Consider the following 288,358-nt stretch of genomic DNA (forward strand, 5'->3'; position numbering starts at 1 on the left):
GGAGTTATGCAAACAACATGGGGAAGCAGCAGTAGACTTTTTGCGGGCGCCACATTTCCCATGAGGCATTATCGACTTACATGTCACCCTTTCAGGTGTGAGAAACTGCTTAGAGAAGATGCTCGTTCCAAAACCTAGGAAAAAAGGCCCCTGCGGTAACAGCTTGTGGTTTTTCTATCTCTATTGTATTTGGTTTGAAACTTTTTGTTTTTCAGGGAATTCATTCAAGATTCCTGAGTGGGAATTCTAGTGCGGAAGATGCCAGCTATTTTTCCGGTCTGGTTCATCCTTTGGCTGAAAATGGGTTACGACTTGCGAAAAGGTAATAAAAGATCTTACATGTCATACATTGCACTTAAAGAAGCACACGCATAAAAGTTTTTATCCTCTTAATGTATTGCAGTCATCATATTATGTAGCACTATGTACTTACAATTGCTCATTTTGCCTTTCTATCCTGTAAATTATATTTTCTCTGTTCTATGTAGAAACAGGAAGTGTCTTTTCCTTGCAGAAATCATTCTCCTCTTCGACTTCTGACCCAGCTGCTTCCCCTCCTTTGCCTTATGTAGTGATGATTCATGCAGGAAAAACTAAATTCCTGTTTCTACTGTAGTGCAGAGGGGTTGGTACAGTGTGTCAGAGGCAGTGACCACAGAAGAGTTCAAAACAAATGTCTTTTAATGTCCAAAGAAATTTACAACTGGAACACAAAGGCTATCCTCCAGATCGCAGTCGGGAAACAAGACAGTCTGTAACAGACTGGTTGCTGTGGGCGACTGGGGGGTGCTAGGCCTTTTGGCTCCGCTTGGCTCCTTGTTACTTCACACAGGCTGAAGCTTTGCAGAGCCTCCTGCTTTGCAAGTTTTCAAACCAAGACTGACACACACGCCTTTGCTGCAGGGTTTTTACAAGGAATCTGAGGCCATAGGCTACTTGTAAGACCTGGCCGGTAGGAAGCGGACCGCCCCACTACCATCCTGTAGTCTGCTCCAAAAATAAATTTTCTTAAATCTGTCTTGGGCAAATAGCTTGCCCAAGACCAAAACTTGCTTTTATTTTGCGCTGCAATCACAGCTATGCCTGTGATCACAATGCACTCCCAAGGCCTCAATACGCTTCTGTGCACATCCTGGGGGACTCTTAGCGACCCTCACATATAACGCCTGTCACTGCCTCACACTACATAGAGCTTCGGAATCAGCTGGTCAGTTTTTAAAAGGCATAGAAAGGCAAAATGAGCAGTTGTAAGTACACAGTGCTATGTAATATGATGACTGCAATATATTAGGATAGAAATTTTGATAGGAGGAGGAGTGCTTTTTTAAAGGGAATCTTTGACTTTTCAAACCAAGTCCTACCCCTCTGTGCTTCACAGCAGGGTCAATCATTTAAAGATTTTATTGCTGAGAGTCTTGAGAATGGACATACCAGACCTTCATCTTGGCCGTGGCAGCAGGGTTCTTGCTTTTCCACAAGTCAACATGTGAACTCATACATGAAAAATATCCAATCAAGGAGCAGCTTGCTCTGCTCATGTGATGTTAAGTGAGCCAATTGAAATCTGCCATGTCATCTCAATACACAGACTAGGAGTCCTAAGCAGATTAGATGAGCTAGATGCTGACACGCCTGCAGGACACTCGCATCTGACTGGTGAGTCTATATGATGATGCGATTATGTGTGCGCCAATAGCAAGGTGCTATGTTAGCACTGTGTGAAGACAGAAAGGGATATTCCTATTGGAGCGTTAAGAGTTAGTATTAGGACCAATCGCATGAAACCTAAATGTAAAGTGGATGTCTTCAATGCCAAACTGTCAGCTTGAACCTTTTATAAGCTTTAAATCTTTCCTATCGATCAGTTGACCACATTGGCTGTGCTACAAATGAGGTAATTTAAAAAAAAAAAAAAAACGTGTAAAATTGCGAGTCATTGGTCCTCAGGTATGCAAAAGCTATATTTTAGATGGCTTGTTTGGCCGGCCACCATTAAGCCTATGTCCCATCACCTGATGATGCCGCTAGCGAAGTGAAACATGTTGGAGGGACGCTGGTGCTAAAATTTGTTGTCCTACTCTGCCAATATGTAATAGTATACCGAGTGCTATGCACTTTCTAAATATAAATTAGCAGGAATACTGCATAAAATAACTGCAGACAGATTATGGACAAAACATTTTATACCCTTTGCATATTCTATTTTAATTAATAGAAAAAAAGTTAAATTATATGGTCTTCTAGTGAGGGTTTATTTAGGGTTCTCCCCAATTTGGAAATTAAATTGTAAAAACAAGCAACTTTGCAATTTAAATCTTACAACCCCAATTCCAAAAAAGTTGGGACTCTACAAAAGTAAAGAAACCAAGAATGCAATTATTTGAAAATCTGTAGCCATATTTTTATTCACAACAGAACAAAGAAAAGATATCAGAGGTTGAAAGTTAGACATTTTTTCATTTATTTTGAGAAAACCTATATCTCATTTAGAAATTTATGGCAGCAACACATCTCAAAAAAGTTGGGACATGGTAAACAAAAGGCTAGAAAAGTACAGTAAGTGGTACTAATGAAAGATAACTGGAGGATCAATTTTCATCTAAGTGGCAGGACGGTGTATAAAAAGATCATGTTAGAAAGGCAGAGTCTCAGAAGCAAAGATGGTCAGAGGGTCACCAATCTGAACAACTACTTCTAAAAATTGTGGAACAATTTTACTAAAATGCTATAACCGCAGAGAAAGAAAGAAAAAAAAAAAGTTTGACCGCAAATCTAAAACGTATACATTAACCTATTGCAATTAAGAAAAAAAAAATTATAAAACTAAATATGAATTTTTTAGCTAACATTCTGATCAGATCACAACGTCATTGCAAACCTGCCTGGCATAATGCTGTGCGGCAACCACCACAGCAGGGACACCGCACTAGTGGGGCGACAGAACTAGGTGCCCAAAGCATCCATGCTGCAAAGTCCACAGGGATCCAGGTCACATGATCCCACAGGAACAGCACAGCAGCAACTATGGCTGCCATTTAACGCCATCACCAAGTGGATAAATCTAGGAAAAAAAAACAACTCACCTTGTGCATGGTCTCAGACAAAAAGCTAAAACTCTATTCACTTGATATGGCCAGTGTTGTTTTGTGCTGTGCCCGTGGGGTGATGTAAACTCAAGCTGGGGGGGCTTTGAAGCATGAGTGCTGTAAGCCACCTGGGTTGCACCTTTATGGTTAGGCACCCACTAAAGAGTGTTCCTTTACATGGCAGTAGGTTTTATACAGGCTTATCAGAATGTTAATTAAGTAACTAATCTTCAGGTTGATTGATTGTTGCTTAGGCTACTTTCACACTAGCGTCGTGCAACGTCCGTCTCAATGCGTCGTTGTGGAGAAAAAAACGCAACCTGCAAAGTTGCCTGCAGGATGCGTTTTTTCTCCACAGACTTTCATTAGCGATGCATTGCGATGGATTGCCACACGTCGCATCCGTCGTGCGACGGATGCATCATGTTTTTGCAGTCCATCGGGACCAAAAAAATGTTCCACGCAACGTTTTTTTGTTCGTCGGTTCTGTTTTTCCGACTGCGCATGCGCGGCTGGAACTCCGCCCCCTCCTCCCCGGACCTTACAATGGGGCAGCGGATGCGTTGTAAAACTGTATCCGCTGCCCCCGTTGTATTTTTTTCGCAGTTTGCGTCGCTACGTCGGGCCCGTACCGACGCTAGTGTGAAAGTAGCCTTAGCTGCACTAAATCAAATGTACAAGTTTTAGATATGTGATACAAGTCTTTTGTCTTTAGTTATGTTCACTTTCAGAAAATTGCAAATACTTTGAATATCTTCCCATCTACAGCACATAATATCAAAAGATTCTTGATAAATCCAAGAGCTCAAGGGAAAAGGTCGATGGTCAATATTGGATGCTTAAATAAAAAGGAAACAAAAATTCCCATTGTACTTACATTTTAAGATACACCGGTCTTTATTTTCTGAAATGCCATGCCAGTGCTACTGACTGACCAGAAATTTCCAAAAAGAAAAAAGGGGGATGGGCACAGCTAATAATAAAAAAAATCTTCAAGCTTTATTACAAATACATATCCTTAAACATCCATACAAAGATGATGTGGTACAGGAACTGCTCTGACACTTTTCTGGCACCCAATGCAACCTTAAGGCACCGTCACATTTAGTGACGCTGCAGCGATCAAGACGATGCCGATCGCTGCAGCGTCGCTGTGTGGTCGCTGGAGAGTTGTCACACAGACAGCTCTCCAGCCACTAACGATGCCGAAGTCCCCTGGTAACCAGGGTAAACATCGGGTTATTAAGCGCAGGGCCACGCTTAGTAACCCGATGTTTACCCTGGTTACCAGTGTAAATGTAAAAAAAAAAAAACACTACATACTTACATTCCGGTGTCTGTCGCGTCCCCCGGCGTTCTGCTTCCCTGCACTTCCCTGCACTGTAAGCACCGCTGTGCTCTGCTTTATGGCCAGCCGGCGCTGACAGTGCAGGGAAGCAGAACGACGGGGGACGCGACAGACACCGGAATGTAAGTATGTAGTATTTGTTTTTCTTTCCTGCACTGACTGTGAGCGCCGGCCGGAAAGCACAGCGGTGACGTCACCGCTGTGCTCTGCTTTCCGGCCGGCGCTTACACAGTGCAGAGACGCACAACGCCGGGGGACAGACACCGGAATGTAAGTATGTAGTGTGGTTTTTTTTACGTTTACGCTGGTAACCAGGGTAAACATCGGGTTACTAAGCGCGGCCCTGCGCTTAGTAACCCGATGTTTACCCTGGTTACCAGTGAAGACATCGCTGAATCTGCGTCACACACGCCGATTCAGCGATGTCTGCGGGAGATCCAGCGATGAAATAAAGTTCTGGACTTTCTGCTCCGACCAACGATGTCACAGCAGGATCCAGATCGCTGCTGCGTGTCAAACACAACGATATCGCTATCCAGGACGCTGCAACATCACGGATCGCTAGCGATATCGTTGTTAAGTTGGTCAGTGTGAAGGTACCTTTAGTCATGCAGCTCTATGACAGCCAGTCTGAGGTGAGGGACGTGGCCACCCCACCACCCCCTGTTCTCTGCAGAGAGTCAGCCATTATCAGGAGACTGTGTTCTAGGTAACAGCATATAGCTGCACATTGCTATGTGTCAGATGGAGGGGTGAGCAGTGAGGAGCAGCTGCTCTCACACCAGCCCCCTGATAATGTCCCATTGTCTGCAGTGAAAAACACCAAAAAAGGACACATTCAAGAAAAAACACCAAAAAACAGGCAAAGATGCTTACCTGTCTAAATAGGCCTCAATACAAATGCACAAGCAGGGTGCAGCGGACCCAAACAAAATAGCAAGTGCACAGGTGCGATACCTAATGAAACAGCCAGCCTTCAATAAGGGTTTGGCCGTGTGGTACACCAATGCACTAAGATAAAATACTCTGTATGTGGCGTGTTCACACAAGGAATACAAAGCGTCTGGCTACAGCCTATTAATGACGCCATATGGCGGGCTGCCCAGTGCTAAAAATGCATCCCGTGCGAACAGAGGCCACAGTGTACAGAACAATTCGGGCCCAGCTGCACCCTGCAAAAAATATACGTGCAAAAAAACATATAAATATATGTAAGGTCTTAGTTGATATTAGGGCCATAATATGGAAGCTGGCAACCCACGCCAAGGGTCCTTACGTATTGCCAGTCCTACTCTAACATGAAAAACACCAAAAAAGGACACATTCAAGAAAAACCACCAAAAAACAGGCAAAGATGCTTACCTGTCTAAATAGGCCTCAATACAAATGCACAAGCAGGGTGCAGCGGACCCAAACAAAATAGCAAGTGCACAGGTGCAATACCTAATGAAACAGCCAGCCTTCAATAAGGGTTTGGCCGTGTGGTACACCAATGCACTAAGATAAAATACTCTGTATGTGGCGTGTTCACACAAGGAATACAAAGCGTCTGGCTACAGCCTATTAATGACGCCATATGGCGGGCTGCCCAGTGCTAAAAATGCATCCCGTGCAAACAGAGGCCACAGTGTACAGAACAATTCGGGCCCAGCTGCACCCTGCAAAAAATATACGTGCAAAAAAACATATAAATATATGTAAGGTCTTAGTTGATATTAGGGCCATAATATGGAAGCTGGCAACCCACGCCAAGGGTCCTTACGTATTGCCAGTCCTACTCTAACATGAAAAACACCAAAAAAGGACACATTCAAGAAAAACCACCAAAAAACAGGCAAAGATGCTTACCTGTCTAAATAGGCCTCAATACAAATGCACAAGCAGGGTGCAGCGGACCCAAACAAAATAGCAAGTGCACAGGTGCAATACCTAATGAAACAGCCAGCCTTCAATAAGGGTTTGGCCGTGTGGTACACCAATGCACTAAGATAAAATACTCTGTATGTGGCGTGTTCACACAAGGAATACAAAGCGTCTGGCTACAGCCTATTAATGACGCCATATGGCGGGCTGCCCAGTGCTAAAATGCATCCCGTGCGAACAGAGGCCACAGTGTACAGAACAATTCGGGCCCAGCTGCACCCTGCAAAAAATATACGTGCAAAAAAACATATAAATATATGTAAGGTCTTAGTTGATATTAGGGCCATAATATGGAAGCTGGCAACCCACGCCAAGGGTCCTTACGTATTGCCAGTCCTACTCTAACATGAAAAACACCAAAAAAGGACACATTCAAGAAAAACCACCAAAAAACAGGCAAAGATGCTTACCTGTCTAAATAGGCCTCAATACAAATGCACAAGCAGGGTGCAGCGGACCCAAACAAAATAGCAAGTGCACAGGTGCAATACCTAATGAAACAGCCAGCCTTCAATAAGGGTTTGGCCGTGTGGTACACCAATGCACTAAGATAAAATACTCTGTATGTGGCGTGTTCACACAAGGAATACAAAGCGTCTGGCTACAGCCTATTAATGACGCCATATGGCGGGCTGCCCAGTGCTAAAATGCATCCCGTGCGAACAGAGGCCACAGTGTACAGAACAATTCGGGCCCAGCTGCACCCTGCAAAAAATATACGTGCAAAAAAACATATAAATATATGTAAGGTCTTAGTTGATATTAGGGCCATAATATGGAAGCTGGCAACCCATGCCAAGGGTCCTTACGTATTGCCAGTCCTACTCTAACATGAAAAACACCAAAAAAGGACACATTCAAGAAAAAACACCCTTGGCGTGGGTTGCCAGCTTCCATATTATGGCCCTAATATCAACTAAGACCTTACATATATTTATATGTTTTTTTGCACGTATATTTTTTGCAGGGTGCAGCTGGGCCCGAATTGTTCTGTACACTGTGGCCTCTGTTCGCACGGGATGCATTTTTAGCACTGGGCAGCCCGCCATATGGCGTCATTAATAGGCTGTAGCCAGACGCTTTGTATTCCTTGTGTGAACACGCCACATACAGAGTATTTTATCTTAGTGCATTGGTGTACCACACGGCCAAACCCTTATTGAAGGCTGGCTGTTTCATTAGGTATTGCACCTGTGCACTTGCTATTTTGTTTGGGTCCGCTGCACCCTGCTTGTGCATTTGTATTGAGGCCTATTTAGACAGGTAAGCATCTTTGCCTGTTTTTTGGTGTTTTTTTCCCATTGTCTGCAGTCAGAGGTGAGGGGGCATGGCCTGCTCCTTGCTAGTAGCCATGCAGTGAAGGAAACATTATCAGAGGTCTGACTTCTACTAGAAGTGTCAGTTCTTTCTCCATTTTATGTCCTCGTGTACAACTGGTGATTCTTCTACCACAACTACGTCCGGCTTTGCTTCTGAAGTCTCTCGGATCTGAAAAATGATAAAAGGTATTTTTTGTTATATGGAATAGCATTATTAAACACATCTTGTTCTAATGGGATAACCTGCTAACATGATGGAACTTCAGATTGAAACCGTTACTATGAGTGGCTCACTGAATACGGATTTATACATCTGCAGATTACTTCATTTTGGGCCTTTTCAAAAGTTTTACTTTCTCTACAATTTGATTTGTATAGCGACATCCATTTAGTTTATCATATTTTAAAGGAGTCCTGCCACCAGATTAATAGTGACAATTTTATGTTCCTATTTAATTCCTGCTGCTCCCCTGAGTAAACCAGTATTTTTTAATTCTATAGTCCGGTTCCAAAGATTTGGGCCTCTTAATCTGGTGTTGATTTTTATGGTCAGTCTCACTGGATTCTCTGGGGGCGTGTCCTTAGGTTGCACTATCTTACCCTGCGAGCCACGCCCCCTAGGTAAAAACCATAAGAATTAGCACTAAATAAAAAAAGACCCATTTCTCTGGCACAGTATGGTGAATTTAAAAGAAAAAAAAAATAGAATATTCTGTGAAGCAAAGCAATAAAATAAGAGCAAAATCTAGCCACTTCTCACCTGGTGACATACTATTTAAGTGAATAAAAAAAAGGACTTGACTATTGTGATTTAATCATAGATATATTTCACAAATTATTGTGAGATTTTCAGGACAATAGCACTCTGTAAAGATCTAAACTCCTATGACAATGCTCGCAGACTTCACACTGTGATCTTCCCACATATATCTATGACACATCAGAAGATTAATTTTTACGGAGGACTTCCAATGCGGAGACCATGAAACCACAGAAAACTAATTAGACCTCTCTTCCCCACTTATTGGTTTTAAAGCAATCTTGTAATATATGAAAATGGACTTCTCACCTTGTAAGCTTCCTGCTGATGCCTGCAGTATCTATCAAAACACGAGGAGTTGGGCTTCATGGTCAGAGTTGGGTAAAAAATTTTGCATTGCGTTGTATCCTAGGTAGTAACTGACTGTGCCAAAATTCAACAACTATCTCCAAGGCAAAAAAAAGGTTTCTTTTAAATTGGTGTAATTTCATCCCCTACTTTATTTATATGCTTCTCAATAATATGGGCCGTGGTTAACTATAGTCACTAGTGATGAGCGGGTATACTTGTTACTCGAGTTTTCCCGAGCATGTTCGGGTGATCTCCGAGTAATTGGATGTGCTCTGAGTTTTAGTTTCTGTCTCCAAAGCTGTATGATTTGCAGCTGCCAGACAGCCTAAATACATGTGGGGGTTGCCCGTTTGTTAGGGAATTCCCACATGTAATCAGGCTGTCTAGCAGACGCAAATCATGCAGCTACGGAGACTAAAACTAAAACTCCGAGCACGCCAAAATACTTGGAGACCACCCGAGCATGCTCGGGAAATATCGAGTAGCGAGTATACTTGCTCATCACTAATAGTCACATAAACACAGAGGAAATACATACATGATTTTCCTCAAATCAGATGCAAGACATTAACCAACAATATTTAAAAGCTAATTTTTAGTGCCAATAACCCAAACTATTGGCAAGATTTCCTTTGCATCAGTTTCGGCAAGAGTAGGCAAGTTGTATATAGGAAGTAAATAGGTTCCACGTTTAAAAAGGTATTTCCTAAAAAAAAAAAGTTCCTTAGGATAGAGGATAACCTGCTAATAGCTGAAGTCTGACCACTGGGATCTCCAAGAATCTTAAGATCAGGACTCTTTAGCTCAAACAGGTGAATCCAAACAACCCTTAGGATGGGGAAAAAAAGGGAACAACGCCGCGCACAATCTAAGTGCAGTAGAAACTAGGTGTAAATTGCATGCTTATATAATTGCACTCACCTTGTCAAAGGCGAAAAATCAAGCATTCAAAGAGGATCCGACAGGAATCCAAGGGGAACTAAAATATATTGTATATAAGGGGCACTCACTGTAGAACCTTTGGAACTCAAATGAGAACAATTTATTGTTCAGTGTTCAAAATGAAAAAAGAGGCAAAACATCCACTAAATGCAAAGGAACAAGTAAAACGTTGGTATGCACAGATATACTTCAGCCACGACATTTCGGCAACAAAATGCCCTTTTCAAGCCAAATCTGTATAGGGAGGTTTTGCAGAGTAGGAATCACCATGGCTGTGAAGCCTGTGAATTATGTGCGCACCAGCATCCTTTGCATTTGGTGGATGTTTTGCCTCTTTTTTTCATTTTGAACACTGAACAATATATTGTTCTCATTTGAGTGCCGAAGGTTCATGCTTAAAGCAATCCAAAGGGAACGGTCTGCTGCTCAGCCGACTGGACACACTGGAAAGGCCATCCGTGGTAAAATAGTAGATAGCAAGGGAAATCCCAGTATGTAGCCGGCACTCCTGTATAGAGATTCTCATAGATGTCATACATGAATATCTGCTTTATTGAGGTAATAAAAAAAAAAATTACAGGACAACACGTTTCAGCTCCTACACCTTGGAGTCTTCTTCAGGTCATTAACCCCTTCATGACCTTGGGATTTTTCATTTTTCCGTGTTCGTTTTTCACTCCCCTCCTTCCCAGAGCCATAACTTTTTTATTTTTCCGTCAATTTGGCCATATGAGGGCTTATTTTTTGCGGGACGAGTTGTACTTTTGAATGACATCATTGGTTTTAGCATGGAATCACCATAATATTAAACTTTTTTGGTGTTTAACAAGTGTCTAGATAAACTGTGTTGAACTAAGCTGACTTTAGTGTTGTCGTGATGTCCATTTATTCTAGCTCTTAGCATTTGGGTCGTGCGGCCTACAATATACAACAGATTACATAAATCACAAAATCGTAGTTACTTACCGATAATGGTATTTCTCTGATCCCATGACGGCACCACGGAGAGAGGGATCCGCCCTCAGGGACAGGAAACCTACAGGTGAAAAAGGCGGTACCTCTCTCCCACATCAGTTGGTTTGCAGAGCATTAAACAGAACTTTAGCTGCAATCTTAAAACAGTTAAACCAAACAAAACATTTAATTCAGCTTAGCAGAAGCACCGTGTGGCTAAACATTAATAACTAATTCTAGTGTGCACACCCACACGTGAAAGGAGGGAATGTACGGGTGCCTTCATGGGATTAGAGAAATACCGTTATCGGTAAGTAACTACAATTTTCTCTATCCCCCATGATGGCACCACAGAGAGAATTTCATAGAATGTACATTGGGGGGACCACTGCCTCCAGAACCCGTCTGCCAAAGGGGAGGTCTGAAGAAGAGGTCAGGTCTAGCCAGTAATGGTTAAAGAATGTAGAGGGAGAAGACCAAGTAGTTGCTCAATTGAGGCTCCAGCCCTCTCTGCCCAAGAAGTCGCCACCGATCTGTCGAATGGGCTCTGACCCTCTCCGGTATGGCTTCATTACACGAAGAATACGAAAGGACGATAGTGTCTCTTATCCACCTCGCCAGTGTGGCCTTTGATACTTTATGTCCTTTCTTTGGACCCTGGAGGCACACAAAAAGAGACCTATCCTTCCTACAGTCCCTCGTGGCTGACAGGTATTGAACGAGACTTCTTTTAACATCTAACGTGTGTAGGAGTTATTTTCTGTTTCTGGGGTTGGGACAGAAAGAGGGCAGAGAGATTTCCTGTGATCTATGGAATTGTGATGCCATTTTAGGAAGATAGGATGGGTCGGTCTTAAGGACCACTCTATCATCTAGTATCTGAGTTAGAGGTGGGTACGCTGATAAAGCCTGTATATCACCAATTCTATGAGCTAACATTAGAGCTACTAGTAGAGAGGTTTTGAGGGATATGATTTTTAGTGAGGCTTGCGACAATGGCTCAAAGGGTGCTTTGGTTAGAGCAGATAGTACTAAGTTTAGATCCCAGGGAGGCATAGTGTGGTGGAAAATGGGTCTAGATCTACTTGAGGCCTTAATAAATCTCTTTACCCAGCGATTCCCTGCTAAGTCACAGTTGTAAAGGGCCCCTAGCACTGCAACTTGAACTTTAAGTGTACTTGTTGCTAAGCCCTTTTCCAGCCCCTTCTGAAGGAACTCTAGGATTTTTTTGATTGGTATCTCGCCGGCTAAACTGGCACCTGAGTGTGACAAAGATCTCCTCCAAACCTTCCCATATACTCTAGTAGTCACGGCTTCCTACTTAGAAGAAGAGTGTAGACTAGATTTTAGGAGAACCCTCTTTCAATTAGAAGTTTCCTTTCAAATTCCAGGCAGTCATATACAAGTTTTTTATTTGCGGGTGAACTATCAGTCCCTGGAATAGAAGTTTCGGAATGTCTGGAAGAACCCAAGGGTCTGTTATGGACATTATCCTTAGCTACGAAAACCATGCTCGTTTTGGCCAAAAGGGGGCTATCACAATCACCCTTGCTCTGTCCTCCCGAATCTTCTTCAATACTTAAAGAATTAGTGCTATTGGAGGAAAGGCAAAGGCTAGGTGAAAATCCCAGGGAATTGAGAAGGCGTCCAGGGTCAGTGGGCTCCCCAGGGGTCGATTGAACAGAAAGTGTATGTCTTCCGGCGGTTTAGACTGCTTGTGAACAGGTCTATTTCCGGGAGACCCCAAAGCTCTACTATATGATTGAATACTCCCTGGTTCAATTCCCATTCCCCGTTTCAGCTGTGTTCGACTTAAAAAAAAATTTCCGTACCCTTTATGTGAAAGGCTGATAATAAAGCTAGATTGGACTCTGCTAACAGTAGAATGGATCTTGTTACGTCCATCAATGCTCGAGACCTGGTACCCCCTTGGTGATTCAAATATGCCACCACCACCGTGTTGTCTGAGAACACCCTCACATGATGGGATTGGAGGGAGTCTAGAAAGTGGTTGATAGCATATTCCACCACCAGGAGCTCTTTCATGTTTGACGAGCCAATTTTTTGCTCTTCTGACCAAGGACCTTGAGCAATCTGTTTGTCTAGATGCGCCCCCCACCCCCAGGGGCTTGCGTCTGTGGTTAATGTTACAGATATTGGCCACACCCAAGGGACACCCCTGGCTAGGTTGTCTGGATCTACCCATCAGGCTAGGGAATGTAGTTTCAGAGGAGATTTTTAAGTGCTTTTCTAAATCTCCCCGTAAGAGAGACCCTGCTTCTAGTATCTCCCACTGGAGGTCCCTGGTATGACTTTTTAAGCCCATCGGACCGCTGGAATACAGGCTGTCATTTACCCTAGTATGGACATTTTTTTGTGCAAGGTGATGACCGGGAATTCTCTCAGCTGTGTCACCAGCTGCATCATATTCAAAATTTTTCCCCCTGGAAGACGTCATTCTTGTCTGTTTGAGTCTATTATTATTCCTAGGCACTCTTGTACTTGAGTTGGAATGATCTCGGACTTCGCTAAGTTTAATAGCCACCCAAGGTCTGTCAGATGTCATCACTTTGTTCAGCTGTTGACTGCAATGATGAGAGGATTCTTCAATTACCAGGAGGTCGTCCAGATATGGCACTATCAGACTTTTTTGTTCTCTTATGTGAGCCATGACCTTCGCCATTAGTTTCATAAATACCCTCGGGGCTATGGCTAAGCCTAGGGAGAGGGCCCTGAATTGGTAGTGTTTTAACACCCCTTGCATCATTACTGCCACTCTGAGAAACCTCTGATGGTCTAAGTGATTGGGCACATGGCAATATGCGTCTTTTAAATCTATGACAGTCATAAAACAAGACGGATAAAGCACTCTCACACATGTCTTTATCTTTATTGTCTCCATTTTGAACCATTGAGTCACTAGATACTCCCCCCGCTGCCTAGATCGGCCCGATGGACCCCCAGCATCCCATGATGACATATCAATCAGATATGCTTTGCAAAAAAGAAAAAAAAGAGCATGAACCGCACATCCCAAAATCATACGTTGATCTAAAGCCGCTAGGCAAAAATTAATATAACTGAATATGAGGTTTACAGTTTAACATTCTGATAGGACCCACTACGAGGTTTGCCGTGAAGTGGCAGTGGGCTTCATACAGTCTGATCAGAATGTTAAACTGAAAACCTCATATTCAGTTATATTAATTTTTGCCTAGCGGCTTTAGATCAACGTATGATTTTGGGATGTGCGGTTCATGCTCTTTTTTTTTCTTTTTTGCAAAGCATGTTCTAGTCTTCTTCTTGGACCAGCACTCCTCCTATTTGGCACAGGTGATTTTAATTAGCAGGAGACTGCAAAGTTAGGGGTCTAGCCCATTTTGGCTCTCACTGAAGAGCTGGAGGAAGGTGAGTTTAAGTGCTCCTTTCATTTTGGTGTTGGTGCTGTGTGGCGGCCATTGTTGCTGTGGCTTTGTGCTGGTGGGGCGGCGCGGTCTGGAGTCATGGGGGCTCAGTCTCGCAGCATGGGTGCTGTGGGGCAACAGGCCGTCCGCCCTGCTGGTGCATGGCCGCTGTGGCGGTGGGCGCCGCACGGCTCCGCTCCGTTAGGGCGATAGGACCCACTACGAGGTTTGCCGTGAAGTGGCAGTGGGCTTCATACAGTCTGATCAGAATGTTAAACTGAAAACCTCATATTCAGTTATATTAATTTTTGCCTAGCGGCTTTAGATCAACGTATGATTTTGGGATGTGCGGTTCATGCTCTTTTTTTTTTTTCTTTTTTGCATATCAATCAGATATGCTGTAGGTTCCCCGTCAGGGACAGGAAACCGAACTGATGTGGGAGAGAGGTACCGCCTTTTTCACCTGTAGGTTTCCCTTCCCTGAGGGCGGATCCCTCTCTCTCCGTGGTGCTGTCATGGGGGATAGAGAAAAGTGCTTTCACAGGTTAAATGTTGCTTTAACATAAATTTATCTCCTGTACTGTTAGATGTTATCGATTTTGCTCCATGCTGAATAATGGTGCAGGTGCAGCAATTTTTTGATCTGCATTTGTATACTCCTGCATTTTTTGTTTGTTTCATAGGGTCTGAACCACCATTTTTTCTGGTAAAATTTCTGAGAGCTATAAAATTTTTAATTGTGTGACCCCCTCCTAAATGTGATACCAGGCTGATTTGGTAGAATATTTTTTTTTTAAAATAAGCCGGATTACTTACCGGTAATGCTCTTTTAATGAGTCCTCGACAGAACCCACATGAGAGAGAGGGATCCGCCCATAGGAACAGGAAAACTACAGAATGAAAGGAGGCGGTCCCCTCTCCTCAGTTTAGTTTTCAGAGTGTAAAAGGGAACCACAAAAGTTTTAGTATTAACTCATATTCAGCAATATAAATGTCTTAAACTCTATACAACCATTATTTGTGACCTTAAAGGAAGGAAATTGTGCATAATTAGGGAGGGTAGTAAATGGGTGCTGTCGTGGACTCATTAAAAGAGCATTAACGGTAAGTAATCTGGCTTTTTACCCTTTGCTACAACAGCACCCACATGAGAGACTTTCAGAGACTTATTATCTGGGTGGGATTACTGTACTAAGGACAGCTCTACCAAAGGTCAGGTCGGAAGATGTAGATCAAGTCTTTAATGGTTGTAAAAGGTAGAAGGTATTGACCAAGTTGCGGCCTTATATAATAAAGCAATCGGTACATCTGCTAGCTCCGCCCAAGAGGATGCCATGGCTCTTGCTGAATGTAGGAACCTCACTTTTTGACGAATAGGCCAAGCAGATAGCTTCTCTGTTCCATCTCTGTTCCATCCATAGCTTTTGTGACCCCATGTCCTTTCCTGGTGCCCTGAAAGGAGACAAACAGAGCCGGACTCTGCCTCCAGGCCTGAGATCTTTCTACATAGGTTAGGATGGCTCTTCTAACATCTAAGGTATGGAACTTCTGCTGCTCTGAAGTTACTGGAGTATCAAAAAAGGAAGGGAGAAAAATTTCCTGTTACCTATAGTAGGTGAATGCAACCTTAGAAAGGTATGAGGGGTCTGGCTTAAGGACTACCCTATCTTGGAATACTAACATGAAGGGTGGGTCTATTGAGAGGGCCTGGATGTCACTAACCCTTCTAGCCGATGTTAAGGCTACTAATAGGGCGACTTTATACGATAAGACGTTTAAGGGTATTGAATCTAGAGGTTCAAATGGGGGACCAGTTAAGGCCTCAAGAACTAGGTTTAAATCCCACGGTGGTAGACGGGAAATATGGACTGGGTTTCTCCGTTCACAGGCCTTTATAAATCTGGAGATCCACTTATCTCCTGCTATATTGCACCCATATAGGGCTCCCAATGCTGACATTTGTACTCTTAGGGTGTTTACTGATCAACCTAATTCTCGACCCTTTTGTAAGAATTCTAGGATTGGTTCAACTGGAGCTTGTCTAGTGAAAGGTTTTGTATAAAAATTTAAGAATATTTTCCACACTCTACTTTATATTAGGGTAGTAGATTTTTTTTCTACTCTATAACAGAGTGTTTACAAGAACTTTAGAAAAGCCTCTTGAAGTTAATAGCTGCCTCTCAAATTCCACGCCGACAAGTGAAGTCCTTTCACTTGCGGATGGAAAAAAAGTCCTTGGGATAGCAACTTCCGGTCTGACGGAAGAATCCATGGGTCGCATAGAGACATGGCCTGGAGACAAGAGAACCATGGTCTCTTCGGCCAGAAGGGTGTGATAAGAATCACCCTTGTTTTCTCCCTTCTGATCTTCCTGAGCACTAGTGCAATCAGTGACATCGGAGGAAAGGCATACACTTGATGGAACTTCCAGGGATGCTGAAGTGAGTCCAGCATGTCTGGATGATCCACCATGTTCAAGGAAGCGAACCTTTGTACTTGTCTGTTTTCTCTGGTAGCAAACAGATCTATTAACAGATCATTCTTCTCGACCTTTCTGCAGCTTTCGACACTGTTGACCACCCTCTCCTACTCTCTAGGCTCCAGTCACTTGGCATTAAGAACACTGCTCTCTCCTGGTATACACATCCTCCCTTGACCTTACCCCTGCTGTACTACAGAACGCCACTGACTGTCTGTCTGCAGTCTCCAACATCATGTCTGCTCTCTATCTGAAACTCAACCTCTCCAAAACTGAACTACTTCTGCTCCCGCCATCTACTAACCTCCCTAAATCTGACATTTCCGTCTCCGTGGGTGGCACCATAATAACACCCCGGCAGCAGGCGCGCTGTCTGGGTGTTATGTTTGACTCCGATCTCTCCTTCACCTCCCATATACAATCTCTTGCCCGCTCGTGCCACTTACACCTAAAGAACATCTCTAGAATCTGCCCTTTTCTCACCATGGAAACAACCAAAACCCTCACTGTCCCCCTGATCCACTCCCGCCTGGACTACTGTAATGCTCTACTAATTGGCCTCCCCCTTACTCGACTTTCCCCTCTCCAGTCTATCCTTAATGCAGCAGCCAGGGTCATCCATCTGGCTAATCGTTACTCGGACTCGTCCGCTCTTCGCCGGTCGTTACACTGGCTGCCCATTCATTACAGGATACAATTCAAAGTACTTGTTCTCACCCACAAAGCTCTCCACAGTGCGGCACCCCCATACATCTCCTCCCTCATTTCTGTCTACCAGCCTAACCGACCGCTGCGCTCTGCAAATGACCTTCGACTAACCTCTGCACTAATCCGTACCTTCCACTCCGGACTCCAAGACATCTCCCGTGCTGTGCCAATCCTCTGGAATGCTCTACCCCAAGATTTAGGACCATCCACAATTTGCATAGTTTTAGGCGCTCGCTCAAAACACATTTGTTCAGAGCGGCCTATCACATTCAGTAATCAAAGTCATTTTATGTCTGTGTGTGTGTAGCCCATTCACTATCTCCATCTATCCCCCACCCCCTGAAGATGGCTGGACCATCATTGTAAATACATCATTGTAAATACACACCTGTACTTTGTATCTCCCCCACCTCATTGTAGATTGCAGGCTCTCACGAGCAGGGTCGTTTTGTTTTGCTTTAATTATTGTATTGTTAACGTTGTTACTGTTTGTGTTTGAAACTGTTAAACTGTAAAGTGCTGCGGAATATGTTGGCGCTATATAAATAAAGATTATTATTATTATTATTTGTGGGGTACCCCATAATTTTGCTATCTTCTTGAACGTGAGCTTGTTGAGAGTCCATTCTCCTTGATGTAGCATGTTTCGGCTGAGAAAGTCTGCTTTCGTGTTTTCTACCCCTTTGATGTGAAGGGCTGTTAGGGATGAGAGATAGATATCTTCCATTTAGCAGAAACCTGATGCTATGGTCATCAGACTTCCTGACTGTCTACCCCCTTGACGGTTCATGTATGCCACTGCAGTGGAATTGTCTGACAAAATTCTTACATGCGCTCCACGAATCTGTGGAAGGAAATGATTTAAAGGATACTCCTCTGCTTTTAACTCTTTCCAATTAGAAGAGTATATTGATTCTGTCAGATCCAAGACATCTTGGGCTAGATTATCCCTCATATGGGCACCCCAACCCGAGGGGCTAGCATCGGTAGTACTTATCTTGGAAGGCTCTATTATCCAAGGTACCCCTTTAGATAGATGATCTATATCTAACCACCAGGATAGGGAATTTACTACATTTTGGGAAAGAGTCAATTTATTTTCCAGATATCCCTGTGCGTTTTCCTGAACGTACAAGATCTCATATTGTAATGGTCTGATATGAAATTGAGCACATGGGACTGCTGGGATACATGAAGTTAATGATCCTAGTAAGGACATAGCTTCTCTTAGTGACATGACCGGGTTTTTTTTATTGCCGATGTCATCTTTGATTGTATAGTCAATTTTTTTGACTGTGGGAGGAAACATCTCTGACTTACGGAGTCTAGATGGATTCCTAGGAATGTTTGAAAGGTTTCTGGATTCAGTCTGGATTTTTCGTAATTGACGATCCATCCTAACTCCTGTAGGGACGAAATCGTATTAGATAAATGGTCTTTACATTGAGACACAGAATTTCCTACTACTAGAAAGTCATCTAGGTAGGGTATTATTAGAGTATCTTGTTGGCGCAGGTAAGCCATCACCTCTAGCATTACTTTTGTATAGATGCGAGGAGCCATTGGAAGACTAAAAGGCATTGCCACATATTGAAAGTGACGAACCTGTCCTGCCCAGTTGACCACTACCCTTAGGTACCGCTGGTGCTTGGTGTGTATGGGAAGATGATAGTAGGCATCTTTTAGGTCTATTCCTGCCATCACACATCTAGGAAACAAAAGTTTGATGGTAGAACCAATGGATTCCATTTTAAAAGTACTGTTACGTAAAAAATAATTTAATTTTTTGAGATTAATGATAGTTCTGAATGAACCATTCGGTTTATTGATAAGGAATAAAGGGGAATAAAAACCATTCCCCTCTTGACCCCCTGGGAACTTCTATCAAGACTCGTTTAGTTAGTAAGGACAGGATCTCTGATTCAAGAGCCTTTTGTTGTTCTAGCCCTTTACGTGATGTTACTATAAATGAGTCCCAAGGGATTCGCTCAAATTCTTATTTTAATCCGAATTCTATGATGTTAAGAATCCATTGGCTTGATGTTACTTTCTTCCATTTCTGGGAAAAATATTTTAGTCTGCCACCAACTTGAGCATTAGCGGTACTTGTTACGTCTTGTATTATAGGATCCGCTATACAATGCACCTTTTTGTTTTGGGTTCTTTGTTTCCCAGCACTTTCTTTGAGCCTCAATTGTTTTATTTCTCATAAAGGGGCATCTTCAAAAGGCTCTCCTGTAAGAAAGAAGAGACTGGTTAGGAAATCCCTTCTTTCTTTCTCCAGCTTTGTTTAGGAGATCGTCCAATGCTTTCCCAAAAAGAAACTCACCCTGGCACGGGATCGCACAAAGTTTTGCTTTCGTCTGTGCGTCCCCCTTCCAGCTCTTTAACCAGAGTGCTCGCAGGGCTGTATTTACTAGGTTGGCTGATCTGGCTGCTAAGCGTTGCAAGTCTGCTGATGCATCCACCAGGAATGCTACAGCTTCTTTAATTAGAGGGATTGTTGGCGGAATTTTTTCTCGCAAAGTTTTTCCTCTAATTTGCTCCTCCAGTTTTTCCACCCAAACTAGTAGTGACCTGGCAGTACATGTACTAGATATGGCAGGTCTGAATGCCCCCATGTTGGCCTCCCATAATCTTTTTAGTAAGGCCTCTTCTTTACGGTCTAAGACCGGTTTCACACGTCAGTGGCTCCGGTACGTGAGGTGACAGTTTCCTCATGTACCGGAGACACTGACTCACATAGACACATTAAAATCAATGTGTCTCTGCACGTCAGCGTGTTTTCACAGACCGTGTGTCCATTTGAAAAACACAGAGACATGTCAGTGTTTGTGGGAACGCACGGATCACACGGACCCATTAAAATCAATGGGTCCGTGTAAAACACGTACCGCACATGGATGCTGTCCGTGTGCAGTGCAGGAGACAGCGCTACTGTAAGCGTTCTCCCCCCAGCTTATGGTGCTGAAGCCCCATTCATTTCTTCTCTCCAGCAGCGTTCGCTGGAGAGAAGGAATGAAAAATCATTTTTAAAAAAAAAATTTTGTTGTTAAAATAAAGTTCCCGGTCAGCTCCCGCCTCCCTCCCACTGGCATTAAAATACTTACCCAGCTCCCTCGGCGCTTCCATCCTCTCAGCGTCGCAGCTCTTCCTGTATGAGCGGTCACGTGGTACCGCACATTACAGTGATGAATATGCGGCTCCACTTCCCATAGGGGTGGAGCCACATATTCATCACTGTAATAAGCGGCACCACGTGACCGCTCATACAGGAAGAGCTGCGATGCTGAGAGGATGCGTCGGGGATTTGGGTAAGTATTTTAATGCCAGCGGGAGGGCGCACAGGGGGAGGGAGGGGGAGATTACCGGGAACTTTATTTTAACAACAAAATTTAAAAAAAAAAAAATGATTTTTCATTCCTTCTCTCCAGCGAATGCTGCTGGGAAGAAGGAATGAATTCTGGATTCAGCACCCAAAGCAGGGGACAGCGCTTAACTCTAGCGCTGTCTCCTGCACGGTGCGTGTGGTACCCAGTCGGCACACGGCTGCTGCACGTGTGCCACACTGATGTGCCACGTGAGCACACGGACACGGATAACTCCGGTACCGGAATTATCGGGACGTGTGGGGCAGGCCTAAAGGGTCTGGCAAGACCCCCAAATCCTTTACTGGTAATATGGATTGTTTGGATGTTGAAGCAACTGCAGCATCCACTTTAGACACTTTTGACCAGGAATTTAGTTCTTCATCGCTAAAGGGATAACGTCTCTTAGAGGATGATGGTAAGAACCCCCGTATGTTTTGCCTATCCAATTCCTTTCTTATTAGTTCTTTAATAGTTGATATCACGGAAAAAAAATCTCCGTTTTTTTCTGGCCCAACCCAGCAAACATGATGTCCTGTGCCGATTTTGACCATTTTTTATCTGGGCATCCCATCGTACTCCTAGGCAATTAGATGCAAAGAGCGCACTACCAATACTAAATGGTACAAACTACCAGTCGGGGTGCAAACAAGCGGCTAATAATGTAAATCTACACAAAAAAGAAAAGAAAAGAAAAAGAGCCACTCAAGCGAATGCACACCACATGGAAAATAAATAACAATACTCAAAATATAACCACGGAAATTTTATTAACAAACAGCAACTTCAAAACCATAAAACATACTTAAAAACAATGAAACATGAGAAACTTGGTCCACATAAACATATGAAATGTGAAATACAAGTATATATAATGTAAACCTGCACACCCTTATATATATAATGGGAAACCCCACCGTCTGGCTCATGGGCCTATCTGCGCAAATATGGGCCAATAATAACCCCTATAGCATGTATGACCCCAGGAAATCAGGGGCAAACACCAAAAACAATAATAGGTGGAGCCCCCCCTGATGATGTAATCACAGGGCCAAACCACCTAAATACAAAGAATAAGGCATCATTCTGTATAAACGGCCAGAGAAAACCCACCAGGGTAAATAACCCAGATGCAGCACCAGCCCATAATAGAGCAGCAAGGATTATACCATTACCCACATGGTCAGAGCAAGAGGAGGAGGAGGCACCACCGTCCCCAAGTGCAGGTCAGTGTGGACCAAGAGACACGCAGCCCAACGCGTATCGCCCTATGCAAGAGGGCTTCGTCAGGGGAAGGTGCTGTTTGCAAAAAGCAGCCCGTATAAATAGAAACCATATGGCTCACCTAATGTGACACCGGTGAGCAGAATCCAAGCGAAAACAGGAAGTGCGGCGCTGGCAGGGAAACGCCCCCAAGAGAGAAGAACATGGGGCCAATACGTCCCCCACCAGGGGGAAGAAATGCGCAAGCGCGGCCGGCCCGCACTGACAGAGCAGGCTGTAGGGCTCCAGCGCAAGGCAAAATGCGCAGGCGCGGCCGGCCCGCACCGAGGGAAACGCCCCCAAGAATGAGGAACATGGGGCCAACACATCCCCCACCAGGGGGAGGAAATGCGCAGGCGCGGCCGGCCCGCACTGACAGAGCGGGCTCCAGCGCGACCGGAAGTGCGGCAACCAAATGGGTATGCCCGCACTTGTAATGGAGCCGGCAACAAGGCACGCCCCCAGCAAGAATACACATAAGGGGGCACATCCCCCAGCAGGGGGAAATATAGTGCGCAGGGGCCACAAGCCCATATCAATACATAGGACTCCAGCGCAAGGCAAAATGCGGCATCCAGATGGATAAATCTGCAACAAAAAAATAATAAAATAAAGCCAGGACACATACGTTCCCTAATCAAAAAGTGGGGAAAAGGGGGTTTATGGTCCCAAGCAAACATCCAGCCTCACATATCACATATACCGCACTCGACCCCCGGGGGCAACACACCACACAAATCATCCAGTACGGGAGATCTCAAAAGGCATATATATCATACAATAAATAACAGATGAAAGGTAAATAATCAAAATGCAGGACCAAAAAGGTTTTTAATTAGATATCATAATATCACATATAACAAGCATAAGCATAACCTAGAAAATATAAATATACCCCATCCACAATTGCACATAACCCGATATAAGGCCTAAAATGACCGTAAGAAATCCCAAAACACTGAGCTATGTGTGCTGAAGCGATGGCAACCCCGTGACGATCTGAAGGGAGCAGTGAAGCAGAAAACATGATGATGGCCCAAAAGCCCATAGAAATGTATACCTAAAAACCCTCATGAGCCAGACAAGGGTGGTACAATCCACCCAGAAGGACCACACAGCCCGATCCAACCAGGAATACAAGCATGATAAATGTGTAAAGCATAACCAAGGCGGCCGGATAACTTCTATTTTGTATTGGTTGAGATGTTTTCTCTAGAAGTCCAGACTGTCGCACTCGATCGGGGGCAAACGCCCATCAAACGTATAGCCCAATGGACCAGCAAGAAAGTATACACATGGTCCCAAATGTTCTTCAACAGCAGATCCGTAAATTTCCATCCATATGTGTATAAAATCCGGATGGGAGTCCTCGAACAATATAAGATGTCACCTAAGAGGAAGCAAAGGAAAAGGAGACAAAAGAAAAAAGGGGTAAATTAACCCAAAAAACCAGTAAATAATAACTCCTCATTGAGCCCCGCCGGGGCCACCGAGCCTAATTGGAAAATCCAACGGGCCTCAGACCTGAGAAGCTGAGGCTTGATGGGACCACCCCTATTAGAGCAACGAATCCTGTCCAGACCTATAACCTGCGTGTTAGAAGTCCGCCCAGTGTGGTGGGCCAGAAAGTGGGCGGCCACTGGGGTAAGAGTCCTGCCTTTGACCAAATCACTGGAAGCCATATGAATAGTAGAAAAATGCTTCTGCACCCTGCGCCGTAATTCCTGTGTGGTTTGGCCCACATATACAAGGCGGCAGGGGCAAATGAGGGCATAAATCACACATGAAGTCCTACAATTAATGTAGGAACGTAGTCTATGCCGTCTACCATCAAGGGGGTTAATGAAAAAATCCTTGGTGGTGATCATGTGGGAGCAAACATTACAATCTCCACAGGCAAAAGAACCTTGGAGTCTCACACCCTGGCCTGTCCGAACAGTCTGTCTAATGTAGTGGCTCCTAGTAAGGAGGTCCCTAAAATTAGGGGCCCTTCTAGCGGTTAGCAAAGGGCGATCACCCACAATCGTTGAGGTACTGAGGTCAGTAGCCAGTATACCCCAATGTTTACGCAGGATATTACCAAGGCCATCCCAACTGTTGTTAAAAGTCGTGATGAACCTAGGCTTGTTGTCGCATACCTTGGTCCTTGGCTCCAGCAAAGAGTCCTGCGTCTGAGTTCTGGCCCACTGATAGGCCCTGGAAATACTTCTGTGGGGATAATGCCGATCCTTGAATCGATGAGTGAGCTCCCTTGCTTCAACTTGAAAATCCGGATCATTAGTGCAATTCCTTCTAGCTCGGAGAAATTGGGCCATGGGGACACCCATCCTAGTATGAAGCGGATACTAACAACAGTTGGGATGGCCTTGGTAATATCCTGCGTAAACATTGGGGTATACTGGCTACTGACCTCAGTACCTCAACGATTGTGGGTGATCGCCCTTTGCTAACCGCTAGAAGGGCCCCTAATTTTAGGGACCTCCTTACTAGGAGCCACTACGTTAGACAGACTGTTCGGACAGGCCAGGGTGTGAGACTCCAAGGTTCTTTTGCCTGTGGAGATTGTAATGTTTGCTCCCACATGATCACCACCAAGGATTTTTTCATTAACCCCCTTGATGGTAGACGGCATAGACTACGTTCCTACATTAATTGTAGGACTTCATGTGTGATTTATGCCCTCATTTGCCCCTGCCGCCTTGTATATGTGGGCCAAACCACACAGGAATTACGGCGCAGGGTGCAGAAGCATTTTTCTACTATTCATATGGCTTCCAGTGATTTGGTCAAAGGCAGGACTCTTACCCCAGTGGCCGCCCACTTTCTGGCCCACCACACTGGGCGGACTTCTAACACGCAGGTTATAGGTCTGGACAGGATTCGTTGCTCTAATAGGGGTGGTCCCATCAAGCCTCAGCTTCTCAGGTCTGAGGCCCGTTGGATTTTCCAATTAGGCTCGGTGGCCTCGGCGGGGCTCAATGAGGAGTTATTATTTACTGGTTTTTTGGGTTAATTTACCCCTTTTTTCTTTTGTCTCCTTTTCCTTTGCTTCCTCTTAGGTGACATCTTATATTGTTCGAGGACTCCCATCCGGATTTTATACACATATGGATGGAAATTTACGGATCTGCTGTTGAAGAACATTTGGGACCATGTGTATACTTTCTTGCTGGTCCATTGGGCTATACGTTTGATGGGCGTTTGCCCCCGATCGAGTGCGACAGTCTGGACTTCTATTTTGTATTGGTTGAGATGTTTTCTCTAGAAGTTATCCGGCCGCTTGGTTATGCTTTACACATTTATCATGCTTGTATTCCTGGTCGGATCGGGCTGTGTGGTCCTTCTGGGTGGATTGTACCACCCTTGTCTGGCTCATGAGGGTTTTTAGGTATACATTTCTATGGGCTTTTGGGCCATCATCATGTTTTCTGCTTCACTGCTCCCTTCAGATCGTCACGGGGTTGCCATCGCTTCAGCACACATAGCTCAGTGTTTTGGGATTTCTTACGGTCATTTTAGGCCTTATATCGGGTTATGTGCAATTGTGGATGGGGTATATTTATATTTTCTAGGTTATGCTTATGCTTGTTATATGTGATATTATGATATCTAATTAAAAACCTTTTTGGTCCTGCATTTTGATTATTTACCTTTCATCTGTTATTTATTGTATGATATATATGCCTTTTGAGATCTCCCGTACTGGATGATTTGTGTGGTGTGTTGCCCCCGGGGGTCGAGTGCGGCATATGTGATATGTGAGGCTGGATGTTTGCTTGGGACCATAAACCCCCTTTTCCCCACTTTTTGATTAGGGGACGTATGTGTCCTGGCTTTATTTTATTATTTTTTTGTTGCAGATTTATCCATCTGGATGCCGCATTTTGCCTTGCGCTGGAGTCCTATGTATTGATATGGGCTTGTGGCCCCTGCGCACTATATTTCCCCCTGCTGGGGGACGTGCCCCCTTATGTGTATTCTTGCTGGGGGCGTGCCTTGTTGCCGGCTCCATTACAAGTGCGGGCATACCCATTTGGTTGCCGCACTTCCGGTCGCGCTGGAGCCCGCTCTGTCAGTGCGCCTGCGCATTTCCTCCCCCTGGTGGGGGATGTGTTGGCCCCATGTTCCTCATTCTTGGGGGCGTTTCCCTCGGTGCAGGCCGGCCGCGCCTGTGCATTTTGCCTTGCGCTGGAGCCCTACAGCCTCCTCTGTCAGTGCGAGCCGGCTGCGCCTGCGCATTTCTTCCCCCTGGTGGGGGACGTATTGGCCCCATGTTCTTCTCTCTTGGGGGCGTTTCCCTGCCAGCGCCGCACTTCCTGTTTTCGCTTGGATTCTGCTCACCGGTGTCACATTAGGTGAGCCATATGGTTTCTATTTATACGGGCTGCTTTTTGCAAACAGCACCTTCCCCTGACGAAGCCCTCTTGCATAGGGCGATACGCGTTGGGCTGCGTGTCTCTTGGTCCACACTGACCTGCACTTGGGGACGGTGGTGCCTCCTCCTCCTCTTGCTCTGACCATGTGGGTAATGGTATAATCCTTGCTGCTCTATTATGGGCTGGTGCTGCATCTGGGTTATTTACCCCGGTGGGTTTTCTCTGGCCGTTTATACAGAATGCTGCCTTATTCTTTGTATTTAGGTGGTTTGGCCCTGTGATTAAATCATCAGGGGGGGCTCCACCTATTATTATTTTTGGTGTTTGCCCCTGATTTCCTGGGGTCATACATGCTATAGGGGTTATTATGGGTCCATATTTGCGCAGATAGGCCCATGAGCCAGACGGTGGGGTTTCCCATTATATATATAAGGGTGTGCAGGTTTACATTATATATACTTGTATTTCACATGTTTATGTGGACCAAGTTTCTCATGTTTCATTGTTTTTAAGTATGTTTTATGGTTTTGAAGTTCCCATCGTACTTCTGACTGATTTTACTAGTTTCAAGACAGAAAAAAGTAAAAACCGCACCCTTTTTTTTCTTACGTAAATGAAGGTCTCAGCGGACACAGGGGCGCACGTCCAGAACCAGGGAGCCCATCCCGGTCAATGTACCAAGACTTGAAAGAAAAAAGACAGCGCCACAATGGATGGTGAAAAAAATAAAAACTTACATTTATTCTGCCTTCTGTAGTGACGTTTTGGTCAACAGACCTTTATCAAGCACAGTATACAGCATTCTAACCACCATTATATATACATAACCCCTCCCAACAATTAAAAAAAGACCCAATAGGGTGTCAGTACAAAAGTGAAAAAAAAAATTATAACCTTAACACACATACAAAAATACTAAAAACAGTCCCATATATTTATTACCACAATGCCCGTACATATAATAGACAGTAAATAGCTCTGATCACTCTTATGAGCAGATCACACCAGATTAGAGCTCCCTTCACTAAATTGTAAACAAAGAAATAATACCAATCAATGCACAGCATTACAGTCCCCATGGCGATAGCCACTCCCACAGACATGCCCTTAGAGTTCCCAAGCCTATCACGGCAGCCGTTACAACTCAGCATCCAGCACACACCAGCACACATACGCAGCTGTATCAGTCCTCCGGTGAGTGCACAGTTAGCTAAACTGTGCATGTTCAAGTTAACTCCGGCCTGCGCTCCTCAGGTAAAAACAATGCGTATACTGTATACTCCAAAGTCCTTTCAGGTCGGCGGTGTCTAAGTCCATTGCACGTGTCCCAATCCGAAGGCTCCTTCTGGCCAACCCGACCGCACACAACTTCAGGAGTCACAATAATGGACCTATTTTCCACATACTTAGTACATTGCTTATTCCAGCGGTGCAGCTACTGATCCAAAAGTGTGCTCAGGGAACATAAAAACCCAAAATATTATACATCTCTATACACAATAAAGAAAAACTCAATATAATTCATATAATCAATCAATTCAACACAATAAATACATGTACATGCACAAAAACGAACATATCTAAATATAGTTGAAGAACTAAACATAATCCATATAATCAATTTATTCAACATAATAAATGCATGTACATGTAAAAACAAACATATGTGACATCAGACACAACCGAAATATAGCAAAATAAGTACCAAATAAACAGTCATTGGGAAAGGTCTCAAGGAGACATAATCCGATCTATAATATAACGCTGGGAGCGTCACTCTGTCCGAAGCCTCTATAGACTGCGCAAGCGCAAGCGCCGGCGCCGGCGCAGTCTGGGCCTCACAGAGCGACGCTCCCGGGAGATCGCGGTATGCGTAAGCACTGAACGCATACCGCGATCTCCACCGGAGAGTCAGGGACCGCCAGGAGGGAGGGTAAGTATACTCACCTTTCCCGGTTCCAGCGCTGCTTGCGGCTCCGTCTCCCGGCTCCTCTGCTCCCGGCTCCGGAGGGCGCGGACTGCGCAGGCGCCGATTCCTGCTGCCGGAATCGGCGCCTGCGCAGTCCGCGCTTTCCGGCGCCATTTTCTTGAAGACACACTCCGGCTCCACTGCAGGTGTGTCTTCAAGAAAATGGCGCCGGAAAGCGCGGACTGCGCAGGCGCCGATTCCTGCTGCCGGAATCGGCGCCTGCGCAGTCCCCGCTTTCCGGCGCCATTTTCTTGAAGACATACCTGCAGTGGAGCCGGACGATAGGTGAGTATGGTATTTTTTTTTTTTTTATATGGCAGCAGCATTCGGGGGCATACACACTGGAGCGGGGGGCATATAATACAATGGTGGCGCAGGATGGGAGCAGCACATGACAGAACGGCCGCAGGATGGCAGCAGCACATGACAGAACGGGCGCAGGATGGCCGCAGCACATGACAGAACGGGCGCAGGATGGCAGCAGCACATGACAGAACGGGCGCAGGATGGCAGCAGCACATGACAGAACGGGCTCAGGATGGCCGCAGCACATGACAGAACGGGCGCAGGATGGCAGCAGCACATTACAGAACGGGCGCAGGATGGCAGCAGCACATGACAGAACGGGCTCAGGATGGCCGCAGCACATGACAGAACGGGCGCAGGATGGCAGCAGCACATGACAGAACGGGCTCAGGATGGCCGCAGCACATGACAGAACGGCCGCAGGATGGCAGCAGCACATGACAGAACGGGCGCAGGATGGCAGCAGCACATGACAGAACGGGCGCAGGATGGCCGCAGCACATGACAGAACGGGCGCAGGATGGCAGCAGCACATGACAGAACGGGCGCAGGATGGCAGCAGCACATGACAGAACGGGCTCAGGATGGCCGCAGCACATGACAGAACGGGCGCAGGATGGCAGCAGCACATGACAGAACGGGCGCAGGATGGCCGCAGCACATGACAGAACGGGCGCAGGATGGCAGCAGCACATGACAGAACGGGCGCAGGATGGCCGCAGCACATGACAGAACGGGTGCAGGATGGCCGCAGCACATGACAGAACGGGCGCAGGATGGCAGCAGCACATGACAGAACGGGCGCAGGATGGCAGCAGCACATGACAGAACGGGCGCAGGATGGCCGCAGCACATGACAGAACGGGCGCAGGATGGCAGCAGCACATGACAGAACGGGCGAAGGATGGCAGCAGCACATGACAGAACGGGCGAAGGATGGCAGCAGCACATGACAGAACGGGCGCAGGATGGCAGCAGCACATGACAGAACGGGCGCAGGATGGCAGCAGCACATGACAGAACGGGCGCAGGATGGCAGCAGCACATGACAGAACGGGCCCAGGATGGCAGCAGCACATGACAGAACGGGCGCAGGATGGCAGCAGCACATGACAGAACGGGCGCAGGATGGCAGCAGCACATGACAGAACGGGCGCAGGATGGGAGCAGCACATGACAGAACGGGGGCGCAGGATGGGAGCAGCACATGACAGGATGGGGGCGCAGGATGGAGCAGCACATACCAGGATGGAGACCATATACCAATATAAATGCTCGCCACCCGGGCGTAGAACGGGTTCAATAGCTAGTCATATTGCGTTCGATGCAACAACTCATAACCATAGAAAACAGTCACAAAGTAAATATAAAGACAGATTCATAAGTATATAGAGAAAACATCAACTAAGAGGTATTTCCCACTTAGATTACAGAGGGCAATATAAATTCTCATATGTGATATATACAACATCAGACACAACCGGAACATAGCAGAATAAATAATACATAAATAGTCATTAGATCCAACAACAGGTCTCAAAGAGACATAATCTGACCATATATATTACAGTCCCCCATACTAATGTCTGCCCAGCCTCAGGCTGCTTAACATTTGCAAATCGACAAAGGCATGAACATTCTACAAGTTAGCTGTTCCCGTTGTGTCTGATGCAGTCACAAAACAGATATGGTGACATATTCATAGGTAAATAGAAAAAACATCTGCTCAGGGGTACTTCCCACCTAAATTAAGGGCAATAAAAATATGGGACAAGGTAAGTATATAATAGAAAATTAAAAACAATACACTGATGAAAAGCTATATTAGAACCACGGAATACTAGAGAAAACAATTCTGCTGATATTCGATATTCATTCCCTTTGGGTAAAGGGTATCAAGTTCAAATATCCATCTTAGTTCCTTTTTCTTCAAAAGGGAAATACGATCATGCCCCCTCGTCTCAGGGTCGGCACATCATCTATTACTCTAAATCTCAACTGATTTGTTCAATGACCCATACTCAAAAAATGTCTAGGTACGGGGAGTTCAATCAGTCCTGTCCTGATAGTACTTTTGTGTTTGCTAATTCTCGCTTTGATCTCCATAGTGGTCTCTTCCACATAGAAGAGACCACAATGGCAACTCAGGACATAGACTACAAAACTACTCGTACACGTAAACCTCCTATGTATCTCATACTTCTTCCCCGTGCGTGGATGACAGAAAGAGGAACCCTTAATCATGTTATTGCAACAGGCACATCCCAAGCACGGGAGATTACCCAGACTCGGGCGGTTAAAGGTAGTTTGCAAATCTCTTTTCGTACTTCCTATGTCCGATATAACCAATTGATCTTTCAAATTTCTATTTCGTCTATAGGAAAACAATGGAGGCAGTTGAAGTTCCACAATATTAGTGTGACCCTTACCCAAGAGTGGCCAGTGCCTACGTATAATATTAGCGACTTGCTTACTCATTCCATCATATGTAGTAACAAATGGTATCCTCCTCTGGGATTGCATAGTCATCTTTGGGATCAGGAGTTCATCACGATTTTTGCTCAGGGCACGTTCTCTAAATTTATCAAGTTCAACCCTATGATACCCCCTACAAAGAAATTTCTTACACATTTCATCAAATCTCTTATCAATATGTGTCTCACATGAAACAATTCTTCTCACTCTTAGGGTACCGTCACACAGTGGCATTTTGATCGCTACGACGGCACGATCCGTGACGCTCCAGCATCGTAACAATATCGCTCCAGCGTCGTAGACTGCTGTCACACTTTGCAATGTACGATAATTTCATGACGTATGTGCGATGTAGAAGCCGTTGGTTACTATGCGCACATCGTATACAATATCGTGCACACCTTTGTTACACCATGCGATCATGCCGCCACAGCGGGACACTAGACGACGAAAGAAAGTTTCAAACGATCTGCTACGACGTACGATTCTCAGCGGGGTCCCTGATCGCAGGAGCATGTCAGACACAGCGAGATCGCTGGAACATCACGGATATATCGCTGGAACGTCACAAATCGTGCCGTCGTAGCGATCAAAATGCCACTGTGTGACGGTACCCTTAATAGCTGACTCCAAGGTAGGGATTCCACAATCCTCCTCGGATGTTCACTAGAATAGTGTAAAATGTTATTTCTATCCATACCTTTCACAAATAGATCCGTGTGCAACCTCCCCCCACTCTTATACACACATGTATCCAAAAATTGCATTTTTGTTTGAGAACAGTCCATGGTAAACCCAAGTTCTGGGTAAAGGTCATTCAGATATTGAAAAAATAGTTCCAATTCATCCCTATCGCCATCCCACACCAGGAAGATGTCGTTGATGTAATGCCGCCAGCCCCTAACATGGCCCCAAAACCTAGAACTGTACACATTTTTAGCTCATATTGAAAAAATGGGGTGACAGGTTCCCTTTAAATCCGAGATTTAAAGGGAACCTGTTACCCTATTTTTTCAATATGAGCTAAAAATAGCGTTAAATAGGGCCTGTGCTGTGCCTTAGAATAATGTCTTTATTGTCCCCTGATTCGCCACCTTTGCTGCCAAAATACCTTAGTAAAGTCGCCGTTTTCGCCTGTCAATCACGCTGGTCCGGTCAAAAGGGCGTTGTGAAATCGCTGTTTCTCCCCCCACTCCTCGGCGTGTCTGACATAACTCGATCTGTGAATAGCACAGATCGCGCTCTTTTTTTGCAGTTGCGCAGTGCTTTCCGCTCCTGCGCATGTGCAGTATGTATTGCCCAACAGTGGGCAAAGCATACAATACATCATTGCGCATGCGCCGGTTTTCAACAGTAACCTCTGTGGCCTGGAAGTCATCATATGTAAATTGTGTTGTTCTGGACGCCGGTAAACTATTCCCATCCAGAACTGGTAGCGTAAGTGTGACGGGGTGTACGGCAGAGCAAGAAGGGACAACAGGCCGAGGGATGATTCAACAGATTTATTATCAAGAATGCTGGAACAACACATGCAGGTAGATCTACAGAATCCACAATTAGTCCAACGGAACAGATTCGGGGGCACTTCCCGATAATCCTTGTGCCAGCTAACAAAGCAATAGTCCACACGAGTCCAAGGGATCCCAAAACAATCTCACAAACGATGAGATATGTCCTCAGCTCGTCTCGCCCCGTTCGCTTCCGCAGTCACAGATGGACATGGGGTCTTGCCTCAGCTAAGAATCCCCACTCCTTCTCCTTTAAGGATCAACTCACATCTGATCTCAAAATAAGAATGGATTGTCTGAGCTCCTGGGATCTGCCCATGAAGGGGGTAGGGGTCACACCTTCTATTCAATGGTTAGGTCCACCAGAAGATTCTAGACTGGTGGGCTCCAAGTAGTCTATGTAGTATGTACATTTGACTAGCCACCTGCTGTGAGGAAGAATGGCTATTCTTTCACTAGTGGTGTTGACAAAGCTTAATTACATTACAGCTTAGGGCTGCAAGTATTGGGGGAAGGAGACATATTGTTACAGGTGAACTCCCAGCACAAGAAAATACATAAATTACAGCTAATAGAAACCAGAGAACAGTTACATACATCAAATGGCATATTATTCAAATACAGGACAGGGCAAAAGTACATATCATGACAATCCCTTCCCCTCCCAATTTGTGTATGTACTAGGGACCTCTACAGGTCGCTGGTTAAGTACACACAGGCAGAGCGTAACTTACATGTGGCTTCATGCAGCCACGAATTGGCATCGTAGCTCTCCCACATCATTGTCCAGGAGAACATCTGCAGGCAGACCACCCATCACCCCAACCACACATCGCCTGACCCCAAAACCAAAGTTCAGATCCACAGTGGCTGTGGGAATAGTTCTCGATTGTCCACCAGCCAGTTCAATGACAATCTCAGTTCCTCGATGGATTGCCTCAGGCCGAACCACTCGGGGATCAGCCAGTGTGAGGAAAGCCCCTGAGTCACAAAATCCAATAAGTCTCTGTCCATCCAGCACGACCTCCTGCAAGTGCTTACCTCGATGAGCAGAAGTCGTCATAGCTGCAGGTCGCACACCATAAACTCCTAGTGGTGCAACATGGGTGGGTGAGGCACAAGGCCAGTCCTCACGTAGTGGTGACACGTCGTCCTCCATGGCACTTGGCTGTACATAATTAATAATATGACTGGGTACAGGATTAATCCTCATTTGAACAGCTGGGCAGGAGGCTTGCAGATGCCCCGGCTGTCCACATCGATAGCATCTGTGCTGGGTCTCACTCCATCCAAGGTGTCCTCTTGGGCGAGGGGTAAGGGAACCTGGAGGCCGGCCCCCACCTGAAGGTGCTGTAGGGTTTTGAGGACGACTCCTCCATGGGCTGGCTTAGAGGAACGGGGAACAATAGGGACAGAAGAACAGGGGGCCACCGGTGTTGTGGAGCTGGTAGGCCTCTCTCTATCCTCCAACAGAACCCTCCACTGAGGCTTGATGGTGAGAGCCTCATCAGCTAGAGCTGCAGCTTCCTCCACAGTTGCTGGTCTCCTTCCATGCACCCATTCCCGGATCTCAGCAGGGCACTTGAAGTAAAACTGCTCTTTTAGGATAACCTGGAGGAAGGTCTCCCAGGTTAAGGCCTCCTCTGCCTCCAGCCAGCGATGACATATTTGTTTGAGTCTGTGGGCATACATCTTGAAAGACACTTCCTCATCACAGGCTAAAGTACGGAACTGAGTCCTGTAAGTGTCTGGGGTAACAGCATAATGTTCTAGAATAGTCCATTTAATCTCCGCATACTCACAGTTCCCCAGAGGGTCCATAGCTCTATAGGCTGCGGCAGCTCCACCCTCTAAGAGCCCCACCAGATGTCGGACTCGGTCCCTTTCCGGGACTTCCATTAATCGACACTGATGCTCAAAGTCCTGGAAGAAGCCCTCAATGTCGCCTGCAGTCTCATTAAAGGGCTTGAAGTCTTTGCGGGACACTCTGGGGAGTTCCCTCATGGTGGGTGCTGGAGTTAGAGTCTGTCTGGAGCTTCTAGCTGCTTCCAAAACGATCTGCCTCTCCTGAGCTCTGTGAATGGCCTCCCTCTTATCGTCTATGGTGGCCTCTTCTCCCAGCAATGCCAACTCCTCCTCGTACCACACAACCCACTGACTTTTTGGGGTTTTTTCCTCCGGCTGCAGTCTTTCCTCCATTTGCTGTGAGGATCCTTCCTCAGCGTCATCTTGCAGGCGAACTCCTTCCAAAGCCTCAATTAGCTGCTCCTTGGAGAGTCCTTTAAAACGGACTCCTACTTCACGGGCCTTTGATTGTAGGCTCCCCAAAGTCCAGTTCTTGTACTCTGCGGTGTTGGTTCCCGATGTTGGGCCATTGTCCTCCATTCCTTCTGCTCTGATCCCTCTGCTGCCAACCAGTTTGTGACGGGGTGTACGGCAGAGCAAGAAGGGACAACAGGCCGAGGGATGATTCAACAGATTTATTATCAAGAATGCTGGAACAACACATGCAGGTAGATCTACAGAATCCACAATTAGTCCAACGGAACAGATTCGGGGGCACTTCCCGATAATCCTTGTGTCAGCTAACAAAGCAATAGTCCACACGAGTCCAAGGGATCCCAAAACAATCTCACAAACGACGAGATATGTCCTCAGCTCAAGTCTCGCCCCGTTCGCTTCCGCAGTCACAGATGGACATGGGGTCTTGCCTCAGCTAAAAATCCCCACTCCTTCTCCTTTAAGGATCACCTCACATCTGATCTCAAAATAAGAATGGATTGTCTGAGCTCCTGGGATCCGCCCATGAAGGGGGTAGGGGTCACACCTTCTATTCAATGGTTGGGTCCACCAGAAGATTTTAGACTGGTGGGCTCCAAGTAGTCTATGTAGTATGTACATTTGACTAGCCACCTGCTGTGAGGAAGAATGGCTATTCTTTCACTAGTGGTGTTGACAAAGCTTAATTATATTATAGCTTAGGGCTGCAAGTATTGGGGGAAGGAGACATATTGTTACAGGTGAACTCCCAGCACAAGAAAATACATAAATTACAGCTAATAGAAACCAGAGAACAGTTACATACATCAAATGGCATATTATTCAAAGACAGGACAGGGCAAAAGTACATATCATGACAGTAAGTTTTGTAACCAAATTGCTTATCTATCTATCTATCTATCTACAATATCTATCTATCTGTCTACTGTATCTATCTATCTATGTATCTATCTATCTATCTATCTATCTATCTATCTATCTATCTATCTTTCCAGCTATCTATCTCATTCTATCTATGGTATTCCTTCTAACTTTCTCATTCCTTCTTTCTATCTATTTATCTATCTCATCTATCTAAGAGCAGATTACAATTACAATTATTAGGTTCTGTAGAAGGACGTAGATCTGGGTATTTATTATGATGGAATATAGGCTGAACTGGATGGACAAATGTCTTTTTTCGGCCTTACTAACTATGTTACTATGTTACATAGAACATACACCCTGTGACATACACCCAACAACATACACACTGTGACATACATCCAGCGATATACGACTTGCAACCTACCACATTTGACATGGAACATACGACATGCAACATACTACATGCAACAACATGCGACATGCAACAACATGCGACACGCAGCATGCGACAACATGTGACTACATGCGACATGCAACAACATGCGATGACATGCAGCGCCTCATATATGGTTTTGTGGTGCCAGATTACCTTTAAAGCCTCCTTTTTAATCAATGTCTGTATTACATTTTATATATCTTTAACCCCTTAATCCCATATGACGTACTATCCCATCGAGGTGGGGTGGGCCTTAATTCCCGACGGGATAGTACGTCATAGCGATCGGCCGCGCTCATGGGGGGAGCGCGGCCGATCGTGGCCTGGTGTCAGCTGACTATCGCAGCTGACATCCGGCACTATGTGCCAGGAGCGGTCACGGACTGCTCCCGGCACATTAACCCCCGGCACACCGCGATCAAACATGATCGCGGTGTGCCGGCGGTACAGGGAAGCATCGCGCAGGGAGGGGGCTCCCTGCGTGCTTCCCTGAGATGATTGGTACAAGGTGATGTACTCAACTTGTACCGAGCGTCCTCTCCCTGCAGTCCCCGGATCCAAAATGGCTGCGGGGCGGCATCCGGGTCCTGCAGGGAGTACTTCCGGGTCGACTGCAGGCGCTGGTAAGCCAGGCTAAGCCTGCAGCGATGTGAGTGAGATCGCCTATCTGACAGAGTGCTATGCAAACTGTCAGTTGGGCGATCTGTGATGTTCCCCCCTGGGACAAAGTAAAAATGTAAAAAAAAAAAATTTCCACATGTGTAAAAAAAAAAAAAAAAAAAAATCTAAATAAATAAATAACAAAAAATATTATTCCCATAAATACATTTCTTTATCTAAAAAAAACCAAAAAACAATAAAAGTACACATATTTAGTATCGCCGCGTCCGTAACGACCCAACCTATAAAACTGTCCCACTAGTTAACCCCTTCAGTGAACACCGTAAGAAAAAAAAAAACGAGCCAAAAAACAACGCTTTATTATCATACCGCCAAACAAAAAGTGGAATAACACACGATCAAAAAGACGGATATAAATAAACATGGTACCACTGAAAATGTCATGTTGTCCCGCAAAAAACGAGCCGCCACACAGCATCATAAGCAAAAAAATAAAAAAGTTATAGTCCTCAGAATAAAGCGATGCCAAAATAATTATTTTTTCTATAAAATAGCTTTTATCGTATAAAAGTGCCAAAACATAAAAAAATGATATAAATGAGATATCGCTGTAATCGTACTGACCCGAAGAATAAAACTGCTTTATCAATTTTACCAAACGCGGAACGGTATAAACGCCTCCCCCAAAAGAAATTCATGAATAGCTGGTTTTTGGTCATTCTGCCTCACAAAAATCGGAATAAGGCCGGGATCATACATGCGAGAAACACGTCCGTGTCTCGCATGTGAAATCCCTACTCTGGCGCCGGCACTCCAGAGCGGAGCGTGCGACCGCATAGCAACACATAGAGCCGCACGCTCCGCTCTGGAGTGCCGGCGCTAGAGCTTGGATTCCACATTCCACGGACGTGTTTCTTGCATGTGTGATCCCGGCCTAAAAAGTGATCAAAAACTGTCACATGTCCGAAAATGTTACCAATGAAAACGTCAACTCGTCCCGCAAAAAAGAAGACCTCAGATGACTCTGTGGACCAAAATATGGAAAAATTATAGGTTTCAAAATGTGGAGACGCAAAAACTTTTTTGCTATAAAAAAGCGTCTTTTAGTGTGTGACAGCTGCCAATCATAAAAATCCGATATAAAAAAACGCTATAAAAGTAAATCAAACCCCCCTTCATCACCCCCTTAGTTAGGGAAAAATAATAAAATTAAAAAAATGTATTTATTTCCATTTTCCCATTAGGGCTAGGGTTAGGGCTAGGGTTAGTTCTAGGGTTAGGGATAGGGCTAGGGTTAGGGTTGGGGCTAGGGCTAGAGCTAGGGTTAGGGCTAGTGTTGGGGCTAAAGTTAGGGTTAGGGTTGGGGCTAAAGTTAGGGTTAGGGTTGGGGCTAAAGTTAGGGTTTGGATTACATTTACGGTTGGGATTAGGGTTGGGATTAGAATTAGTGGTGTGTCAGGGTTAGGGGTGTGGTTAGGGTTACCAATGGGATTAAGGTTAGGGGTGTTGTTGGATTAGGGTTTCCGGTAGAATTGGGGAGTTTCCACTGTTCAGGCACATCAGGGGCTCTCCAAACGCGACATGGCGTCCGATCTCAATTCCAGCCAATTCTGCGTTGAAAAAGTAAAACAGTGCTCCTTCCCTTTCGAGCTCTCCGGTGCGCACAAACAGGGGTTTACCCCAACATATGGGGTATCAGCGTACTCGAGACACATTGGACAACAACTTTTGGTGTCCAAGTTCTCTTGTTATCCTTGGGAAAATAAAAATTTGGGGGGCTAAAAATTCTTTTTTGTGGGAAAAATAAGATTTTTTTATTTTCACGGCTCTGCGTTGTAAACTGCAGTGAAACACTTGGGGGTTCACATTTCTCACAACACATCTAGGTAAGTTCCTTGGGAGGTCTAGTTTCCAATATGGGGTCACTTGTGGGGGGTTTCTACTGTTTGGGTACATCAGGGGCTCTGCAAATGCAATGTGACGCCTGCAGACCAATCCATCTAAGTCTGCTTTCCAAAATGGCGCTCCTTCCCTTCTGAGCTCTGCCATGCGCCCAAACAGTGGTTCCCCCCCACATATGTGGTATCAGCGTACTCAGGACAAATTGGACAACAACTTTTGGCATCCAATTTATCCTGTCACCCTTGTGAAAATACAAAACTGGGGGCTAAAAAATCATTTCTGTGAAAAAAAAAAGAATTTTTATTTTCACGGCTCTGCGTTATAAACTGTAGTGAAACCCGTGAGGGTTCAAAGTTCTCAATACACATCTAGATAAGTTCCTTAGGGAGTCTACTTTCCAAAATGGTGTCACTTGTGGGTGGTTTCAATGTTTAGGCACATCAGGGGCTCTCCAAACGCAACATGGCGTCCCATCTCAATTCCAGTCAATTTTGCATTGAAAAGTCAAATGGCGCTCCTTCCCTTCCGAGCTCTGCCATGCGCCCAAACAATGGTTTACACCCACATATGGGATATCAGCGTACTCAGGACAAATTACGCAACAACTTTTGTGGTCTTATTTCTTCTCTTACCCATGGGAAAATAAAAAATTGGGTGCAAAAAGATCATTTTTGTGAAAAAATATGATTTTTTTATTTTTACGGCTCTGCATTATAAACTTCTATGAAGCACTTGGTGGGTCAAAGTGCTCACCACACATCTAGATAAGTTCCTTAAGGGGTCTACTTTCCAAAATGGTGTCACTTATGGGGGGTTTCAATGTTTAGGCACATCAGGGGCTCTCCAATCGCAACATGGCGTCCCATCTCAATTCCAGTCAATTTTGCATTTAAAAGTCAAATGGCGCTCCTTTCCTTCCGAGCTCTGCCATGCGCCCAAACAGTGGTTTACCCCCACATATGGGGTATCAGCGTACTCAGGACAAATTGTACAACAACTTTTGGGGTCCATTTTCTCCTGTTACCCTTGGTAAAATAAAACAAATTGAAGCTGAAATAAATTTTGTGTGAAAAAAAGTTAAATGTTCATTTTTATTTAAACATTCCAAAAATTCCTGTAAAACACCTGAAGGGTTAATAAACTTCTTGAATGTGGTTTTGAGCACCTTGAGGGGTGCAGTTTTTAGAATGGTGTCACACTTGGGTATTATCTATCATATAGACCCCTCAAAATGACTTCAAATGAGATGTGGTCCCTAAAAAAGAAATGGTGTTGTAAAAATGAGAAATTGCTGGTCAACTTTTAACCCTTATAACTCCCTAACAAAAAAAAATTTTGGTTCCAAAATTGTGCTGATGTAAAGTAGACATGTGGGAAATGATACTTATTAAGTATTTTGCATGACATATCTCTGTGATTTAAGGGCATAAAAATTCAAAGTTGGAAAATTGCAAAATTTTCAAAATTTTCGCCAAATTTCCGTTTTTTTCTCAAATAAACACAAGTTATATTGAATAAATTTTACCACTATCATGAAGTACAATATCTCACGAGAAAACAATGTCAGAATCGCCAAGATCCGTTGAAGCGTTCCAGAGTTATAACCTCATAAATGGACAGTGGTCAGAATTGTAAAAATTGCCCCGGTCATTAACGTGCAAACCACCCTTGGGGCTTAAGGGGTTAAAAAGATATCAAAATTTAATAATGTTTTTTTTTTAACAATTGACATTTTATTTTTATATTTTTATTACTAGAATGGAAAACACTGAAGAGGAAACAATAATTAATGTTGTAAGTACAATTAAGAAAACAATTAACATAATAAAAACTATATGTAGTTATATATATATTTTTTTAAGGGCCTTGAGAATATATTTTCGGAGAACAAAATATTTTTTTTTCCTTCTGATTTCAAAAAAACATATGTGAATTAAAAGCATAGCTAAAATGGCGCTATGATGAGGATTTCATGATACATGATGGGGAAGTATCAATACTTTGATTTGTAATACACCTTTTTTTTACACATATTTCAATCTAAGAATTATACATTTTTTCAATTATTTTTACGGTATTATTGTTCAAAGATACTTATGTCAACAACCTACTTTTCTTGTACATGTAAATTATTTTTCAAATTGTACTTCACTGATTCTTCACATTCCTCCAACCTTTGTAAAGTATAGTAGCTATTGCATTTTTATTCCATATTCTCTGTGCATAACTTTACAACAATGGTGCTGTAGTTGGGGCATGTGTTGATTGAGCTTTATGGGCATTGCAAACTCAATATGACTACCAGCGCATGGGTTCAACACCACACTTAAGTGTACAGTAGAAGACAGTGTGACTGTATTAGTGATTAATGGTAATTCCGAAAGAATGCATGTGCACTCCCTATGTAACTGTACAACTCTAATTGTTGTATTTCCTTTATTAAAAATTATTTAAAAAAATAAAAACTTTATTTTTTAATACAATTTTATTGTTAACAATAAATTTAAATATTTATAAATTATTTAAAAAATACAAATGCTAAGTCAGAATTTTATTTTATAAAAAGGAAATTTTGTAACATGTCTTTGTTGAGTACAAAAATATAATTTTTTTTTTTTTTATATATTACAGAAAACTACGGAAGACAGCTTATAGAAGCTTTACAGCATGGATCCACGGCTACTTAGGTGCCGGAAACAGACAACCCATACCATCCTGTGTTGTAAATAAAGTCTGTTATGCTTTTCCAGATGATGATGATGAATATATGGGTTTTAAGCCTAGCAATGACAATGCTGCCAAATTTATGGATTTAGAATAGTTATTACTTACCGGTAATTGATTTTGTATAACAATAACCATTGTTAAAAAAAATTATATGTTTTTACATAATTTAGTTACGGTGCCTTTCAATTAAAAAAAAAATGTTTAGATTTTTTGAATTTTCATGCCACGAGTTATAGTTACTGACTCGGAAACACTGTACTCACCAATGATTCAATCATAAATATCAAAAACAGTCTGGTTTTTATATAAATAATTGTGATTTAATGAAGTTTCAAAATATATTATTATTTGAAAAAAAAATTCAATTTTCAAAATTGTATTTACTTTAAAGGCTTTGAAATAAATGTGTTAAAAATCATGGCAGTAATCATTACTTTTATAATCTACAATGTACCCTGGTTTTATGATGATAGCATTACTCAATCCAGGGTAACAAGTTCAGGTTAGCTGTGGTCTGGCCGGGTTGGAGACATTAGGAGATCACTCTCCCAGGTGAGGTCCGTAAGTCTTTACTACTTGCGCTACTTTGTTGTTTAGTTCCCTGCTGCTTTAACTTTAATTGCAAGTCCACTCTCTCTACTGTCTTAAGACAGAAGTCTGTACGATAGGGAGTGCTAGCCTGTTTATAGTGTCTCGATCAGGACCTTGGCTCACAGGTTACTGTCTCAACTTATACTAGATGCAGGCAATTGACATACAGTTCGATGGCCAACGGTTCTGTTTGGCGTCCTGGAGAAAAACACAAACTCGGGGTAACTTTACACGTCCTCCTTGCGCAGTTTCCCTCGGTGTCCTTCCGCTGTTCCCCTGCTGGCCCTCTACCTCCTCTGTGCTTCTTCCATCAAAGGTCCTTGACTAATCAAGTATTTAAAATTATCTCTCTTTACAGGGGTAGCATCTCCCTCGTGGATGCTCGGCCCCTATGTCAGCTCCAGACGTCCTTCTACTCTCCTTACTCCTCTGTCTGACTGCTCCTCAAGACCATGATATATAAAGTCTAAGGAAGATCCTATGAATCCGGTACCTGAGCTGACCCTCCTGGCCTTGATTGATATGTGTATAATGTCAGTGCCTTACCTGATAGAGCTAATAGCCCTTGCCTCCAAGCGTGATCTCACCCTCCCCGAAAGGAATGAAACATCACTGCAACCACCATTTACCGGTGGTGTTGAAATAGCGCTTATATATATATATATATATATATATCACTGATTGTGGAACACTTTAGCATACTTTGCATGTGCTGACACTCTTTGGCCTTTACATGGTCCATCATATCACATTAATTTGGTATGCACGCTTCATGGAACAGATGGTTATCATGTGTGGACGACGTAAAGGTACCGTCACACATAACGATATCGTTGCTTTTTGTGACGTAGCAACGATATCGTTAAGGAAATCGTTATGTGTGACAGCGACCAACGATCAGGCCCCTGCTGGGAGATCGTTGGTCGCTGAGGAAAGTCCAGAACTTTATTTCGTCGCTGGACTTCCCACTGACATCGCTGGATCGGCGTGTGTGATGCCGATCCAGCGATGTCTTCACTGGTAACCAGGGTAAACATCGGGTTACTAAGCGCAGGGCCGCGCTTAGTTACCCAATGTTTACCCTGGTTACCAACGTAAACGTTAAAAAAACAAACACTACATACTAACCTTCAGCTGTCTGTCCCCGGCGCTCTGCTTCTCTGCACTCCCCCGGCATCCTGTGTCAGCGCCGGCCAGCCGGAAAGCACAGCGGTGACGTCACCGCTCTGCTTTCTGGCTGACCGGCGCTGACAGTGCAGAGGAAAGCAGAGCGCCGGACGACAGACAGCTGAAGGTAAGTATGTAGTTTGTTTTTTTAACGTTTACGCTGGTAATCAGGGTAAACATCGGGTTACTAAGCGCGGCCCTGCGCTTAGTAACCCGATGTTTACCCTGGTTACCGGGGACCTCGGGATCATTGGTCGCTGCAGAGCTGTCTGTGTGACAGCTCTCCAGCGACCAAACAGCGACGCTGCAGCGATCGACATCGTTGTCGGTATCGCTGCAGCGTCGCTTAGTGTGACGGTACCCTAAGACCTATCATACAGATAAAGCTGAGTGTGCATGTTTGTTCAGGTGTGTTACCCATCACAGTTTTGTAAATGTGAAATTGATATGGGGCTTACATACGACACTCTTCAATGTCAGTGTAAGGCCTACTTAATATGTTTGTAATTCATACATTAGAAATAGTTATACCAACAAAGTTGCTAACACTGCTGTTCTCTGAACAATGCTGTTCTGTAAAATATGCCTTACACTTCACAAATAATAATGGACTATTCAATAGACAATAAGCTTTAAAAATAAGTCTGCTATACACACAGTTATCTTGAGTAAGTGCAGAGTTGCTGATTTTACTGCTATAAATTTTTGAACAGCAAAATACGCAAACAGTTATACAATATGATAATGCACAACAACGCCTGGAGATCACATCATGGACCTTTTATCTGTACATACTATCAAAGACTGTCAACACTTGTTAGGAACATTGGTAACGCTATACAGTCATGGCCAAAAGTATTGACACCCCTGCAATTCTGTCAGATAATACTCATTTTCTTCCTGAAAATGATTGCAAACATAAATTATTTGGTATTATTATCTTAATTTAATTTGTCTTAAATGAAAAAACACAAAAAGAATTGTCCTAAAGCCAAATTGGATATAATTCCACTGCAAACATAAAAAAGGGGGTGGACAAAAGTATTGGCACTGTTCGAAAAATCATGTGATGCTTCTCTAATTTGTGTAATTAACAGCACCTGTAACTTACCTGTGGCACCTAACAGGTGTTGGCAATAACTAAATCACACTTGCAGCCAGTTGACATGGATTAAAGTTGACAACCTCTGTCCTGTGTCCTTGTGCGTACCACATTGAGCATGGAGAAAAGAAAGAAGACCAAAGAACTGTCTGAGGACTTGAGAAACCAAATTGTGAGGAAGCATGAGCAATCTCAAGGCTACAAGTCCATCTCCAAAGACCTGAATGTTCCTGTGTCTACCGTGCGCAGTGTCATTAAGAAGTTTAAAGCCCATGGCACTGTGGCTAACCTCCCTAGATGTGAATGGAAAAGAAAAATTGACAAGAGATTTCAACGCAAGATTGTGCGAATGTTGGATAAAGAACCTCGACTAACATCCACACAATTTCAAGCTGCCCTGCAGTCCGAGGGTACTACGGTGTCAACCCCCACTTTCCGTCGGTGTCTGAATGAAAAGGGACTGTATGGTAGGAGACCCAGGAAGACCCCACTTCTTACCCTGAGACATAAAAAAGCCAGGCTGGAGTTTTCCAAAACTTACCTGAAAAAGCCTAAAACGTTTTGGAAGAATTATCTCTGGTCAGATGAGACAAAAGTAGAGCTTTTTGGGCAAAGGCATCAACATAAAGTTTACAGGAGAAAAAAAGAGGCATTCAAAGAAAAGAACACGGTCCCTACAGTCAAACATGGCGGAGGTTCCCTGATGTTTTGGGGTTGCTTTGCTGCCTCTGGCACTGGACTGCTTGACCGTGTGCATGGCATTATGAAGTCTGAAGACTACCAACAAATTTTGCAGCATAATGTAGGGCCCAGTGTGAGAAAGCTGGGTCTCCCTCAGAGGTCATAGGTCTTCCAGCAGGACAATGACCCAAAACACACTTCAAAAAGCACTAGAAAATGGTTTGAGAGAAAGCACTGGACACTTCTAAGGTGGCCAGCAATGAGTCCATACCTGAATCCCATAGAACACCTGTGGAGAGATCTAAAAATGGCAGTTTGGAGAAGGCACCCTTCAAATATCAGGGACCTGGAGCAGTTTGCCAAAGAAGAATGGTCTAAAATTCCAGCAGAGCATTGTAAGAAACTCATTGATGGTTACCAGAAGCGGTTAGTCGCAGTTATTTTGGCTAAAGGTTGTGCAACCAAGTATTAGGCTGAGGGTGCCAATACTTTTGTCTGGCCCATTTTTGGAGTTTTGTGTGAAATGATCAATGTTTTGCTTTTTGCTTCATTCTCTTTTGTGTTTTTTCATTTAAGACAAATTAAATGAAGATAATAATACCAAATAATTTGTGTAATCATTTTCAGGAAGAAACTGAGTATTATCTGACAGAATTGCAGGGGTGTCAATACTTTTGGCCATGACTGTATGTATTGATTACAAAAACAATGAATACCATATCATAAATCAGCTGTGTAATGGACTGACCAGTGTGTTGAAACATTTAACTGCTTTTGTCAAAGTGTACAGCTAACCAGAATGCAGCATATTGAACTATGTTCTTTTTTTTTTTTTATAGGAAAACATTTTGAAAAGTTAATCTGTTTTTTAAATTAATAATAAAAGTTCCTGTGTCTGCCATATGTTAAAGTTAATTTTTTAACTCAATATTGTATTACTAGATGGTGGCCCGATTCGAACGCATCGGGTATTCTAGAATATGCATGTCCACGTAGTATATTGCCCAGCCCACGTAGTATATTGCCCAACCACGTAGTATATTGCCCAGCCACATAGTATATTGCCCAGTCACATAGTATATTGCCCAGCCACGTAGTATATTGCCCAGCCACGTAGTATATTGCACAGCCACGTAGTATATTGCACAGCCACGTAGTATTTTGCCCAGTTACATAGTATGTTGCCCAGACACGTAGGTATATTACACAGCTCACACAGTATTTAGCAGTGTGTGCACCATATCCCTGTTAAAAAAAAATTATTAAAATAAAAAATAGTTATATACTCACCCCTGGGAACCAGCGAAGCTGTGTGATGCGGCCACCATCCCCCGTTCCCAGGATTCATTGCGAAATTACCCAGATGACTTAGCAGTCTCGCGAGACCGCTAAGTCTTCTGGGTAAGTTCGCAATGCATCTCTGGGAACAGAAGATGGCGGCCGGCGCAAGCGCATCATCCGACGACGGAAGGTGAGAATAGCAAGTTTTTTATTTTTTTTATTTTTAACAGGTCATTTTACTATTGACGCTGCATAGGCAGCATCAAAAGTAAAAACTTGGTCACACAGGGTTAATAGCAGCGGTTACGGAGTGTGTTACCTGTGGCATAACGCGGTCTGTTACCGCTGGCATTAACCCTGTGTGAGCGGTGACCAGAGCGGAGTATGGAGCAGGTGCTGACTGCGGGGAGTATGGAGCGGGCGCCGGGGACAATGACTGCGGGGAGTATGGAGCGGGTGCCGGGGACACTGACTGCGGGGAGTATGGAGTGGGCGTCGGGCAGACTGACTGCGGGGAGTATGGAGCAGGTGGCGGGCACTGTGACTGTAGGGGAGGGACTAATCGGACTGTGCCTGTCGCTGATTGGTCGCGGCATCTGGCGAGACCAATCAGCGACGCGGGATTCCATGACAGACAGAGGCCGCGACCAATGAATATCCGTGACAGAAAGAAGGACAGACAGAAAGACGGAAGTGACCCTTAGACAATTATATATATAGATAACATAAGCCCACCGGCATCCTTGGCTTATCTACATCAGTTTGTTAAACTGTTTATAAGCACCCGATGTATCATGAAAGATACTAAAAACATTTTAGAGGATAGTCACAAAGGGACGGTCACGATGCAGTACTGTACGATTGTAGTTGCAGAACGTGTCCATCGACTGGCAATTTCATACTATTACGGTCTCTTCTTTTGCTTCTTTCAAGGCTCCTGTGCAGGCGTACTTTAAGGTTAGGTAATAGAGGGTCACGTCAACTGCGCACTGCAGTTCTTTGCTCTGACCTCAACAGGGCAAAGAAAGTACGTTTTCGCCCGAGACACGGCAGGAAAACAAGAATAGGACGTCATCATATGAAGATGTGATGCAATAGACCGAGACGAACATCGTGCTGCAACGCATCGTGACCAAAAACGGTTGAGTCTACGATAACCTCTGTTTCTTATCTTTCAGGTTACATCAGTGGCTTATCTACAGCATTACAGAATGCAGTAGATAGCCCCATGATGCCGTGGACTTAAGTTAGAGTACTATATTGGGTTTAAGCATTCCCTTTAATGTAATTGATGTGCTCTTACACTTCCCCATTTTTAAATTTAAAAACTATCCTCCTATGTTGTTATTTAAAAAAAAATGTAATCACAAAAACTTTTTTTTTTTAAATTTATTCATGGTAAAAACTGACAAAGTTATGCACTGTTTTTTTTTATAACAAAATAAATATGATCATACCAATAAAATTAACAATTATAATATTTATAACATATGATATTTGAAACATAAATATCCAATAAATAATAAACATGTGATTTACCCATTAAATATAGTTCAATTTAGTGACAGGTATTTGCTTAATTTTACATACATTTTGTTATGCATAGTGCTTGTGACCCTGTCACAATACATATCTGTCTTTCACTAACAGTAACATCCAATTTTACTTTAAAAAAAAAAACATAACTGGAAATAACAATAAATTCGAATTTTTTGGGGGAAGGAGAAATATATTCCTATATAAATGACAACTATGCTATAAAATATATGGTTTAAGTTACCATTTTCCCAGGTTTTGATGCATTAACATGTGGCCACTGCCTTTCGTGTCTCAGCTACAGCATTATATAATGCTGAAGACAATACCATGATAGATCATGACCAATGTTAAATACAAATTTCAATTGTACTCACCAGTGTTTTGTGAAATGTGTTCAACACCAATGGCCATTTAATAAAAATATTCATCGCCTAACCTATTCATGTGATGTTATGATACTTATTGGTTGAGTTTCCGCATACTGAATAAAGTTACTAGTTTTGCCTGTTCAAGGGATAACAAAGTATGGACTGCACCTTTATTTATGAACTTTAACACCACAGTCACGCAGATGTACTATGCTATGACCTCAACAGGGAAGGTAATTAGACCTGCGCATGAACGCGTTGTCCATTATACTATGTACATGATGTATGAACGCCTCATCAACCTGAACAAAGAAGGAGGACGGCATCGCCAGAAGATGGGAGGCGCTGTACCTACAAAATCAACATACTTGAACCTAAACGGGCCACAGTTGATTCTAATTATATTCGTTTTTTTTACTGTTAATCTGTCAGCAAAAAAAAAGGATATGAGCTAAGGACACCGGCATCATGGGCTTTTCAACTTCATTCTGTAATGCAGTACCTAAGACCCAAATTTACAATGAAAGTTGAAAAATAAAGGTTATATTTAACTCACTTATGGGCGATTACGCTTTAGTATGGTTCATATGGCCTTCGCGGTCCGTAACGAGGCATCCAAGCTTAATAGGCTGATGTCCTCTTCTTGTGTTCCTGCTGCGGCTCTGGCGTAGTTTGTCTGCCCTCTAAAGGTAATAGCAAAGTACTGAAGTGCAAAGGAGACGTGAAAAGTAAGAGGCGCACAGCGCATGCGCACTGCATTACTTTGCTCTGCCCTCAATACGGCACACAAAGTACGCCAGTGCCATAGCAGTGACAGCAAGACAAGAAGAGGATGTCATCCTATTTTGTTTGGAGGAAACGGACCGTAATGCAACGCACATTGTACAGGACCGCCGCTTCAACGCCCCTGGCTGAGTATAAAATAACCTTTTTTTCCTCAATTTTCAGGTTACAACGTGGGCTTATGTACATCATTACAGAATGCAGTAGATAAACCTCTGATGCAGGTGGACTTAGATCATATACTTTTTTTTGTGGTGACATATTCCCTTTTAATATAACTTTTATTTATGGGGGTATAAGAAAAACACACTTTGAGAATTTTGTATATGTTAACAAAAATTCTGTGGTTGTAACTTATCTTCTAAACCTGGTTAAATTTATTCTTTAATTACGTTTGACCTGCTTTTTCATGTCAATTGAGTAAGGTTTCCAAACTTTGGGCTGTTCTAAATATTTTTAAATCTGGAAATTCTTTGCTTTTTTAAATCTTTTTTTGGGCGCTCTTTGTTGCTGATATTGGGGGGCATACTAGGAGTTCTGGAGATCCATTGTGAAGATATCTCTCCTTTTGCAAGTCTCAGATCATTGACAGACAGCTCCTCTATGTATTCCACATATACTTTTTCATAAACATCTCGTACAATCCATCTTGTTTTTCCTTTAGGAAACATAATTTTTGTGCGTTTTGTGCTGACAGATTCTGTATTTTTTTTGGCTACCTTAACTGTGGCAATTGGTCTTCCGACATTATAATTGTGTTAAAGCAGCCAGTTTGGTCTGTGCTTCCATAGAATCAATCCCAAAATGGATGCGTTTTGAATGTTATTTCAACGCAAGGCTATGGAAATTTTCCAATGATCCTGTGACTATTGTGCACTAAGTGTGGCAAATCTTTCAACAATTGTGGGCTGGTCACAATTTTTTGAATATTTAAATAAGGTGGAGTCTCTTTTTTTAACCACAAAATTTGACCATCTTCTGTATCTTCTACCAGTGGTCCATGACTGCATTGGTGGTACATGTTGCAGCCATCCCACTCATGCTTGTTTGTAATGTGCTGAAGGCATGACAACCATTTTTCCTCTAACAAGTCAACATTGTCATTACATGTTTTAATGGACCACCAGAGATGTAGTGCAATTTTATCTATCCATGGTGTGATCTCCTTGCTTAGTTTAGATTGACTTGTCGCTTTCAGTTTTTTCTAATAGATTTTGCATAATGCCACACATCAAACTGGTGGCTGATGTCAGAATAGTCTTTTCTCATTTTGCTTCGTATGCTGACGTGTCTATCAGAAGCAAAAATTTTAATTTCAAAACCAGAATTGAATAGGCAATCCATACAAACTGTGAACCCATAATTTTCCATTGCAACAGATGATGTACATTGTGTTTGTTGCACAACCTCAAAGTCTATTATTTTGTCAGAAATTGTGTCTGTGACGCTATATACACAGTGTTTAGCACTGTGACCAGGACTGTCACATTGGCCATCACCAGAAACTATGATTTTTTTTTAATGATTTCCTGTGTAACCTTTTCCTGTTCTGTTTTCCAAGCAATATCAATTGCAGGGAACAAAAATGTACTTTGGTACCTGTAGTATGTTTTTTCGGATATTGCCAACAATCCCAAAATGTTTAAAAGTTCATGCAATTTTTGGAAATTAAGTCCACTGAATAGAATTGCGGAAGCCAGCAAGATGTTTCCAACTGCAAAATTACAAATTTTCGGCTGTGATTCAAAAATATGGCTTTGGTGACCCAGTCGGCATGTGCCAATAACTCTGATGTAACTACCATCTATAATTTTTCTGACACTTACTATTAAATGTTTGCATCCGGAAACATCTTGACATTTCACTTTTGTAAAGAGCTTATCCAAGCAAGATTCAAAAACAAGTAGTTTCCTTTCACTAACTGTTTCATTTATGGTTTGAACACAGTCCTCATCATGGATTGGTAATTGTTCTTGAAAACTTATAGATGCCAAACCAAATAGATCAGATTCTGCAGCACTTGGCAATTCTGGAATATAATCTGAAATATCTGGAATAGTAATCTTCTCATTTTCTCCTCTAGAAATATCATCACTGTAAGGTAGTGGTGATAGTGGTGTTATCCCTCGTAAAAATTCCTTTTCTAACATCAAAGATTTTTTAATATTTGAAGTTGGCACATTTGGTCTTTTCTTCAATGGGGATTGTAACTCTGTATCGTAATTTGGCGTTGGAAATATTGGTCGTTCTTCCCCCTTTCCAGAAGTATCAAAATCAGCTATTACTTCATCAACCATACTTCACATCCCAACACTTGATTGAAGAATATGGATGAATTTTCAAGTGTAAAGTCTGTCTGTATGGCAATGCTACGGAATTGTTTTTCTGATGCATCCGAATATTCAATGTTGACACTCGGGGTATCAGTTGAAACGGATCTGATACTTTCATCTGGTTGCCATTGCCTTTTCCTATGACTACGCTTACCTATTGCCAAATTCTCTTGAATGACAAATTTTACCTCTTCTAAAGGAGGGAATATCGATGGGAGAGCATTTGGACGCAATGATCGTCCAGAAACATTCTGAATGTAGCAATCAGATGTGAAGTGATTTGAACACAAACGATTATTTGTTGTGTTTGTTTCCATCCAATAAAGTTTGAGCTAATTGTTCAACATTGGAAACACTTGACCAGTTTGGAGAAGCCATTGCTTTATTGTGTTAACATCTTTTGGAAATGGGTGTAGAATTATATCACGGCTCTGACCCTGTCTACCAGTCCCACTACACCACTCATTTACGATGCAGTTTGGCATTATGTCTTTGAAATGTGTCCTTAAAAAATGTAAAAAAAAAAATATTTTAATTACTATTTCATAATAAATAAAACATATCTTGATACAGAATATAAAGATTACAGCTAAATATATTAATATATAGATAGTTCACAGATAGCTTGACAAAGATATAGGTAATATATTGAAAAATAAGTGAGAGATAGATGATAGATATATAGATACAGTGTTGAGTTACACAGTAAGTGCAGAATTATTAGGCAAGCTGTATTTTTGAGGATTATTTGTATTAATAATCAACAACTATGTTTTCAATCACCCCCAAAGCATTTCCTATGGTGTATTACACCTCTCTCACAACACTCCCCACAACTACAAATGTGTTTGCTGATTTTTCTGCCTCCAGAATGTCAAATGCTCCTTTACTGCAATCACGCTAACAAGCCACCGCTACACTTCAATGTTTTTAGGTCCACTCCGTCCGCATCTACTCACCCTTGAACCTCCATCTGGCTGACATCTACCGCCTATAAGGACCACTTGACAGACCATACATTCATTGTCTCCTTCCCCCTCGCCACCTCCTAACTCCGCCCCTTGTCCGTCTGTGTTCCTCATTACTTTATTCTAGGACACCTACTCTTCTCCATCTACAGCTTTGGCCTAGGAGAGCTTATATAATCCCATGGTATGCAGTATGATCTCTAAGACGATAAGAAAAAGATCTACTTATCCGGACCTGACCAAGAAACGTTCCTTACCAAAATACAAAATGCGCGCTGTGTGCTATCTGTGGCTTCTTTTCTGCTCGCCTTGTAAAACAGAACTTTGAAAATACAGAATTCTTCATTTTTCCCCATCTACATCTACCTCTCCACCAGACCTATCCATCAAAGTCAATAGCTATTCTCTTTCCCCTGTCCTACATGCTTTGTTTATCAGGGTGATACTCTATTCTGCAGTCTCTTTCAAGCCACATATACAAGCCATTGACTCATTTGGTATCTGATGAAAATTTTTTTTTATGATCCGCGTCTTCCTTGAAAGCATCACCACAAAAAAAGTGGTGCATGGCCTCATCTCCCTTAAAGACTACAGCAACATCATACTCTATGGCCTCACTTCTAGCACTCTGCCAACACTACAATCCATCCTAAAGCCTGCTTCACGAATAATCTGCCTGCCTCCCCGCTACTCCACAGTTTCTCCCCTATGCCAAGCCCTTAACTGTCTTCCTATATCCCAGAGGCTCAAGTTCCAAACCCTTACAGTAACAGACAAAGCCTTCCACAACCTGATTAGTCCATATATATGTGAAATGTTCTCCCGGTACTTGGCTACACACAACCGCCAATAATCTCAAGACCTCCATCTCTAGTCCCCTATCATGTGTTCTTCCCACAACCACATTCAAGACTTATCCCGTACTTCCCCCATACAATGTTACTGTCAAACACAAAACATCAGACTCTCACCTAACATTTTGACCTTGTATACTAACCTGACAAATCAAGTATTCAAATAAGCCTAAAGCCTGCATTGTTCCTCAACCTACTGTAATTCTGAACTAACAACTCTCCCCTGTCCTAGTGCCTAGTCCCATAAACAGTGTCTGCCCTTGCGTGGAGTACGTGTGTGGGCAGCACGGTGGCTCAGTGGTTAGCACAGCAGAATGCAGCGCTGGAGTCCTGGGTTCAAACCCCACCAAGGACATCGGCAAAGAGTTTGTATGTTCTCTCCGTGTTTGCTTTGGTTTCCTCCCACATTCCAAAGACATACTGATAGGGAACCTAGATTGTGAGCCCCAATGGGGACGATGATGTGTGCAACCTGTAAAGCGCTGCGGAATGTTAGCGCTATATAAAGATTATTATTATTAGTACTCACACCTTATGTATCTGTGTGCCTGTTTTTTATTGGTAAAGTGTAATTTTATGTGTCTATTTTTCTAGCTATTTGACATGGTAAGCGTTGTTTATTCAATGGAGCTATAAAATTGTATAATACATAATAAAAATTAAGTAAAGAAAATACACTCCTCCTCGCTCTTTATGGTGATTCATGCGGCAGATCTTCTAAAATGTCATGAGCGGTGCTTCAGTATGACTTTAATGCTGCCGTCACACTAGCAGTATTTGTTCAGTATTCTACATCAGCATTTCTCAGGCCAAACAAGGAGTGGAACAATTTGAGGAAAAGTATAATAGAAACATATGCACCACTTCTGCATTTTTCACCCACTCCTGGTGTTGGCTGAGAAATGCTGATGTAAAATGCTGACCTAATACTGGTAGTGTGACGGCAGCCTAACAAACCAAGTAATGAATGTTGGTTTGTAATCGTGCACCAGCTGTGTGAAATAGGTTAGGGGAGTATAAACTGATAGTGGGCAGTGTTAGCTGCACGCTGTTAATGTTAAAAACATTCACTCCTCTCAATGCTGAAGGTGTAGTGTTGAGGTCTGAGTATTCATTACAGTTTAGCAGTGTGAACAGGCTTAGGCTTCCTGTCACCCTCTGCTGCTCCACTGACATCGTAGGCCCCATAGCTATTAGCTACACAGAAATGGATGTGTGCCACTGTTGCAGGTGGCGCACTAGGCATTGGCTGACCCTGTATGCCAGCAGGTGTCATGACCTTTTCCCAATGGACAATACTCTGGTTCTCTTTTGGAAAAGTCCAACACTGCCCTCACAGCATGATGCTGCCACCACTGTTTTTCAAACTTTTAAGGTATTTGGGCAGGGGATGACCCTTGCATGGTTTCTTCTACACATAACGCTTTGAATTTTATTCAAAAATTGAAACAGTTGTCGCCTTACATCACCGAACCTTATTTGTCATAGCCTGTGAATTCATCATGTGTCTGACAACTCTGTGATGTCTTTCTTATATTGCAGTAATAATAATAATCTTTATTTTTATATAGCGCTAACATATTCCGCAGCGCTTTTCAGTTTGCACCTATTATCATCACTGTCCCCGATTGGGCTCACAATCTAGAATTCCTATCAGTATGTCTTTGGAATGTGGGAGGAAACCGGAGTGCCCGGAGGAAACCCACGCAAACACGGAGAGAACATACAAACTCTTTGCAGATGTTGTCCTGGGTGGGATTAGAACCCAGGACCCCAGCACTGCAAGGCTGTAGTGCTATCCACTGAGCCACCGTGCTGCCCCGTGCAGTAAGGAGAATCTTCACTCAGCCACTGTTTCCTAAATGGCTGAGTGATGAAGGGCTGCATTGATATTTGACTTTAGATACTGTAATCACATCTCCCTACTCAATCTGAAGAGCAAAGCAAATGTGTTCTTGTGGTTCTTCTTTAACCATCTCAACAAGGCTGTTGAGCTACGAAAGCTCATTTTTGCAAAACAGTCATGATTAGGAAGACTTATGTTGGTCTAAAACTTATTAATTTTCTGTCCTATGGATGTTTCTGTGCTCGAAGTAACATTGGGTCTTGCAGATGTTTTGAGGTAACCTTGTCTATATCTGTTCTGTGCCAGAACTCGGTATATGAGCTCCTTGAACAGTTCCTTTGACCTAATGATTCTCTTTTGTTTTGACATGCACTTTGAACTTTGATGTATTATATACACAGGGGTGCCACTTTAAAAATGAAGTACAATCATATCAAATGAAGGAAGGCAAGGTCTCACCTCCTTTTCCATACACAACAAGCGTCAAATTTCTGACCGGCCTTAGGAACATCATTCTGCAATGTAGCAGATAAGACCACACAGTAATCTTAAAGTTCACCTGTTACCCCAAAATTATAAGTTGAAGTAAGACCACCAGCATCGGGGCTTATCAACAGCATTCTATAATGCTGTCTATAAACCCCCGATGTATCATTAAATATGAGAAAAAGGAGGTTAGATTATAGTCACCAATCTTGCCTTGCGCAGGTGTGTACTACGGAGGACATAGAATGAACTTCAATCCAATATTGCGGCCAGCATGCAGCCAGCGGGTAAGGAAAGGGTGAATCAAACACCCGAAAACTCCACCCATATGACCAAAAACTGGTCCCGCCAAATTCAGGTGACAGGTTCCCTTTAATGTTCCATCAAGGATATTCTGTTAAACACAACAGAATGCTGTCTGCTGTCTTCCACACAGACGGACAGACTAGACCTAATTTTCACCAGCCTGTGTTCATTATCTAATCTCCCAACCTATCCCTTCCCCCTATGTGACCACCATCTACTCACCTCATCCTTGTCCTCCTCACGCGCACCCCATGTCCAGCCAGTATCACATCCTCGCAGATACCTTGCACACCTAGACATTGCCAGGCTCTCATACTGTCATACCCCTGTACTCCATATCTTCACTACACGATACGGACAGCGACATTGCTTTCCATAACGCCACCCTCACATCAGCCATAGACTCAGTTGACCCTCTAATGCATGCCAAAGTTCGACAAACCAATAGGCAAACCCTGGCATAACAACTGCACAAAAATAACTGCGACAAGCATCCAGGGTCGGGGGAGCGTTATTGGAAAAAAACACTCATGCCAGGTGACTTCACTGTTTTAAATCAAGCTAAACTTGCCTTCAAAATAGCCCTAATTTAGGCAAAACAGACATTTTTCATTAAACTTGTCTCTTAATTATCATACAACCTAAAATAACTGTTGAGCACATTTAACTCTCTCTTCTCCACCCACCACTGCCACCTCCAAATCCCCTCTTCTCTTCAGAGGACTTTGCCACCTGCTTCAAAAACATGATTGGTAAAACAAGGAAAAACTTTACTGTTTCACAACTCAAAACACTCCATATACCAGACCTCTGCACTTCCCTAATAACTTCCTTCTCCAACATCACTGAAGGATAGCTTACCCACCTACATTTCAAATCGCACCTCATCATCTGTGCACCAGCTTTCCCTTTCCCACCAGCTCCCCAGAGACTCACTAGCATGAACATTACAACCCTAACCCATCTCTTCAACCTACTCATATATTCTGGTACATTCCCCTCTGCCTTCAAACATGACACCATCACACCCATACTCTAAAAAGCTAACCTTGACCAAACTGCTATGCCAAGCTATTGCCCCAGATCACTGCTCCCAAACTCCTTGAGCAGCATGTCCATGCTCAAATTTCCTGCAAAATTTCATCCAATTCTCTTTTTGACAACCTCCAATCTGCCAAAACTCCACCGAAACTGCTGGGACCAAAATTACAAAAATGTTACTAACAGTCAAACCTAACAGACAGTTCTCCATCCTCCTCCTTCTCGACCTATCCTCTGCTTTTGACACAGTCGACTACTGCCTACAGCTATTATTTCTTAACTTTGCATCAAATACCTTGCCCTGTCCTGTATTTCCTCATACCTTTCCAAACGCACATTTGTTGTTTCCCACTCCCACACTACCTCCTCATCCCGCCCTCTCGCTGTAGGAGTCCCTCAAGGGTCTGTCCTAGGGGCCCAACTTTTTTCCCATCTATACCCTTTGCCTACATTAACTGATAAAGTCCCATGGCTTCCAGTATCACCTGTATGTGGATGACACTCAGATGTCACTCTTTGGCACAGATGTCCCCTCACTGATGTCCATAATCACGGAGTGTCTATCAGTCACATCATTCTTCTTCACCTCTCGCATCCTAATACTTAATGTATAAAAAAGTGAACTCTGCCTGTCCTTCAAACCGCACGTCCAAACTCTTGCCACCTCGTAACGCCTCCAACACCAAAATCTTTCAAGAATCCGTCCCTTCCTCTGCCCACTATCTACTTCTTGTGCATGCCCTCATCATCTACACCCTCGATTACTGCAACACCCTCCTCTGTGGCCTCAACGATAACTCTCTTGAACCGTTCCAGTCAGTCCTCAAATTTGCTGCATGGCTAATCCACCTCTCTCCTCAGTACTCCCCTGGTTCACCCCCTCTGAAAATCTCTCCACTGGCTCCCAAATACCCAATGAATCCAGTTAAAACTACTAACAGTGATCTACAAAGCTACCCCCAACCTGTCCCCTCCCTATATCTCAGAACTAATCTACAAATATCTTCCCTAACTTAATCTTTCATCCTCCCATGACCTCCTACTCTCCTCCGCCCTAATTTGTTCCTCAAACAACTGCCTGCAAGATTTCTCCCAAATATCACCCATCCTCTTGAACTCAACGCCTCAACACGTCCGATTATCCACCACCCTCGTATCTTTTAGATGGAAACTAAAAACCCATTTCTTCCAGAAAGAATACAGCCTTCAATAACCATTGTGACGTGTCGACTGCCTGAGCTGCCGCGTCACCATGTGCCGGAGCTGCCACCTCACCACTGGCAGAGCTGCTGCTCCCCCCACCTTCTGTCTCCTACCCATTATCCCATAGAATGTAAGTCCGCAAGTACAGAGTCCTCTCCCCTCTGTACCAGTCTGTCATTGTAAATTTTTTGAACTGTAAACGTTATATGTAACCCCTTTCTTCATGTACAGCACCATGAAAGTAATGGCGATATAAAAGTAAACAATAATAGTAATAATGATAATTATAAGAGCAAAGTAATGACAGAGATGGAATGAGAGAAAGTGAATCAGAGACAACAGTAATGAGAGAGAATGAATGAAAGATAGTAGAAAAGAGGGACAAGAAATGATGGACAAAAATAATGATAGATATGGAATGATAGTTCTAAAGAACGATAGGTAAAAAAGTGTTATGAGAGATAGAAAGAGATATAGATGAATATAATGTAATAATTATAACTAGGGTTCAGAGATGTTTTATTAACTACTATTTGAATTCACTTTGGAATATTGTCCTTTTCACCTTTACTCTCCTCAGCTGTTCTTGTCTGCTCCTGTACTCATTTTCAAGGAAGTTCCTTGTAATTAAATCTGAAGGAGACATGTATAGATATAAATGATGTATAGAAAGCTTGAGAAACGTAACAAATGAAAGACTAACAAACTTTAATTTGTCAAAGCATGATTTATTTAAACAAAATTTATATTTTCAATTCTTTATATTTTACTTTTATATGGTATTCTCTTGTGCTCTTGTCTTCTGCTCTTTTCTTCTGCTTACTCCAGTAAAAACAGATTCAATGACGTTCCTGGTACATTAATAAATATGTTAAATTAATTTATATATAAACGAAAGCACATAGATACATATAATTAATTAGATAAAGCAAAGTGATCATATATATATATATATATATATATATATATATATATATATATATATATATATATTTTTTTAATGGAAAATAACCCCCGGATAAGGCACGGAGGGTCCGAATAAGGGGGGCATGACCGGAGCAGGAAGCGAGTGACAATTTTGTTTGGGGATTTAGGAAAAGTCAGGTTGATGACAGGGGAAAGGGGGAGGGGGGGAGGAGAGGGAGGAAGAAAGGTATTGGTTAAAGGGGAAGTGATGTAGGGAAAGTGACGTAGGACTGGGGAAAAAAGGAGGGTGGGCGAAGGGTGATACAAAGGCCACATGGAGGAGCCGTGATCCTATTTCGCTACCAAGACGGCCTGACAAAGCCCCACTCACCCATCCCAGAGGAAAAGGACGACCATGTCGCAGTAGCCTGATGAACCATTTGAATGAGGACCGTAATGATAGTTATACCTGAAGATTTATTTGTCAGTTAACTTTTAAGCCCAGGGGAAGGTCAAATATTGGCCATGGTTCCCTGAAGGTTTCCCAAACAGGGGCTTTTCCCTCTCCTGACTGGTAGCGGATAGCTGTTTGTGAGCCAGAGGTTCTGCTATATCATTGTATTTATGATTTCAGCGTAGTTGGGTCCTTGAAGCTGGCAAAAAAGTTGGGTAAAGGGGGGATTATTGCATTGCGGGACCCCCCTACAGTGGATAGTTACATTGTTGGTGGTCTGGTGATACTTTGGTGATACCCGACGAGGCAAGTCGGGGGGCACATTATCGTGGGACACGGAGGGCCACCTGATGTTGTAGGTCGGGTGCGTGGTACCGATGTGTGTTTATCCGACGATGGAAGTCGGGTACAGGTTAACGGTGTGGAGGCAACCTCTTCCCTCAATTCATGGTGCTTCAGAGTTTTGAGAAAAACATGGCTGGAAGTAAGGCTGAGAGGGAAGAGGCAATACCGACAGGATAATGACCATACCAGGATCAAGGTAGCTTCGAGGGCCTTACCAAGGTTCTTTTATTATTAATAATAAATTGGCTGCTGAGGACATTATTATCCAAATGTAATGGTGTGGTGTGGTGTGGTTATTCAATAAATAAGGTTGAGGAATTCACGGGGAGTCAACCTTGCCAAGGTCATGAGTAGATTGATAAATAGATAAGTAATGATAAGTAATGATAAAGAAAAATGTAATTCGATGGATATAAAGATAAAAAATAATAGACAGATGGAATAATAATGATAGCTACATAAATCGATTGATAGAGAGATAGAGGTGCGCCAATTCCGGCACTTAGCCACTCTCTTCCCACTCCCGTGTAGCGGTGGGATATGGGGTAATAAGGGGTTAATGTCAACTTGCTATCGTAAGGTGACATTAAGCCGGGTTAATAACGGAGAGGCGTCAATAAGACGCCTATCCGTTAGTAATCCAATACTAGTAAAGGGTTAATAAAACACACATTTGGAAAAAAATTATTTTAATATTCTTCATTTAACCATACTTGCCATACTTCTGTCCCACGACGATCTCCCCGATAGAACAGTGACATTGGGTGATGTCACTGCTCTATAGGACCCTCAGTGACACACTGACAGGAGACAATGGCTCCTGCAGTGCATCACTGAAGAGGTTAACCTTAGTTCAGTGTCTCACTTTCTGGCAAAGCTGCCTGAACAGCAGTGCCAGAAGTGAGACTAGGGACTATTTTCTCACAGGGGCGTAGGAATACATTGTGAGGAATACATTGTGGAAGGAAACCTTCCATCATTGTAGTCCTAAAGTCCCTGGAGAGCAGTCACATCAGCAGATGCTGCTGCTCTCCACGGGAGATTGTCGAGGGACAATCGTTTACATTGGATTTCTGCGGACAGGGAGTATATTGGTTGTTTGTTATTTTAATATTTTTTACAGATGACACTTGCTTCGGGGATCAAAGTGACAAGTGATAGTGAGTATGAACTCTATGTTATATGTACTGTATGTATATATGTATGTATTGTATGTATGTGGTGCATGTTGTATGGTGCATGTTGCATGTCCCAGCATGTCACATGACGTCGCATGTTGCATATCGTCGCATGTCGCATACTGTCGCTTGTTGCATGTTGTTATCGCATGTTGCCGCATGTCACGTCATGTCCCCCCAAGCCACATATTGTTGCATGTTGTTGCATGTCGAATGTCGCCGCATGCTGCATGTCGTCGCATGTACTTGCATGTCACCGCATGTTGTTGCATGGCGCATGTAGGTGCATGTTGTCGTCGCATGTTGCGTCATGTTGCATGGTGTTGCATGTCGTTATCGCATGTAGCATGTTGCCGCATGCTGTCACATGGCGCATGTACTTGCATGACGCCGCATGTTGTCGCATGGCGCATGTACTTGCATGACGCCGCATGTTGTCGCATGGCGCATGTTGTCGCATGTCGCATCATGTTCCATGGTGTCGCATCATGTTGCATGATGTCACATGTTGCATGTCGTCGCATGCTGCATGTTGTTATTGCATGTCACATGTTGGATGTCGACACATTGCATTTCGTCACATGTTGTTGCATGCTCTTGCATGTCGTCGCATGTTGCATGTCGCCGCATGTAGTAGCATGACATGCTGTTGCATGTCGTCGCATGTGGCATGTTGTTGCATGTTGCCGCATGTCGTCTGTTATTGCATGTAGCATGTTGTCGCATTCTGTCACATTTTGCTGAATGTCGCATGTTGCATGTGGTCGCATGACGCATATTGTCGCATGTAGTTGCATGTTGAATGTTGCATGACGTCGCATGTTGTATGTCGCCGCATGTTGCATATTGTCGCATGTAGTTGCATGTTGCATGTAGTCGCATGTTGCGTGTCGCATGTTGTTGCATGTCGCATGTAGTCACATGTTGTCGCATGTTGCCTGTCGCATGTTGTTGCATGTCACATGTAGTATGTTGCATGTCATATGTTCCATGTCAAATGTGGTAGGTTGCAAGTCGTATATCGCTGGGTGTATGTCGCTGGGTGTATGTTGTATGTAATCTGCTCTTAGATAGATGAGATAGATAGAAAGGAGGAATGAGAAAGTTAAGGTACCTTCACACTGAACGATATCGCTAGCGATCCGTGACATTGCAGCGTCCTGGCTAGCGATATCGTTCAGTTTGACAGGCAGCAGCGATCAGGATCCTGCTGTGCCATCGTTGGTTGGCGCAGAAAGTCCAGAACTTTATTTTGTCGCTGGACCTCCTGCGGACATCGCTGAATCGGCATGTGTGACGCCGATTCAGCGATGTCTTCACTGGTAACCAGGGCCGCGCTTAGTAACCCGATGTTTACCCTGGTTACCAGCGTAAACGTAAAAAACAAACAAACACTACATACTTACATTCCGGTGTCTGTCCTCTCCGGCGCTGTGCTTCTCTGCACTGTGTAAGCGCAGCGGCCGGAAAGCACAGCGGTGACGTCACAGCTGTGCTCTGCTTTCCGGCCGGCGCTTAGTGCAGAGAAGCAGAGCGCCTGGTTACGTTTACGCTGGTAACCAGGGTAAACATCGGGTTACTAAGCGCGGCCCTGCATCGTTGGCATCTGTGTGACAGCTCTCCAGCAACCACACAGCGATGCTGCAGCGATCGGGATCATTGTCTAGATTGCTGCAGTGTCGCTTAATGTGCTGGAAAGATATAGATAGATAGATAGGCGATTTGGTTACAAAACTTACGCTAGCAGTTCTGGACGGGAATAGTTTACCGGCGTCCAGAACACCACAATTTACATATGATGACTTCCGGAGCACAGAGGTTACTGTGGAAAACCGGCGCATGCGCAATAATGTATTGCCTGCTTTGCCCACCCTTGGGCAATACATACTGCGCATGCGCAGGAGCGGAATGCACTGCGCAGGCGCGAAACACTACGCCAACGCCGGGAAGAAATTTCTTAGGGAAAAGTAAGAGGTGGGGGAGAAACAGCGATTTCACAACGCCCATTTGACCAGACCAGCGTGATTGACAGGCGAAAACGGCGACTTTACTAAGGTATTTTGGCAGCAAAGGTGGCGAATCTGGGGACAATAGAGACACTATTGTAAAGCACAGCTCAGGCCCTATTTAACGCTATTTTTAGCTCATATTGAAAAAACGGGGTGACAGGTTCCCTTTAAGAAAGCTATTAGATGGTATTTACAAGCTGGTATCCCATTTAGGAAATTAACGACTTTTGAAACCTTATTAACACAACATAAACAACCCAAAGGAGTATTAGCAAAATTATACCACACCCTTCTGTCGGACTCAGTATCTATTAAACGTGCCTATATATTAGCATGGGGGCCATCTAGCTGTGTAAGAGTTCAAGAAAACTCATATAAGATCATCACAAGATGGTATACCACCCCAGTGGTAACTCATACCTGGTACCCCAACCTGTTTGAGATGTAATAAAGATAAAGGGGAGTTTCTGCCAATTTGGTGGTCATGCGATAAGATTAGACCGTTTTGGAATAGTGTTTTGAAAATTATTACCAAGTTTTGCAAACTTTCAAACCCCCCACGGCCGAACCTCATCTTTCTGAACTGGTCTAGCGATATTTCACTGACCAAGTACAAATCACTACTCTTATTTTTATTAGCAGCGGCCAAACTAATTATTCCCACAAAATGGCGCTCTCAGAGTGTTGTTGATTGGCTACAAAAAGTTGATCAGCTTTATTATGTAGAGGAAATTGGAGAGACAGGTTTGGGGTAAGATGGGAGCCATGGGTTCTGTATAGAGAATCGGATGAATACTTGAGGATGACGAGTCAGCAGTGTCACACAGCGACTGAATGAAGATCTGGCATCCACCCTAAAAACTAACAGGCTTTCATAAGAGATTAATGCTTGTTACATAGGTCTCATGAACACCGATACCAATATCCATTCTTACATGGAGGACTCCCCTGCCTCTCCCCTACCTCCTCTCCATCTTATTTCCCCACCCTACTTTTTCTATCTGTCTCTCTACATCAATGGCTAACACGGTACCAAGATATATTTCTTTCCTGTACATCAATGTTATAATTTAAGATCTATAGGTGTGTACACATTGGTTTAGACTCCTTCCTTATAAAAAAAGTAGGAAAATGAAGACAAACTTGTGGATTGAAAGATTGTAACTTCTACTATGAATAACCTTAACATGTACTATGTGACAACCTAATGAAAGAACTTTTGATAACATTCTATTGAAAAAACACACACACCCTGTTATGTAGTTTTACATTATTGTTTATTTGTGTTATATAACCTAATAAAAAATGTTTAAAAGAAAAGTAAATCACAGAGATATGTCACACAAAATACTTAAGTAACATTTCCCACATGTCTTCTTTACATCAGCACAATTTTGGAACCAACATTTTTTGTTTTGTTAGGGAGTTATAAGGGTTAAAAGTTGACCAGCAAGTTCCATTTTTACAACATCATTTTTTTTTTTAGGGACCACATCTCATTTGAAGTCATTTTGAGGGGTCTATATGATAGAAAATACCCAAGTGTGACACCATTCTAAAAACTGCACCCCTCAAGGTGCTCAAAGTTACATTCAAGAAGTTTATTAACCCTTCAGGTGTTTCACATGGATTTTTGGAATGTTTAAATAAAAATGAACATTTAACTTTTTTTCACAAAAAATTTACTTGAGCTCCAATTTGTTTTATTTTACCAAGGGTAACAGGAGAAAATGGACCGCAAAAGTTGTTGTACAATTTGTCCTGAGTACGCTGATACCCCATATGTGGGGGTAAACCACTGTTTGGGCGCATGGCAGAGCTCGGAACGGAAGGAGTGCCATTTGACTTTTCAATGCAAAATTGACTGGAATTGAGATGGGACGCCATGTTGCGTTTAGAGAGCCACTGATGTGCCTAAACATTGAAACCCCCCACAAGTGACACCATTTTGGAAAGTAGACCCCCTAAGGAACTCATCTAGATGTCTTGTAAGAGCTTTGAACCCCCAAGTGTTTCACTACAGTTTATAACGCAGAGCCGTGAAAATAAAAATTATTTTTTTTCCACAAAAAATATTTTTTAGCCCCCAGTTTTGTATTTTCCCAAGGGTAACAGGAGAAATTGGACTCCAAAAGTTGTTGTCCAATGTGTCCCGAGTACGCTGATACCCCATATGTTGGGGCAAACCCCTGTTTGGGCGCACGGGAGAGCTCGGAAGGGAAGGAGCACTGTTTTACTTTTTCAACGCAGAATTGGCTGGAATGGAGATCGGACGCCATGTCGCGTTTGGAGAGCCCCTGATGTGCCTAAACAGTGGAAACCTGTTGTGAATTCTGTGGCTGAATTCACTCCTGTGGTCACAAGTGGTACTGCAGCTTCTGAGCTTCCTCCCTCAGGTGTTCTGGTGAGCTCGTTAACTGCTTCATTACTTAACTCCGCCTGATGCTGCTATCCTTGCTCCTTGTCAATGTTTCAGTGTTGGATCTGAGCTTCTCCTGATTGTTCCTGTGACCTGCTGCTCTGTATAGCGAAGTGCTTTTTGCTTTTTTGTTGCTTTTTTTCTGTCCAGCTTGTCTTTTGTTTTGCTGGAAGCTCTGAGACGCAAAGGGTGTACCGCCGTGCCGTTAGTTCGGCACGGTGGGTTTTTTTTTGCCCCCTTTGCGTGGTTTTGCTTTAGGGTTTTTTGTAGACTGCAAAGTTCGCTTTACTGTCCTCGCTCTGTCCTAGAATATCGGGCCCCACTTTGCTGAATCTATTTCATCCCTACGTTTTGTCTTTTCATCTTACTCACAGTCATTATATGTGGGGGGCTGCCTTTTCCTTTGGGGAATTTCTCTGGGGCAAGTCAGGCCTATTTTTCTATCTTCAGGCTAGCTAGTTTCTTAGGCTGTGCCGAGTTGCCTAGGTATTTGTGGGTATTTGTCAGATCACTGTGTGCGCTCTGATCGCTAAGCACACTGTGTTTCTGGATTGCCTTCATAACACCTGTCATTAGCAAACATAACAGTACAAGGAGCCACATCTAATGATTCTCAATAGAGGGAAAGAAAAAGTTCTGACATCATTTTTTTTTTTTTTTGCGCGGCGACCCTCAAGACTGGGCATTTTCTCTTGCGCCAGGAGACCCTGCATTGAGTAGTGTCGATGCGTTTTTCCTGGCGCTCGGATTGCTGTACGATGAGCCTAATTCAGTGGATCAGGCTGAGAAAAATTTGCTGGCTTTGTGCCAGGGTCAGGATGATATAGAAGTATATTGTCAGAAATTTAGGAAATGGTCAGTACTCACTCAGTGGAATGAATCTGCGCTGGCAGCTTTGTTCAGAAAGGGTCTCTCTGAGGCTCTTAAGGATGTCATGGTGGGATTTCCTATGCCTGCTGGTTTGAATGAGTCTTTGTCTTTGGCCATTCAGATCGGTCGACGCTTGCGCGAGCGTAAATCTGTGCACCATTTGGCGGTACTGCCTGAGGTTAAACCTGAGCCTATGCAGTGCGATAGGACTTTGACTAGAGTTGAACGGCAGGAATACAGACGTCTGAATGGTCTGTGTTTCTACTGTGGTGATTCCACTCATGCTATTTCTGATTGCCCTAAGCGCACTAAGCGGTCCGCTAGGTCTGCCGTCATTGGTACTGTACAGTCCAAATTCCTTCTGTCCATTACCTTGATATGCTCTTTGTCGTCGTTTTCTGTCATGGCGTTTGTGGATTCGGGCGCTGCCCTGAATCTGATGGATTTGGATTATGCTAAACGTTGTGGGTTTTTCTTGGAGCCTTTGCGGTGTCCTATTCCATTGAGAGGAATTGATGCTACACCTTTGGCCAAGAATAAACCTCAATACTGGGCCCAGCTGACCATGTGCATGGCTCCTGCACATCAGGAAGTTATTCGCTTTCTGGTGTTGCATAATCTGCATGATGTGGTCGTGTTGGGGTTGCCATGGCTACAAACCCATAATCCAGTATTGGATTGGAATTCCATGTCGGTATCCAGCTGGGGTTGTCAGGGGGTACATGGTGATGTTCCATTTTTGTCGATTTCGTCATCCACCCCTTCTGAGGTCCCAGAGTTCTTGTCTGATTATCAGGATGTATTTGAAGAGCCCAAGTCCGATGCTCTACCTCCGCATAGGGATTGTGATTGTGCTATCAATTTGATTCCTGGTAGTAAATTCCCTAAAGGTCGATTATTTAATTTATCCGTGCCCGAACACGCCGCTATGCGCAGTTATGTGAAGGAATCCCTGGAGAAGGGACATATTCGCCCATCGTCATCACCACTGGGAGCAGGGTTCTTCTTTGTAGCCAAGAAGGATGGTTCGCTGAGACCGTGTATTGATTACCGCCTTCTTAATAAGATCACTGTTAAATTTCAGTATCCCTTGCCATTGTTATCTGACTTGTTTGCTCGGATTAAGGGGGCTAGTTGGTTCACTAAGATAGATCTTCGTGGTGCGTATAATCTGGTGAGAATCAGGCAAGGAGATGAATGGAAAACTGCATTCAATACGCCCGAGGGTCATTTTGCGTATCTAGTGATGCCGTTCGGACTTGCCAATGCTCCATCTGTGTTTCAGTCTTTTATGCATGACATCTTCCGTGAGTATCTGGATAAATTCCTGATTGTTTACTTGGATGACATTTTGATCTTCTCAGATGATTGGGAGTCTCATGTGAAGCAGGTCAGAATGGTTTTTCAGGTCCTGCGTGCTAACTCTTTGTTTGTGAAGGGATCAAAGTGTCTCTTCGGTGTGCAGAAAGTTTCATTTTTGGGGTTCATCTTTACCCCTTCTACTATCGAGATGGATCCAGTTAAGGTCCAAGACATCCAGGATTGGATTCAGCCGACATCTCTGAAAAGTCTGCAAAAGTTCCTGGGCTTTGCTAATTTTTATCGTCGCTTCATCTGTAATTTTTCTAGCATTGCCAAACCATTGACCGATTTGACCAAGAAGGGTGCTGATTTGGTTAATTGGTCTTCTGCTGCTGTGGAAGCTTTTCAGGAGTTGAAGCGTCGTTTTTGTTCTGCCCCTGTGTTGTGTCAGCCAGATGTTTCTCTTCCGTTCCAGGTCGAGGTTGATGCTTCTGAGATTGGAGCAGGGGCGGTTTTGTCACAGAGAGGTTCTGATTGCTCAGTGATGAAACCATGTGCTTTCTTTTCCAGGAAGTTTTCGCCCGCTGAGCGTAATTATGATGTGGGCAATCGAGAGTTGCTGGCCATGAAGTGGGCATTCGAGGAGTGGCGTCATTGGCTTGAAGGAGCTAAGCATCGCGTGGTGGTATTGACTGATCATAAGAACTTGACTTATCTCGAGTCTGCCAAGCGCTTGAATCCTAGACAGGCCCGTTGGTCGTTATTTTTTGCCCGCTTCGACTTTGTGATTTCGTACCTTCCGGGCTCTAAAAATGTGAAGGCGGATGCTCTGTCTAGGAGTTTTGTGCCCGACTCTCCGGGTTTATCTGAGCCAGCGGGTATCCTCAAGGAAGGAGTCATTGTGTCTGCCATCTCCCCTGATTTGCGGCGGGTGCTGCAAAAATTTCAGGCGAATAAACCTGATCGTTGTCCAGCAGAGAAACTGTTCGTCCCTGATAGGTGGACTAATAAACTTATCTCTGAACTTCATTGTTCGGTGTTGGCTGGTCATCCTGGAATCTTTGGTACCAGAGAGTTAGTGGCTAGATCCTTCTGGTGGCCATCTCTGTCACGGGATGTACGTACTTTTGTGCAGTCCTGTGGGATTTGTGCTAGGGCTAAGCCCTGCTGTTCTCGTGCCAGTGGGTTGCTTTTGCCCTTGCCGGTCCCAAAGAGGCCTTGGACACATATTTCGATGGATTTCATTTCTGACCTTCCCGTTTCTCAAAAGATGTCAGTCATTTGGGTGGTCTGTGATCGCTTTTCTAAAATGGTCCATCTGGTGCCCTTGGCTAAATTGCCTTCCTCCTCTGATTTGGTACCTTTGTTCTTTCAGCATGTGGTTCGGTTGCATGGCATTCCTGAGAATATTGTTTCTGACAGAGGTTCCCAGTTTGTTTCAAGGTTTTGGCGAGCCTTTTGTGGTAGGATGGGCATTGACCTATCCTTTTCCTCGGCTTTCCATCCTCAGACTAATGGCCAGACCGAACGAACCAATCAGACCTTGGAAACATATCTGAGATGTTTTGTTTCTGCAGACCAGGATGATTGGGTGTCCTTTTTGCCGTTGGCTGAGTTCGCCCTTAATAATCGGGCCAGCTCGGCTACCTTGGTTTCTCCATTTTTTTGCAATTCTGGGTTCCATCCTCGTTTCTCTTCAGGACAGGTTGAGTCTTCGGACTGTCCTGGTGTGGATTCTGTGGTGGATAGGTTGCAGCAGATCTGGACTCAGGTAGTGGACAATTTGATCTTGTCCCAGGAGAAAGCTCAACTTTTCGCTAATCGCAGACGCCGTGTGGGTCCCCGACTTCATGTTGGGGATCTGGTTTGGTTATCTTCTCGTCATATTCCTATGAAGGTTTCCTCTCCTAAATTTAAACCTCGTTTTATTGGTCCGTATAGGATTTCTGAGGTTCTCAATCCTGTGTCTTTTCGTTTGACCCTCCCAGACTCCTTTTCCATACATAATGTATTCCATAGGTCGTTGTTGCGGAGATACGTGGCACCTATGGTTCCATCTGTTGAGCCTCCTGCCCCGGTTTTGGTGGAGGGGGAATTGGAGTATATTGTGGAGAAGATTTTGCATTCTCGTGTTTCTAGACGGAAACTCCAGTATCTGGTTAAATGGAAGGGTTATGCTCAGGAAGATAATTCCTGGGTTTTTGCCTCTGATGTTCATGCTTCCGATCTTGTTCGTGCCTTTCATGCGGCTCATCCTGGTCGGCCTGGGGGCTCTGGTGAGGGTTCGGTGACCCCTCCTCAAGGGGGGGGTACTGTTGTGAATTCTGTGGCTGAATTCACTCCTGTGGTCACAAGTGGTACTGCAGCTTCTGAGCTTCCTCCCTCAGGTGTTCTGGTGAGCTTGTTAACTGCTTCATTACTTAACTCCGCCTGATGCTGCTATCCTTGCTCCTTGTCAATGTTTCAGTGTTGGATCTGAGCTTCTCCTGATTGTTCCTGTGACCTGCTGCTCTGTATAGCTAAGTGCTTTTTGCTTTTTTGTTGCTTTTTTTCTGTCCAGCTTGTCTTTTGTTTTGCTGGAAGCTCTGAGACGCAAAGGGTGTACCGCCGTGCCGTTAGTTCGGCACGGTGGGTTTTTTTTTGCCCCCTTTGCGTGGTTTTGCTTTAGGGTTTTTTGTAGACTGCAAAGTTCGCTTTACTGTCCTCGCTCTGTCCTAGAATATCGGGCCCCACTTTGCTGAATCTATTTCATCCCTACGTTTTGTCTTTTCATCTTACTCACAGTCATTATATGTGGGGGGCTGCCTTTTCCTTTGGGGAATTTCTCTGGGGCAAGTCAGGCCTATTTTTCTATCTTCAGGCTAGCTAGTTTCTTAGGCTGTGCCGAGTTGCCTAGGTAGTTGTTAGGCGCAATCCACAGCCGCTTTTAGTTGTGTTTAGGATAGGATCAGGTGTGCAGTCTACAGAGTTTCCACGTCTCAGAGCTCGTTCTTGTATTTTTGGGTATTTGTCAGATCACTGTGTGCGCTCTGATCGCTAAGCACACTGTGTTTCTGGATTGCCTTCATAACACCTGTCATTAGCAAACATAACAGAAACCCCCCAATTATAACCAAAACCCTAATCCAAACACACCCCTAACCCTAATCCCAACGGTAACCCTAACCACACCTCTAACCCCGACACACCCCTAACCCTAATCCCAACCCTATTCCCAACCGTAAATGTAATCCAAACTCTAACCCTAACTTTAGCCCCAACCCTAACCCTAGCCCCAACCCTAACTGTAGCATTAACCCTAGCCCCAACCCTAACCCTAACCCTAATGGGAAAATTTGAAATACATTTTTTTAACTTTTCCCTAACTAAGGGGGTGATAAAGGGGGGTTTGATTTACTTTTATAGTGTTTTTTTAGCGGATTTTTATGATTGGCAGCCATCACACACTGAAAGACGCTTTTTATTAAGTGGATTTGTGAATTGACAAGGGAAATATTAAGGTAACGGATGAAGCGGCATGTAGGGCGTTGATCCAGGGAACTAGTCTGATTGCAGTATGTGGAGTCGGGAAGTAATTTTTGTCCCCAATGTGGAGCTTACTCTTTGCCTTCCTCTGGATCAACATGTTAGGCCAGGGCATGTTAGGTTAGGCTATGGGTTGAACTTGAAGGACTAAGGCTATGTGCACACGTTGTGGATTAACCTCAGGAATTTTTTGTGCGGATTCTGTATCTATTGGCAGAAATCGCAGGTGCGGATTTGACGCGGTTTTTTGTGCGGATTTTGTGTAGATTTTCTGCGTTTTTTTACCCCTGCGGATTTCTATAATGGAATGGGTACAAAAATGCTGCAGATCCGCACAAAAGAAGTGACATGTTCCTTCAATAATCCACAGCGTTTCTGCACGGAATTTCCGGCACCATTAGCACAGCGTTTTTTTTTCCTATTGATTTACATTGTACTGTAAATCACTTGTGGATCTGCAGCGTTACTGCACGGCAAAAAACACTGCGGATCCGCAGGAAATCCGCAGCGTGTGCACATACCCTTAGACTATGTGCACAGGTTCAGGATTTCTTGCAGAAATTTCCTGAGCAAAACCGGATATTTTCTACAAGAAATCCGCATGCCTTTTTTCGCGGAAAAAAACGCATCATGTGCACAAAAATTGCGGAATGCATTCTAAATGATGGGATGCATAATGTATGCGATTTTATAGCGAAAAAAACGTGAAAAATCTGCAACGTGTGCACACAGCCTTAAAGTCTTCCTTCAACCTTAATAACTATGTTACTATGTATCTAAAGTGCAAATGCATGAAAAATGTAACATCGACATCACATAGGAGCTGAACCATGTGAGCCACGCTAACAGTCCTGAAGAGTCACCACATCGCCATCTACCATATCTACATTTTGTTTAATTTACAAAGAGCAAAAAGTTAGCGGCGACTTTTCAGGACTGTTAGGCTATGTGCACACGTTGCGGATTAGGCTTAAGGTACCGTCACACTCAGCGACGCTGCAGCGATATAGACAATGAGCCGATCGCTGCAGCGTCGCTGTTTAGGTCGCTGTAGAGACATCAAACACGGGAACTCCAGAACAATGCAGGAGCGATCCAGTGACGTAACGGCGACTCACTTATCGTTCTCGCTGGTTGTTAGCTCCATGTAAAACATTGCTGGCGTCATTGCTTTTGATGTCAAACATGACGAATCACACCGACCTGACGACCAAATAAAGTTCTGGACTTTCAGCTACGACCAGCGATGTCACAGCGGGATCCAGATCGCTGCTGCGTGTCAAACACAACAAGATCGATATCCAGGATGCTGCAACGTCACGGATCGTTGTCTTTCTTGTTGTAAAGTTGCTGAGTGTGACGGTACCTTTAGGAAATATCTGGTGCAGATTCTGCCTCTCCTGGCAGAAAACGCAACTGCGGATTTGTCGTGTTTTTTGTGCGTTTCCATAGCTTTTTTTGTGCGTCTTTTAACCCTGCGGTTTTCTAGAATGGAATGGGTACAAAAACGCTGCAGATTTACAAAAAAGAATTGACATGCTATTTCTTTTAAACCGCAGCGTTTCCGCAGCGGATTTTCCGCAAAATGTGCACAGCATTTTTTTTCTCATTGATTTACATTGTACTGTAAATCATTTGTGGATCTGCAGCATTTCTGCACGGAAAAAAAAGCTGCGGATCCGCAGAGAATCCGCAACGTGTGCACATAGCCTTAGTGTGGCTCACATGGTTCAGCTCCTATGTGATGTCGATGTTACATTTTTCATGCATTTGCACTTTAGATACATAGTAACATCGTTATTAAGGTTGAAGGAAGACCTTAAGTCCATCTAGTTCAACCCATAGCCTAACCTAACATGCCCTAACATGTTGATCCAGAGGAAGGCAAAAAAAACCCTATGTGGCAAGAGTAAGCTCCACATTGGGGAAAAAAATTCTTTCCCGACTCCACATACGGCAATCAGACTAGTTCCCTGGATCAACACCCTACATGCCGCTTCATCCGTTACCTTAATATTTCCCTTGTCAATTCACAAATCCACTTGAAATGTGATTTGGATATTGCAGCTTTTATGCATTGGCACTTTAGATAATAGTCTGCTTCATCCTTTATTTTGTATTCATAGGGGGCATCCTTGTATGATCTTGAAATTATGGGTGAGGATATGATGTGAATACAATCTTGAAAATTATAGCCAGTACCCTACACCTCTTTAGGAGCAAGAAAAGAAGTCGCAGTCCCATAATGGGACTCCCATTTGTTCTTCCTTGGGCATTTATATGTACGGTATGTGCTTCAGCCGACCTCTTGAGGTTGTTTTTAGTTTGAAGCGCTATTTTAAATTTTGCGTGTGTATTTTTAGGCTATGTGCACACGTTGCGGATTGGGGTGCAGAATTTTCCGCACAAAATCCGCATCTCCTGGCAGAAACCGCAGGTGCAGATTTGCCACAGATTTTGTGCGGTTTTAATGCGGACTTTATGTGTTTGAATAAAGGTTAACTTTTTTTTATTTAAAGGGAACCTGTCACCCCGAAAATCGCGGGTGAGGCAAGCCCACCGGCATCAGGGGCTTATCTACAGCATTCTGTAATGCTGTAGATAAGCCCCCGATGTTACCTGAAAGAGGAGAAAAAGATGTTATATTATACTCACCCAGGGGCGGTCCCGCTGCTGGTCCGGTCAGATGGGTGTCTCTGGTCCGCTGCGGCGCCTCCCATCTTCATTCCAAGACGTCCTCTTCTGATCTTCAGCCACGGCTCTGGCGCAGGCGTACTTTGTCTGCCCTGTTGAGGGGAGAGGAAAGTACTGCAGTGCGCAGGAGCCGGAAAGGTCAGAGAGGCCCGGCGCCTGCGCACTGCAGTACTTTGTTCTGCCCTCAACAGGGCAGACAAAGTACGCCTGTGCCGGAGCCGTGGCTGAAGATCAGAAGAGGACGTCTTGGAATGAAGATGGGAGGTGCCGCAGCGGACCGGAGACGCCCATCTGACCGGACCAGCAGCAGGACCGCCCCTGGGTGAGTTTAATATAACATCTTTTTCTCCTCTTTCAGGTAACATCAGGGGCTTATCTACAGCATTACAGAATGCTGCTGATAAGCCCCTGATGCCGGTGGGCTTGCCTCACCCGCGATTTTCGGGGTGACAGGTTCCCTTTAATAATATAATGGCACTTGTTGATTTAATATAGTTTAATGACTATATGGTCAGTATGTTTATATAAAAATTGCAGCAGGACACAAGCAAGTCACTGGCAACTTCCATTGTGGTGTACGGTGGCAAAGCCCGGAGCGACCAGGAACAGGCGGGGACGGCTGCATTATCCCACAGTGATATTCCAACCACACAAGCCGGTGTACAGCCCTAGCGTGAGCCCTGGGCTAGTGATGTCACATGACAGGACGGTGAGGTCACAGTGTGACGTCACATATCTAATGGTGGTCACTGGGAGCATGCAGTAGGTGCAGCGGTGTCACCCTGCTGTCTGGCAGCAGCACAGGTACCTGTATGGGTTGGAGTCCACCACCTCCGCACTCATCTGCCCAATCTTAGCTCTGTGTGCTCCATGTCTGCTCCTGACCCTGCTCAGCTCCTCTTCTAGCTCCCGCACCCTGGCCTGCAGCTCCTGCACCAGCCTGTCAGTAGCCATGGCCGCACTATAGAGCAGCACTATACAGCCACACTGGGCAACGATGCATTATTCACTGCCGCCTGGAGAGACACATTCTGCAGTCAGGAAGAGGCGGGCCTGTCCGACACTGCAGCAAACTACATCTCCCAGCATGCCTGCATTGTATTACTCAGTCACGGCATGCTGGGAGATGTAGTTTTTCAGGTGGGGCAGCGCTAGGAGTTTGCAGAGGCCAGCGAGTGCGTTGCTGCGGGTGGTTTCTTCATGACTCCTGAGTCGGACTCCTGGGCCTTATAGTTCTTCAGCTGGAGCCTGAAGTTGCTATATAAAACTTTATTGAGATAACACTTTTGGGGATCAGCAGAGAACTTGCCAGTTTCCAATATGGCCGCGGCGGCACTTTACTTCCTAAACGGCACTAGTGTTTTTTTCCTCATTATCTTTATTGACACTAAAAAGTGAAACAAAAGTAATCATGTGTCAAAGGTAGAGAAGTCCAAAGTGCAGGTCCGGGCTTTGCACAGACGGTCATTACTGTGTGTAGACATGGCAGCGCCAGAAGCGGACACCAGCGCAGTCAGGGACAAGCACAAGTTTGACGAGAACAAACTAAATGACTACTTATCCAGCAACCTGCCGGGCTTCAGCGCCAGCGACGGGCTGTCTGTCCGACAATACAGGTAAGAGTGCCGGACCGACGGGCAGTACAGGTGAGAGTGCCGGACCGACGGGCAGTACAAGTGAGAGTGACGGATAACAGGCAGTACAGGTGAGAGTGCCGGACCGACGGGCAGTACAGGTGAGAGTGCCGGACCGACGGGCAGTACAGGTGAGAGTGCCGGACCGACGGGCAGTACAGGTGAGAGTGCCAGACCAACGGGCAGTACAGGTGAGAGTGCCGGACCGACGGGCAGTACAGGTGAAAGTGCCAGACCGACGGGTAGTACAGGTGAGAGTGCCGGACCAACGGGCAGTACAGGTGAGAGTGACGGATAACAGGCAGTACAGGTGAGAGTGCCGGACCGACGGGCAGTACAGGTGAAAGTGCCAGACCGACGGGTAGTACAGGTGAGAGTGCCGGACCAACGGGCAGTACAGGTGAGAGTGACGGATAACAGGCAGTACAGGTGAGAGTGCCAGACCGACGGGAAGTACAGGTGAGAGTGCCGGACCGACGGGAAGTACAGGTGAGAGTGCCAGACCAACGGGCAGTACAGGTGAGAGTGCCGGACCGACGGGCAGTACAGGTGAAAGTGCCAGACCGACGGGTAGTACAGGTGAGAGTGCCGGACCAACGGGCAGTACAGGTGAGAGTGACGGATAACAGGCAGTACAGGTGAGAGTGCCGGACCGACGGGCAGTACAGGTGAGAGTGCCGGACCGACGGGCAGTACAGGTGAGAGTGCCGGACCGACGGGCAGTACAGGTGAGAGTGCCGGACCGACGGGCAGTACAGGTGAGAGTGCCAGACCGACGGGCAGTACAGGTGAGAGTGCCGGACCGACGGGCAGTACAGGTGAGAGCGACGGGATAACAGACGGGTAGTACAGGTGAGAGCGACGGGATAACAGACGGGCAGTACAGGTGAGAGTGCCGGACCGACGGGCAGTACAGGTGAGGACGACGGGATAACAGACGGGCAGTATAGGTGAGAGTGACGAGATAACAGACGGGCAGTACAGGTGAGTGCGATGGGATAACAGGCAGGCAGTACAGGTGAGAGTGCCAGACCGACGGGCAGTACAGGTGAGGACGACGGGATAACAGACGGGCAGTATAGGTGAGAGTGACGAGATAACAGACGGGCAGTACAGGTGAGTGCGATGGGATAACAGGCAGGCAGTACAGGTGAGAGTGCCAGACCGACGGGCAGTACAGGTGAGGACGACGGGATAACAGACGGGCAGTATAGGTGAGAGTGACGAGATAACAGACAGTACAGGTGAGAGTGATGGGATAACAGGCAGTACAGGTGAGAGTGACGGGATAACAGACGGGCAGTACAGGTGAGAGCGAGGGGATAACAGACAGGCAGTACAGGTGAGAGCGATGGAATAACAGGCAGTACAGGTGAGAGCGACGGGATAACAGATGGGCAGTAGAGGAGAGCGACGGGATAACAGACAGGCAGTAGAGGTGAGAGCGATGGAATAACAGGCAGTACAGGTGAGAGCGACGGGATAACAGATGGGCAGTAGAGGTGAGAGCGAGGGGCTGAAGAGCAGTACGGGTGAGATGGTCAGGCACCTTACTCTGCAATGCTTATTATAATGTGCGCCTTTCCATTGCCATCATGGACTGAACAAATGCAGGTAGGACCATTGCTGATAGATGGCTAAGGGATTTTTTTTTTTTACTTTTGGACCTTCCTTGTTGTGTGGGAAATGGACACCAAGCACAGCAGTCAAGATGAGTTTGTCATTCAGTATGCTCTCTGCTTAGGCAGCAAGTTGGCAATGAAAGTTGTAATACATTTTTTTTTTTTTCCTACTTTAACTAGATTTAGGGCTAAGGCTAGGGTTACAATTATGGTAATAAAATGGTTCCATAAGAAAGAAACCAAGACTGTCCACGTTAGGAGGTGCAAAATTGTAATTTTGCCCCAGTCACTGACCATCACACTACCCCATTGGACCCCTTACTATACTGATTAGCACCCCATGTGGTCACGGCATATCACCATAATGGGCCATAAATTGATAAGACCCCTTATGATCCCCAAACTGCAGCACCATACACAGTAAAGCAGCCACACCTGCTTCTTCCCTAAAGAAAAAGCTGAAACGGCAACATTTAGTGAAAGGTAAAATGATTGGACCTGTTAGTTTATAGTATCTGTGAAGGTTAAGAGTATAAAAATGATAAAGTACAAGCTATGGCCCAAAGAAATTACAAAGGTCTTTTAATTTATTAGTAAAATGACATTGATAGTGTTGTGTGCTCACATGTCTGGGGCAGAGGTTGGCTTTATCAGAAAAGTTCCTCAAAATACATATTATTCCTATTAGCTTGTTATTTTAACCCCTTACCGGCATCGGACGTACTATACCGTCCGATGCCGGCTCCCCTGCTTTGATGCAGGGCTCCGCGGTGAGCCCGCACCAAAGCCGGGACATGTCAGCTGTTTTGAACAGCTGACATGTGCCCGTAATAGGCGCGGGCAGAATCGCGATCTGCCCGCACCTATTAACTAGTTAAATGCCGCTGTCAAATGCAGACAGCGGCATTTAACTACCGCTTCCGGCCGGGCGGCCGGAAATGACGTCATCGCCGACCCCCGTCACATGATCGGGGGTCGGCGATGCTTGTGAATGGTAACCATAGAGGTCCTTGAGACCTCTATGGTTACTGATTGCCCGTCGCTGTGAGCGCCACCCTGTGGTCGGCGCTCACAGCACACGTGCAATTCTGCTACATAGCAGCGATCAGCAGATCGCTGCTATGTAGCAGAGCCGATCGTGCTATGCCTGCTTCTAGCCTCTCATGGAGGCTATTGAAGCATGGCAAAAGTAAAAAAAAAAAGTTTAAAAAAATGTGAAAAAAATAAAAAAAACATAAAAGTTTAAATCACCCCCCTTTCGCCCCAATCAAAATAAATCAATAAAAAAAATATCAAATCTACGCATATTTGGTATCGCCGCGCTCAGAATCGCCCGATCTATCAATTAAAAAAAAGAATTAACCTGATCGCTAAACAGCGTAGCGGGAAAAAAATTTGAAACGCCAGAATTACATTTTTTTGGTCGCCGCGACATTGCATTAAAATGCAATAACGGGCGATCAAAAGAACGTATCTGCACCGAAATGCTATCATTAAAAACGTCATCTCGGCACGCAAAAAATAAGCCCTCAACCGACCCCAGATCACGAAAAATGGAGACGCTACGAGTATCGGAAAATGGCGCAATTTTTTTTTTTTTTTTTTTTTTTAGCAAAGTTTGGAATTTTTTTTCACCACTTAGATAAAAAATAACCTAGTCATGTTTGGTGTCTATGAACTCGTAATGACCTGGAGAATCATAATGGCAGGTCAGTTTTAGCATTTAGTGAACCTAGCAAAAAAGCCAAACAAAAAACAAGTGTGGGATTGCACTTTTTTTGCAATTTCACCGCACTTGGAATTTTTTTCCCGTTTTCTAGTACACGACATGCTAAAACCAATGATGTCGTTCAAAAGTACAACTCGTCCCGCAAAAAATAAGCCCTCACATGGCCAAATTGACGGAAAAATAAAAAAGTTATGGCTCTGGGAAGGAGGGGAGCGAAAAACGAACACGGAAAAACGAAAAATCCCCTGGTCATGAAGGGGAACACTTAAACAGAGTGTAACACCAAGTAAATCAAACTGTCCACTTAGGAAGCAACACTGTTTAACAATCAATTTCACATGCTGTTGTGCAAATGGAATAGACAACAGATGGAAATTATTGGCAGTTATCAAAACACACACAATAAAGGAGTGGTTTTGCAGGTGGGGACCACAGACCATATCTCAGTACCAATGCTTTCTGGCTGATGTTATGGTCACTTTTGAATGTTGGTTGTGCTTTCACACTCGTGGTAGCATGAGTCAGACTCTACAACCCACACAAGTGGCTCAGGCAGTGTAGCTCATCCAGGATGGCACATCAATGCGAGCTGTGGCAAGAAGGTTCGCTGTGCCTGTCAGCGTAGTGTCCAGAGGCTGGAGCCACTACCAGAAGACAGACCAGTACACCAGGAGACGTGGAGGGGGCCGTAGGAGGGCAACAACCCAGCAGCATGACTGCTACCTCAGCATTTGTGCAAAGAGGAACAGGAGGAGCACTGTCAGAGCCCTGCAAAATGAACTCCAGCAGGCCACAAATGTGCATGTGTCTGCACAAACGGTTAAAAATCCATCAAAGAATTGAAAGCCTCTTAGCTGAGAACAAAAAGTGTATACAAGCTGTGATACTTTCAAAAGTGGGTGCTGCTAGGTACTAACCATGCAGGGTGCCCAAACTTTAACACTGGCCCATTTTCCTTTTTGCAATTTTAAAATGTAATAGACAAAAATATATATTTTGTTTTGCCTAAATGCAAAGGAAATGTATAATCTGTAACTTTAGGCTTTTTAGAGATCATTTCATCTTCAACTTGCTTAACCCCTTTACCCCCAAGTGTGGTTTGCACGTTAATGATGGGCCAATTTTTACAATTCTGACCACTGTCCCTTTATGAGGTAATAACTCCGGAACGCTTCAACGGATCTTGGCGATTCTGAGATCGTTTTCTCTTGACATATTGTACTTCATGTTAGTGGTAAAATTTCTTCGATATATCTTGCGTTTATTTGTGTAAAAAATGGAAATTTGGCGAAAATTTTGTAATTTTCAAACTTTGAATTTTTCTGTCCTTAAAACTGAGAAATACAGTACAGACCAAAAGTTTGGACACACCTTCTCATTTAAAGATTTTTCTGTATTTTCATGACTATGAAAATTGTACATTCACACTGAAGGCATCAAAACTATGAATTAACACATGTAGAATTATATACTTAACAAAAAAGTGTGAAACAACTGAAATTATGTCTTATATTCCAGGTTCTTCTAAGTAGCAACCTTTTGCTTTGATGACTGCTTTGCACACTCTTGGCATTCTCTTGATGAGCTTCAAGAGGTAGTCACCGGGAATGGTCTTCCAACAATCTTGAAGGAGTTCCCAGAGATAGCGCTTTTTGGCCCTTTTGCCTTTCCTCTGCGGTCCAGCTTACCCCAAACCATCTCAATTGGGCTCAGGTCTGGTGACTGTGGAGGCCAGGTCATCTGGCGTAGCACCCCATCACTCTCCTTCTTGGTCAAATAGCCCTTACACAGCCTGGAGGTGTGTTTGGGGTCATTGTCCTGTTGAAAAATATTGATGGTCCAACTAAACACAAACCAGATGGAATAGCATGCTGCTGCAAGATGCTGTGGTAGCCATGCTGGTTCAATATGCCTTCAATTTTGAATAAATCCCCAACAGTGTCACCAGCAAAGCATCCCCACACCATCACTCCTCCTCCATGCTTCACGGTGGAAACCAGGCATGTAGAGTCCATCCGTTCACCTTTCCTGCGTCGCACAAAGACACGGTGGTTGGAACCAAGGATCTCAAATTTGGACTCATCAGCCCAAAGCACAGATTTCAACTGGTCTAATGTCCATTCCTTGTGTTCTTCAGCCCAAACAAGTCTCTTCTGCTTGTTGCCTGTCCTTAGCAGTGGTTTTCTAGCAGCTATTTTACCATGAAGGCCTGCTGCACAAAGTCTCCTTTTAACAGTTGTTGTAGAGATGTGTCTGCTGCTAGAACTCTGTGTGGCATTGACCTGGTCTCTAATCTGAGCTGCTGTTAACCTGCGATTTCTGAGGCTGGTGACTCGGATAAACTTATCCTCAGAAGCAGAGGTGACTCTTGGTCTTCTTTTCCTGGGGTGGTCCTCGTGAGCCAGTTTCTTTGTAGCACTTGATGGTTTTTGCCGCTGCACTTGGGGTCACTTTCAAAGTTTGCCCAATTTTTCGGACTGACTGACCTTCATTTCTTAAAGTAATGATGGCCACTCGTTTTTCTTTACTTAGCTGCTTTTTTCTTGCGATAATACAAATTCTAACAGTCTATTGCGTAGGATTATCAGCTGTCAATCCACCAGACTTCTGCACAACACTACTGAAGGTCCCAACACCATTTATAAGGCAAGAAATCCCACTTGTTAAACCTGACAGGGCACAGCTGTGAAGTGAAAACCATTCCCGGTGACTGCCTCTTGAAGCTCATCAAGAGAATGCCAAGAGTGTGCAAAGCAGTCATCAAAGCAAAAGGTGACTACTTTGAAGAACCTAGAATATAAGACATAATTTCAGTTGTTTCACACTTTTTTGTTAAGTATATAATTCTACATGTGTTAATTCATAGTTTTGATGCCTTCAGTGTGAATTTACAATTTTCATAGTCATGAAAATACAGACAAATCTTTAACCCCTTCCCGACCTTTGACGCATACGCTGCGTCATGAAAGTCGGTGCCATTCCGACCCATGACGCAGCATATGCGTCATGGAAAGATCGCGTCCCTGCAGGCCGGGTGAAAGGGTTAACTCCCATTTCACCCGATCTGCAGGGACAGGGGGAGTGGTAGTTTAGCCCAGGGGGGGTGGCTTCACCCCCTCGTGGCTACGATCGCTCTGATTGGCTGTTGAAAGTGAAACTGCCAATCAGAGCGATTTGTAATATTTCACCTAAAAAACTGGTGAAATATTACAATCCAGCCATGGCCGATGCTGCAATATCATCGGCCATGGCTGGAAACACTTATGTGCACCCACCCCACCCCTCCGATCGCCCCCCCAGCCCCCCGATCTGTGGTCCGCTCCCCTCCGTCCTGTGCTCCGCTCCCCCGTCCTCCTGTCCGCTTCCCCGTGCACCAATCACACCCCCTGTGCTGCAATCAAACCCCCCCGCACTCCGATCCCCCCCCCGCACACAGCGACCCCCCCCCCGTGCTCCGATCCACCCCCCCCGCACAGCGATCCCTCACCCCGTGCTCCAATCCTTCCCCGTGCTCCAATCCTCCCTCCTGTGTTCCGATCCACCCCCCCCCATGATCCGATCCACCCCCCCGTGCTCCGACGCCCCCCCCGTGCCCTGATCTCCCCCCCCTTATACTTACCTGGCCGCCCGAGGTCCGTCCGTCTTCTTTCCTGGGCGCCGCCATCTTCCAAAATGGCGGGCGCATGTGCAGTGCGCCCGCCGAATCTGCCGGCCGGCAGATTCGTTCCAGAGTGAATTTTGATCACTGAGATAGGATATATCTCAGTGATCAAAATAAAAAAAATAGTAAATGACCCCCCCCTTTGTCACCCCCATAGATAGGGACAATAAAAAAAATAAAGAATTTTTTTTTTTTCACTAAGGTTGGGGTAAGAACTAGGGTTAGGGTTAGGGGTAGGGTTAGGGGTAGGGTTAGGGTTAGGGGTAGGGTTAGGGTTAGGGGTAGGGGTAGGGTTAGGGCTAGGGGTAGGGGTAGGGTTAGGGCTAGGGTTAGGGTTAGGGGTAGGGTTAGGGTTAGGGTTTCGGTATGTGCACACGTATTCTGGTCCTATGCGGATTTGAAAAATCCACAGTGCTAAACCGCTGCCGATTTATCGTGGATTTACCGCGTTTTTTCTGCGCATTTCACTGCGGTTTTACAACTGCGATTTTCTATTGGAGCAGTTCTAAAACCGCTGCGGAATCCGCAGAAAGAAGTGACATGCTGCGGAATGTAAACCGCTGCGTTTCCGTGCAGTTTTTCCGCAGCATGTGTACAGCGATTTTTGGTTCCCATAGGTTCACATTGAACTGTACACTCATGGGAAACTGCTGCGGATCCGCAGCGTTTTCCGCAGCGTGTGCACATACCTTTAGAATTAGGCTATGTGCACACGGTGCGGATTGGCCGCTGCGGATTCGCAGCAGTGTTCCATCGGGTTTACAGTACCATGTAAACATATGGAAAACCAAATCCGCTGTGCCCATGGTGCAGAAAATACCGCGCGGGAACGCTGCGTTGTATTTTCCGCAGCATGCCAATTCTTTGTGCGGATTCCGCAGCGTTTTACACCTGTTCCTCAATAGGAATCCACAGGTGAAATCCGCACAAAAAACACTGGAAATCCACGGTAAATCCACAGGTAAAACGCAGTGCCTTTTACCCGCGGATTTTTCAAAAATGATGCTGAAAAATCTCATACGAATCCGCAACGTTGGCACATAGCCTTAGGGTTAGGGTTGGGTTGGAATTAGGGTTGTGGTTAGGGTTAGGGGTGTGTTGGGGTTAGGGTTGTGGTTAGGGGTGTGTTGGGGTTAGGGTTGTGATTAGGGTTACGGCTACAGTTGGGATAAGGGTTAGGGGTGTGTTGGAGGTAGAATTGAGGGGTTTCCACTGTTTAGGCACTTCAGGGGGTCTCCAAACGCAACATGGCGCCACCATTGATTCCAGCCAATCTTGTATTCAAAAATTCAAATGGTGCTCCCTCACTTCCGAACCCCGACGTGTGCCCAAACAGTGGTTTACCCCCACATATGGGGTACCAGCATACTCAGGACAAACTGCGCAACAATTACTGGGGTCCAATTTCTCCTGTTACCCTTGAGAAAATAAAAAATTGCTTGCTAAAACATCATTTTTGAGGAAAGAAAAATGATTTTTTATTTTCACGGCTCTGCGTTGTAAACGTCTGTGAAGCACTTGGGGGTTCAAAGTGCTCACCACATATCTAGATAAGTTCCTTGGGGGGTCTAGTTTCCAAAATGGGGTCACTTGTGGGGGGTTTCTACTGTTTAGGCACACCAGGGGCTCTGCAAACGCAACGTGACGCCCGCAGACCATTCCATCAAAGTCTGCATTTCAAAAGTCACTACTTCCCTTCTGAGCCCCCACGTGTGCCCAAACAGTGGTTTACCCCCACACATGGGGCATCAGCGTACTCAGGAGAAACTGGACAACAACTTTTGCGGTCCAATTTCTCCTGTAACCCTTGGGAAAATAAAAAATTCTGGGCTAAAAAATTATTTTTGAGGAAAGAAAACGTATTTATTATTTTCACGGCTCTGCGTTATAAACTTCTGTAAAGCACTTGGGGGTTGAAAGTGCTCACCACACATCTAGATAAGTTCCTTTGGGGGTCTAGTTTCCAAAATGGGGTCACTTGTGGGGGGTTTCTACTGTTTAGGCACACCAGGGGCTCTGCAAACGCAATGTGACGCCCGCAGACCATTCCATCAAAGTCTGCATTTCAAAAGTCACTACTTCCCTTCTGAGCCCCCACGTGTGCCCAAACAGTGGTTTACCCCCACACATGGGGTATCAGCGTACTCAGGAGAAACTGGACAACAACTTTTGTGGTCCAATTTCTCCTGTAACCCTTGGTAAAATAAAAAATTCTGGGCTAAAAAATTATTTTTGAGGAAAGAAAACGTATTTATTATTTTCACTGCTCTGTGTTATGAACTTCTGTGAAGCACTTGGGGGTTCAAAGTGCTCACCTCACATCTAGATAAGTTCCTTTCGGGGTCTAGTTTCCAAAATGGGGTCACTTGTGGGGGGTTTCTACTGTTTAGCCACATCAGGGGCTCTGCAAACGCAACGTGACGCCCGCAGAGCATTCCATCAAAGTCTGCATTTCAAAACGTCACTACTTCACTTCCGAGCCCCAGCATGTGCCTAAACAGTGGTTTACCCCCACATATGGGGTATCAGCGTACTCAGGAGAAACTGGACAACAACTTTTGGGGTCAAATTTCTCCTGTTACCCTTGGGAACATAAAAAATTGCGGGCTAAAATTCATTTTTGAGAAAATAATTTTTTTTTTTTATTTTCATGGCTCTGCGTTATAAACTTCTGTGAAGCACTTGAGGGTTCAAAGTGCTCACTACACATCTAGATTAGTTCCTTTGGGGGTCTAGTTTCCAAAATGGGGTAATTTGTGGGGGATCTCCAATGTTTAGGCACACAGGGGCTCTCCAAACGCGACATGGTGTCCGCTAATGATTGGAGATAATTTTCCATTTAAAAAGCCAAATGGCGTGCCTTCCCTTCTGAGCCCTGCCGTGCGCCCAAACAGTGGTTTACCCCCACATATGGGGTATCTGCATACTCAGGACAAACTGGACAACAACATTTGTGGTCCAATTTCTCCTATTACCATTGGCAAAATAGGAAATTCCAGGCTAAAAAATCATTTTTGAGAAAAGAAAAATTATTTTTTATTTTCATGGCTCTGCATTATAAACTTCTGTGAAGCACCTGGGGGTTTAAAGTGCTCAGTATGCATCTAGATAAGTTCCTTGGGGGGTCTAGTTTCCAAAATGGGGTCACTTGTGGGGGAGCTCCATTGCATAGGCACACAGGGGCTCTCCAAATGCGACATGGTGTCCGCTAACAATTGGAGCTAATTTTCCATTCAAAAAGTTAAAAGGCGCGCCTTCCCTTCCGAGCCCTGCCGTGTGCCCAAACAGTGGTTTACCCCCACATATGAGGTATCGGCGTACTCGGGAGAAATTGCTCAACAAATTTTAGGATCCATTTTATCCTATTGCCCATGTGAAAATGAAAAAATTGAGGCGAAAATAAATTTTTTGTGAAAAAAAAGTACTTTTTCATTTTTACGGATCAATTTGTGAAGCACCTGAGGGTTTAAAGTGCTCACTAGGCATCTAGATAAGTTCCTTGGGGGGTCCAGTTTCCAAAATGGGGTCACTTGTGGGGGAGCTCCAATGTTTAAGCACACAGGGTCTCTCCAAACGCGACATGGTGTCCGCTATCGATGGAGATAATTTTTCATTCAAAAAGTCAAATTGCGCTCCTTCCCTTCCGAGCCTTACCATGTGCCCAAACAGTGGTTTACCCCCACATGTGAAGTATCGGTGTACTCAGGAGAAATTGCCAAACAAATTTTAGGATCCATTTTATCCTGTTGTCCATGTGAAAATGAAAAAATTGAGGCTAAAAGAATTTTTTTGTGAAAAAAAGTACTTTTTCATTTTTACGGATCAATTTGTGAAGCACCTGGGGGTTTAAAGGGCTCACTATGCATCTAGATAAGTTCCTTGGGGCGTCTAGTTTCCAAAATGGGGTCACTTGTGGGGGAGCTCCAATTTTTAGGCACACGGGGGCTCTCCAAATGTGACATGGTGTCCGCTAAAGAGTGCAGCCAATTTTTCATTCAAAAAGTCAAATGGCGCTCCTTCCCTTCCAAGCCCTGCCGTGCGCCCAAACAGTGGTTTACCCCCACATATGAGGTATCAGCGTACTCAGGACAAATTGGACAACAACGTACGTGGTTCAGTTTCTCCTTTTACCATTGGGAAAATAAAAAAATTGTTGCTGAAAAATCATTTTTGTGACTAAAAAGTTAAATGTTCATTTTTTCCTTCCATGTTGCTTCTGCTGCTGTGAAGCACCTGAAGGGTTAATAAACTTCTTGAATGTGGTTTTGTGCACCTTGAGGGGTGCAGTTTTTAGAATGGTGTCACTTTTGGGTATTTTCAGCCATATAGACCCCTCAAACTGACTTCAAATGTGAGGTGGTCCCTAAAAAAAATGGTTTTGTAAATTTCGTTGTAAAAATGAGAAATCGCTGGTCAAATTTTAACCCTTATAACTTCCTAGCAAAAAAAAATTTTGTTTCCAAAATTGTGCTGATGTAAAGTAGACGTGTGGGAAATGTTATTTATTAACTATTTTGTGTCACATAACTCTCTGGTTTAACAGAATAAAAATTCAAAATGTGAAAATTGCGAAATTTTCAAAATTTTCGCCAAATTTCCGTTTTTATCACAAATAAACACAGAATTTATTGACCTAAATTTACCACTAACATGAAGCCCAATATGTCACGAAAAAACAATCTCAGAACCGCTAGGATCCATTGAAGCGTTCCTGAGTTATTACCTCATGAAGGGACACTGGTCAGAATTGCAAAAAACGGCAAGGTCTTTAAGGTCAAAATAGGCTGGGTCATGAAGGGGTTAAATGAGAAGGTGTGTCCAAACTTTTGGTCTGTACTGTATGTCACACAAAATAGTTATGAAATAATATTTCCCACATGTCTACTTTATATCCGCACAATTTTGGAACCAAAATTTTTTTTCATTAGGAAGTAAGGCTATGTGCACACGTAGGAAATGTGGTGCAGAATTTTCTGCACTAAATCTGCATCTGCAGATTTGATGCAGTTTCTGCGCAGTTTCTGCGCAGTACAATGTAAATCAATGTGAAAAAAAAAAGCTGTGCTTATGGTGCTGTCGGGATCACACTCAGTCGGAGCAGCCTTTGGAAGTGGGGAATCACCAGAAATAATACACAAGACACGTCTTGTATAGTGTATCACTGGGAAGTCTCTGAAGCACGCCTGCCTTCAAGCTGCTATCCCTTCTTTATATAGTTGTTTCAGTAGGTTTAGTGGTTATACAAGTTTTGCATGTTTAAACAAAGAGACAAAACAGGAAAGAAAGAAAAGAAAACAGTTTCGTGGGCGGCAGTTTCACAACAAACAGTACAAAGGCAATTCCACAGACAAGAAAAACAGGATTTCATACTATAGCTAAAATGTCCTTGAATGGACAGGTCAATATTTATCACAAATTCTTTTTTTTTATTTTTGTTCATTGAGGTAATCATTTTTGTTCTGCTCTTCACAATCCCCCCTTTGACATATTCCATTCAAAACCTTGTCGATCATTTTAGTCATTCTTTTTGTGATATTACAAAAAAAAAACTTTATATTCTCGCATCCATTACACAAAATTTATTTGTGCATACCGAGATACCCTTGAGTACAACCTTGAATAATACATATATAATTACAATAACCATAACTGTATGTATTAGGCTTTGCATAATCCCGGTAACCCACCCACCAATCCCTCTGAACCAATTGGCCGGGTTAAGAAAAGAAAAGGTATCTGACCACCAGCTATCCTTATTTTGGTCATTGTCTTTGTCATACTGATCCCTGAGTCGTTGTACGTCTTTTAATTTAAATCTCATACTCATAGTACTATTCGGGTCTATATAATGACAGCAGGTGGGTCCGATGATTTGACACATACCCCCTTGTGAGGCAGTTAGGTAATCCAATACCAGGGTATGTTGGTTAGTGACTATTATAAGCTGATTCTGTACAGCTATACTAGTATTTAATATGTCCAATATATCCCAGATCTGATCATCTAGATAATCCGTGGCTCTAACTAATTTATCCCACATCTGTGTTAACATAGGATAAATAAAAATGGTAAAAAGTATAATATCTGATAATCCAAATTAGTATTAAACCAAGAAAAACAAAGAAAACTAATCTATCCAATAAACTTTATTAAACAAAATAAGGATAAAAGACTGACACAACACCCAGACCCCTCTAAATGGGGGTGGGTCAATTAAAAAACCTGGCCCAAAAAGATTGTAAAGGGCAAAGGGTGGGAGGGACAACGGGGCCGATAGCAAAAACCCTACACGTCCCTACAAATATTCCCTGCCTGTCTGCGGAGGTTGGCACCCTCTTGGACGCAATATGGCGCCCCCGCTCACCGTCGACTCACCCTTAAGGCCCTATAAGTCCCTCTACATGTATAAAGATACTATACCACAAACAACACCCAATACATGGCCTAACCAAACTCGGGACCAAAAAAAGAGAAAAAACACCAGGTAGTGATTCACCAGTAAAGACAAACGGTCTGACCGTACCAATCCCTAATGCTAAAGTATAACGCCTGAAACTAAGGCTAATACACCCTAAGGAGTCCCTAACCGAGTCTCCCTACCTGTCAGCGGAGGTTGGCACCCTCTTGAACGCAAATGGCGCCCCCGCTCCTCGGCGGCTGCCCCTATTAACCCTGGCTGAATCCCTAAAAGAAGATATATCGGGATACTAAATACGGGTGGTGCCTTAGGGGCTATACTAGTGACCCAGATAAATAGGTCCCTATAGCTCGGTCAGACCCTAAAGATAAAGCAAATAGCAACAATACTTAAACCAATGCTTGCACGGCAATAGGAAAGATGTATATAACAGCTTAACGAATACAACTATATTATGATCACAGTTGGTAAAGTACTCGTATGCAAATACAATGGTTGCGGGGAAAAAAAAAACAAAAAACAAAAAAACACACAACTGGTGAAAAACATATAAACTTAAAAGGCCTGAAACACTTATCTGTGTTCAGGTCTCGCCTCTACGCGTTTCCCCCCCATGATGTGGTTCCTCAGGAGGCATATGGGAAAAAGAGATACTGTGTGAATAGATCACATCAGAGATACATGTTGTGCCTGGTTGCAGGAACACAGATAAGTGTTTCAGGCCTTTTAAGTTTATATGTTTTTCACCAGTTGTGGGGGCGCCATTTGCGTTCAAGAGGGTGCCAACCTCCGCTGACAGGTAGGGAGACTCGGTTAGGGACTCCTTAGGGTGTATTAGCCTTAGTTTCAGGCGTTATACTTTAGCATTAGGGATTGGTACGGTCAGACCGTTTGTCTTTACTGGTGAATCACTACCTGGTGTTTTTTCTCTTTTTTTGGTCCCGAGTTTGGTTAGGCCATGTATTGGGTGTTGTTTGTGGTATAGTATCTTTATACATGTAGAGGGACTTATAGGGCCTTAAGGGTGAGTCGACGGTGAGCGGGGGCGCCATATTGCGTCCAAGAGGGTGCCAACCTCCGCAGACAGGCAGGGAATATTTGTAGGGACGTGTAGGGTTTTTGCTATCGGCCCCGTTGTCCCTCCCACCCTTTGCCCTTTACAATCTTTTTGGGCCAGGTTTTTTAATTGACCCACCCCCATTTAGAGGGGTCTGGGTGTTGTGTCAGTCTTTTATCCTTATTTTGTTTAATAAAGTTTATTGGATAGATTAGTTTTCTTTGTTTTTCTTTCTTTAAATAAAAATGGTACTAGCAATTTTGTTGGGAATTCCCATTTGTACTATATGCGGCCTCCCCGAGGGACGTGGTGAGTTATCTGCAGCTCTTTTATACAGTGTGTGCTTGGGCACGGCTTGCATATTCACTTGTTTATTTGAAATTATGAAAGTAGCCGGGGTTAGGCGTCCTAATGTACAAGTACCCTTTATACCTACGGGAAGCCATTTATATGCTCCTTCTCCGCATATCCAAAATGTACCCTCAGGCAGATCCCACAAAGCTGAGTGCTGCAATACCAATCCGTGAGCCAAATCCACAAAACTAGATACATTCTGAAGCATACACCAAGAGGGTTTTTGTCCCAAGGGGCTACAGTACCCGGCTGCGGGATTCCCACATACATGCATTCCGTTGACATACTCATTGGATTCATTACAAACCAGGTTCCCTGGCTTACTTGTACAACTGTTTGCATCACCTTGGGGGAACAACTCAGAATGTTCCCATTTTCTATTATGTATGTATCTTTCCAATACTGTAGGTTTGAAAGCATCAGAGGAAGGGGTGGTTGTACTGAAACTGAGCTGTAGATTTTCAGTGGGGACCTGTCCTAAATCAGTTAATCCAGTCTTATTCCTAGGTACCCATTTTCCTCCCTCGAATGCTAAATATTGTAAGTTGTCTATTTTTCCTGTAAGATTGCCCTGCCACCAAGGAAATTCTACCCATCCCACAATTGGTATGGCGATTGTAGTATTCCATAGTCTAGTATTGCCAGGTTGGTTGTTGGCCAGGTTGTCTGAACAATTAGGCCAAGCGAATATTTCTTCAGCTGACACGGGAACTGCTAGAAAAGGTATACTTGTGGCTGATACTGGTGAATGGGTACAGATCCAACAATCTGCCAGGGGTTGCGTATTATTTAACAAGTCATGCACTAATTTTCTATGATGTTGTACGAATCTATTGTTCAAAGGGGCTAGAGAATTCAGTCTTTCCCATGCCTCCGTTGAGGTTAACATTATTAACATCAATATCATGAGTCTTATACTGCTTTTTTGCAATGGCTTGCATGTATCCATGATGCCTTTCCTTCAAGCTTGACTGCTGTTGGAGTTGTTAACAGGACTTGGAAAGGTCCGTCAAATCTCGGTTCCAGAGTCTTTCTGGTGTGTCTTTTCACGTAGACTTGATCACCAGGTTCCAACTTGTGGCCTCCTTCGAGATTTTCTGGATCTGGAAGGGAAGCAAAAACTTGCGAATGCACTTTAGTTAAACGTTTTTGTAATTCTTGTACATAAGCAGTTAAAGTCTCAGTATTCAACATCAGTTGTTGTGGAAAATAACAACCCAAATTTGCTGCTCTACCAAAAAGAATCTCATGTGGTGACAGCTTAGCCTTCCCCCTTGGGGTGTTTCGGATGGAATACAGGGCAAGTGGTAGACACTCGGTCCAAGGCTTTCCTGTTTCTGCCATGGCCTTCTGGATTTTTAATTTTATTGTCCCATTTAATCTTTCCACTTTACCTGAACTCTGTGGATGATATGGAGTGTGAAACTGGTTTTCTACTCCCAACATTTTCATAACATTCTGGAATATTTCCCCAGTAAAATGGGTACCCCTATCTGACTCGATCACCTCAGGCATGCCGTAACGGGGTATCAGTTCATGTGCTATTTTAATGGCAGTAGTTTTTGCTGAGGCTTTACGAACTGGATAAGCCTCTGGCCACCCTGAGAACATGTCCACACACACAAGCACATATTCGTATCCATTGTACCTAGGAAGTTGGATGTAGTCGATCTGGAGTCTTTGATAGGGATACAGTGGTCTTACATGATGCTTGGTTGGGGTTTTAATGGCCTGACCTGGATTGTGTGCCAGGCATATAGCGCATGCAGCACACATGTTCCGAGCAAAATTACCAAAGCCTGGAGCCAACCACCTTTCTTTTACCTTGAGCGTCATACCATTTGCCGACACATGCGTGGGTAGGTGGAGGTCACTTGCCACTGCGGGGTACCAGGCTCTGGGTAAACACAACAAAGTTCCTTTTTTCCATAATCCTTGCTGATCTGCCCCTTTTTTCTGCCACTGCCCTCGTTCTTCGTCGTCTACCTGTTTCTGAGCTTCCTTCAATCTTTCCTCATCATCTTCAGAGCTATCTAGTGTGTGGGCATGATGTAAGGGTTTACGTGCTGCCTGTTTTGCTGCCTTATCGGCTTTATCGTTACCCCTGGCTTCCTCGGTGTCGAGTCTCACATGTGCAGCTACCTTTATCACCGCTATTTCTTTAGTTTCTTGTGCTGCCTCCAGAATCTGTCTGAGGGAGGCATGTTTAACAGGTTGGCCTGAAGCAGTCATATAACCTCTGGCTCTCCATATTACGCCAAAATCGAAAATAATGCCATGTGCATATCTAGAATCAGTGTATATGTTTGCTGTCTGATCTTTGGCTATTTTTAGAGCTTCAACTAATGCCGTAAGTTCTGCTTCTTGTGCAGACTGATTAGCAGGGAGAGGTTCTGCTTTCAGCACTTCATGCTGAGTTACTACCGCATAACCTGTATGAAATTGTCCATTCATATCTGCATATCTACTGCCATCTATGAAAAGTTCAAATGTAGCATTACAGAGTGGCTTGTCACGTACATTACATAAGCCCTGAGTCTCTTGTTCCATTAATTGTACACAATCATGCATTGACTTTGATGGGTCAAAGGAGTTGGAGAGTGCAGTTGCAGTTTCCTCAGGTATGGTACCCCCCTCAGACTCTAAAGGGAGCAAAGACGCGAGATTAAGAGTCTGAATCCTGGCAAAGGAAATGTTGGGCGGCAGTAGTAGGGAACATTGGAGACGGAGGTGTCTGGCCATTGAAATATGTTTAGGTTGGACCTGGTTAAGAATGCCATGTACATCATGAGTGGTCTGAACTAGAAGTGGGTGATCAAGAACAATCTCAGAAGCTTTATCTAATAACAGTGAAATTGCGGCTACTACTCTTACACAAGAAGGTGCGGCTCTAGCTACAGGGTCCAGATGAGCTGATATGTATGCCACAGGTCTCTGTTTGTTTCCATGTTTTTGTGTGAGCACCCCTGTAGCATGTGAGGATATCTCAGCTGCCATCAATTGAAAAGGTTTAGTGTAGTCTGGGAGTCCCAAAGCCGGAGCTGATACCAGTGCTGTTTTCAAAGAGGAAAATGACTGTTTAGCCTCTTCACTGAGTGAATATGGTGTGTTGGCAATACAGTCATATAAAGGCTGCATGAGTTGACTTGCATGTATGATCCACTGTCTACAGTGTGAAACAATACCTAGGAAAGCACGCAGCTGTTTGTGATTCCTGGGTTCAAGCATGTTACGTATGGCTTCCGTACGGTGAAGTGTCTGATGCCCTGTGATATGCAGTGACCTAAAAACACGACTGTTTGTTGACAAGCCTGGAGTTTCTGTCTATTTACTTTACAGCCTTCTTGCGCTAGGAAAATTAAGAAATTAACAGTTGAGGTAACTGCCGTCTGCTCATCAGGGCAACAAATAAGTAAGTCATCTACATACTGTAGAATGACTACTCCTGGTTCTGGGATGAAATTTTTTAGCACGGTCTGCATTGCTTCAGAGTACAAAGTTGGTGAGTGTACCATACCTTGTGGCAATCTTGTCCATGCTAATTGTTTACCCTTGAATGTAAAGGCAAACAAATGCCAACAGTTCTTATGTAGTGGCACAGAAAAAAATGCGTTTGATAAGTCAATTACCGTAAAATATGCAGCAGTGCTGGGAATTTGAGACAGTAAGGTATGAGGATTCGGTACCACGGGGGTGACCGGTGCCAAAACCTTATTGATTTCCCGTAAGTCGTGCACCATGCGATATTTCACCATAGTTTCTTTGGAGGACACTTTCTTTTTAACAGGATATAAGGGTGTATTGGCGGGTGACCTGATTTCTACCAAAACACCTTGTAACACATAATCCTGAATTTGTTGAGAAATCGCCTGTTCTTGCTGGGCGCTGATGGGGTATTGCCTAAGCTGAGGTAATATGGTTCCCAGGGCAGTTTCTAACAGTATAGGAGCTACTGATAAAAATCCTACATCAGTGTCTCCTTTTGCCCATAGGCTGTCAGGAACCCGAGACAAGTCAATTTTTGCTTGTTGAGTGTAAATTTCGGGAAAATCCTCCATTGCCTGTATTCTAACATATGGTTCCAGAATTTCTGCATCTTCAGGGATGGTCAGCATAACTGTGCCATCTTCTCTAAAATGGATGTTTGCATGCATTTTACTTAAGACATCAGTACCCAACAAGCAGGTAGGTGCACCTTTAGCAAATAAAAATTTGGATACAAAAGTTTTAGGGCCAAAGCTCACATTTAAAGGTTTTGTAAAGGGCAACGCCTGAATTTTACCATCATACCCTTCTGCATATGTAACCTTTGAGGATATATTGTCAGGATATGGTAAAAAGTCCTGATTTAAAATGGAGGATGTTGCTCCCGTATCTATCAGAAAAGGTACATTTTTACCCTCAACTTCAACTTGTATTATTGGTCTTCTAGAAGGAAGAGAGACCTGCATAACTTTCAGTCATTCTGAGCTGTCTGTTTGATCAGGCACTGGGTTATTTATCCTATTTTTGGGTACAAAGGTTCCTGAATCTATATCTGCTTTTCTCTTCCTACATTCCCTTTGGAAATGTCCTGGCTTCTTACAGTAATGACAAGTAAACTTTTGATTAGCAGAGCCAGTATTAGCCTGTGCAATTCTTACTGGCTTAGAATTTTCTCTTAAGTCCATTTCTATCCCTACAGCTTTCTGTCTAGCCAGGTGTGGGTCTTCCAAGGTTCTCCAATCAGGGGTTGCGGCCTTAAGCTTTTCCTTCACTTTTGGAGACAATCCATCTATAAAGGTTTTTGTAACTAACCTCATCATTCCTGGGCGGTTAGATCCATGCCTTCATCTCTGAAATTATTTTCTACACTTAGATAATATTCGTCTACTGATTGTCCAGATTTCTGAGCCACCACTCCCGTTGTTCCTCTCTGCCTCTGTCTCTCCCTCATGAAAACCATTAAGTGATCTACAAATTGTGTACCTGATTCTATCGTTTGTAAGGCACCATCTCCTGCTTGGGGCCTATGTACCTGTAGATTTGCTAATAGCTCCTGGAAGAGTCCAGGAGTCATTTTCATTCTACATAATTCTTCTCCATCTGCCCAAACTCCAGCGTGAGTCTGCATAATTTGCTGTATATATTGTGCAAATCTAACTGGACACTGGGTGGGATCTGGTGCGTTATGCAAGAGAGACATGCCTTCAGCGGGGGACCAAGGGAAATATTGTCGAGTTTGGTGATATCTAGTTCCCATTACTCCGTCAGCACCAGGTTCCCTAAAGGGTCTTGGTACTACCCTAACAGGGGCAAGTACAGCGCCATGTCTAGGTGTACCACAGGCTAGGCAATCATTTCTCCAGTCTGGATTTTGTTGTCCACAGTGCGGACATACCCATCCTCCTGGTCCGGCTAAACTTTGAGGTGGTGTTTGGAGAAAAGATGGGGCATGTGGGTTAAGGTATGGGGGTGGGGTATTTTTAGATTCCACATTTTGTTTTTCTCCACAGCCTGTGGGTCTAATACACCACTTTTTACTCTGTTGATTATATGTCCATCCCTCATTTTCTGCTACCCTAGAGACATCAATCAATGCTTGGATCTGATCTATCCATTTCTTGTCTCTGATTATGCCTTTTTTCCTTTCCTGAATTCCTTCCCATAGTTTTCTACTAAAAGCTTCTGCCCTAGTAACTCCAAACTTACTAAAAATCTTTTTCAGCCCCTTAGTGGCATCTTCACCACTTCTCTCCTTTATGATAGTATAGATATCTAATTCTTCTGGTTCCGACTTTGTTTGCTTATTCCCCATTTTCTTATCCTGAGCTTTCTTGCCCTAGGTGGTGTTTGGGTATGAGAATACCTCGTTACCTTCTTCCTAAGGAGCTAGGATGTCTTTTTCTTGCCCTAGGTGGCGTTTGGGTATGAGAATACCTCGTTACCTTCTTCCTAAGGAGCTAGGATGTTTAAACTGTGTTGATGTAAGAAAATCCTGATTCCTACACCTATAGCAAACAACACAAATGCAACCAGACAGAAAAAGAAAAAGAACATACAACGTATCTTGTCCCAGGCTAATTTATCTGTCCTGGGCTTATACTATCACATACAACGTATTCTTGTCCCAGGATAATTTATCTGTCCTGGGCTCATACTATCATACACTTATCCGTCACCAGGTTTTTGTCAAAGACAGGATCAGAGATTGAACATAGGCGCGGAGGTCTCCCCGAAAGGACGCAACCACGTTGCCCAGTGGGACAGTCACTTCTTCTGTTTCAACCCCCTGGGCGGCTTATAGGGCTATTCCCAACTTCCACACACCTTCTATTCACATTCACTCTCATTCAATGCTGTACTCCGTGAGGTGATCAATTCCTAAATAGTTCAAGAACCCGAGCTATAGGTATCCTCCTCTACTAGAACTACCCGCTAAAGAACACGACACAGAAAATCTTACGGACAGTGCAGGGCAGATATAAGAGATCTAACAGTGTCTCTTACCTGGCCAGGTTTTTGTTCATCTGCCGTCCATTATCCCAGATTCTCTTTTCGTTCGTATTCTGCCGGTGTTCTTGAAGGAATACACAGACCTCGGGTCCCTGTTCAGGCGCCAGGAAATGTCGGGATCACACTCAGTCGGAGCAGCCTTTGGAAGTGGGGAATCACCAGAAATAATACACAAGACACGTCTTGTATAGTGTATCACTGGGAAGTCTCTGAAGCACGCCTGCCTTCAAGCTGCTATCCCTTCTTTATATAGTTGTTTCAGTAGGTTTAGTGGTTATACAAGTTTTGCATGTTTAAACAAAGAGACAAAACAGGAAAGAAAGAAAAGAAAACAGTTTCGTGGGCGGCAGTTTCACAACAAACAGTACAAAGGCAATTCCACAGACAAGAAAAACAGGATTTCATACTATAGCTAAAATGTCCTTGAATGGACAGGTCAATATTTATCACAAATTCTTTTTTTTTATTTTTGTTCATTGAGGTAATCATTTTTGTTCTGCTCTTCACAGTGCAGAAAAATCTGCTGCAGAACTGCACAAAAGAAGTGACATGCACTTCTTTGAAATCTGCAGCGTTTCTGCGCAGATTTTTCTGCACCATGTGCACAGCTTTTTTTTTCACATTGATTTACATTGTACTGTAAATCACAGTTCAGGTCTGCTGCGTTTCTGCAGCAGAAAAATCTGCAGCAGTTCTGCACCAATTCTGCACTAAATCTGCATCGTGTGCACATAAGGGTTAAAAGTTAACCAGTGACTTCTCATTTTTACAACAAAATTTACAAAACAATTTTTTTCAGGGGCCACCTCACATTTGAAGTCACGTTGAGGGGTCTATATGGCAGAAAATACCCAAAAGTGACACCATTCTAAAAACTGCACCCCTCAAGGTACTCAAAACCACATTCAAGAAGTTTATTAACCCTTCAGGTGTTTCACAGGAGCAGAAGCAACGTAGAAGGAAAAAATGAACATTTTACTTTTTAGTCACAAAATGATCTTTCAGCAACAATTTTTTTTATTTTCCCAAAGGTAACCGGAGAAATTGGACCCCAAAAGTTGTTGTCCAATTTGTCCCGAGTACGTTGATACCCCATATGTGGGGGCGACCACTGTTTGGGCACACGGCAGGGCTCAGAAGGAAAGGAGCGCCGTTTGACATTTTCAAGCTAAAATTGGCTGTAAATTAAGATCGGACACCATGTCGCGTTTGGCTAGCCTGTGATGTGCCTAAACAGTGGAAATCCCCACAAGTGACCCCATTTTGGAAACTAGACCCCCTAAGGAACTTGTCTAGGTGTGTCTTGATCACTTTGAACCCCCAAGTGCTTCACAGAAGTTTATAACGCCCTGGCGTGAAACTAAAAAATCCTATTTTTTCCACAAACATGATCGTTTACATAGTAACATAGTTATTAAGGTTGAAGGAAGACTTTAAAGGGACACTTTCACCTGGATTTGGAGGGAACAATCTTCAGCCATGGAGGCGGGGTTTTTGGGTTTTTGATTCACCCTTTCCTTACCGCTGGCTGCATGCTGGCTGCAATATTGGATTGAAGTTCATTCTGTGTCCTCCGTAGTACACGCCTGCGCAAGGAAATCTTGCCTTGTGCAGGCGTGTACTATGGAGGACAGAGAATGAACTTCAATCCAATATTGCAGCCAGCATGCAGCCAGTGGGTAAGGAAAGGGTGAATCAAAAACCCCAAAACCCCGCCTCCATGGCTGAAGATTGTTCCCTCCAAATCCAGGTGACAGTGTCCCTTTAAGTCCATCTAGTTCAACCCATAGCCTAACCTAATATGCCCTAACATGTTGATCCAGAGGAAGGCAAAAAAAACCATGTGGCAAAGAGTAAGCTCCACTTTGGGGAAAAAAAATTCCTTCCCGACTCCACATACGGCAATCAGACTAGTTCCCTGGATCAACGCCCTATCAAGGAATCTAGTATATATACCCTGTAACATTATACTTTTCCAGAAAGGTATCCAGTCCCCTCTTAAATTTAAGTAATGAATCATTCATTACAACATCATACGGCAGAGAGTTCCATAGTCTCACTGCTCTTACAGTAAAGAATCCGCGTCTGTTATTATGCTTAAACCTTTTTTCCTCCAAACGCAGAGGATGCCCCCTTGTCCCTGTCTCAGGTCTATGATTAAAAAGATCATCAGAAAGGTCTTTGTACTGTCCTCTCATATATTTATACATTAAAATAAGATCACCCCTTAGTCTTCGTTTTTCCAAACTAAATTGCCCCAAGTGTAATAACCTATCTTGGTATTGCGGACCCCCCAGTGCTCTAATAACCTTGGTCGCTCTTCTCTGCACCCGCTCTAGTTCAGCTATGTTTTTCTTATACACCGGAGACCAGAACTGTGCACAGTATTCTAAGTGTGGTCGCACTAGTGACTTGTATAGAGGTAAAATGATGTTCTCCTCATGAGCATCTATGCCTCTTTTAATGCATCCCATTATTTTATTTGCCTTTGTAGCAGCTGCCTGACACTGGCCACTGAATATGAGTTTGTCATCCACCCATACACCCAGGTCTTTTTCATTGACGGTTTTGCCCAGAGTTTTAGAATTAAGCACATAGTTATTCATCTTATGACCTTACATTTATCCCCATTAAAGCTCATTTGCCATTTATCAGCCCAAGCTTCTAGTTTACATAAATCTGATCATATTAGTCTGACATGAACTGTCCCTAGGAAACCTGTGCTGATACTGGATCATGAGGTTATGATCACATCGATCCCACCAATCAGAGGTGGCCCTGGTGACGCCGGAGTTGCTAGGCACCGGCCTATGATCGGAGCTCACAGACGTTTAACTGCACACAATAACAGTAATTTTCACCAGGAATGCCCAAACTTTTCATGCCATTGTAACTTTACATGGCCAGCCTGTCCCTCCGTTACTGAGAAATTAGCTTTTGAATTGATATGTAAATGAGGTTTAACCCCTTTCTGACCTCGGACGGGATAGTACATCCAAGGTCAGATCCCCTGCTTTGATGCGGGCTCCGGCGGTGAGCCCGCATCAAAGCCGGGACATGTCAGCTGTTTTGAACAGCTGACGTGCCCGTAATAGGCGCGAGCAGAATCGCGATCTGCCCGCGCCTATTAACTAGTTAAATGCCGCTGTCAAACGCAGACAGCGGCATTTAACTACCGCTTCCGGCCGGGCATGACGTCATCGCCGACCCCCGTCACATGATCGGGGGTCGGCGATGCTTCAGAATTGTAACCATAGAGGTCCTTGAGACCTCTATGGTTACTGATCGCCGGCAGCTGTGAGCGCCACCCTGTGGTCGGCGCTCACAGCACACCTGATTTTAAGCTACATAGCAGCGAACAGCAGATCGCTGCTATGTAGCAGAGCCGATCGTGCTGTGCCTGCTTCTAGCCTCCCATGAAGGCTATTGAAGCATGGCAAAAGTAAAAAAAAAAAAGTTAAAAAAAATGTGAAAAAAATAAAAAAAAATATAAAAGTTTAAATCGCCCCCCTTTCGCCCCAATCAAAATAAATCAATAAAAAAATATCAAATCTACGCATATTTGGTATCGCCGCGCTCAGAATCGCCCGATCTATCAACTAAAAAAAAAGCATTAACCTGATCGCTAAACAGGGTAGCGAAAAAAAAAAATCGAAATGCCAGAATTACGTTTTTTTGGTCGCCGCGACATTGCATTAAAATGCAATAACGGGCGATCAAAAGAACGTATCTGCACCAAAATGCTATAATTAAAAACGTCATCTCGGCACGCAAAAAACAAGCCCTCAACCGACCCCAGATCATGAAAAATGGAGACGCTACGGGTATCGGAAAATGGTGCAATTTTTTTTTTTTTTTTTTAGCAAAGTTTGGAATTTTTTTTCACCACTTAGGTAAATAACCTAGTCATGTTAGGTGTCAATGAACTCGTACTGACCTGGAGAATCATATTGGCAGGTCAGTTTTAGCATTTAGTGAACCTAGCAAAAAAGCCAAACAAAAAACAAGTGTGGGATTGCACTTTTTTGCAATTTCACCGCACTTGGAATTTTTTTTCCCGTTTTCTAGTACACGACATGCTAAAACCAATGATGTAGTTCAAAAGTACAACTCGTCCCGCAAAAAATAAGCCCTCACATGGCCAAATTGACGGAAAAATAAAAAAGTTATGGCTCTGGGAAGGAGAGGAGTGAAAAACGAACACGGAAAAACGAAAAATCCCAAGGTCATGAAGGGGTAAAGAGCTATTTGGAGATCTGAAACCTCTGTTACTCCAGCTCTATTTGCTGCATAGTGCTGCCTTCTCCTGTTTGACTGCTCCTTTTGGTTGAAGTCACAGAGCATAGAGGCTGTCAGTCAAGTATAAGAAGTTGGTGCTCTCAAGGGGAATAGAGCTGGAGTGACAGAGGCTACAGATCTACAATAATTCTTCAGTCTTATCTGCATATCAATTTAAACGCTGATTTCTCTGTAACAGATTAATGGTCTGGCAATGTAAAAGTATTGCTGGACTTGTATAAGAAAAATTTAAATGCACATATAGTTTGAAGGATGTAATCCTCATGTCAGATTCTCTTTAAGTTTCGATCAGTCACTAAAGCCATAGACCTGAGTGCATGGTAACACAAATTTTACCCACACCTAGGAATTAAATTACATTTCATTTCCAACTTTGAGTCTTTTATAACTGTACTAGATGGTGGCCCGATTCTAACGCATCGGGTATTCTAGAATATGTATGCATATAGCAGCCCCATAGTATATAGCACAGGCCACGACATATTCTTGAATACCCGATGCGTTAATACAGGCCACGCAGTATATAACACAGCCCACGCAGTATATAACATTGCCCACATAGCATATAACACTGGCCACGTAGTATATAGCAGCCATGCAGTATATAACATTGCCCACATAGTATATAACACTGCTCACGTAGTACATAGCAGCCATGTAGCATATAACGTAGCCCACGCAGTATGTAACACAGCCCATGTAGTATATAGCAATGTGGGCACTATATGCGTGGTTAATAAAGACTTAAAATAAACATATACTCGCCTTCCAAAGGCCAATTGAAGTCCTAGCGCCTGTGTGCGGTGCACGCGGCAGCTTACGGTCCCAGGGTTGGTATGAGCACAGGACCTGTGATGACGTCATGGAAGGTCCTTCTCGCATAGCATCCTTGGCACCGGAACCTGCCACTTGCACTGCCGAGGACAACGCACCACGGCGGAGGGTGGGAATAACCTTTTTTTTTTTTTTTATTATTATTATTAGTAACATTAGATCTTTTTACTATTGATGCTGCATACGCATCATCAATAGTAAAAAGTTGGTCACACATATTTAATAGCTCCGTTAATGGAGTGCGTTACACCGCAGCATAACGCAGTCCATTAACGCTGCCTTTAACCCTGTGTGAGGGCTGACTGGAGGGGAGTATGGAGCGGGCACTGACTGCGGGGAGGAAGGAGCGGCTATTTTGCCGCCGGACTGTGCCCGTTGCTGATTGGTCGTGGCAATGGTCGTGGGCGTTTTGCCACGACCAATCAGCGACTTGGATTTCCATGACAGACAGAGGCCGCGACCAATGAATATCCGTGACAGACAGAAAGACAGACAGAAAAACAGACAGACAGACGGAAGTGACCCTTAGACAATTATTTAGTAGACTAGATGGTGGCCCGATTCTAACGCATCATGTATTCTAGAATATGCATGTCCACGTAGTATATTGCCCGTCCACGTAGTATATTGCCCGTCCACGTAGTATATTGCCCAGCCACGTAGTATACAGCACAGACATGTAGTATATTGCCCAGCCACGTAGTATATTGCCCAGCCATGTAGTATATTGCCCAGCCACATAGTATATTGCCCAGCCACGTAGTGTATTGCCCAGCCACGTAGTGTATTGCCCAGCCACCTAGTATATTGCCCAGCCACGTAGTGTATTGCCCAGTAATGAAGTATACAGCACAGAGCCACGTAGTATATTGCCCAACCACGTAGTATATTGGCCAGTCACATATGTCACAGGTTAAAAAATAAACATATACTCCCCTTCCGAGGGCCCCTTTTCGTTCGATCACATGACCGTGACGTCACGGCAGGTCGTTCTCGCGCAGGCACTGTGATGTCGCAGTCACATGACCGTGACGTCATGGCAGGTCCTTCTCGCGCAGGTGCGCAGGGCATGTGATGATGTCGCGGTCACATGACCGTGACGTCATGGCAGGTCCTTCTCTCATACCATTCTTGGCACCGGAACCTGCCAGAGGTCACCGGAGCGTCGCGAAAGGTGAGTATATAATGATTTGTTGTTTTTTTAAATTATTTTTAACATTAGATGTTTTTACTATTGATGCTGCATAGGCAGCATCAATAGTAAAAACTTGGTCACACAGGGTTAATGCGGCGGTAGCGGAGTGAGTTACCCGCGGCATAACGCGGTCCGTTACCGCTGGCATTAACCCTGTGTGAGCGGTGACTGCGGGGAGTATGAAGCGGGCGCCGAGTGCAGTTGAGTAGGGAGGGACTAATTGGACTGTGGCTGTCGCTGATTGTTCGCGGCAGCCATGACAGGCAGCTGGCAAGACCAATCAGCGACTTGGATTCCATGACAGACAGAGGCCGCGACCAATGAATATCCGTGACAGACAGAAAGAAGGAAGTGACCCTTAGGCTAGGTTCACATTGCGTTAGTGCAGTCCGTTTAGCGCATACGCTAACGGACTGCGTTAACGCAATGTCCAAAAAGGATCGCGTTTAGTGCAGATGCCTGATCTGCGCTATCGAGAACGGGCCCAAAAACGCTGCACACAGCGTTCAAGGTCCATCACAAAATAACGGAGCATCGCTAACGCATGCCAAAAATGGCATGCGTTAGGGATGCGCTACATACATTGCGGTCAATGGGTGCGCTAACGGGTCCGTTACATTGCGTTAGTGGCGCTATGTAACGTATTCCGTTAGCGGATACCCACTAACGCAATGTGAACCTAGCCTTAGACAATTACCGTTTATAGTAGATGATGCCAGGATTCCCTTAGAACTGCTCTGTTGTATCAGCACGCAGTATGCTTACTCACAACTTTGCTGTGACTTACAGGGTTTTTATTATCTAATAAAGTTACACAATTTGTTTTATGAATTTAAATAGAAAAATAAAATAATAATAATTATTATTATTATTCTAGATCTGGACAATCCAACCCTACATTTTTTCTGCAGAAAGGTCAGAAAAAATTTGTCCTGAGGAAGAAGCCGCACGGCCAGCTGCTGCCAGGAGCTCATCGGGTAAAGTACAATTCATCATATCAGGGCTGAATATTCCAATATTTGCTGATATTTAGCAGGAAATATGAAAAGTGCAATAAATTATTTTAATTGCATACATTGCCAAGACCAAAAATAAATTGTTAAACAATTTTAAGAAATGAGCTAAATCTTTCTAAAGTGTTATAAATACACACACTGTTTTAAAGTGAATCTGTCACCAGATTTTTGTTACCCCATCTGAGCGCATCCTGATGTCAGAGACCCTGATTCCAGCGATATGTCATTTACCTGACTGGGTGTTACAGTTAAAAACGGTTTCCTTTGCTGCAGAGCTATTAGTTCCCTGAATATAGACCTGTGTATAACCCCGCCTTCATCACTGACTGGCAGCTTTCTGTGTACATTGTTCATAAGCAGCAAGCTACCAATTAGTGGTGGGGTGGGCTTGAACTGCCTGGCAACAGGCCAAGTCGTCCTCTAGTGATGATTTCCTGCTGGTAAAACAATGATTGTCAAAGCCACATTGCTCTGCACATATTCCATCCTATGCCTCTTACTTTTTAAAGGGAATCTGTCTCCAGGTTTTTTGTTACCTCATCTGGAAACTGCATAATGTAGGATGTTACAGAACCCCCCAGCACCAAGAATGTTATGCAGTATATGTATGTATAATAGTTTCCATGTGAAATGCATCAGTCCACAGGCTGCGCCCCTGGGTAAGATATTCTCTTTCTGAACTCCCCCCACCTTTGTAATTCCCACAGTAAATATCGGCAGGCTCCGGCCCCCTGCGGCTATTGTAATGTATGTCTGGCCTGCTGTTTTCCTATTGGCCTGCCCTGTGTATCTGTGTTATATATTCTGTGTGCTGTAAATAAAGGGTTTTCTTAGACTGGAAATACGTGGAGAAGCAGTCAGCTTTTATATGCTTTCATGTAATCAAGAAATTCCTGCCAGCGTCCTTCATTCAGAATTTAGCAAAAGCAGAGTGGACCTCCTGAAACACGGGGGGGGGGGGGGGGGGGTGCTGAAAGAGGTACTCCAGCACAGTAGACCCAGTTACACTGGTGGCAGACAGCGGGATGTGATACCCCTTCTACAGGAGGAAAGGAATGAATGGAAGACTACTACCAGAAGTTAAAGAGGACTACATTAAAAGATCTGGTGGAAGCCCGAGGGTTAATCGCCAGCAACAAAACAAAAGCGGATTTGATAGCAGCCATCATGGAACACGACAGTGCAGCGCCCCCCAATGTGAACGTGGAGGAGACTGAATTCCAGAGGGAGGTAAAGAACAGACTGGCGTTTTATGGCCCAAACCCTGCAGTATAGATCATACGAGAGGTGATGGCTGATGTGCGTACTGATCTGAAGGAAGAGATGGCCGAGCGGACCAGGATAGAGCTAACCAAGATGGAGATGGCAGAGCGGACCAAAGTGGAGCTGGCCAAGATGGAGATGGCAGAGCGGAGAGAGGAGAGTCAGCGAGCAAGGGGAGCTCTGGCCTCCGCCCAGGTACCTTCAACAGAAAGCCACAAAAAGATCCAGTATAATACCTTCCGACAGTTGGGGGAGGCAGAGGAAGACATTGATGGCTTTCTGCAGGACTTTGAGCGGCAGTGTGCCCTTCATCAAATCAAGCCGGAGGAACGGGTTCAGATTCTGGCCAGCAAGCTGACAGGCCAGGCAGCGGACCCCTATCGCACGGTACCCGATGAGAACTGTATGGACTATGAGCAGATCAAAGAAGTGATCTTGGCCCGGTATGTGCTGACACCAGAGGCATACCGCCAAAAGTTCAGCGGACTTATAAAATGAGTAACCGATACCCACACTGAATGGGCCTGGAAATTACGGCGGTCACTGCTACAGTGGGTACAAGGGAGCCAAGCAACCACTAAGGAGGACGTCCTCCAGCTCTTCTTGTTAGAACGATTCTTTAATCGACTAAACCCCGAGACACAGGAATGGCTTCGGGACAGGCGGCCAATGACTCTTGAGGAAGCCGCTCGTCTGGCCGATGAACATCATGACGCCAGGAGGCCTCAGATGTCTAGATCAAAGATGGTCACTAGGGGTCCGCCCATGGACCTGGAGGGCCCCAAACCACCGAAGATTGTAGGGGGACCAGCTAGAAACCCGGCCTACCACAGTTCCCCTGGGGCGCGATGCCACACCTGCCGTCAGCTGGGCCACCTGCAGAGACAATGTCCCAACCGGATTCAGCATAGCCAGTGGCCAAAGGCGGGAACAGCTACCTTCCGCCTGGCCGCTGTACACTGCTACCAAGGCGAAGCTGACCCAGCATTGGGGGCTACAACTAACCAAGGGGTGGAAGACATGGAGGAAGTGCTGCATGAAGTAGACCCCGTGCAGGCAGCCCGGGCAGATAATCGACAACAGCATCGACAGGTCGTGTGGGTTAATGGGAAACACATGCAGGGACTAAGAGATTCCGGAGCAACTTTGACCCTTGTGAAGCCTCATCTCGTGCGGGACCAAGAGAAGACGGACCGGACAGTGGCAGTCCGTGTAGCAGGGGGAGCCGTACATCGACTGCCCACTGCCAGGATTCACCGGAACTGGGGAGTTGGGGATGGCCTTGTTGAGGTCGGCTTGATTGAGGATTTGCCTGCAGACGTTTTGCTGGGAAATGACTTGGGGCCCATGTTGTCTGCCTTCTCGGTTGCTCCTCTGGCTGAGACATATCCTGTGACCACCTGGAGACAAGCTCGAGCTGCGGAGGCGGAATCACACTCAGAGGAGGCCCAGGTAAGACATCTCAGCCCTACACGTATTCCCATAGCCAGACACATTTCTTGGGCCAACCCAGATGAATTTAAGAGGGAGTTACTTGAGGATCCTTCATTGGAGGGATATGGTGGGAAGGCACTGGAGGGGAGAGGGGTACTGGAAGGGGAACAGTTTATATGGAAACAGGGACTCCTCTACCGGATCACAGAGCAGCACCACACAGGGACGAGCCCCACTATAAAACAGCTGGTAGTTCCCAAGTAGTATAGGCAGGAGTTACTGCGAATCTCTCATGACATACCCTTGGCCGGGCACTTCGGCGTCAGTCGCACCAGGCATCGTCTGACACAAAACTTCTTTTGGCTGGGGGTAACCTATGATGTTTGTCAATACTGCCAGACCTGTGACAGTTGCCAGCGCATTGGCAAGAGGGGAGATCGATGCAAGGCCAAATTACGCCCCCTCCCCATTGTGGAGGAACCATTTAGCCGAGTAGCGGTCGATCTGATAGGGCCGTTAGCCAAACCCAGTCCGTCAGGGAAAAGGTATATATTGACAGTGGTAGATTATGCCACACGGTATCCAGAGGCGGTTGCGTTACTTAACATACTGGCAGAGACGGTGGCGGCTGCCCTGCTCCAGGTTTTCTCACGGGTTGGATTTCCCCGGGAGATTATCTCAGACCAGGGTACCCAGTTTACAGCAGAGGTGACCAACCAACTGTGGAAGCTGTGCGGCGTAAAGTCCATTAGAAGCGCCCCGTACCACCCGCAAACCAATGGCTTGTGTGAACGCTTTAACAGGATGTTAAAACAACTCATTGGGACTTTTACCAGGACCTACAGGGACTGGGAGAAATTCTTGCCTCACCTCCTGTTTGCCTATCGAGAGGTGCCCCAAGAATCCACGGGGTTCTCCCCATTCAAACTGGTATACGGGACACGGGTAAAGGGACCCCTAGACTTAGTGCTAGAACACTGGGAAGGGGAGGGCACCATAGAAGGGGTACCTATTGTACCCTATGTGCTGGAATTCCGGGACCGCCTACAGGAGCTGACCCAGGCTGTATGTGGGAACATGCAGGTGGCCCAGCGGCGCCAGCGCGTATGGTACGATCGAAGGGCCAGAGAGCGCACCTTGGAAATAGGGCAGAAGGTCCTGGTGTTAGAGCCCACTAGGCAGAACAAGTTCCAAGCTGCATGGCAGGGGCCCTACCAGGTAGTGGGGAAAATAGCCGACACCACCTATAATGTCGCCGATTGTGACGACCTCAGGGTTATCCGCATGTTCCACGTGAATATGCTGAAGCCCTATCGGGAGCGCCCTGAAGAGGTAGTGGCCATCTGTGCACCTGAAGCAAAGGATTTAGCCGGACTTCCCTTGCCTGATGTCTTAGGGGAGAGGACTCTAAAACATGGGACCAGGTACAATGGGGTGAAGACTTAGGTCCCCGGGAGAGACAGCAGGCAGAGGAGTTGTTGAGGCAGCGACAGAGGATGTTTTCAGGGAAACCCGGGTACACTCACCTGGCACAACACAAGGTTGAGACCCAGGATCAGACCCCCCTGCGACAACCCCCCTTCCGCGTCCCTGAGTCTGTACGAAAAGGGATGCGACAAGAGATACAAGAGATGTTGGTTTAGGGGTCATTGAAGAGTCAGATAGTCCCTGGGCATCCCCGTAGTGTTAGTGCCCTAAAAGGATGGGACTACACGGTTTTGTGTAGACTATCGTAAGCTCAATGAGAAAACAGTGACGGATGCGTATCCCATGCCGCGTGTGGATGACTTGTTAGACCGGCTGGCAGGGGCAAAGTATTTGACCACCATCGATCTATGCAAAGGCTACTGGCAGATTCCCCTTAGTCCTGATGCTATTCCCAAGTCGGCATTTGTCACCCCGTTTGGCTTATTCCAGTTTTGAGTTATGCCATTCGGGATGAAGACTGCCCCGGCGACCTTCCAGAGGCTGGCTGACCGGCTTCTGGATGGTCTCCAGGACTATGCGTGTGCCTACCTGGATGACATCGCCATCTACAGCGCGACATGGGAAGAGCATCTAAATCACCTAGAGACAGTATTAGACAGGAATCCACAATGCCGAAATCACCCTGAACCCAAACAAGTGTCACATGGGCAAAGCAGAGGTTCAGTATTTAGGGCATTGGGTGGGAAGTGGGAAACAGAGACCAGAACCAGCCAAGATTGAGGCCATAGCCAAATGGCCCACCCCACGCACTAAAACCCAGGTCATGGCGTTTCTAGGGACAGCGGGGTATTACAGGAAATTCGTTCCCAATTACAGCAGCGTAGCCAAGCCCCTCACTGATCTGACCCGTAAGAACCAACCCCGCCAGGTAACCTGGACCCCAGAGTGTGAGGAAGCCGTCCGCCAGCTAAAGGACGCCCTCACCAATACCCCTGTATTGGCCGCACCTGATCCGACTAAACGTTTCCTTTTCCACACAGACGCTTCTATGTTTGGATTGAGGGCAGTACTAAGCCAAGTTGGGCCGGACAGCCAAGAACACCCGGTAGCTTACCTGAGTCGCAAATTACTGCCCCGTGAAGTGAGCTATGCGGCCATCGAGAAGGAGTGCCTGGCAATAGTATGGGCACTCAAAAAGTTACAACCATATTTATATGGACGACCGTTTTCCCTCCTAGCGGACCATAATCCCCTAGTCTGGCTTAATCGGGTCTCCGTAGACAACGCCAGATTACTGCGGTGGAGTTTAGCCCTACAACCTCTGGACTTCACCATCCACCACAGACCCGGGAAAAACAAAACGGTAACGCCGATGGACTAAGTCGACAAACGGAACTCGTACCAACCCCATAAACTTCGGTCATCCCCAAACCGATCCGTTAAGGATCAGACTGTGTATGCCGATCGCGTCGCTGAAAAGGGGAGCCGTGTTACAGAACCCCCCAGCACCAAGAATGTTATGCAGTATATGTATAATAGTTTCCATGTGAAATGCATCAGTCCACAGGCTGCGCCCCTGGACAAGATATTCTTTTTCTGACCTCCCCCCACCTTTGTAATTCCCACAGTAAATATCGGCAGGCTCCGGCCCCCTGCGGCTATTGTAATGTATGTCTGGCCTGCTGTTTTCCTATGGGCCTGCCCTGTGTATCTGTGTTATATATTCTGTGTGCTGTAAATAAAGGGTGTTCTTAGACTGGAAATACGTGGAGAAGCAGTCAGCTTTTATATTCTCTCATGTAATCAAGAAATTCCTGCCAGCGTCCTTCATTCAGAATCTAGCAAAAGCAAAGTGGACCTCCTGAAACACGGGGGGTGCTGAAAGAGGTACTCCAGCACAGTAGACCCCGTTGCATAGGAAATAAGACCTTGATTCCAGCAATGTATGTGATATAATCAGAGGTTTTAGTTGTAGCCTGTAGCAGAGCCGAGAAAGATACACCCTCCTACACCAGACTGTATGTACATTGTCTATTGACAGCGAACTGCTTATCAGAGGGGGCATGGCCTGACTACATGGCAAGAGACAGTTAGTTTTGAAGTGATAAAAACTTCATTGTAAGTAAACAGCCCACAGCTTAATAAGTAACATATCACTGAATTCAGTGCTTTAACCCCTACCAAATGCTGTTCTCCGATTACATAGCAAAAACCTGCTCACATATCCCCTTTAATTACTTCAGGGTTAAGAAAATCTGAAGCAACCACAGGGAGTGACATGCTCCTAGTGGAAACTGCCCACTCCCTACATTATAAGGCTTCCCTCACATGTTTGTGTCTCCAGTACGTGTCTTGACAGCTTTCATGCGTACAGGAAGCACCTGCACACGTAGATCCATTCAAAACTATTGGTCTGCCGTACATGTCAGTGTGTTTCCATGGTCTGTGTGCAAAATATGTTGACATGTCCGTTGTTTTTTTTTTTCTTTTTTCTTCAGTCCTTTAATTGAAAATTGCACTCCTCTGACTCTCTTCTACCCATTTATTAACTTAAAAATCAAAATCAAAGTAATATTCAATTGTCTGCCGTTAATTCATAATAAGGTTCCACAACGATCCCAAACTCTACTACATCTGGTTGGTCTGGTGAGCTGTGACATTGGAAATGTGACCGCTCACCACGCCAGGTGAAACACACTGAGTTAGTTTAGTGTGAGAACGTGGCTGCAGTGACTAGCGGTGATGTAATTAAGGTTACTGCAGGTCACAGGCAGGGGTATTCACTGTAATGTCTCTGTGAGCCAGCCTATGAACTGCGGTAAACTTACAGACGTCACTGCTCGCAGCGTGTTCTTAGTCTGGAAGGGGTCCAGTGTTTTATGACCCCTTCCCAGCCTATTTGTGTCAGCCTGCAGCTGTCTGTTTAGCCTTTGCTGGTTAGTAAAAATAGGAGGGACCCCACATCACTTTATTGGCGGTTTCCCCTGTAATACCAGTAAAGGCTAAGCAAACAGCTGTAAGCTGTTAAAAGGCTGTAAAGTTTTTATGGCTATTGGCCCCTTCAGAGAATATTAACACCAGCTGTCTATTATCCCTCAACTGTTTAGGAAAATTAAGGGGGACCCCACACTGGGGCACACAAATGTTACACACGAACATGGATAGCACCGGTACTGTTTTTGTCCTGTACCTGTAATATATCAGGACATGTTAAAGAGGCCTAACAATATAACGTACAAGACCCCCAGCGGCAGAGCTCCACAAGAACGACTGCAATGCTGCTGGCAAAGCCTCCTCAGGAAAAAGATTGCTGGTGTTTTCCCGAAGTTGCTTTCCCTGGGAAAACATGATGGCCACGCTAGTGTCTAAGGGATGTTATGTGTCTCTAGCCTAAAGGTTTTGTTTAGAAAACCTATTTTCAAACTCACATTTAGTGGCCAGTGTCAGGCAGCTGCTACAAAGGCAAATGAACTAATGGGATGCATTAAAAGAGGCATAGATGCTCATGAGGAGAACATAATTTTACCTCTATACAAGTCACTAGTTCGACCACACTTAGAATACTGTGCACAGTTCTGGTCTCCGGTGTATAAGAAAGACATAGCTGAACTAGAGCAGGTGCAGAGAAGAGCGACCAAGGTTATTAGAGGACTGGGGGGTCTGCAATACCAAGATAGGTTATTACACTTGGGGCTATTTAGTTTGGAAAAATGAAGACTAAGGGGTGATCTTATTTTAATGTATAAATATACAGGTCCTTCTCAAAAAATTAGCATATAGTGTTAAATTTCATTATTTACCATAATGTAATGATTACAATTAAACTTTCATATATTATAGATTCATTATCCACCAACTGAAATTTGTCAGGTCTTTTATTGTTTTAATACTGATGATTTTGGCATACAACTCCTGATAACCCAAAAAACCTGTCTCAATAAATTAGCATATCAAGAAAAGGTTCTCTAAACGACCTATTACCCTAATCTTCTGAATCAACTAATTAACTCTAAACACATGCAAAAGATACCTGAGGCTTTTATAAACTCCCTGCCTGGTTCATTACTCAAAACCCCCATCATGGGTAAGACTAGCGACCTGACAGATGTCAAGAAGGCCATCATTGACACCCTCAAGCAAGAGGGTAAGACCCAGAAAGAAATTTCTCAACAAATAGGCTGTTCCCAGAGTGCTGTATCAAGGCACCTCAATGGTAAGTCTGTTGGAAGGAAACAATGTGGCAGAAAACGCTGTACAACGAGAAGAGGAGACCGGACCCTGAGGAAGATTGTGGAGAAGGACCGATTCCAGACCTTGGGGAACCTGAGGAAGCAGTGGACTGAGTCTGGTGTGGAAACATCCAGAGCCACCGTGCACAGGCGTGTGCAGGAAATGGGCTACAGGTGCCGCATTCCCCAGGTAAAGCCACTTTTGAACCATAAACAGCGGCAGAGGCGCCTGACCTGGGCTACAGAGAAGCAGCACTGGACTGTTGCTAAGTGGTCCCAAGTACTTTTTTCTGATGAAAGCAAATTTTGCATGTCATTCGGAAATCAAGGTGCCAGAGTCTGGAGGAAGACTGGGGAGAAGGAAATGCCAAAATGCCTGAAGTCCAGTGTCAAGTACCCACAGTCAGTGATGGTGTGGGGTGCCATGTCAGCTGCTGGTGTTGGTCCACTGTGTTTCATCAAGGGCAGGGTCAATGCAGCTAGCTATCAGGAGATTTTGGAGCACTTCATGCTTCCATCGGCTGAAATGCTTTATGGAGATGAAGATTTCATTTTTCAGCACGACCTGGCACCTGCTCACAGTGCCAAAACCACTGGTAAATGGTTTACTGACCATGGTATTACTGTGCTCAATTGGCCTGCCAACTCTCCTGACCTGAACCCCATAGAGAATCTGTGGGATATTGTGAAGAGAAAGTTGAGAGACGCAAGACCCAACACTCTGGATGAGCTTAAGGCCGCTATTGAAGCATCCTGGGCCTCCATAACATCTCAGCAGTGTCACAGGCTGATTGCCTCCATGCCACGCCGCATTGAAGCAGTCATTTCTGCCAAAGGATTCCCGACCAAGTATTGAGTGCATAACTGAACATTATTATTTGATGGTTTTTTTGTTTGTTATTAAAAAACACTTTTATTTGATTGGATGGGTGAAATATGCTAATTTATTGAGACAGGTTTTTTGGGTTATCAGGAGTTGTATGCCAAAATCATCAGTATTAAAAGAATAAAAGACCTGACAAATTTCAGTTGGTGGATAATGAATCTATAATATATGAAAGTTTAATTGTAATCATTACATTATGGTAAATAATGAAATTTAACACTATATGCTAATTTTTTGAGAAGGACCTGTATGAGGGGACAGTACAAAGACCTTTCTGATGATCTTTTTAATCATAGACCTGAGACCGGGACAAGGGGGCATCCTCTAGGTCTGGAGGAAAGAAGGTTTAAGCATAATAACAGACACGGGTTCTTTACTGTAAGCAGTGAGACTATGGAACTCTCTGCCATATGATGTGTATTGAGTGATTCATTACTTAAATTTAAGAGGGGACTGGATGCCTTTCTTGAAAAGTATAATGTTACAGGGTATATATACTAGATTCCTTGTTAGGGTGTTGATCCAGGGAACTAGTCTGATTGCCGTATGTGGAGTCGGGAAGGATTTTTTTTCCCCAATGTGGAGCTTACTATTTGCCACATGGTTTTTTTTGCCTTCCTCTGGATCAACATGTTAGGGCATATTAGGTTAGGCTATGGGTTGAACTAGATGGACTTAAAGTCTTCCTTCAACCTTAATAACTATGTTACTATGTTACTATGTTATTTTAGGCAATTTAGTATTGAGGGACCCAGTTCAGGTACCCAAATTTTCTGGTGCATTACAGCCATATTTAAAACAGACTGGGTAGTTCTACCTTATCCAGTGGTTAGCATCATTAAAGTCCCACAAAGGATAACATTTTCAAGGCATTTGTTTGTTCTCCCCATATTTGAGTGGGTTTCCTCCCACACTCCAAAGACATATTGATAAGGATTGTAGACACTGAGCCTCAATGGGGACAATGATGATGTCTGTTTTGTGCTGTTAAGTTAATGGTGTTATATGTGAATGAATTGTCTGCAGCTGGATTAGGCTTGGTTCACACTGTGTCAAGGCAGTCCGTTAGACGGACTACGTTACACAGCGGCATAAACGCGGTGTAACGTCCGTTACGGCTGCCATTGACTGCAATGTCGGACGCATCGCTAGCACATGCCCACAATGGGCGTGCGCTAGTGATGTGCCGTCATTGAGTGACGGACCCGGAGACGCGGGCTGCAGCGTTTCCGGGTCCGTCACTGCTAGCGCAGATAGAGCTAGCAGCTGCGCTAGCGCCATTGGACGCCGGCACTTGCGCTAGCAGCAGCCCGTTAGCTTATGTGCTGACCGGGCTGCTGCTAGCGCAGTGTGAACCCGGCCTTAACTGCAGAATACCCTTGAGTATTGGTCCCAGTTTATGGTTCGTACCTAAAAACCAAGAAATGGTTTATGTGACGTGATTTCAGTTCTGAGTGTCACTAGGAGCTTATGAATGACTAACAGAAAAAAGCAATACTTCCACACTAGTTCTTCTTTCATTTGTTTCCATTATAGCATGTGTTTTTTTTTTTTCTTAGATTGAAAGAGAATATGAAGTACAGAATGCTTTATTTTCTGCTGGATTTCCTGTGCCAAGGCCCCTAATTTACTGTCGAGATGTCTCGGTTATCGGTACAGAATTTTATGTGATGGAACATGTGCAGGTTAGTTTTTCTTGCATAACAAACCTGTCTCTTTGATTTGACAACATAGTAAGACCTCATTCCTGGGTCTGCACTCACTTTGCAGTACTTCTCAGTGGCGCTGAAATCTAATGGCACTCTGAAATGAGAGCTCTCTGCTTTTCCGGTCACTTCATATCTCTTTTGCTGACACCCTGACCACCTACTATTTTTAAGGTTTTCCCATAAATCAGTCAAACAAATATAATTTGGTCAACCGCTGCTTATATTGACTCCTCCATACAAATATATGCTTCTCTTTGCCAAGAGTGCAGGTGTTTTTATTGAGAAATGGAGTAATTTGCTGCCAGATACTTCTTGCGGTGGCCTGTTTTTCAGGTAAGCAAAATATCCAGGTGTTGGAATTCAGCGTGCCCTAATTTCCTCTTTCGTGATCTCCTCTGTTGGGAATAGCCTCCATTAACATTAGATGGTCAGCCAATGCTGCCAAAAGAGACTACTGGAGCAAAGGATGATCTTGGGAGGTCAGCTAGTCATTACTTTACAGGTTTTCCTTCAGGAAATATGGGTGGTTTTAAAAGAGACAATCTGAAATTGAAGTCTACAGGCAATGCTCCACGGAAAAAATATGCAAATTGTTGAGAGCTCTAATTTACAGAGTTTTCTGTTTTCACTCCTACATACAGTAATGGTTGAAAGCGTTGGTATCCTTTAAATTGTTTCAGAAGATGGAAGCATTACTCCCGAAAAATTATTGCAGTTACACGTTTATTTCCTTTTGTGTGTTTTGGAACAGAAAAAAGGCAAATAGAACATATTTTAACACAACCTTAAAAATGGGCTGGGCAAAAAGTTGGCACCCTTAACTTAATATTTAGTTGCACACCCATTGGAATAAATAACTGCAATCAGTCGTTAAAATCAACAACTTCTCACTCTTTACAAGTAGAATTTTGAACCACTCTTCTTTTGCAAACTGCTCCAAGTTTGTATTTTAGATTGTAAGCTCTTACGAGCAGGGTCGTCAGTATCTTTGCATTAATTATTGTGTTATCGTTAACTTTGTTATGGCTGTTGTATATGAACTGTTGAATTGTAAAGCGCTGCAGAAAATGTTGGGGCTATAGAAATAAAGATTATTATTAGGTCTCTCGGTATCAATCCCGAAAAGAAGGATTAATTGGAAGCATTTAAAGAGGCCAGGGTGGATGAACACTGAACTTAGTCACTTGTTAAAAAGGAAAAATATAAATGCATATCAAATGGAAAGAGGGGGCATATCTAAAAAAGAATATAATGCTGTTTGCGGGGAATACAGGATAAGAGTTAGAAGAGCTAAAGCCAGTAATGAAGTAAGGCTTGCAAGGGAGACCAAAAGCAGTAAAAAAGGATTTGAGGGGTAAGTCAAAAGCAAAAGAAAAGTCAAAGATGCTATAGGATTTTTTACAGGATGAAAAGGGTGAAGTGGTTAAAAATGATGTTGAGAAGGCCAAACTTTTAAATTCCTATTTTGCATCTGTGTTCTGTAAGAAAGCAATTGTAACATCAGCTGATCTTCATGGTGCCATCAAAGGAATAAAATAATCTACACTAACTATAAACAGAGAGAGATGGTGAGGGAACACTTAGCTTATTTAAATTAATTTAAATCTCCTCGTCCAAATTAATTGCATCCTACGATACTGAAAGAGTTAGCAGAGGAAATTGCAGAACGACTAGCCAGAATCTTTGAAAAATCCTGGAAAACAGGAGAAGTCCCAGAAGTTAGGAGAAGGGCAAGTGTCGTCACTATCTGCAAAAAAAGGAAAGAAGCAGGAGCCAGGAAATTTCAGGCCAGTGAGCCTTACTTCTTTATCAGGAAAGATATTTGAACAAATTATTAAACAGCATGTATGTAAGTACTTGGATTAGAATATATTGAACCAGAGCCAGCAGACTAATCTAATTTCCTTCTATGATGGAATCACTGACTGGGTGGATCAGCGAAATGCAGTAGATAAAGTGTATCTCGACTTCAGCAAAGAATTTGATAAAGTATCTCAAACTATCCTTCTTGAAAAAATTACCAAATATGGGATTGACAAAGCTATGGTTAGATGGATTAATAACTAGCTCAGCGATTTTTCTCAATGAGTGGTAATAAATGGTTGCACATTCTGTTGGAATAGTGTTTCAAGTGGGGTTCCACAAGGCCCTGTCCTGGCCCCAGTGTTGTTCAACATTTTTTATAAATGATCTAGATAAGGGAACGAAAGGTAAACTAATCAAATTTGCAGATGAAGCAAAGCTAGGAGAGATGGCTAGCACCCGTGAAGACAAAGAAAGGATTCAGAAGGATCTAGATAAGCTTGAACAATGGGAAGTGACTAATAGAATGGTATTTAACAGGGAGAAATGTAAGATTCTATATCAGCGCAAGAAAAATTAAAATTACATTTATAGATTGGGAAGAATAGAACTAAGTAGCAGCACGTGTGAAAAACACTTGGGTATACTAATAGATCACAGACTGCACATGAGTCAACGGTGTGTTGCAGCAGCAAAAAAGCAAACACAGTTCTAGGATGTATTAAGAGAAGCATAGAGTCTAGAGATCACGTGAAGTAATTGTTCCCCTCTACTCATCCTTGGTCAGGCCTCACCTGGAATACTGTGTCCAGTTCTGGGCACAACTTTTTAACAAAGACATTGAAAGACTGGACTGCAAAGTATGTCCTACGAGGAAAGGTTAAAAGATCTGGGTATGTTTACATTGCAAAAATTAAGGCTAAGAGGAGACTTAGTCTGGTTTCACATTTGCGGGTGGAGGGCTGCGTACGTCCTCTGTGAAGCTCCTCCTCCGGTCAGCACCACCTACGTCATTGCTTCCCGACTTTCCATGTGCAAATGAGACTAGTGATGAGCCCTGTACACTGTGAAATCCCTTCAAATATTTGTAGACAGGCATTAAGGCTAGTTTCACATTTGCGGATGGAGGGCTGCGTACGTCCTCTGTGAAGCTCCGCCCACCACCACACCTCCTCCGGTCAGCTCCACCTACATCGGCATGCGGCATGCGTACCCTATCTTTACCATTGGGTACGCTGGCCATGGCGATGTATGCGGTTGCCTCCGCATGCATCGTTTTTAAGGTGCAGCGACCGCACCAAATTGCAACTCGTTGCATTCAACGCAGGTCGCCACACTGTCAAAACGACGCATGTGGAGGCATCCGCATACATTGACATGGCCTGCGTACCTAATGGTAAAGATAGGGTACGCACGCCGCATGCCAACGTAGGCGGAGCTGACCGGAGGAGGTGTGGCGGTGGGCGGAGCTTCACAGAGGACGTACGCAGCCCTCCATCCGCAAATGTGAAACTAGCCTTAATGCCTGTCTACAAATATTTGAAGGGATTTCAGTGTACAGGGATCATCACTAGTCTCATTTGCACGTGGAAAGTCGGGAAGCAATGGAACTGAAAGGGAGAAGATATAGATTAAATATTAGAAAAAACTTTTTGATAGTGTGGGTGATCAATGTGCGGAACAGGCTGCCACGAGAGGTGGGGACTTCTCTTTCAATGGGAGTCTTCAAACAGAGGTGGTTGAGTAAAGCCTGCATTGAGCACTGACTTGGTCACAATGAAACTTGAAGTCCCTTCCAACCCCAACATTCTATGATTTTCATATTTGAAGGCTGCCTTCTCCCAATAGCAATTTTAAAATCTCTCCACAGGTGTTCAATGGGATTTATATCCGGACTCATTGCTGGCCACTTCAGAAATCTCCAGCGCTTTGTTTTCATCCAGTTCTGGGGGCTTCTTGAAGTATGTTTGGGGTCTGCTGGTAGCCCCATGACCTTTTACACAAGCTCAGTTTTCTGACATTAGGTAGTACATTGTGACCCAAAATTCTTTGGCAATCTTCAGATTTCATGATGCCTTGTACATAATCAAGGGACCCAGTGCCAGAGGCAGCAAAACAATCCCAAAATACCTTTGAACCTCCACCATATTTGACTGTAGGCACCGTGTCCTTTGTAGGCCTCATTCCATTTTTGGGAAACAGTATAATGATCTGCTTTATCAAAAAGCTTTAGCTTGTTCTCCTTTGTCCACCTGACTCTTTCCCAGAAGGATTTTGGCTTGCTCACGTACATTTTGGTAAACTGCAGTCTAGCTTTTTTATGTCTCTGTCAGCAGATGGGTCCTCCTGGGTGTCCTGCCATAGCATTTCATTAAAATGTTGATGGATAGTGTTTGCTGACACTGCACTGTATACCTGCAGACAGCTTGAATTTCTTTGGAACTTGACAGGGGCTGCTTATCCACCATCCGCACCATCCTGCGTTGCAACTATTCATCAATTTTTCTCTGCCGTCCCCGGCAAGTGAGATTGCTATAGTGACATGGGTTGTAAACTTCTTGACATTTATGTACCATGAACAAAGGAACATCAAGATTTCTGGAGATGGTCCTGTACCCTTGAGATGGTTGATATTTTTCAAAAATTTTGGTTTTCAAGTCCTCAGACAGTCCTCTTCTTCTCTTTTTGTTCTCCATGCATACACACACATAATGCAAAGATTGAGTCAACTTCTCCCCTTTTTATCTGCTTTCAGGTGTGATTTTTCATATTGCACACACATGTTGCTTTCTGCAGGTGAGTTTTAATGAGCATCACATGCTTGAAGCAAAGTTGTTCACCAATTTTTTTTTTTTTTTTTTGTGAAATTGTCCAAATTTCCCTCTTTTTTTTTTTTTTTTTTTTTTTCTTCTTGTGTATTGGAACAACATACTTCATTTTCTGGAACATTTTCAAGGCCAGCACTTTCGGTCATAACTGTATGTCGTAGTTGGAAAGCCACTTTTTAAAGTGGTTTTCCACTTCAACCAAATTTCGGTCAGTTTAGTTTACTGCCTGTAATTCACTGTTAGGATTCGTCTTTGCTATCAATTAGCACATGATCACAATTATGCGGCTTGCATACTACATACTGTCTGTCACATGTCAGCAGATTCTTCCCCACTATAGAATATTGAGAGAAGCTTATGAGAATCTTTTCGGCACATGACTGGAAGCGCAGTACGCAAATCATAAACTTGTTTACACATGATGAGCCGAATCTTGACAGTGTTAATCAGTAAACCTAAGGGATGGCTGAAAATTTGCTCCAAGCCACTTATAAATGTTGTCATAGCTTCATTAATTTTCTGTCATATTGAAAGTACTAAAAAGATATGGCAATCTTCTTATGCCAACAATTCCGTTAAGGTGTTTTTCACTACTATTTCACCCCATTTCATGTGTCCTAACCCTTAACAATTACTTCTCGAATTATACTTTCATGACTGCATTGTTTTTTTTTTACCCTTTGTTTTATTTAGCCACTGATTCCAGCTTGTTATAAAATATAAAAGGCATTTATAAGCCAGTGCTGTACAGCTGCCATATACTGCGGTTTAGAGGTTTTGAACTGCTGAAGCTGCATCTTCCCATGAAAGAACTGCTGGTTGCTGTGGTGGGTCACGTATTAGAGGCCCCCATACACCTATGAATAAAGACATTCATGACGGACGATATTGGCAGGATCACAAACAGTCTAATGTGTATTGGTCCCTCCTGATTCTCCCCCAACAGATGGGGAACAGATGGATCCAGCCTTCGGAATTTCAGTGTCCATTCTTTTTATTCTCATGGGACACAAGACCTCGGAGACACCTCTGGCTGTAGCGCTCTCATAGAAATCACAGGAGTGACCGGCCAAGCCAAGCGTTCCTGTGTCCGGGGAGTTGGGAGAGATCTGTCAGCTGACAGCTATCTAATGTGTTTTGGGGCATTAAGATGGGTTGTCTGTGATGAGAGAACATTGACAAATGGTTCAAGAAGTTGGCTGCTTTTTTTTAAGCTAAAACTCAGTTTTACCGTATAATTGGGTTTTGTGACTAATTTTGCACCGTTTTGCTTTTACAGGCTTTGTTTTCCTGCATGGTCAATTTTTAATGTACTTTGAAGCCATAAATGAGTTGAGCTCCGATAAAATAGTTATACATTTTCCTCCTAGACTGTCAGATTGAGCTTACTGACTAGGTCTCAGAGGTCACCACTTTCTCTTCTTGGTGCAGTTTCCTTGCAGACTGAGCAGCAGTTCTGTCCATACAATGGCTGCTGGTGGAAGAGCATGTGACCAGTCCTGTCCATCAGCCTTATCTAATAGAAAATCAGCTTTACAATGTGAGGAGGCTGATGGACAGGACTGGTCACTGCTCGTCCACCAGCAGCCATTGTATGGACAGAAGTGCTGGTCAGTCTGTTAGGAAACTACACAAGAGAGTGACCGACCTCTTTTATAAATGTCTAGAGGACTAGTAAAAACAACCAAGCACTGTGCTCAGCTATCTTTTCCAGTTCCACAGAGTTGAGCCACACTTGGCACACTGAAGCATCTAAACTCCTTACTGCTATCAGCAGTTGCATTTTAGTGGTCAATGAAGCTCCGCAGGTATCAGAAATGTATCACCAATGTGTCAATCTTGGGAAATGCCTTAATACAAGATGTAATGTAATAGTTCCTGGTGCTTTTCTCCCTTTTTGTCTTGGTCAGGGACGCATATTCCGAGATGTCTCTCTGCCAGAAGTCAGCCCTGCGGAAAGATCAGCCTTGTATGTGGCACTCACTGAAACTCTTGCCCATCTCCATTCATTAAACATACATACATTAAATCTTACTGGATATGGCAGAGGAAAAGGATACAGTCAGCGGCAGGTAATGTGGCCTTTTTATTTTCGTAGGCAAAATCTTTTTTTTTGCTTTGTGATCATCATAAAAACCTATGTACTGTTTCTTTGTGTATAAAGTCAAATGGAAAGGAGTCTTATGAAGAAAAAGTATTTACCGTAATCTAGCGCTTCTCTAGAACCAGGACTGTTCTCCTCCCCAGCTGCAAGGCTTCTCCCAAGAAGATAGGTGATAACGTATCATCTAGTTAAGGCTCCCCAACATGTAGCTCGGGAGCCACATGTGGCTCGCGGTCCCATGAATTGTGGCTCGCGACTGTCTGCCAACTTGTTGCATTAGGTCCAGGTCTAGCAAACAGGTATGAAGAGTAGATCTCAAAATGGTGAATTTTGTGAGTAGCCCTGCACAGAAGTGCAGATCTGGATGCACATTTACTGGTCTTTGGGGTTTAGAGATGTTTTAGGTATGGTACGCTGGAGGATGGTACTACATGTTAGAGGAGGTTCTCAAAGCTGGATGTGACAGTGTGTTGGGAGTCCTTGCTGGGAGAATACTGAATGGGGGTATTGTGGGAACCCCTAGATCTCGGTCTACTGCTTTGGAGTGATTTCTGTGGAAAGGCTTCGGTTATCATTATACACGTAATGGGGGCTTTGGTTGACCCTACTTTGAAGGGGGTGGGAGCTGGATGTGTCTCACGACCCTCTTTCAGTGCTGAATGTGGCTCGTGACCCTCTCTTTTAGCTGAATGTGGCTCTCAAGGTCAGAAAGGTTGGGGACCACTTATAGGTAGATGGGGTCCATCTACTGGGACTCACATCAATTAGGAGAGCAGGGCACTTCTATTCCCTCACAGTGCAGTTGTCCAACTGATGCTTCATTCGTTCTCTATGGGCTGCTGGAATATATGATTGCCATGTTCAGCAGCCCTATAGGGCACTACTGCATAATTCTAACAGAGATAAAAGTTCCCTGCTCTCCTAGCGGTTGGACCCACACCAATCCTGTGGCTAGATGATAACTTATCTTCACTAGCCTTGTTTTATTTTTTAAGTGACATTAATGCAGGAGAGGCCCACAAGCACGTGTATGTACAGGTATAATGTATATGTTATACATGCCTCTTAAAGGTGATGCAGTTCTCAATTTGTCAGCACACAAGCAATCCCATTTATTCTCCGGATGGGTGGGAGCCCTATAGGTCAGACGACCACTGACCATATAGTGATGGCATGTCTTAAGGCCCCTTCACATTAAGCGACGCTGCAGCGATACCGACAACGATCCGGATCGCTGCAGCGTCGCTGTTTGGTCGCTGGAGAGCTGTCACACAGACCGCTCTCCAGCGACCAACTATGCCGGTAACCAGGGTAAACATCGGGTAACTAAGCGCAGGGCCGCGCTTAGTAACCCGATGTTTACCCTGGTTACCATCCTAAAAGTAAAAAAAAAACAAACACTACATACTTACCTACAGCCGTCTGTCCTCCAGCGCTGTGCTCTGCTCTCCTCCTGCACTGACTGTGATCACAGCGGCCGGAAAGCAGAGCGGTGACGTCACCGCTCTGCTTTCCGGCTGACCGACGCTCACAGCCAGTACAGGAGGAGAGCAGAGCACAGCGCTGGAGGACAGACGGCTGTAGGTAAGTATGTAGTGTTTGTTTTTTTTTTACTTTTAGGATGGTAACCAGGGTAAACATCGGGTTACTAAGCGCGGCCCTGCGCTTAGTTACCCGATGTTTACCCTGATTACCAGTGAAGACATCGCTGGATCGGTGTCACACACGCCGATCCAGCGATGTCAGCAGGAGTCCAGCGACGAAATAAAGTTCTGGACTTTATTCAGCGACCAACGATCTCCCAGCAGGGGCCTGATCGTTGGTCGCTGTCACACATAACGATTTCATTAACGATATCGTTGCTACGTCACAAAAAGCAACGATATCGTTAACAATATCGTTATGTGTGAAGGTACCTTTAAGGTCTGTGTACATAGGCCAACCAGACCGTAAGATCAACAATCTTTTGACCTTCAGAGTAAAGCAAAAGATGTTGTGTTTTTGTGTTTTTTTTTTTTTTTTATTGTACATCATATTTTACAGCAGATAATTGTTACACTGGTGCTGAAGTTTCTTTACTAATGAGACACTCTAACCAAAGCCTACGAGCAGTTAGCCAGGTTTGCATAGAACATTGAACCTGTTATATTGTTTGTTTGATATTGTAAAATGATATGAAATTATCTATTGGCAGGTGACTACATGGAAGAAGCAATATGAAAGGGCAGCGCATAAGGATATACCTGCAATGAACCAACTGGCAGACTGGTTAAGTAAAAATGTGCCAAGCAATGACAATGATGAAACGCTGATCCATGGAGACTTCAGGATCGATAATGTCATTTTCCACCAAACTGAGGTAGGGTTGTGGGTTTTTTCTTTCTAAATGACACTTTACAATTTTAACCATTCATTCTAATGAGAATAACCCTTTAAATACTTCTCTCCAGGCCCGTGTAATTGCTGTCCTTGATTGGGAACTGTCAACTATTGGACATGCTACGTCCGACTTGGCTTACTTTACCTCGTTGTATTTTTGGCCTCGAGGTGTCCAGTTTCTTGGAAACTATAGCAACAAGTCCTTTACTGATGTTGATGGTGGGTATTTTAAATGAAGGTACACATGACAAATTTAGATCCGCAATATATGGCTCCTCCCTTTTTTTTTTTTTCTTTTTTTCTCACCAACCCCCCCTTCCCATCTTGAATCTGGACAGGAAAATACTGTTCAGAAAGATGGCAATTAGTTCAAAAGTCATCAAAATGTAAGAGTAGGCAAATATTGTAGAAAAATCTGTTTTTTACCTGCAAAAAAGAACCTCCCAGATTTTTCTAAAAGAATGTGGCATTTCCTATTTCTTGAATCTGTCCAGGGTAGAGGCTTTCAAGCTTGTGCAGCTTACTTAAAGGGGTATTCCCATCTCCAAGATCCTATCCCAATATGTAGCAGGTGTAGTAATTATATTAGTAAATACCTCCAATTAGAAATGTGGTATAGTTTTTCTAATTCACTATGTCTCTTTCCTCATGTGCAGGCATTGCAGAACCTTAGGTATCCATGGTTATGACCACTAGCAACCGGCTGTCAGTATACCAGTGGTCATAACCATGGATACCTAAGGTCCTGCAATGCCTTCACGTGAGGAAAGAGACATAGCGATCAGAAAAGCTATACCACATTTCTAATTGGAGGTATTTACTAAAATTATTGTTACACTTGGGATAGGATCTTGGAGATGGGAATGCCCCTTTAATCTTGTGCCAAGTGTCCCTTGGGTTGTTTGCAATCTGTCTTGTCTAGTAGGCCTTGGCTTCCTTACCTAGTGTATTATTAATATTCATTCAATAAAATTATATTTTTAAATTCACAATATGTGGGGATAACACTGAGCCAAAGTATATGAAAAAAGTATCTGACAAGGAGGCAAAATTTATTGCCAGCACAAAGTATGTGATGAAGGTTATACTGTATATTGAATATCATATGAAACGCCTACACAAAGGAACTTTATATATCATAGAGTAATAAGTGAATAAATGGACTGACCTGAAAGTAGAGGCCCCTAAAAACGCCTATCTGATATTTTGATTAAATATGGAGTGTGCAAAACATTTATTGAATGTTTAAATGACACTGTCTGTAACTGTAAGGAATGAGGTATCATTTTTGGAATTCTCCCTAGAAATTGAAGCCTCTCCTTCCTCAGCACCCCTGGTATCTCCAGTAATAAATCATGTAGACAGGGTGCACAGCAGTGTGAGCAGCCTAGTCTTACCTCAGCACCCCTGGTATCTCCAGTAATAAATCATATAGACAGGATAGTCAGCAGTGTGAGCAGCCTCGTCTTACCTCAGCACCCGTAGCATCTCTAGTATTAGATCGGACAGACAGGGTGGACAGCAGTATGAGCAGCCTCTACTTACCTCAGCACCCCTGGTATCGCCAGTAATAAATCATAAAGACAGGGTGGACAGCAGTGTGAGCAGCCTCTACTTACCTTAGCACCCCTAGTATCTCCAGAATTGGTTCAGAAAGACAGAACAGCAGTGTGAGCAGCCTCTCCTTACCTCAACACCCCTGGTATCTCCAGTAACAGATCATATAGACAGGGTGAACAGGAGTGTGAGCAGCCTCTACTTACCTCAGCACCCCTGGTATCTCCAGTATTAGATCAGAAAGACAGGGTGGACAGCAGTGTGAGCAGCCTCTTATCACGTTAGCACCGCTGGTATGTCCAGTATTCAGAATATCCACTGGAAGCACCTCTTGTACCCATAAAGGGAGCAGGATAAGCTTCCTACTGCACATGCTCACAGACACCTGTCCTATTGTTTCCAGATTTGTCAGTGTAAGGAGGCAGCGGCCTTTTTAATGCTATACTGATTACCTCCCTAGACAAAACAAGTGTGATTTGCTAATTACAGGCATTTAGGAATTTTATTTTTCGAAATGCATTTCCTTCAGTTTTTTGTATTTAGTTAGTTGCTGTTCCCGGAAAATCCCTTTAATGCCATGTGTGTGCAGAAGATTTGGAAAAATAATGGTCCTATCGCTACAAACATATCATTAATTAACCAGCTCAGAATTTTGGATAACATGATGACAAAAAATGGAGATTTAATTTTAAGAAACAAAAGGTTTTCTTCACTGCAAAATGTTTATTTATTTATTTATTTTTTTAAAGGATTGCCTGCATTTGATGATCTGATTAGTATCTATAGCCGCTGTCGAGGTGTATCATCACAAGTGCGTGACTGGAATTTCTTTCTTGCTCTTACCTTTTTTAAGCTTGCTGGGATATTACAGGTAAAGACAACTCTCTTAATATAGAATACTTGATAACCCACTTGCTCAAGCATATGTTATCACTAGTTTGCAAAGCTAACAAGGGCAGCTTCTGTCTTTATCCGGTATGACTTCACATTTATTTCAAAGTTGGCAGCATCTCAAATGAGTTATCCAAGAACATGATAAAATATCTCGTGTTACATATTGCAAACTCTAGCCTGTACTAGTCATAGTTCAAGACAGCCTGCAGACAAACAACCAACAGAACAACCGTATCGAAAACACACTTGGCACATCCGACCTTGGAGCAGGGCTGTTACATGAGATGCAATAAATCTTTCCCTTCCTGAGTGGCTGTGCATGGAGGACTGAGGCTCAGCAAACAAAAGGTATTTATTTCCTCTCCTGTCACAGCCTTCGTGTTGCACAATGAGCTATGTGAATTTACAATACTACTCTTCTGTTTGTTGTGACATGTTTCGAGCTGTGTTCTTCAGACGGTTGTTTGAATTGTGACTGGGTCATTTTATGACATTCTTGGATAACCCCTTTTATAGATAAAATGCTATAACGTTTCTGCAATGGTATGATAATTACCATTTTGTAAGTATTCACTCCTTGGTAGGAATAGGCCTTGGGTAATGTTCACACAGGCAATGCAGTTTTGGTCCAAATGTGCAGTTTTTATTGCTTTCAACACATTGCCCAGCACCAAAAAAACCTAGTAAACGCAAATCCCTAGCCTAACAGAACAGACCCTGGCTACTCATACATGGCTGGGCTAGCCCCAGCTCTGTCAAGCAAAACAGCTATTATCCATGGCAACCACTGTGCGGTTCTCTGCACATGGACTGTGCATTAATTCGTGATTATGTATGTCAGTGAGGGTTCACCTAGCAGATTACAGTCCTTTCTCCAGGAGTTGACTTCATACACAGAACAGGCACGATCTCGCCAGTCTCAAAATCCCCTTCAACCTGAGCTCCAGCAGCTTGACTGGTCACTGAATAGCGGCACACTCTTCTCTGCTAAGCATCCAGCAGACTGACCCACCTACTGAACACAGACCCTGATTTTTAGTAACAACACTACAGGTGAACTGCTAATTAAGATCGGCAGAGCTGGGATTTAAAGGGAACCTGTCACCAGGTTTGGCCAGTATATGATACGGCTACCGCCTTTCAGGGCTTATCAATAGCATTCTATAATGCTGTACATAAGCCCCCGATCCGACCTGCAAGATAAGAAAAATAAGTTTTATTATACTCACCCGAAGGGCAGTCCCATCCGGTGGGTGTCGCAGGTCTGGGTCCGGCGCCTCCCATTTTATTGCGATGCCGCCCTCCTGCTTGCTTCACGGGCTCTCCGACATTGTGCTTCTGCGCAGGCGTACTTATCTGTCCTGTTGAGGGCAGAGCACAGTACTACAGTGCGCAGGCGCTGGGCCTCTCTGACGTTTCCCGGGGCGTGCGCACTGCAGTACTTTGGTCTGCTCTCAACAGGGCATATAAGTATGCCTGTGCAAGAGTGCAATGCCGGGGAGCCGTGAAGCATGCAGGAGGACGGCATAGCAAGAAGATGGGAGGCGCCGGACTAGAACCTGCGACACTCTTCGGACCGGTCCACCCTGCAGGTGAGTATAATAAAACTTTTTTTTTTTATCTTTCATTATATTATAGAATGCTGTGGATAAGCCCTGAAAGGTGGTGCTCGTATCTTATATCAGCCAAAACTGCTGACAGGTTCGCTTTAACCCTGTTTTTCCCAGCTTTGCTACACTGTGTACAGTGACAAAACCATTAAATCCTACTATTTGAATCTTTGTGAAGCTTTTTTAATATCTGGGACAAGGATCGCCAAACGCAATCCCTTTTTGGACATTGCGTTAGCGCATTCCGTTAGCGTATGCGCTAAACGGATTGCACTAACGCAATGTGAACCTAGCCTTAGTGCAATCCGTTTAGTGCATACGCTAACGGAATGCGCTAATGCAATGTCCAAAAAGGGATTGCGTTTGGTGATCCCGCTAGCGCAGATGCTCGATCTGCGCTAGCGAAGAACGGACCCTGAACGCTGCAAGCAGCGTTCGAGGTCCGTCCGAAGATAACGGGACATCGCTGACGCATGCCAAAAATGGCATACATTAGCTATGCGTTAACGATCCGTTAGCCCATTGCGGTCAATGGGTGCACTAACGGATCCGTTACATAGCGTTAATTGCGACAATTGCGCCATGTAACGGAATCCGTTAGCGGACACCCACTAACGCAATGTGAACCTAGCCAAAGTCTTTTGGCTCTCATAGACTTGCATTGACAAGTGACCGCCTGCTCACCGAGCAATCCGGCAGGTTACAAACAGAAGACGACTGGAGCGGCTCCAAAAAAAAACAAACAGAAAATGCGGATGATTTGGTATATTAAGGGCAGGAAACCTGCCTTGGTTATGCCACTCTGGCAGGGAAATTAAAAAAAAAAAGCCAGTGTTGCTGAACTTGACTGTTTTTGTGGCCCCACGTTTCCCTTATGCTGCAGAGACTGTTTAATTACATTCCACTCTTTTCAGTTCTGAGGAGCTGATCTTTCCAAAATAAAAAAAACCTTGTTTTGTTCGATCTTTATTGTGTTTGGTTTGAAATGTTTGTTTTTCAGGGAGTTCATGCACGATTCCTGCTTGGGAATTCTAGTGGAGAAAATGCCAGCATGTTTTCTGATATGGTTCAACCTTTGGCTGAAAATGGGTTAAGACTTGCTAAAAGGTAATGAAAGATATCTTGCATGACATAAACTGCACTTATAAGTTTTCTTAAAGGGAACCTGATTAGATGGTTCATGCTGCCCAAACCACGCTTAGAGGCTATGTGCACGCATTCAGGATTTTTTGCGTTTTTTTTAACGTTTTTTCGTCCGTTTTCCGCCAAAAAAAGCTAAAAAAAGCTTCCATAAGCATCCCATCATTTTTAATACATTCTGCATTTTTTGTGCACATGCTGCATTTTTTCCAGCTGCGGAATCGCATTTCGGAAAAAAAAGCAGCATGTTCATTCTTTTGTGGAATCTCGGGGATTCCGCACACATAGGAATGCATTGATCCGCTTACTTTCCGCTTGTGGCTATGCCCACCATGCGGGAAGTAAGCGGATCATGTAAGGTTGGTACCCAGGGTGGAGGAGAGGAGACCGCTACGCCATCTGGGGTCATTGGCACGAGGAATTACTGGGAACGTAAGCTGCCGGGAGCATCGCGAGGAGCGGGAAGGCTTCGGGGAATGCCGGAAGGTGAGAATGTCACGATTTTTTATTATTTTTAACATTATATCTTTTTACTATTGATGCTGCATAGGCAGCATCAAAAGTAAAAAGTTGGTCACACTTGTCAAACACTGTTTGATAAGTGTAACCAACCTGTCAATCAGTTTTCCAAGCGATGCTACAGATCGCTTGCAAAACGCTAGCATTCTGCAAGCTAATTACGCTTTCAAAACACTATTGTTTAGCCGGAATATGTGTGCCAAATCTGCAAGCGTATTTCCCGCTGCATGGAGTTGCAGAATTGCTGTGGAAATTTCCACGGCAATTCTGCAACGTGTGCACATAGCCTTAATGTGAATCATAGAGCTTATCAATGTCTAAGGCTATGTGCACACGTTGCAGAATTGCCGCAGAAATTTCCGCGGCAATTCTGCAACTCCCTTCCGCGGGAAATGTTCATGCAGAATTGGCACACATATTCCCACTAAACACTAGCGTTTTGCAAGCGTCATTAGCGTGCAGAATGCTAGCGTTTTCCAAGCGATCTGTAGCAGAAAACTGATTGGTCACACTTGTCAAACATAGCGCTTGACAAGTGTGACCAACTTTTTACTATTGATGCTGCTTCTTCGGTTGTGAGACCGCTACGTCATCACAGGTCATTGTCGCAAGGCATTACTGGGAATGGGAGCATTGCGAGGAGCAGGAAGGCTGCGGGGGACGCCAGAAGGTGAGAATATTACGATTTTTTATTTTAGTTCTTTTTTTTTTTTTTTTTTAGCAGGTATATGGTTCCCAGGGCCTGGAGGATAGTCTCCTCTCCTCTACCCTGGGTACCAACCGCACATGATCCGCTTACTTCCCGCATGGTGGGCATAGCCCCATGCGGGAAGTAAGCAGAACAATGCATTCCTATGTGTGCGGAATCACCGCGATTCCGCACAAAGAATGAACATGCTGCGTTTTTTTTCCGGAATGCGATTCCGCCGCGGGAAAAAATGCAGCATGGGCACAGAAAATGAGGAATGCATTATTAATGCATAATAAATACAGCCTGCACTGACACCGCTGCTGCCTCATCACTATCGAAGCTACCGCCTCACCAACACCGGAGCTACCGCCTCACCAACACCGGAGCTACCGCCTCACCAACACCGGAGCTCCTGCAACCCTCAACCTACTGTCTCCTTCCCCATAATCCTGTAGAATGTAAGCCCGCAAGGGCAGGGTCCTCGCCCCTCTGTATCAGTCCGTCATTGTTAGTTTGTTTACTGTATGTGATATTTGTAACTTGTATGTAACCCCTTCTCATGTACAGCACCATGGAATCAATGGTGCTATATAAATAAATAAATAATAATAATAATAATAATAATAAATGATGGGATGCTTATGTAAATGTTTTTTAGCATTTTTTCAGCGGAAAACGGCCAAAAAAACGCTAAAAATCCTGAATGTGTTCACATAGCTTTAGGCTCTATTCACACATCAGTATTTGTATTCCAAAACCGGGAGTGTTTACAAAACAACTAACAGATGTCAGTCTTTCAATACCAGTGTCCTCTGTATGCCAAAACCGGGGGTGGAACTTAGGCCGGTTTCACACATCCTGATATTTCCACTACCGGAAAAAATGGTACCGAAGATGTCAATGTCCGTGTGTGTAATACTTATGGCACACGTGTGGCAACCATGCTACACTACCACATGGACTGGCACCAGGGAAGAAGCGTTACAGTAAGCTCTAGTTCCCGGCGCTGGGTGCTGAAGACTGCTCTCTTCATTCTCCCCTGCTCTGCCGACGATCAGCACGAGCAAGGGAGAATGATAAGAGTTGCATTCAAGTGAGAACAACCACAGCAGGGTGCAGCTGAGGGGACTATTACTCCCATCAGCCTACACCTGCTACCGCTATTAACAGTGACAGCAGGAGCAGCTGATGGGAGTATTCCTCACCCGCCATCTGCGTTATAAATAAAATAAAAAATCCGACTTGGGTTCCCCTGTATTCTCTATAACCAGCCACACAAAACCCACAGCTGGGGGCTGCAACCCTCAACTGTCAGCTTCAGCTTGGTTGGTTATCACGAATAGAGGGGTCCCCATGCTCGTTTTTAAAATTATTTAAATAAATATCTTTTTTTTTTTAAATGACGTGGGGTCCCCCCATTTTTGACAACCAGCCTTGCTAAAGCTGACAGCTGAGGGCTGTAATTCTTAGGCTGGTAAAGGGCCGTTGATATTGACTTCCCCCAGTCTAAAAATAGCAGCCCGCAGCTGCTCAGAAAAGGCACATCTATTAAATGCCCCAATTCTGGGGCTTTGCCCGACTGTTCCCACTTGCCCTGTAGGGGTGGCAAGTGGGGTTGATGTCACCTTTGTATTATCAGGTGACATCAATCCCACAGATTAGTAATTGAGAGGAGTCTATAAGATGCCTATCCATTACTAATCCTATAGTTGTGTTGTAAACAAAGACCGTATTTCCAGCTAAGTGACTTCACAGCAGATCACCGAGAGAGTGACTTGAGCCAGTGGTCTGATTTATACCATATACTGAAGGCATAGAGGTTTTCATCAGGCTCCTGGCTGCCATAATGACCCATCATCACTCTGATCGTGTCAATGGGGAACTAGTGCATGTAAAGTGCCTATCCTCCTCCAGTTCTTGTGCTCTTTAAGATATTGGCAGTGGCATTTCTAGGGAGTTCACTCTAGTAGGCTCAGCTCCACTTGCTGTTACAGGCAGATAATGGTTGTGTAGCCTAACCATTTTCTGCTGGGAAAGATGCGGTCTTGGCTCCTGAGCTTGCATCAATGACAAGGGCAAAACATTGGACTTTTTTCATAAAGAACTACCATTGCTTCGTGTCACTTGATGCCGTTTGAGCACAGTAACGTACCTCCCTTAATTGATAGAACCTGGCACTGCCAGCTTGGCCTTTTTTTTATTTTTTAATCCAGCTATACTAATACTTTAGAAGTTGTCCACTACTTCCATTGATGATCTATTACTGATCAATTTGGGTCTGACACCCTGCACCCCTGCCGATCAGCTGTTCTCGGTGTCTTTGGCCACCAGCCGGAGCTGCTCAGTCTTATGATAGTGCCCTGCCGCGGCCACTATCAGAAGCCTGAGCAACTCCGCAAAAGAGCAGTTCCAGCCGCCGACTCTGAACAGTTTATTGGTGAGGTTGATGGGTGTCGGACCCCGACCGATCAGACATTGATGACCTATCCTAATGATGGGTCCTCAATGGAAAAGTAGTGGACAACCTCTTAGATTTTTGTGGTACATGACTTGATTCCAGTATAATTTTCTTGATAATTTAGTCTTTTTCTATGCATTTTTATGAACTTAAAGTCGTGAAATTGAGTATAGCATGATATTACATACGTTTTCTATTTTTATGTATTCCAGAGACAAAACATCTGTTGAGATTTCCAACTCTCCAGGGGAGCTGTTCCTGCTTAGTATGAAAGGGCAACTGGTTTTGCAGCAAGTGAAGCAGTTTATGAAGCAACACATTCTGCCTGCACAACAGGTTATCTGCTATATATTGTGATAGGCAAATGGAAAAAACTTGCATCACTATAACTTTAGGACTTTATCAATTGAGTTGATATGTCAAGATTTTATGATTGGATTTTATTTCCACATACAATGCAGTGCAGTGGACCTACTTTGTACCAAGATCAGATGGGCAAAGATCTCTGACAGTGAGAGTAAGGCTGTGTGCACACGTTCAGGATTTCTTGCAGAAAATTCCTGAGAAAAACCGGACATTTTCTGCAAGAAAATCCGCAAGAAAACCGCATGCGTTTTTGCCGCGATTTTGCCGTGGTTTTGATGCGTTTTTGCCGCGGTTTTGACGCGTTCTGGCCGCGGTTTTTTCCGGACACTTCCCAATGCATTTTGTAGTGGGAAATCCGCAAAAAAAAAACGCAAAATTAATGAACATGCTGCGGTTTTTACTTTGATGCATTTTTTTCGCAGAAAAAAACGCATCATGTGCACAAAACATGCGGAATTCATTCTAAATGATGGGATGCTTATTGTATGCGTTTTTTGTGTGGTTTTATAGCGTTTTTATTGGGAAAAAACGCGAAAAAAACGCAACTTGTGCACACAGCCTAAAATGCTAAAATATAAAAGTACACTGTTCACTTTTTCCATTTAGAGCCCAGATGACTGATCAATAATTGTAAAAGTTTCCCACCTACCATTCTATTCTTAGGACAAACAGGAGTAAAATCCCTAAACTAAAGACAATATTAAAATATAACTTATTTTCTATAGTTCATAACCGGAAATATTGCACTAAATAGTTACAACCACGGTGCGATTGGACATGAGTAACTAATAGGAATCATGATTACTGAGGGCATATATCCCACTAGAATTGTATATCAATATCCCTAATTTGGACGTGTCCGTGTGTCTGTGCACAATGAGTCATCCACAGTTGGGCGTAACCATGGATACCTAAGGAGAGGAGCTCCCCCTGGTGGCGAGTTAAGGCATAAGCCTTTTTTGAATGTTAGCCTGTGAGACAACACTGTAAGGCAAAGATGGATCAAATTGAGCGCGCTGCTGCACGTAGAGGAGCGAATCGCATACGGATGTGTAGCCTGCATCTTAATGAAACAGAAGACGAACGAAATTGTCACAGAACTGCTGATGCAGCCCGACAGAGGGCAGCCAGAGCAAGAGAAATGAATGAAGTAACTGAATCACATAGAGCATCTAATGCTGCACGACAATGATTAGCACGCAATGCACAAGGTGATACACATATTTCACAAAAAAAGAAAACATCATAGAATACGTGTCCAAAATGCAAGAGCCACTCGACGACGGCAAGTTACATATGCTGCTAGAGGACTTCTCAATCACATTGATGAGACACGTATTGAAGAGCAGTATGCTGGCGAATGGACATCTGCCAATCTAAAAATTTCAAAGACGAAACAGCGCAGGACAAAACATTCCCTTCCTGCAGCAAGAGAGGGCGCATCTAATTACGTCCCATTCGTATGGATGATCAATTAGTCAAATTGATGAAAGGAGAGCATCAGCACTCCAATAACTTTATGGCTAACTAGCTGAAGAGCCCGGCGTTGCTTGGGCATAGTAAATATCTGTGGTTAGTTATAGCATGTCACTTCTCTTATTTTCCCATCACACCTCTCATTTTCCCAATCACATCTTTAATTTTCCCCCTCACATCTCTCATTTTCTCCCTCACACCTCTCATTTTCTCCTTCACTCCTCTCATTCCCGCCTAACACTTGTCATTTCGACCTCACATCTGTCATTTTCCGATCACTACACTATTTTCCCTCACTCCTCTCATTTTGCACTCACACCTTTTCATTTTCACCTCACACCTCTCATTTTCACCTCAGTATATACATGTTTGTCATCTCCCTTATATATAGTATACACCTGTATGTCATCTCCTGTATATAGTATATACCTGTATGTCATCTCCCCTGTATATAGTATATACCTGTATGTCATCTCCTCCTATATATAGTATGTACCTGTATGTCATCTCCTCCTATATATAGTATATACCTGTGTCATCTCCTTCTATATATAGTATATACCTGTATGTCATCTCCTCCTGTATATAGTATATACTTGTCATCTCCCCTGTATATAGTATATATCTGTGTGTCATCTCCTCCTGTATATAGTATATACCTGTATGTCATCTTCTATATATAGCATATACCTGTATGTCATCTCCTCCTGTATATAGTATATACCTGTAGGTAATCTGCTCCTGTATATAGTATATACCTGTATGTCATCTCCTTCTGTATATAGTATGTACCTGTATGTCATCTCCTCCTTTATATAGTATATACCTGTGTGTCATCTCCCCTGTATATAGTATATACCTGTGTGATCTCCTGTATTAGACCTCGTTAACACGTTATTTGCTCAGTATTTTTACCTCAGTATTTGTAAGATAAATTGGCAGCCTGATAAATCCCCAGCCAACAGGAAGCCCTCCCCCTGGCAGTATATATTAGCTCACACATACACATAATTGACAGGTCATGTGACTGACAGCTGCCGTATTTCCTATATGGTACATTTGTTGCTCTTGTAGTTTGTCTGCTTATTAATCAGATTTTTATTTTTGAAGGCTAATACCAGACTTGTGTGTGTTTTAGGGCGAGTTTCGTTTGTCAAGTTGTGTGTGTTGAGTTTTGTGTGGCAACATGCGTGTAGCAACTTTTTGTGTGTCGAGTTGCATGTGACAGGTTAGTGTAGCAAGTTGTGTGAAGCAAGTTTTGCGCATGGTGAGTTTTATGTCTGGTGCCTTTTGAGTATGTGCAAGTTTTGCGTGTGGCGAGTTTTCCATGAGGTGAGTTTTGCACTTGTGGCGAGTTTTGCGTGAGCCTATTTTTTGCATGTGGCGAGTTTTGCGCGTGGTGAGTTTTGAGCGGCGACTTTTGTGTTTCGACTTTTATGTGGCGAGGTTGGTGTATGTGTGGTGAAATGTGTGCTGAGGGTGGTATATGTGGTCAAGCACGTGGTAGTGTGTGGCGCATTTTGTGTGTGTGTTCATATCCCCGTATGTGGTGAGTATCTCATGTCGGGGTCCCACCTTAGCAACTGTACGGTATATACTCTTTGGCGCCATCGCTCTCACTCTTTAAGTCCCCCTTGTTCACATCTGGCAGCTGTCAATTTGCCTCCAACACTTTTTTCCTTTCACTTTTCCCCATTATGTAGATAGGGGAAAAATAGTTTGGTGAATTGGAAAGCGCGGAGTTAAAATTTCACCTCACAACATAGCCTATGACGCTCTCGGGGTCCAGACGTGTGACTGTGCAAAATTTTGTGGCTGTAGCTGCGACGGTGCAGATGCCAATCCCGGACATACACACACATGTATACACACACACACACACACACACACACACACACACACACACACACACACACACACACACACACACACACACACACATTCAGCTTTATATAGTAGATATAAGGCAATACAATAGCTCGCTTGATTTGGCATCAATGGCAGCACAAGTAGCGCCACCTCCTGGGCATGGCCCATACTGTTTTCGAATTCATGGACAAATTTACTACAGAACTGCCCCATTGCATCCTGCTGTGGGTAGTACTCCCAAGTTTGCCCAGATTTATATCGTGGACAGTGAAGAAGCATCAAGTACAAGAAGTCAAGTAAATAAAAAGTGCCTCCCAGCACTGCTATCATCTTTTTGAGAGAAAATGAAAGCAATTAACCCACTCGCAAGAGCCTTCACAATGATGAGGGAATTTGAAATAGAGGAAGAGAGGATTGCTGCATTAGAAAATCGCGATTCACTTGAAATAACAATGTCAGTTATAAATGACTACAATGATGACCAGAGGTGCCACAATGCACCAAGGTGTAATAAAGTAGCTATAATTTATCAAAATGCTATGGTGAACACCCATTTAATAGGGACATCAGAGTTCACCTCAAAAGTGAAAACCAAACTGTTCAAATCAGCTTTCTTCACAGAAAGTGTGATGCAATGACATATCCACTTCTATTCCCATATTGGGACAGTGGATGGCTTATAAATTTGACAGCTCCAATTGCCCTAAGTGTGCAACATTAAGGAATTGGTGACATTCATCTACCATGCATACCAGTGGATCAAGAACGACAAGATAAAAATCACCCTGTTGTAGTGCTATGCATACAGGCTTGCCATTCGTGGCGAGTTCAATCCCCTTTTAAATGCTGGGAAGTTTACACAACAATTTATCGTTGACAGTTACGTAAAAATTGAATCCGACAGGATGGAATATATAAAACCAAATCAAAAGGCATTACACGTCGACAGTTATGCCGGCGTTATGGATTACATCCATAATGCTGCATTACACCAAGGGCTAAAAGCTGGGACACCAGTAATTTTACCATCCACTTTCATTGGAAGCCCAAGAGCTATGCTGCAAAATTACCAAGACGCTATGACAATTGTCCAAAAATTCAGAAAGCCAGATATTTTTGTTACGATGCCCTGTACCCCAAAGTGGAAAGAAATTACTGAAAACTTAGAACCATGGCAAAGGCCAGAGTTTAGAACAGGTTTGGTTGCACGAGTATTTAAAATCAAACTCCAAGCCGTGCTTAACGAGATTTTGAAAAAAACACATTTTTGGCCGTGTAGTTTCCTATGTGCATGTAATAGAATTTCAAAAGTGTGGACTACCACACGCTCACATGCTCTTAATCCTCGGAGACGAAGGTAAACATAGGGACAAAGAAATAATTGACGTATTCGTCTCTGCTGAAATCCCAAATGAGACAGCAAATCCAAAACTGCATTAGGCAGTGATGAAGCACATGATTCATGGCCCATGTGGCGAACATCAACCTGATGCTATATGCATGACAGATGGTCCCAAAGGAATTTAATACAGAGGCAAACCCCAATGTTGATGATTGCCCACAGTACCGTCGACGCAATAGTGGGAAAACCAGACGAGGAACGCGAGAAATCGACAATAGATGGGTAGTTCCATACAACCCTTATTTATTACTCAAGTACAATTGCCATATCAATGTTGAGATATGTGCTTCAATAAAAAGGTTAAATATCTTTTCAAATATGTATACAAAGGACATGACTGTGCCAATATCAAGTTTGATACATTAAACTGAACCAGCCATGTACCTAGATTCTCGGTATATAAGCGCCCTTGAGGGCATGTGGAGAATCAGAAAAAATAAAATGGATGTCAACATACCATTAAAAGGCTTGCTGTTCACCTTGAAAACATGCAGCAAGTGCTTTTTGAAGATGGTAATGTTGATATGGTTATTTCGGACTCAAAAGCCTCTACTCTGCCGGCTTATTTTGAGCTAAACAGAGTTGACGCTTCCGCCCGTCAGTATTTGTACAGTGAAATCCCGGAACACTGTGTCTTGGATAGAAAAGCTGTAGCAGAAGGATGGAAAAAACGACTGGCTCAATTTGGGAAAACAATTGCCCGAATGTATACAGTCTCTTTAACAGATGGTGAGCTGTATTACCTAAGACAACTTTTACTTCACGTAAGAGGAGCAAAGTCTTATGCTGACTTAAAGACTGTCAATGGAGTCGTACATGATATTCATCTTTTGGAAGACTATTCCCATTGGGAAGACGGTATAATGGATGTAATCGCTTTCCAAATGCCCTACCAACTTCGCAAGATATTTGCTATAATTTGTGTACATGGGGAACCAGATAAACCATTGGCATTATAGCAAAAATATAAAACCGAATTTATGGAGGATTACACCAGGCGGTATACTCCAGAAATTGCTGAGCAACTGGCTCTTCATGTTATTAATGAAGTGCTCTTAAGCAATAAAAAGTCCTGTGCTGACTACGGATTGCCAACTCCAGTAAATCTTCCAGATGAAATACTGGACCAACTGAATTATGCTGTAATAAAGCAAGAGGCTGAGAAATTAAAAGTTATGCTTAATGAAGCTCAGAAATCTGCTTTCGATGCAATTATGCAAGCAGTCAAAGCTGCATCACAGCCAGACGACACTAGCTCACACTGTTTATTGCTGGACGGCCCAGGAGGCAGTGGGAAGACATTTTTGTACAACTCCTTGCACAAGACACTGTAAGCAGAAAAGAAGTCTATTTGCTCAGTAGCCTCCACTGGATTGGCGGCTACATTAGTACAAAACGGTAGCACCTATCATTCCAAGTTTGGCCTTGGAATTACAACAAATGAGACAACAGTGTCAAAAATTAAGCCAACCTCACTTCAAGCAAAAGAGTTTAGGGAGTCATCTCTCGTTATTTGGGACGAAGTAACAATGACTCCCTGTTTTAATATGAACGCTGTGGATAATTTGTTTCAAGACATATGTGGAAAAAAAAGACCATTTGGTGTAAAAGTTTTCATAAACTGTGGTGACTTTCGTCAACCCCTACCAATAGTGGAAGGTGTAAAAAGAGCCCAAATTGTACAGTCCACCATTAAATACTCAAAATCCTGGAATCAGTTTTCACAGTTCCAGTTACAACAATATGAGAACGTCTCCGGACGAAGTTGAGTACAGCTCGTGGTTACTGAAACTTAGCAATGGAGCGTTGTCAAATGTATATGCTCTACCAGAAGACACAATTGAAGTCCCAAATTCTTTTATTGAAGTGGGTGATTTAATTACAGCTATTTTTATAGATAATAACAATATAAAATTCTAGTGGAATTTTTTTAGATAGGAATCATTATTACTGACAGCATTTATGTATCCCATTAATCATGCCCAGTCATGCTATGTGGTTTTAAGTGTTTAGTGTAATATTCCATTTTCTTAAGTATAGTCAATTTAATTTTTTTTTTATATTTTTAGAGATTTTTTTTGGCAATTTGTAAATCTAATTGATTAGCCCTAAATTGACTATAAAACAGCTTTGTGCATTATATATTGTGCGTGGTTGTGTTTTTAGTATACCTTTAGTCACAAACTTTACACTGAAAAGCAATGTGTTTTATTTCATTTTAGGAGGTTTTGGAGTATTATACGAAATATGAAAACTCACCGCTCAGATGGGAGAAACCATTGGTCTTAGAGAAGCTGAAGGTGAATAGTAACAGATGTACAAGTAACATTGTAAATACGCACGTGCCACTGCAGATACCCCAGAACTGTGCTGTTTTTATTCAGTACTAGAGTACAGGGTAGGCCCTTAAGGATTTTTAAATGGTTTGTTTAAGCAGTAGAACTAAAGGTTCATGTTTTTCTCTTTAGAAATAGCGCCACATATGTACGTAGGCTGGGTCTGGAATTAAAGTCCTCTTGATTACAAACTGCCGTATTCTATTTTTCCGATGGACAAAAGTGCCAATGCTTCTCTATTTATTTTTTCCTGATCCTAGACAACCCCCTTTTCCTATTCGCAATCCATGCTTATACAAAATGTAAACTGTGTGAATTTATTTGTTAAAGCATTTGTCAGAGATCCCTGACACCACTCATCCTGAAGTAAACCTGCCAGCTTGACCGTAATCTCTCACTGGAACTGAGGAATCAGTAGACCCTCACTTCAGGAACACCCTGCAGCAGTATTGGAGTGGTACTTACTTGCAGATCAGTGGTTTTGTGCTGTGACCCACCCTGCCCTGGCTGCTGAGCGGTGTGGATTCTGTTCAGTCAAATGTGAAGCAGCTGCTCCTGCCACCTGGTGAGTGCCTGAATCATAGAGGAGAGTGGAGAGGGTGAAGTCCAGGGTGCTGTTGTGAATTCACATCAGGAATCCACAAGAAAAGCTGAGTAAAGTGAGCCCAGTATAAACAAGAACCTTTTGCTTTTCCTAATCCATATTGCACAGTGGTTCAACCGTGCAGGGACAACTTCCTTCGTCAGCAGTGTTCCTGATCTGCTGCAGCAGATTGTACAGCTTTGAACATTGGAAAAGGCCTCCCTGCCTGTCCAGAGTTTGATGTTCTCAGAGGCCATTTTTTCAGTGCTGGACTTTCTGCATTCTTATGCAACTTAATCTACTCATTGTGAACTAAGACTGTTTCCTGATTAACATTTTACAGCTGTTAATATATTCCTGATGTTGGACTCTACTTTTATCAGTTGAAACTGGGAGAAAGCTAAAATTGCTATGGCAAATACAAAGAAAAAAAAACTGAAGAGAAGTCCTCCCTTGTCCATGCTGGGATTTCCCCCGAACAAGTGACTGTTGCTGCGGATAAACCCCCATTTCAGCCAGCACATTGATGCATATTAGAGCTTTTGGAGCAATACTCCATTATCCTGGATGCATTGCAAGGCTCCACACCGGACCTCTGTCTTCAGATGATGAATTTCTTAAAGAGAACCTGTTGTCAGCAAAAAAAAAAAACACTTAACCTGCAGATATGGGGTTAATCTGCAGGTTAATAGCATTACTAACTTGCCTGGTTTCGGCACGTAGCCGTGGTTGAGTTACTGGTCTGAGAATACAGAGCGGCTGCTGAAACTGCACCCGCAGCCCTGCATTGGGGCCGTCTGCCTGTCAGTGTCGGGTGCGCAATTAAGGCTGTCGATCTGTATTCTCAGTGCGGTAACTGAACCAGCGTCAATGACTATCCCGTTACTGAAGCCAAATGCTGTCGGGAAAAATAAAGATCATATTCTTCCCGTAGTGTTCTGGTTAGTGCAGGTGTCGGGCAGGTTAGTAACGTTGTTAAGCCCATATATGCAGGGTAATGGCATTTTTGCTGGTTATCGGTTCCCTTTAGCTTCATCCCAACCACATTCCCCTCAAAGGTCCTCTTGCTCTTCTACAAACATTGACTTGTATTGAAAGATAGGAGACAAAAAAAGCGCAAATAGGGTCTTATCCCCAGGATTGTTCTTAATCAATTGTGAGAGAACTGCTCACCTGGTAGTACACAGTACAAGCGTGTAGTTGTCAGCTGCTGCAGATCCACAGGTCGGCGTTGCGACCTCTCAGAACCGTTATAATAAATGAAATGTGGATTACATCTGCGCTGCTGCGACAAATAATAGATCCAGATATACTGTTAGGGTGTTCGGGTGGTTTATTCAACGCGTTTCGAAGCTCAAAGGCTTCTTCTTCAGGAAGTTTAGTTAGTAGCATGTGTCATATCTTTGTGTGGAAACTTCCTGAAGAAGAAGCCTTTGAGCTTCGAAACGCGTTGAATAAACCACCCGAACACCCTAACAGTATATCTGGATCTATTATTTGTCGCAGCAGCGCAGATGTAATCAACAAACATTGACTTGAAATTTGCCAAGACTCTGTCAGTCATCAACAACTGTCAAGCCATTTTGGTAACTAAAGTGGACTAACTCCAGCAGAACTTTAATTTTCTGCAAGTCATGCTTCAGAATCTCAGATGTAGAGGATTCTCTGAGGCCTATGCGGCTCACATTGCAGAATTAAAGAAACAACTCAATTCTTCTAGTGAAGAATGTAAAGCGCCATGGAATAAATGGTGCTATAAAAATGTATAATAATAATAAATAATAATGAAAGAAAGAGCGGATTTAGAAAAAAAAATTGGCTCAGAAGAAATATCGTAAAGATTGTGGGCCTGTCAGAAAAAACCAAAGGGGTTGTTGCCATACCCTTCAGCAAAAACTAGTTCAAAGATCTGTTGCGTGTCTTCTCACTGTCCTTTACCATCAAACAAGCACATGGAGTTCTCACACAACCTAGCCTTCCTAGGCCATTATTGGCCCAACTATTGCATTACCATGGTAGAGATGCCATACTCTGGGATATCCGCCTGAAGGGTGAGGTGCTGTACTACAATCGGGTTTCCTTTTACATGGATTTCTCTGTTGCTATATGAAAACAATGTTCTCAATTTTCTAAAGTCCGCGCCAAGCTGCGAGACAAGGAGTATAAATACTGTTATTCCCTGCAAAGCTAAGAGTAGGGAATAGGAAATCTGCCAGTTTCTTCACATCTCCTGCCAATATGCTGGTGTAGGTTGAATCCAGGGCCATGGAGACGGAGTCTATTCATTTTGGTGCAGTCGGCATAAAATGGACCTACTCCTAAATTATACTAAACTAGATGGCAGCCCGATTCTAAAGAATCGGGAGTCTAGAATCCATATATACTTTATTTATTCAAATGTAAGAATAATACAATTAATAAATAATAGTAAGAAAGAACAAAAATAATAGGCAGTATATGGAGAAAACGCCAAACAAAAGTTCAAAATTGGTGTGAAAATGTCACTGAACCACTTCACAACTAAATATATATAGTTTTGGTAAATGGTATTATCATTTTTTTGACGAAATTCGGCAGGAGCTTGAAGAGCAACGTCACTGGGCCCGCCTCCACGCAGTAGAAACTTGCTGTGAGGTAAAAATTCAAAAATCACACCAAAATGGCGGGCGGAGTGTGTCACAGTACGGCACGTTTCTGATTGGTCGCTCGCAGCAGGCGGCAACCAATCAGACACTGGACACTGTTGACGTCACTTATCTCCGGACATTAGCTCCGGACATTAGCTCCGGACATTAGCTCCGGACATTAGCTCCGGACATTAGCTCCGGACATTAGCTCCGGACATTAGCTCCGGACATTAGCTCCGGACAAAGCCACGGAAGTTGGCAGAAATTGCAGGAAGTAGTATTCTAGGCAATTAATCTCCGGACATTAGCTCCGGACATTAGCTCCGGACAAAGCCACGGAAGTTGGCACAAATTGCAGGAAGTAGTATTCTAGGCAATTATATATTAGATTGGGTACAGTAGTTCAATACTGTATGTGCTGTACATTTTTTCATAATTTGGGAACGTTATGAAATGTCCTATTAATGTCTTTTCTGTTCCTGATCTAAGGATCTAAGCTTTCAGTTGAGATGAATCTGTGCTGCACTTTATGTACATGCTCAGTAGTGACCAGTGCTGTGGGTTCGGGAGTCAGGGATATTGAGGAGTCGGAGGTTTGGCTTACCAACTCCACAGCCCTGGATGAAGCTGCCCCTCGTATTCAAAGCGAGAATAACTGAGGAGAAAAATGACCCCACCATTCCGGCTTCTGTACCTGTCTGTTTGGACTCTTGGACGTTATAAAGAGCTCCAGTGGGTGTACTCATTAGATTTATCTTATCAAATCCTAACTGCTTTAACCTTATTTGACTTTTATTTCTAGGGACACAGATTTTGGGACTTCCAGTACATATTTGTTTTCTGATTTTGCTGAAAGACTGCAGTTCTTCAGATAGTGTTTCGGGTCTAGGTCTATGCCATTTAGTGTTAGACAGGGTACACAGGAATAATGTTAATAATGTTATTACTTGTTGGGGAAAATTATTTTTAATAATTGCACTTGGTTTTCTGTATTGTATGATGTGTGTTGGTTGTGTGTGTGATGATTGTTTCGGGCTCTGGTCTTCTCTCAATTTTCCTTATTTCCTTCACTCAGACTGTAGTAATGTCTGGGTCAGATACACTTTCGATGCTTTGAGATGACAACTAATGTGCTAAGCTGGAATGTGAGAGGGCTTAATTCCAAATTTAATAGAGCCATTGTAATGGTTTTTTTTAAGAAACAAGTGCCACATATCATCTTACAAGCCAGAATATTCTATCCCTAAAAACTGCCAGAATTGCTAGTGGTTACCATGCCACTTATTCTAACAATTCGTGAGGGGTCTCTTTTGTAGTGACCAAATCCCTCCCACTTGAAATTATTATTATTTATTTATATAGCACCATTGATTCCATGGTGCTGTACATGAGAAGGGGTTACATACAAATTACAGATATCACTTACAGTAAGGAAACTAACAATTACAGACTGATACAGAGGGGCGAGGACCCTGTCCTTGGGGCTTACATTCCACAGGATGGTGGGGATGGAGACAATAGGTTGAGGATTGCAGGAGCTCCAGTGTTGGTGAGGCGGTAGCTTCGGTAGTGGTGAGGAGGCAGCGGGGTCAGTGCAGGCTGTAAGCTTTCTTGAAGAGGTGGGTTTTCAGGTTCCGGCTGAAGGATCCGAATGTGGTTGATAGTCGGACGTGTTGGGGCAAAGAATTCCAGAGGATGGAGGATATTTGGGAGAAGTCTTGGAGGCAGTTGTGTGAGGAGCAAATAAGTGTGGAGGAGAGAAGGAGGTCTTGGGAGCACCGGAGATTGCGTGAGGGAAGATATCGGGAGATTAGTTCAGAGATACATGGAGGAGACAGGTTGTGGCTGGCTTTGTAGGTCAGTATTAGTAATTTGAACTGGATACGATGAGGGAATGGGAGCCAGTGAAGAGATTTGCAGAGGGGAGGAAGCGGAGGCGTAGCGAGGAGAGAGATGAATTAGACGGGCAGCAGAGTTAAGGATGGACTGGAGAGGTGTAAGGTTGTTAGCAGGGAGGCCACAGAAAAGGATGTTGTAGTAGTCAAGGCGGGAGATGATGAGGGCAAGCACAAGAATTTTAGTAGATTGACGGTTGAGGAAAGGACGGATTCTGGAGATATTTTTGAGCTGGAGGCGACAAGTTACACAGGTTGCATGTGATCATTTTGGAAAGGTAGCGCATTTTATGGTGCACTAGATACTAGGTAATTTTTCCTTTTTACTGGTTAACATTTGCATGCCCCCACCTATTGACTCTGCTTTTTTGAAATTCATTTCCTAAAAGATTGTGCCATTTTCAGTAAGTCCTGTATTGTGCATCCATGACGTTAATGCAGTTCCTGTTGCAACTATAGGCCGTACAAGTGGTCCAGACATGGTATTCTATGCACTTAATTGAAGAGCAGAGCACCAAGCATTTAAAAGAGCTATGGCGTTGGAAGTACGCTGAAGAACCGGTGTTTTCTTATTATTCAACTGTGCGCAAGTCCTTTTGTAGGACAGACCTGGCTTGTTCATCTCCCAATATTTTACTTTCCATTTAAGATGTTAGTTATTCACCTAGCAGAATTTCTCATCATTACGCATTAGTAATTAGAGTGAGGATCGGTTCCACAAATAGTTCTAAAATCTGGCATCTACATCAGGACATGAACGATTTAATCCGAAGGTCCTTAAGAGAAAAAGTTCCCTGATACCCAGGTGATACCTTAGTATATCTGACAGACATCAGTCTTTCTCTGGCATACCTCCTAATGTTGGTGGATGAATTTCGGTCATTTTCTGGCTTAAAGCACCACTTCCGCATTTTTTTTCAGCGCTGGAGTGGCACTTGAAATGTAAGCCCCCATTCTTATACTCGCCCTCCTTTGTCTTCATCTTTACCGATGACACTCTGATCCTGTGGCGCCATCTTGTGACAGTAGGTTCTGACTGGCTGGAAGACAGAAATTATGTCACAAGCTCTAAATGAAAATCTGAGAGCCAGAACAAGGCTCTCATAGATTTGTATTGAAAAGTGACCTCCATCGCGCTCCAGCAGCCACTAGAGCATGAGGCAGGTCACTTTTTGCCGGAGATGGATCGGCACTACGCTGGAAAAGAATGAAGGGGATGACAGAGGAGTACGAGGCAGGTGACTTGCATTTAAAGCGCCACTCCAGTAGTGCAATTAAAAAAATAAAACACTGGAGTGGCGCGTTAAAGGTTAATTTGCAGAAATCTGTTATTTTTCCCTCTACCGCTTTCATATGGTCTGAGCCAGACTCAAGATATTTGTTTGCCAGTTGCTGATAATTGTAAGTATTTGGGAATTATTGTTTCTCAAAAGGTAGAACAATTTCTTGTATTAAACATTGATCCTCTAATAGCAGACACAGATGGGTAACTCAAGTCCATACAATGTCTCCCTAACTCTTATTAGGCTCATAATTATATTTCCTCAAATTCTTATTATTTAATTCCTCTCCAGTTATGATTACTAGAGGAACATTTCACCTCTTGGAAAGTTTGGTGCGTACCTTTTACTGGTAAGGGGGGTCCCCTGTAATAAGTTTCTTGCTTGCAAGCGCCAAAACATCATGGAAGTCTGACGGCTCCTAACTTATTCTTTTACTTCCTGGCCACTCAGCTAGTGTGCACCCATTGGTGGATAGATATTGACATGACCAATGCTATCATGGCGCTAACAGGAGCATTGATGGGTTCTTATGAAGGGTTAACTAAACTACTCTACAGATATATTGCAGTCTCCTTAGCTCCAATCCCTCTAAACACAGTAACTAGAGTGTGGGCAATAGCGCAGAATATATTGAGAGGCTCCGGTACTCCATCGGTGTCGTCCATATTCTCTTCTCCAGTCATCTGTTGTCAAGCCTTATAATGAGGCTTATGTGAAATGGCTGGCGGATATAACTGACCTGAGTGTAGAGGAATGGGGAGAGGTGGAAGATACAATTTACTCCTCAGTTGTGAGTGCTACGGACTGTTTGATCCAGACATAATTTCCAAACCACGTTTACTACACTCCAGAAGTGTTGAGGAGGTTTGGGATGATTCCACATGATTTGTGTTTTCATTGTCGAGCCGCTGGTGGGCTCATTTCTGCATTCAATTTGGCCCTGTCCAAAAATTCCCTTCTGGTATCGGCTACTTCTCTTTATTCATGAACACTTTGCTTTCCCTAGGATGTCGTTCCCTAAATAGTTCTAAACTGTGCTTGCTGGGTATTAAAGATGAACTTTTTTTTTTCTTTTAAATTCTTTATTTAAATTTTCAAATAACAAGACAAATATCAAAAACAGGAACTCACGAACAGATCTCAGACGCATTTTGACAAAAAAGGTAGAAGCCTACATATGTATAAGGCAAGTGTTAGCAATGCGGTCTCTGTTGGGAGAAAACAAGTGAGTATGATAACTTTAATAACATTTTCAGGACTAGATGAAATGGCCTTAAATTCCAACTTCTATGATAAAGAAAGGTGAAAGGCTAAAAAATATGACTAATGGGACTTTGAAATTAAAGACGAACTTTATGACATATTGCTGTGATAGAAAAATAATTATAATTGCATGGAAATCCACAGAATTAGCCTGTATGCTTCACTGTCTACAATTGGTCCATAAATCTATTCCACTCTACACAAATAGGAGATGTGCTTATAAGTTTGATAAGGTATGGAGATAGTGATTAGCAATGGCAGACACTGAATAATAGTATTCCCAGCACAGCCTTCTGTATATTTAACTCTGTCATATGCCTGCATAAGGTGTTAATGACATTTTGGGGGAGGGAGGATGGGCATGGAGACCAGTGTGATTGTGTGTTGTGTATGAGCTTGTAATGTACAGTACGTATATGACTTTTTAGTTGATAATATGTTCATTGTCTTTAAAAAAATGGAAAATAAAGATTTTATAAACAAATACCGTACTGTTTTTGAAAGTGTTTTTTTTCGTTTGTTTAGGAACTGGCAAGAGCGGAAGGGTTGTGGAATTTGTTTCTGCCAGCTGTCAGTGGTCTCAGCCAGACAGACTATGCCTTCATTGCAGAAGAAACTGGCAAATGTTTCATTGCTCCAGAAGTTTTCAATTGCCAAGCACCAGGCAAGTATCTTGTCTATACTGCACTGCAGTGGATGTACCGTCACTCATAGAAGATTGCTTTGGGGACACATGGCAGGCAGTGAGAATGGTGGCACTTTCTTGTAGACATTGTACCAAGCACTGCATTTAGGGATGATGTGATACCCTTGGGTTCTGTTCACATTTGTGTCAGAGCCTCAATCACAGAATCAATCAGCTTTCGCATGTTGCATGTCACTCCATATAATACAATTTTTCCTGTCAAAATATTAACTATAAAAATGGTACTGTGACAGATGTGACTAAGTCAAACTGGCAGATATGCCTCCGATGTGCCTTTTCGTTTAACAATTGGCCACAGTGCTAATACTAATAGAGCATTAGGCATGGGGCTTCATATTAATATGTTCTGTAATAAATTTTCAGATACCGGCAATATGGAAGTGCTTCACATGTACGGCACAGAGGAGCAAAAGACGCAATGGCTTGAGCCTTTACTTGAGGGGAAAATTCAGTCTTGTTTCTGCATGACAGGTGAGAATGACTAGAAGGTAAAGAACACTCTTTATTTTCCAGTCCAGTACATTGTGTATGTGTGTGTAAAAAAAAAAAAAAAAAAAAAAAAAAAAAATATATACATATATATATATATATATATATATACATATATATATATATATATATATATATATATATATATATATATATATATATATATATATATATATATATATATATATATATATATATATGTATATGTGAAGGCTTTGAATTAACACGTGGAATTATATAACAAAAAAAGTGTGGAACAACTGAAAATATGTCTTATATTGTAGGTTCTTCAAAGTAGCCACCTTTTGCTTTGATGACTGCTTTGCACACTCTTGGCATTCTCTTGATGAGCTTCAAGAGGTAGTCACCGGGAATGGTTTTCACTGCTCAGGTGTGCCCTGTCAGGTTTAATAAGTGGGATTTCTTGCCTTATAAATGGGGTTGGGACCATCAGTTGTGTTGAGCAGAAGTCTGGTGGATACACAGCTGATAGTCCTACTGAATAGACTGGTAAAATTTGTATTATGGAAAGAAAAAAGCAGCTAACTAAAGAAAAATGAGTGCCCATCAGTACTTTAAGAAATGAAGGTCAGTCAGTCTGAAAAATTGGGAAAACTTTGAAAATGTCCCCAAGTGCAGTGACAAAAACCATCAATCGCTATAAAGAAACTTGCTCACATGAGGACCGCCCCAGGAAAGGAAGACCAAGAGTCACCTCTGCTTCTGAGGATAAGTTTATCCGAGTTCTAGCAGCAGACACATCTCTACAACAACTGTTAAGAGGAGACTTTATGCAGCAGGCCTTCATGGTAAAATAGCTGCTAGGAAACCACTTCAAAGGACAGGCAACAAGCAGAAGAGACTTGTTTGGGCTAATGAACACAAGGAATGGACATTAGACCAGTGGAAATCTGTGCTTTGGTCTGATGAGTCCAAATTTGAGATCTTTGGTTCCAACCACCATGTCTTTGTGCGACAGCAGAAAAGGTGAACGGATGGACTCTACATGCCTGGTTCCCACCGTGAAGCATGGAGGAGGTGTGATGATGTTGGGGGTGCTTTGCTGGTGACCCTGTTAGGGATTTATTCAAAATTGAAGGCATACTGAACCAGCATGGCTACCACAGCATCTTGCATCGGCATGCTATTGTATCCGGTTTGCATTTAGTTGGACCATCATTTATTTTTCAACTGGACAATGACCCCAAACACACCTCCAGGCTGTGCAAGGGCTATTTGACCAAGAAGGAGAGTGATGGGGTGCTATGCCAGATGACCTGGCCTCCACAGTCACCAGACCTGAACCCAATCGAAATGGTTTGGGGTGAGCTGGACCGCAGAGTGAAGGCTAAAGGGCCAACAAGTGCTAAGCATCTCTGGGAACTCCTTCAAGATTGTTGGAAGACCATTCCCAGTGACTACCTCTTGAAGCTCATCAAGAGAATGCCAAGAACCTTTGAAGAACCTAGAATATAAGACATAATTTCAGTAGTTTCACACTTTTTTGTTAAGTATATAATTTCACATGTATTAATTCATAGTTTTGATGCCCTCAGTGTGAATGTACAATTGTCATAGTCCTGAAAATACAGAAAAATCTTTAAATGAGGTGTGTCCAAACTTTTGTTCTGTACTGTGCATGTGTGTGTATGTATATGTATGTATATATATATGTATGTGTGTATATATATATATATATATATGTATGTGTGTATATATATATATATATATATATATATATATATATATATATATATATATATATATATATATATATATATATATAATCTACTATATAAAGCTGAATGTGTGTATGTCCGCTGATTGGCATCTGCACCGTCGCAGCTACAGCCACAAAATTTTGCACAGTCACACGTCTGGACCCTGAGAGCGTCATAGGCTACGTTGTGAGGTGAAATATTAACCCCACGCTTTCCAATTCACCAAACAATTTTGCCCTTATCTACATAATGGGGAAAAAAGTGAAAGGAAAAGTGTTGGAGGCGTCGCAGCTACAGAAACAAAATTTTGCACAGTCACACGTCTAGACCCTGAGAGCGTCATAGGCTACGTTGTGAGGTGAAATTTTAACCCCGCGCGTTCCAATTCACCAAACAATTTTGCCCCTATCTACATAATGGGGAAAAAGTGAAAGGAAAAGTGTTGGAGGAGTCGCAGCTACAGCCACAAAATTTTGCACAGTCACACGTCTGGACCCCGAGAGCGTCATAGACTATGTTGTGAGGTGAAATATTAACCCCGCGCTTTCCAATTCACCAAACAATTTTGCCCCTATCTACATAATGGGGAAAAAGTGAAAGGAAAAGTGTTGGAAGCGTCGCAGCTACAGCAACAAAATTTTGCACAGTCACACGTCTGGACCCCGAGAGCGTCATAGGCTATGTTGTGAGGTGAAATTTTAACCCCGCGCTTTCCAATTCACCAAACAATTTTGCCCCTATCTACATAATGGGAAAAAATGAAAGGAAAAGTGTAGGAGGCAAATTGACAGCTGCCCGATGTGAACAAGGGGGACTTAAAGAATGAGAGCGATGGCGCCAAAGAGTATATACCGTACAGTTGCTAAGGTGGGGCCTCGCCATGGGATACTCACGACACACGGGGATATGAACACACACAAAATGCGCCACACACTACCACGTGCTTGAACACATATTACCCTCAGCACACATTTCACCACAAATACACCAACCTCGCCACATAAAATTCAAAACACAAAAGTCGCCACTCAAAACTCGCCACGCGCAGAACTCGCCACATGCAAAAACTAGGCTCTTGCAAAACTCGCCACAAGTGCAAAATTCTCCTCATGAAAAACTCGCCACACGCAAAACTTGCACACGCGGAAAAATTGCCACATGCACAAAAGTTGCAACACATGCAAAAGTTGCCTCACACAAAACTTGCACATACTCAAAAGGCACCACACATAATACTCGCAACGCGCAAAACTCGCCATGCGCAAAACTTGCTACACACAACTTGCTACACTAACCTGTCACATGTAACTCGACACACAAAAAGTTGCTACAAGCATGTTGCTACACAAAACTCATCTCACAAAAGTCGCTACATGCATGTCGCCACACGCAACTCAACACACACAACTTGACAAACGAAACTCGCCCTAAAACACACACAAGTCTGGTATTATCCTTCAAAAATAAAAATCTGATTAATAAGCAGACAAACTACAACAATTGCACCATATAGGAAATACGGCAGCTGTCAGTCACATGACCTGTCTATTATGTTTATGTGTGAGCTAATATATACTGCCAGGGGGAGGGCTTCCTGTTGGCTGGGGATTTATCAGGCTGCCAATTTATCTTACAAATACTGAGGTAAAAATACTGAGCAAATAACGTGTTAATGAGGTCTAATAAAGGAGATCACACAGGTATATACTGTATACAGGGGAGATGACACACAGATATATACTATATACAGGAGAGATAACACACATGTATATACTATATAGAGGAGGAGATGACATACAGGTACATACTATATACAGGAGGAAATGACACACAGGTATATACTATATACAGGAGCAGATTACCTACAGGTATATACTATATACAGGAGGAGATGACATACAGGTATATGCTATATATAGAAGATGACATACAGGTATATACTATATACAGGAGGAGATGACACACAGATATATACTATATACAGGGGAGATGACACACAGGTATATACTATATATAGGAGGAGATGACATACAGGTACATACTATATACAGGAGGAAATGACACACAGGTATATACTATATACAGGAGGAGATGACACACAGATATATACTATATACAGGGGAGATGACACACAGGTATATACTATATATAGAAGGAGATGACATACAGGTATATACTATATATAGGAGGAGATGACATACAGGTATATACTATATACAGGGGAGATGACACACAGCAGGTATATACTATATACAGGGGAGATGACATACAGGTATCTACTATATACAGGAGATGACATACAGGTGTATACTATATATAAGGGAGATGACAAACATGTATATACTGAGGTGAAAATGAGAGGTGTGAGGTGAAAATGAAAAGGTGTGAGTGCAAAATGAGAGGAGTGAGGGAAAATAGTGTAGTGATCGGAAAATGACAGATGTGAGGTCGAAATGACAAGTGTTAGGGGGGAATGAGAGGAGTGAGGGAGAAAATGAGAGGTGTGAGGGAGAAAATGAGAGCTGTGAGGGGAAAATGAGAGGCGTGATGGGAAAATAAGAAAAGTGACGTGCTATAACTAACCACAGATATTTACTATGCCCAGGCAACGCCGGGCTCTTCAACAATTTTGCCCCAATCTTCATAATGGAGAAAAAGTGAAAGGAAAAGTGTTGGAGGCAAATTGACAGCTGCCAGATGTGAACAAGGGGGACTTAAAGAGTGAGAGCGATGGCGCCAAAGAGTATATACCGTACAGTTGCTACGGTGGGGCCCCGACATGGGATACTCACCACACTCGGGGATATGAACACACACACAAAATGCGCCACACACTACCACGTGCTTGAACACATATACCACCCTCAGCACACATTTCACCACACATACACCAACCTCACCACATAAAAGTCGAAACAGAAAAGTCGCCGCTCAAAACTCGCCACATGCAAAACTAGGCTCACGCAAAACTCGCCACACGTGCAAAACTCACCTCATGGAAAACTCGCCACACACAAAACTTGCACACGCGGAAAAATTGCCACATGCACAAAAGTTGCAACACATGTAAAAGTTGCCTCACACAAAACTTGCACATACTCAAAACACACCACACATAAAACTCACCACATGCAAAACTCACCATGCGCAAAACTTGCTATACACAACTTGCTACACTAACCTGTCACATGCAACTCGACACACAAAAAGTTGCTACACACGTCGCCACACAAAACTCTTCTCACAAAAGTCGCTACATGCATGTCACCACATGCAACTCAACACACAAAACTTGACACATGAAACTAACCCTAAAACACACACAAGTCTGGTATCCTTTAAAAATAAAAATCTGATTAATAAGCAGACAAACTACAAGAGCAACAAATGTACAGTACAGGAAATACGGAAGCTGTCAGTCACACGACCTGTCTATTATGTGTATGTGTGAGCTTATATATACTGCTAGGGGGGAGGGCTTCCTGTTGGCTGGGGATTTATCAGGCTGCCAATTTAGCTTACAAATACTGACGTAAAAGTACTGACCAAATAACGAGTGAACGAGGTCTAATACAGGAGGAGATTACATACAGATATATACTATATACAGGAGAGATGACACACAGGTATATGCTATATACAGGAGGAGATGACACACACATATATACTATATACAGGGGAGATGACACACAGGTATATACTATATACAGGAGGAGATGACACACTGGTATATACTATATACAGGTAAGATTACATACAGGTACATACTATATACAAGGGAGATGACACACAATTATATGCTATATACAGGAGGAGATGACACACAGGTATTTACTATATACAGGAGGAGATGACACACAGGTATATACTATATACAGGGGAGATGACACACAGGTATATGCTATATACAGGGGAGATGACACACAGGTATATGCTATATACAGGGGGAGATGACACACAGGTATATACTATATACAGGAGGAGATGACACACAGGTACATATATATACAGAGGAGATGACACACGTATATACTATATACAGAAGCAGATGACACACAGGTATATACTCTATACAGGAGGAGATGACACACAGGTATATACTATATACAGGAGGAGATGACACACAGGTATATACTATATACAGGAGCAGATGACACACAGGTATATACTATATATAGGAGGAAATGACTTTCAGGTATATACTATATACAGGAGGAGATGACATACAGGTATATACTATATAAAAAAGGAGATGACACATAGGTATATAGAGGAGGAGATGAAATACAGTAGGTATATACTATATACAGGGGAGATGACATACAGGTATATACTATATACAGGAGATGACATACAGGTATATACTATAAATAGGAGGAGATGACATACAGGTATATAGTATATACCGAAGAGATGACATACAGGTATACACTATACACAGGAGGAGATGACACATAGGTATATACAATATACAGGAGGAGATGACATACAGCAAGTATATACTATTTACAGGGGAGATGAAATACAGATATATACTATATACAGGAGATGACATACAGGTGTATACTATATATAAGGGAGATGACAAACATGTATATACTGAGGGGAAAATGAGAGGTGTGAGGTGAAAATGAAAAGGTGTGAGTGCAAAATGAGAGGAGTGAGGGAAAATAGTGGAGTGATCAGAAAATAACAGATGTGAGGTCGAAATGATAAGTGTTAGGGGGATGAGAGGAGTGAGGGGGAAAATGAGAGGTGTAAGGGAGAAAATGAGAGATGTGAGGGGGAAAATGAGAGGCGTGATGGGAAAATAAGAGAAGTGAGGTGCTATAACTAACAACAGATATTTACCATGCCCAGGCAACGCCGGGCTCTTCAGCTAGTCTACTATATAAAGCTGAATGTGTGTATGTGTGTGTGTATGTCCGGGATTGGCATTTGCACCGTCGCAGCTACAGCCACAAAATTTTGCACAGTCACACGTCTGGACCCCGAGAGCGTCATAGGCTACGTTGTGAGGTGAAATTTTAAGCCCGCGCTTTCCAATTCACCAAACCATTTTTCCCCTATCTACATAATGGGGAAAAAGTGAAATGAAAAGTGTTGGAAGCGTCGCAGCTACAGCAACAAAATTTTGCACAGTCACACGTCTGGACCCTGAGAGCATCATAGGCTACGTTGTGAGGTGAAATTTTAACCCCGCGCTTTCCAATTCACCAAACCATTTTTCCCCTATCTACATAATGGGGAAAAAAGTGAAAGGAAAAGTGTTGGAAGCGTCGCAGCTACAGCAACAAAATTTTGCACAGTCACACGTCTGGACCCTGAGAGCATCATAGGCTACGTTGTGAGGTGAAATTTTAACCCCGTGCTTTCCAATTCACCAAACCATTTTTCCCCTATCTACATAATGGGGAAAAAGTGAAATGAAAAGTGTTGGCGGCGTCGCAGCTACAGCCACAAAATTTTGCACAGTCACACGTCTGGACCCCGAGAGCGTCATAGGCTATGTTGTGAGGTGAAATTTTAACTCCGCGCTTTCCAATTCACCAAACTATTTTTCCCCTATCTACATAATGGGGAAAAGTGAAAGGAAAAGTGTAGGAGGCAAATTGACAGCTGCCAGATGTGAACAAGGGGGACTTAAAGAATGAGAGCGATGGCACCAAAGAGTATATACCGTACAGTTGCTAAGGTGGGGACCCGACATGAGATACTCACCACACACGGGGATATGAACACACACACAAAATGCGCCACACACTACCATGTGCTTGAACACATATACCACCCTCAGCACACATTTCACCACACATACACCAACCTCGCCACATAAAAGTCGAAACACAAAAGTCGCCGCTCAAAACTCACCACACGCAAAACTCGCCACATGCAAAAACTAGGCTCATGCAAAACTTGCCACAAGTGCAAAACTCACCTCATGGAAAACTCGCCACACGCAAAACTTGCACACGCGGAAAAATTGCCACATGCACAAAATTTGCAACACATGCAAAAGTTGCCTCACACAAAACTTGCACATACTCAAAAGGCACCAGACATAAAACTCACCACGCGCAAAACTCGCCATGCGCAAAACTTGCTGCACACAACTTGCTACACTATCCTGTCACATGCAACTCGACACACAAAAAGTTGCTACACGCATGTTGCCACACAAAACTCCTCTCACAAAAGTCGCTACATGCATGTCGCCACACACAACTCAACACACACAACTTGACAAACAAAACTTGCCCTAAAACACACACAAGTCTGGTATTAGCCTTCAAAAATAAAAATCTGATTAATAAGCAGACAAACTACAAGAGCAACAAATGTACCATATAGGAAATACGGCAGCTGTCAGTCACATGACCTGTCTATTATGTGTATGTGTGAGCTAATATATACTGCCAGGGGGGAGGGCTTCCTGTTGGCTGGGGATCAGGCTGCCAATTTATCTTACAAATACTGAGGTAAAAATACTGAGCAAATAACGTGTGAACGAGGTCTAATACAGGAGATCACACAGGTATATACTATATACAGGGGAGATGACACACAGATATATACTATATACAGGAGAGATAACACACAGGTATATACTATTTAGAGGAGGAGATGACATACAGGTACATACTATATACAGGAGGAGATGACATACAGGTATATACTATATACAGGAGGAGATGACACACAGGTATATACTATATACAGGAGCAGATTACCTACAGGTATATACTATATACAGGAGGAGATGACATACAGGTATATGCTATATATAGAAGATGACATACAGGTATATACAGGAGGAGATGACACACAGATATATAGTATATATAGGGGAGATGACACACAGGTATATACTATATACAGGAGGAGATGACATACATGTATATACTATATATAGAAGGAGATGACATACAGGTATATACTATATATAGGAGGAGATGACATACAGGTATATACTATATATAGGAGGAGATGACATACAGGTATATACTATATATAGGAGGAGATGACATACAGGTATATACTATATATAGGAGGAGATGACATACAGGTATATACTATATACAGGGGAGATGACATACAGGTGTATACTATATATAAGGGAGATGACAAACATGTATACACTGAGGTGAAAATGAGAGGTGTGAGGTGAAAATGAAAAGGTGTGAGTGCAAAATGAGAGGAGTGAGGGAAAATAGTGTAGTGATCGGAAAATGACAGATGTGAGGTCGAAATGACAAGTGTTAGGCGGGAATGAGAGGAGTGAGGGAGAAAATGAGAGGTGTGAGGGAAAAAATGTCAGATGTGAGGGGGAAAATTAAAGATGTGATTGGGAAAATGAGAGGCGTGATGGGAAAATAAGAGAAGTGACGTGCTATAACTAACCACAGATATTTACTATGCCCAGGCAACGCCGGGCTCTTCAGCTAGTATATATATATATATATATATATATATATATATATATATATATACACATGCATATTTGATATATACTGCTGGAGTTCCTCGTTTCTACTCGTGGTTGCTTGTTTGACTTGCTGCAGGTTTGTGCACGTCTATTAAAGGCAGGTCGTTCGTATAAAACCTTATTAGCAAAAGTATCCCTGTAAACCCTTGGCAAGTATGGAAAAAAGGCCCAATTTCAGTAATTGTCTTGTGTTCTTCATTGAAGTTGTTATGCACTAAATTCATCAAATTGCCACATACGGGTCATGAATTTTGCAGAGTAAATTTTTTTTTTATTATTTAATGCAAAAAACTTTAGAACTGCGCAAATATTTCTAGAGTACATGAAACCACTTGAGGGATACATTCCTAACACACTTTTGTCACTGAAAATCGCAAATGATGAATTGAGCAAAAATATATGGAAAATGTTAAGCTCTGTCTACAGTGGCAAGCTAAAAAAAAACAAAAAACTGCAAGCACACATACACATGCAATTATAAATATTGCCCATATGATAGTGTCTGATATTTATCTGGAGGTGTGAGTCGATGTGCATTTTGGTTAAGACAAGGAGCAATGCTTCATCAAGGTGTTGTTTGTTTTTTGGGTGGCACAGTATGGCTGACTCTGGTGGAGGGCTTTTTTGGGGGGCTTACACTTAAAGAACCACTCCCATAAAATCTTTATCCTATTAATATAGTGCAGTCATCATATTATATAGCACTGTGTACTTATAATTGCTCATTTTGCCTTTCTGCCCAGCAAATTCTTCTGTTTTCCATTATGTCAGGAGTTGAGGAGGAGAATGCTAAATGCAGGGACAATTGAGTTACTGTTTCTACTTAGAGCAGAGAAAATGGAAGAATTAGCTGGGTAGAGAGGCAAAATGAGCAATTGTAAGTGCGCAGTGCTATATAATTTGATGGCTGCAATATAACAGGCGGATAAAAACTTTGATGGGAGGAGTGCTTCTTTAAGTAGCCCATTATAACACACTTCCTAATCCATAACCGACATCACGGCTATTGCACTCCGTCTATTTGCCATATTAAATTAATTATGGCACACATTTGGAGATTGGCATGTAACTCTGCCTACTCTACAACGTTATGTGAACTGTGTAAGGGCACTTGCTGCCTTTTGTGTTGAAATGGGCAGATGATGTCCATCTAACAGTATGGACTATAGTATCTCACATACATTTGCATTTTCCACCATTTTGATTGATCTAGTTTTGCATTCAATAGTAATATGCTGGAAATACATCTCGCTCGAATCTAGATGGTATATAGGAATGTACTGATGCAGAGTACTGATGTATGTCTGATGTTTCTTTATATATTCATCTGACAGCCTCTTCGAAATATAGTAAGGGCCTGATCCCCTCTTCCTAAATGCTTGTGTCCTTTTTGTTTTGCGGTCATTTAGCAATAATCAGGATAAGGTGAATGGGAACAAGTAGTGGCATATAGAAAGCACATTCCGTCTATGGACACTGAGAAAATTACTGCAATAAATTGTAGTGTATTTTTTAAACCATTGATCAGTGTGGCGTTGGACATAAAGGTTTTGTTTAGAACATGATCAAATATTGTTTGTATTTGTGAACAGTTATTGTATTTAGCACAGAATGACCATCATTACATGTTCCATTTCCAGAGCCTGACGTAGCTTCCAGTGACGCCACCAACATGGAGTGCACCATCAAAAGAGATGGTGACAGCTACCTAGTCAATGGAAAGAAGTGGTGGAGCAGTGGTGAGTAGAACCTATTTTTATTTTTTTTAAAAGCCATGCAGAATTGGATATGTGTAGAATGATGTGGTGTAAAGGAATTTATTGCCATGATTATGCTTCCAAATCTGAATGCCATATAAAATACAGACACAGATTTTGTTGGAACAAGGGTATCTTACTGGGCTTCTTGCCATATTTTGATACAGCAGAGAATTTAATCTTCTACTGCTCAAAGTCCTCTCAAGGATCAGTCCTGTTTAACCCTGCCTACACGATTGATTGCCATGTCTATGCACTGTGCAGATAGAAAACTGTCAATCAGCGGTGCATGGCGAGGACAATCCAAACTCATGAGCTGAGAGGACTAGTAGGAGCTGCAAGCAGATAAATCGGTGATTTATCAAAGCTTCAGCAAAAAGCCCAGTAAGTGACATGGCATTAGAATCCAGGCTCTGTCCCTATTTCTGCTGCTCTCAGATGCATCAGCAACAACCTGGCGACAAATTCTCTTCAAACTCCCTTTATAGAAGCTTGTATTTGTTTGATTGAACTGTCTGTTATTTTATACAGTGGTATATATGTAAATCTGGTTATGTCTTCATGAGAAGATTGCATAATAGAAGTTTCAGACAATAGAGCAACATAATAAAGGTAAATGTCTTGTGAAACTCCCTTTAACCCCTTCTTAATCGATTCAGGGCTCCAATTAAAATAAAAACAATGTTTACTCATCTCCCCCAGCGGTGCAATTCCTGCGATGTCTGCAGTGCGGTTCCAGCGGGTGACATGACATAGGCTAGCACGGACAAGTGACAAAGCACTCGGCGGCTGCTGGTTGACTGCAGCCGTTACTCTACTGTCAGATCGGATTGCCACCTTGATGAGATGCATACAATCCGCTGATTGTTTACTCATATGTCTGCTGAAGCCAATGTCACGTCCTAGGCCGGGGACAGCAGACATTGTTGTAACATCGCCACTGCATGGGGTGAGTATACATGGTTTTTATTTTAATTGGGGTCCTGAATTGACTAAGGTGGAGTTGTCCAGTAGTGTACAACCCCTTTTGAATTAGCCTGCTCTTTGAAATATTAAGTTCTTTATCCTGAAGGTTCACAGCTAATATCACTCCCCATGGTCACTTTCAAGTGTATTTGCTTTGTGTTTGTTCCTGAGGATGAGGACATGTCTGCACACCCATCCTCTCCACCAGATTTTTTTTCCTAATTTGAAAACCGGATAGAACACGCTAGATATTTATCATCCTGTTATCAGCAGTCAAAATTCTTGAGATTAAGTCTTGGGGTCATCACGCCCTCTAATAAACTCCATTTCACAAATAGTAAGTTTCTTATCTACCATTTGCAAAATTACAATGTTACATATGGCTGGAAGTTGGACTTTTCAACAGCCAAAGAACCAAAAGGTGAATGTCCGCATCCTGTATGGTAATCAATTCAAGAATATAAAGTGATCCTTGGTGCTTACTGTACTGTACATTCTACAAACACAGGCTGCTGTTAGGTCCTATGTGTCTGACGAGGTATCTGATATTGTAGGATTGGCTATTGCATGCCAAGATAACTAAGGCATGCTCCCTACAAGAAATACATATGTTCTCATATGTTCTGGCTCTATAACCCTTACCTGCTGATGTGTAGATGACGAGAGTGATGAAGATTTCCTTTCGGGATTTGTGTTGTAAATGTTGAGGCTTTCCCTTGTTTTATTATTTCCCATGTTTGACTTTCCTTAAATACTTCCTGACGCGTACTGTAAACTTTAAATGCAATTATATGATGTCCAACTAGGATCTCCATTCCTGTTATAAATCTTCTCTTTTTAGCTTTCCCCAGAGATAGAAGCTACAGGAAAATATTTAGTTTTACAGGCACGCTGATGATATCTGTCCTGTGTGTGCACACGCTTCTCTGTAAGGGACAGAAGTCAAGTATGTACAGAACTCCCATTGTCTGCCTTACCCACTAACTTCAGTTTGCAATTGATTTTTTTTTTCTTTTTTAGTCTAGTTAGTCTCAAAATAGAGTGCCACCAGTCTTGAGGCAGAGTTCACTGGACTAAGATGAGCCAAAGATGAGCTTGGTGCATCTTTTACCTGGCGGTAACTAGAGACAAAAATATATCGCAGTCAAGAATTTTTCCAGTTTACACCCGTTACTACATTTTGGAAAATACTGTATTTAATTTAGAAAATTATCTACTATCAAGTAAGATGACTATCAGCTCTAGCTCTCTACATTTACGATGTGTGGCTTTTAAATGGGGTTTTCCCATGAAAATAAACACACCCTATTTAACAGAGCTTTGAAAATTTTTACACATTTATTTAACATTTTTGTAAATTTATATTTTTCTATTCGCCACGACAGCACCCACTAGAGAGAGGGGATCCGCCCCTAGGAACAGGAAACCTACAGAGAGATAAAAGGGGCGGCCCCCCCTCGCTCCTCAGTTGGTTTCCTGTTCCCAAGGAGGGAACCCTCAGAGAGAATCTCTGCAGCTAAGAAGAGGAAAAGCTCGCCTGGAACACAGCCTGTACGTCTCTGCTGAGCGACAGGGGCCCCAGAGCGAGCATCAGAGACGGGGGTTCCTGTTGGTTCCCCCCTCATCTGGATACATCAGCATGCCGGGATCACAACAGTCTCCCTGTTGGGAGACCGTTGGTTTTTGCTCCACCGCCTAAAGAATCCCCGTCAGCACACCAAGTAAGTGTCGCTATGGAAAGCGCTTACCCTCCGGCCACAGTGGGGCATGAACGGCCGCGGTAGCAGGAGCTTCTCTTCCTCTGCAGAGAAGGAAGACGCGCGAGCGCATGCAGGCGCTGTATGGTCGGCGTACCCGGATGTAAAGAGCAACTTCCGGGTATGCGGGGTCAGCTGAGCATGCTGGCGTGGACGCCTTGGCGCTCAACAGCGGTGGAGAGGACCAATAAAGTTGGTCAGGTAAAAAAAAAAAAAAAGGGGGGAGGAAACATGGGGGCGTGTATCCATTGTAAGAACGGCTCTATATAAGGCTGAAGACACATGGCACTGTGCGCACCATGTCGTCTCAGGAAGATATTGAGCGCCCACTGGAGGTTGTAATCCTGCCTAGTGGTGATGCTAATAAGAAAATCAGCGGACACTCAAAAATGAGTGATTCCACGGATAAATCAGGGAAAAAATCGTCCCGTTCCAAACCCCAGGCCGACCAGACAACTCTGCAGCCGGCTAAGCGGACTTCAAAATCTAAACATAAGCAGTGTAAGATATGTAATGAGCCCCTACCTGACTCATATATTAAGGAGCTATGTCAACATTGCATTGATAACACTTTACAGCAGGAGAGTTCGGTCAGGATGAATGACATACGTCTCATGATCCGGGAAGAGCTTCAGTCCTTGAGGGGTAGTCCGGCGGTTAATATGGAAAGGAGAAGTAGAAGGACTCTTTCACCTATAGCCGACACATCAGCAGAAAGTGGAGAGGTGGACTCAGACATCTCTCAGAGATTGGATTCCTCGGAGGAGGAAGATTGTCTGTTTTCCTACAGACAATGTAAATAATTTGGTTAAAGCTGTAAGAGGAACAATGGGGGTGTCAGAGTCTAAAGATCCCCAGACACCACAGGACATCATGTTCGCAGGTTTATCGCAGCGAAAGGGCCAAGTATTCCCTGTGAATCAGGCCATTAAAGACCTTGTTAAAAAAGAATGGGCTAAAGGACAGAAGGGCTTTGTACCGGTATCATGTAAGAGGCGGTACCCCTTTGATGATGAGGACTTGGCAGTTTGGTCTAAAATTCCTAAAGTGGATGCGGCTGTAGCATCAACTTCTCGCCGATCCTCCTTACCCGTAGAGGATGCGGGCTCCTTGCCGGACCCCATGGATAGAAAATCAGACGCTCTGCTTAAGAGGTCATGGGAAGCTTGTGTCACGGCATTTAAACCGGCGATCTCAGCCACGTCCACTAGTAGATCTATGCTGGTCTGGCTGGAACAGTTGGACCAAAATATTAAGAGTGGTGTATCTAGAGAGAAACTACGTGCCTCTATTCCTTTGATTAAGGGGGCGGCAGCCTTCATTTCTGATGCCTCTATAGACTCTCTCCGCCTAGCAGCCAGAACAGCCAGCCTTACTAATACGGCACGGCGCGCTTTATGGTTAAAGAATTGGAAAGGGGATGCCCAGTCCAGGGCTAAATTGTGTACTATACCCTGCCAGGGTGAGTACCTCTTTGGAACGGTCTTAGACGAAATTCTCACTAAGGCAGGTGAAAGGAAGAAGGGGTTCCCTAATCCCTTTATTCCTTCTTACAGAAGGGCGTTCAAGAAGCCACCATTCGGAAGGAAAGGAGGCTTCAGGGACCGATGGAATAACAAGGATTTCAAACAAAGAGGAAATTTGTTCAATAAGCGCCCCTTCAAGCCAGCAGATAAATTCCGCTGATTATATTTCACCGGTGGGAGGAAGACTAAAACAATTTAGTAAGCAGTGGAAAGACATAACGGTTAATCCATGGGCCATTGATTTAATATCTTCAGGCCTCACATTAGACTTTATTAGAAGACCTCCGGACTCCTTCCTACTTACCACCTTAAGATCCAGGCCTCAACAAGAGGCACTTGAAACCGAAGTTAAATCCCTCTTACTCAAACAAGTGCTGGTAGAGGTTCCATCTTCCCAGATAGGGAGGGGATTTTACTCTCCCTTATTTCTGATTAGTAAGCCTGATGGCTCTTTCAGAACTATAATTAACTTGAGAAAACTGAACTCCTTTATAAGACCCAAAACATTTAAAATGGAATCCATACGTTCGGCCATAAAAAATCTATTTCCAAACTGTTACATGGTAGTATTGGATCTTAAAGATGCTTATTACCATATTCCTATACACCATTTACATCAGCAATTTCTTCGGGTAGCAGTTTGTATAGAAGGGCAAATTCGTCATCTACAATACCGGGCAATGCCCTTCGGTTTATCTATGGCCCCAAGGGTTTTTACCAAATTGCTACTGGAAGTAATGTCCTTTTTACGGGTAAAAGATACCTTGGTCATTCCGTATTTGGATGACCTATTGATTGTAGGTAAGAACTCCCTACAGTGTGAGCAGAGGTTACAGGAGGTAGTGTCATCCTTACAAAACCTGGGCTGGCTGGTTAATTGGGAAAAATCTAGACTCCAGCCAGTAACGTGTCAGAAATTCCTTGGGCTCCTTCTAGATTCAGTTGACCAGATTTGCAAGCTTCCTGAGGATAAGAAAACTTCCATATTCGATAAAGTGTCCTTAGCGATCAGAAAGCGTAGTATGTCATTAAGGAATGTCATGTCACTACTAGGTTCTTTAACATCGTGCATTCCTGCGGTCCAGTGGGCGCAGTTCCATACTAGACATCTACAAAAATTTGTATTGGATGAGGATATTAAAAATAGAGGATGTCTGGATAGAACAGTTTTCCTAACGTCAGAAGTAGTACACTCCCTTATGTGGTGGTTGAATCGGAAAAATCTTTCGAGAGGGGTTCTATGGGTAATCACCCCTTCTAGTATAGTGACCACAGACGCTAGTCCTGAAGGCTGGGGGGCACATTTTCAGGATCAATGGGTCCAGGGTCTTTGGTCCAGTTCAGAACTTAATAATTCCTCAAATGTCAAAGAGTTGAGGGCTATATACTACTCCCTACTTCACTTTCTTCCTCAGCTCAGCGGCTCACACACAAGAGTATTCTCCGACAACACCACTGCGGTGGCGTATCTGAACCATCAAGGAGGTACAAGGTCGGACAAACTCAGAGAAGTGGCTTCAGACATCATGGAGTTGGCCGAAGGTCATCTGCTATCCTTGTCAGCAGTGCACATCAGGGGCATAGACAATCTTCATGCCGATTTCCTCAGCCGTCACACTCTTCATCAGGGAGAATGGATGCTGAACAGGAAGATTTTCAGATTAATAACAGCTCGATGGGGTGTTCCTCAAATAGACTTGTTTTCCACAAGAGCCAACCGTCAGGTCAGGAGGTTTGCCTCTCTATGCAGGGAGGACAAGCCGGACATACTCGATGCCCTCCAGGTACCATGGACATTCGACCTGGCCTATGCTTTCCCCCCATGGAATCTATTACCTATAGTAATAAGAAAAATAAGGGAGGAAGGCGCAAGAGTTCGGTTAATAGCCCCATTCTGGCCCAAAAGGCCATGGTTCTCATGGCTGAGGGCGATGTCAGTGTCAGACCCGTGGATTCTGCCTCAGTCCAAGGACTTGCTCTCTCAGGGACCATTCCTTCATCCTCAGGCAAAGGGCATGAACCTGACTGCCTGGAGTTTGAGAGGCAGTTACTAAGTATAAGGGGGTTTTCTAGTGGGTTAATTAACACTCTTATGAAGAGTAGAAAACCTTCAACTACTAGAATTTATGTTAGAATTTGGAGAAAATTTCTTCAATTCCATACTGCACAACTTTCATCTGAGGTTCCTATATTTCCAGTGTTGGAATTTCTACAAAGAGGTTTGGAATTAGGACTCTCCGTAAGCACTCTGAAGGTCCAGGTTTCAGCTTTAGGAGCTCTTTTTAATTATGATGTTGCGGGTAATAGGTGGATATCCCGATTCATATCTGCCTGTGAGCGTTCAAGACCAATTAGCATACCGCAGGTGCCTCAGTGGGATTTATCCATAGTCCTGGAAGCATTGACACAGCCACCGTTTGAGCCTCTCCATACAGCCTCACTAAAAAATATTTCTTTGAAAACGGTATTGTTAGTGGCATTAGTTTCTGCTAGAAGAGTGAGTGATCTCCAGGCATTATCTATAGATCCTCCCTTTTTATCTGTAACATCAGATAGGATAATTTTGAAAACAGACCCTTGTTATCTTCCTAAAGTAGCCACTACTTTTCATAGAACCCAGGAGATCTTGTTACCTACCTTTTATGAGAACCACTCAACTCCAGAAGAAGTAAAACTTCATACTCTAGATGTAAAAAGAATTGTGCTAGCCTATTTAGAGAGAACCAGGGACTGGAGGAAGAGTAGGGCTCTCTTTGTGTCTTTCCAGGGTAAAACCAAAGGTACCAGAGTGACAAAGAACACATTATCTCGCTGGATCAGAGAGGCCATAATCCTGGCGTATAAAGCTGGAGATAGAGATCCTCCAATGCATATAGGAGCACACTCTACAAGAGCCTTGTCGACTTCCTGGGCAGAAAGGGCGAATGTGCCAATAGACCTTATATGTAAGGCTGCAACTTGGTCTTCACCTAATACCTTCTATAAACATTATAGATTAGATCTATCCTCTGCTTCTGATCTGACTTTTGGGGTATCGGTCCTTGACTCAGTAAACCCACCCAGTCTATAGTCTCTGAAATTCTCTCTAGTGGGTGCTGTCGTGGCGAATAGAAAATACCGGATTACGTACCGGTAATGCTCTTTTATAGAGCCCACGACAGCACCCTTTCACATCCCTCCCTTTTCTGTATATAGTCGCACGTGGTGCTTCTTTGGTGAGGTGTAAATATTAGAAGAAAGTAGCATAAGGTTGTAAATATGTATATATATATATGGATATACCTGAACCTGTTAACTAAAACCTGGCGGCGGTTCCTCCTATTCTCTGTAAAACAACTGAGGAGCGAGGGGGGGCCGCCCCTTTTATCTCTCTGTAGGTTTCCTGTTCCTAGGGGCGGATCCCCTCTCTCTAGTGGGTGCTGTCGTGGGCTCTATAAAAGAGCATTACCGGTACGTAATCCGGTATTTTACACAATTATTCCATAATTTTCTTCTTAGAGGCTGCTAAAAATATATAGTTGGTCCAGTAGCAGGAGTCTCCTGCCCTTGTCGAGCATGTGCGATGGTTTTTCAGTAGGAAATGGGTTATGTACAGAGACTGTGAAGCGCCCATTACCCACTGTGAGCCGCGATCATCGCACTGCTCAGAGGAAATCGGCATGTTCTTATGAGACATCCCTGAAAATGGAGACTCACAGCTTCTTCTGTGATGTAGACTGCTGGCCTGCACTGTCCAACCAGATCACTGTATAGAAAGTTATGCTGCGCGTGCTCGAGTCACACATCAGCTGTCAGTCATGGAAGAAGCGCTCAATATCCGTTCTCAGCAAAACTGCAGACAGCTGTACAGAACGTTATCTGCTCTGACAGCAAAGCGGACCCATCGTATGAGATGGACATGCGGAGCTGAGGTGGAAGGATATTGATTATGCTGTTATTTATTAACTGCACAGAATTGTATATGCAGCAAAAAAGCCAACTATGCCAAGATGTGGAGCCCATAAGCCCTATTCAGGACTGTAATGTTTACTTATGGGGGTTGGCTCTTTTAAATCATTTTTTTTATTACTTTAAAATATTTGGAATTAATCTGTCAGCAGTAAATGGAACAGTGATTACTTTATATCGGCCTCTATTTTAATGACTTTTATCAGTGCATCACTAAATATTTGAAAAGATTGTGAATTGCTGTGGTAATATATATTTCTTCTGTTTCTTGTGAAATCAAAAGACCTGAAATGTATTATACAAGCCAAAACAAAGCAGGGTAAACAAGGCAGAAGAATGGATTAAATAAAAATGTTTCTTCATGATACACCAGTGATCTAAAAGCTTGCTCTACAGCTTCGTGATTGGCTGCAGTGCTCTTGAGCGCTGCAGGAAATTGTGCTCCGTAGCTCGGCTGATGTAGCCCAGTGATGGTCTTCTGCCATGATGTTGTAACGCTCGCGCCGAGACTGGTTGGCGCGGGCGCCTGGGGGTGTGGCCCCACTGGACCACAGACCGAACTTCCCTGCAAGGGGCGTAACTAAGTAGCTTCCTAGCTGTTCGCCAGAGCCTCTGATGGTGAGTTCAGACTTGTGCAATAGGAAGCTACCAGGTACCACTCCAGGGTGGAGTCGGACTGTGGATGCTGATCCCACCGGGGACAAGACACGGGCAGGCAGGCACCGCTGTGACACTGGCTGACAGACGGGTATGGCAGAGGCCCTGATGGGTATGGCAGAGGCCCTGATGGGTATGGCAGAGGCCCTGATGGGTATGGCAGAGGCCCTGATGGGTATGGCAGAGGCCCTGATGGGTATGGCAGAGGCCCTGATGGGTATGGCAGAGGCCCTGATGGGCGGACTGGCTTGACGGATATACAGGCAGGCAGACGGGCGCAGCTGGCACTCAGGCAGACAGGCGGACACGGCTGGCACTGGCAGACAGGACTGATACTCTTGTAGGAACTGGTATTCAGATGGATGTGTGGAAACAGGTAAGAACCTGTTCAGACTGGAGAATATAAAGGAACAGGTAGAGACCTGTAGGGAAAGTTTCAGAATAAAGATAGAGCAAGAGTGGAAGCAAAGCTGAATCGCAGGAGGCTGGGTACGAGTAGAAGGTGGAGCTAAGAGAAGAGAAGGAGAAGACAGAGCTATGAGCAGAGAAGGAGAAGGCAGAGCAGAGAGTAGAGAAGAAGGCAGAGCCAAGGACGGAGCCGCAGGAGGTGGAGCCAAGAGCGGAGATGCTGGAGGCGGAGCCAAGAGCGGAGATGCTGGAGGCGGAGCCAAGAGCGGAGATGCTGGAGGCGGAGCTAAGAGCGGAGACGCTGGAGGCTGAGCCAAGAGCGGAACCGCAGGAGGTAACGCCAAGAGCTAAAGACGTAGAACCGCAAGGAGCGGTGCCAGGTGGAACCGCAAGGAGCGGAGCCGCAGAGCAAAGCCACAGAGTGCGGAGCAAGGTCTGAGTGCAGAGCTAAGAGCAAAGCCACAGAGTGTAAAGCAAGGTCAGAGTGCAGAGCAAAGTTACAGAGATCAGAGCTGAGAGAAAAGCTGAGAGACACAGAACCACAGGTTGTGGTAGAACTGAGCAGAGAGAAGCAGAGCCACAGACAGTGGCGAACAGAGCAGAAAGATAAGGCAGAGGTACACACAGCAGAGTGGGAAATGACTAATGACAAAGAAGGAGCAGGGACAGACATAGACCAGAGTACAGACAGGAACAGACACGGATACACAAACAGAACACAGATGAAGGCCTGCAGTAGTGCAGCCCTCTGAGACAGGAAACACACGACCTGGCAGCTCAGTAGCAAATGCTAACTGAGGGGAATAGTTTGCTCAGGCATCCTCCAATGGGTGAGGATGCCTTAAGTATCAGAGGCCTCAAGGCTATTGGCCAGAAGCACCTTAGGGAGGTGCACACAGTCTCAAAAAGAATCCGGAGTGGCTGGCGCCGCCCCCCTATGCACACAGCCAGGAAGTGTACACAAAGCAGGCCGCCATGAAGCACATGGCATGGAACCGGCAGCAGACAGATCTCACAGCATGGCACTGGGTGAGTGAGTAGATGTAACAGGCAGGTGGGGAATGGAAGGCCATGCAGTGATGCCGGCAGGGTTGTTACAGATGTCACATTTATAGCTCACCTGACCACTGCAGCCAATCAATAACGACCAGAGCAGGAAAGAGTGAGTTACACGACTGGTTGTTTTAACATTGTTTTTTTCCTTTAGTGCTGCATACTTGTAAAATAAAAAAACAACCACTTTAGTAAATTTTTCATTCGTCTTCATATATGAATCCAGCTTCTAATAGTTTGGTGACTGGATCATTGGGCATCATGGTGGCTCAGTGGTTAGCACTGAAGCCTTGCAGCACTGGGGTCAAATCCCACAAATTACAACATCTGCAAGGAGTTTGTATGTTCTCCTTGTATTTGCCCAGAGCTGCCTCCTCCTAGTTGACTGACAGCCTGCATGCTGTGTGACTTCAGGCAAAGGAGCCATCAGTCAAGCAGGAAGCGGCATTGGGCAGGAAATAGAGCTGGAGTGACAGAGGCTTCAGATCTACAATAGCTCTCCAACATCATTTACATATCAATTCAAACTTTCATTTTTCATAGAAAGGACTAGTGAAGGAGACAGACCATCAGCGTTGTCTTTTTTATTATAGTGTGCTTGAGGAAGTTGCTCGTGGTCCAGACTAATCGAAGTAGAAAACTCAGCACCACAAAAAAGAAAATGGGGCTTGTACGTCTTGCTATAGTGGTTATTTACGGTATTTTGATCCAGCAAGGAATCAAAACGTCTAACGATTGACCTAGAGCCATCTTTATCAAAGACATCTATGTGTAGCAAGAGCCAGGAACAAGGAAATGCGGCAGGGTGTAAGACTCGCATACGAGAAAAGCAGATGGCATTCAGACCACACTGATAAAGGCGTGATCAAAATAATCTGTACTTTTTTTCCATATGTGAGGAAAAAGGACATCTGGATGAGCCCTAAGTGTAATCTTCCCATGCGACTTACTTGTATAGTCAGAATTTCAATTATAATTGATATTGGACTCTAAATTTTGATCAAAGATCATAGTATCACAGAGTATAAATAGTCATGTGGTGACTTGAGATGGAACCAAAACTGTTGCACATTGAAACGATCTACATTTACATATCCCTATGGGACTCCGACTTGTCACCTCCATGTAGTTTGGGTAACTCTATGATATCATTGCTACATGTAAATGATTATATACAGCCAATTGTGCTGCAGGACTGTGCACATAGTGGTGTAATGTTATTATTTGTATCAGAAGATTAAACCATTTTACTAGGACATAAATGCCAGAAATGAAAGCCAAAATATGAGTTTTTTTTCAATCAGCCTTTGTAGTTTGAGAGATCTCTTGATGCTTCTTATTCCTGTGCCAAGTTACCAGTGATTATAGTTATGTGACTTTTGGGAATATGTTTTTTAATGTAGTCATCAGTTTAGTACATTCAGATTTACATCAAAGTCCTAAATCAATGTTCATTACTTATAGCTAATGTACATACAATATAAATAGTTTAGAAACCCCTTTTTAAAATGACTTTCCAGGAAAACCTGATATTATGTTATGTCTCGTGTGGAGCCTGAAGGGGACGGTTCATGGCTTCTGTATTCAGTGTATTACGTTCAGGTCCTACACTGTGCATGTCACTTTGTCCCAGCGTTTTACACAAACATGTATATTTGTAACAGATATGATAGATTTCCTGTGCTTTCTACAAGTTTACACATTTTCTTTCCAAAAAACATTGAATACTTATGAGTCTAATTTTAAGATGTATCATTGACTTGAGTGGACTAAAATGTATAACTTTTTTTTCATGTTTTTAAAAATTCCATTTTACAATTTCACCATTCTGTGAGCAAATGTATCCACCAGATTAATACTACAGTGTTTGCTAATAATTACAGCCTAAATGAAAATTGTCGACAGCCGATAGTTGAGGCCACTAAACTAGAGCTAGCAGCTCTTTGAAGAAAGAAGAATGATTTCTATAAATTCCACTGGTTACTAACCTTGCCCAACTAAATTATGTAATAAACTAGTTATACAAGACTCGCTTGTATTTATTGCTGGATACTGATATAGAATGACCAATTTGCAGCCTTGGCGTTCTTCACCCACCCATTTGACAGCGTCTCATCGGGGTACTATTTATTTTGCTTGGCACAAGAGTATATAATGTTTGACTTTGGTGGTCTGTAGTCTCCTGATGATTGCTGTTAAGTGGGCGGCAGAAACTAATCTAGATTACAAATTGATAATTATTAGTGATGAGCAAACGTGGTCTGATAAGGTGTTATCTGGGGACGCTCATGTGCTAGCCAACTGTCTTCGGCGTGCTCAAAATATATGGTCAAGTCCCCGCGGCTGCATCTCTCGCGGCTGTTCACTAGCTGCAACGCATGAAGAGATTGTCTAGCAAACAATCAATCCATCATATGTTGCAGCTGTCGAACAGCTGCAAGACATGCAGCCATGAAGACTCAAACATATTTTTCAAGCATGACGAAGACACTGCTGGCACATGAGCGTGCTCAGATAACACCTTATCCGAGGACTTTCGCTCATCACTAATAATTATGTATCGGTATCCAACCAATAATATTAGTGAGTCTTATATCAATAGCTTTAGATACTTGAATTGGGCTAGGATTGAAACAAGTGTAGACAGAGAGGATTCATTTTATATTTTCCTAGTGGGCTCAGCATCATGTCCTAACTAAAAGATATGGACGATTTTCAGTTAGTTATATTGTTAGCTTACACTGTACTATTAGAGTGCTGGATAGACTTGCTCACAGCACGGTGGAATTTTGAGTCTGGCATTTTTACAATAACGAGTTGTATTTTAGTTCACTCTTGTCACTGACGTTCTACAAGTTTATCTAAACACATTCTAAGAGTATTAGATAGAAAAACTGTTGGTTTCTTCCACATGTTTGTCAGAATACATCGCGTACTCTTCAGCACTCTCAGATCTTGGTCTTCTCCAAGAGCCAACTTTTTTCACTGTTTTCGCAACGTAAGTTTTAAATGTGGTTCCCATGTAAGCGTATAAAAGCGGATTGAGGCAGCAGTGAAATAATGCCATGCTGCTTGTCACTTGCATCATTAAGTCTATGGTTTTGCTGGCCTGGCAACTTGTTATCAGAACATATACTATATCAATGGCTCTCCAGAATTTGATGGCATTGTATGGGAGCTGAGTGATAAGAAAAATCCCCACCACTGCCAATAAGACCTTCAGTGACCGAAATCTTTTAATGTTTGGGGTTTTTATTAGGACTTTGGCCATGGAAGAATAGCAGAACAGCATGATGATGAAAGGGATTACAAAGCAGCACACGGTCTCCAGGATCTGAATAAAGGCCGTGACCTGTCTTACTGACTCTTTAGGATATGTTGGTAGGCAGGTATGCTTTCCATTGTGTTCCTTTATGTCACTGAATTGTAAGTCGGGGATGCTCAGCAATGCTGAAGTGGTCCAAACAAAAAGGCAAATTGCCAAGCATCTTCTCTTGAAATTTTGATGTGTTGATACTCTAAGCACTGCAAAGTACCGGTCCAAACTAATGCAAGCCAGAAACTGCATACCCGAGCTGAAGTTTACTGTGTACAAAGCAGAGGTTATCTTGCACATTGCATGTCCAAACTGCCAACCAATGGAAGCATCAACGGCCCAGAAGGGAAGGGTGAAGAGCAACAGCAGATCTGCCACCGCTAGGTTCAACAGGTAGACATCAGTCTTGGTTTTAATTTTCTTATAATATGCATAAATGGCAACAACTGAGGAATTTCCAGCTATGCCCAGCACGAACGTCACAGAGTAGAACACTGGAAGGAAAACGGAAGCAAATCTCCGGATGTCATGCTTTGTACAAAGTTCTTCATAATTCTCATAATCAAAAGCTGTGTGATTGTAATCTTCATAACTTTCAGTGGTTGTCATTGTTGTGGTGGTTATGTGTTGATTCATTCTGTTGCTTCTATTAAGGAAAATGGAGAATTAGTACATTTTCAGGAAGAATATTTTTGTTCTAGCTATGCCTCTCGTCACATTCTTTAAATTTGTTAGTAACGTTTATAGAGAATTCAAGTCTATTTCAGAGTGGACAATAGGTTTTGTAGAGCTGGCAGCTGGCCATGATGGAGGAAAGAGCTTGTAAAGGATGTTCCCTACTTTTTATGAATAGTTATCAGTAGACCAACATCTGTGACTTGTCTGTTTTTTTTTTATCTCCCTAGCCATTATAATGCAAATGATGGAATGTATGGGGGGCCGGGGGGGGGGCAGATTAGATAATATAGCACTGCATTCATATTAAGTTTTTACATTAAAACCTGTAAATGATCTGTATAGAGAATGCTTAAAGTTTAAAAAAAAAGTGCTAACCAAATGTATCACTCTACAGTTCAAAGAATAAAAAAAAACACGTATTCGATGTTTGCTTCAGGAGGCAACAATTTGGGCTCATTTACTTCTCCCCCTCCACTGACAGTGCAATGTGTGTGTAGGATTCCTAGCTAGAGATAAATGCATATTTTTCCCAAAATAATGCATTATAAAAAATATATATATTTATGGTGGATTCAGGAAACTGCTGAAGTAATCAGACCAGTCATGCCCATAATTTCTGCATGCTGCTCCGCACGTTGATCCTTTGTTCCATTCCTTAGTACATAGGCTGCCATTGATCTGTGTATTGTCTACATATGATCCGTTTTGCCCAGAGACCACAAAAGGACTGGAAAATGAACCCAACCGAATGCCAGTCTCGACCAGTCAGGAAAATTTCACTGTATATTCATAGCCATTAAACAAATCTGTGGCCAAATTACTTTATAAGAAAGCTCAGTCTGCCAGTGCATAAAACTCTTAGGCCATTCAAAAACCTCTTCCATTAGATATGGCTAATGTACCTTTTTAAGACCATATAGAAAAATATAAATGATCTATCCTACACAGCTAATGTGGTCTAAGGCTTCCTTCACATGTCTGTGTTTCAAGTATGTGTGGTATCCGTTTTTTTTCACAGATATCACATGTACCTATTTTTTTTCACAGATATCACATGTACCTATTATAATCTATACTGCTCTGCACATGTTCGTGTTTTTACACGCATTGTGTGTGCGTGTAAAATGTAGACATGTCTGTGTTTTTTTCCCCTGGCAGCACGGATGTAAAGAGCCGATAAAAGTCTCTGGGTCTTTGAAAAACACATACTTCACACAGATGGCATCCATAAACTTTGTGTTTAACATTTTAAAGTACAGGAGAAACCTTAGTTGTTTAATTCCTACTTTATCCATACTGGAAAAACACTGATGCCAAACACGATCACACGGATGACACACAGATGGAAAGCACCAATGGCACAGTACCAGTTTTTCACGGACGTGTGAAGGAGGCTTTATGGCTACTCGCATGATAAGTGAGAAGAATTAACAGCAGACAATTTATCTGTATCATAATAAGAATATTTTATGATCATCAGGGAATATTCTACTTCCATCCACATAATCTAGGCAGCTACAAGTTATTTTATCTATAGTAGGATGGAAATTGCCTGGGAAAAACAAGTGTATTCATAAATGCTCACGAGTAGTTGGGTAGAAAGAATCCAATAATTGGAGAATGAGATCTTGCTTTAGTTCACACTATGGCTACTGGTAATTCGGAGACCTTCCAGTGTGCCACACAAGTACATATCATCACTGAGTCCATGCCGTGTCTCAGTGGTGTTAAATTGACTGAATCATTTGGGAAAGATGAGTAAGGCAGATTTCGTTTTGCTTACCGAAATAGAACTGATATGTCTAAAATATTTAGCTATATGGCTAATACATCAGTAAGAAGAGGAGGGATGGGTACAATCAGGCACACCAAGCCTTTTTATCTCATCTATGCCATTAAGTCAGGATGAACTATCTGGCTCTACTCAAAAGACCAAGGCTGTTGGGACCTAATTGCGGTATATGGGCCAATTGGGAAATGAGCGCTTGTAAGGAGACTCACTAGCAATTATCAGACTTCTAAGCAAGCCAACAAACTACATTTTACAAAATAAATTGAGAAGAGTTCTTCATCTCTTCATCAGGATATCATAGTTTCCTCATGAAGGTGGCTAGGGGATTAGCTGAGTACTTGGAGTATGTAATATGTGACCAAGTTCACCAGAGCAAGAGACACTTTTTATTAGCATTTCAGGTTTCCAAGTGACAAGTGAGTGCCAGCACTCTTATCAGGTCATATTCCCCAATAGGGCAAATAATATAATTCCATCTTATGGAGCACATACATTGCTCTAAAAATTAACATCAGTTCGTTTTGTTTTTTGTCCCCTCATCTGTCTGTTACTGGGCTTTTCTGGACTAAGGAATTTAATAAACATTTCTTGTTGCATATCATACTTTTGTCTCTTGACATCTTGAGAGTTTTGTCTGCACAAAATGACTGTTTAAACCAAGCACAGAAACTTGTAGCAGACGTAGCCCTGATAAAAATCGTACCTTGGTGTCAAAATTTGTTGTGACACTTGCCAGAAATAGTTCTTTATTTAAAAATTTCTAATTAAGTGCTCGGTGCAATCTTGATATGGTTGAGCAGGTCTGTGCACCTTCTCACTGGCTTGTTCTCTATCTATTTATACCTACTTTCTTGATTGACCACAGCTCTGGCTTTAAATGAGCCACAGGAGGGCAGAGATGGATAAAAATAAAATTAAATAGGACAGTGTGATGAACTACTTTAGCCATGCCTAGATTGCATTGATTGCAGTGATTCATTCAGCTTACCAGTGACTATAAAAGAGATTTTACTGCATATTGTATGGAGTTCAATGATTCATCCTATAGATCAGCACAATGATGCCCATATACTACTTACAGACCTACTTACAGCTGAAGCTAATGGACAATGCTCTATACTCCTCCTTCTAGACCTGTCCTCTGTTTTCGACACAGTTGACCACTGCCTCCTACTACATATCCTCTCCTCCTTTGGCATCAAACACCTCTCCCTATCCTGGATCTCCTCATACCTTTCCAACTGCACATTCAGCGTCTCCCACTCCCACACTACCTCCTCATCCCACCCTCTCTCTGTTGGAGTCCCCCAAGGCTCTGTTCTAGGACCCTTACTCTTCTCAATATATACACTTGTCTTGGGACAACTCATAAAGCCCCATGGATTCCAGTAACACCTTTATGCTGATGACATTCAGATCTACCTCTCTGGCCCACATGTCACCTCTCTGCTCTCCAGAATCCCAGAGTGTCTATCAGCCATATCCTCCTTCTTCTCCTCTTGCGTCCTCAAACTCAGTGTGAGCTAAACTGAACTCATCATCTTTCCTCCATCTCATAGATCTTCCTTACCTGACCTATCGCAATTAACGACATCACGCTCTCCCCCATACCAGACGTCCGCAGCAAACTCGTCTGACCTTAACCCCATAGAGAATCTATGCGGTATTATCAAGAGGAAGAAGAGAGACACCAGATCCAACAATGCAGCTGAGCTGAAGGCTGCTATCAAAGCAGCCTGGGCTTCCATAACACCTCAGCATTGCCACAGGCTGATTGCCGCCATGCCATGCCGCATTGATGTAGTAATTGATGCAAAAGGAGCCCTGACCAAGTATTGAGTGCATTTACTGAACATACATTTCAGTAGGCCAACATTTCAGATTTTAACCCCTTCCCGACCTTTGACGCCACGTAGGCGTCATGAAAGTCGGTGCCATTCCGACCCATGACGCCTATGCGGCGTCATGGAAAGATCGCGTCCCTGCAGATCGGGTGAAAGGGTTAACTCCCATTTCACCCGATCTGCAGGGACAGGGGGAGTGGTAGTTTAGCCCAGGGGGGGTGGCTTCACCCCCTCGTGGCTACGATCGCTCTGATTGGCTGTTGAAAGTGAAACTGCCAATCAGAGCGATTTGTAATATTTCACCCATTATAACGGGTGAAATATTACAATCCAGCCATGGCCGATGCTGAAATATCATCGGCCATGGCTGGAAATACTAGTGTGCCCCCACCCCACCCCTCCGATCGCCCCCCCAGCCCTCCGATCTGGCCGGTACACTGCTCCGGCTCCCCTCCGTCCAGTGCTCCGCTCCCCCCCGTGCTCTTGTCCGCTCCCCCCGTGCTCCAATCACCCCCCCGTGCTCCAATCACCCCCCCTGCACTCCGATCCACCCCCCCCGGTGCTCCGTTCCACCCCCCCGTGCTCCATTCCAGCCCCCCCGTGCTCCGTTCCACGCCCCCCGTGCTCCGTTCCACCCCTCCCGCACTCCGATTCCGCCCCCGTGCTCCGATCCCGCCCCCGTGGTCCCCCCCCACCCCATCATACTTACCGATCCAGCCGGGGTCCCGTCCGTCTTCTCCCTGGGCGCCGCCATCTTCCAAAATGGCGGGCGCATGCGCAGTGCGCCCGCCGAATCTGCCGTTCCAAAGTGCATTTTGATCACTGAGATATAATCTATCTCAGTGATCAAAATAAAAAAAATAATAAATGACCCCCCCCCTTTGTCACCCCCATAGGTAGGGACAATAAAAAAATAAAGAAATTTTTTTTTTTCCACTAATGTTAGGTTAGGGGTAGGGTTAGGGGTAGGGTTAGGGTTAGGGCTAGGGCTAGGGTTAGGGGTAGGGGTAGGGTTAGGGCTAGGGGTAGGGGTAGGGTTAGGGCTAGGGTTAGGGTTTCGGTATGTGCACACGTATTCTGGTCCTCTGCGGATTTTTCCGCTGCGGATTTGATAAATCCGCAGTGCTAAACCGCTGCGGATTTACCGCGGTTTTTCTGCGCATTTCACTGCGGTTTTACAACTGCGATTTTCTATTTGAGCAGTTGTAAAACCGCTGCGGAATCCGCACAAAGAAGTGACATGCTGCGGAATGTAAACCGCTGCGTTTCCGTGCAGTTTTTCCGCAGCATGGGCACAGCGATTTTTGTTTCCCGTAGGTTTACATTGAACTGTAAACTCATGGGAAACTGCTGCGGATCCGCAGCGTTTTCCGCAGCGTGTGCACATACCTTTAGAATTAGGCTATGTGCACACGGTGCGGATTTGGCTGCGGATTCGCAGCAGTGTTCCATCAGGTTTACAGTACCATATACACATATGGAAACCAAATCCGCTGTGCCCATGGTGCAGAAAATACCACGCGGAAACGCTGCGTTGTATTTTCCGCAGCATGTCAATTCTTTGTGCGGATTCCGCAGCGTTTTACACCTGTTCCTCAATAGGAATCCGCAGGTGAAATCCGCACAAAAAACACTGGAAATCCGCGGAAAATCCGCAGGTAAAACGCAGTGCCTTTTACCCGCGGATTTTTCAAAAATGGTGCGAAAATATCTCACACGAATCCGCAACGTGGGCACATAGCCTTAGGGTTAGGGTTGGAATTAGGGTTGTGGTTATGGTTAGGGGTGTGTTGGGGTTAGGGTTGTGGTTAGGGGTGTGTTGCGGTTAGGGTTGTGTTTAGGGTTATGGCTACAGTTGGGATTAGGGTTAGGGGTGTGTTGGGGTTAGTGTTGGAGGTAGAATTGAGGGGTTACCACTGTTTAGGCACATCAGGGGTCTCCAAACGCAACATGGCGCCACCATTGATTCCAGCCAATCTCGTATTCAAAAAGTCAAATGGTGCTCCCTCACTTCCGAGCCCTGACGTGTGCCCAAACAGTGGTTTACCCCCACATATGGGGTACCAGCATACTCAGGACAAACTGCGCAACAATTACTGGGGTCCAATTTCTCCTGTTACCCTTGTGAATCAAAAAAAATGCTTGCTAAAACATAAATTTTGAGGAAAGAAAAATGATTTTTTATTTTCACGGCTCTGCGTTGTAAACGTCTGTGAAGCACTTGGGGGTTCAAAGTGCTCACCACATATCTAGATAAGTTCCTTGGGGGGTCTAATTTCTAAAATGGGGTCACTTGTGGGGGTTTCTACTGTTTAGGCACACCAGGGGCTCTGCAAACGCAACGTGACACCCGCAGACCATTCCATCAAAGTCTGCATTTCAAAAGTCACTACTTCCCTTCTGAGCCCCAACGTGTGCCCAAACAGTGGTTTACCCCCACTCATGGGGTATCAGCGTACTCAGGAGAAACTGGACAACAACTTTTGGGGTCCAATTTCTCCTGTAACCCTTGGGAAAATAAAAAATTCTGGGCTAAATAATTATTTTTGAGGAAAGAAAACGTATTTATTATTTTCACGGCTCTGCATTATAAACTTCTATGAAGCACTTGGGGGTTCAAAGTGCTCACCACACATCTAGATAAGTTCCTTTCGGGGTCTAGTTTCCAAAATGGGGTCACTTGTGGGGGGTTTCTACTGTTTAGGCACATCAGGGGCTCTGCAAACGCAACGTGACGCCCGCAGAGCATTCCATCAAAGTCTGCATTTCAAAACGTCACTACTTCAATTCCAAGCCCCGGCATGTGCCCAAACAGTAGTTTACCCCCACATATGGGGTATCACCATACTCAGGAGAAACTGGACAACAACTTTTGGGGTCAAATTTCTCCTGTTACCCTTGGGAAAATAAAAAATTGCAGGCTAAAAGATCATTTTTGAGAAAATAATTTTTTTTTTTTTCATGGCTCTGCGTTATAAACTTCTGTGAAGCACTTGGGGGTTCAAAGTCCTCACCACACATCTAGATTAGTTCCTTTGGGGGTCTAGTTTCCAAAATGGTGTCATTTCTGGGGGATCTCCAATGTTTAGGCACACAGGGGCTCTCCAAACGTGACATGGTGTCCGCTAATGATTGGAGCTAATTTTCCATTTAAAAAGCCAAATGGCGTGCCATCCCTTCCGAGCCCTGCCGTGCGCCCAAACAGTGGTTTAGCCCCACATATTGGGTATCTGCGTACTCAGGACAAACAGGACAACAATATTTGGGGTCCAATTTCTCCTATTATCCTTGGCAAAATAGGAAATTCCAGGCTAAAAAATCATTTTTGAGGAAAGAAAAATTATTTTTTATTTTCATGGCTCTGCGTTATAAACTTCTGTGAAGCACCTGGGGGTTTAAAGTGCTCAATATGCATCTAGATAAGTTCCTTGGGGGGTCTAGTTTCCAAAATGGGGTCACTTGTGGGGGAGCTCCAATGTTTAGGCACACAGGGGCTCTCCAAACGCGACATGGTGTCCGCTAACAATTGGAGCTAATTTTCCATTCAAAAAGTCAAATGGCGCGCCTTCCCTTCCGAGCCCTGCCGAGTGCCCAAACAGTGGTTTACCCCCACATATGAGGTATCGACGTACTCGGGAGAAATTGCCCAACAAATTTTATGATCCATTTTACCCTACTGCCCATGTGAAAATGAAAAAATTGAGGCGAAAAGAATTTTTTTGTGAAAAAAAAGTACTTTTTCATTTTTACAGATCAATTTGTGAAGCACCTGAGGGTTTAAAGTGCTCACTAGGCATCTAAATAAGTTCCTTGGGGGGTCTAGTTTCCAAAATGGGGTCACTTGTGGGGGAGCGCCAATGTTTAGGCACACAGGAGCTCTCCAAACGCGACATGGTGTCCGCTAACGATGGAAATAATTTTTCATTCAAAAAGTCAAATGGCGCTCCTTCCCTTCCGAGCCTTACCATGTGCCCAAACAGTGGTTTACCCCCACATGTGAGGTATTGGTGTACTCAGGAGAAATTGCCCAACACATTTTAGGATCCATTTTATCCTGTTGCCCATGTGAAAATGAAAAAATTGAGGCTAAAAGAATTTTTTTGTGAAAAAAAAAGTACTTTTTCATTTTTACGGATTAATTTGTGAAGCACCTGGGGGTTCAAAGTGCTCACTATGCATCTAGATAAGTTCCTTGGGGCGTCTAGTTTCCAAAATGGGGTCACTTGTGGGGGAGCTCCAATTTTTAGGCACATGGGGGCTCTCCAAACGTGACATGGTGTCCGCTAAAGAGTGGAGCCAATTTTTGATTCAAAAAGTCAAATGGCGCTCCTTCCCTTCCAAGCCCTGCCGTGCGCCCAAACAGTGGTTTACCCCCACATATGAGGTATCAGCGTACTCAGGACAAATTGGACAACAACTTTCGTGGTTCAGTTTCTCCTTTTACCATTGGGAAAATAAAAAAATTGTTGCTAAAAGATAATTTTTGTGACTAAAAAGTTAAATGTTCATTTTTTCCTTCCATGTTGCTTCTGCTGCTGTGAAGCACCTGAAGGGTTAATAAACTTCTTGAATGTGGTTTTGAGTACCTTGAGGGGTGCAGTTTTTAGAATGGTGTCACTTTTGGGTATTTTCAGCCATATAGACCCCTCAAACTGACTTCAAATGTGAGGTGGTCCCTAAAAAAAATGGTTTTGTAAATTTCGTTGTAAAAATGACAAATCGCTGGTCAAATTTTAACCCTTATAACTTCCTAACAAAAAAAAATTTTGTTTCCAAAATTGTGCTGATGTAAAGTAAACATGTGGGAAATGTTATTTATTAACTATTTTGTGTCACATATCTCTCTGGTTTAACAGAATAAAAATTCAAAATGTGAAAATTGCGAAATTTTCAAAATTTTCGCCAAATTTCCGTTTTTATCACAAATAAACGCAGAATTTATTGACCTAAATTCACCACTAACATGAAGCCCAATATGTCACGAAAAAACAATCTCGGAACCGCTAGGATCCGTTGAAGCGTTCCTGAGTTATTACCTCATAAAGGGACACTGGTCAGAATTGCAAAAAACGGCAAGGTCTTTAAGGTCAAAATAGGCTGGGTCATGAAGGGGTTAAAATAATTTTTTCAAGCTGGTGTTATAAAGTATTCTAATTTACTGAGATAATGACTTTTGGGTTTTCATTGGCCATAAGCCATAATCATCAACATCAACAGAAATAAATACATCACTCTGTTTGTAATGACTCTTTATAATATATGAGTTTCACTTTTTGTTTTGAAGAACTGAAATAAATTAACTTTTTTATGATATTCTAATTTTGTGAGATGTGCCTGTATTTCCTTTCTTTTGGTTTCGTTCCAGTTAACATTTTTCATCAATTTGGTTTTTACTCTTGGACATAAACTAGTTCTAAAATCAATTATATGTATGACCCCTAGTAGGGAAGCAAGAAGAGCTCATGTGATTGCATGGTTATGTAGAACATAGAAATATGGAAGAATTGTCTAACTACATGTGATTGAAAATGTGATCATTATTTCGGAAAATGAATTAGAGCTTAAAAATTTTGGAGGTAGATACTCCAGAATGTGAGTAATGGTAGATTTCTTCTCCATTTGTGTAAATATAAGTAAACTAGTCTATATTATTGCGCTTGTCTATGTGTGTATATAATAATTACAAAATGTGGTCTGCTATGTACAGGACACAACGCCATTCTGTCAATTGTTGAACATCTGGTATGTTTCTGCCTGATACTGTAAAATCTTCCATGGGTTAAGAACGTGTTATAGGAAATCACTGTTTCCTATTACGTGCTATGCATATGACCTTAACTTTTCTGTTCAGCCTTAACCATTCTGTTTAGTGGAATAGTAGTTCTGTAAAATCCATGTTTGTGACACAATGAGTTGCTGATCACGTAAAACCACTATATCACAATTTAGTTATGTAATCATGGAAAAATGTGATGCATAGCCAGTAATTTAATGCAAATACAGTTGTGCTCAAAAGTTTACATACCCCGGAATAAGTTTTGCTTTTTTTTGCCTTTTTTCAGAGAATATGAGTGATAGCACCAAAACTTTTTCTCCACTTATGGTTAACTAGATGGTGGTCGGATTCTAACGCATCGAGTATTCTAGAATATGCATGTCCACGTAGTATATTGCCCAGCCACGTAGTATATTGCCCAGTGATGTAGTATATTGCCCAGTGACGTAGTATACAGCACAGAGCCACGTAGTATATTGCCCAGTCACATAGTATATTGCCCAGTCACATAGTATATTGCCCAGTTAAGTAGTATATTGCCCAGTGACGTAGTATACAGCACAGAGCCACTTAGTATATTGCACAGCCCACGTAGTATATTGCCCAGTCACATAGTATATTGCCCAGTCACGTAGTATATTGCCCAGTCACGTAGTATATTGCCCAGCCACGTAGTATACAGCACAGAGCATATTGCCCAGCCACGTAGTATATTGCCCAGCCACGTAGTATATTGCCCAGTTACATAGTATATTGCCCAGTGACGCAGTATACAGCACAGAGCCACGTAGTATATTGCCCAGTCACATAGTATATTGCCCAGTTAAGTAGTATATTGCCCAGTGACGTAGTATACAGCACAGAGCCACGTAGTATATTGCACAGCCCACGTAGTATATTGCCCAGTCACGTATATTGCACAGCTCACGTAGTATATTGCCCAGCCACGTAGTATACAGAACAGAGCAAATTGCCCAGCCACTTAGTATATTGCCCAGTTATGTAGTATATTGCCCAGTGACGTAGTATACAGCACAGAGCCACGTGGTATATTGCACAGCGACGTAGTATACAGCACAGAGCCACGTAGTATATTGCCCAGCTATGTAGTATATTGCCCAGCCACGTATGTCACAGGTTAAAAAATAAACATATTCACCTTCCGATCCGAGGGCCCTTTGTAGTTCTGTCGGCAGCTTCCGGTCACAGGGTGTGATGACGTCGCGGTCACATGACCGCGACGTCATGGCAGGTCCTTCTCGCGCAGGTGCGCAGGACCTGTGATGACATCACGGTCACATGACCGTGACATCATGGCAGGTCCTTCTCACGCAGGCACGCAGGACCTGTGATGATGTCGCGGTCACATGACCATGATGTCATGGCAGGTCCTTCTTGCGCAGGGCCTGTGATGAGGTCGCGGTCACATGACTGTGACGTCATGGCAGGTCCTTCTCCCATACCATCGCTGGCACCGGAGCCTGCCGCTTGCATGGAGCGGTTTCCGGAGCGTGGCAAGGAGTGGGAAAGGCGGCGGAAGGTGATATAATGTTTTTGTTTTTTTTAAATTATTTTTAACATTAGATCCTTTTACTACTGACGCCGCATAGGCAGCATCAATAGTAAAAACTTGGTCACACAGGGTTAATAGCGGCGGTAACGGAGTGAGTTACCCATGGCATAACGCGGTCCGTTAACACCGGCATTAACCCTGTGTGAGCGGTGACTGGAGGGGAGTATGCAGGCGCTGGGCGCTGATTGCGGGGAGTAAGGAGCGGCCATTTTCTTCCGGACTGTGCCCGTCGCTGATTGGTCGTGGTTGTTTTGCCGCGACTAATCAGCGATTTGGATTTCATTGACAGACAGAGGCCGCGACCAATGAATATCCGTGACAGACAGAAGGACAGACAGAAAGACAGACAGACGGAAGTGACCCTTAGAAAATTATATAGTAGATGGTTGGGTGAAGCCATTTATTGTCAAACTACTGTGTTTTCTCTTTTTAAATCATAATGACAACCCAAAACATCCAAATGACCCTGCCAGGGTATGTAAATTTTTGAGCACAACTGTATATTTTATGCTTACATTCTGAATGTATGCATATGTACAATGATCTTTGCTGACCTCTCAAAAATCTATAATGCATCTTCAAGCATGAGTTTTTTTATCTTTAAAATCCAGAAGTAATCTAGAAATCGGACAAGGCAGCCACAGGGAGCACAGCTTCTTCATGGATTCCCTGTGTCCATCAGCTTCTTTTGTAGGTAAGAAATTAACTGGAATATAAGTTGGTGTGCAAGTAGGTGCATGATCGCACTGACCACTAAATACTGGCCACTAAATAGACTGTGTCTGTTTAGTGGCCAGTGTGAGCATGTGCCTACATGGTGCATGTACACAAACTTATATTCCAGTTCATCTCTTTAGGTTTTTAGTTTGTTGTGTTTTTTGTTTATTATGTGCAAATAAAGGTGTGGCCTCCCTTTTGCTTTGAGCTGGACATTATTCAACTATTTCCCCATGGCTGTGTGTCCATTAGCCTGGTCTCAGTCCTTTTCCGTCTTTGGCCACATGTACATCACTTGACAAATGGTAAGGCTTTATTCTAAAGATTAGGACAGTCCCCAAATAGGGTCACCGTGACGTGGTGGTATGGCTTTTACATTTTTTTTTCTTTCATCAAAATTATGTTCGCTAAGCACCCTATATTTTCATTCACTATTGCTGTTTATTTACTGCAGGGTATTTGCTTATGCTTTTATCTTGGCATAGCCTTTTTATAAGCTAACACAGTATCTGCCATTACTACCTCTTTGGGTAAGGTACTTGCATAGCAGAGTACTCTAAGGCCATGTTCACACGTAGCATCGGGTCCCTGCGGGTTCTCCCGCAGCGGATTTGATAAATCTGCAGGGCAAAACCGCTGCGTTTATCCCTGCAGTTTTATCACGTTTTGTCCTGCGGTTTCCGCTGCGGGATTCACTCCTACTATTGATGCTGCAATATGCAGCATCAATAGTAATGTTAAAAATAAATAAAAAAAAATGGTTATACTCACCCTCTGACGTCCCGATCTCCTCGGCGCTGCACGCGGCGGTCCCGTTCCAAAGATGCTGTGCGAGAAGTACCTTCGTGACGTCACGGTCATGTGACCGCGACGTCACAGGAGGCCCTGCTCGCATAGCAACCTGAGACCGGACGGCCGCGTGCAGCGCTGGGAGGTGAGTATATCATTATTTTTTATTTTAATTATTTTTTTTAACCACAAATATGGTTCCCGGGGCCTGGAGGAGAGTCTCCTCTCCTCCACCCCGGGTAGCAACCGCATATTATCTGCTAACTTCCCGCATGGTGGACACAGCCCCATGCGGGAAGTAAGCGGATCAATGCATTTCTATGTGTGCAGAATCGCTGCGATTCTGCACAAAGAAGTGACATGCTGCGGGTTGTAAACCGCTGCGTTTCTGCGCGGTTTTACCCACAGCATGTGCACAGCGGTTTGCGGTTTCCCATTGGTTTACATGTTACTGTAAACGCAATGGAAACTGCTGCGGACCCGCGGCATCAAAATCGCCGCGGTTCCGCGGTAAAAACCGCAACGTGTGCACATAGCCTTACTGTAAAGAACCCTTTCCTATGCAAATGTCAAAATTGTATTTCTTCCACACATAATGCATATCCTGTGATCCTTTGAGCAAACATATGAATAGCATAACTGCTAAAGTGTTATAAGAGAGAGGCTAGATATATCGTTCTTATTCAACTAAGAGAAAACGTTAATCATTTTAGCTTCCTGCCTATATGCACTCTCAAGCTCACCTGTACCATTTTTACAATGTAGAGCCTGAATCTAAATCCCTTATCTTAATCTTAAAAGGGATTTAAGGGATAATATTACCACGTGCACTCAGGTTCACTTTTTTGTATGCACCCCTCATATAATATTTGCTTTTGCAGCTTCTTCTTGGCATTAAATTCTACTGCCTAGTTTACTTGGGTTGAGAAGTTTCACAAGTCTTTTTCGAAACACATGTAGCGTTTTCTTTGTGGCATTGTTTTTTGTATCTTGGCATGCGGACAGTTGTAGAACAGAGAAATGTAATTTCCTTTACCCCCTCTACTATAAGAAATGTATTAAAAGAATTCAAGAGTGTAATTCATTAATTCTTCAACTTGACTCCAGACTAATATTTTAGCATTGGCCTATTTCCTATTAAATTATTTTAGCAGTTGTAATAGCGTTAGATTGTGAGTAACGTTAGAGTAACAATCAAATTCTCTGCATCACAGCTCTGTGATCAGCCGTCAGTGCCAATGAGACATACTTGTTTCGTGTTTTCCTAGCCTTTTAAAGGACTTTATACGTATGCAAGTTGTGTACTTTCTCAGAGGTGGAAGAGTTTCATCACTATTTGATAAGTGTTGTAGCTAGTAGCAAGTATGTATTCGCCCTTTATCCAACACTTGAGTTTTTCATATTTGGTCCAATAACTTGGCTTTATTATCGGAAATTGTGGGATTTTTTAGGCTACCGTATTCTATTGTTAATTTGTCACTGGAAAAATGTATATTCTGCCAGAAAATGTTTTACATTAAGTAGGAATTTTTAAGGACCATCTAAAAGTATTATGGACCTAAAGCACATTTTGCCTTGTGAATTGACTTTATCAGATAGACTAAGATTTTGCTAGGATTCTTTTTTTTTTTTTGCTTTGCTTTTTTCTTTGTGTATTGCAGATGTTGTCCATCTGAACAGAATTAGCCACTTGTTGGCTTAGACAGAATTAAAGCAACAAATCAAGTGCAGCCGAGCTTCCCGAAAGTTACATTAGTGCAACTCCTGTAGAGAAGACTGCAAAGTCCATCACAAGGAAAATGGGAATTACAACCAGATTGTGCTATAGACAGTGAAAAGTTTACAACTGACACTTTATCTTCTTCTCTATCTCTTGCATACTTTTGAGTTATGAATATCACATATTCATCATATATTCATCATAACCATTGCATAATTAGTCATAAATTAGCTTGACAGTGACTAGTGAAATTCAAATTACATATACAACAAGTCAAAAGTGTTTCATATTAAAGTCAGTCATAAAGCTACAATAGAGATGTACTCAGTAGTTAGTTTGTTTCCTTGATTTGGTAGAAAATTGCATAATTGAGTTTACAATAAAAAGAAATCAAGAATAACTTATGAAGGCATCACATGAACTCACCTCTATTGCAGAAAGCCTGGGTTTTATGTAGTGCGCGGACTAGTATAAGAATGTCGGTCAGGAAAAAAAAGTTTACAGCTTTTTTTTTTTTTTTTTCTGTCATTCAGCCAACACCCCTCCCTTTTCTGGAAAGTATGATAAAGCTCTCCCTACTTGTTTTTCTTTTCATTTTTAGTTTCAGGAAATATATAAAAGCAGGAGAGTGCTTTATTCTATAAAGTACTCTTTTAAAGGCAAAGTTGTAGTTATGTTCTAATAGTTTAGTTTATTGTTTCTAAATCTTCAGCTAATATAAAGAATTCACATACTCGAGATCTAGTTATTTATTTTTTAACCGTGATCTATAGATTATCGCTGTTCCTATTGGGACTAACCATCTAAATTCCCTATTAGTATGTCTTTGGATTTTTTTTCACCATATTCTTTCCTCCTTTTTCTACAGCTTGTTTTCTCTGCCTTTCCTGATATACTTTACCTCCATGGGTTGGAAATCTATGTACAAACCCCTCCCTACTGCTATCACTAGGGGTGCCTTCACATTGCGTTAAGGGTTGGGTCTTCTGTCTAAACCCCCACCCACAAAACGAGATTCTGATGTATGTGACGATGGGGCCGTAGACTGCAATGGTGCCTACAGAACAAATGCGCGCGCTGCCGTGCCTCATTTTCGGGCTTTTACGCCTACTGTAGACCGACACAGAGATGTGGTCTACTACGTCTGGGTGTCCACCTCCAGTAGCCGTATACACCTGAAAATGATGCATGACAGAGCGCACGTGTCCCTCTGTAGCACCATTATGGTCTATGGCTATACCTCAGAGTCCCGTTTTGCTGGGTGTTCGGACAGAAGCCCCTACAGGGCCACTGAATAGATGCCTAAATGCAATGTGAAAGCACCTAAACTCAGGGGGAGGTAGAAGGAAAGGTGAGCCATCAGGAGTAGGACCTCTGATGCATGTGCTTGGTCTACAGCAATTTTTAGGTTGATTGTATGTCAAATACCCACATGAATACCAGCACCTAAAGTTCCAAGTTAAAACCATTCCAAGGGACTACGCTGCCTCTGCAGGGTTTGATTTTTCATAGTGCACACATTTCCTTCCTAGGTAAACGATATATACATGCACATGACCAGCATCGCGATATAAAAGAAAACCAGGCCACTATTAGAATGAATCTGTCAGCAGGTTTTTATGGAATGCTAGAGCAGTATAATTTAGGGGCTGAGACCCTGATACCAGCGATGTCACTTTCTTGTCTGCATGTTGTCATTTTGAGACAATCACTGTTTTATCTGCTGCAGATCTATCAATGCTCAAATGCTGAGCCATGTATAACCCCTCACCACCATGAATAAGCCCGCCCACCACACCATTGATTGACAGCTTTCTGTCAACGTACAGTGTAGACAGAAAGCTACTAATCAGTGGTGGGGGTGCAGTTACACAACAGGAGGACCACATAGCAGAAAATATCTAGTCCTGTAGTAATAATCTTCTGCTGATAAAACACCGTATTTTTATTTATTTATTTTAAAAACACAACCCAGTAAGAGTCACATCACTGGAATCAAACTCTCCACCCCTACAACATACTGTCCTCTGATGGCATAGCAAAAACCTACTGGCAGATTCCCTGTTAAAGGGAACCTGTCACCCCGAAAATCGCGGGTGAGGTAAGCCCACCGGCATCAGGGGCTTATTTACAGCATTCTGTAATGCTGTAGATAAACCCCGATGTTACCTGAAAGAGGAGAAAAAAACGTTATATTATACTCACCCAGGGGCGGTCCCGCTGCTGGTCCGGTCAGATGGGCGTCTCCGGTCCGCTGCGGCACCTCCCATCTTCATTACAAGACGTCCTCTTCTGATCTTCAGCCACGGCTCCGGCACAGGCTTACTTTGCTCTGCCCTGTTGAGGGCAGACAAAATACTGCAGTGCGCAGGTGCCGGGCCTCTGACCTTTCCGACGCCTGCGCACTGCAGTACTATCCTCTGCCCTCAAGAGGGCAGAGCAAAGTACGCCTGCGCCGGAGCCGTGGCTGAAGATCAGAAGAGGACATCATGGAAAGAAGATAGGAGGTGCCGCAGCGGACCGGAGACGCCCATCTGACCGGACCAGCAGCGGGACCGCCCCTGGGTGAGTATAATCTAACGTCTTTTTCTCCTCTTTCAGGTAACATCGGGGGCTTATCTACAGCATTACAGAATGCTGTAGATAAGCCCCTGATGCCGGTGGGCTTACCTCACCCGCGATTTTCGGGGTGACAGGTTCCCTTTAAGAACCGTGTTCTGGTGCCTTCTATCAAAGCAAACATACAGTACATCTCTTAGGAGTTTTTTCTACAGCAGCAAAGGCATATAAAAAACAAAATATTAATACATCCAAAATATGAATGTAGAAAATTCAGAACTCAGGGCAATTATTGTTACAAGTACACGGAGCAAACAAAGGATATACAGTGGGTATGGAAAGTATTCAGACTTTGTTTCATTGCAGCCATTTGGTAAATTCAAAAAAGTTCATTTTGTTCTCAATTATGTACACTCTGCACCCCATCTTGACTGAAAAAAAAACAGAAATGTAGAAATTTTTGCAAATTTATTAAAAAAGGAAAACTGAAATATCACATGGCCATAAGTATTCAGACCATTTGCTCAGTATTGAGTAGAAGCACCTTCTGAGCTAGTACAGCCATGAGTCTTCTTGGGAATGATGCAACAAGTTTTTCACACCTGGATTTGGGGATCCTCTGCCATTCTTCCTTGCAGATCCTCTCCAGTTCCGTCAGGTTGGATGGTGAACATTGGTGGACAGCCATTTTCAGGTCTCTCCAGAAGTCCTCATTTGGGTTTGGTCAGGGCTCTGGCTGGGCAGGTCAAGAATGGTCACAGATTTGTTCTGAAGCCACTCCTTTGTTATTTTAGTTATTGACACTGGTCAATAGTGTGGTGTTGTCCTTGATGGATAGACTATTGGGCCAGTAGTTCTTCAATAATGTTTTTCTCACGTTGTCGCTTTTTATGATTATGGAATGTGTATACATTTAAGAATCTGGCTTTTCTTATAATATGAACATCCTACTTACAAGAATTCAGCTGGTGTAGCCGAGATCTGCAATGGAGAATTGTGCTAATTCTCCACTTTATAGTAAACCATATTCCAGCCTCTTAATCATTTTAATATATCTATTTTTTTACATTTATTTTTATACAAATTGGTTCCAAAAATAATCTAATTTAAAAATGTCATCTAATGATAACCAAGCAAATATCCTTTTATGGGAAGCAAATGAGTAATAAGACATGTACGTGAAAAACATGTTTTGAGCCATATTAGTGACCTTTATTTCCATTATAGAAATAATCTGGTTAGAACATGTGGGTCATCTTGCCTTAATGATGTTGTATGATAGAATAGTTTCGTTGACATGATCATAAAAGCAAAGTTTTATAAAAATTAATCTTGAAACCTATTTTGATGACTTGCCGAATTTGTGTCTTTTTTTTTTCCCTCTTCTATAGGTGCTGGAAACTCTAATTGCAAAATAGCGATTGTAATGGGTAAAACAGAAAATGTCTCATCCTCCAGGTATATGTTAAGAGCAACAGCTCCTCTGTATAAAAAATGTTCTGATGGGGCCCTGGCACTCTACCGGGAGGGATCCGTGTGATATGCCATTCATGTCTGATAGTTAACATTCTTATCCATAATAATAATAATAATAATAATAATCTTTATTTTTATATAGCGCTAACATATTCCGCAGCGCTTTACAGTTTGCACACGGAAAAAGCCAATTGTAAAAGGAAGCAGAGAATCGCAAACACCTTGTGTTATTAGAAAACGAGCAACTGTTTGAAATCTGATTTTTATGATAAATATAAGTTTTTAATGTGTATAAAAAAATTAAATAAATATATATGAATCTTGCAATCTGTACATTAGCCACTAGGGATATTCTAGACTCCTCCTTTATGTTATTTCAGAAAACTCACTTGTACAAAGGGCGTTGTGAATGGAGTGGGAGCTGTTATATATCCTACTATAAACAATGGATCATGTGTGATCCGTTATCTGCCCATGATAATACTTCTGAAGAGTCTTCAAGAAAGAGCAGGAAATAAGAGTTTAATATGGCCCTAGAAGCCAGTGTGAAAAGTGCAAAAAAGATTTCTAAAAAAAAATAAAAATTAAATTGGTTAAATACTTTTAAAAAATCTCAGAGCTCCAGTTATTCTGTTTTCCATCTTCTCCTGCATCGCTACATTAGAGATATTCACATGTGGTGCTTTGTAAAATCTCTACTTGTAGTTCAACTGTATTGCAGAAAAATTGATGTATGATGCAAGTCTACTAGAAATTGGAATGCAATAGAAAAATGGATCCCCTCTGATAAATCAGATAATTAAGACAATGAACCTTTATTTAATGATGCCATTTAAAAACCCCTGAAAGTGATACACACTAAAGGCAGGGGACACAATTAAAACCTTTCTAAATTGTGAAAGGGAGTAGCGGCTAGATGCCTGTAATGTCCCTGTAGTGCCCTAAATCTATTTGAACCTAAGCAGCAGAGGTTTTTTACAGCTAAGTTTCATAATGGCTCTCCCCACAAGATGTTGACTATACCCTAACTAATCCACAGAACTTGATAAGCCTATTAATATAATAATGAGCCATAGTACTATAGCGATAGGAAAGAAACGGACCAAATTCAAGTAAAGTTACTGATGTATATTACCGCCTCATTGAAGGAGACTTGGTACTAAAGGTCTACTACTTACTTAGGCTAGGTTCACATTGTGTTAACAGCAGCCCGTTCAACACATGCGTTAAACGGGCTGCGATAACGCAAGTGCCGACTTGTCATACCGCTAGCGCAGATAGAGCTAGCAGATGCTCTATCTGCGCTGGCAGTGACGGACCCGGAAACGCTGCAGCCCGCTTCCCAGGGTTCATCACTCAATGACGGTACATCACTAGCGATGCGTCCGACACAGGGCTTAATGGCGGCATTAACGGACTGCGTTACACCGCATTATGCCGCGGTGTAACGCAGTCTGTCTAACGGATTGGGGAAACGTAGTGTGAACCCAGCTGTCATGATAAGGTAATTCAGTACCACAATGGACATTGAGGTCAGAGCACATACAGTGACCTGACAATAACCCAAAAACATAGAACGAGCTCTGAGACGTGGAAACTCTGCTGACAGCAATCCCTAATCCTCTCCAACACACTAAAGGCAGCCGTGGATTGCGCCTAACGCTCCCTATGCAACTCGGCACAGCCTGAGAAACTAGCTAACCTGAAGATAGAAAATAAGCCTACCTTGCCTCAGAGAAATACCCCAAAGGAAAAGGCAGCCCCCACATATGACTGTGAGTAAAGATGAAATGACAAACGTAGAGATGAAATAGATTTAGCAAAGTGAGGCCCGACTTTCTGAACAGAGCGAGGATAGGAAAGGTAACTTTGCTGTCAACACAAAACCCTACAAAACCCACGCAAAGGGGGCAAAAAGACCCTCCGTACCGAACTAACGGCACGGAGGTACACCCTCTGCGTCCCAGAGCTCCCAGCAAGCAGGAAAAAACAAATAGACAAGCTGGACAGAAAAAAACAGCAAACAAAATAGCAAAGCAGAACTTAGCTATGCAGAGCAGCAGGCCACAGGAACGATCCAGGAGGAATCGGGTCCAATACTAGAACATTGACTGGAGGCCAGGATCAAAGCACAAGGTGGAGTTAAATAGAGCAGCACCTAACGACTTCACCACATCACCTGAGGAAGGAAACTCAGAAGCCGCAGTACCACTTCCTCCACCAACGGAAGCTCACAGAGGGAATCAGCCGAAGTACCACTTGTGACCACAGGAGGGAGCTCTGCCACAGAATTCACAACAGTACCCCCCCCTTGAGGAGGGGTTACCGAACCCTCACCAGAGCCCCCAGGACGACCAGGATGAGCCATATGAAAGGCACGAACAAGATCGGGAGCATGGACATCAGAGGCAAAGACCCAGGAATTATCTTCCTGAGCATAACCCTTCCACTTAACCAGATACTGGAGTTTCCGTCTTGAAACACGAGAATCCAAAATCTTCTCCACAATATACTCCAACTCCCCCTCCACCAAAACCGGGGCAGGAGGATCAACAGATGGAACCATAGGTGCCACGTATCTCCGCAACAATGACCTATGGAATACGTTATGTATGGAAAAAGAATCTGGAAGGGTCAGACGAAAAGACACAGGATTAAGAACCTCAGAAATCCTATACGGACCAATGAAACGAGGTTTAAACTTAGGAGAGGAAACCTTCATAGGAATATGACGAGAAGATAACCAAACCAAATACCCAACACGAAGTGGGGGACCCACACAGCGTCTGCGATTAGTGAAACGTTGAGCCTTCTCCTGGGACAAGGTCAAATTATCCACTACATGAGTCCAAATCTGCTGCAACCTGTCCACCACAGTATCCACACCAGGACAGTCCGAAGACTCAACCTGCCCTGAAGAGAAACGAGGATGGAACCCCGAGTTGCAGAAAAACGGCGAAACCAAGGTAGCCGAGCTGGCCCGATTATTAAGGGCGATCTCAGCCAAAGGCAAAAAGGACACCCAGTCATCCTGATCAGCAGAAACAAAGCATCTCAGATATGTTTCCAAGGTCTGATTGGTTCGTTCGGTCTGGCCATTAGTCTGAGGATGAAAAGCCGAGGAAAAAGACAAGTCAATGCCCATCCTACCACAAAAGGCTCGCCAAAACCTCGAAATAAACTGGGAACCTCTGTCAGAAACGATATTCTCTGGAATGCCATGTAAACGAACCACATGCTGGAAGAACAATGGCACCAAATCAGAGGAGGAAGGTAATTTAGACAAGGGTACCAAATGGACCATCTTAGAGAAGCGATCACAGACCACCCAAATGACTGACATCTTTTGAGAGACGGGAAGATCTGAAATAAAATCCATAGAGAGATGTGTCCAAGGCCTCTTCGGGATCGGCAAGGGCAAAAGCAACCCACTGGCACGAGAACAGCAGGGCTTAGCCCGAGCACAAATCCCACAGGACTGCACAAAAGTACGCACATCCCGCGACAGAGATGGCCACCAAAAGGATCTAGCCACTAACTCTCTGGTACCAAAGATTCCAGGATGACCAGCCAACACCGAACAATGAACCTCAGAGATAACTTTTTGTCCACCTATCAGGGACAAACAGTTTCTCCGCTGGGCAACGATCAGGTTTATTAGCCTGAAATTTTTGCAGCACCCGCCGCAAATCAGGGGAGATGGCAGACACAATTACTCCCTCTTTGAGGATACCCGCCAGCTCAGATAAACCCGGAGAGTCGGGCACAAAACTCCTAGACAGAGCATCCGCCTTCACATTTTTAGAGCCCGGAAGGTACGAAATCACAAAGTCAAAACGGGCAAAAAACAGCGACCAACGAGCCTGTCTAGGATTCAACCGCTTGGCAGACTCGAGATAAGTCAAGTTCTTATGATCAGTCAAGACCACCACGCGATGCTTAGCTCCTTCAAGCCAATGACGCCACTCCTCGAATGCCCACTTCATGGCCAGCAACTCTCGATTGCCCACATCATAATTTCGCTCAGCAGGCGAAAACTTCCTGGAAAAGAAGGCGCATGGTTTCATCACCGAGCAATCAGAACTTCTCTGCGACATAACAGCCCCTGCTCCAATCTCAGAAGCATCAACCTCGACCTGGAACGGAAGCGAAACATCTGGTTGACACAACACAGGGGCAGAAGAAAAACGACGCTTCAACTCTTGAAAAGCTTCCACAGCAGCAGAAGACCAATTGACCACATCAGCACCCTTCTTGGTCAAATCGGTCAATGGTTTAGCAATACTAGAAAAATTGCAGATGAAGCGACGATAAAAATTAGCAAAGCCCAGGAACTTTTGCAGACTTTTCAGAGATGTCGGCTGAGTCCAATCATGGATGGCTTGGACCTTAACAGGGTCCATCTCGATAGTAGAAGGGGAAAAGATGAACCCCAAAAATGAAACCTTCTGAACACCAAAGAGACACTTTGATCCCTTCACAAACAAAGAATTAGCACGCAGGACCTGAAACACCGTTCTGACCTGCTTCACATGAGACTCCCAATCATCCGAGAAGATCAAAATGTCATCCAAGTACACAATCAGGAATTTATCCAGGTACTCTCGGAAGATGTCATGCATAAAGGACTGAAACACTGATGGAGCATTGGCAAGTCCGAATGGCATTACTAGATACTCAAAATGGCCCTCGGGCTTATTAAATGCAGTTTTCCATTCATCGCCTCGCTTAATACGCACAAGATTATACGCACCACGAAGATCTATCTTGGTGAACCAACTAGCCCCCTTAATCCGAGCAAACAAATCAGATAACAACGGCAAAGGGTACTGAAATTTAACCGTGATCTTATTTAGAAGGCGGTAATCTATACAAGGTCTCAGTGAACCATCCTTCTTGGCCACAAAAAAGAACCCTGCTCCTAATGGCGACGATGGTGGGCGAATATGCCCCTTCTCCAAGGACTCCTTCACATAACTCCGCATAGCGGTGTGCTCAGGCACAGATAAATTAAACAGTCGACCTTTTGGGAATTTACTACCAGGAATCAAATCGATAGCACAATCACAATCCCTATGCGGAGGTAGGGTATCGGACTTGGGCTCATCAAATACATCCCGGTAATCAGACAAGAACTCTGGAACCTCAGAAGGGGTGGATGACGAAATAGTCAGAAATGGGACATCACCATGTAACCCCTGACAACCCCAGCTGGACACAGACATGGATTTCCAATCTAATACTGGATTATGGCCTTGTAGCCATGGCAACCCCAACACGACCACATCATGCAGATTATGCAACACCAGAAAGCGAATAACCTCCTGATGTGCAGGAGCCATGCACATGGTCAGCTGGGTCCAGTACTGAGGCTTATTCTTGGCCAAAGGCATAGCATCAATTCCTCTCAATGGAATAGGACACTGCAAGGGCTCCAAGAAAAACCCACAATGCCTAGCATACTCCAAGTCCATCAAATTCAGGGCAGCGCCTGAATCCACAAATGCCATGACAGAATACTATGACAAAGAGCAGATCAAGGTAACGGACAGAAGAAATTTTGACTGTACCGTACCAATGGTGGCAGACCTAGCGAACCGCTTAGTGCGCTTAGGACAATCAGAGATAGCATGAGTGGAATCACCACAGTAGAAACACAGCCCATTCAGACGTCTGTGTTCTTGCCGTTCAACTCTGGTCAAAGTCCTATCGCACTGCATAGGCTCAGATTTAAGCTCAGGTAATACCGCCAAATGGTGCACAGATTTACGCTCACGCAAGCGTCTACCGATCTGAATGGCCAAAGACATAGACTCATTCAGACCAGCAGGCATAGGAAATCCCACCATGACATCCTTAAGGGCTTCAGAGAGACCTTTTCTGAAAATAGCTGTGAGCGCACCTTCATTCCATTGAGTGAGTACGGACCACTTTCTAAATTTCTGACAATATACCTCTATCTCATCCTGACCCTGACACAGAGCCAGCAAATTTTTCTCTGCCTGATCCACTGAATTAGGTTCATCGTACAGCAATCCGAGCGCCAGGAAAAACGCATCGATATTACTTAATGCAAGATCTCCTGACGCAAGAGAAAATGCCCAGTCCTGAGGGTCGCCACGTAAAAAAGAAATAATGATCCTAACTTGTTGAACTGGGTCACCAGAGGAGCGAGGTTTCAAAGCCAGAAATAATTTATAATTATTTTTGAAACTCAGAAATTTAGTTCTATCTCCAAAAAATAAATCAGGAATAGGAATTCTCGGTTCTAACATAGAATTCTGAACCACAAAGTCTTGAATATTTTGTACTCTTGCCGTGAGCTGATCCACACATGAAGACAGACCCTTAATGTCCATCGCTACACCTGTGTCTTGAAACACCCAAATGTCTAGGGGAAAAAAAAGGCAAAACACAGTGCAGAGAAAAAAAAATGGTCTCAGAACTTCTTTTTTCCCTCTATTGAGAATCATAGTACTTTAGGCCTCCAGTACTGTCATGATAAGGTAATTCAGTACCACAATGGACATTGAGGTCAGAGCACATACAGTGACCTGACAATAACCCAAAAACATAGAACGAGCTCTGAGACGTGGAAACTCTGCTGACCGCAATCCCTAATCCTCTCCAACACACTAAAGGCAGCCGTGGATTGCGCCTAACGCTCCCTATGCAACTCAGCACAGCCTGAGAAACTAGCTAGCCTGAAGATAGAAAATAAGCCTACCTTGCCTCAGAGAAATACCCCAAAGGAAAAGGCAGCCCCCACATATAATGACTGTGAGTAAAGATGAAAAGACAAACGTAGAGATGAAATAGATTTAGCAAAGTGAGGCCCGACTTTCTTAACAGAGCGAGGATAGGAAAGGTAACTTTGCGGTTAACACAAAACCCTACAAAACCCACGCAAAGGGGGCAAAAAGACCCTCCGTACCGAACTAACGGCACGGAGGTACACCCTCTGCGTCCCAGAGCTCCCAGCAAGCAGGAAAAAACAAATAGACAAGCTGGACAGAAAAAAACAGCAAACAAAATAGCAAAGCAGAACTTAGCTATGCAGAGCAGCAGGCCACAGGAACGATCCAGGAGGAAACAGGTCCAATACTAGAACATTGACTGGAGGCCAGGATCAAAGCACAAGGTGGAGTTAAATAGAGCAGCACCTAACGACTTCACCACATCACCTGAGGAAGGAAACTCAGAAGCCGCAGTACCACTTTCCTCCACCAACGGAAGCTCACAGAGAGAATCAGCCGAAGTACCACTTGTGACCACAGGAGGGAGCTCTGCCACAGAATTCACAACACCCAGCCTTACTACTAAAGGTTGGTTACTTCACCAATGTGTTTCCACCATGTAATATCAGGTTCATGAGGAGGCTAGGAGGTAATGGTTGCCCATAAGACAGTATATAGGGACACCAGGTAAATGTATGTGAATCCCCTAGAGTGGCTGTTACACCAGTTCTTTGTTGTGAAAGCTTTGATGAATCGGGGCCTATAAATCAAGAGCTGTCATTCTACATGAGGCAAGGTGTGGAGGATTGTAACCGATATGATGGAACAGTTCACTGAACCTTAAGGCTATGTGCACACGATGCAAAAAACGCTGTGGATGCGCAGCGTTTCCGCAGCTGCGGGTCCGCAGCAGTTTCCCATGAGTTTACATTACAATGTAAACCTATGGGAAACAAAAAACGCTGTGCACATGCTGCGGAAAAAAACGTGCGGATACGCAGCGGTTTACATTCGGCAGCATGTCACTTCTTTCTGCGGATTCCGCAGTGGTTTTACAGATTCTCCTATAGAAAACCGCAGTTGTAAAACCGCAGTGAAATCCGCAGAAAAACCGCGGTAAATCCACGATAAATCTGCAGCAAAAACGCAGCGTTTTTGCACTGCAGATTTATCAAATCCGCTGCAGAAAAATCCGCAGTGGACCAGAATACGTGTGCACATAGCCTTAGCCACACCAAGGCTGCAAGCATTTTATTTTTTTTTTTTGCAATCTAAAATGAAAATGGTGAAATCTGTACTAGAAGTATGATTTATATAGAGACCAGGTCTTGTGTACGAATGTATAAGGTGTTCCATTTGAGTTTGGGGGTGACAAGTATGTCAATGTCTGATTCCATATGAACTATATTTGTTACATCTTGTGAACCTTTATGTAACCATATTTTTCAGATATAAGCAACACAGCATGATCCTTGTTCCAATGGACACAAAAGGTGTAGAGCTGGTCAGAGCACTAAAAGTGTTTGGATATGAAGGTAATGTAATCCAGAACAATGCTGCACACAACTTTATGTTTAGAATTAGGGGATGTTCAACAGCTCAAAGATATATTCTATTCTGTATGGAGTGTTACATAATTTCATGTACTATCATACTCTATTGTTGAAATGTGCCCACTTTTTAGTATTCCTCTCCTAGTCCTGGCAGCCCCATATGGTGGCTTCAACATAGGAACGGAGGCGCCCTCTGTGTTTTTGCACCCCTCTAGTTGCCTGCTTGAAGACGTCTGGCTGCCTTGCTTATTTCAGTTGATATTTAAGCCCCCTCTCTGTACAGGGTAATACTATTTGTAATACTAATCCTATTATGAAAATTAAAAATGCCATCTTTTCAAATGCATGTAACAAAAAAAATCTGATTTAAATAGGATATTTTGTCATGATTGCTTCCATTTGAGCTATCATGAGAAAATGGCTCAAACTGAATTGCTCCAATAAACTCAATGTGAACAGACCTCAAAATGTACCTGCAGTTAGGTCCAGAAATATTTGGACTGTAATTGAATCTTCATACTTTGGGCTTTGTATGACAAGGTATTCAATTTTTTTTCAATTTAAAATGAAACCACTAAGATGTAATTGAAGTGTAGACTTTCAGATTTAATTAAAGTGGTTGAAAAAAAAAATCCTGTGACTCATTTAGGAATTGCAACTATTTTTCTACAAATCCTCCTCATTTCAGGGGCTCAAAAGTAATTGGACAAACTGACTTTACCATGAATAAAATGTTCATTTTTAATGACTGCCTGATGTCTGGAAGCTATGAATGTCACCAAATGCTTGGTTTCCTCCTTTGTGATTCTTTTCATTCCTTTACTGGAGCTAACTTCAGTTGTTGCTTGTTTGTGGATCTTTCTGTCTTAAGTTGTCCTAAGCATGTGAAATGCATTCTCGATGGGGTTGAAACATGGTGATTGACTCTGCCATTGCAGAATATTGCATTTATTTGCCTTAATCCTTTCATTTTCTGTTTCTGTTTTTTTTTCTCCCCTTCTTCCCAGAGACATAGCTTTTTTTTTTATTTCTCCACCGATATGGCCATGTGAGGGCTTGTTTTTTTGCAGGACGACTTGTACTTTAGAATGACCCCAATTGTTTTGCCATACAGTGTACTGGAAAACGGGAAATAATTCTAAGTGCAGTGAAATTACAAAAAAAAATGCAATTTCACAATTGTTTTTTTTTTTATACCATGTTCACCAAATGTTAAAACTGACCTGCCTCTGTGATTCTACATTACAAATTTGTAGATACCAAACATGTATAGGTTCTTTTTTATTTAAGTGGTAACATAGTTAGCAAGGCCAAAAAAAGACATTAGTCCATCCATTTCAGCCTATATTCCATCAGAATAAATCCCTAGATCTACGTCCTTCTAAAGAACCTAATAACTGAAAGATACAATATTGTTACGCTCCAGGAAGACATCCAGGCTTCTCTTGAACCCCTTGACTGAGTTCGCCATCACCACCTCCTCAGGCAAGGAATTCCAGATTCCCACTGCCCTAACAGTAAAGAATCCTCTTCTATGTTGGTGCAAAAACCTTCTCTCCTTCAGACGCAGAGAATGCCCCCTTGTAACCGTCACCTTTCTTGGTATAAACAGATCCTGAGAGAGATATTTGTATTGTCCTCTTGTATACATGGTTATTAGATCGCATCTTAGTCGTCTTTTTTTTCTAGACTAAATAATCCTAATTTTGCTAATCTCTCTGGGTATTGTAGTTCCCCCATCCCCTTTATTAATTTCGTTGCTCTCCTTTGTACTCGCCCTCGTTCCATTATATCCTTCTTGAGCACCGGTGCCCAAAATTGTCCACAGTACTCCATGTGCGGTCTAACTAAGGATTTGTACAGAGGCAGTATAATGCTCTCATCATGTGTATCCAGACCTCTTTTAATGCACCCCATGATCCTGTTTGCCTTGGCAGCTGCTGCCTAGCACTGGCTGCTCCAGGTAAGTTCATCATTAACTAGGATCCCCAAGTCCTTCTCCATGTCAGATTTACCCAGTGGTTTCCCGTTCAGTGTGTAATGGTGATATTGATTCCTTCCCATGTGTATAACCTTACATTTATCATTGTTAAATTGCCTCTGCCACCTTTCAGCCCAACTTTCCAACTTATCCAGATCCATCTGTAGCAGAATACTATCTTCTCTTGTACTTTTGGTGGAAAAAAAAATTCCAAAGTTTGTTGACAAAAAAAATAAATATATATATTTATCGAGATCAATTAACTAGGTGAAGCTTTTTTTTTGTGTTGAGCTGACTTTTTTTTTAATACTATTTTGGTTGTTTGTTATTTGCATTTTATTTCAATGTTGCGTCAACCCAAAATAAAAACCAAACTTAATTTTGACCACTGGGTGGTGCTCATAGCTATCTGGCAATTCCGGCAATAACAACCACAGGGGTTTTCTGCAGACCTCGGGTTTTTATTTCAGCCAATCGGCATCTCGTGGTCAGGTGACATGGGCACCGATGGGTGGGGTTAGTGACGCGCTTCCGGTGCGATCATGTTAAATGTTAGAGATTGACAGCGGCATTTAACATTTTAACAGCCACGGGTGGATCATGATTCCACTCGCGGCTGTTAGGGGCACATGTCAGCTGTTGAAATCAGCTGACATCTGCCAGAAAGATGTGGGCTCATTGCTGGAGCCTACATCAAAGGGGAGACCCAACATGCACCGTACATGTACAGCGCAAGCCGTGAAGGGGTTAAACTCCTGAGTTGCCTTTACAGTATGATTTTGGTCATTGCCTGTCAGCACTGTGAAGCATGGTGCAATCAACTGTGCTGCATTTGGTTGAATCTGAGCAGAAAGTATCGCCATGTACACTTAAGAATTCATCCAGCTGCTTCTGCCTTCAGTCACATCAATACACACTAGTGACCCAGTGCCACTGGAAGCAATGCATGCCCATGCTCTCACACTGCCGCCATAATGTTTCTTGAATATATTTTGGTCAACAGCTAAAATGCCAACCCCCTGGGCCGTCCAATTATCTCGGGTATTAATTCAATCACCAGTAATCTATCACATTACGTTAATCTCAGTTCTTATCTTAAAGATTGATCCGACCTTATTGATACTCTTCAATCTTTTCCCAGTGTACCCAATTGTATCCTCATAACAATGGATGTTCAGGCCCTTTATTTGAATATACCCCATGATTGGGGTTTAGAAACGGGCAATCAATTCCTGTCCAATGATGAGCAAATGCCAATTTTCCACAAAAAATCTATATATATAATTGTCTAAGGGTTTTTCCGTCTGTCTGTCTGTCTGTCTGTCTGTCTGTCTGTCTGTCTGTCTGTCTGTCTCTCTGTCTGTCTGTCTGTCTGTCTGTCTGTCTTTCTGTCTGTCTGTCTGTCTGTCCTGGAAATCCCGCGTCTCTGATTGGTCGACGCCTGGCGGCCTCGACCAATCAGCGATGGGCACAGCGACGATGTCATAAAGGACGTAGACATCCCGCGTCTCTGATTGGTCGAGGTCGCCAGGCCTCGACCAATCAGCGACGGGCACAGCGACGATGATGTCATAAAGGACGTAGAAATCCCACGTTTCTGATTCAGCGACGGGCACAGTATCGACGTAGGTGTCATAATAGTTGCCATGGCGACGATGATGTCATAAAGGTTGTGTCGACCAATCAGCGACGGGCACAGTCTGCCGCGAATTCTGGAATCATCATTGTCCATATACTACGGGGACATGCATATTCTAGAATTCTGGAATCATCATTGTCCATATACTACGGGGACATGCATATTCTAGAATACCCAATGCGTTAGAATCGGGCCACAATCTAGTGTTTAATAAATGCCATAAAGTTTGTTTTATATAATAATGTATTCACTTTTGAGCATTTTTTTTATCGCCAGGTGAAAGGCTGCACGATGGGGACAAGATTCGCCCCCCGTTATGTAAATTTGTTCATGGGGGCATTTGAGTCTATCTTCATCGCGCTGTCTCACCTGGCTATTGGCAAGATAGCTCTGTACTGACGTTTTATAGATGACCTTTTTATTATTTGGACAGGTACAGAGTTGGAAGCTCTGGATTTTGTCAGTAACTTGAATTTGAACCCCTGGGGCCTTACCTTCACAGCAAATCTGTCCCACACCTCAATCCAATTTTTAGATTTAGTGGTACACATTGATAGTGAGGGGGTCTCTTTTTTATGACTACACATTTTAAAACTGTGGACGTGGACAGTTACCTAAGTTTCCACAGTGGACACCTCCCCAAATGGATCTCGAACATCCCTTATGGGCAGTATTGGCGCATTAGGAAAAGCTGCACAAGGGATGAGGATTTCCATAATGAAGCAAAGGTTTTAAAACAACGTTTTCGCACCAAAGGTTACCCCAAGAAATTAGTTCATGATGCTTTTCTAACAACAAAGACATTGTCCCAGCAGGAGTTTATACGCAAGATTAAGAGCAATAAGGGTAATAAGTCTTCTATTTCTGAACTCTCTAAATGGAGTCTTGTTACAACCTTTAATCAATCTCATACGACGATTCAGAAACTTTTAAGGAAATACTGGTTCATATTGAAAGGGGACCCCATCCTTTCTGGCCACATCCCTGTCCATCCCAAAACAATCTTTAGAAGGAGTCGTGCACTCTGTAATCTGGTTGCACCCAGCAATACCACTAGAAGTCCCCACGTTTTCTCCACGGTTCAGCTGGTTGAGAATGCTGGGTGCTTTTCCTGCAGGACAGCTAAATGCCTGTGCTGCAGATCCATCCAAAATGGGTCTACAGAATTTAAATCCAACACCACCAACACTAGCTATAAAATTAAGTATCATGTTAACTGTCAATCCATGTTTGTAGTTTATCTGATAGAATGCGGCTGCGGTCTTCAGTACGTGGGCCGCCCCATACAGACTATGCATGCAAGATTGAACAAACATCGTCAAAATATTCGGAACAGTTTCTTGCTGCATAGTCTGTCCAAACATTTTTTAATTACACACCAAAAAAAACATGGAATCTCTTAAACTAAGTATCATAGATTTTATCCCGGAGACTGTGTCTGACCGTTATGGTAGTCTTATTAAAAGGGAATGCTTCTGGATATTCAAATTGGGCACGTTGGCTCCCAATCAATCTCACTATTGAGAATGTTATTAGGTAATTTTTCCTTTCTGAGCTCATTTTAGACATATATATATATATATATATATATATATATATATATATATATATATATATATATATACAGTGGGGCAAAAAAGTATTTAGTCAGTCAGCAATAGTGCAAGTTCCACCACTTAAAAAGATGAGAGGCGTCTGTAGTTTACATCATAGGTAGACCTCAACTATGGGAGACAAACTGAGAAAAAAAAATCCAGAAAATCACATTGTCTGTTTTTTTAACATTTTATTTGCATATTATGATGGAAAATAAGTATTTGGTCAGAAACAAAATTTCATCTCAATACTTTGTAATATATCCTTTGTTGGCAATGACAGAGGTCAAACATTTTCTGTAAGTCTTCACAAGGTTGCCACACACTGTTGTTGGTATGTTGGCCCATTCCTCCATGCAGATCTCCTCTAGAGCAGTGATGTTTTTGGCTTTTCGCTTGGCAACACGGACTTTCAACTCCCTCCAAAGGTTTTCTATAGGGTTGAGATCTGGAGACTGGCTAGGCCACTCCAGGACCTTGAAATGCTTCTTACGAAGCCACTCCTTCGTTGCCCTGGCGGTGTGCTTTGGATCATTGTCATGTTGAAAGACCCAGCCATGTTTCATCTTCAATGCCCTTGCTGATGGAAGGAGGTTTGCACTCAAAATCTCACGATACATGGCCCCATTCATTCTTTCATGTACCCGGATCAGTCGTCCTGGCCCCTTTGCAGAGAAACAGCCCCAAAGCATGATGTTTCCACCACCATGCTTTACAGTAGGTATGGTGTTTGATGGATGCAACTCAGTATTCTTTTTCCTCCAAACACGACAAGTTGTGTTTCTACGAAACAGTTCCAGTTTGGTTTCATCAGACCATAGGACATTCTCCCAAAACTCCTCTGGATCATCCAAATGCTCTCTAGCAAACTTCAGACGGGCCCGGACATGTACTGGCTTAAGCAGTGGGACACGTCTGGCACTGCAGGATCTGAGTCCATGGTGGCGTAGTGTGTTACTTATGGTAGGCCTTGTTACATTAGTCCCAGCTCTCTGCAGTTCATTCACTAGGTCCCCCCGCGTGGTTCTGGGATTTTTGCTCACCGTTCTTGTGATCATTCTGACCCCACGGGGTTGGATTTTGCGTGGAGCCCCAAATCGAGGGAGATTATCAGTGGTCTTGTATGTCTTCCATTTTCTAATTATTGCTCCCACTGTTGATTTCTTCACTCCAAGCTGGTTGGCTATTGCAGATTCAGTCTTCCCAGCCTGGTGCAGGGCTACAATTTTGTTTCTGGTGTCCTTTGACAGCTCTTTGGTCTTCACCATAGTGGAGTTTGGAGTCAGACTGTTTGAGGGTGTGCACAGGTGTCTTTTTATACTGATAACAAGTTTAAACAGGTGCCATTACTACAGGTAATGAGTGGAGGAAAGAGGAGACTCTTAAAGAAGAAGTTACAGGTCTATGAGAGCCAGAAATCTTGATTGTTTGTTTCTGACCAAATACTTATTTTCCACCATAATATGCAAAAAAAATGATAAAAAAACAGACAATGTGATTTTCTGGATTTTTTTTTCTCAGTTTGTCTCCCATAGTTGAGGTCTACCTATGATGTAAATTACAGATGCCTCTCATCTTTTTAAGTGGTGGAACTTGCACTATTGCTGACTGACTAAATACTTTTTTGCCCCACTGTATATAATTATCTTTTATTTAACATGATATGTGTTTAGTTTTAGGATGTTCTTAATTCTTTTAATGGAGGCATTTATGTTTTTGCATTTCATTTGGTTGTGTTGTTTTATCATGTGTTTTATCATTTGACTTGTTTGATTGAATGTTAACTTTGATTGGTTGTACTGCCCTTAAGTACCCCTTCCTGTCCACGTACAATAAACCTACACCTAATGAAGACTGGGTACCGTTGAAATGCGTTGTGGTTTACACCAATATTCTTGTCCTGGCTTCATTTCAGTGCTCCTGTGACCGTGCTTGTTTTTTCAAGTTCCATTTGTTCCTTCTCGAAGGTGCACGGCTGGATCTGCGTTGAATCCTGCTTTCCCCTTTTAATTCCCTTGCTGTCCTCACAGCGCTCCTAAGAGACCGCTATTTTCCTGACTTATAAAATGCCAAAACTTGTCACTGTCCAAATATTTCTGGTCAGAACTGTATAGTACAGGTCCTTCTCAAAAAATTAGCATATAGTGTTAAATTTCGTTATTTACCATAATGTAATGATTACAATTAAACTTTCATATATTATAGATTCATTATCCACCAACTGAAATTTGTCAGGTCTTTTATTGTTTTAATACTGATGATTTTGGCATACAACTCCTGATAACCCATAAAACCTGTCTCAATAAATTAGCATATTTCACCCATCCAATCAAATAAAAGTGTTTTTTAATAACAAACAAAAAAACCATCAAATAATAATGTTCAGTTATGCACTCAATACTTGGTCGGGAGTCCTTTGGCAGAAATGACTGCTTCAATTCGGCGTGGCATGGAGGCAATCAGCCTGTGACACTGCTGAGATGTTATGGAGGCCCAGGATGCTTCAATAGCGGCCTTAAGCTCATCCAGAGTGTTGGGTCTTGCGTCTCTCAACTTTCTCTTCACAATATCCCACAGATTCTCTATGGGGTTCAGGTCAGGAGAGTTGGCAGGCCAATTGAGCACAGTAATACCATGGTCAGTAAACCATTTACCAGTGGTTTTGGCACTGTGAGCAGGTGCCAGGTCGTGCTGAAAAATGAAATCTTCATCTCCATAAAGCATTTCAGCCGATGGAAACATGAAGTGCTCCAAAATCTCCTGATAGCTAGCTGCATTGACCCTGCCCTTGATGAAACACAGTGGACCAACACCAGCAGCTGACATGGCACCCCACACCATCACTGACTGTGGGTACTTGACACTGTACTTCAGGCATTTTGGCATTTCCTTCTCCCCAGTCTTCCTCCAGACTCTGGCACCTTGATTTCCGAATGACATGCAAAATTTGCTTTCATCAGAAAAAAGTACTTGGGACCACTTAGCAACAGTCCAGTGCTGCTTCTCTGTAGCCCAGGTCAGGCGCTTCTGCCGCTGTTTATGGTTCAAAAGTGGCTTTACCTGGGGAATGCGGCACCTGTAGCCCATTTCCTGCACACGCCTGTGCACGGTGGCTCTGGATGTTTCCACACCAGACTCAGTCCACTGCTTCCTCAGGTTCCCCAAGGTCTGGAATCGGTCCTTCTCCACAATCTTCCTCAGGGTCCGGTCTCCTCTTCTCGTTGTACAGCGTTTTCTGCCACATTGTTTCCTTCCAACAGACTTACCATTGAGGTGCCTTGATACAGCACTCTGGGAACAGCCTATTTGTTGAGAAATTTCTTTCTGGGTCTTACCCTCTTGCTTGAGGGTGTCAATGATGGCCTTCTTGACATCTGTCAGGTCGCTAGTCTTACCCATGATGGGGGTTTTGAGTAATGAACCAGGCAGGGAGTTTATAAAAGCCTCAGGTATCTTTTGCATGTGTTTAGAGTTAATTAGTTGATTCAGAAGATTAGGGTAATAGGTCGTTTAGAGAACCTTTTCTTGATATGCTAATTTATTGAGACAGGTTTTTTGGGTTATCAGGAGTTGTATGCCAAAATCATCAGTATTAAAACAATAAAAGACCTGACAAATTTCAGTTGGTGGATAATGAATCTATAATATATGAAAGTTTAATTGTAATCATTACATTATGGTAAATAATGAAATTTAACACTATATGCTAATTTTTGAGAAGGACCTGTATATTGCTCCTTTTGTACATGAGTTTAAAACAGGAATACAAGCAAAACATAGCTGTACAGAAAAGTTGTCTAGAACCAGAACAGTGGCTACAGGGAAATGGCAAGGTTTTTGGAACTCGACACATTTCTACAGGGTTATTACCAAACTTGCTCCTAACGCAAAACAAATAATATTATATTCCCAACAAGTGGATATCGGAGTGACCGCAACTGGAGAAATAAATTTATTAAATTAAACATGAATGTGGGAAATGAAATTGGAATATAAGTCATTACTCCGAATTGCTGATCTTTTATAGAAGGTATACCGCTGACAACGTGATTTGTGATCCTTTTTCAGTTTTATCACTAATTGTTTTTACTAGCTTTAAACAATTATATTTGCAGATACCCCTCATGGAGGGCATTTTGAAGTGCATTTCCAAAACGTGAGAGTTCCTGTAACTAATCTAATTCTGGGTAAGTAGTTAGTATTGTACAGGATTTTGGAGCATGGCCTGTTTTTTTCCACTATTGTTGATTTGTTATGCTATCTTTGTGTTTGCTGCAATTTTTAACACCACAGAAGTTTTTATCATTCCAGTATGAAAAGGCAGCCAGTGCTAGGCAGCAGTCCTAGACTAATTCTGGAAATCCCCCTTTACTGAACAGCCCTAATGTTGTTTCCTTTGTTTTTGAAGAGACTGATAGGATATCAGATTAGATTCTTCTAAAATCCCCCAATTGTGAACAGAGAACCAAATCTGAAATCCTGCCACCTGTGTTAGTTACTTCAAGTGAATTAAGAAGCAGGAGGTGTTTTTACAAATGATAAATGTGTGCGTGCGTGCACTCGCCATGTATGCTTGGGGTATGTGCGCTGTATTTTCTGTGTGTTTTACTACTATCAAAACAAACAGTGCAGATACACAGTGTAAGATTATCTGCCTTTCATTAAGTGTTTCCTGTAAACTGAATGACTTACATCAGTGTCCCACATGTTCTTAAATGCTTTTCCTTTTTGTTGTGTAGATTTATAAATGCTTTATTTAGATGGACATAATGGAACTTATAACTGTGATATAATCTACTAACACTAGTTTGTAACAATGAGGGTTGTAGTTTTACACTCATATAATGTTGGATAGGTTAAAGAGTACTCAGACTTGTATAATCTTTACACTCCTCCTGTAGGAGATGGTTTTCTGTTACACTGAGGCCTTGACTCTATCCAGCATGGTCTGTTCTCTCAAATGACTCGCCCTGCAGCTGCATTCTCTCTTAACACATAGAGCCTATAAATTTGGAGGGTCCTGAATCACCCTGTTTGGCATCCACAAACCTCTGTAAGCCTGATCCCAGCTCTCTGGTGACATCTCTTGTGGCCAAAAAAGTCAGAGATCCAGCTGAGAAACTCTGCTTATTAGCCAGCTAAGTCTTCTTACCAACCTGTTTTGTGAGTCCAGCTACAGTACAGACCAAAAGTTTGGACACACCTTCTCATTTAAAGATTTTTTTGTATTTTCATGACTATGAAAATTGTAAATTCTCACTGAAGGCATCAAAACTATGAATTGACACATGTGAAATTATATGTTTAACAAAAAATTGTGAAGCAACTGAAAATATGTCTTTAGGTTCTTTAAAGTAGTCACCTTTTGCTTTGATGACTGCTTTGCACACTCTTGATGAGCTTCAAGAGGTAGCCACCGGGAATGGTCTTCCAACAATCTTGAAGGAGTTCCCAGAGATGCTTAGTACTTGTTGGCCCTTTTGCCTTCACTCTGCGGTCCACCTCACCCAAAACCATCTCGATTGGGTTCAGGTCTGGTGACTGTGGAGGCCAGGTCATCTGGCATAGCACCCCATCACTCTCCTTCTTGGTCAAATAGCCCTTACACAGAGCCCTTTCACAGCCTGGAGGTGTGTTTGGGGTCATTGTCCTGTTGAAAAATAAATGATGGTCCAACTAAACGCAAACCGGATGGAATAGCATGCTGCTGCAAGATGCTGCGGTAGCCATGCTGGTTCAGTATGCCTTCAATTTTGAATAAATCCCCAACAGTGTCACCAGCAAAGCACCCCCACACCATCACACCTCTTCCTCCATGCTTCACTGTGGGAACCAGGCATGTAGAGTCCATCCGTTCACCTTTTCTGCGTCGCATAAAGACACGGTTGTTGGAACCAAAGATCTCAAATTTGGACTCATCATTCCTTGTGTTCTTTAGCCCAAACAAGATTCTTCTGCTTGTTGCCTGTCCTTTGCAGCGGTTTCCTAGCAGCTATTTTACCATGAAGGCCTCCTGCACAAAGCCTCCTCTTAACAGTTGTTGTAGAGATGTGTCTGCTGCTAGAACTCTGTGTGGCATTGACCTGGTGTCTAATCTGAGCTGCTGTTAACCTGCAATATCTGAAGCTGGTGACTCGGATAAACTTATCCTCAGAAGCAGAGGTGACTCTTGATCTTTCTTTCCTGAGGCGGTCCTCATGTGAGCCAGTTTCTTTGTAGCGCTTGATGGTTTTTGCCACTGCACTTGGGGACGCTTTCAAAGTTTTCCCAATTTTTCTGACTGACTGACCTTAATTTCTTAAAGTAATGATGGCCACTCGTTTTTCTTTACTTAGCTGCTTTTTTTTCTTGCCATAATACAAATTCTAACAGTCTATTCAGTAGGACTATCAGCTGTGTATCCACCAGACTTCTGCTCAACACAACTGATGGTCCCAACCCCATTTATAAGGCAAGAAATCCCACTTATTAAACCTGACAGGGCACAGCTGTGAAATGAAAACCATACCTGGTGGCTACCTCTTGAAGCTCATCAAGAGAATGACAAGTGTGCAAAGCAGTCATCAAAGCAAAAGGTGGCTACTTTGAAGAACCTAGAATATAAGACATATTTTCAGTTGTTTCACACTTTTTTGTTAAAGGGAGCCTGTCACCCCCAAAATCGCAAGTGATGTAAGCCCACCGGCATCAGGGGCTTAGCCACAGCATTCTGGAATGCTGTAGATAAGCCCCCGATGTGTCCTAAAAGATCATAAAAAGACGTTAGATTATACTCACCCAGGGGCGTTCCCGCTGTTGGTCCGGGTCCGGCGCCTCCCATTTTCATCAGATGACGTCCTCTTCCAGTCTTCACGCTGCGGCTCCAGCGCAAGCGTACTTTGTCAGCCCTGTTGAAGGCAGAGCAAAGTACTGCAGTGCACAGGCGCTGGGCCTCTCTGACCTTTCCCGGCACCTGCAGTACTTTGCTCTGCCCTCAACAAGGCAGACAATGTACGCCTGCGCTGGAGCCGCAGCGTGAAGACCAGAAGAGGACGTCATCTGATGAAGATGGGAGGCGCCGTACCCGGACCAACAGCAGGACCGCCCCTGGGTGAGTATAATCTAACGTCTTTTTCTCATCTTTTAGGATACATCGGGGGCTTATCTACAGCATTCCAGAATGCTGTTGATAAGCCCCTGATGCCGGTGGGCTTACTTCGCCCACGATTTTGGGGGTGACAGGTTCCCTTTAAGTATATAATTCCACATGTGTTAATTCATAGTTTTGATGCTTTCAGTGTGAATTTACAATTTTCATAGTCCTGAAAATACAGAAAAAATCTTTAAATGAGGTGGTGTGTCCAAACTTTTGATCTGTACTGTATGTGCTGTGACTTATTAGGTATGGGTGGAGGGGGTACACACTTATGCAGCGGAGTGTCATTATTTGTTTGCCCTCATTGCCAAGTCTTCTAATTTTGTGAAATTTAAAATGATCATGAACTTCTTTGATATTATTGCAATGTTGGCGCCTTGACAAGTACAGCAAACATCAGACGGAAGGCATTTCATTGCAGTAGATTAATGTTTGCGTAACCTGCATATCTCCATGTAAAAGGTAGCTTGTCCGCACACTGTGCACTTTCCTTCCTCTTGACTTATGTGGATGACATTTAAGTGGAATATTGTGAATGACAATTAGCCATCATTGGGGCTCAAATATTTTTACGTCACAGGTTGTGTTAAACATGCAGAATTTTTATGCCAACTCATTTTATTTTCTTTAATTATGTGCCACTACAGCTCTTTTTCTTTTTCAGGAGAGGGCAGAGGTTTTGAGATTGCCCAAGGTCGCCTTGGACCTGGGCGCATACATCACTGCATGAGGACCATTGGAGCGGCTGAGATCGCTCTTCAGCTTATGTGTGCCAGGGCTGCTCAGAGAACAACTTTTGGGAAAAAGTTGTATAGTCATGTAAGAAGAATTTTAGTGTTATAGTTTTGCTAGTACACACAGGCTGATCACACATCTGGGGGCATATTGGAATCATTTAGAAGCCCAATTTTGATATGTACAACTGTTGGTCTCTATAGTGAACTGTATACGGGAGAGTACAGAAGTAGTTATACAAATTAAATAGGTAATAGTTGAATTATAATCATGTTATCAACTGTGTACGACTTTCTTGAATATGGTAAATCTTTCAGAACACTCCAAAGGAAAAGATCCAGCTGCACAACGTCTGGCAAACATTGTGGTCATTCAACTAGGCCTTCTTTACCTATTGACGTATAATAAAAAAAAACAGAAACGAAGAGATACTTTACTCTTGTATATACCCCACCCCCACATCGTATAATGCTGTGTTCAGTCTAATGCTAATGATGAGCAGAACAGTATTAAATAATGAGAATTTATAAATAAACCAGGTCAGCTAAATCCAGTAGTAGTCATTAAAAAAAAGAAATGAGAAAATCTATTTGCAGGACTCTGGTCCACCAGCCAGTTCAGTAATCCGTGACCGCTGAACGGGAGGCTGCTGGTCCTTTTTAGATTAGCCAGGCATCCTGTGTTTGTGCTTTTGTCATGATGACTTTATGCAGACCCGACTAATCAAGAGTGTCTGTCTGCAGATAGCATCAGGTGTGATGTGATTTGCAGGGCTCCCATCCACCAGTCTTGGAATACTGACTTGGCTGCTCAACCAAAGTCCTTCAAATAGATTATTTTATCTTTACTAGAAAGCAAAACTACTGCTCATTGCAGGAAACAATATTTTCTATAGGACTTCATTTAGGATGCCATGCTCTATCTCTTCACCACTGCCCCTGTTCTTTGTTGACAGGCTGCAGCAATGACTTCACAACTATAGTGCATCACTGCTGCTTCCAGATCTAGCTCAGAATCACTGCGGAGAGCTGTGATTAGCTACATTGGTCATGTGTTGTAATGTCACCGCTGCATCCTGTCGACAAAGTTCAGGGGCAATGCTAGACCTGCAGAGCGTGAATGAAGCTCAGTATATTTATAACCTCTTGAACCCCTATGGTGTAAGAAAGTAAACTTTGGAAAATCATTTTAAGGAAAAGTAAACAGATGGCACAGCAAGATAAATGAAGTGATAGTTGTGGTTTCCTTTAATAAGCTTTGTTTGCTTTCCAGTCATATACTTTGTGTTGACCTTTGTAAATTAGTTTACCGGTCATGCACATATATAAACCATTGTGGTCTGTGTTTGTCTTCACACAGGAAGTGATTGCACACTGGATAGCAGAGAGTCGCATTGCAATTGAACAAGCCAGATTGCTGACCCTGAGAGCAGCAAAAGCCATAGATACGATTGGCAGTGCTAAAGCTCGAAAAGAGGTACAGGATATGGTTCTCATTATAACTGTGAATTGTGTGAGCTCTAAATATTACATTTTGTAAGTTAAACGTTATTCTTGAAAACAATCCCTGATCATACTGTATGTCTTATCACCCCCTGACTTTATGCCATTGGATTACCAGAATATTTGTAATAACACCAATAATACCTAAATAAAGTGGAAGCACAATTCTGCAAATAATATAAACAATACCAGAAGCGGCTCTGGGTTTTCCTACACACTAAGAAATGTAAATTTGATGCCCCCTCTTCTATACACAGCTTAAGTGGTTTGAATATTAGACATGTGACTGATCACGTGCAATTTGCATGTCTAGTCATGTGCCAACTGGTTTCTTTCCCGATTTCGCTCTATGTTCAGTGAAAAACTACAGCCCATGCTTCACTGAGCAAAGCAAGAAGAGAAGCTAGTCAGCATGTAACTGTAAGTATGAGAATCTCATACATGTGGTTATGGAATGATCACTGGAACTGGAAAGTGGATCCAAATCGTTGCAGTGAGTATATTACACACACTTAGGAGAATTCATTATAAAACTAAAGTACTGTAGCATGCCCAATCCTACCATAGATATAGATGTAGGAACCCTAAACTTGTCAGGCGTCACAATACTTTATTAACATAGCCATGTATCACGTTATCTGACTAGTTATGGATTGTTACATGCATACAAGAATGGAACCAATAACCTTCCAGAAACACAGCACCAGAACTAACTGTACAGAAATACAGTATCACAACCACAATCAGTACATAAATACATGATCAGAACCATCATAAGTACAGGAATACAGCACCAAAACTACCAAAAATGCAGAAATAGACTATCGCTATCACCATCAGTACAGAAATGCATTAAAAGAACTACAATCAGTACTGGAATAAAGCACCAGAAGCACAATCGGTACACAAATACAACCCTAGAATCACCAACAGTACATGAATATATCACCAGAACAGCCGACAGTCCGGAAATACAGCACCAGAACTACAAACTGTATCAGTCCATTACTACATGAATACATTGCGCGATCCCCCTGAGAGAACCACTGACGACTCTGTTTGTACGGCAATGTGTAGGTGTTATTATTTTTACAAGGAGGTAACCTAGGGATTGAGAACGGTTGTCACAGTAGTGGACAATCATTTTTAAGTGGTTATTCCCATCTTTATAAATGGGTATTGTCAAATAGTGCTTGTAAATAAAAGCAGTTTTCAATTTACAGCTCATTAAATTTTAGCTTGTTCCTGAAAGCTTTTTTTACTTCTTGGATCCCGGTCAGACGCCTCTTGCTTAGCCAAACCAGATCTCCACTTTGCACTGACGAGGGGCAGTACTCCAAAACAGTGTCTGCAAATTGAGATTCTGTTTTGGCTTTTATCCTAAGTCATGTGGCAAGGCTCGTTAAAGGGTTGACATTGACTGTTAGGTTTGCTACTTCCAATAGGTGGCACTAGAGTTCTAGTCCTCTTCCTCTCTGAAGAAACAATTTGCATATTTCCCAGAGGAGCATTGGGCCTTAAGTCTCTTCATCTCGACATGCTTAAAGGGCCACTGTCACCCCCTCCAGCCGTTATAAACTAAAAGAGCCACCCATGTGCAGCAGTAATGCTGCATTCTAACAAGGTGGCTCTTTTAGTTTTTGGTGCATTTATTCCCAAAATAAAGCGTTTTATAACTTCGCCAAAATACCTTTCTTTAGACAGGGAGGCAGGTCTTAACCCCCCTGCTGGAAACGCCACACTGCCGTCACTCAAATCTTCAGGGGCGCCGCCCCCTCCGCGCTGTCTTCCCATGAAATCCGGTGCCTGCGCTGTTTAGTACTGGCTGGTGCAGGCGCAGTGAGCTCTGGCCGTCTGACCTCACATGCAGTTTTGCAGAGGCTTGTGCGCCTCTCCAGGTCTCCGTCTAAGTAATAGACGACCAGGGACTGGGCAAAGCTGAAAATTAGACTCATCAGAGAAGATTACCTTACTCCAGTCTTCTATAGTCCAATCCTTATGGCCTTTGGCAAACTTCAGCCTGGCTCTCCTTTGCTTCTCATTGATGAAAGGCTTTTTTCTAGCTTTACATGACTTGAGTTCTGCCACTAGGAGCCTGTTACAAACTGTTCTTGCCGTGCACTTCACCCCAGCAGCCGTTTGCCATTTCATTTGTAGGTCATTTGATGTCATCCGGCAGTTGCTGAGTGATATTCGAATAAGATGACGGTCATCCTGGTCAGTAGAGTCATTTTCGCCCTCTGCCGGTAGCTTTGTTGTCCCCAATGTCTGCTGCTTGACCTTGTTGTAATGGACCTCCGTCTAGGAAAATTTAAGGATGGAGGCAACATGACGCTCACTGTGTCCCTCCGCAAGTAAAATCAGAATTAAGCCCTTCTTTTCCTCACTCAAGGCTTTTTTCTTTTCATCTCCTTTGGCACGGTTAAAAGGTATTTTTTCATTCCTGTTACTTTTGCGATATTACTAGCACTTGTTTTGCGATCCATCTTGTCCTATTGCAAGAGGATTGTGAACACCTCAGCAGTGTTTTTTTATACTTTCCTTCGTTAAATAAGATTTGGTTCAGGTGATCGCCTAATCAGAAGTACATTAAGTAGAATGAGGTGTACTTTGGTTGGAATTCAACTGACACTGGAATGGAATGGTTGTCAGACATGTAGAGAAGCTGATTTTTATAAAACTGTGCAGTGGTCTCTTAATTTTTGCCAGAGCTGTATTACACACTCTCTGACTGAAGCTGATTGTTGTAGCATGCCCTTACCTCCTATTTCTAGCAAGCTTCAGCACAATGGTTACAAACTAAACGGCAGCGGAGGTCTGATTTCTAGGCACAAGCTGTAAACAAGTATTAATATCGCTAGACCGGCTGCAAATTTTTATAATTGCAAAAGTGCTTGTTGATTCCTAGCACTATTTGACAATATCCGCCAGATAAATAAAGTTGGGAATAACTTTTAAAATGAGTAAATAGTGTAAGTTTTACACCTTTTAAACAGCTGGACTGTTCTTTTGAGATGAGCACTTTGTCTACTGCCAAAGGTCCCATCTTTTGTTGGGGAAGAGAGTCAAGGAACTGATGCCCTTGGGTCCTTGGCCAGTATGCGGTACCCTAAAATCATCCCTATTTAGAAATCCTTCTGGAAAAAAGTCATATTGTGTTCTTATTCTGTGTATTGTATAGTTTTGTGATGCTCATAGTTTTCCTTTCACTGCAGATTGCAATGATTAAAGTTGTAGCACCTAGAATGGCATGCCAAGTGGCTGACCGGGCAATCCAAGTATTCGGTGGAGCTGGAGTATGTCAGGACTTTCCACTGGCCTTTATGTAAGTGGCTGTACATTTACATATGCATATATGTATCGTATTTTCCGGGGTATAAGACGACCTTTTTACCCCTGAATATCTTCTTAAAAGTCGGGGGCCATCTTATACGCCGGGTGTCATCTTCTAGGGTGGGTGCAGACCAATGTGCATATGGTGGGGGGGAGTGGTCCTGATGACAGAGAGGGGACGTCTCACAGGGAAGGTGGAAGTGGAGTATCCCCCTATTACCTCATTGCTGCGATCTTGTGACCTCCGGGAAAATGGCCACTGGGGCGGCGCATGCTCAGATTCAGATCTCGTCCCGAGATCTTGGGAGACCAGATCTGAAACTGAGCATGTACCGCCCCCAGCAGCCATTTTCCCGGAGGCCACCGCATTGCAAAAATGTAGCTGCCGGGGCCTCCAGGCTTTGAGGAAATGCCGGCGGAGCATCAACACTGAACAAAGAGCCACCGCCGCCCCCCAGCACAGCGCTCCCACACTGCTGTAAGAGGAGCCGCCGCCCCCCAGCACAAAGACCCGCAGAGAGCATCGCTGCCACAATAAGGTAATAGGGGTATACTCCACTTACACCTTCCCTGTGAGGCGCCCCCTCCCTTCGTCATCGGGACCACTCCCCCCCACCATATGCAGATTGGTCCGCACCCACCCTGTAACATGACACACAGCGTATAAGAAGACCCCCCGACTTTTAAGAAGATGTTATATTTTAACTTGAAAAGTTGGGGGGTCGTCTTATACGGCCACTCGTCTTATACGCCGGAAAATATGGAACTTAAAAAAATAAATAAATAAAAAAAGAGCTTTGGGGAACTTTGTTACAGAAGCCTACAGGTAGACAAATGTAGTAGAAAAGCCTTTTGCACAAGTTGAGCTGTGGTTACTTGATGGTACAAGCCCAAGCCAGAGCAGCATTACTGTCAGTCTGATGCTGCTAATGTCTTTAAAATATGTAAAAGTGTATACCTAAATGTCTTTATCCATATTAGGGGCATTTTCAAGTCAAGCACACATGGGCTCATTACATAGGAGTATGTTAAATGGAATCTTGTTTATGTGAATCTTTGTATCTGTAAAACCCACAAAAGAGTTTTTTTTAGTTTTGTGTTGTGATGTTTGTTATGCATATTCTTTCTGCATTAGTTGACTCAACAGTCAAATGTGGAGTAATATTTTTCAAGCAAAAAATGCCTGAAGAATTGACCTGTTGCTGCTTTTGAGGAAAACAAATGCTGCACCTTCTGTACTACAATTTTCTTTTCCATTTAAATGAATAGCAGGCATAGTGAAAGAGAATTTGAAGCAACTTTTCATGTAGATCTTGGAGCAGGATGTGCTCAAAAATCCACTTTGAAAATTTTTGCACATAATGTTTTTTTTAAACACTTGAATGCTAAAGAAACTGAACATATACCCTGCAATGTCAATATGACCTGCTGAGCATATGATCAGTCTTTTTGACTTTTCTTAAGTTTGTAGCTTCTTTTCTTCTTTTTAAAAGCTTGAAGCGGCTTAAAGAACTGATCTGACCATTCTTCAGCCTGCTTTTGTTTGGAAGACACTCAATAGTTTATATATGCAGTTAATAAAACTTACTGTCAACAAAGCAATCGCAAAATTACCAAAAATACATTGCTGTTTTTGTTGTTTTTGGACCCAATTTGAGCACATTTCTGTGTATTCATTTTGATCTTTTTTTATTTGATCGAACCTTTTATACTTCAAGTACTTTTATACTATGTAGGTCATGAGCTGTGCACATTCTTTATCCTTGAGGGTTTTGAGGAAAGTGTGTTTCTTGGCACTTGGCCGACATAAGTGCATTTCCTGGGTAAATCTCAGAAAGAACAAAGTACATTTTCTTTAACCCACTTTAAGTTGTTCTACTTTGGAATAAAAGTGAAATGAAATGTGGGTTTGCTGTGTAAACGTAACCAATATATTTGTTTGCAGGTATACAGTCGTACGGACTCTCCGTATTGCTGATGGTCCTGATGAAGTTCATCTCTCCGCCATTGCAAAAATGGAATTGATGGAACAAGCAAAGCTGTTGTCAAAAATGTAAAACTATCCTTACATTATTCAGAGTCAAATTGGTTCTTGTAATTTGTAAATCTTACTGAAATTGGCACCTAAAATACTGAAAGGAAGTTTGTCACAGGACAGATTAAGAAAGTCTGTTATCAGAAAATACATGATTTAAGTTCAATATAATCAATCTCCGCACATGGCGTTAATGGGAAGTGCATGTTATATGTACAATATTGTAATGTACAGCCTAACTGGCTGAGACACCACATTTTACAGTCAAATACTGTAAGCAATAAATGAACAAAAGGCACCTTTCATTTATACACATTGTAAGCTTTTAAATAAAGCCCTAAATGTGTGCAGTGGTAACGGTATTTCTCCATAGATGATCTTACATTTAGCCATCAGTCTGAGTCTGATTCCATTTTTTCTTAATAAAACCTGTTCTGTTAAAATGTGGTTCTTAAACTGAGATCTCCAATATGAAGGCTGATTTGCTACCTGGTATAACATATTTGTCCATACAGAAGGTGTTTGGATGCAATGTGTATGTAAGGTTTTTGAATCTGTGATGTTACTTTCGGTGCATAATCATCCAAGGGTGTTCTATCAAAAAATGTCTATTGAGAAAACCTTTAATCAAAAATTAAACGTACCGTATTCGTTTTTTCTTGTAAATCACAAAAAAATAACAGGATAATTTTCTGACTTTATCTACTTGATTACATGGTAATTAATGTAATAAGATTGACTTCAGAAAGTTCCCTCTACTGCTGATAATAAACTTAAATACATTGTAATTAGTACATTGCAGCAAATGTTGAAGCATAAAGCCAATATCTCAACTTTGTGCTCTCTTTTTCTATGTTCAGTCATTAATTATGCTACTTTTAACCATATACTACTTTTTATGGTATTGACAAAAATAACACCAAAACAATATGTTCATTTTAACTTCACTGAAAATGTAATTATGACATTTTGGATAACTGATTTTCTATTCTGCTAGTATTAACAATAAAAGTTGAATTTAAGCTCATTTTCTTGTTTCTCCTATTTTGGTGTGTATGTATATTATGGTATTTTATGTAACCAACACTAACCCCTTCATGACCCAGCCTATTTTGACCTTAAAGACCTTGCCGTTTTTTGCAATTCTGGCCAGTGTCCCTTTATGAGGTAATAACTCAGGAACGCTTCAACGGATCCTAGCGGTTCTGAGATTGTTTTTTCGTGACATATTGGGCTTCATGTTAGTGGTAAATTTAGGTCAATAAATTCTGCATTTATTTGTGATAAAAAAAGGAAATTTGGCGAAAATTTTGAAAATTTTGCAATTTTCACATTTTGAATTTTTATTCTGTTAAACCAGAGAGTTATGTGACACAAAATAGTTAATAAATAACATTTCCCACATGTATACTTTACATCAGCACAATTTTGGAAACAAAATTTTTTTTTGCTAGGAAGTTATAAGGGTTAAAATTTGACCAGCGATTTCTCATTTTTACAACGAAATTTACAAAACCATTTTTTTTATTGACCACCTCACATTTGAAGTCAGTTTGAGGGGTCTATATGGCTGAAAATACCCAAAAGTGACACCATTCTAAAAAATGCACCCCTCAAGGTGCTCAAAACCACATTCAAGAAGTTTATTAACCTTTCAGGTGCTTCACAGCAGCAGAAGCAACATGGAAGGAAAAAATGAATATTTAACTTTTTAGTCACAAAAATGATATTTAGCAACAATTTTTTTATTTTTTCAATGGTAAAAGGAGAAACTGAACCACGAAAGTTGTTGTCCAATTTGTCCTGAGTACGCCGATACCCCATATGTGGGGGTAAACCACTGTTTGGGCGCACGGCAGTGCTTGGAAGGGAAGGAGCGCCATTTGACTTTTTGAATGAAAAATTGGCTCCACTCTTTAGCGGACACCATGTCGCGTTTGGAGAGCCCCTGTGTGCCTAAACATTGGAGCTCCCCCACAAGTGACCCCATTTTGGAAACTAGACCCCCCAAGGAACTTATCTAGATGCCTAGTGAGCACTTTAAACCCTCAGGTGCTTCACAAATTGATCTGTAAAAATGAAAAAGTACTTTTTTTCACAAAAAATTTCTTTTCGCCTCAATTTTTTAATTTTCACGTGGGCAATAGGATAAAATGGATCGTAAAATTTGTTGGGCAATTTCTCGCGAGTACGCCGATACCTCATATGTGGGAGTAAACCACTGTTTGGTGAAGCCACCCCCCCCTGGGCTAAACTACCACTCCCCCTGTCCCTGCAGATCGGGTGAAATGGGAGTTAACCCTTTCACCCGATCTGCAGGGACGCGATATTTCCATGACGCCACATGGCGTGGCCATAGGCGTCATGGGTCGGATTGGCACCGACTTTCATGACGCCTACGTGGCGTCAAAGGTCGGGAAGGGGCTAAAGTTGTTCAGTTCCTCTCAGTAGAAGTTTACTTGATTTATAATGTTGTAGGGTTGCCTCCCATCCACAACTACTGAAATTATCATTAGGCCATGTTCACATGTTCAGTATTTTACATCCGTATTTGTAAGCCAAAACAGGAAGTCGATGAAAAAATGCAGAAGTGGTGACGTGTTTCTGTTATACTTTTCCTCGGATTTCTCCATTCCTGATTTTGGTTTACAAATACTAATGTAAAATACTGAACAAGAGAACGTGGCCTTAGGTATCTTCACACGTAACTGACTTTTCTTTTCGGATATTCGTGCGGAAGATCATTCATGTTTTACAGTACTGGGAAAGCGGATATTATGTTGCCAAGTTTCATCCATATGCTGTAGAAGTAATTCTCACAAGCTGACCTGTGTTGCATTGCATTTGAATATATGCTGCAGATTTAACCTCTTTTGAGCCATGTCATGAAATATGCAGCAAATCTACATTCAGCTCATGCTGATAATGTGGAGCCACTGTATTTTTGCCACTTGAAATTACTCGGGTTAACATATAATATAGTTGTAATTATGGGGATGCATGTCAAAAATGTTATCTGCTCTTTAACCGCTTCATGATTTTTGCCCCCCTTCTTTCCAGAGCCATAACTTTTTTTATTTTTCAGTCAATATGACCATGTGAGAGCTTGTTTTTTGCGGGACAAGTTGTATGTTTGAACCACACCATTGGTTTTAACATATCTTGTACTTGAAAACGGGAAAAACATTCCAAGTGTGGTGAAAATGCAAAAAAGTGCAATCCCGCAGTTGTGTTTTTTTTTTTTTGCTTTTTTACGATGTTCACTAAATGCTAAATCTGTCCTGCCATTATGATTATTCAGGTCATTACAAGTTCATAGACACCAAACTGGCACAATTATGGGAGAGTTTTCTCGGACACTCCCATTGCACAGGTCCTGAGGCACGGGGTACTCTCACAAGGAGTGCAAACTTTGGGAAGATGATGAGGGAGTACCTTGCTGACCGTACCAACGTCCCCTGTGATTCCTCTGTGCCTTATAATTATTGAGTATCCAAGCTGGACATGTGGCATGAACTGACTCTGCGCCTTGGAAGTCCTGGCCTGCCTTGCCGCTAACGTTTTGTCAGAGCGGGTTTTTAGTGCCGCTGATGGAATTATAACTGATAAGCGCATCAGCCTGTCAACTGAAAATGCTGACAGGCTGACTCTTTTAATAATGAACAAAGGCTGGATTGGGCCTGACTTCTCAATACCACCGAATGATAGCAGCGTAACATAAACTGAAATCCAGTGTCTTTTTTTTAAGAGGTCTATTCCCATTCACCTCTTCACACCCACACATGGGTATACGCTTCCTGATTTTGGCTATTTGCTGTTGCCCTCCTCCTTCTCCTCATCCTCCACCACCATATCACCAGGGTGACTGTGGTCTGTGATGCAATACCCACATAATTTTTTTAAAGGGTGTTTATGATGCCAGTAAAAAAAAAAGTTATACAGTATCTTCATGTATACCCCCCAGGGGTAAATGTTGGTCAGCCCATACGCTTAGTGCATGGGCATTACAAGTATAGGAGACCCGCTCCTTTCTAATGGGAACATTTTTTATGAGGCCCTCCTCCACGTCTCTTCCAAGGAGCATTGGAGTTCCTCCAAATTTATGGCCGCCGTTGCTTCACTGCATAAGCAAAAACTATCGGAGACCCACTTCCTAATAATGGGAAAGATTTTTTCATGAGGCCCTCCTCTACATCTCTTCAAAGGGGCATTGGAGTGCCTCCAAATTTTTGGCAGCCCTTGCATTCACTGCATAGGAAAACACTATGGGTGACCCACTTCCTAATAATGGGAACATTGTTTTCAGGAGGCCATCTGACCTCTACGTTTCTTCCAAGGGGTATTGGAGTTCCTCCAAATTTTTGGCAGCCGTTGCTTCACTGCATAGGCAAACACTATGTGAGACCCACTTCCTAATAATGGGAACATTTTTTTCATGAGGCCCTCCTGTCCGTCTCTTCAAAGGGGTATTGGTGTGCATCAAAGTTTTGGGCAGCCCTGCCAATCACTGCATACACAATAACAGTATAGGAGACCAACTGTTTAATAATGGTAACAACAAGGCATAGGCAGCTGATGGCTCTCTAAGAATAGTGAGGGCTGACTGCAGGCCCTTTAAGAAAAGTAAAGGCCTCCTGATGGCCCTGTAAAAATAGGCTTTGTGACTTTGAGTCCCTCCTTCATAAATGAAATAGGATGTGTCTGATGATGTCACACACCACATGGCCAGATAAGGTTGTAAAATGTTAAAATGACATTTCCCAGTGAATGCATTTGTCTTGGTTGAAAGCAATGCTAAAGTTCAAAAGCGCATCAAAAACGCTACGTGTGAATATGGTCCAAGTTGTGGAGGTGCATTTTTGATTTGGGTTATTTATTTTGACTTATATACAAGTCAATACCCTGGAAAGGATTTTCCTTAACATATTTCCCAGGAAAATCCATTTTGGTTTTTGTATGTTTTATTGTGATTCTGTAGAAGTGGCATAAGACTCTGACAACATTGTTCACAGCAGTGACCTGGGAGTCAGAAATGCTGCCAGGGGTCTTCCCCATGCTGTTTCAATGAGCCCTGTTCCCATCGATTTCCACAATTTCTAGTCCCTCTGCAGACCGCCGGGGGGACTGCTGGAAAAATGCTCCAGTTTCCCATAAACTTACATTGGACTCGTTGCTCGGGTCGAGCACCCGAGCATTCCAATTTGCTCGACCTGAGCAATGAGCACCCTAGCATTTTAGTGTTCGCCCATCACTATTTATGAACACAAATAAACACAAGTTATATCGAAGACATTTTACCACTAACTTGAAGTACAGTATGTCTCGAAAAAACAATCTCAGAATCGCCAATGTCCGTTGAAGCATTTCAGAGTTATTACTTCATAAAGGGACAGTGGTCAGAATTATAAAAATTGGCCCGGGCATTAACGTGCAAACCCTCGGGGTTAAGGGGGTTAAAAATTTTTTTTTTTACAAGATGTGTAAAAAAAATCACATGGTTTCAAATTAAGTTTGACAACACATAGGAGGATGTCATCTCATCCTAATAGGCACAGGAAACCTGAAAGAGGTCAAATAGCCCCTCCCACTCCTTTCCCATGTGTTTTTCCTGTCCTTATAGGGATGAAGAGGTCATCCTGTTGTGCTCTGTACTGGTGGCAAGCACCAGAGATTACACATAGCCGGACAGTCGGTCGGTTTTTAACTTCCCTTTGAGTGCTGTTCCTGGCTCTGGACTTGTTTCCCCCAGTCTGCACCACCGGGTAAAGTCTGGGAGACCTCTCTGAGGTCTTCAGGTCCCATCTCCTCCCCTTGCTCCTGCTGAACCGAAGAGCTGGGATGTGGCGAGAGAAGCGTGCTCCCAGTTTTCCTCGATGTAACCTGACCTCGTCCCGGCAGCCAGAAGTGATGTCACATGCCAGGCGGTCTTTGATAACGTCTCTTCCGGTTCTACGTTCCATGGTGGAACATACCAGGAAATTTGAATACAGGAGGCAGACAGACACAACCTGGGGATTCCTTCAGCCGGAAATAGCGGGGGGGAGGAGCCCCTCTGATTAGGGGGAGGTGCGCTGGCTCGGTCGCCTGACATATACAGCCCCGGATGGAAGATTAAGCAAGGTGGGGCAAAGCTGTGTGAGGGTGGGGAAAAACTGAGTCCGGTCCTTCCTGCTCTGCGTGTGTGGAACCCAGCGCTGTTCCGGTTCCTGTATACATGCATTGGATCCCCTTCATGGTGCAAGTATATATGTTTAAAGATGTTTTTGTCTTCTCCCTTCTCTTTTAAGGGGACAAGGAGCCTGCACCAAGGAGTAAATCCAAGGCCACAGGCTGTAGATGTGCAATTTGTTCAGAAAAGCTTGTCTCTTCACATGGGTAACCCCTATGTCAGGACTACATATTAAAAGTTCTTAAAGAACAGCCTTACTTAAGGGATGAGAGTAAAGGGATAGTCCCTGGCATCCTTCTCCCAGGCAGTGCCTGTTTCCAGCGCCCCTTCAGCAGCCAAGAAGAGAAGGATCTATCAGGAAGAGGATTTGAATTCACAGGAGTCCATGCAGGAAGAGTTCCTGGAGGAGGGTGAGCTGAGTCCTGGTCCTGAAGTACAGGATAGGAAGTACTACTTTTAATCAGAAAACTCGGAAAACATGTAGGAACTTCTCATGGCTGTGAGTAGAACCATGTAGGTGGAAATGGAAAGACCTGCACATACAGTGCAGGAGGAGATGTTCGGGGGTTTCCGATCAAAAAGAAAGCTGGTATTCTCGATACATAAAAACATCTGTGAGATGGTTTTAGAAGAATGGGATTCTCTGATGAAGAGGCTAAGCACCCCCTCAGAGATAAAGAACAGATTTCCAGTGGATGAGGAGACAGCGGAATGTTAGGGCCAGCTCTGGAAGACTTGTTGGAGAAGGCTTTGGACTAGATAAATTCCCTGCCGAACCAAAAAGTTCCAGGAAGAGGTCCTTTTGGTCCCCTCAAGAGCAAACTTCCCAGGAAAGAAAGGAAGGTGGAGCTACCCCAAAGGAGGCTGAGGCAGAAACTTGTTTCTCTCCCAGGGCCAGTGTCAAAATAAACCATGACGTTCCAGGGAGAGTAGGAGGTCGCATCTCACATTACCTTCCACAATGGGGAGAAGAGTGCACCAACCCTTGGGTCCTAGAATCAATCCAAGAAGGGATGAAGATAGAGTTTACCTCCTACCTTCCACGGAGAGTAAGAATAACACAACTCTCTGTACAGATGCTCCAGGACACACTGACATACTGGCAAAAATTTCAGGCCCCCTTGAGACTCCTCCCAGGCTCCACCCCAGCTCCACTGCCACCATTCGAACCTTCCACAGTCCCACCGACCGCTCTTGGAAAAACTCAACTTCTCCACTGCATCTTCACCAATCAGATATTAGCAGTTCCCATCAAACACCAGATCACATTCATAACCACCAGCTTTTGTTGTGGCCAAAATAATTTTTAAGCTGCCAAGGTAGACTCTTTTGGCCAGGCCCTACTCTACTCTAACCTATTAAATATTTCCTAAAATATCCAATACTCTTTTTTTAGGTATATTTTTATGTATTTTTCTTTAAGGGAATGAGTCACATTCATTTTTTTTAAATGACCATTAATACCACATACAAGGAACAAATACTGTCACACCATGACCAGACCACATATTACCACCACATAGTGACCAAATACTACCACATACAAGGATCAAGAACTGCCGCACCATGACCAGATCCCATATTTCCTGCCAGTGAACTCACTTCACCTTTTTGACATCTGTGCGAGCGCCATGGGAAAATTTTCCACAGCGCTCGCGCTGACGTCACATAGATGAAGTGACTTCATTGGCCGTGAACTCCTATTCCCTGTCAGACGGCACTGCTAGCAGATCTTTCTCACGCTCGCTGTGCCCTCAGACAGGGAATAGCAGTTCACACAGAGACACTGAGTACACGGTGATCAGTGTGTCTGCTGGATGAAAGGTTAGACAAATGCATTTAAAGCATCGCTGCGGAAAGGTAAGGAATACTGTTGTTTGTTTGTTTTCCTTTTGAAAACGATGTATAACCCCTTAGTGACAGAGCCAATTTGGTACTTAATGACCGAGCCAATTTTTACAATTCTGACCACTGTCATTTTATGAGGTTATAACTCTGGAGTGCTTTAACGGATCCCGCTGATTCTGAGTTTGTTTTTTCGTGACATATTGTACTTCATGTTAGTGGTAACATTTCTTCGATATTACTTGTGATTATTTATGAAAAAAATGGAAATATGGCAAAAAATTGTAAAATTTTGCAATTTTCAAACTTTGTATTTTTATGCCCTTAAATCAGAGAGATATGTCACGAAAAATAGTTAATAAATAACATTTCCCACATGTCTACTTTACATCAGCACAATTTTGGAAACAATTTTTTTTTGTTAGGGAGTTATAAGGGTTAAAAGTTGACCAGCAATTTCTCATTTTTACAACACCATTTTTTTAGGGACCACATCACATTTGAAGTCATTTTAAAGGGGTCTATATGATAGAAAATAGCCAAGTGTGACACCATTCTAAAAAGTGCACCCCTCAAGGTTCTCAAAACCACATTCAAGAAGTTTATTAACCCTTTACGTCCTTCACAGGAACTGAAACAATATGGAAGGAAAAAATGAACATTTAACTTTTTTTTGCAAACATTTTACTTCAGAACCATTTTTTTTATTTTCACAAGTGTAAAAACAGAAATTAAACCATAAATTTTAAAATTTAAAAGCAACTAAGGGCGCTGCACGAAAAAATTGTGTTGCTGGTCCTCCTGCATCAAATAATCGGACACAACTACCCAAATTGTCCAATAGTGAGTGTAAAAACACAATTCGCAGTATATAAATATATTTGCGCTGAAGGTACCATCAGTTATCGAAGAACTATTAATAAAAAGACTTCCTGCAGAAAATAATATCTATCACACTATGTCTGAACAGATACCTTATTCAGAGCAAGAAAATGGCGATCATCATACAGTGCTGTTGTCCAATTAAGGTCCTTTTGACTAATAGATGGTCACATCCAGGTATCCATAACACATGTCTCCCGATGATATGCACAAAGATGATACTTGCTGTTCCCAAAAATTATGGGGAAAGGGTGTTAACCTGTCCCGGCCGGTGACAGGCACCCCTTACCTCGTGGGCAAGCCCCCCGATGTATCCTTAAAGATGAGAAAAAGAGGTTAGATGATACTCACAAAGGGGCGGTCCGATTGGATGGGCGCTGCGGTCCGGTCTGGGGCCTCCCATCTTCTTACGATGACATCCTCTTCTTGTCTTCACGCTGCGGCTCTGGCGCAGGCGTACTTTCTCTGCCCTGTTGCAGAGCAAAGTACTGCAGTGCGCAGGTGCAGGGAAAGGTCAGAGAGGCTCGGCACCTGCGCACTGCAGTACTTTGCTCTGCCCTCAACAGGGCAGACAAAGTATGCCTGCGCCGGAGCTGCAGCGTGAAGACAAGAAGAGGATGTCATCGCATGAAGATAGGAGGCCCCGGACCGCGACGCCCATCAGATCGGATGGGAGCGGGACCGCCCCTGGGTGAGTATAATCTGACCTCTTTTTCTCATCTTTCAGGATACATCGGGGGCTTATCTACAGCATTACAGAATGCTGTAGATAAGCCCCTGATGCTGGTGGGCTTAGCTCATCGCTTTTGGGGGTGACTTCTGCTTCTTCATTTTCACAATCTTTGGAGAGTACAGTAGCCACCAGCTCCAATCATATTCACAGGTCACATCACCAGTTATGTAAATAGGGCAGCACACTGCAGCGCCAAAACATGCAAACTTGAAAACACGAAATTTGAACTGCATTACTGCACTAGAAATATGAAAAATGAGAGCTTTTAGCGCATAAAAATGGCCAATTTTATGTGTACCTCGTAGCCACTTTACGGCATCTCTCTTATACGAGGTCCTACGCTTGACCTACCTCGCTGAGAATAAACGTCTCCATCTGAATGGGTACATGTGAAACCTCTTCTTGGACTCAAATTCTCTCTCTCTGTGGAGGGGTATTAGACCTACTATAATTAAAACACCTGAAGCTAGGAGGCGGGGAGTGCACGATCAGAAGGCTAGAGAATACATTTCAAAAACCTGACCTGCACATCCAAACATAGACTGAGTGTGAACAGGTGCTGAACCCAGAGTCACCAACTCGTATATAGTTAAGTAAATAGGGCAGCACACTGCAGCGCCAAAACATGCAAACTTGAAAACACGAAATTTGAACTGCATTACTGCACTAGAAATATGAAAAATGAGAGGTCAGGTTTTTGAAATGTATTCTCTAGCCTTCTGATCGTGCACTCCCCGCCTCCTAGCTTCAGGTGTTTTAATTATAGTAGGTCTAATACCCTTCCACAGAGAGAGAGAATTTGAGTCCAAGAAGAGGTTTCACATGTACCCATTCAGATGGAGACGTTTATTCTCAGCGAGGTAGGTCAAGCGTAAGGACCTCGTATAAGAGAGATGCCGTAAAGTGGCTACGAGGTACACATAAAATTGGCCATTTTTATGCGCTAAAAGCTCTCATTTTTCATATTTCTAGTGCAGTAATGCAGTTCAAATTTCGTGTTTTCAAGTTTGCATGTTTTGGCGCTGCAGTGTGCTGCCCTATTTACTTAACTATATACGAGTTGGCGACTCTGGGTTCAGCACCTGTTCACACTCAGTCTATGTTTGGATGTGCAGGTCAGGTTTTTGAAATGTATTCTCTAGCCTTCTGATCGTGCACTACCCGCCTCCTAGCTTCAGGTGTTTTAATTATAGTAGGTCTAATACCCCTCCACAGAGAGAGAGAATTTGAGTCCAAGAAGAGGTTTCACATGTACCCATTCAGATGGAGACGTTTATTCTCAGCGAGGTAGGTCAAGCGTAAGGACCTCGTATAAGAGAGATGCCGTAAAGTGGCTACGAGGTACACATAAAATTGGCCATTTTTATGCGCTAAAAGCTCTCATTTTTCATATTTCTAGTGCAGTAATGCAGTTCAAATTTCGTGTTTTCAAGTTTGCATGTTTTGGCGCTGCAGTGTGCTGCCCTATTTACTTAACTATATACGAGTTGGCGACTCTGGGTTCAGCACCTGTTCACACTCAGTCTATGTTTGGATGTGCAGGTCAGGTTTTTGAAATGTATTCTCTAGCCTTCTGATCGTGCACTACCCGCCTCCTAGCTTCAGGTGTTTTAATTATAGTAGGTCTAATACCCCTCCACAGAGAGAGAGAATTTGAGTCCAAGAAGAGGTTTCACATGTACCCATTCAGATGGAGACGTTTATTCTCAGCGAGGTAGGTCAAGCGTAGGACCTCGTATAAGAGAGATGCCGTAAAGTGGCTACGAGGTACACATAAAATTGGCCATTTTTATGCGCTAAAAGCTCTCATTTTTCATATTTCTAGTGCAGTAATGCAGTTCAAATTTCGTGTTTTCAAGTTTGCATGTTTTGGCGCTGCAGTGTGCTGCCCTATTTACTTAACTATATACGAGTTGGCGACTCTGGGTTCAGCACCTGTTCACACTCAGTCTATGTTTGGATGTGCAGGTCAGGTTTTTGAAATGTATTCTCTAGCCTTCTGATCGTGCACTCCCCGCCTCCTAGCTTCAGGTGTTTTAATTATAGTAGGTCTAATACCCCTCCACAGAGAGAGAGAATTTGAGTCCAAGAAGAGGTTTCACATGTACCCATTCAGATGGAGACGTTTATTCTCAGCGAGATAGGTCAAGCGTAGGACCTCGTATAAGAGAGATGCCGTAAAGTGGCTACGAGGTACACATAAAATTGGCCATTTTTATGCGCTAAAAGCTCTCATTTTTCATATTTCTAGTGCAGTAGTGCAGTTCAAATTTCGTGTTTTCAAGTTTGCATGTTTTGGCGCTGCAGTGTGCTGCCCTATTTACTTAACTATATACGAGTTGGCGACTCTGGGTTCAGCACCTGTTCACACTCAGTCTATGTTTGGATGTGCAGGTCAGGTTTTTGAAATGTATTCTCTAGCCTTCTGATCGTGCACTCCCCGCCTCCTAGCTTCAGGTGTTTTAATTATAGTAGGTCTAATACCCCTCCACAGAGAGAGAGAATTTGAGTCCAAGAAGAGGTTTCACATGTACCCATTCAGATGGAGACGTTTATTCTCAGCGAGGTAGGTCAAGCGTAGGACCTCGTATAAGAGAGATGCCGTAAAGTGGCTACGAGGTACACATAAAATTGGCCATTTTTATGCGCTAAAAGCTCTCATTTTTCATATTTCTAGTGCAGTAATGCAGTTCAAATTTCGTGTTTTCAAGTTTGCATGTTTTGGCGCTGCAGTGTGCTGCCCTATTTACTTAACTATATACGAGTTGGTGACTCTGGGTTCAGCACCTGTTCACACTCAGTCTATGTTTGGATGTGCAGGTCAGGTTTTTGAAACATCACCAGTTATGTCAACCAGGGGCTGGCTGACATTTTTCAGCCTGGGGGGCAATCACAAGGCAGTGGCCCTTCAGTTGTGGTGACCCTCCTTTTCCCTAATAATCTCTGGCCACTGCTTAAAAGTAGCAGAGATAACAGGCTTTAAAAACAGCCTGGTTCATAGATATGGGAACAGAACGGAGCTTGCTGTATAGATATGGTAGCAGAACCAAGCTTACTCCGGAGATATGGTAGCAGAACCAAGCTTACTCCAGAGATTTGGCAGCAGAATAGAGCTTACTACAGAGATATGGGATTAAAACAGAGCTTACTACAGAAATATGGGAGCAGAATGGAGCTTACTACAGAGAAATGGGAGCAAAACAGAGCTTACTACAGACATATGGGAGCAGAGTGGAGCTTACTGCAGAGATAAGGGAGCAGAACCGAGCTTACTACAGAGATATGGGAGCAGGACTGAGCTTACTACAGAGATGTGGGAGCAGGACTGAGCTTACTACAGAGATATGGGAGCAAAACAGAGCTTACTACAGAGATATGGGAGCAGAACAGAGCTTACTACAGAGATATGGGAGCAGAACAGAGCTTACTACAGAGATATGGGAGCAGAACAGAACTTACTACAGAGATAAGGGAACAGAGCCGAGCATAATAAGTCTACTACATGGAACCAAGCCTGCTACATAGAAACTGGAGCAGAACCGAGATTACGGCATACATACCGTACCATAATCTAGATTACTACATTGAAACAGTACTAGAACCAAGTTTATTGCTTAGATATGGTGCCATAACGGAGCTTACTTACAAACATACATACAATACGGCTACACAGTGCCTACTACTGTCACCACTACACAGCGAATACATAATATTATATCACCATTACCTCTATATGAAACAACATTCTATACAAAGACCAATGATACCACCATACACCCTTTACTATGACTGAATTACATTTAGCTGCTACTAAATTTTAAAAAAATGTTACCTAAAAAGAGCAATATTACAACCTAACAGTAACCGTATATTGGTAGATACCAGTTCTGCAGAACAAGTGATTACAGTACAGTTATATATAGTAACTTACACATGACGTTCTTTCTGATTCGGATCGTTCACATTTCTATCTGGCCCAGACCGACATGACAACTTCTCCAGCCAGGGCTCATCTGCACAGATTACAACAAAGGTACATTTGACTTCTCACATTTCTAGTGCCATCCCCATCTGTTCCCAACCTACAAAAACTCCCCACTCTGGTTGCACCTGCAGTGGACCATTGACCCCAATATTTATTCAATTGTGTAATTACTAGGATTGCTCCCCCCCCCCCCAAAATTAAAGTATCCCACAGAAAGTAGTAATGCCCCTACTGTGCAACGACATGTATGGGCCTTTGAAGGATATAATATCCCCAAGTGTCCCCTTCCAGCAACAAATACCCTTGAGTGCTCACTTAACCCCATTCTGCCATCGGACATACTATTCCGTCCATGTGGGGTGGGCCCTAATTCCCAAGGACGAAATAGTGCGTCCAGCGCAATCGGCCGCGCTCACGGGGGAAGCGCGGCCGATCGCGGTCGGGTGTCAGCTGCCTATCACAGCTGACATCCGGCGCTATGTGCCAGGAGCGGTCACGGACCGCCCCCGGCACATTAACCCCCGGCACACCGCGATCAAACATGATCGCGGTGTGCCGGCGGTATAGGGAAGCATCGCGGAGGGAGGGGGCTCCCTGCGGGCTTCCCTGAGACCCCTGCAGGGGGTACAGAGTGCTGTGCAAACTGTCAGATCAGTGATCTGTGATGTCCCCCCCGGGACAAAGTAAAAAATAAATAAATAAATAAATAATTCCTAAATAAAGAAAAAAAAATATTAACATAAATACATTTCTTTAAATAAAAAAAAAACAATAAAAGTACACATATTTAGTATCGCCGCGTCTGTAACGACCCAACCTATAAAACTGTCCCACTAGTTAACCCCTTCAGTAAACACCGTAAGAAAAAAAAAAAGAGGCAAAAAACAATGCTTTATTATCATACTGCCGAACAAAAAGTGAAATAACACGCGATCACAAAGACAGATATAAATAACCATGGAACTGCTGAAAATGTCATCTTGTCCCGCAAAAAAAGAGCCACCATACAGCATCATCAGCAAAAAAATAAAAAAGTTATAGACCTCAGAATACAGCGATGCAAAAATAATTATTTTTTTTATAAAATAGTTTTTATCATATAAAAGCACCAAAACATAAAAAAATGATATAAATGAGGTATCGCTGTAATCGTACTGATCCGAAGAATAAAACTGCTTTATCAATTTTACCAAACGCGGAACGGTATAAACGCCTCCCCCAAAAGAAATTCATGAATAGCTGGTTTTTGGTCATTCTGCCTCACAAAAATCGGAATAAAAAGCGATCAAAAAATGTCACGTGCCCGAAAATGTTACCAATAAAAATGTCAACTCATCCCGCAAAGAACAAGACCTCACATGACTCTGTGGACTCAAATATGGAAAAATTATAGCTCTCAAAATGTGGTAATGCAAAAAATATTTTTTGCAATAAAAAGCATCTTTCAGTGTGTGACAGCTGCCAACCATAAAAATCCGCTAAAAAAACGCTATAAAAGTAAATCAAACCCCCCTTCATCACCCCCTTAGTTAGGGAAAAATAAAAAAATTAAAAAAATGTATTTATTTCCATTTTCCGGTTAGGGTTGGGGCTAAAGTTAGGGTTTGGATTACATTTACGGTTGGGAATAGGGTTGGGATTAGGGTTAGGGGTGTGTCTGGGTTAGAGGTGTGGTTAGGGTTACCGTTGGGATTAGGGTTAGGGATGTGGTTGGATTAGGGTTTCAGTTATAATTAGGGGGTTTCCACTGTCTAGGCACATCAGGGGCTCTCCAAACGCGACATGGCGTCCAATTTCAATTCCAGCCAATTCTGCGTTGAAAAAGTAAAACAGTGCTCCTTCCCATCCAAGCTCTCCCGTGTGCCCAAACAGGAGTTTACCCCAACATATGGAGTATCAGCGTACTCAGGACAAATTGGGCAACAACTTTTGGGGTCCAATATCTCCTGTTACCCTTGGGAAAATATAAAACTGGGGGCTAAAAAATAATTTTTGTGGGAAAAAAAAGATTTTTTATTTTCACTGCGTTATAAACTGTAGTGAAACACTTGGGGGCTCAAAGTTCTCACAACACATCTAGATAAGTTCCTTGGGTGGTCTAATTTCCAATATGTGGTCACTTGTGGGGGGTTTCTACTGTTTAGGTACATTAGGGGCTCTGCAAACGCAATGTGATGCCTGCAGACCATTCCATCTAAGTCTGCATTCCAAATGGCGCTCCTTCCTTTCTGAGCCCTCCCATGCCCCCAAACGGTGGTTCCTCCCCACATATGGGGTATCAGCGCACTCAGGACAAATTGGACAACAACTTTTGGGGTCCAATTTCTCCTGTTACCCTCGGAAAAATACAAAACTGGGGGCTAAAAAATAATTTTTGTGGGAAAAAATTTTTGTTTTATTTTTACGGCTCTGCATTATAAACTTCTGTGAAGCCCTTGGTGGGTCAAAGTGCTCACCACACATCTAGATAAGTTTTTTTAGGTGGTCTACTTTCCAAAATGGTGTCACTTGTGGGGGATTTCAATGTTTAGGCACATCAGTGGCTCTCCAAACGCAACATGGCGTCCCATCTCAATTCCTGTCAATATTGCATTGAAAAGTCAAACGGCGCTCCTTCCCTTCTGAGCTCTCCCATGCGCCCAAACAGTGGTTTACATCCACATATGGGGTATCAGTGTACTCAGGACAAATTGTACAACAACTTTGGGGTTCAATTTCTTCTCTTACCCTTGGTAAAATAAAACAAATTGGAGCTGAATACATTTTTTGTGAAAAAAAGTTAAATGTTAATTTTTATTTAAACATTCTAAAAATTCCTGTGAAACACCTGAAGGGTTAATAAACTTTAGAATGGTGTCACACTTGGGTGTTTTCTATCATATAGACCCCTCAAAATGACTTCAAATGAGATGTGGTTCCTAAAATAAAATGGTGTTGGAAAAATGAGAAATTGCTGGTCAACTTTTAACCCTTATAACTCCCTAACAAAAAAAAATTGGTTCCAAAATTGTGCTGATGTAAAGTAGACATGTGGGAAATGTTACTTATTAAGTATTTTGTGTGACACATCTCTGTGATTTAATTGCATAAAAATTCAAAGTTGGAAAATTGTGAAATTTTCAAAATTTTGGCCAATTTTCAGTTTTTTTCACAAATAAACACAGGTAATATCAAAGAAATTTTACCACTATCATAAAGTACAATATGTCACGAGAAAATAATGTCAGAATCACCAGGATCCATTGAAGCGTTCCAGAGTTATAACCTCATAAAGGAACAGTGGTCAGAATTGTAAAAATTGGCCCGGTCCATAACGTGCAAACCACCCTTGAGGGTAAAGGGGTTACAGTAACACTGCCCCCCCAAAAAAAAGGATCCTTAGTGCCCCTATCAAAACTAATAATGTGCCCATTCATAACAAATAATGTCCTCTGAGCACCCACACAGCTCTGTATATACAGAATGATGGTCCTACAGCCCCCAATACCCCTTTATTATACATTGAGGACCCCAAAACTCCCTATATATAGTAAAATGGCTACATAGCCCCCTATATACAATATGATGTCCCAACTGCCTCCTATATATAGTATGAGACTTTAAAGTTTCCTATATATACTATAGCTCCCCACAAATAGTATGTCTCCAAAACCCCCTATATATAGTATGATGGTCCCCTAAAGCTCTCTAATTGCGATATTATGCACCTCACAGTTTCCTATATATAATATGATGATCCTGTATCCCCTCTATATATAGTGTCATGTCCCTGCAGCCCCCTATATGGAATATGGTGGCCCCACAGCCCCATATGATGTATGATGATACATATAGTATGAAGGTATCCCACTGCCCCACATATATAGTATATGTAGTGCGATGGCCCCAGTTCCCACAATAAATATAGGACGATGGCACAAGTTGCATATATATTTATATATCTATATATATATATATTGGCCCCAGTTCTCCCGAAATATCTAGAATGATGACCCCAGTTCTCCCCACATATACAGTATAGTAGGATGGCCCCAGTTCTCCCCCATATTTTTCTCTTCCGGTCCGCAGAGTGGCATGAGGCAATAATGTCTTTGCGCCGCCTGATTGAGCACACTGAAGTCTCAGGAAGCTGCGGTCTGCAGCTTCTGAGACAGACCAGGGTTTCCACTAGGAATTTCGGGGCCCCATACTGGCAACATTTTCGGGTTCCCTTGAGACTCCGCCCAGGCTCCACCCCAGCCCCACCTCCACTGTCCCACTGCTCATTCTTGGAAAACATCAACTTCTCCTCCACATCTTCACCGATCAGATATTAACAGTTCCCATCAAACACCAGATCACATTAATAACCAGCAGCTTTTATTCTGGCCAAAATAATTTTTAAGTTGACACCACGACACGGCAGACTCTTTCGGCCGGGCCCTACTCTACTCTAAACTATTAAAAATAAATATATTTTTATGGATTTTTCTTTAAGGGAATGAGTGACATACATTTACATATTGTTTTAAACAACCATAAATACCACATACAGTACAAGGGACAAATATCGTCACACCATGACCAGACCACACATTACCACCACAGTGACCGAATAATATCACATACAAGGAACAAATACCGCCACACCATGACCAGACCACATATTACCACCACATAGTGACTGAATACCACTTACAAGGAACAAATATAGTGATGAGCGAGTATACTCGTTACTCAAGATTTCCCGAGCACGCTCGGGTGTCCTCCGAGTATTTTTTAGTGCTCGGAGATTTAGTTTTGCAAGTACATGTGGGGGTTGCCTGGTAGCTAGGGAATCCCCACATGTAATCAAGCTGGCTAAGAGATGTAAATTATTTAGCTGCGGCGCTGAAAACTAAATCTCTGAGCACTAAAAAATACTTACCTCCCACTTCATCATGTGCAGCCCAACTCCCCCACTTCATCATGTGCAGCCCAACTCGTCCATCATGTGCAGTCCTCCTTAACCTCCAAATTCCATCATGTGTGGCCCCACTCCCCTTTCATCATGTGCAGCCTCCTTTAACCCCCAAATTCCATCATGTGCGGCCCCACTCCCCTTCATCATGTGCAGCCTCCTTTAACCCCCAAACTCCATCATGTGCAGCCCCACTCCCCTGCATCATGTGCATTCTCCTTAACCCTCAAATTCCATCATATTTGGCCCCAATTCCCTTCATCATGTGCAGTCCTCCTTAACCCCCAAATTCCATCATGTACGGCCTCCTTTATCCCCCAAATTCCATCATGTGCAGCCTCCTTTAAACCCCCCAAATTCCATCATGTGCAGACTCATTTAACCCCCCAAATTCCATCATGTGCAGCCTCATTTAACCCCCAAATTCCATCATATGCAGCCTCCTTTACCCCCCAAATTCCATCATGTGCAGCCTCCTTTAAACCCCCCAAATTCCATCATGTGCAGACTCATTTAACCCCCCAAATTCCATCATGTGCAGCCTCATTTAACCCCCAAATTCCATCATATGCAGCCTCCTTTACCCCCCAAATTCCATCATGTGCAGCATCCTTTAATTCCCTAAATTCCATCATGTGCTGCCTCCTTTAACCCCCCAAATTCCATCATGTGCAGCCTCCTTAACCCCCCAAATTCCATCATGTGCAACCTCCTTTAACCCCCTTTAATCTCCTTTAATGTCTGTAAAGTAGACATGTGAGAAATGTTTTTTATTAACTATTTTGTGCGATATGACGCTTATTGAAGGGCATAAAAATTAAAAGTTTGAAAATTGCAACATTTTAAACCGACAGCGTCCAGATGTTACAGCATAGTGGATGGGATTTCAAGAAATCCCATACCCACTATGCGACTGTAAGGAGGAAGACCGGACTGCGGGTTCCTGATCCAGACCGAGTCCAGAACTGCCGAGGCTGTGTCCCATGTTGTCCGGGGTAAGACGATGAACCGGTTCGGGGGTACCTCTCTTGCACCAGTTCCGGAACTGTCGGGACTGCCACCATTGTTGCACGGGGGGGAGCTTTCTGGCCCGGACAGACCTTTGCACTTTCCAGCAGGGGGTGAGTCAGGGATAAAAAGGACTGTGCGTGGGAGGAAAGCAGGAGTTCTGGCAGGAAGACACAGCGCGCAGCAGGGTGAGGTACAGGCCTTTGTAGCGGGGCATCTTGTAAGCAAAGGCCCACCTAGCGTAATCCCTATCATTGTGTCCACTGCTCGCAGACATCATGCAGCGACTCTCCCTATGTTCCCTGTGCCGGGAGGTTACTCACACTTGGGACCTGTGACTGCTGCGTGTACGTCACCCACCAGGGCTTTGGGGTACTCGGTACCAGGTCCAGTACTTAATGGGGAATGTCACGGTGGCGGCGACCTGGTCCGTCGCTCTGAGTGCCCATGTAAAAGGGAATGTCCTAAAAGGGGTTTGTAATAAAGTTTGTTCCTGATGCCACCTGTAGTATTCTGTCAGAGGGGACCGATGCTGCTTAAAGGGGTCCACTGGAGTGATGTTATGGTAGTTAGATGGTATAACTTCCCACAGGTGAAATAGGTCCCCAGGGCTCCCGGTGTATGGATGAGGATGGTGAGTGGTGCAGTAAAGAACGGAGGACACAGGTTTGCAGTCTCTTTACATGGTTTACTGAAGACTTCAGGCAGCCACAGTCCAGGGCACCAGATCACAGGTACAGGCAGGGTCCGGCTGGCTTGGAAGCAAGTTCAGAGTCCCCTTTACCAGGTGGAGTTAGAAGCCTTCCTACTAGCACGGTGGTGTTGTAGTCCCTTACTGCCTATGGCTTCTGACAAGGTTCTCACAGTCCTCTCTGTCCTCCATAAAGGTGGGACACTAACCCGTATGACAGGTGGCTCGAGCCTTTTTACAGGGTCTCTATCATGACCTGGGCTTTATGCGCCACTGTGTCTCCTGGGTATTAGAGCGGCTCAGCTGTCCTGCCGGTTTCTGCTGTAAGTCTTGGAGTCCTTCACAACCTCTGTCTTCCGGCTACCAGTATCCGCTTTTCAGGGAGGTAACCCAATCGCTGCTGTCCTCCCCTGGTGTCACTCGCCTGTGCTTCGCTCTTCTGCACGCTCACTACAAATCTGTTCGTCTTTCTGTGTTATTTCTGTCCAGGAGCTGCAGCTCTTTCTCGTGGCTGCACAACCCCTGAGTCCTTTATCTCTCTTTCTGCCAGGAGCTGCAGACTCCCACGTCTGCTCAGCTATACTCCTTTCTTACCAGCTCCGCCTAGCTGATGTTCCTCGACAACCTCCCTTCTGGCAATATCTCTCTAGCCCCCTTTGACAGAGAGCTCCCACTTAGCACATCTTCCTGCTTCACTGTCCTCTCACCAACTGACTTTCCCTCCAGACCAGAATGTATATCTAGAGAAGCTCCCCTTAAACTGGATTTAGAGCTCTCCCTTCTGGCCTGGAGTGTGAACATGTTGTATGCTTGTGTTTACCTGATAGAAGAGATCTTCCCTTGCTTCCAAGCATGACATCACTCTTCCCATGAGAAAAACAATGCCACTGTGACAACCAGGACCCTGGGATGTCACATGTGCGTGCGACCAAGCCTTGTACCAGTGACTGAGCCAGTATATGCTGATCTCTTCCCTGCCTGTGCTGCAGAACAGAGCCACGCTCCGGCGATGCCGTATAAAGGACTGAAACCAGTATGAGGAAACCGTGGGTACGGGAGCCCACTTAGTGTAACAAAGACTCTCCGTCTGCATCAACAGACCAGATCTCTGCTTATGCAGGACAACTCCGAGACATCACATGCCGCTGTTGTCGGTGCAACCGTTGAAAACCGAGATGCTGCAATCAAGAAGCTGACAGATTGATAAGTTGTACTCTTCTTTCTCCTTCCTGAACATACGCCTTCCATCTGTTTTACCCCATTCTCCCCTCCAACAACCATATCGTTATAATCTTTGCCTCCCATATTAATTCGCTCCCTGCATGCAGTTTTTCAACTGTTAATATATTTGTTAACTCTTGATCTGCCTGCTGTCCGTGACGACATCCCAATCTCTGCAAGTCTACAAAGGCAAAACGGCCCAGACAGGATCCCTGACCCAGAAGCTGGGGGCGTGGTTATAAGTATAAGCGTGCGCAGCATCAGGCAGTTTCCCGCCGGTGGTGACAGAGGCAGGGTGTGTTCCCAGCGGGCTCCGAGGGACACGCAGCGGGCTCCGAGGGGCGCACAACCGGGCCGCAATGACACGTGGCCAATACGATGCCAGGACGCTGCTGGAGCCCACCGAAGCAATAAAAGAAACATCCGGGAGCCCTGTTCAGATAAGCACCACTTGCCAGCCTAAGAGCCAGGGCATAGTTCATGACTGTTCTCTGCTGCTCTCGTCGTCGGACCGTGGTCTGCAGGACCTCGTTGGAGAAACATTCAGCTGTTGTCAATGCTTCAGTCTTAGCGGGAACAGGCAGCATGCAGCACAGAAAGAGAAGTGCAGAGCATCCAGTGGCTGGCAGAGAGGGAGGTGCCGTGCGCTTCGTGACTGTGAGTACAGCACACGTGCCACGGGTACTGGACAAATGTTCTCATCCGGGGGGTACTGACTGAGCTGTGTACTTGTTTGCTCCGATCGCATATGTTCATGGACTAGGGGCTCAGCGGAAGGTACCGGAGACTCAACGCTGCCACCAGAAGACAGACCACCATTACCAGCTGAACCTTCTTGTACCAGCACCACGCCAGCCGTTGTTGGTGCTATTGACTTCCCCGCAGCATTCGCAAGAACTGCCGTTATCTGATTCATTGTTCCTTAACTCTGCATATCCTTTACAATTGGACTGTTATTCTCCCATTTAACCCTGCAGCTCCCTGCGAGGAGTTAATCCCCTGTTAAATTAAAACTGTTATATTTGTTAACCCTTGCTCTGCCTTCTGTCTGTCACTGCATCTCGCAACCTGCTTACACGTGCTGAGACGCCTGTGGATCACCCCCAGAGAAAGACATGTGGCGCATCTTTCCAGATCGCAGCATGTCTATTTATCTTGACACCCATCCAAAGCACAGCCGATTCCTCACCGTGGGCACATACCCTTATAGTTTTCTTGGCTTTATATCCGTTATTGAGAGTCTTAGGGTATGTTCACATTATGTTTTTTTTACAGAGAGGTTTTGAGCGGTTCCACCTGCGAAAACGGTTCTTTTTAATCTATTAAGGACCAGACACTTTTTTCATTACTTTCTTCCAAGAGCCATAAACCGTTTTACTTTTCCGTCAACATAAACATATAAGGGATTGTGTTTTTGGATAAGCTATAGTTTTGAATGATATCATTCAATTTGCTATACAATGTATTGAAACATGGAAAAAAATTCCAAGTGTGATGAAATGGAGCATTGTTTTTTTTTCATTTTGTTTTCACTGCGTTGAAAAACACAAATGCTTTGATGAATCGGGCCCAAGGTGAACATACCCTAATCATTGGCCTCAGTGATTTTGTGTGGACTGTGCTACCATCACTGCTGAGGTCAATATTTAGTTGCAGTGTTCATATCCGGGTATTTGGAACGTCACTGCTGCACAAAAGCTAATAAAGATTATAGGACCACCACTTTTTGGGGAAGGTGTTTTTTTTATAATGTATGTTATTTTATCATAGGTCCTGCTTTTTAGATATCCACATCAATCCAGAATTGATCTGAAATGTTAGGTGAAATAGTAATTAATTAAAACTCCTCTTTTGACCACTTGGTGGAGCTGTTGGAAAAAGAAAAAAACATAGTCTTATGGTCTGGTCGTGTAGACTTGCACTTTGGAAATATATCCATAATCTTTAATTTTATACCTTGAATGTAGATTAACATAATGCAACTAATTAAAATTAGTTACACAAAATGTAGCATAATCCTAATGAATTAATATAGTTCATTATTACGGTATATGGAAAGGAAACCACTCGGCGAAACTATCATATGTGTCTATTTTTCTGTACATATTTACAAACACTTTCTGCTAATAAATTGTTGGTTTATCTCCCAGCAGGAAAATTGAACAGCGTGTGCAATAACTGGGCCTTGAATTACTGTTTATAACTATAATTGGGTGGTGGGTACAGATAGAGAACAATTTAGAAAAAAGTAAGAGGAAGCAATTATAGATATGTATAGAGCAGGAAAATGTAATGTTTCCTCCACATGAGAGTCTGCCAAATGGTGACAGCTAGAACAATCCTACAAGATAATTACTATCAGTGGAGGAAAATATAATGTGGCGACAACAAGACATATAATACATATTCCGAAAAATAATACAGGTACCTATAGCGTTTCAAAACCGGAGATAAAGATAAGAAAAAAACAAAATGAGCATATAACATGTAGTAAGTAGATAAGTAAATAACATAGGCCATATGAAACCTTACACAAACAATATGCAATCCGATAGATGCTGCTGCGCTTGGGCCGCCGGCGTCATCTTGGAGGAGACAATTTTTTTTTCTCTAGCAAGATGGCTCTGCTGGCATCTGCGCAGTAGCAGCTGTCAGATTGCCAATACTTAGTGTAAGATTTCAATAAAAATGCAGTTGTCTGTTCCAGCATTTAGATATTGTATTAGAGGAGTTTAAAAATGTTGGTAGATTTGCTTGGTACAACTATGATAAGCAATTCTGTCAAAAATTGTCAGTTCATAAGAATGTAAAGTGGGGAATGAAGGATGTTGGCCTTTGGTTGAATCTTATGCCTCCTCAAAGGCCTTAAATGCGAACAGTATACGAAAAGGAGAGTGCTTCACATTTAACAATTCAAGCTGTAACTAGTTACAAAATTGACGGCAGTTACAAAATTGCAGGTACAAGCACGAGGGTTCTTTTTCTTATGTAAACACCTCTTATTTCATTAGAAATAGCTGCAGCCAAGTACCAAGGAATTGTTCTAAAAAGTGCAGATGTTGGTGAAGTGGGAAAGAATGTTATGTTTACTAGTAGCATTCTCATAGAGGGAGATGTCAGAAATAGTGTTTAAAGGGACTCTGTCACCTGAATTTGGCGGGACTGGTTTTGGGTCATATGGGCGGAGTTTTCGGGTGTTTGATTCACCCTTTCCTTACCCGCTGGCTGCATGCTGGCTGCAATATTGGATTGAAGTTCATTCTCTGTCCTCCATAGTACATGCCTGTGCAAAGCAATCTTGCCTTGTGCAGGCGTGTACTATGGAGGACAGAGAATGAACTTCAATCCAATATTGCAGCCAGCATGCAGCCAGCGGGTAAGGAAAGGGTGAATCAAACACCCGAAAACTCCGCCCATATGACCCAAAACCAGTCCCGCCAAATTCAGGTGACAGGTTCCCTTTAAAGGTTTTTCTGAAGGTTTCTTTATACCCCTTTTAGGGGGCAAGGCTGTACTGTAGTTTAAAATCAACAAAAACATCTTTTAACTGCAGTAAGAAAAAAATATTCTCTGATTTTCAAGAAGAAAAAATTGCTGATCCATTTGTTTATCCACATTTTCAAAACTTTAGGATTTCACTACTACAGTCATGGCCAAAAGTTTTGAGAATGACACCAAAATTATATTTTCACATGATCTGCTGCCCTCTGGTTTTTATTAGTGTTTGTCTGATGTTTATATCACATACAGAAATATAATTGCAATCACATTATGAGTACCAATAGGTTATATTGACAGTTAGAATGAGTTAATGCAGCAAGTCAATATTTGCAGTGTTGTTGACCCATCTTCTTCAAGACCTCTGCAATTCTCCCTGGCATGCTCTCAATCAACTTCTGGACCAAATCTTGACTGATAGCAGTCCATTCTTGCATAATCAATGCTTGCATTTTGCCAGAATTTGTTGGTTTTTGTTTGTCCACCCGTCTCTTGATGATTGACCACAAGTTTTCAATGGGATTAAGATCTGGGGAGTTTCCAGGCCATGGACCCAAAATCTCTATGCTTTGTTCCATGAGCCATTTAGTTATCACCATTGCTTTATGGCAAGGTGCTCCATCATGCTGGAAAAGGCATTGTTGGGCGCCAAACTGCTCTTGGACGGTTGGGAGAAGTTGCTCTTGGAGGACATTCTGGTACCATTCTTTATTCATGGCTGTGTTTTTAGGCAAGACTGTGAGTGAGCCGATTCCCTTGGCTGAGAAGCAACCCCACACATGAATGGTTTCAGGATGCTTTACAGTTGGCATGAGACAAGACTGGTGGTAGCGCTCACCTCTTCTTCTCCGAATAAGCTGTTTTCCAGATGTCCCAAACAATCGAAAAGGGGATTCATCAGAGAAAATGACTTTGCCTCAGTCCTCAGCAGTCCACTCCCTGTACCTTTTGCAGAATATCAGTCGGTCCCTGATGTTTTTTCTGGAGAGAAGTGGCTTCTTTGTTGCCCTCCTTGAAACCAGGCCTTGCTCAAAGAGTCTCCGCCTCACAGTGCGTGCAGAAGCACTCACACCAGCCTGCTGCCATTCCTGAGCAAGCTCGGCACTGCTGGTAGTCCGATCCCGCAGCTGAAACAGTTTTAAGATACGGTCCTGGTGCTTGCTGGTCTTTCTTGGGTGCCCTGCAGCCTTTTTGACAACAATCGAAGCTCTCTCCTTGAAGTTCTTGATGATGCGATAGATTGTTGACTGAGGTGGAATCTTTGTAGCTGCGATACTCTTCCCTGTTAGGCCATTTTTGTGCAGTGCAATGATGGCTGCATGTGTTTCTTTAGAGATAATGCAGCGCCCCAGAGATCTGGTCGTTTCAGTATGACACTCTGCCACTAAGGGGAGTGATGGTACGTCTGATGGCACTGAAGGAATTCCACTGACCAGGTATCACCAGCACACATTACACTTCACACTCCGGCCACTAGGGGGAGCAAAAGGCTTTATTTATTGGGCCCCTCCTCACACTGGTAAAACTAGGGGTTGGATAGAAAGTTAGTCAGAAGCTGACTGGGTTGGATTCAGGCAACATTCCGTGGCAGGGGGTGTTGCAGGGAGAGGATACAGGGGGGTCCCTGTCAGGCGTGGGAACCTGGCAGGCACCTAGCGACCAGAACAGAACATTACGGAACCGCGCCTGCACACCACGAGGCGGCCGCTGAGGTCCGCCTTCTCATCCTCTATGGAGGGTGGGGACAGTGGGGACAGAGCCGCCCCCGAAAAAGAGCCCGGGAAGAAGATCCAGAGGAGGGGACAAAGATGGCGACTTCCAGGCCACCACATGGAGACGACCTGGCCAGGCGCAGGCCTGCATCACCCGCGGTGACCTCGGAGTCACTGCCGCTGCAGAGCTCGACCGCTGTGGAGCTGCCTGAAGGAAAACCCGGCGGACGGATGCCTGATGGCTGGGTGGCCACCGCTGAGGCTCGGTGGCTGGCGCGCTGCCTGGAGGCCCGCGCTCGGGTGAGTTCCTGGCTGGGCCACCCGACGGAGATCCCTCTCTCTCCCGTGTCCCCCCCTCTACCCACTCCGGCCGAGTCAGGGCCCCGCACCTGACCAGGGAGTCGCGCCCCGCAGGAGCCGGACCTGAGGATCCTGCCGGTGACGGAACACCAGCGACGCCTAGTGGCAGCATGGAGGAAACAGCCTCGACCTGTGACCATAATCGACCTCACAGAAGAGGAGAAGGTCCCACCATCACAGTGGGGGGTGGTGGTCTTCTATAACCCCAAGGAGGAGAGGGGAGTCATCCAGGAGATTGGAGAGCCCTTGCAGGTCCGTGTCAATCGGAGTGAGGTGGAGCCCTGCTATGGAACGGTCGATGAGGATCGTGACTTGAGACCTGGGGATGCTGTGACCTACACCCGGTGGCAGAGGGAGACCGGCTGGGTGGCCAGGGGTGTCCAGCGATGTGCAGTCCTTCAGGTTGCAGCTGAGGTTCCAGAGGGTGAAGCCCCTGCTGCGGACCACCAGACAGACCAGGCCCCACGTGTCATTGGGGGTCCCACCCGTTATGAGAAAGAGAGAGATGGCGCACTACCAGTATAACATATCACAGGGGTGCAAACTAGTGGTAATAAAGCTGAAATGACCTCAAAAGAACAAGAAAACCACCATAGAGAATGCACACCACTATTGAATAAATATGAAAGGTAAACTTTTATTGACACACTGTTTAAAAACAATTAAAAACCAAAAACCAACCAACACATCCCACGCATGTGAATAACCCCACAATAGTACAGGTATATGGCACAATATTGCATGTGAATGTACAGTATAAACGTAATTACGACATTAAACGTCAAACCATTGTATGACCATAATAATGCCACATACCTCAACCATAATAATCCCTGCACACCCCTGATAATAGCAAGAAGATCCTAAATGTAGGATAATGAGGAAAAAACCTCTCAGAGCAATAATATGCAAAAATAACCACAGGGAAGCAAAAGGTACGCCAAAAGGACACAATGCGTCAATTGCCCATAAACAGAGCTAAAGTGCCCGTGGGCCTGCTGAAATAAGCTATCTACCTGAGTAGAGCGATGAAGTGGACTGCTGACATATGCAGATAGAGCCAAGGCGTGCAGTTCTCGAGGAGAGAAGAACCAGGAGGAGGGGAGGGGAGCGGGGAAAGCGTGGGAGGCAGGAGCCCAACGCGTATCGCCATTACACGGACGGCTTCGTCAGGGGAAGTGTCAAGTCCCACCCGTTCTCGGCCGAGAGGGGTGGTCTGCGAGGTAAGACCACAACCGTCGCAGCAATGAACCTCGAAGAACCGAGTATGTACATAGTTATTTAACTGTTTCCTGTTTGCTGCTTTAAACCCGTAGGGGTTAGAGAGAGAGTCGTCCAGAGAACTGTAGAACGATAGTTGGCTGCTGAAAGAGAGACAATGACAGTAGGCCCGGCCCAGGAGCTAGGCGGTCCTGCATTGGTGAAGCTAGAAAGGAAAGACAAGTTGAGTTATTTTATAGTATTTTTTATAGTAGGCCTGTAGTGGGTTCAGCTTATACGCCCTTAAAGGAAAAGTTAATTTATTGTTCAGAATTTGAGTAGAATACCCGGTTGGGTGAAAAGAGTTATTTATAGTCATAATGTTATTTAAAAATATTTAACCCCTTAGTGACAGAGCCAATTTGGTACTTAATGACCGAGCCAATTTTTGCAATTCTGACCACTGTCACTTTATGAGGTTATAACTCTGGAATGCTTCAACGGATCCCGCTGATTCTGAGATTGTTTTTTCGTGACATATTGTACTTCATGTTAGTGGTAACATTTCTTCGATATTACTTGCGATTATTTATGAAAAAAATGGAAATATGGCGAAAATTTTTAAAATTTTGCAATTTTCAAACTTTGTATTTTTATGCCCTTAAATCAGAGAGATATGTCACGAAAAATAGTGAATAAATAACATTTCCCACATGTCTACTTTACATCAGCACAATTTTGGAAACAAAATTTTTTTTTGTTAGGGAGTTATAAGGGTTAAAAGTTGACCAGCAATTTCTCATTTTTACAACACCATTTTTTTTTAGGGACCACATCACATTTGAAGTCATTTTGAGGGGTCTATATGATAGAAAATAATGAAGTGTGACACCATTCTAAAAACTACACCCCTCAAGGTTCTCAAAACCACATTCAAGAAGTTTATTAACCCTTTACGTGCTTCACAGGAACTGAAACAATGTGGAAGGAAAAAATGAACATTTAACTTTTTTTTGCAAACATCTTAATTCAGAACCATTTTTTTTTATTTTCACAAGTGTAAAAACAGAAATGTAACCATAAATTTTGTTATGCAATTTCTCCTGAATACACCAATACCCCATATGTGGGGGTAAACCACTGTTAGGGCGCACCGCAGAACTTAGAATTGAAGGAGCGCCGTTTGACTTTTTCAATGCAGAATTGGCTGGAATTGAGATCGGACGCCATGTCGCGTTTGGAGAGCCCCTGATGTGCCTAAACAGTAGAAATCCCCCACAAGTGACCCCATTTTGGAAACTAGACCCCCCATGGAACTTATCTAGATGTGTGGTGAGAACCTTGAATGCCCAAGTGCTTCACAGAAGTTTATAATGCAGAGCCGTGAAAATAAAAAATATTTTTTTTCCACAAAAACGATTTTTTAGCCCCCAAGTTTTTATTTTCACAAGGGTAACAAGAGAAATTGGACCGCAAAAGTTGTTGTCCAATTTGTCCTGAGTATGCTGGTACCCCATATGTGGGGGTAAACCACTGTTTGGGCGCACGGCAGAGCTCAGAAGGAAGGAGCGCCGTTTTGGAATGCAGACTTTGATAGAATGGTCTGCGGGTATTATGTTGCGTTTGCAGAGCCCCTGATGTACCTAACCAGTAGAAACCCTCCACAAGTGACCCCATTTTGGAAACTAGACCCCCCCAAGGAACTTATCTAGATGTGTGGTGAGAACTTTGAATGCCCAAGTGCTTCACAGAAGTTTAGAATGCAGAGTCGTGAAAATAAAAAATATTTTTTTTTCCACAAAAAAGATATTGTAGCCCCCAAGTTTTTATTTTCACAAGGGTAACAGGAGAAATTGGACTGCAAGAGTTGTTGTCCAATTTATCCCGAGTACGCTGATGTGCCATATGTGGGGGTAAACCACTGTTTGGGCGCACGGCAGAGCTCAGAAGGAAGGAGCGCCGTTTTGGAATGCAGACGTTGATAGAATGGTCTGTGGGCATTATGTTGCGATTGCAGAGCCCCTGATATACCTAAACTGTAGTAACCCCCCAAAAGTGACCCCATTTTGGAAACTAGACCCCCCAAGGAACTTATGTAGATGTGTGGTGAGAACTTTGAATGCCCAAGTGCTTCACAGAAGTTTAGAATGCAGAGTCGTGAAAATAAAAAATATATTTTTTTTTCACAAAAAAGATTTTGTAGCCCCCAAGTTTTTATTTTCACAAGGGTAACAAGAGAAATTGGACCCCAGAAGTTGTTGTCCAATTTATCCCGAGTACGCTGATGCCCCATATGTGGGGGTAACCCACTGTTTGGGCGCACGGCAGAGCTCAGAAGGGAGGGAGCACCATTTGACTTTTTGAGCGCAAAATTGGCTGTTGTGTTTGGAGACCCCCTGATGTACCTAAACAGTGGAAACCCCCCAATTCTAGCTCCAACCCTAACCCCAACACACCCCTAACCCTAATCCCAACCTGATCCATAATCCTAATCACTAACCCTAACCATAATCACAACCCTTACCCCAAAACAACCCTAATGTCAACCCTAACCATAACCCTAATCAAAACCCTAAATCCAACACACCCCTAATCCTAATCTCAACCCTAGCCTCAAACCTAACCCTAATCCCAATACACCCCTAATCACAACCCTAACCTTAACCCTAATCCCAAACCTAACCCTAATCCCAAGCGTAACCCTAATGCCAACCCTAACCCTAATACCAACCCTAATCCAAACCCTAACCCTAATCCCAGCTCTAACCCTAACTTTAGCCCCAACCCTAACCCTAGCCCTAAGGCTACTTTCACACTTGCGTCGTTTGGCATTCCGTCCAACCCTAATCCAAACCCTAACCCTAATCCCAGCTCTAACCCTAACTTTAGCCCCAACCCTAACCCTAGCCCTAAGGCTACTTTCACACTTGCGTCGTTTGGCATTCCGTCGCAATCCGTCGTTTTGGACAAGAAACGGATCCTGCAAATGTGCCCGCAGGATGCGTTTTTTGCCCATAGACTTGTATTGCCGACGGATCGTGACAGATGGCCACACGTCGCGTCCGTCGTGCACTGGATCAGTTGTGTTTTGGCGGAGCGTCGGCACAAAAAAAGTTCAATGAAACGTTTTTTTTGTACGTCGCATCCGCCATTTCTGACCGCGCATGCGTGGCCGTAACTCCGCCCCCTCCTCCCCAGGACATAGATTGGGCAGCGGATGCGTTGAAAAACTACAGCTGCTGCCCACGTTCTGCACAATTTTCACAACGTGCGTCGGTATGTCGGGCCGACGCATTGCGACGGCCCCGTACCGACGTAAGTGTGAAAGAAGCCTAACCCTAAATCTAGCCCCAACCCTAACCCTAAATTTAGCCCCAACCCTAACCCTAAATTTAGCCCCAACCCTAGCCCTAACCCTACCCCTAACCCTACCCCTAACCCTAACCCTAACCCTACCCCTAACCCTAACCCTACCCCTAACCCTACCCCTAACCCTAACCCTAACCCTACCCCTAACCCTACCCCTACCCCTAACCCTACTCCTAACCCTACCCCTAACCCTACCCCTAACCCTAACCCTACCCCTAACTGCTGTTCTCCTGGGCATGCGTCCGCCATGTTCTTCTGCCGGCGGCCAGGAGGAGCAGCAAGAGGATCCAGGGACCTAAGTGAGTATGCTAGGGTCCCCGAATCCCCCTATTTCTCTGTCCTCTGATGTGCGATCACATCAGAGGACAGAGAATTACACTTTACTTTTTTTTTTTTGCGGTCGCCGGTAAACAGTTAATTACCGGCGATCGCAAAACAGATCTCCCGGTGCCGGCCGGCGGGCAAACTGCGCATGCGCCCGCCATTTTGAAGATGGCGGCGCCCACCGGGAGACACGAGGAGCATCGGGGGAGCTAGGTGAGTATTGGGGGGCCACCTGGGACCCCTTTTCTCTGTCCTCCGATGTGCGATCACATCGGAGGACAGAGAAATTAAAAAGAGATCGCTTTTTTTTTGCGATCGCCGGTAAACGGTTAATTACCGGCGATCGCAAATGCGGGGTGGGTTAAAAACCCCCCGAATCATGTTCTCTGGGGTCTCGGCTACCCCCGGCAGCCGAGACCCCGGAGAAAATCGGCCTCTGGGGGTGCTATGGACTTTTTCCACAGCGCCGTTAATTAACGGCGCTGTGGTTTAAGTACCCTTAGCGGCCGCCGTTAAAAGGCGTATCGGCGGTCGCTAAGGGGTTAATCTTGTTTTGTTTGTAACGTTCAAGTGTCCTCACCTCCCATAAAGGGAAGCATTGTTCTATTTACTTGTTTTAAGCATTTCAAAATTTTGTATGTCTTTTGCTGAATTGTATTGTTGCTCTTCTTCTCAGTCCAGGAGTACTGGATTTTACCGGGGGGGAGTGCAGCGCCGCAGAGACCTGGTAGTTGCAGTATGACACTCTGCCACTAAGCGGAGTGATGGTACATCTGATGGCACTGAAGCAATTCCACTGACCAGGTATCACCAGCATACATTACACTTCCCACTCCGGCCCCTAGGGGGAGCAAAAGGCTTTATTTATTGGGCCCCTCCTCACACTGGTAAAACGAGGAGTTGGATAGAAAGTTAGTCAGAAGCTGACTGGGTTGGATTCAGGCAACATCCCGTGGCAGGGGGTGTTGCAGGGAGAAGACACAGGGGGGTCCCTGTCAGGCGTGGGAACCTGGCAGGCACCTAGCGACCAGAACAGAACATTACGGAACCGTGCCTGCACACCCCGCGGCGGTATCCTAAGAAAGAGACACAAAGCGAAGGATATTGTGAGACAGTGAGAAATGAGATCAAGCACAAAGGAGAGCCAGTAGGAGTCGTGCCGTGAGACCGAGGCAACATCCTACTGAGGCACGTAGCCAGTGGCCGGAACACCGAGGGAGTAACTGACTCTACGCCTTGCTTCAAACTCCGCAGGACAGTTAATTATAGGTTGGCTGTCTCACCTAAACACCTACGAAGACATAGGGGGCAACTGTGGGAGAGGGGCATCTCTAGGGTCCCGGAAGACCTCCAGGCCTTCCCATCATACGGGTGCGTCCTAGCCATAACATACCTGGGGGACGTTGAACAAGAAACATCTGGAACACATTAGAACGAACGAGAACAGAAGTTGTGAGGACTATTCCGAATGCTCAGCAGGGTAGCACTACAACACACAGGCGCTATTGGTAGGCAACGATTTCCACCTGCAAAGGGAATTCTGGAAGTGCCCATAGGACCGGCCGGTCTCAGATAGCCCTGTTAAGCGTGCTCTGGATTGCGGATCCTGAAGTCTTCAGTAAAGAGGTAAAGAGACTGCAACCTTGTGTCCTCGTTATTGCCTGCACCTCGCACCATCACCATCTACCTTACTGGGAAGCCCTGGGGACATACATCACCTGTGAAGGTATACCATCCAGCTGCCATTCCATCACCCCAGCGGACCCCACAGCAGCGTCGATCACCCTGACCGAACACCACAGGTGGCATCACAAACCCCTGACAGACTGTACCTCCTTTATTGGACGCCCCTTAGCAGGGTCGCGGACCGGGTCTAGCCACCGTGACAGCCTCAGAACCGGACCAGAGAGGCCCGGTACCGAGAACGTGTGGCCCTGTGTCTGAGGGCGCCCCAATAACCATGGTTAACTGAAGAGAAACAATGATACCAAGCACCAGCCTCCTTTTAAAGTGTCCAGTGATGTCATTCTTACTTAATCATGACTGATTGATCGCCAGCCCTGTCCTAATCAACACCCACACCTGTGTTAATGGATCAATCACTAAAACGATGTTAGCTGCTCCTTTTGAGGCAGGACTGCAATGATGTTGAAATGTGTTTTGGGGGTTAAAGTTCATTTTCTGGGCAAATATTGACTTTGCAAGTACAGTAATTGCTGTTAAGCTGATCACTCTGACAATCAGGAGTATATGCAAATTGCCATTAGAAAAAATGAAGCAGTAGACTTTGGAAAAATTAATATTTGTCTCATTCTCAAAATTTTTGTCCATGACTGTAGGAGTGGTCCCCAAAAAAACCCAAATAGTTTCAGGATTATCCATCACTTTTCCCTACCAAAAGGATCCTCCTTAAATGACGAGGTGGATAAACCTCAGCATTTGCAATTAATTTCCTTCATCTGAGAACGCTGTTACATTATTGCGCAGTTGTGGTTGAGGTGCATTAATGGTAAAGGTGAATATCAAGTCGGTATTTCGGTTTCTTCTGGTTAATCATATTGGTTTCTTCTCGTTGGATTTTTGTTTGGTGATTACTTTTTCTTTGATAAATGTCTTTCCATGGGTTTCTGCCTGTCGCATTCTTATTTCAAAGTGGTAGCCACATTTTTACACTGAGGAACCAGTCAGCAAAGACTACTGCAAAGAAGCTACTCTCAGAGATGAGATATGCAGATATGGGGTCCGAGAAGTGATAGAGAGTGACCAGGGACCCGCATTCACAGCAAGTCTCACACGAGAGATCTGGTCAGCAGTAGGGTCAGACTTAGGCCTACACACTCCTTACAAACCCCAGAGTAGCGAGAAAGTGAAAAGACTGAATGAGACACTTAAAAACAGGATGATGAAAGTTGCCCAAGAAACAAACAAACCATGGCAGGAGACACTCCCAATCACACTACTTAGTGTTAAGGTACCTTCACACTAAGCGACGCTGCAGCGATACCGACAACGATGTCGATCGCTGCAGCGTCGCTGTTTGGTCGCTGGAGAGCTGTCACACAGACCGCTCTCCAGCGACCAACGATGCCGGTAACCAGGGTAAACATCGGGTTACTAAGCGCAGGGCCGCGCTTAGTAACCCGATGTTTACCCTGGCTACCATCCTAAAAGTAAAAAAAACAAACGCTTCATACTTACCTTCCGCTGTCTGTCCCCGGCGCTCTGCTTCTCTGTACTGGCTGTGAGCACAGCGGCCGGAAAGCAGAGCGGTGACGTCACCGCTCTGCTTTCCGGCCGCTGTGCTCACAGTGAGTGCAGGAAAGCACAGCGCCGGAGGACAGACAGCGGAAGGTAAGTATGAAGCGTTTGTTTTTTTTTACTTTTAGGATGGTAACCAGGGTAAACATCGGGTTACTAAGCGCGGCCCTGCGCTTAGTAACCCGATGTTTACCCTGGTTACCAGCGAAGACATCGCTGAATCGGTGTCACACACGCCGATTCAGCGATGTCAGCGGGAGAGCCAGCGACCAAATAAAGTTCTGGCCTTCTAGCCCCGACCAACGACATCAGAGCAGGATTCTGGTCGCTGCTGCGTGTCAAACTGAACGATATCGCTAGCCAGGACGCTGCAACGTCACAGATCGCTAGCGATATCGTTTAGTGTGAAGGTACCTTAAGGCACACTCCTAGAGGCCCAGGAAAGCTGTCACCATATGAAATTTTGTTTGGGTCTAGTCCCAGGTTACGGGTATTCTTTCCCTCAGCAGCTGACTATGCAATATGATACTTTGTCTGCTTATGTAATTGAACTCACCAAGAAACTTGCTAACATCCATTCTTGAGTTTTTCTTCATTGCCAGATCCAGATTCAGTGTCCGGTACGCACTCCTTGAAGCCAGGAGACTGGGTGTTGGTGAAAAAAGTTTGTAAGGAGAACACCACTTGATCCCAGATCTGATGGTCCTGTCCAAGTGCCGCTGATGACACCAACCTCTGTGAAGCTGGAGGGAAGACCCACTTGGATCCACTCATCGTGTTGCAATAAAGTTCCCCTACCAGAGGATGACCGAATAGATGACCTACCTGATAAAGAATACACTACACATGCTATTGACTAAGAGACTGATTGCAACGAACCCCCGTTAGGGACAGATCTCCTGACTGCCCATTTGTGAAAGTCTGTACAGAGTGGGGTGTAGGTGCTAGGCTTGCGTCAGTTCACCGGCAGCACAAAAGAGTTGCAGCGCTTTGGGACAGGAGGCTAGGATTAGGGCAAGTGATATCTAAGGGGGGCTTGTGATAGAAATATATATATCATGTAGATCTCACTTGCATGTATACTCCTCTATAATCATATATACTCATATAAATGCAAATATATCTATATACACTATTATCAATTGGTTAAAATGGCTGACATAAACTGATATAAGCCAGACAGACTGTTCGGTGATTTCCACCCAAAAAAGCGGAACAACGCCAGATGTATTAAGTGCTGATCAGATGTCTCAACTTTGTCCTAGATACAGACAACTGCATTCATATGTGCATTAATCACAAAATTCCATATATATTTAGATTACCAATAACAGAGGAGCTAGACAATATGGTAATTAACTAACTACCCCTAACCACTCCTTTCTATATGCAATTATAAAACTATGTATGTACAATAAATGGGCAGTATTGATGGAATGTTATTGACACAATGGTGTGCAGTCTCATTCCTTGAGCGCTCAAAATACTCAGTCTTATTGGGAACAGTCACAGCACACACAGGGATAGATTTATCCAAACCAAATTTCCATAACATCTGGCGCCTGCCGCGGGGCTCGGACGGAACACACGGGGACCTTGCTGACTGGAAGGACGAGGGTGCCGGCCTTGGCTCATGGGACGGAGACTGCAGCTCCATCAGAGTAAGGTAAGAACATTCTGTCATCTTACCTGAATGTCCCCTGTGCCCAGTCCGGGTCTATACCTTTAGCCGGTCAGGTGTGGTCACCACCGCATTCCCAGGTAGTGTAAAAAGTCCGAGCCTGTACCCAAACCCTGGGATATAAGTCAAGGTGTCTGCTGTGTGCTGTGTATGTGTTCTGTGTTTGTGTAAGATCCGGGAGAAGGTGGTTGGAACGGTGACTGTTTTGTTTGTGGTTGCTGGGTAACAGATGGCAGGAGGTCAAATCGCTCGATAATCTATCACAGATTCCCATGCAGCAGGAGGGACAGGTGGTCCAGGGACAGGTAGTCCCATGTTCCAGGCTCGGATGGTGATAGCTTAGAGGGCTGCCACAGAATCCCGTAGCCGGCGGGCCTGTCAGGACAACCGGAGCGGAGGGTGGTAGAATTTGTGTGCCCAGTGCGATTGATAGTTGTCTGTTCCCAGAACGGCCTGCACATGTCACAGAATAATAAAGAGGGCATCGATTTCTCCCGGACGTCTATATCTGTTTGTCGTTGTCACGTATTGCTGCTTTAAGTTACACGACAGTTGTAAGTGCATACAATTGTAAAGGAAAGTTTTTTCTTTTCCGAACTTCCTCTTTTCTGCTGCTACAAAGATATATCTATTATAAATCACACTGTCACCTCTGTTTTTGCAAGATTCCCTGTTTCTACATTCTGAATAGTGCTAAAGTGTAGCCATTTTTGAGGAAGTGAAACTAAGTGGTATGTATCATTTTTGCGGTGAGCTACTTGTTTTAGATACGTGCTTTTGGTATCTTTCGATATACAGTAGTAGCAGCATAACAAAAGGGGAAGTGTGTGTGTCTAACTGTGTTTGAGCACAGAAGGGGGAAAAAAAAGGGAAGCCGTTTTAAATTTTTACTCTTTTTAAAGTTTTCCTTCTGTCTTTTTTTCCATTTTAAAGTTTTTTTAAGTTTTTTAGTTTTCACAAGTTTTCCTTTCTCTTTGTTTTTCCTTTTGTATCAAAATTTTAAGGTTTTTTGGTCGCGCACCAAGGTTTTTTGATTGATTTCTTTTCTTTTGGTTTTGCCTTCTTGTACCAACTTTTTGAAGTGTTCCTTTCTTTTTTATTTTTTTGTGTTTTTATATACTCATCTGTTTGAAGTTTTTTTGTTGTCCTTTTTATTTTTATTTTTGCAATGGGAAATAAAGTGGCCAAGCAATAGGAGAGTTTTTACTTCCTGATGAGAAAACGGCCCCCCAGAGAGTGGCAAAACATGCAGGTGTTAAGTATGTGAAGAATTTTAGAAGGTATAAGGTACAGTTAGGGCCAGAAATATTTGGACAGTGACATAATTTTCGCGATTTGGGCTCTGCATGCCACCACATTGGATTTGAAATGAAACCTCTACAACAGAATTCAAGTGCAGATTGTAACGTTTAATTTGAAGGGTTGAACAAAAATATCTGATAGAAAATGTAGGAATTGTACACATTTCTTTACAAACACTCAACATTTTTGGAGGTCAAAAGTAATTGGACAAATAAACATAACCCAAACAAAATATTTTTATTTTCAATATTTTGTTGCAAATCCTTTGGAGGCAATCACTGCCTTAAGTCTGGAACCCATGGACATCACCAAACGCTGGGTTTCCTCCTTCTTAATGCTTTGCCAGGCCTTTACAGCCGCAGCCTTCAGGTCTTGCTTGTTTGTGGGTCTTTCCGTCTTAAGTCTGGATTTGAGCAAGTGAAATGCATGCTCAATTGGGTTTAGATCTGGAGATTGACTTGGCCATTGCAGAATGTTCCACTTTTTGGCACTCATGAACTCCTGGGTAGCTTTGGCTGTATGCTTGGGGTCATTGTCCATCTGTACTATGAAGCGCCGTCCAATCAACTTTGCAGCATTTGGCTGAATCTGGGCTGAAAGTATATCCCGGTACACTTCAGAATTCATCCGGCTACTCTTGTCTGCTCTTATGTCATCAATAAACACAAGTGACCCAGTGCCATTGAAAGCCATGCATGCCCATGCCATCACGTTGCCTCCACCATGTTTTACAGAGGATGTGGTGTGCCTTGGATCATGTGCCGTTCCCTTTCTTCTCCAAACTTTTTTCTTCCCATCATTCTGGTACAGGTTGATCTTTGTCTCATCTGTCCATAGAATACTTTTCCAGAACTGAGCTGGCTTCTTGAGGTGTTTTTCTGCAAATTTAACTCTGGCCTGTCTATTTTTGGTATTGATGAATGGTTTGCATCTAGATGTGAACCCTTTGTATTTACTGTCATGGAGTCTTCTCTTTACTGTTGACTTAGAGACAGATACACCTACTTCACTGAGAGTGTTCTGGACTTCAGTTGATGTTGTGAACGGGTTCTTCTTCACCAAATTAAGTATGCGGCGATCATCCACCACTGTTGTCATCCGTGGACGCCCAGGCCTTTTTGAGTTCCCAAGCTCACCAGTCAATTCCTTTTTTCTCAGAATGTACCCAACTGTTGATTTTGCTACTCCAAGCATGTCTGCTATCTCTCTGATGGATTTTTTCTTTTTTTTCAGCCTCAGGATGTTCTGCTTCACCTCAATTGAGAGTTCCTTTGACCGCATGTTGTCTGCTCACAGCAACAGCTTCCAAATGCAAAACCACACACCTGGAATCCACCCCTGACCTTTTAACTACTTCATTGATTACAGGTTAACGAGGGAGACGCCTTCAGAGTTAATTGCAGCCCTTAGAGTCCATTGTCCAATTACTTTTGGTCCCTTGAAAAAGAGGACGCTATGCATTACAGAGCTATGATTCCTAAACCCTTTCTCCGATTTGGATGTGGAAACTATCATATTGCAGCTGGGAGTGTGCACTTTCAGCCCATATTATATATATAATTGTATTTCTGAACATGTTTTTGTAAACAGCTAAAATAACAAAACTTGTGTCACTGTCCAAATATTTCTGGCCCTAACTGTATGTGAAATCCATAAGAATGGCAGACTCCAAGCTGCAGAATGGCATGATGTAGAAAGGAAAATAATGGAAGTTAGCTGATGTTAAATTGCTGAATACTAATACATGGTGTAAAGTAGCAGCAGAGCTTGCATTGTTTAGGAGGTACAGAAAGATATGTGAGCAAACCAGGAAGTGATTTTTGTGTGTATAAAACGGGGAAAGGTATAACCATCAGCACCTCCCCATACATTAGACATGTGCAGTCTGCTCTCAACAGAATCAATGCTATAGGGAGTTTTTTTTTTGAGGGGGCAGTATGTGGCACGCCCCGTCCCTCCCTACAGGGAGAGGGCATTTTTTATTCCAACCAAGCCATCTCAGACTGCACAGAGGGGGGGAGGAATCTTATCCTCCTTTTTCTCTGTCACTCTTTCTCTTCTTCTTCTCTCACTCTCCATTCCTCTCCTCTTTCTCCACATTTTTTTTCTCTCTCTCTCTCGCTCAATCCCTCTGTTTATCTCTCTCCTCTACACCACTACTCCTCCTTCTCCTTCTCCTCCACACCTCTTTCCTCCTCCACTCACCCTCTCTCTCTCTCCTCCTTCTCCTTCTCCTCCACACCTCTTTCCTCCTCCACTCACCCTCTCTCTCTCTCCTCCTTCTCTTCTCCTTCTTCACTCCCCCACCACACCTATCTCCTCCTGCTCTTCCTTCTCCACACCCATCTCCACGCCTCTCTTCTCCTCCTCTTCTCTCTCCTTCACACCTCCCATCTTCTCCTCCCTCTGTTCCTTTTTCGTCACTCCACCTCCTCCTCCTATACACCTTTCATCAACCCCCCTTCTTCTTCATCTCCTCCAATGACCAGAAAGGAAAAAAGGTTTAAATCTGAGGGAAACCAGATCTGCCACAGATCCAAACATGGATCATGACACCGCCATGCGCAAAATTCGCCACATGCAAAACTCGCTACATGCAAAACTAGGCTCATGCAAAATTCGCCACACGTGCAAAACTCACCTCATGGAAAACTCACCACACGCAAAACTTGCACACGCGGAAAAATAGCCACATGCACAAAAGTTGCAGCACATGCAAAAGTTGCCTCACACAAAACTTGCACATACTCAAAACGCACCACACATAAAACTCGCCACGCGCAAAACTCACCATGCGCAAAACTTGCTGCACACAACTTGCTACACTAACCTGTTACATGCAACTCGACACACAAAAAGTTGCTACACGCATGTTGCCACACAAAACTCATCTCGCAAAAGTCGCTACATGCATGTCGCAACATGCAACTCAACACACACAACTTGACACGTGAAACTCGCCCTAAAACACATACAAGTCTGGTATTATCCTTCAAAAATAAAAATCTGATTAATAAGCAGACAAACTACAAGAGCAACAAATGTACCATATAGGAAATACGGCACCTGTCAGTCACATGACCTGTCTATTATGTGTATGTGTGAGCTAATATATACTGCCAGGGGGGAGGGCTTCCTGTTGGCTGGGGATTTATCAGGCTGCCAATTTAGCTTACAAATACTGAGGTCAAAATACTGACCAAATAACGTGAACGAGGTCTAATACAGGAGGAGATGACATACAGGTACATACTATATACAGGGGAGATGACACACAGGTATATACTATATACAGGTGCAGATGACACATAGGTATATACTATATACAGGAGGAGATGACACACGTATATACTATATACAGGAGGAGATGACATACAGGTATATACTATATAAAAGAGGAGATGACACATAGGTATATAGAGGAGGAGTGTTGTGAATTCTGTGATCAAGCTCCCTCCTGTGGTCACGAGTGGTACTGTGGCTTCTGAGTTTCCTTCCTCAGGTGATGAGGTTAAGTCGTTAGGTGCTGCTCTATTTAACTCCACCTAGTGCTTTGATCCTGGCCTCCAGTCAATGTTCTAGTATTGGTCTTGCTTCCTCCTGGATCGTTCCTGTGGCTTGTCTGCTCAGCATAAGCTAAGTTCTGCTTGTGTTACTTTTGTTGCTATATTTTCTGTCCAGCTTGCTTTTTTGGTTTTACTTGCTTGCTGGTAGCTCTGAGACGCAGAGGGAGCACCTCCGTACCGTTAGTCGGTGCGGAGGGTCTTTTTGCCCCTCTGTGTGGTTGTTTGTAGGTTTTTGTGTTGACCGCAAAGCTATCTTTCCTATCCTCGGTCTATTCAGTAAGTCGGGCCTCACTTTGCTAAATCTATTTCATCTCTGTGTTTGTATTTTCATCTTAACTCACAGTCATTATATGTGGGGGGCTGCCTTTTCCTTTGGGGAATTTCTCTGAGGCAAGGTAGGCTTATTTTTCTATCTTCAGGCTAGCTAGTTTCTCAGGCTGTGCCGAGTTGCATAGGGAGCGTTAGGCGCAATCCACGGCTACCTCTAGTGTGGTTTGATAGGTTTAGGGATTGCGGTCAGCAGAGTTCCCACGTCTCAGAGCTCGTCCTATGTTTTGTGGTTTTTGTCAGGTCACTTGTGTGCTCTGAACTTCAAGGTCCATTGTGGTTCTGAATTACCTATTCATAACAGTACTGGAGGCCCAAAGTACTATGCTTCTCAATAGAGGGAAAAAAGAAGTTCTGAGACCATTTTTTTTTCTTTGCACTGTGTTTTGCCTTTTTTTCCCCTAGACATTTGGGTGGTTCAGGACACAGGTGTGGTGATGGACATTAAAGGTCTGTCTTCATGTGTGGATCTTCTCACTGCAAGAGTACAAAATATTCAAGACTTTGTGGCTCAGAATTCTATGTTAGAACCAAGAATTCCTATTCCTGATTTGTTTTCTGGAGATAGAGCTAAATTTCTGAGTTTCAAAAATAATTGCAAACTGTTTCTGGCGTTGAAACCTTGCTCCTCTGGTGACCCAGTTCAACAAGTTAAGATCATTATTTCTTTATTACGTGGCGACCCTCAAGACTGGGCATTTTCCCTTGCGCCAGGAGATCCTGCATTATGTAATATTGATGCGTTTTTTCTGGCGCTCGGATTACTGTACGATGAACTTAATTCAGTGGATCAGGCAGAGAAAAATTTGCTGGCTCTGTGTCAGGGTCAGGATGAGATAGAGATTTATTGTCAGAAGTTTAGAAAGTGGTCTGTGCTCACTCAATGGAATGAATGTGCTTTGGCAGCAATCTTCAGAAAGGGTCTCTCTGAAGCCCTTAAGGATGTCATGGTGGGATTTCCTATGCCTGCTGGTCTGAATGAGTCTATGTCTTTGGCCATTCAGATCGGTTGACGCTTGCGTGAGCGTAAATCTGTGCACCATTTGGCAGTATTATCTGAGCATAAACGTGAGCCTATGCAGTGCGATAGGACTTTGACCAGAGCTGAAAGGCAAGAACACAGACGTCAGAATGGGCTGTGTTTCTACTGTGGTGATTCCACTCATGCTATCTCCGATTGTCCTAAGCGCACTAAACAGTTCGCTAAGTCTGCCACCATTGGTACGGTACAGTCGAAATTTCTTTTGTCCGTTACTTTGATCTGCTCTTTGTCTTCCTATTCTGTCATGGCATTTGTGGATTCAGGCGCTGCCCTGAATTTGATGGACTTGGAGTTTGCTAGGCGTTGTGGGTTTGTCTTGGAGCCCTTGCAGTGTCTTATTCCATTGAGAGGAATTGATGCTACGCCTTTGGCCAAGAATAAGCCTCAGTATTGGACCCAGCTGACCATGTGCATGGCTCCTGCGCACCAGGAGGATATTCGCTTTCTGGTGTTGCAAAATCTGCATGATGTGGTCGTGTTGGGGTTGCCATGGCTACAAGTCCATAACCCAGTATTAGATTGGAAATCAATGTCTGTGTCCAGCTGGGGTTGTCAGGGGGTACATGGTGATGTTCCATTTCTGTCTATCTCATCATCCACCCCTTCTGAGGTCCCAGAGTTCTTGTCTGATTACCGGGATGTATTCGATAAGCCCAAGTCCAATGCCCTACCTCCGCATAGGGATTGTGATTGTGCTATGGAGTTGATTCCTGGTAGTAAGTTTCCTAAGGGTCGACTGTTTAATTTATCTGTACCTGAGCACGCCGCTATGCGGAGTTACGTAAAAGAATCCTTGGAGAAGGGTCATATTCGGCCGTCATCATCGCCATTGGGAGCAGGGTTCTTTTTTGTGGCCAAGAAGGATGGTTCGCTGAGACCTTGTATTGATTACCGCCTTCTAAATAAAATCACGGTCAAATTTCAGTACCCCTTGCCGCTGCTATCTGATTTGTTTTCTCGGATTAAGGGGGCTAGTTGGTTCACCAAGATAGATCTTCGTGGTGCATATAATCTTGTGCGTATTAAACGGGGCGATGAATGGAAAACTGCATTTAATACGCCCGAGGGCCATTTTGAGTACCTAGTTATGCCATTCGGACTTGCCAATGCTCCATCAGTATTTCAGTCCTTTATGCATGACATCTTCCGAGAGTACCTGGATAAATTCCTGATTGTATACTTGGATGATATTTTGGTCTTCTCGGATGATTGGGAGTCTCATGTGAAGCAGGTCAGAATGGTGTTCCAGGTCCTGCGTGCTAATTCTTTGTTTGTGAAGGGATCAAAGTGTCTCTTTGGTGTTCAGAATGTTTCATTTTTGGGGTTCATTTTTTCCCCTTCTACCATCGAGATGGACCCTGTTAAGGTCCAGGCCATTTATGATTGGACTCAGCTGACATCTCTGAAGAGTCTGCAAAAGTTCCTTGGCTTTACTAATTTTTATCGTCGCTTCATCTGTAATTTTTCTAGTATTGCTAAACCATTGACCGATTTGACCAGGAAGGGTGCTGATGTGGTCAATTGGTCTTCTGCTGCTGTGGAAGCTTTTCAAGAGTTAAAGCGTCGTTTTTCTTCTGCCCCTGTGTTGTGTCAACCAGATGTTTCGCTTCCGTTTCAGGTTGAGGTTGATGCTTCTGAAATTGGAGCGGGGGCTGTTTTGTCGCAAAGAGGTGCTGATTGCTCGGTGATGAAGCCATGCGCCTTCTTTTCCAGGAAGTTTTCGCCTGCTGAGCGAAATTATGATGTTGGCAATCGAGAGTTGCTGGCCATGAAGTGGGCATTCGAGGAGTGGCGTCATTGGCTTGAAGGAGCTAAGCATCGCGTGGTGGTCTTGACTGATCACAAGAACTTGACTTATCTCGAGTCTGCCAAACGATTGAATCCTAGACAGGCTCGTTGGTCGCTCTTTTTCTCCCGTTTTGACTTTGTGGTTTCGTACCTTCCGGGCTCTAAAAATGTGAAGGCGGATGCCCTGTCTAGGAGTTTTGTGCCCGACTCTCCGGGTTTGCATGAGCCGGTGGGTATTCTCAAAGAGGGAGTAATTGTGTCTGCCATCTCCCCTAATTTGCGGCGGGTGCTGCAAAAATTTCAGGCTAATAAACCTGATCGTTGCCCAGCAGAGAAACTGTTTGTCCCTGATAGGTGGACGAATAAAGTTATCTCTGAGGTTCATTGTTCGGTGTTGGCTGGTCATCCTGGAATCTTTGGTACCAGAGATTTGGTGGCTAGATCCTTTTGGTGGCCCTCTCTGTCACGGGATGTGCGTTCTTTTGTGCAGTCCTGTGGGATTTGTGCTCGGGCTAAGCCCTGCTGTTCTCGTGCCAGTGGGTTGCTTTTGCCCTTGCCGATCCCGAAGAGGCCTTGGACACATATCTCTATGGATTTTATTTCGGATCTCCCCGTCTCTCAAAAAATGTCGGTCATATGGGTAGTTTGTGATCGCTTCTCTAAAATGATCCATTTGGTACCCTTGTCTAAATTACCTTCCTCCTCTGATTTGGTGCCATTGTTCTTCCAGCATGTGGTTCGTTTACATGGCATTCCAGAGAACATCTTTTCTGACAGAGGTTCCCAGTTTGTTTCGAGGTTTTGTGTTATGTTTGCTAATGACAGGTGTTATGAAGGCAATCCAGAAACACAGTGTGCTTAGCGATCAGAGCGCACACAGTGATCTGACAAATACCCAAAAATACAAGAACGAGCTCTGAGACGTGGAAACTCTGTAGACTGCACACCTGATCCTATCCTAAACACAACTAAAAGCGGCTGTGGATTGCGCCTAACAACTACCTAGGCAACTCGGCACAGCCTAAGAAACTAGCTAGCCTGAAGATAGAAAAATAGGCCTGACTTGCCCCAGAGAAATTCCCCAAAGGAAAAGGCAGCCCCCCACATATAATAACTGTGAGTAAGATGAAAAGACAAAACGTAGGGATGAAATAGATTCAGCAAAGTGGGGCCCGATATTCTAGGACAGAGCGAGGACAGTAAAGCGAACTTTGCAGTCTACAAAAAACCCTAAAGCAAAACCACGCAAAGGGGGCAAAAAAAAAACCCACCGTGCCGAACTAACGGCACGGCGGTACACCCTTTGCGTCTCAGAGCTTCCAGCAAAACAAAAGACAAGCTGGACAGAAAAAAAGCAACAAAAAAACAAAAAGCACTTAGCTATACAGAGCAGCAGGTCACAGGAACAATCAGGAGAAGCTCAGATCCAACACTGAAACATTGACAAGGAGCAAGGATAGCAGCATCAGGCGGAGTTAAGTAATGAAGCAGTTAACGAGCTCACCAGAACACCTGAGGGAGGAAGCTCAGAAGCTGCAGTACCACTTGTGACCACAGGAGTGAATTCAGCCACAGAATTCACAACACTACCCCCCCCTTGAGGAGGGGTCACCGAACCCTCACCAGAGCCCCCAGGCCGACCAGGATGAGCCGCATGAAAGGCACGAACAAGATCGGAAGCATGAACATCAGAGGCAAAAACCCAGGAATTATCTTCCTGAGCATAACCCTTCCATTTAACCAGATACTGGAGTTTCCGTCTAGAAACACGAGAATCCAAAATCTTCTCCACAATATACTCCAATTCCCCCTCCACCAAAACCGGGGCAGGAGGCTCAACAGATGGAACCATAGGTGCCACGTATCTCCGCAACAACGACCTATGGAATACATTATGTATGGAAAAGGAGTCTGGGAGGGTCAAACGAAAAGACACAGGATTGAGAACCTCAGAAATCCTATACGGACCAATAAAATGAGGTTTAAATTTAGGAGAGGAAACCTTCATAGGAATATGACGAGAAGATAACCAAACCAGATCCCCAACACGAAGTCGGGGACCCACACGGCGTCTGCGATTAGCGAAAAGTTGAGCTTTCTCCTGGGACAAGATCAAATTGTCCACTACCTGAGTCCAGATCTGCCGCAACCTATCCACCACAGAATCCACACCAGGACAGTCCGAAGACTCAACCTGTCCTGAAGAGAAACGAGGATGGAACCCAGAATTGCAAAAAAATGGAGAAACCAAGGTAGCCGAGCTGGCCCGATTATTAAGGGCGAACTCAGCCAACGGCAAAAAGGACACCCAATCATCCTGGTCTGCAGAAACAAAACATCTCAGATATGTTTCCAAGGTCTGATTGGTTCGTTCGGTCTGGCCATTAGTCTGAGGATGGAAAGCCGAGGAAAAGGATAGGTCAATGCCCATCCTACCACAAAAGGCTCGCCAGAACCTTGAAACAAACTGGGAACCTCTGTCAGAAACAATATTCTCAGGAATGCCATGCAACTGAACCACATGCTGAAAGAACAAAGGTACCAAATCAGAGGAGGAAGGCAATTTAGCCAAGGGCACCAGATGGACCATTTTAGAAAAGCGATCACAGACCACCCAAATGACTGACATCTTTTGAGAAACGGGAAGGTCAGAAATGAAATCCATCGAAATATGTGTCCAAGGCCTCTTTGGGACCGGCAAGGGCAAAAGCAACCCACTGGCACGAGAACAGCAGGGCTTAGCCCTAGCACAAATCCCACAGGACTGCACAAAAGTACGTACATCCCGTGACAGAGATGGCCACCAGAAGGATCTAGCCACTAACTCTCTGGTACCAAAGATTCCAGGATGACCAGCCAACACCGAACAATGAAGTTCAGAGATAAGTTTATTAGTCCACCTATCAGGGACGAACAGTTTCTCTGCTGGACAACGATCAGGTTTATTCGCCTGAAATTTTTGCAGCACCCGCCGCAAATCAGGGGAGATGGCAGACACAATGACTCCTTCCTTGAGGATACCCGCTGGCTCAGATAAACCCGGAGAGTCGGGCACAAAACTCCTAGACAGAGCATCCGCCTTCACATTTTTAGAGCCCGGAAGGTACGAAATCACAAAGTCGAAGCGGGCAAAAAATAACGACCAACGGGCCTGTCTAGGATTCAAGCGCTTGGCAGACTCGAGATAAGTCAAGTTCTTATGATCAGTCAATACCACCACGCGATGCTTAGCTCCTTCAAGCCAATGACGCCACTCCTCGAATGCCCACTTCATGGCCAGCAACTCTCGATTGCCCACATCATAATTACGCTCAGCGGGCGAAAACTTCCTGGAAAAGAAAGCACATGGTTTCATCACTGAGCAATCAGAACCTCTCTGTGACAAAACCGCCCCTGCTCCAATCTCAGAAGCATCAACCTCGACCTAGAACGGAAGAGAAACATCTGGCTGACACAACACAGGGGCAGAACAAAAACGACGCTTCAACTCCTGAAAAGCTTCCACAGCAGCAGAAGACCAATTAACCAAATCAGCACCCTTCTTGGTCAAATCGGTCAATGGTTTGGCAATGCTAGAAAAATTACAGATGAAGCGACGATAAAAATTAGCAAAGCCCAGGAACTTTTGCAGACTTTTCAGAGATGTCGGCTGAATCCAATCCTGGATGGCTTGGACCTTAACTGGATCCATCTCGATAGTAGAAGGGGTAAAGATGAACCCCAAAAATGAAACTTTCTGCACACCGAAGAGACACTTTGATCCCTTCACAAACAAAGAGTTAGCACGCAGGACCTGAAAAACCATTCTGACCTGCTTCACATGAGACTCCCAATCATCTGAGAAGATCAAAATGTCATCCAAGTAAACAATCAGGAATTTATCCAGATACTCACGGAAGATGTCATGCATAAAAGACTGAAACACAGATGGAGCATTGGCAAGTCCGAACGGCATCACTAGATTCTCAAAATGACCCTCGGGCGTATTGAATGCAGTTTTCCATTCATCTCCTTGCCTGATTCTCACCAGATTATACGCACCACGAAGATCTATCTTAGTGAACCAACTAGCCCCCTTAATCCGAGCAAACAAGTCAGATAACAATGGCAAGGGATACTGAAATTTAACAGTGATCTTATTAAGAAGGCGGTAATCAATACACGGTCTCAGCGAACCATCCTTCTTGGCTACAAAGAAGAACCCTGCTCCCAGTGGTGATGACGATGGGCGAATATGTCCCTTCTCCAGGGATTCCTTCAGATAACTGCGCATAGCGGCGTGTTCGGGCACGGATAAATTAAATAATCGACCTTTAGGGAATTTACTACCAGGAATCAAATTGATAGCACAATCACAATCCCTATGCGGAGGTAGAGCATCGGACTTGGGCTCTTCAAATACATCCTGATAATCAGACAAGAACTCTGGGACCTCAGAAGGGGTGGATGACGAAATTGACAAAAATGGAACATCACCATGTACCCCCTGACAACCCCAGCTGGATACCGACATGGAATTCCAATCCAATACTGGATTATGGGTTTGTAGCCATGGCAACCCCAACACGACCACATCATGCAGATTATGCAACACCAGAAAGCGAATAACTTCCTGATGTGCAGGAGCCATGCACATGGTCAGCTGGGCCCAGTATTGAGGTTTATTCTTGGCCAAAGGTGTAGCATCAATTCCTCTCAATGGAATAGGACACCGCAAAGGCTCCAAGAAAAACCCACAACGTTTAGCATAATCCAAATCCATCAGATTCAGGGCAGCGCCCGAATCCACAAACGCCATGACAGAAAACGACGACAAAGAGCATATCAAGGTAATGGACAGAAGGAATTTGGACTGTACAGTACCAATGACGGCAGACCTAGCGGACCGCTTAGTGCGCTTAGGACAATCAGAAATAGCATGAGTGGAATCACCACAGTAGAAACACAGACCATTCAGACGTCTGTATTCCTGCCGTTCAACTCTAGTCATAGTCCTATCGCACTGCATAGGCTCAGGTTTAACCTCAGGCAGTACCGCCAAATGGTGCACAGATTTACGCTCGCGCAAGCGTCGACCGATCTGAATGGCCAAAGACAAAGACTCATTCAAACCAGCAGGCATAGGAAATCCCACCATGACATCCTTAAGAGCCTCAGAGAGACCCTTTCTGAACAAAGCTGCCAGCGCAGATTCATTCCACTGAGTGAGTACTGACCATTTCCTAAATTTCTGACAATATACTTCTATATCATCCTGACCCTGGCACAAAGCCAGCAAATTTTTCTCAGCCTGATCCACTGAATTAGGCTCATCGTACAGCAATCCGAGCGCCAGGAAAAACGCATCGACACTATTCAATGCAGGGTCTCCTGGCGCAAGAGAAAATGCCCAGTCTTGAGGGTCGCCGCGCAAAAAAGAAATAATAATCAAAACCTGTTGAATAGGATTACCAGAAGAATGAGGTTTCAAGGCCAGAAATAGCTTACAATTATTTTTGAAACTTAGAAACTTAGTTCTATCTCCAAAAAACAAATCAGGAATAGGAATTCTTGGTTCTAACATAGATTTCTGATCAATAGTATCTTGAATTTTTTGTACATTTATAACGAGATTATCCATTGAAGAGCACAGACCCTGAATATCCATGTCCACACCTGTGTCCAGAATCACCCAAACGTCTAGGGGAAAAAAAAAAAAAAAGTGAACACAGAGCAGAAAAAAAAAAAAAAAATGATGTCAGAACTTTTTCTTTCCCTCTATTGAGAATCATTAGTTTGGCTCCTTGTACTGTTATGTTTGCTAATGACAGGTGTTATGAAGGCAATCCAGAAACACAGTGTGCTTAGCGATCAGAGCGCACACAGTGATCTGACAAATACCCAAAAATACAAGAACGAGCTCTGAGACGTGGAAACTCTGTAGACTGCACACCTGATCCTATCCTAAACACAACTAAAAGCGGCTGTGGATTGCGCCTAACAACTACCTAGGCAACTCGGCACAGCCTAAGAAACTAGCTAGCCTGAAGATAGAAAAATAGGCCTGACTTGCCCCAGAGAAATTCCCCAAAGGAAAAGGCAGCCCCCCACATATAATAACTGTGAGTAAGATGAAAAGACAAAACGTAGGGATGAAATAGATTCAGCAAAGTGGGGCCCGATATTCTAGGACAGAGCGAGGACAGTAAAGCGAACTTTGCAGTCTACAAAAAACCCTAAAGCAAAACCACGCAAAGGGGGCAAAAAAAAAACCCACCGTGCCGAACTAACGGCACGGCGGTACACCCTTTGCGTCTCAGAGCTTCCAGCAAAACAAAAGACAAGCTGGACAGAAAAAAAGCAACAAAAAAACAAAAAGCACTTAGCTATACAGAGCAGCAGGTCACAGGAACAATCAGGAGAAGCTCAGATCCAACACTGAAACATTGACAAGGAGCAAGGATAGCAGCATCAGGCGGAGTTAAGTAATGAAGCAGTTAACGAGCTCACCAGAACACCTGAGGGAGGAAGCTCAGAAGCTGCAGTACCACTTGTGACCACAGGAGTGAATTCAGCCACAGAATTCACAACAGTTTTGGCGAGCCTTTTGTGCTAGGATGGGCATTGATTTGTCTTTTTCCTCGGCTTTCCATCCTCAGACAAATGGCCAGACTGAACGAACCAATCAGACCTTGGAAACATATCTGAGATGTTTTGTTTCTGCTGATCAGGATGATTGGGTGTCCTTTTTGCCGTTGGCTGAGTTCGCTCTTAATAATCGGGCCAGCTCGGCTACCTTGGTTTCACGTTTTTCTGCAATTCTGGGTTCCATCCTCGTTTTCTTCAGGGCAGGTTGAGTCTTCGGACTGTCCTGGTGTGGATACTGTGGTGGACAGGTTGCAGCGGATTTGGACTCATGTAGTGGACAATTTGACCTTGTCCCAGGAGAAGGCTCAACGTTTCGCTGATCGCAGACGCTGTGTGGGTCCCCAACTTCGTGTTGGGGATTTGGTTTGGTTGTCATCTCGTTATATTCCTATGAAGGTTTCCTCTCCTAAGTTTAAGCCTCGTTTCATTGGTCCGTATAGGATTTCTGAGGTTCTTAATCCTGTGTCTTTTCGTTTGACCCTTCCAGATTCTTTTTCCATCCATAACGTATTCCATAGGTCATTGTTGCGGAGATACGTGGCGCCTGTGGTTCCATCTGTTGATCCTCCTGCCCCGGTTTTGGTGGAGGGGGAGTTGGAGTATATAGTGGAGAAGATTTTGGATTCTCGTGCTTCGAGACGGAAACTCCAGTATCTGGTTAAGTGGAAGGGTTATGGTCAGGAAGATAATTCCTGGGTCTTTGCCTCTGATGTCCATGCTGCCGATCTTGTTCGTGCCTTTCATATGGCACATCCTGGTCGGCCTGGGGGCTCTGGTGAGGGTTCGGTGACCCCTCCTCAAGGGGGGGGGGTACTGTTGTGAATTCTGTGATCAAGCTCCCTCCTGTGGTCACGAGTGGTACTGCGGCTTCTGAGTTTCCTTCCTCAGGTGATGAGGTTAAGTCGTTAGGTGCTGCTCTATTTAACTCCACCTAGTGCTTTGATCCTGGCCTCCAGTCAATGTTCTAGTATTGGTCTTGCTTCCTCCTGGATCGTTCCTGTGGCCTGTCTGCTCAGCATAAGCTAAGTTCTGCTTGTGTTACTTTTGTTGCTATATTTTCTGTCCAGCTTGCTTTTTTGGTTTTGCTTGCTTGCTGGTAGCTCTGAGACGCAGAGGGAGCCCCTCCGTACCGTTAGTCGGTGCGGAGGGTCTTTTTGCCCCTCTGCGTGGTTGTTTGTAGGTTTTTGTGTTGACCGCAAAGCTATAGTATAGTAAGTCGGGCCTCACTTTGCTAAATCTATTTCATCTCTGTGTTTGTATTTTCATCTTAACTCACAGTCATTATATGTGGGGGGCTGCCTTTTCCTTTGGGGAATTTCTCTGAGGCAAGGTAGGCTTATTTTTCTATCTTCAGGCTAGCTAGTTTCTCAGGCTGTGCCGAGTTGCATAGGGAGCGTTAGGCGCAATCCACGGCTACCTCTAGTGTGGTTTGATAGGTTTAGGGATTGCGGTCAGCAGAGTTCCCACGTCTCAGAGCTCGTCCTATGTTTTGTGGTTTTTGTCAGGTCACTTGTGTGCTCTGAACTTCAAGGTCCATTGTGGTTCTGAATTACCTATTCATAACAGAGGAGATGATATACAGCAGGTATATACTATATACAGGGGAGATGACATACAGGTATATACTATATACAGGAGATGACATACAGGTATATTCTATATATAGGACGAGATGACATACAGGTATATACTATATAGAGAAGAGATGACATACAGGTATATACTATATACAGGAGGAGATGACACATAGGTATATACAATATACAGGAGGAGATGACATACAGCAGGTATATACTATTTACAGGGGAGATGACATACATGTATATACTATATACAGGGGAGATGACATACAGGTATATACTATATACAGGAGATGACATACAGGTGTATACTATATATAAGGGAGATGACAATCATGTATATACTGAGGGGAAAATGAGAGGTGTGAGGTAAAAATGAAAAGGTGTGAGTGCAAAATGAGAGGAGTGAGGGAAAATAGTGGAGTGATCGGAAAATGACAGATGTGAGGTCGAAATGACAAGTGTTAGGGGGAAATGAGTGGAGTGAGAAGGAAAATAAGAGGAGTGAGGGGGGAAATGAGAGGTGTGAGGGAGAAAATGAGAGATGTGAGGGGGAAAATGAAATATGTGAGGGGGAAAATGGGAGGTGTGATAGGAAAATAAGAGAAGTAATGTGCTATAACTAACCACAGATATTTACTATGCCCAGGCAACGCCGGCGCCCGCTGGCTGGCACCCGGAAGATCTTTGGGGTCTCAGCTGCTGGGGGTAGCTGAGACCCCAAAGAACATGATCGGGGTTGGTTTTTACGACCCCTATTTTGCGATCACCGGTAAATAACCATTTACCAGTGACCACAAGAAGAAAAAAAAACAAAAAAACGGCGTGTCATGTGATCCCACATCAGAGGACAGAGAAATAGGGGGATTCGGGGACCCTATCATACTTACCGGTGTCTCTGGGTCCTCCTCCATCCCTCCTGGCCACCAGCCTCTTCCTCCGAGAAGAAAATGGCGGGCGCATGCGCAGTGTGCCCGCCATGATGTGCCGGCCGGCAGAGGAAGATTCATCCTCTTGTTTTATTTTGGTCACTGTAAGATCCTATCACAGTGATCAAAAATAAAAAAAATAGTAAATAACCCCCCCTTTATCACCCCCTTAGTTAGGAAAAAATGATAAAATTAAAAAAATGTATGTATTTCTATTTTCCGGTTAGGGTTAGGGCTAGGGTTAGGGCTAGGGTTGAGGTTAAAGTTAGGGATAGAGTGGGTGCTAAAGTTTGGGTTAGAGTTGGTGCTAAAGTTAGAGTTAGGGTTGGGGCTAAAGTTAGGGTTAAGGCTAGGGTTAGGGCTAAAGTTAGGGTTAGGGCTGTGGCTAAAGTTAGGGTTAGGGTTTGGGCTAAAGTTAGGGTTAGGGCTAAAGTTAGAGTTAGGGTTAGGGTTGGGGCTAAAGTTAGGGTTAGGGTTAGAGTTGGTGCTAACGTTAGGGTTAGGGCTAGAGTTGGGGCTAAAGTTAGGGTTAGGGTTGGGGCTAAAGTTAGGGTTGGGGCTAAAGTTAAGGTTAGAGTTGGGATTAGGGTTAGGGTTGAGATTAGGGTTTGGATTAAGATTAGGGTTGGTATTAGGGTTAAGGTTGGCATTAGGGTTACGTTTGGGATCAGGGTTAGGTTTGGGATTAGAGTTAAGGTTGGGGTTAGGTTTGAGGTTAGGGTTGGGATTATGATTAGGAGTGTGTTGGGCTTAGGGATTTGATTAGGGTTAGAGATGGGATTAGGGTTAGGGGTGTTTTGGCATTAGGGTTGTGATTACGGTTATGGTTAGGGTTGGGATTAGGGTTAGGGGTGTTTTGGGGTTAGGGTTTTGATTAGGGTTATGGATTGGGTTGGGATTAGCGTTAGGGGTATGTTGCGGTTACGGATGGAGTTAGAATTGGGGGGTTTCCACTGTTTAGGTACATCAGGGGGTCTCCAAATGCGACAGCCAATTTTGTGTTCTAAAAGTCAATTGGTGCTCCCTCCCTTCTGAGCTCTGGCGTGCACCCAAACAGTGGTTTACCTCCAAATATAGGGTATCAACATACTCAGGACTGATTGGAAAACAACTTTTGGGGTCCAGTTTCTCCTGTTTCCCTTGCAAAAATAAAAATTGGGGGCTAAAAAATCATTTTTGTGGAAACAAATATATATACTTTCATGACACTGCATTATAAACTTCTGTGAAGCACTTGGGCTTTCAAAGTGCTCACCACACATCTAGATAAGTTCCTTGGGGGGTCTAGATTCCAAAATGAGGTCACTTGTGGGGAGTTTCTACTGTTTAAGCACATCAGGGGCTCTGCAAATGCAACATAACGCCCGCAGACGATTCTATCAAAGTCTACATTCCAAAACGGTGCGCCTTCCCTTCCGAGCTCTGCCATGCACCCAAACAGTGGTCCCCCTCCACATATGGGGTATCATCGTACTCAGCATAAATTGCACAATAAATTTTGTGGACCAATTTCTCCTGTTACCCTTGTGAAAGTAAAAATCTGGGGGTGAAAAGATCATTTTTGTGGAAAAAATATGATTTTTTTTATTTTCATGGCTCTACATTATAAACTTCTCTGAAGCAGTTGGGGGTTCATAGTGCTCACCACATATCTAGATAAGCTTTTTGGGGGTCTAGTTTCCAAAATGGGGTCAGTTGTGGGGAGTTCTACTGTTTAGGTACATCAGAAGCTCTGCAAATGCAACATGACACCCGCAGACCATTCCATCAAAGTCTGCATTTTAAAACGTCACTACTTCCCTTCCGAGCCCCGATGTGTGCCCAAACAGTGGTCCCCCCACATATGGGGTATCAGCACACTCAGGACAAAATGGACAACAAATTTTGGGGTCCAATTTCTCCTGTTACCCTTGTAAAAATAACAAATTGCGAGCTAAAAAATCATTTTTGAGGAAAAAAAAAAGGATTTTTTATTTTCACGGCTCTGCATTATAAAGTTCTGTGAAGCAGTTTGGCATTCAAAGTGCTCACCACTAGGGTTAAGCGAAACGGGTCGTTCATTTTCAAAAGTCGCCGACTTTTGGCAAAGTCGGGTTTCATGAAACCCGATCCGACCCCTGTGCGGGGTCGGCCATGCGGTACGCGACTTTCGCGCCAAAGTCGCGTTTCAATGATGCGAAAAGCGCCATTTCTCAGCCAATGAAGGTAAACGCAGAGTGTGGGCAGCGTGATGACATAGGTCCTGGTCCCCACCATCTTAGAGAAATGCATTGCAGTGATTGGCTTGCTGTCTGCGGCGTCACAGGGGCTATAAAGGGGCGTTCCCGCCGACCGCCATCTTACTGCTGCTGATCTGAGCTTAGGGAGAGGTTGCTGCCGCTTCGTCAGAAGCAGGGATAGCGTTAGGCAGGGTCCATTAACCACCAAACCGCTTGTGCTGTAGCGATTTCCACTGCCCAACACCACCTTCGGTGTGCAGGGACAGTGGAAGCTACATTTTTTTTTTTTTCCCCTCAGCGCTGTAGCTCATTGGGCTGCCCTAGAAGGCTCCCTGATAGCTGCATTGCTGTGTGTACGCCGCTGTGCAAACCAACTGCTTTTTTCAAAGCACAAATCCTCTTGTTCCTTCCTTTCTGCACAGCTATCTTTTTTGTTTGTACACACTTTTTATTTAATTTGTGCATCAGTCCACTCCTTATTGCTGCCTGCCATACCTGGCTGAGATTACTGCAGGGAGATAGTAATTGAAGGACACTCCCTGTTTTTTTTTTTTTTTTCTTTGTGGGAGATTAAGATTGACATTTCTGCTAGAGTGCCATCCCTGTGTGTGCCATCTCTCAGTCAGTGGGCCATAGAAAGCCTATTAATTTTTTTGCTTGATTTGGGTTATAAAATCTACCTGAAAAAATCACTACATCAATCAGTGGGAGAAAAATATTGGCCTCAGGGCTTGTGTGCCACTCCTGACTCCTGTGTGCATCATCACTCACTCAGTGGGCCATAGAAAGCCCATTTTTATTTTTTTTTTGCTTTATTTGGGTTCTAAATTCTACCTGAAAAAATCAATAAATCAATCAGTGGGAGATTAATATTGGCCTTTGGGCTTGTGTGCCAGTCCTAAGCGTGCCATCTCTCTCTCTCAGATAGTGGGCCATAGAAAGCCTATTTATTATTTTTTTATTGGGTTTATAAATTTTCCCTGGAACAAAAAAAAAAAAAGTGGGAGATTAATATTGGCCTCTGGGCTTGTGTGCCAGTCCTGAGCGTGCCATCTCTCTCACAAATAGTGGGCCATAGAAAGCCTATTTATTTTTTTGCTTGATTTGGGTTATAAAATCTACCTGAAAAAATCACTACATCAATCAGTGGGAGAAAAATATTGGCCTCAGGGCTTGTGTGCCACTCCTGACTCCTGTGTGCATCATCACTCACTCAGTGGGTCATAGAAAGCCCTTTTTTTTTTTTTTTTTTTGCTTTATTTGGGTTCTAAATTCTACCTGAAAAAATCAATAAATCAATCAGTGGGAGATTAATATTGCCCTTTCTGCTTGTGTGCCAGTCTTGACTCCTGGGTGTGCCATCTCTCTCTCTCTCCAATTGTGGGCCATAGAAAGCCTATTATTTTTTTAGCTTGATTTGGGTTCCAAAATCTACCTGAAAAAATCACTACATCAATCAGTGGGAGATAAATATTGGCCTCTGGGCTTGTGTGCCACTCCTGACTCCTGTGTGCGTCATCTCTCACTCAGTGGGCCATAGAAAGCCTTTTTTTTGTTTTATTTGTTTTCTAAATTCTCCCTGAAAAAATCTTTTAATTTTATTTGGTTTCTAAATTCTTCCTGAAAAAATCATTTTATTCTATTATTTTTTTTCCTAAAGTCTCCCTGAAAAACAAAAAAAAACAAATCAGTGGGAGATTAATATTGCCCTTTCTGCTTGTGTGCCAGTCTTGACTCCTGGGTGTGCCATCTCTCTCTCTCTCTCTCCAATTGTGGGCCATAGAAAGCCTATTATTTTTTTAGCTTGATTTGGGTTCCAAAATCTACCTGAAAAAATCACTACATCAATCAGTGGGAGATAAATATTGGCCTCTGGGCTTGTGTGCCACTCCTGACTCCTGTGTGCGTCATCTCTCACTCAGTGGGCCATAGAAAGCCTTTTTTTGTTTTATTTGTTTTCTAAATTCTCCCTGAAAAAATCATTTTATTTTATTTGGTTTCTAAATTCTTCCTGAAAAAATCATTTTATTCTATTATTTTTTTTCCCTAAAGTCTCCCTGAAAAAAAAAAAAAAACAGTGGGAGATTAATATTGCCCTTTCTGCTTGTGTGCCAGTCTTGACTCCTGGGTGTGCCATCTCTCTCTCTCTCTCCAATTGTGGGCCATAGAAAGCCTATTATTTTTTTTAGCTTGATTTGGGTTCCAAAATCTACCTGAAAAAATCACTACATCAATCAGTGGGAGATAAATATTGGCCTCTGGGCTTGTGTGCCACTCCTGACTCCTGTGTGCGTCATCTCTCACTCAGTGGGCCATAGAAAGCCTTTTTTTGTTTTATTTGTTTTCTAAATTCTCCCTGAAAAAATCATTTTATTTTATTTGGTTTCTAAATTCTTCCTGAAAAAATAATTTTATTCTATTATTTTTTTTTCCTAAAGTCTCCCTGAAAAAAAAAAAAAAAAAAAAACAGTGGGAGATTAATATTGCCCTTTCTGCTTGTGTGCCAGTCTTGACTCCTGGGTGTGCCATCTCTCTCTCTCTCTCCAATTGTGGGCCATAGAAAGCCTATTATTTTTTTAGCTTGATTTGGGTTCCAAAATCTACCTGAAAAAATCACTACATCAATCAGTGGGAGATAAATATTGGCCTCTGGGCTTGTGTGCCACTCCTGACTCCTGTGTGCGTCATCTCTCACTCAGTGGGCCATAGAAAGCCTTTTTTTGTTTTATTTGTTTTCTAAATTCTCCCTGAAAAAATCTTTTAATTTTATTTGGTTTCTAAATTCTTCCTGAAAAAATCATTTTATTCTATTATTTTTTTTCCTAAAGTCTCCCTGAAAAACAAAAAAAAACAAATCAGTGGGAGATTAATATTGCCCTTTCTGCTTGTGTGCCAGTCTTGACTCCTGGGTGTGCCATCTCTCTCTCTCTCTCTCCAATTGTGGGCCATAGAAAGCCTATTATTTTTTTAGCTTGATTTGGGTTCCAAAATCTACCTGAAAAAATCACTACATCAATCAGTGGGAGATAAATATTGGCCTCTGGGCTTGTGTGCCACTCCTGACTCCTGTGTGCGTCATCTCTCACTCAGTGGGCCATAGAAAGCCTTTTTTTGTTTTATTTGTTTTCTAAATTCTCCCTGAAAAAATCATTTTATTTTATTTGGTTTCTAAATTCTTCCTGAAAAAATCATTTTATTCTATTATTTTTTTTCCCTAAAGTCTCCCTGAAAAAAAAAAAAAAACAGTGGGAGATTAATATTGCCCTTTCTGCTTGTGTGCCAGTCTTGACTCCTGGGTGTGCCATCTCTCTCTCTCTCTCCAATTGTAGGCCATAGAAAGCCTATTATTTTTTTAGCTTGATTTGGGTTCCAAAATCTACCTGAAAAAATCACTACATCAATCAGTGGGAGATAAATATTGGCCTCTGGGCTTGTGTGCCACTCCTGACTCCTGTGTGCGTCATCTCTCACTCAGTGGGCCATAGAAAGCCTTTTTTTGTTTTATTTGTTTTCTAAATTCTCCCTGAAAAAATCATTTTATTTTATTTGGTTTCTAAATTCTTCCTGAAAAAATAATTTTATTCTATTATTTTTTTTTCCTAAAGTCTCCCTGAAAAAAAAAAAAAAAAAAAAACAGTGGGAGATTAATATTGCCCTTTCTGCTTGTGTGCCAGTCTTGACTCCTGGGTGTGCCATCTCTCTCTCTCTCTCCAATTGTGGGCCATAGAAAGCCTATTATTTTTTTAGCTTGATTTGGGTTCCAAAATCTACCTGAAAAAATCACTACATCAATCAGTGGGAGATAAATATTGGCCTCTGGGCTTGTGTGCCACTCCTGACTCCTGTGTGCGTCATCTCTCACTCAGTGGGCCATAGAAAGCCTTTTTTTGTTTTATTTGTTTTCTAAATTCTCCCTGAAAAAATCTTTTAATTTTATTTGGTTTCTAAATTCTTCCTGAAAAAATCATTTTATTCTATTTTTTTTTTCCTAAAGTCTCCCTGAAAAACAAAAAAAAACAAATCAGTGGGAGATTAATATTGCCCTTTCTGCTTGTGTGCCAGTCTTGACTCCTGGGTGTGCCATCTCTCTCTCTCTCTCTCCAATTGTGGGCCATAGAAAGCCTATTATTTTTTTAGCTTGATTTGGGTTCCAAAATCTACCTGAAAAAATCACTACATCAATCAGTGGGAGATAAATATTGGCCTCTGGGCTTGTGTGCCACTCCTGACTCCTGTGTGCGTCATCTCTCACTCAGTGGGCCATAGAAAGCCTTTTTTTGTTTTATTTGTTTTCTAAATTCTCCCTGAAAAAATCATTTTATTTTATTTGGTTTCTAAATTCTTCCTGAAAAAATCATTTTATTCTATTATTTTTTTTCCTAAAGTCTCCCTGAAAGAAAAAAAAAAAAAAATCAGTGGGAGATTAATATTGCCCTTTCTGCTTGTGTGCCAGTCTTGACTCCTGGGTGTGCCATCTCTCTCTCTCTCTCTCTCTCCAATTGTGGGCCATAGAAAGCCTATTATTTTTTTAGCTTGATTTGGGTTCCAAAATCTACCTGAAAAAATCACTACATCAATCAGTGGGAGATAAATATTGGCCTCTGGGCTTGTGTGCCACTCCTGACTCCTGTGTGCGTCATCTCTCACTCAGTGGGCCATAGAAAGCCTTTTTTTGTTTTATTTGTTTTCTAAATTCTCCCTGAAAAAATCATTTTATTTTATTTGGTTTCTAAATTCTTCCTGAAAAAATCATTTTATTCTATTATTTTTTTTCCTAAAGTCTCCCTGAAAAAAAACAAAAAAACAAATCAGTGGGAGATTAATATTGCCCTTTCTGCTTGTGTGCCAGTCTTGACTCCTGGGTGCGTCATCTCTCACTCAGTGGGCCATAGAAAGCCTTTTTTTGTTTTATTTGTTTTCTAAATTCTCCCTGAAAAAATCATTTTATTTTATTTGGTTTCTAAATTCTTCCTGAAAAAATCATTTTATTCTATTTTTTTTTTTCCTAAAGTCTCCATGAAAAAAAAAAAAAAAAAAAACAGTGGGAGATTAATATTTACATTTGTGCTTCAGTGAAAGTCCTGCGTGTGTGGCATCTCTCTCATTTGTTGCCACCAACAACAGAGTGTGTAACATTGTGCCTGATTTTCGTTGTGGTCTCACTCACCTGTAAAGGGGTAGCTAAATCATACTGAAGTTATAGCTCACCGTGTAATTTGTGTGACAGCAACAAATACCGTTAGTTTGTTTACGTTTTTAAAACAATGAGGAAGTCTGGTGGAAGAGGTCGTGGCCGGGGGCGTTCATTGTCAGCTGGTAATGAGGGTAGTGGTAGTGGTGGAGCATCAGCTGGTCGTGGGAAAAAAAATATTGCACCTAAGTCTGGAGCTGTGGAGCCAGGTTCGTCGTCTGGCTACACAAGGCCTCGAACGCTCCCTTTTCTGGGAGTAGGAAAACCGCTTTTAAAGCCGGAGCAGCAAGAGCAAGTTTTGGCTTATCTTGCTGACTCAGCCTCTAGCTCTTTTGCCTCCTCTCGTGAAACTGGTAAATGTCAAAGCAGCGCGTCGTTAGTGGATGTTCACGGTCAGGGACAAGTCGCTTCCTTGTCCTCTTCAGCAAAAACAACAACAGAGAAGAATGCAGCAGGCGACACAACGGGTTACTCCATGGAGCTCTTTACACATATTGTCCCTGGCTTAGAAAGTGAAGCAGTTAACAGTCCATGCCCATTACAAGTTGAATCTGACATGGAGTGCACTGATGCACAGCCACAGCCAGACTACTATGCTGGACCTTTGACTCAGACCACAACATTGCCCTCGCAGGGTAATGATCAAGAATCAGACCCTGATGAGACTATGTTGCCCCATCACGAACGCTATACCACCGACCGACACGGTGACACAGACGAAGTTGCACACGAGCTACAAGAAGAGGTAATAGATGACCCAGTTCTTGACCCCGATTGGCAGCCATTGGGGGAACAGGGTGCAGGCGGCAGCAGTTCTGAAGCGGAGGAGGAGGGGCCGCAGCAGGCATCAACATCGCAACAGGTTCCATCTGCCGGGCCCGTATCTTGCCCAAAACGCGTGGCAAAGCCAAAACCTGTTGGAGGACAGCGTGGCCATCCGGTTAAAGCTCAGTCTGCAATGCCTGAAAAGGTATCCGATGCTAGAAAGAGTGCAGTCTGGCATTTTTTTAAACAACATCCAATTGATCAGCGCAAAGTCATCTGTCAAAAATGTTCAACTACCTTAAGCAGAGGACAGAATCTGAAAAGTCTCAATACAAGTTGCATGCATAGACATTTAACCACCATGCATTTGCAAGCCTGGACTAACTACCAAACGTCCCTTAAGGTTGTAGCACCCTCGGCCAATGAAGCTAGTCAGCAACGCAACATCCCTTCCGGCAGTGTAGGGCCACCATTTTCCGCACCACCTGCAGTATCTGTGCAGGTTTCTTTGCCAGGCCAAAGCAGTCAGGGTCAGGGAATCACCAGTTTTGTAGTAGGAAACACTGCATCTAGGGCACCGGCGGCAACAATACCATCTCCCACCGTCTCTCAGTCTGCCATGTCCACCGGCACCCCCGCTAGTTCCACGATCTCCAGCTCTCCAGTCCAGCTCACCCTACATGAGACTATGGTTAGAAAAAGGAAGTACTTAGCCTCGCATCCGCGTACACAGGGTTTGAACGCCCACATAGCTAGACTAATCTCATTAGAGATAATGCCCTACCGGTTAGTTGAAAGCGAAGCTTTCAAAGCCCTGATGGACTACGCTGTACCACGCTACGAGCTACCCAGTCGACACTTTTTTTCCAGAAAAGCCATCCCAGCCCTCCACCAGCATGTTAAAGAGCGCATCGTCCATGCACTCAGGCAATCTGTGAGCACAAAGGTGCACCTGACAACAGATGCATGGACCAGTAGGCATGGCCAGGGACGTTACGTGTCCATCACGGCACACTGGGTGAATGTTGTGGATGCAGGGTCCACAGGGGACAGCAAGTTTGGGACAGTTCTGCCTAGCCCATGGTCTAGGAAACAGTTGGCTGTAGCCGTTCGCACCCCCTCCGCCTCCTCTTCGTCCTCCTGCAGAAGCGAGAGCTCGTCCACAGACCGCAGTCGCACAACCACTCCATCCGCAGCTGCCACTGTTGCACACCAGGTCTCCCATTATGGGGCAGCTACTGGCAAACGTCAGCAGGCTGTATTGGCTATGAAGTGTTTGGGCGACAACAGACACACCGCGGAAGTTCTGTCCGAGTTCTTGCAGAAAGAAACGCAGTCGTGGCTGGTCACTGTAGATCTTGAGGCAGGCAAGGTAGTGAGTGATAACGGAAGGAATTTCATGGCTGCCATCTCCCTTTCCCAACTGAAACACATTCCTTGCCTGGCTCACACCTTAAACCTGGTGGTGCAGTGCTTCCTGAAAAGTTATCCAGGGTTATCCGACCTGCTCCTCAAAGTGCGTGGACTTTGCTCACATATCCGCCGTTCGCCCGTACACTCCACCCGTATGCAGACCTATCAGCGTTCTTTGAACCTTCCCCAGCATCGCCTAATCATAGACGTTGCAACAAGGTGGAACTTCCCACTGCACATGCTTCAGAGACTGTGCGAACAGAGGCGGGCTGTTATGTTTTTGTGGGAGGATACACATACACGGGCAGGCAGTAGGATGGCAGACATGGAGTTGTCAGGTGTGCAGTGGTCGAAGATTCAAGACATGTGTCAAGTCCTTCAGTGTTTTGAGGAATGCACACGGCTGGTTAGTGCAGACAACGCCATAATAAGCATGAGCATCCCCCTAATGCGTCTGCTGATGCAAAGTTTGACGCACATAAAGGATCAGGCGTCTGCAGCTGAGGAAGAGGAAAGCCTTGATGACAGTCAGCCATTGTCTGGCCAGGGCAGTGTACAGGACGAGTTACCGGGCGAAGAGGAGGAGGAGGACGAGGAGGATGATGGGGATGATTATATTTTTAATGAGGAAGCTTTTCCGGGGCCACTGGAAATTGGTCGCGCGGCAAGGCCGGGTTCTGGTTTTTGGAGGGACACAAGTGACGTGGATTTGCCTGAAACTGCCCCTCAACCAAGCACAACTGCAGATTTGAGAACTGGAACTTTGGCCCACATGGCGGATTATGCCTTACGTATCCTCAAAAGGGACACACGCATAACTAAAATGATGAACGATGACGATTACTGGTTGGCCTGCCTCCTTGATCCTCGCTATAAAGGCAAATTGCAAAATATAATGCCACATGAGAACTTGGAACTAATATTAGCAACCAAACAATCAACTCTTGTTGACCGTTTGCTTCTGGCATTCCCTGCACACAGCGCCCGTGATCGTTCTCACACGAGCTGCAGGGGCCAGCAGACCAGAGGAGTTAGAGGGGCAGAAATCAGAAGTGGCGTTGGCCAGAGGGGTTTTCTGACCAGGTTGTGGAGTGATTTTGCTATGACCGCAGACAGGACAGGTACTGCAGCATCAATTCAAAGTGACAGGAGACAACATTTGTCCAGTATGGTTACAAACTATTTTTCATCCCTTATCGATGTTCTCCCTCAACCGTCATTCCCATTTGATTACTGGGCATCAAAATTAGACACCTGGCCAGAATTGGCAGAATATGCATTGCAGGAGCTTGCTTGCCCGGCAGCTAGTGTCCTATCAGAAAGAGTATTCAGTGCTGCAGGTTCAATACTAACAGAAAAAAGGACTCGTCTGGCTACCCAAAATGTAGATGATCTAACCTTCATTAAAATGAACCACAACTGGATTTCGAAATCTTTTGCCCCACCTTGCCCGGCCGACACCTAGCTTTCCTATGAAAAGGTCTTGCCTGTGGACTATTCTGAATGCCTTTTCCAATCTCGTAATTTTCTGCACCTGATTGTCCAGCATACGACATGTTTACACCTCACTAAATGGCCAAACTCCCCACACGGGGCCGTGGTATCGACACTTGGCGACAGCACCCGTGAGAGTGCTGTTTGTCTGAAGAGGTGGGTGTGCCCGCTTTTGGTCAACGGCACTGCCACTGGGTCCCTCCTAGTACAATAAAGTGTCTCTGGCGGTGGTGGTGCGCACCCAACGTCAGACACACCGTTGTAATATGAGGGGCCCTGGGCCTGTACCGCCGGCCACAAGACAGTTCCCCCCCCCCAGCTCAAACAGTGCTCTACCACTTGCAAAATTATCTCACAGCTCCACCAATGTTTAGTCTATGCGCTGACATCCTTCAATGCCTGCCACTGACAATACCATTGTATTGACATTTTTGTTATGTTAGGCCTTCGAAGCCTGTCTGCGGTCACTCCTTCCACTATGCCTCCACTGACCACACCACTGCTGCCCGTGTACCCCTGGAACCAATTTAAAATTGCCTACAGCCAGCCCAATTTTTTTATTCTAGGCCTTCGATGCCTGTCTGCGGTCCATTCTTTCCACTACTACTACACTGACCAGGCCACTGCTGCCCGTGTACCCCTGGAACCAATTTAAAATTGCCTACAGCCATGTGTTATTATTTTAGGCCTTCGATGCCTGTCTGCGGTCACTCCTTACAATATGCCTCCACTGACCACACCACTGCTGCCCGTGTACCCCTGGAACCAATTTAAAATTGCCTACAGCCAGCCCAATTTTTTTATTCTAGGCCTTCGATGCCTGTCTGCGGTCCATTCTTTCCACTACTACTACACTGACCAGGCCACTGCTGCCCGTGTACCCCTGGAACCAATTTAAAATTGCCTACAGCCATGTGTTATTATTTTAGGCCTTCGATGCCTGTCTGCGGTCACTCCTTACAATATGCCTCCACTGACCACACCACTGCTGCCCGTGTACCCCTGGAACTAATTTAAAATTGCCTACAGCCAGCCCAATTTTTTTATTTTAGGCCTTCGATGCCTGTCTGCGGTCCGTTCTTTCTACTACTACTACACTGACCAGGCCACTGCTGCCCGTGTACCCCTGGAACCAATTTACAATTGCCTACAGCCATGTGTTATTATTTTAGGCCTTCGATGCCTGTCTGCGGTCACTCCTTCCACTAGGCCTCCACTGACCACACCACTGCTGCCCGTGTACCCCTGGAACCAATTTAAAATTGCCTACAGCCAGCCCAATTTTTTTACTTTAGGCCTTCGATGCCTGTCTACGGTCACTCCTTCCACTAGGCCTCCACTGACCACACCACTGCTGCCCGTGTACCCCTGGAACCAATTTAAAATTGCCTACAGCCATGTGTTATTATTTTAGGCCTTCGATGCCTGTCTGCGGTCACTCCTTCCACTAGGCCTCCACTGACCACACCACTGCTGCCCGTGTACCCCTGGAACCAACATCAGAAAATATAAAAATAAGTATTTTGCTTATAAAAAAGAAAATACTGGAGAGATATCAAATGCAGACATTTTAACATTAAAAACAAACACATACAACAAAAATCTGGTACAGTACTAAAAATGGCCACCAGCTACAATAACTTTCTCCTGCAAGTAGTTAACTGAAAGTTTTTTTCAATTTAAAACACAGATATGGCATCCACCGAGTGTTGTCCTGTCGCGTCTTCTTTATATTATTGCCAAGAAGATGCAAAACAATGAAAATAATAAAATCATTATTTACCAAAAAAATAGAGTAAGTCAAAACCACATTGCAAATAAACATTCATTACAAATAAAGAAGCAGGGCGCGTCCGAGGGTGAGTATATACCTAATAAGAATATAATCACCCTCGGACGCGCCCTGCTTCTTTCCGACAGCCTTCCTTCCTAAGAATCAGCCCTTCCATGGTGTAGAGAGAGGGTTTGTTACACGCCAAGGTGTTCCCCAGGTTGCCTTTCCTGAGCTTCGATCTTCATGCTCTCGTTTAGTAGTTGTCGGAAATTAGGCTGCATTAGGCCTACAAATTGGGTATGGGGTGGAGAGAGATGGTATGTTACACTCCAAGGTGTTCCCCAGGTTTCCTTGCCATTGCTTCGGTCTTCCGACTCTCGTTTAGTAGTTGTAGAAAACTACACTGCATTAGGCCTAAAAAATGGGTATCGGGTGGAGAGAGATGGTGTGTTACACTCCAAGGTGTTTCCCAGGTTGCCTTTCCTGAGCTTCGATCTTCCGGCTCTCGTTTAGTAGTTGTTGGAAACTACACTGCATT

General features: G+C 43.6%; 2 protein-coding genes and 2 long non-coding RNA genes across 4 annotated transcripts; 2 read left to right on the forward strand and 2 right to left on the reverse strand.

Annotated features, from left to right (window-relative positions):
- The first annotated feature begins 215 nt into the window (after positions 1-215).
- On the forward strand, positions 216-41,782 carry LOC138643604 (uncharacterized). Its single transcript, XR_011314207.1, has 3 exons — positions 216-322; positions 40,403-40,439; positions 41,277-41,782. It is a non-coding gene; the product is annotated as an uncharacterized lncRNA (long non-coding RNA).
- Positions 41,783-58,628: 16,846 nt separating this feature from the next.
- On the reverse strand, positions 58,629-74,656 carry LOC138642152 (uncharacterized). The gene is made up of 2 exons (XR_011314002.1): positions 74,432-74,656; positions 58,629-58,772 (listed from the first exon to the last, which is right to left on the reverse strand). It is a non-coding gene; the product is annotated as an uncharacterized lncRNA (long non-coding RNA).
- A 109-nt stretch (positions 74,657-74,765) lies between these two features.
- Positions 74,766-221,955, forward strand: ACAD11 (acyl-CoA dehydrogenase family member 11). The gene is made up of 20 exons (XM_069730107.1): positions 74,766-75,239; positions 103,799-103,898; positions 114,737-114,862; positions 121,428-121,589; positions 123,816-123,980; positions 124,072-124,219; positions 126,307-126,428; positions 129,062-129,168; positions 133,082-133,205; positions 140,205-140,282; positions 148,495-148,633; positions 149,039-149,146; positions 160,012-160,110; positions 192,599-192,665; positions 200,870-200,955; positions 210,304-210,375; positions 213,988-214,142; positions 215,418-215,534; positions 218,776-218,885; positions 220,839-221,955. The coding sequence occupies exons 1-20, from the start codon at positions 75,106-75,108 to the stop codon at positions 220,948-220,950; spliced, it is 2,331 nt and encodes a 776-aa protein (XP_069586208.1). The 5' UTR covers positions 74,766-75,105; the 3' UTR covers positions 220,951-221,955.
- Positions 171,013-189,127, reverse strand: ACKR4 (atypical chemokine receptor 4). Its single transcript, XM_069730108.1, has 2 exons — positions 189,075-189,127; positions 171,013-174,405 (listed from the first exon to the last, which is right to left on the reverse strand). Exon 2 carries the CDS (start codon positions 174,393-174,395, stop codon positions 173,325-173,327), a length of 1,071 nt encoding a protein of 356 aa, XP_069586209.1. The 5' UTR covers positions 174,396-174,405; positions 189,075-189,127; the 3' UTR covers positions 171,013-173,324.
- Positions 221,956-288,358: the final 66,403 nt, after the last annotated feature.

Source organism: Ranitomeya imitator, chromosome 6 (assembly GCF_032444005.1).
Source record: "Ranitomeya imitator isolate aRanImi1 chromosome 6, aRanImi1.pri, whole genome shotgun sequence".
NCBI lineage: Eukaryota > Metazoa > Chordata > Amphibia > Anura > Dendrobatidae > Ranitomeya > Ranitomeya imitator.

Excerpts from the sequence above, each read along its gene's own strand:
- ACAD11 (XM_069730107.1), top strand. The coding sequence starts at position 75,106 with ATGGCAGCGCCAGAAGCGGACACCAGCGCAGTCAGGGACAAGCACAAG. Across the intron at positions 103,899-114,736 it reads TGCTGCCAGGAGCTCATCGG|ATTGAAAGAGAATATGAAGT; the intron begins GTAAAGTACAAT and ends TTTTTTTCTTAG. Across the intron at positions 123,981-124,071 it reads TCATTTTCCACCAAACTGAG|GCCCGTGTAATTGCTGTCCT; the intron begins GTAGGGTTGTGG and ends ACTTCTCTCCAG.
- ACKR4 (XM_069730108.1), bottom strand. The coding sequence starts at position 174,395 with ATGAATCAACACATAACCACCACAACAATGACAACCACTGAAAGTTAT.